Genomic DNA, 244,572 nt, shown 5'->3' with positions numbered 1-244,572 from the left:
CTTGTGGCCCGTTTGACCTGGACTCCCTCTGGTTCTTGACCGATCTCTTCTTTCTGTTCCATCTGTGAGATGTGGTGAGGCTTGCAGGGACTCATGGAAGAGCTGTGCTTGCTCTTAATTAAGAGCAAGTGAACAGTTGTGGAGGGTAGGCTGTAGCAAGAAGGCAAGCTGGGGGCGGGGGGAGGGAGCCCTCAGATTTCTGTGAGGGACATCAGCCACCCAGGGCAGTGCCCCTTGTGCTGGCTGGTGGGTGTGTGTCTGCTGCCCCAGGGGCAGTGAGCTGAGCCCTTTTGTTCCTGGGGACAGCTGTGTGTGGGACAGCTGTGTGGGACCCTGCGCACTGCTCGTCCCCCAGGCTGCACCACCCGTGCACCTGCGCCGCAGGTGGGTTGGAGCGTGTTGCTGGCCGGGCCTGATGGCGGTGGCCTCCCTCGCTGGAGGCGTGTGTGCCGGGCCGCTTCCTCTGCTTCCCTGCTTGTCCCCGTCCGTGAGGACCCGGCTAGTGAGCAGCCTCGAGCTGGCTGTTGGGTTCCCCATCCCCTTATACCCCAGGACAGCCTGGGGCCGGGGTCTGCTCGCCCGCAGCCCTGTGCTGGGTGACCCCAGCGGTGCAAGCTGTCCTCGGGGCCGGGGCTGTAGCTGGGGCAGGAGGGGGGCTGTGCTCCCCCCGCCATCCTGCCTGGGGGTGGGCAGGGAGTGTCCCGGGGTCGGCGGAGCCGCAGCCTGGGGGGAGCTGAGCACTCCCCCTGGGCAGAACAAGCTCCTCTTTCTGGTGTTTGTGGCTGGCAGCCCCCTCCTCTCCTGGCCCTGGGAGGCAGCTGAGCCTGCGCCAAGCGGCATCTTGGATGCTGCCTTCTGTATCGCTGCTGTGCCGGAGGGGGGAGGAGGGCGGCTCTGCAGCGGCCCGAGCGGAGTGGCAGAAGGCGGCATGGTCACGGGTGCTTCTGGACGGGGTGCAGCGGGGTGCTGCTTGCACGGTGGCAATGGCAGGGCTGGGCTACTGCAGCAGGAGAGCACAGAGCCGGGTGCTGACCTCCCGCTTTGTGCCCTTCAGGGCCCCAGGGTTCTGGTGAAAGCACCCCAGAGACCACCCTGCCTCCCTGGCGGAAAGTGGATGACTTGTGCCTCCCTGGGGACAGGTGCCTGCTGCCAGGGGACTCGGGACTCTCTTACGTGGCCCGGCAACAGGGCTGTCCCTGCTCTTTCCTCCCACAAAAGGCTTCCCCCCAGCCATACCAGCTGCTTGGCAGGCCAGGTCCACACGGGATGAGCAGGATGCCAGAGTTCCATTATGGTAACAGACCCAGGCCTGCCAGTGTCCAAGACCCCACAAAACCCTCTGGCTGCCCAAAAGTTTCCAGCGGGTGAGGGGGGACATGGGGACTGGGCCAAGACCTAGTCACAGCTTAGGGCACGTTTGGTGACCTGCGCATTGCCCAGCCGAGCCGCGTGCCTTGCAGCCACTGCTGCTGTGCTACACGTTAGTACTGAGCCGCAGCGGTTTTAAGCGGGTCTGACAGCTTCCAGCCCTTCTGCTCCTTCTCCAAGTCACGGCCAAACACTGCTTGTGACAGAGCCAGAGGCTACCGGGGACATTTTATTACCACTGCCCATTGAGTAACGCAGGTGGCTGCCCCGCTGTGGCCACTGGTCTGGGTTGGGGTGGGTGTGTTTGATGCGGGGCTCTCTGGGCCTGGGGGGCAGCCCCACAGGGCACCTGGACAGGGTCCGCAGGTGGTGCGTGCAGGTGATGCTGCACAGTGTGTGCCCAGCATGCAGGGAGAAGCCCGAGGTTGGGTGAGGCTTGGCACGGTGGGGTGATGGGCCAGCAGGAGCAGGTCATACCCCATACAGCCACCCCACCCAGCAGCCTGGCACAGGTGGTCCCTGCGGACCAGGGCCCCAGCTTGTCAGGCACCATCAGAGCTGGTGGTCTGCGAGAAAATTGGTTGCTGCCCGCTCAAGCAGCCAAAGCTGGGAGTGGAGCAGCTCCATGAGTGTGGTACCCGTGGTGGGGAGTGGTTCAAAGGGCACCGCTGCAGCCATGCACTGTGACCCCCTCCTGGGCTGGTTTTGTGGGGCAATGGGACACAGGGAGCCATGCCTGGGGCGCTGCTAGCTGTGGGACAGCCTGGGACAGGTCCAGGGACCCCTTCAAGATGCTTCTCAAGGCTGATGAACCTTGGTGGGCATGGGGCAGGGTTGTGCATCCATCCCACGTAGCACTGGATCGTGTTGCCTGCTTAAGGGCATACAGGGTGGCAGCGTACAGCTCACCCTGCGTGTAACAGGCCAGCAACAAAATCGGTCAAGCTGCTGACCGGCAGGGAGCAGCCTCCTGGGGAGACAGCGGGACAGGAGGGGCAGGAAAGCTCCGACCTGGGCTGCAGCAGCAACCAGAAGGTGCTGGGGCAGGTGAAACCCAACCTGTGTCACGGTGTGGGCATCTCCCTGTGACTGCAGGTTCACTAGCTCAGTGTACGTGCCGGTGGCATGCGGGAAAGCTGAAATAAACGCCTGCCCTTCACATGCTGCCGCACAAGCACAGGAGGCGGTGGCGGCTCTGTGGAGCCAGGGTAGGGTCTGGGTTGCAGCTCTGGCAGTGGGGGGCAGAGCCCAGCTCCCCTCACCCGGACTGGAAAGCATGGCAGTGTTTGCTGGCAACTGCATGTCTTCCTCTTTGATCAGGCATCGTGGCTGACACTGCCCTGGCTATGACAGAGAGATGCAGAGACCAGACGCATCCAGCAGGACCCAAATCCATGTCCTGTTTCAAATTATTTCTGTAATCCCATCAGGCAGGACTAAAACAGAGAGGTAGCTCTGCCATGGGCAGAGGCAGGCTGGAGGAGAGGCGGCTCCTGCCAGGAGGCTGTGTGTGAGAAGGGAAGATGTCCCCACGCTGCGAAGGGGCATGGCAGGAGGCAAGGGGACCGCTGGCTCTTGCTGCATGGTGCTTCTGGGGCCTATGGGGCTGTAGCTGCTGAGCCCGCAGTCTGGTCTATGGCAGGGGGTGGCTGGGTGGCAGGGCTGAGGCTGGGATGGCGCATCCCACACCAGGACCTGGTCAATCCTCCCTGGACTAGCTGTGCCCTACGGAGCAGTGGTGCAGGCAGGGGATGCTCCTCTGGCCACAGGGAAAAATGCCGGGGATGGAGGGTGTGGGGAGCTCCAGCTGCTAAGGGGTGCTCTAGCTGCTGCGGGGTGCTGCAACTGACATGGGGTGCTCCAGCTGTTGCGGGGTGTGCCGGGGCAGCACAGCCCAGGGCTATGCGGGGTGGTGGAGGGGGGAACTGGGGCAGGACAGGGTGCAGTGGGGCGGGATTCTGGATGCCCAGGGCGGTGCAGACATGCCCGGGGCGGTGCGGGGATGTCCCCGCAGATGGGGTCATTTGCGGGAGCGGCGCGGGGTGCCGCCGGGTGTGCAGGTGTCCCGGTCGGGACGGTGGGGCTTACCCCTCCTACCCAGGGCCGGTAGCTGGGCCGTGCCGGTGCCGTGCCAGGGTTCCGGGGGGGGGGGCGGTACCGGGGGTGCAGTCGCGGTCGGTGCCGGTACCCAGCGGGCGCGGTACCGAAGTGCGCAGCGCCCGGCGGGTGCGGCTCCCTCTCGGTGCAGTACCCGGGGCGGTGCCGATGCCGGGGCGTGCGGTACCGGGCCCGGCCGGCATACCCGCTCAGTGCGGTACCGGTACCGGGCGGCGGCGGCAGCGAAGGGGTGCTGCAGCACGGCCCCTCCCCCGCCCGCCCCCGCCGTGCACGCGCCGCGCGCTCCCGGTGCGGGGTCGGGCCGGACTGAGCGGAGCGCGGGGCGCGGAGCTGCCGCTGCCGCCACCGGCATGGCCCAGCCGCGCCGCCGCCCCCGACGGTGAGTGCGCCCCGCCCCGCCCCGCCCCGCCCGGCCCGCGGCGGCTCTTGCTGGGGAGGGCGGCCGGGCGGGACCGAGCGGCCCCACGGCGCGGGGCCGGGGCCGGCCGCCGCGGCGGTGATGGGGGTCCCGGGGCGGGGGTGGCCGCGGGCCGGTCCCGGTCCCCATCCCCACCCCGATCCCGCGGCAGAGCGGCCGCCGCCAGGCCGGGCATCGGGGCGGGGCGCGGCGGGGGTTAACGGGTGGGGCCGAGCGCGGCGGCGGGTAACGGCGGGGGTTAACGGGGCCGGATGAGCGGCCGCGGCGAGCCGGCGGGTTGCCATGGCGACGCGCTGAAAGGGGGATTGTGCGCCCGCCTCAGCTGCGCAGCCCCCGCCCGCAGCCCCGGCCCCGCAGCCCGGCCCGGGGCCGCCCCGTCGGGCCCAGCGCGGAGCGGGGGCTGCCCCGGCGCGGGCGCTGCCGCCCCAGGGTCTGGGACCCTCCCGGGGCTTGGGGGTGCCGGTGCGGGCGGGGTCGGTTGTTTGGGGGGCAAGGATGCGCCTGGAGCCACCCGGCAGGAGGCCGCTGGCGTGAGCATCCCCGGGTCAAGGGCAGGCAGGAGATCCCCTTGGCTCGGTTTGTTTGGCGTAGCGTGGGGAATGGCATTAGTCACTGGGCTCCCGGAGCTAAAGGGCATCCCCTGTCTCTTGCGTGGGCAGGGGGCCGGGATGGAGGCAGGCTCGGTGGCAGACAGGGGCTTTGTGGTGCTGGCTGTGCCCGTCCCGGAGCGGGGTGGTGGGTCAGGCACATGGTGCAGGGGGCACCCACATGTGCTGTGGCTGAAGTTGGTGCCGTTCGCCTGAGCTTGGCTCTGCCGGGCTCAAAGCCTCAGAGCGGGACAGGCACGGTGGGTGATGGTTCACACCACAGTCCGTCCGCGCCTGGCGCTGTCAGCAGCAAGGGAGAGGAGAAGTGATGCGGGACACGAGGCCGGTCTCCTTCTGGACCACACTCTCCCAAACGGTGACAACTCCCGGCGCCTCCACTGGCAGCCCTTCCCAAGGCCATGGCCCTCCCTTGGGGAGGTAGCTCTGGCGTGAAGTCCCCACAATGCTGGGGTTTTCCTTGTGTCCTTTGAGGATGCCTTGTCTGCTGCTGCTGCTGGCTCAGGCCCCGACAACAGCAGAGGGGCTGGAGGTGCCCCCATGGATGGGCATGTGTGGGTGCAGCGGGAGAGTTGATGGACACAGCTCCCTGCAAGCCCCTGCGCTGGCCATGCTTTGTGTCAGCCCAGCGGGACCTTCTTTCCTCTGGAAACCGGGATGCTCTGTGGAATCGAGGGCATCTGAAGAAGGAGGGGATGTGTCCCTAGAGAGGGAGCTGTGGGTTGCCAAGGCAGGGGTCATCACTTTTAGCTCTGGGAAACGTGTGTGTGCCATCTTTTCTCCCTGCTCTGCACCGGAGCAAACATGCCAGGCCCTGGCGCAAGGGTGGGCACCCCGAGATCCCCCGTTGGAGCAGACCTCCTCCTGCTCTGCATGCTGCAGGTAGCCACCACCAGAGCTGGTGTCTGCAAAATGGTTAAAGGCTGACATTTAGAGGTCACACTTTTAGCATTGTGCATGTGTTTGCTTCATTTGCATTTGCAGTTAGCCCAGCTCGAGGCTTTGCCGCTTGCATGTGCAGTTGCCATGGTTACATGTGCAGTCGGGATGTGGAGTTTCGTTGGACACCTGCAAACATGCAGCCCTCAACCTCCGGAGGACCAGGGCACGAGTGACAGCCCCCAAGATGCAGGGCAGCCCTCAGCCCTGAGCGTGTGGGCCCTGCACAGTGATGTGCTGAGGAAACGGAATTACAGTGCCCATCTTGACAGGGTCTGCATGCTGCTGCCTTGCACAGCCTCCAACTGCCCATGTTCAGCACGCAACGTGTATCTAGGGCAGTGCTGTCAGAGAGGAAGGTTGTGCCCATGCCGAGGGTGTTGCCTTGGACCTTACACCTGGGTCTGTCTCCTTCTCAGACCCTGTGTAGAGGCCCTTCTCCCAAAGGACTGGAGTGAAGGTGCTTGAGGGAGGGTGGTGCAGAGCCTGGGAGTGGCGAGCGGAGCCGTGGCGCAGGCTGGCAGCGCCTGGCCCGCAGGCAGGGGCCTGCCAAGGCTTCAGAAGGCAGCGTGAGAATTGGCAGAGCGCTGTGTTGAGGCTCCAGCTGTGGTGACTGCATCTCTCCTGGCTCTCTGTGGGGTCTGCTCTGGGTGCTCAGGTCCAACACAGACAGGGATCTGGTCCAGGTGCCTTTTGACCAGGTTCACATTCAGTCCATCAGCGAGGGCAAGGAGATAGCAACTGCTAAAATCCTCTGGCAAGTCCACGTTGGTTTTCATGGCAAAGGAGGAGGAGTTTTAGGACAGCAGGTATGGAAGGGCCCTCGAGGTCATTGAGGGTCTAAGCTCCATCTAACCCATTCCTGAGCAGCATCAGCTCAAGCCAGCTCCTAAACCCCCCAGTCACAGCGGTTCTGCTGCCTCCCAGGCTGTTTGCTGCCTTCTTCCCATATCCTTCCTGCTAGGAGCTGCCTCTGTGCAGCAGGTGGGGGAGAAGGGAAGCCCTCTTAGCTGTCTAGGAGCAACTGTGGCCTTGAACAGACCGGTGTGGTGTGTCTGTGCTGCACTGGTGGCAGCTGGAGGAATCTAGTAACAGGAGGGGGGTGGAAGGATGGTGGGAAGTGCTGGGGATGGAGACATGGAGCATGTGTCTGGGCATGAGCTGTGGAGGAGCCATGGAGGAACCTATGAAATCTCACAGCCAAGTATCTGCTGTCCTGGGGCTATGCACAAAGTGCAGAGGGATGGGGCAGGGACAGCTTGGCTCTGTTCTTAGGGCTTTCTGTGCCACTGGGATTCGACAATTATTTGCTCCACATGGGATCCCAGACAGAGGTTCCTCCCCTGATGGTCTGTGGTTATTGACTGCCGCTGACAGAGCACTTTGGAAGATGCTTCTTAATCAGGGTCTGGCATTTGTACCTGCATCCACAACCAGGGGCATGTGTAGGTCCTGAGTCAGCAGCTGGTTGGCAGGGGCACGTCAGCAGAAGGAGACATGTTGGATCCTGGGTGCCTGGGGTGCTCGAGGAGAGCTGGGTTTGAGGGCTGTGACAGAGCTGAGTGTTGCTGCATGGTGAACTAAATGCTCTGGTGGTCCCCTAATGTGATGCTCCCTGGAGCTGGGGGCAGGGAGCAGGCTGTGACCAGCGCTGTGTGCTGGCCTCAGCAGGATTCTGCAACGAGTGTGAGGGGAATGAATAAAAGGTCCTGCAATTGCCAGAGCTGGCAGTTTGAACCCACATCATTCAGGCCCTGGAGCAAGTCTGACTGAAGGGAAACAGGGATGAAGTGGGAGCAGTGGAAAGACACAGGGGCTTCTGCCTGCGGCTGCCGGGTCATGTCTGGTGTGTGCGGCTCCTGGAAGTTTTCTCTGGTTAGGAGGATATGTGCTGTTTGTTTGGAGGCTTGTCTGGGCTCAGTAACGGTGTGGTGTTGGAGTCCATGATGACACCTGTGTTCCTGCTTAGTTTTGCAGTTGTGTGGGGACACTGCCCTTGCAGTATGCTCCTTTTGCCATGTTGTCTGCCTGGCAGTGGGGCAGGCACGTGGCATGGTGAGGGGGGTGTCTGTGAGCAAGACTTTGTGCCAGGGAACACTGTTTGGGCTGAGACTGCCTTGGCAAGGAGCTTAGGGGATTGTTGGTAAAGAAGCCTTGTTCCTGACACTGCAAAATGCAGAACAGTGGAGTAACATCTGTTATTTTCAAACGGCATCTGAGTGTGAGCATATCCTGCGAGGTGCCTGGCAAGCAGAGCCCAAGTTTTGCTGGTGGCCAGATGCTCTGGCCACGCCAGCAGAGCAGGTGGGAAAGTCTGGGAAAGGTTGCAGAGAGAGCATGTTACGGGGCTTGTACTGTGTGCGAGCCTTGTTTGAGTCTGGGCTGCTGGGGCGCTCTGAGGGTGAGGACAGTTGGCAGAGGCCGATCAGGAAGGCTTTTGAGGTGGACTTGGGGAGGGGAATGCTGAGAATGCCCTTTGGTGTGGTGGTCAGGGGCTATAGGGACTTTGCCTTCATCAGGCATTCATTAGCTGCTACTCTAAAGGAATGGGAGAAGAAGGCCAAGTCTGCAGTGTGGCCGACGTGTCTGCATGCCACTCACCATGGAGGTGGCCATGTCCATGTCCTGGTGCCAGCACCCAGTGCTAAAGGAGTTATGGAGGTGAGTCTGTGAGTCCGGCTGCCTTCATGTCTTTCCTCTACTCTTACGTGACTCCAGGCACCGCTGAGCAACTTGAGGACTCATGGGACAGCAGTGGAGGGGAAGGGGGCAGGGGTTGCTCTGTGTCTTTGTCTCTAGAGGTGCCTGGGAGCTCAGGAATGATGCGTGGGCATTGAGATCATTGTAGAGTCAATGCCTGGAAGTTGCAGCAGGAATGGTCAGGGGTCTGACAGGCTCTGTGCAAAAAATGGCTGAATAAGGCAGGGTTCTTCAGTCTGGAAAAGAAACAACAGAAGATGGATAAGATGTCTACAGGAGGCCAGGAGAGAAGGGATAGAGGTTAACTGCTCACTGTTTCTTTCCATGCAAGTACAAGGTCACATCAAACGAAGCTAGCAGGAGGTGCCAAACAGGAGGAGGTGCCTCTTGCAGACTTGCTGTCAAGCTGCAGAAGTCCTCAGAACAAGGTGTTGTGAGCAGTGAAACCTTACATTGGTTCCAGGAGAAATGGGATGAATTCAAAGAGGACAAGAGATTTCTCCAGAACCAATAAATACACCAAGATCCACCTCTGACTTGGGCAACTGCTGAGCTGCAAATTGCTCATGCTTCTGATTACTGGCAAGAAAGTATATAGGGCAAGGTGGGCCCTTGGTCTGAGCTGTTATTTTCATAAAGTTGTGCCTAGCAGAGAGGACGGAGCCAGCAGGAAGCACTGGGCTGTGGTACAGAAGGATGGGTTTATCCCCATCCAGCTCTGTGTTACTTTGCTTGGCACAGGGTGACAGATGCCTGCTCAGTTCTGTTTCCGTGCTCTCGCACGGGATGCTCCCGCCACGTGATGGAGGTGCAGATGGTGGGACCTGTGCTAAGCATCGATCCTCTGCCTCGGCATCACAGGGCCCTTTGCTGGAGACTTCTGACAGAATTTTGTCCACTGAACAAAATTTGGTTGGTTTGAAAACGGATGGCAATATCCCTTCCCTCCTGCGATACCTGGCAGTTCTGCTTCCTCTGGTTCCCTGGGCATGGACACCTGCCTGACAGGCTGGCAGCAGAGCTGGAATCTTGTCCCGATGTTGTCCCAGTTACCTGGTACTCGCTGCACATGGTGGGCACTGCGGGATCACTGGGGATCTGATCTTCATCTCCTCCTCCTCCAGTCCCCTGGCTCTGCCTATTCTCACGCACATCAGGAAACATCAGTCTCAGTTTTATTCCTGGTTTTCTGCCCAGATAAGAGAAGGCGTATGTCCTGCTACTGGTGAGGGTCCAGTTCAGCCTTACCTTGGCGTATGTGAGGTGCCACAAGGCTGCTCCCCAGCTCTTGAGTAGTCCAGAGACATGCAAGGGCAGCAGCGGGACTTAAGGCTCAGCTTGGGAGTTTTGCTTTTTGTGGGAGAAGTAGACTTGGAGAGGAGGATGCAGGGATGAGCTGGGTGTCCACAGTCCCCAGCGGGCTTTGGGTGGGGGGCAGCAGGATAAGGCCAAGAAAAGCTGAAGCTCATGGAGAGAACACTGTTTCCCATCCTCATGACTCCCAGGAGGACCTGGTCCGTGAGGGCTGAGTTGAAGCATCCAGCCAGCCCAGCAGCATCCCTGCAACCACCAAACTGAAATCTGCCCTTGGCTAGCGGCCACAAGGGGACAGATCCTGTGCCTCAAGACAGAAATGATCTCAGTTTCTGCCTTATTGCCATTTGGGTCTCTGTTGCCCCTAGGCGCTCTTGATGAGGATCTGAGGCTGCAGAATTGGGCAGGGAGCTGCTGTACTTGATGCTCACAGCTTTAGGAGGAGCCAAGTGGTTACCTGTTCTTTGTAACAAAAGCCTCCTCCCATGTCTACCAGGAACGATGCTTCAAAGTGGGCATCTATCAAGGCACAGGAGCTGCCTTGGCACTGGGGGTTGCCTTCCCTTGGCATTGCTGGTCCTTGCAGCCTGCCTGTATGTCCTGCTTCATCCTGGTCTGCTCCCTCTGGAGAGACAGGGCATTCCCAGACTGCCTGATTTTCTTCGGTCCAGCTTATTTCTTAACACTAGGCAGCCTTTACAGTAAAACACATTAAAGGATTTTTTGCCAGAGGTTTTAGGCTTTCTGCTTTTTTGTGCTTGGAAGATAGAACATATGGGAGGAGAAAGCTACAAGGGAAAATAGAAAATACATTTTGGATTAAATTTGAACAGGCTTCCTTCCTAGCTGCTGGCTTGCCTGGCCTGCAGTCCTTAGCAAGCCCTGGTTGCATGAGCAGGAGCAGACTGCGGAGCTGCCCTGGCTACAGTCTGACCCTCCAGCCCTGGGGGTTTCCATGCTCTTCTGCTCAGTCACGCCAGCTTTGGTTTTGGATAGGGAATGTGAGTGGCTGACGGCTCTTGCTGAGGGCAGGCTTTCCTGCTTGAGGAAGGTGCTTGTCTTAGTTGAGTACGAGGCTGCTGTGGGCTTCAGCTGGGCCATCTAGCTGCTTGAGGTCCTTGCAAGGTGACTGACACCACATCTGTCCAGGCTGCCAGCTATATGTATGACCTGTGACCGTGGTGATCTCTGGCCATGAATCCTGTATGAACCCTTTAGGTTGGTCACGAGAGCACATAGCAAATCTGTGTGTTTCCAGAGTTCCTGGGAAAGCCTTTAGGGTTTCTGGGGAAACCAGTAGCTCTGGGATGGGCTTTTATCTCATTAAGCTGCAGATGGGTGGTTTTGGACGCTGTGCCATGTCAGCAGCATCTGTGGGTGGCTGTTGTGCCAGGGGCTGTGGGGCTCGCCCTTGCCCTGGTGCTGCCCTGAGCACAGAGGGCTCCGCCGGCAGCGTGGCAGCTCTGCTGTGAGCCAACACGGGCTGTGCACGGCCGGTGGCTTTGCCCAGGAGCTCCTCCATGGCCACCAGCCTTTATCCTTGGTGCTGGTGCTTGGTGGCGGGGTGGGGCGAGGGGGAAGACAGATGTGGAGGGGGAGGGTGGCTTCTCCGGCACCTGTGCCTTATTCTGGAGCATGCAAGTGTGAAATTCAATTTGTAGATAAGCCATAGCTGGTGAGGAACACGGGCCACAACGTCTGCTGGAGCCAGGCAGTGTCTGGGAGCAGCGCGGCCGGCATGCACGGCATGTCCTGCCTGCCAGCTCTTGCAGAGGCTGACGTCACCTTGGAGGAGCAGTGGCTGCTGCAGGACGTGGCTGCTCGACGCTGTGTCATGTTGGCTCCGGGTGTGCAGCCCCGGCCGCTGGCAGGAGCCCTGCCGGGAGGTGCTGCCCCAGGGCTGGGCTCTCCTGCCCTGCGGAGGCAACGGGCATGGCAGAGCTGGAAGTGAGAGGGACCTGGTGCTCTCTGCCACCAGCAGCTTCCGAGCTGGGCAGCAGGGAGGACAGGTGTTGTGGATGGAGGAGACTGTGATGTTTGCAGCCTGCAGCAATGGCATTTTCCCTCCTCCACGTTCGGATCGTCCCTTCCTGGTGTTTCCAGTGAATCCCACTTGCTGGTGGGAGCAGCTGGAATGGGCATTACAGCATTAGCAAATGCAGCTTGCACTGGCCCATGCTCTGTCCCCTGTGTGCGTTACTACCAGCGGTCACAGCTCCCCTTCTCCTGTACCAGTCCAGAGCTTTCTGGGCCCCCCACCTCTGAATGCTTTGCAGGGAGCAGACCTCTGTTGTGGATGAAGAGATCAGTGCTGTGAGGAGGGGAGCATGGTCACCCAGGCCAGCCACAGCAAAGCTGGGACTGAGCAGTGCCCTGGTCCTCCGTGGTGACTGTCACCAAGGCTGACTGTGTCCCCAGGCAAGCCACAGCGTCATGGAGCGATGGGTCACTGCCGATGCCATCAGGCCTGGAAGGGACACCAGCATGGTGATGCCAGGATGATTGGTCTGTCTGGGTGTTCCTTGCTGGGCAGAGAAAGCACTGCTCCCCTGACCTTGGCCTGACTCTTGCAATATGGTCAGAAAATCATGTCTGGTCTTTGGTCAGGGCCGCTGGCATTAACACACAATTCAGCAGCTTGTGTCAGGTGGGATGTGCTGGGGCACTCGCCTCTCCGAGGAGGGTAATGGGCTGGGGTTCAGCCGGGGCGTCTCTCTGGTGCAGGATGGGACCTGTAGCTCTCCTAGCTGTGGGAAGCCAGGGCACATGCGGTGGCACAGCCCTGCAGCCTGGGCTCTGGGCGCGTTGGTCTGCGCACAGCCTGTCTGGTGTTTCACCTGGAAGTAGGTACTATTGTAGCAAAGTGGCAGTGGTGGGGAGGGTGGAGGTGATGCTAGCTCAAATATCTTCTGGGACAGCTTTCCTGAGCATTGCCACCAAGGATGCTGCAGTGAGGAAAGGATTTGGTGCTCGACTGCAGTACTTGGGCTTTCCAGCACCATCAGGCAGCACGCATGGCCCTGCTGCCTGTGTTGTGAACCTGGGGGGGTGGCTCTGTCGGGATGGCCCACACCCCCCTTTTGCACAGGGGTTTGCTGTGTCCACAGAGCCACCCTGCTCCATGGACTTGGTGGCTGGGTTGGTGTCCCATGGTATGAGACAGGGTGGTAACAGCGTAGGAAGGTGGTGCTTGTACACTGCCAGATAACTTGTAACCTTATCTCTGCACAGGAAAACTAATTATGTCGTGTTTCAACTGCTGTGGAAAAGTCAGCTTCTGCTTGTCTCCAACTATTTTCCTCATCTTTGTTCTTTGCCCTGGGTTTCATCACCTTTAGCCCAGATCACCTTCATGACCTGGTTTACAATTCTGCCTCACAAAACCTCGCACAGCTGATGAAGAGCGGTGGGCAGTGATGTCAGGCAGAAATAGGTGGTTGGTATATGTTGGTAAAGGAAACAATCCTTTATCAGTTCTGCTGGTAAACCAGAGGTTCTTACAGCCACAGTCTGGGTTACAACCTGTGATTAAGTGTTTTTTGCTTCCTGCTTTGAGTCAGTAAAAGTGAAACACTTGACAACTAATTTGGGTGTAGCTGTTCCCATTCAAAGTCCTCTTGGATTTTGTTGCCCACCCTCTCCAGTCGCATTTGCAGGAAGTCTTTGTATTTTAAGCTGCAGTCGGTTCCTCTCTGCCCAGCCCACCACCTTACATTTATAGAGCCTCCTCCAGGCCACGCTAGTCCATGGAAAGCATTGGCTGTGCACGCACTCAGCCTGCCTGCAGCCACCGGGGCTTTTTCAGCTTTCCTTGGAGCATGAGTGAGACATTTTGACCCATTCTTAGCACAGATGGTGGCCTGGGTAGGACAGGGCTTTGTGCACATTGCCCATGGCCCAGTTTGTTGGAGGGGGTCCATGCCCTTTGCGTGGCTGGGAGCCTGGAAAGGGGTTTGAGGGACTGGGGTATGAGAGTTTTGGGGAAGGACATTCCATCAGCAGCTGAGTTTCATACTTGCTGCTTAGTTTGGGGCATTTCAGATATGGGGGTGTCATTGCATCGAACCAGCCTCTTTGGGTCACTGAAGTCTCCTTTCTTTGTTAAATTTCAAACCTGCTTTTGCTAACATAAGAAATGTGAACGTGTTTGGATTTAGAGTTTCAGAAGCTTGTTGCTCTGAAAAGAGCCTTGTGCTTTTGTAATTGCTCCCTGGCATGGTTCAGTCATAATGATTCACGTTAACTTAAAAACTGGGCGCCCTGCTAGCCACGGTAGTTTCTGGGGCAATTGTTTGGAGGGGACATAGGAGCCATTGCTCTGGCAGATGTGAGGGGGGTGGTGATGAGCAGCTGGGATCTTGTCAACGCGCGGCTCGCCAAAGCTGGAGAAGGAAGTGAGGGGAATGCTGCTGGTGCAGACAGCTCTCTCTTTGCTGGGTGAGGCTTGCGCTCCAGTTGGTAGCTGTGGAGTGTTGATCTCAGATTTGTGAGTGAGCTTATATTGCCTTAAAGTAGGTGCCTGGTGCTTGTTTGTGATGTGTTGGAGAGCAAGCGAGTTGTCTTGGCATGAACTTTGTGCTGGTGCCAAGGGCTTGCTGAAAGCAGATTGTCTGTCAGTTCACTCCTGAATAGATGTCTGGAAATGCCAGGGTTCTGTGGATGCACTTTTGCATTGTCAGTCACCTGCCCGCACAAAGAGAGCACTGGAGTAATTCTGCCATTTATTTACAAAGCACTGTTTCCTCTAGGACAGAATAGAATAGAATATTTCAGTTGGAAGGGACCTACAAGGATCATCTAGTCCAACCGCCTGCGACCAGTTCAGGGCAGACCAAAAGTTAAAGCAAATTATTAAGGTCGTTGTCCAAATGCCTCAAACACTGACAGGTTTGGGGCATTGACCACTTCTCTAGGAAGCCTGTTCAGGTGTTTGACCACCCTCTTGGTAAAGAAGTGCTTCCTAATGTCCAGTCTAAACCTCCCCTGGTGCAGCTTTCAGCCATCCCCATGCATGCTATCACTGGGTACCAGGGAGATCAGTGCCTCGTGCTCCATGTCCTCGGGAAGCTGTGGAGAGCAATAAGGTCACCCCTCACCTCGCCCAGGTGATGCAGTTTGCTTGGCAGATATCCCTGTGTATCCCGCCTTTCCTCCAGCTGCCAGATGGCTGGCTGGAGCCCGAGAGAGCCCGAGCACTTTTCATGTGGATCTCTCAGAGGATCTGGGCTGCCGGGCTGTGCTGGGGTCTGGGGGGCTGCTGGGCTGTGCTGGGGGGTCTGCAGGGCTGTGCTGGGGGGGCTGCAGGGCTGTGCTGGGTTCTGAGGGGCTGTGCTGGGGTCTGCCAGGCTGCCTGGCCATGCTGGGGGGGGCTGCCTGGCTGCGCTGGGGGGGGCTGCCGGGCCGTGCTGGGGGGGCTGCCTGGCCGCGCTGGGGGGGGGCTGCCGGGCCGCGCTGGGGGGGCTGCCGGGCCGCGCTGGGGGGGGCTGCCGGGCCGCGCTGGGGGGGGGCTGCCGGGCCGCGCTGGGGGGGCTGCCGGGCCGCGCTGGGGGGGGGCTGCCGGGCCGCGCTGGGGGGGCTGCCGGGCCGCGCTGGGGGGGCTGCCGGGCCGTGCTGGGCCCCCCCGGCGGCGGGCGGCGGCGGTGCTGAAGGGACAGCTCCGGGCCGGGGCAGCCGCAGGGAGCGCGGTGCCGGCAGGGCTGGGGGTCGCTGCCAGCCGGCGCCCCCTCCCACGGCCTTCAGGGAGCAGCCCCACGCACCGCCGCGTGTGGTGGGCCCTGCCAGGCCGGGGCAGGCGGGTTCAGGCTGGGACGGAGCGATGGCACATCCAGCTGTGGCAGCGGGTGTGGTGACCCCGTTGCAGGGGATTCTGCAGGCTCCTCTGGGGGTCTTCGATCTTCCAGGATGGGGCAGGCTCTCTTCCTCGGCTGCCAGTTGTTCTGGCGGGGGAGCAAGTGCATGGATATCCGTGCCAGCGCCAGGGCACTGGGTCTGCTGTTTAGCCAGTGGTTCTCATTAACCTCTGCCCCGGCAGGGAAGCATTTGTAAATTAAAACTGTGCAAGCAGCAAGTTGAAGGAGAGAAAAGCTGCCACCGTTTCTTCATGGTGAGGTCAGGGAAGCCATAACGTGAGATAATCCAGATTATTTCTATCCAGAACGTGGCACTAAACGGCCTACCCACAGCAGCTATCCCTGAGCTACACGGGAACCCAGCAGCCCACCAAGGGGCTGCTGCTGCCACCCTCTTCACAGCCAGGTGTGTGCCCCAGCAGAGCCTCTGGCTTACACAGCAGCTGCTGCCTGTGCCACGTGGCCCTGCCTCAGCTTTCCACCTGACTCCTGGGAAGCAGTGAGTGGGAAGGTCACTCAAAATCTAGACCGGCTCAAGGTGAGCATGTAGCCCACTCCGAAAGAGCCCAGGCTTTCAAGCACAATTGTCCTTCAGTCCTCTATAGGGGTCACCCACTGCTTGCATTGGCAGTGTTGGGTGCTGACCACAACACCATCCCTGTTGCGCTTGTCCTTCAGCAGCATTGTCAGTCTCCATGACACTGAGAAACCTCCTGCATTTTTGGAGCTTCTGATGCTAAGCAGGAGTTGGAAATGAGCCAGGTTATCTCACCTGCTGGGTAGCGTGCCTTCTGGAGCTGGGCATCGCACGATGTACCGGCATTCAACACCAGAAATGTATGGAAAGGCTGAAATGTAGACAAGGGAAAGGTCTGCTTTGCCCCTTGTGTCCTTCCCAAGGCAGTCTTGGCTCCTTTATGAAGGACTCGTTAAAGGCCATGGAGAAAATGGGAACAGGCCACATTGCAGCAGGAGGCCATTGGCACCACTGCAGAAGTGGTACTTGAAATTGTCTGTTTCTAGGGATTTTGGGTAACATTCTTCTGTTCTGAATGGGAGCTCTCGAGGATCTTGGCATGTGTCTGGGAGTTGTCAAAGAGCTTCTGTCCCACATATGTTCTTGCAGCATTGAGAAACTTAACTGACACTTCTCACGTGGTGTCTCATCCTTGCCCCAGGGTAAAGGATGTGCAGTGGAGTGTCTTGTAGGCTTCTAACATTCAGCTTGCTTTAAATTTTGGTGGTGGTGTGGGTAGAAGTTAGGAAGGGCAAGTCACTGGGGTGTATCTTGCACTTGAAGCAAACAAGGGTGAGGTTTGTGACTGTTTTTCCTTCTGTCCCATCAGTGTGACTGTGGTGCCTAGATATTGGAGCTGCTGCAAGTGTCCCTCTAGGAGGAGAGTGAGATAGGGGACACAGGACTCTGGGAGAGACCTCTGCAGAGTGGAGAGCATATGTGATGGGCTCCATGGTGCAGAAAAGCCTCCTAAGTGTCCTGCACTCTCAGAGCATCCCAAACGCTGAAGGCTTTGTGGCCAGGGTGGCTTTATTTGCCCAGATGGTGGCAAACTGAGTGAATGAGGGCAGGGACAGAGCTGCCAGCCAGGGTGACAAAGAGTGTAGGAGACTGGGCTGGAGGGGATGCCAAGGTGTCTTTGCCCATCCATCTGCCATGTAGCAGATATGCATGGGGCGCCTTAACTTCCCTGGTGTACACTTGACTCTGCTTTCTTGATATGAAGGTGTCTCCTACCTAGCACAAAGTTCAATGTCAGACTTTCTTGCAGTGGCCTTTACATGTAACAAACCTCTGTCCTCTGACTTGTCTAGGCTAGCCCCACTCTTCCAGGCTTTTGTCCAAGGCTTTTTCGTGGTCTTTGCTGGTCTGCCATGACCTCTCTCAGTTGGTCCAGATCTTTTGGGGAATGAACTGGTTCTCTGGAGGAGAACAGTATAATTACTTGATGTGCCTTTATGAGCTGAAAGGAGAGCACAGTAATTACTTCATGTGTCTTTATAAGCTGGCCTTTCACACATCCTACTGTATTTGCTTTTTTGTGGCAATGACATGCTGGCTCACGTTCAGGTTGTACTCCTCTGTAGCTCTTATGACCCTTCTGGCAGAAACGCTGCTGTCTTTTCTTCCGTGGTCTATTTGTGCAGTTTTTTACCTCCCAATGACTTACAGCCCTGCCCATCATCTCTCAGTCCTTTCCCCAGTCTGTCGGAAAAAGAAAATCATATCAAATTCCTGTCCTGGCCTCCAAGGCTCTGGGTGTCATGTGCAGATTTTAAAACATACTCTGTTCTGTCATTTAGGTCGTTCATGGAAAAGCAGAGCAGTAGCAGCAGCAGGGCAGACCTTTCTGAAACCTTACTTGTCCCCTTTCAGTGTAACTGTGAGCCACTGGTAATCATCTATTACCGTGCACCACCTCTGTGATGGACCTGAAGTCCTGGGAATTGTTCCCACACTGCTGTGGGACTGGGAAACATCTGCCTCTTGCAAGGATGGGTAAGCTGTGGTGGGTCAGAAAGACCCACCGGGCATGATCCATGGCATGTAACCACCAGCTTTGCTCTGTAGTATTATCCTCAAGCATCAATCCAGGCCACAAGCACCAGACCGTGCAAGCCAAGACCTGCTGGCAGAGGGATGCTCTTGAGGAGCCACCAGGACACAGGGACACAAGCATGTCAGTCCAGTTGTGCTGCAGCTTCTGTGCTCCCCAAGGTTTCCTATGGGATTTCTGCAGCATTGCAGGCCTGGTGGGATGAGACCGGGGACTGGTGAGAGCCAGGGTCTCTGCCCAGTGAGGGAGAGCAGCTGGCAGGGTGGGGAGCACATCTGGCAGGTGCTGCTGCCTGGGAGCTGAGCGTCAGCCTGAGGTCCCAGAGCACAGGCTGGTGGAAACGTTTGGAGTTCACTCGCCCTGGGGAGGAGGAGGCAGAGGTTTCTCATGCCGCTTGCCGGCTGCGTGTCTGTGCTGGGGTGAATGGACTGGCCCCCAGTTACCTCTCACCATGGTACAATGGGGTCAGATGGTGAGCAGAGCTGCACGAGGCAGAGTGGCTGGAGGCTGCACTGGGACACCCTGGTGGAGATCATCCATCCGTGCCAGCTGAGCGGTTTGAGGTCCCCGTCTGTCCTGGCTCTGAACCACATGGGACATAGAGGCACAGCACCAGCGCGATGAGCTTGGGGCTGGGGCAGCTGGAGCGCTCAGGGGCAGGAGGCTGGACCCCGGTGGAGGGTCTGACATGAGGGCAGGCTGTCTGCTCGCATCTCCTGGGCTGCCTGCCAAGGACGGTGTGGATCCAGCTCGTCTAGCTGGTGTTGAGATGCCTGACTGTGTATCTGCGAGGGAGGCTTCCAGAGGATCCTGCCCGCCCAGGTTTCCATGGAGAGCGTCTCCTTGCTGAGGAGGGAGCTGTCTGGCAGACAGTACAGCCGTGGAAATACCGATACAGTGTTTGTTTTCCAAAGCAGATGAATAACATCCCTAACAGCTAGCAGCCTCACTTCCTCCGCTCGCCCCACCAGCGGTCTGGCAGAGTGACCTGGGATGCCTGTGGTGGCTTTATCCTCCCGGCTCCTTGCTGCGCGCTTGTCTGAGCATCCCCAGTTTGGCCGTATCTGCCCAGCCCGGCCCGGTTTCCCCTCCAGTTGGCAGGCACAGCTGCTCCTGGCACAGGGCTGCAGGGAGGCAGCAGCCATCTTCGCTGGGGGATGCGTTTGGCTTCGCGACTGGAGGGAAGAACGGGAATGCTGTAGGTGGCAAAACTGGGGAAGTTTTGCTCCCACCTCCTGTGGGATGTGAGGGGAATCGCTTCCCTGAATGAAATGTCCTTTCGCAGATCTCCTGGTTATTTTGCATGCTTTAAAAGACCAAGGGGAGGCTTGAGAGCTGTTGAAGCAGCCAGGCAGTGGTGCAAGGCGCATGCAACAGCCCCCGGAGAAGGGGGCTGAGCTCAGGTTTTCACGGCAGTCTGTCAATATTAAATTAATGCTAAATTCCCATCCTAAATGTTATGTTAACATGAAGTTACAGCAGAAAGTGTAGAGCACAGAACAGCAATATGAGGGTATAAGATGTGTTACGGGGGTATTGTAATCATCCCAAATGAGGCATTTGAAACCCAGGGAATTCCAGATTTAGGGTTTGCATTGGTTTTTGGGTATGTAATTGAAAAACAATCTGAACATAGGAAGGTTTAGGAGCATGTCGCTGAGATTGTTCGAGTGCCTTTATTCTGTGCTGTGAGGACATGGGCAGATGGAGGGAAAAAGTCTTAAAAAAATTATAGAACCAAATGTGGAATTACAAATGTTAAAATACCATGATCTGGATTTGAGTGTTAAGGCATCATGGCTCTCCAGTGTAATGTTAGGGCTGCTGGGTCTTGGCTGTGTTATCCGTATCTGGCCGTACTTGGCTATTGCTAACATAACTCACCTCTGTGCCTGACGCTTCACGAAACTCATAATTGGAGACAGTTGCAAGTCCTGTAGCATCATTTTATTTAAGGATGTATGCTTGGAACTTTAATTCTATCTTAGCTTATGGTTTTTGTCTTCAGATTTCCATGGTTTTTAAAAGCTATTGAAAGAACCGTGGATGAGGATTAAACAAAAACCCAAAGGAGTATCATCATAACATAATTCTGAGGAGCTGTAGCGAGAAGCTGATTTTTGGCTGTGTCTTATAAAAAGAGATTCCTTATTGTGCCAGGACAGGGTGGTTATGCTGGGTGTGCAGCCACTCTAAGGCCACTAAGTGGGTGGTGAATTCAGCCCTGATTTTGCAGCGACTGGTGTGTGCAGCCCATCCGGGCAGCTGTGCAGCGGCGCTGCCTGGTGCTGTGAAATTGCTTGGCTGGAGGAGCTGGTGGATCAGCAATGCCCATGGCAGCATGCAGCCGCAGCCCTGAGGAAGCTCTTGAGTCGGGAAATGGGCTGGTAAACCACTGCTGGCAGGGCTGTGGTGTTCCTGCAGAGGGAAAACGATGACGGGTCGGTTGAAATGGCTCTGCAGGGAGTTGTGGGCACTATCATAAAGACTGGAAGCTGCCTGTAGCTTCCAGTCATACAAATTAGATATGACAGTCATTAATAATTTGGCTTTATCCTAACCTGTGGTACCCGAAGGAACCTGAGCAGAAGATTTATACTGGGCGGTTTGCCTTCCAGCAATGTCAGGCAGAGCGGTGGGGTCTGAGATTCCACTTGGGAACGCAGCTTTGGGGGGTCCTCAGCCATCATTGCGCCCCTGGGATGTCACTGTTAGGCAAAGGTCAGTCCTCTACTGAAGGAGTAGCATTGCTGCAAGGAATACTGGATGAATGATGGTTTTCTTCCAGAGCTGGAGGCAGAGCGGAGCAGCCGAGCTCTGTGCTGCAAAGGCAGCTCCAGTGGTAGGGGTGCAGAGCAGAGCTTGGGGTCTCTGCATGTCTCGGCTGTGTTTCTGTCCCTTGATATACCTTTTGTTTCGTAGGCTTTGGCAGCTGTTTGGAGGATAATGCGGCAGTGTTGTGCTCCCGCCGAGTGTGTTTCTGTCACTGTCTGGTGGGGCAGGAGGAGTTAAAGGTGGATGATGTGCAGTGGTGATGGGGGTCAGGGGTAAAGCAGGATCAGCCCTGGCCATGACAGCTCAGCCCTCAGGTCATCCCCGTGCCACGGATGGGGCAGTAGGTGTGATTGCTTCTCCCCGTCATTTGTACCACCCTCCTTGTCTGGCATATACCTGCAGTCCCTCCGTGGGCTCTGGAAAGGTGCCTGCACGCCCAGCCCTGCAAGGCCTTGCTGCTCGGGTGGGCTGGATGTGGTAACGTGATTTTCTGGGCTGAGTGTTTCTTATTATGCCTGCCATACCCTGATTTCTGAGTCTGCTGTGTTCCCTGGGCATATCAGGAGGGCAGGCACAGCACGGGCCCATTTCCTTAATGACCAGCAGTGAATTGCCTGCACATGTGCAATGCAGATTTGAGACGCCCTCCATGGTTTGTTTGTATTTTTTTTTCCTGCGGATTTTCCTCGTTGGACGAGGTGTTCTCCATTCGTGGAGTCCCTGCCCAGCTGAGCCGTGTCCTCCCATCTGCATACAGCCCTTATTTTGCGCTCCAATAATTCCAAGGCAACTCTGCTCCCCTCTGAGCTTGGGAGAGATTTACCAGGTGGGCATGTAAGGATGCTCCGGGGCAAAATGGAGGTGTCCTGCCACTGCTGCCACCTCTTCCTGGGTAAGGACAAGTGGCTAAGACAGGACGAGCATCTTCTGACCCACCACCAAGCAGTGCCTTTTAGTAGGGACCAGGCTGCAAAGCCGAGGTGCAGAGCAGGCCTCCGGCTGACGCTGCTCTCGCCTGGCTGGGGTGTGGGCGAGCCCTGGGTGAGCACAGCCTTCGCATCTCCCCTTGCCCAGGTCCCCCAGGAGCAGCGGTGCTGGCGGGGGGAGGCAGGGTGGCCACTTACATAAGCACTGAATGCGGCAGGCGTTGCAGGGAGGTGAAGGGCAGAGCACTGAAAATCCACACAGCCTCCAGCAAGGGCTCCCTGGCGCAGGAGCTCTGCTCGCTGACATACATCTGCAGGTCCCCATCTGCAGCCGCTGCCTGCCCTGCCTGCCTGCAGCTCCCTCCCTTCCCCGTGGACCCCGCGGGGGCTGCCACATCTGCTTCCCCCCTGTGCCAGCAGCCTGGCATGGGGATATGAGAGCAGAGCTCTGCCTCCCCAGGGTTTGCTTGGGTGGCCAGGAGGCAGCCAGAGTGGGGAGGGGGTGGCAGGGGGGCTGCGGTGCCGGCACAGGAGGATGCTGCCCAGAAGCATGTTGGCTGTTCCTGCCCTGGGTTGTTCCTGGGGTCTTGCCACTTTGGCCAGCAGCACATGGAAGGAGAAGGCTGGCTGGGGAGTGTGTGGGCGGGCAAGACGGGTGTCTGGGTGGCATGCGTGGCTCTAGTTTGCTGGTGTGTGGGGGTGGGATGGTGGCATCTGGACAGGTGAGTGGTGCTGGGACGGAGCCTAGGCAAGGAGCACAGACTGCAAGGCGTGGGAGCGCTGGTGGCTCCGGCTCAGCCAGGAGGGAAGAGGTGCTGGCAAGCTCTGGTGCAGGGGCCACGCTGGGCAAGGGTAGTGCCTGACAGGTTCCTTGTGGGGAGGGATGGTGCCAGGGAAGTGGCGCTGTGCTGCTTATCTCGGCACCCACAATCTGCTGCTGATAACCTCCTGCAGCGTGGGGCGAGGGCACCGTGCCACCACCCAGGGCGGGCGGCTGCAGCGCTCACCCAGGCAGGGCAGGAGCAGGGCTGGCCCCGAGCGCTGGGGACAAGCTCTGCAGGCATGGCCAGATGCAGTCTGTGCGTCTGCATGTGCTCTGCTTGTGCTGCCCATGCTTGCCTACTCCCAGAGCTGCCTGCCTGGATGGCGGCAGAGCCAGCGAGCACCCATGGTGGGGAGGGTCGGGCCAGGGATCCTGGCTCCTTCTGCGCTGCAGCAATTTGACTCTTCCCAGAGCAAGTCTGCTGTTAATTCCCTCCATCTCTCCGCAGTATCAGCAGTCCCCTCCAGGCCAGGCTGTCGGCAGGCGGGCAGCAGCAGGCAGCTGGGAGGCTGTGAGAAGCGGTAGCACATCTCCCTGCATCCGTGCTCCCGACTCACGCAGCAGAAGGTGTGGCTGGGCTGCGTGCTCTTCTGCTCCATCTCTTCCCGGTGGGCAAATCAGAGGCTTGGCATGATGGGGATGCCCTGAGCCCTCGCCCCAGGAGCTTCAGGCCTGGATGTTGGTGCTGCTCCTCCCGGACAATGTGGCTGATACTCTGGAGAAGCCCTCTCTTGCCCCCTGTTCTCCAAGTGCCTGAGCTGGTGGCCAGCTGGGACCTGCGTCTTGCACTCTGGGTCCTGAGCTTCGCCTCGGCAGTTGTGCGGATGGAGGGCCAGGTCTACTCACCGACTGTCAACACGCACTATGGGAAGTTACGGGGGGTCCGTGTGCCACTGCCCAGCGAGATCCTGGGGCCCGTGGACCAGTACCTGGGGGTGCCTTACGCTGCCCCTCCCGTCGGGGAGAAGAGATTCATGCCTCCCGAGCCACCGCCGTCCTGGTCGGGCATCAGGAACGCTACCCACTTCTCGCCGGTCTGCCCGCAGAACATCCACAATGCCGTTCCTGAGATCATGCTGCCCATCTGGTTTACCTCCAATTTGGATATCGTGGCCACGTACATCCAGGACCCCAACGAGGACTGTCTGTACCTCAACATCTACATCCCCACAGAGGATGGTGAGTCCCCACCGGGGTGCCCGCAGGAGGGCGGGGGGGGGCCGCTCTGCCCCTCCTCAGCAGTGGTTGGTCTCACCTGGGTGTTGTGTTTGAAGCATGTGGTTGTGGACCCTGCAGCATGCTGTCTGTTTGTGGAAAGCTTTCTCTGGCTACGCAGCTCGCCCTCTTGCCCTCAGCTGCCATCTCTGTCTCGCGTGCTCCTGCTCCTCCACACCTCCCGGTCCCCTCCCTCCACCTCCATGGCATCGTCACGGGTTCCTCTCTTGTGTTGCTAAATCTGAATCCGACTCTCTGACAGCAGATCCACAGAGCGACAAGCTGGTTTGTGCTCCCTAGGCGCCGAGTGCCAGGTTCTGTCTTGAGTTGGTTCGGGTTTGTCCTTCCTCCCCGCTTCCCACCCTCCCCAGGTCCATGCGCTAGTTGTGGGCGTGGGCTGCGGCTGCGGCTGGGAGGAACACTCTCTGCCTCTCCCTGAGGAGACGCTCTGGCAAGGAAGGGACTGCGGAGCCCTTTTCCAGGCCCTGGTACGGACGGGAGGTTGGGGGCACTGACAGGCACATCGCTTGGCTGCTCCTCCCTCCTCCAGCAGGACCACAGCAGAGCGATGGGCCTGGGGTGCCGGGGACCCGCGGGGCATGGTCCCATTGGGGTGAGGCTGAGTGGCACTGGGTGCCTCCTTGTCTAACCTTTTCCTTTGTAGGGGATCCCACCTGAACTGTAAGTAGAGGGCAGAGGAGGCAGCGCCTGCCCGCACGCCTGCCCCAGCCTCACCGCAACGGGAGCCCCCGGGGATTTTCAGCGGGCTGGAAGGGACCCGCAGCAGGTCTGCTGTGTGTAGCGGAGCAGCCTGGCAGGCTGGTGGCTTCTCTCAGGCCGGCTGGCTCCGCTCCTCTGTCCCTGCAGCCCTTGGCCATGGGATGCATTGTGCCTTCCTTCCCACCCGGCACGGCTGGCCCAGAGTTTTCCTCCCACGGTGACGCTCCCTCCCCACCTCTTGCGGTCCCAGGGGTGGCGGGAGGACGGCAGCGTGGTTGTGATTGCATGCCCTCTCCTGCCAGTGGAGCCTCCTGTTATTTTGTAGTCTTTTATTCATTTTACAGTAAAACGGATTTCCAAGGAATGCACCCGAAAGCCCAACAAGAAAATATGTAGGAAAGGAGGTATGTAGCAAGCCGACCGGCAGAGAGGCACAGAGAGGAAAGAGAGAGAGAGTGAGAGAGTGAGAGGGTGCCTGGCCGGCCCCCGGCCTGCGGCATGCTCCTCTGGCACCTCTCTGTGCCACCACCCAGACTGTGGGCCCTCCGAGCAGCCCACCCTGCCGCCCCCCGCTTCCTGCTCGGAGGAGCCCCGCAGATGCTCCGGCCACCTCCGCTCCCTGGCCGGGGGAGCCAGGACCAGTGCCGGCTGGCAGCGCAGGTCTGGCGTCAGGTCAGAGGAAGACGCTCATGTTGCTCCAGGCCTTTCAGAACAGCTTCTCCTGGGCTGAGCCCATGCTCCCGCCTTCATCCTGCTGGCACCGGCAGCCTCCCAGCCCTTGGAAATGAGGGAGAGCCTCTGATGGTGGGCAGCACTTAAACGCACCTGTCTCTTTGGGGTGCATCCCCCACTGAGAGTGTACAGACCTGCTCAGGGAAGCACCTGTGTGATGGTGGACTGCAGCCTGTCCTGGGCTGAGCTCTTTCCCTGTTGCATCTCTGGTCATTTTGCATCCAAAGCTCCTTGGTTAAAAGCATAAAACCTCTCCTGGCTGTGTAGATGCTGCCATGTTCTGCCCTAGCCCATGGTCCCACCAGGGCTGCTCCCCCCTGCCTCTGCCAGCTCTGCCAGTGAGGATCTGCTCTCTACCCCCTGGCACAGCATCTTCCCTGAGCCCCATCCACCCCTCGGGTGGCCGAGCAACTCCAGACACATCTCCACTTTGCCTTGCCTCCATCCCCAGGGCCATGCGGGGCTCATCCTGCTGCATTTTGGGGCAAGGGGGGTGGCTCATCCCCCCTTGCCCCAAAGTGATCCTGTGTTTCTGGCTAGCGCTGTGGGCTGGGGAGTGGAGACGTGCAAACGGGAGCTGGCCCGGCCCCTAGTTGGACACGACGCTTTGCCCATCCCACCGCACAGCCCTCTTGCAGGCAGGGAGAGCCCGGGCTGTTCTGTGCATCCCAAAGCTGGATGTGTGGGCGGCTGGGCAGCCAAGCTCTTCTGAAAGGCTCACTGCAGGGAGGGGGTGTCTGGTGGGCAGGGGCTGCCGTCCTGGGCGTCCCGTGGCAGCATGGTCCCTGCATCCTGGCCTCCGCCTCCCTGCGCCCCTGGGGTTGGCGGGGCTGGCGCAGCTGGGCTTGGAGGTTTGGGGAGCGCTTTCCTTCCAGCCATTTCCCCCAGTTCTGTTGTTGGGTTTCTTTGCTTTGCTTTTCCTGTTGCTGTCCTGGCTATTCACACGCCATCTCTCTGAGTGCCAAGGCTGCCCCTGAAAGGGCTGGCGCATTAGGGAGTCTCCGCACGCTGCCTCCGGAGCTGGCTGTGCCAGCGATCGCCAGCCACTTCAAAGCACTTCCTCTCCCGGTCCTCCCACCGGCTGCTGGGGCTGGCGGACCCCTGCCACCCCCAGCCCTATGGCTGGGGCCAGGGAAGCAGAGTCCAGGGTGACGGCTGGAGAAGGGAGACAACATTTAAGGCATGGCAAAACACCTTGGGCATACTTGTATCCTGGTTTTCCCTTCCCCACTGGCTCTGCTCAGGACAAGCGTTTCTTTGCAGCCCATCTGCAGTTGCTTCTGGTCACCTCTCCGAGAGCTGGTGGGGGATGTACCCCCTGTCCCTGCCTGGTTCTGCTGGCTCATGGACCAGCGGATCCCCGGTGCTGGCCACTTGGGCATCCAGGTGTGACGTGCCGGGAATAAAGCACCCAGACACTGGCGCTGTCCTTCAGCCCTGGCCACAGCTCTGGTGGCCATTGGCTCAAATTAATTGAGTCACTTGTGATGTGACAAGGAGGGGGGCTCCCCCGCCCCTTGTCATGTATCCTGGGTTAGTAATGCTTGGGGTGAGAATAACGTACCTGCAGTGCTGATTTCCTCAGGCTGCATGTCGTTTGAACATTGGCTTGTTCTGGAATATTCTTTATTATTTCTAAGGCCACATATGAGCAGTTAATAAGCTCTCCTCTCACAGAGCGGGCAGCTGTGCAGTGTTTTGGTGGTTCAAAACACCTCAGCTCCCACCTTACTGGAGTTTTCATGATTTCTGTCAGCCCTAAGCTCAGTGTATTTCATAGCAGCCAAAGGACTGAGAATTCATCAGAATGTATCCTTGGGACAGAAAAACATCCCTGTTTCCCTGCCCAGTTGCCCATAATAATTTCCTATATGGAAACGTCCTGCATGCCAGTCTCCTCCATACACATTGGCCCCTTCTCTGGGAGCAAGGCAGGGCAGTGGTGCTCTGAGAACGCATAGTGCTGGGGGAGCTGACGGCTCAGGTTTTGCTGTGAAAATAATGCTGCTCACCCGAAGAGCATGTACACACACACGTGGTACAGTACCTGTGCGAAACACAGCTCTGTCCTTTGCTTTGTGCTGCCAACACTTCCAGCCTGTGCTTGGCTGCGGCAGGTGCTGGGATGCTTTCCCCTTCCCTTCACCACCAGCCTGGGCAGGTCTTGCTGCGAGGCATGAGGAGGTGGATGCAATTTTTGGAGGGGAAAAGCGTGGCTGCCCTGTACATAGAAGCCCTCCCCTGTTTATTTTTTTAGCGGCTGCCCTGATCTCTCTGGCTGGGGCTGTGCAGAGTCCGCGCTGCTGCGGTGACAAATGTGCCAGTCCAGCATCATGCTGTGCTGTGTGAGGGTGTCTGACCTCCCAGCAGCTCCCGGGCTTGGGATACACTTCAGCTGCTCTGCGGGAGAAGCACTATGGCTTCTCCGCTGATCTCCAAGAAGCAAATTTGCCTGAGTACTGGCTGAGGCTTCCCTACGGCTGAGACTTTTGCAGTGCTCCCTTTCTGGAAGGCTTCTCAGCAGCCTCCTGCAAAGCCTGCTGCTTTGCAGAGTTGGTTGGGAGCAGACCACTGCCCTGGAGCTCCACTGCTGCTCCGGGGAGCGATTTGCAAAGGTGAGAGTAGGTGTTTGTGCTGGCGGACGCAGCAGATCATGAGAAGATGCAGTGCTTTTATGGAGTCTGCTCAAGGATGGAGGTAACTCCTCTGCATCACCCAGGGACAGGGAGGGGCAGGGCAGCACCAAGGTGCACTGCAGTCCTAGAGCAAGGGCTGGTGGCTGGAGGAGCCACCCAACACAGGTCCCAGGGGAGCTGCCCCTGCCCGTGGGGTTGTGCAGCAGCAGGTTCAACGACTGTCATCAATCCTGGTCCCGTTCTTTGTCGCTCCTGGAGAAACACCTGAGCCAGTGTGGCCATCAGCATGTATGCCTCTGGGTGCATGTGGCTGTCAGACACGGTGGCAGCACTGCTGTGGGCTCCTGCTCTCTGTGGCATTGCAGCTGCTGCATGGGAGTGGGTGTCCCAGGGAGCTTGGACAGAGGAGGGGCTGCTGGGGTTGCCCGGGGCTGCCCTGAGCAGACATTTGGATCTGGAAAGATGTGGGCTCAGGTGCCTGATCTTCTCTTATCTGCACCATGCTGAGTGCAAAGGCTCCAAGGACTGAGGCTCCTTGCCCTCCTTTATCTCTGTTTGCGCTGGTGTCAATGCTGTTGGCATGCTTTACTTAAGATAGTATAAATCCGGCATGGATGCCCCTGTTTCAGGGAAAGTGATTTTATTTTTTACTGAACCTGAGCTTAAATCTTTCTAGAGCCTTCAGATAAGGGCATATGCATCCTTCCTATCATCCTGAACAATGTCACTTCGTAGTCAGCTTAAAGTGAAGCAGCACAACAGGCATTTACAGTGCAAGGGAGTTTTCAATGGGTAAGAGAGTAAGAGCCATGAGTGCTTTTGGTTTTTCCAGCTGTGAATCAACAAGCTTAAATCCATCCCCATGAGAGTAGGTGCTGCGAGCTCCATGTGTTGGCTTTTGCCAGTGCAGAAGAAGATCTCCTGGGATGGGTGTCCTTGAACACGGCAATAACTGGTGGAGCGAAGTGCAAGGGATGGGTGAGGGAGGTGAAGCTGTAATTGCTGTCATGAGCTGTGGGGCACCGGTGGGTTGTTGTGGAGGTGAACAACGTAGTGCAAGGCAAAAAGCCCGCTTGGTTGCAGTAGTCTGTGTTCACTGTAACCCCAGCCACCCTGGCACCTTCCTGCCAATGGGGAAGGCTCATGCTTTGCATCTGCCACACACACATGCCGCTGCTGTTCCCCTTCCCCCTGGCCTGCATTACTGCGCTCCTGCTTTGCTTAGCTTCCCAGCACTGCTTTCTACTGCCCCTTCTGCGGTGTGTGAAGCTCAGGTTGCCTTAGGCTTGTCCCAGCCATCCCTGAGCTCCAGGGCAGTGGTCTCCAGCCAGATCCCTCCCTGCTCAGTCAGGACAGTAGCTCATATCACAGGGATGTTGTCCACTGCCCTCTCTTACAGCCTGACAGCTCCTCATAGCCAGTTCCTCCATCCCTGTCTGCATGGAGACCTTTGTCCCCTGAAGGAGACCAGACTTCAGGGCTACAGCCGACCGGTCCTGGGGCTTTAACAGCACCAGAGCCCTCAGCAGTGGAAAGGGATCTCCAGATGCCTGTGACTGGCTTCCCAGCTCTGAAGCACGGTGTAGATGAAGGCTCGCTGCCTGTGGTCTTCATTAGAGAAAAATCCCTATCCCTTAGCAGTAGCAAGGAGGTTGGCACATAGCACCGGTTAGCAAATATTGCATGAGTACTTCGTCATTTAAGTGCTTTCTGGGCTTGCAGCTCTTCCTAATGAAGATGCAGTAGGTCAAGCTTGCAAAAGGCTGGGCAGCCGCACATGCCTGGCCAAGTGTTCAGCTGGTGGGTGGGGTGGGGGGGAGCATGCAGGAAGGATGCAGCAGAAGTGGGGGCGAGAGGTGGCAGGGGTGGGGATGGCATTGGGTAGAAACAGGAGAATGAAGTGAGGAGCTCAGGGCATGGCTGGATGGTGAAGCAAGAGGTGAGGAGGCAGGGCTGGGACATGGCAAGAGTAGGTCAGGAGGTGAACTTCAAATCAAAGAGAATCAGGAGTGCTCTGGAGACAGCCAATCCATCCCTGCCCTGGGCAGGAACTGGTCTACCTCACCTCTTCCCGGCAGCGTGTCTCGTCTGGTCTTAAGCACTTCCCCAGGCCACCTCTTCCAGTGCTTTCCTGCACCTTGTGCCAGGAAGCTTCTCTTCTTGTCCAGCTTTGACCTGCCTTGTGTAGCTCTGGGGCTGCCTGTGCTCTGACAGTGAGGAGGGAGTTGCTCTTCCACCTCACCACCTCTCAGTGGCCTTTCATGAGTCGGGTTGCTGCTGTAGCTCCCATCACTCATCTGCTCCCAGGATTTGCATGACTCAGCCTCCTGCAAACTTTTCATGCCTGCTGGATTTTTCTAGACTTCTGGTCATTGCTCCTCCAGACTTTCTTCAGCAGGTCATGGCTGCTTAAGGCATTGTGCAAGCCTCTTGCCCAAGTGGAGCTGCCCCACAGCCATTTCAGACCCCCACACAAATTTCTTTTAAATTCAAATCCCGCCCCTTGTCATGCTGCCATCTCTGTTATCCACTACCTGTGTCACCTGCGAGATCCCACTCCCAGAGTGGTAGTGAGGACGACTCCCTGATTTAGTCTTCCTGGCCAGTTTCTCCTTGTCGTAGCTTCATCCAGCTTCAGGGATGCCCTTGCTTGTGGGAGCCTTGCTGGAGGCTATGCAGAACCCTCGCTGTGGTGGTGATGGAGCTGGCTGGTGATAGCAGCAGGGCCTGGCAGGACCTCAGAGCCCTGCATATCTGGGGAAGGTCACTGGGCAGCACAGACACAGCACTGGCAATCCCACCTAGAGGAAACCCTGCTGTCACCCCTGAGGTCACCATTACCTGAGGAACTTTTTTGGTGCAGGCATTAGGGAGCAGAGGACCGCAGGTGCTGGTCTGCAGCTCTAAGGGGATAAGGAGAGCAAAACCTCTTCCTGAAATTTGGGGCTGCAGGGTACAGGGATGGCACAACTCAGCTTCGTGCCCACAAAGGCATGGAGCCCTTTGCAGCAATGGAGCCTCGGTACAGCTCTGCACTGCATCTGCTCCCTACCAGCATGCAGGCTGCCTCTCCTGGCTCATGCCAGGCACATGCAGCTTGGAAAGTGCTGTGCTCAGTGCACACTATCCACAGTAGCATCCCACGGTGCCAGGCTGGGGCTGCTGGCCTGACCCGACCCATGCCCTGGCACCGTAGATTTGCTAAAGGCCATGCAACGGTGAGAAGACATTCAGGCTGTTACAGAAACTGGTATTTTTAGGGTTCTGCCTGGGTCAGGGCAAGCTTGTTGGTGCCTTTTCAATCCTTGGTGAACCATGCAACTGGTCTTTTAAGGAGGGAGTTGACACAGGACAGAGCCAGGCAGTGCAGGGGAGCACCTGTCAGAATGGCTCCCTGCAGCGTGCCATGGTGGTCCGCGCTGTGGCACTGGTGGTTTGTGGCTAGCTGTGCCAGGCACAACAAGGGGCCATGCACTGCGTGGGGGTGATGGGCAGGACCCCGGTTGGTGGTCAGTGGCCACCAAGGGGAACCCTTCTTGTGGGCTCTGCTGGTGGTAGGGGGATGGTTGTCCCTGGTGGCAGCAGAGCTGGCAGTGGGAGAAGGAGCCTTGCCACCGCGCAGGGAGCCGAGGGTGCACGAGCAGGCGGGGGCCAGGCTGGGATGCAGGAGGATCAGTGAGTGCTTTGAGAGGCTGATCTGCCTCCAGCGCTGATGCTGCCACAGGCCTGCTCTCCTCCTCCCCGCCGCCCCGGCACTCCCTGGGGAGGATGTGGGAAGGGGTCCAGGTGAAGCAGCATCCTGGCGCAGCTCCCAGGGCAGTCCTGCCCGCACCCTGCGCCGCCCTGGCTCTGGGAGAGGTGCAGTGTGAGTAGCCAGCAGTGCTGTGGGGCGCAGGCCTGGCCCCACCATCTCTGCTATCATGCTATTTTTGAATTCTCTTTTGTTTTTTGTTTTGTTTTGTTTTGTTTGTTTTGTTTTTGTTTCCTTTTGTTTTCCTTTTTGTTCTGTCTCCTCGTGTTTGGTCCCTAGGAGCCAGCGCTAAGAAACAGGGCGAGGACTTAGCGGATAATGACGGTGATGAAGACGAAGGTATTTCTGTGCTCGAGGCTGCCACTGCATGACACGCAAAGCAAGTCCGTTTGCCCGCCATCTGCTGCCATCCCCAGGGAGCCCTGTGTGTGTCCGTCTGCTGTGCCGGGCAGCTGCGCGGGGCGGGGGGCAGGCTGGCCAGCTGTGCAGGGCACCCAGGTCCTTCCTCTCCTCGGGATGGGGGGGAAGCTCGTGGGGTTTTTTTGCTTTAGGAGAAGTGTGCTCCTGCTCTGCTTGAGCGAGGGCAGGGAGTAAGCATGGCAGCTTGGGAGGAGAGGAGCCCTTGGGCACCTGGGCCCATTTCACCCCAAGCCCGGTCACATCCCACCTCCAGCCTCATCCCTCCGGAGTCGGTGACATGCAGCTGGGAGCCAGCGACCTCCCCCTCCACCCTTGCCTGGCCCTGCTGTGGGCATCACCACAGGCTGGCCGTGCCAACAGCTTAGCACCCTTGGTACCCACAGGGTACCTGGCCATGCCCAGGAGACCCGAGGTCTGCTTGGACATGGTTTCTGGTAACTTCTCTCCTTCTCCACCCAGTGTGAGCAAGGTCTTGCTTGCAACCAGAGTATCAGCACCAGCCCAGGCACAGCAAGTGGGCTTTCGAGCAGATGTGATTCTAGATGTACACCAGGGCTAAGCAAGCTGCAGAATAAGCTAGCTTTAGTAAAACAAGGTTGTTCATCTGCAGGGTATGGAGTCGGTGTGTTTGACTGCATGGATTTGAAGAGGAGGCAGGAGAAAGGGTCAGCCAGGGTGCAGCCCTAACATGCCGAGGACAGTAAAACCTCATGGTGTGCAGGAGTCCCAGGGCAGCTCGAGCACAGCCTGGCAGATGGTGTTTAGGATCTGGGAAACAGATGAAAAGCTTTTTCCTTGGCAGTACCAAAACCCTGTTGTTTTCTCCCACTAACCTGTGCCCCAGGATCTCTTGTACCAGGGCATAAACTGGCATTCAGCCTAAGTGACTTGACTGTGCTAAATGCCCGCACACTAAAATGTTCTGCAGCAATTAGGAGCCATTTATTCCCTGGTACATCTCCACACATCGCTGCCATTCTGCTGTGAGGATGTCCTTTTGTGTGTTGGTGGGAGCATGTGGCAGGGAGGAGAGGACACGGGCGCAGGCACCAACGTTCCTGCCCTTTGCATTTCAAGCAGGTGGCCAGGTGGCCCTGGGAAGAGCTGTCTTGCCATAGTTCTGCTGCATGGGCGATGTCTGTCCCAGAGGAGCCACGAGTACTCTTTGCTCCCCAAGTCTTTGCATTTGCCTGGCTGCATCCTGGTGACAGGAAAAGCCAGCGCAGGTTTTGCCATATCCTCATTCTTCTGGAGGGAAGAGGTTTTCTGTATGGGAAGGAGGCCACCTTTAGCCACATTGCGGGCCACAGGTGCAGGTGGGGATGGACAGAGGTACCCATCAGCCTGCCCTGTAGCCCCCTGCGATGGGCAAGCCGTGGGGAGGCATGGACATGCACAGGGGTTAGGTGGGTGCGAGGGAGCATGTCCACCCTGGCTGGGCATCCCCACTGCGTTGGTGTGGCTGCGCCCCAGGAGTCCCAGCCCTGCAGGGACCACGATGGGGACTGGCTGCTGGGACAATGTGGTGCACCAGTGAGGGAGGAAGGCAGGGAGCAGCGGCTGGCTGGGGCAGCTGAGGCCAAGCAGCCCCAGCAAGCAATGCCAGCCTGCCCAAGCAAGGTGCTGGGTGCGTGTGAGCACAGGGGAGGGCAAAGTCCATCGGTGCTGGCTCACCAGCCCAGGAGAGGGCATGTGGGACCTGGCACTGTCTCCACAATGGGCGCAGCTCCCTCCTCTGTGTCACATGGGCAAGACGTACCAAGAGCCGAGCACGGGCATTCTTTCCTCACACCAGGGCTTGGTTCCATGAGGGACCCAAGGCCAGTGGGGCAGAAGGGGCAGGATGTCCCCCAGGCAGGGCCAGTTGAGAGAGGGAGCATGGCTGCTCCCTGTCCCCTAGGCTCCCACTGTTCTTCCTCCCCGGCCATCGGGGTCTCATTCCTCATCCTCACTCCATGCCTCATGCCCTGTCCTCGTCCGGACACCGTGCTCACCTCCCTGACACGCACACGTGCACACACTGTCTGCATCATCACCATGTCTGTGTCTGGGCACTGGGGTGCCATGGGTTCATATCCAGGCAGCTGGCAGGTTTCTGCCTTCCCAGGGGGATGGGAAGTGGGGGACGGGAGAGTCAGACATTGGAGCACCCACCAGTGCCCCCCCGCCTTCCAGGTCCTGCACACCCCCATCCCTGCCCCCTGCAATGCCAGATTCCAGGACTCCCGGAGCCGAGGGCTTGGGTCCAGACAAAGACAGGACATGAAGCTGCATCCTGGGGCTAGACTTTGCAACTCCCACCTGCAACGGAGGTGCCACTGGTCTGACTCCCACATGCAGCCAGAGCCCGGCTCTGAGGAAGAGCAGCAGGGTCCAGCCAGCATCTCATCTGCATGTGCTGAGACCCCCGAGGACACAGCAGTGTGGGGATGGCACGGTGGCTGCTGCCATCCGGAAGGGGGCTGGTGGGGTTTGTTCAGTGGTGGTCGGCTTTGGAGGGCCACGCTGTGGTCCCCAGGAGAGCTCTCAGTTTGGCTCCTAAGCCCCCTCCCTGGTCCTGGCAGCTGGCATTGCCCTCGTCCTTGGTCTGCCTGTCGGGCAGGGTGCGGCGACCACCGGTGGGATCCTGTGTTTAACTGCCTCTCCTTCCAGACATCCGGGACAGCGGGGCCAAGCCAGTGATGGTGTATATCCACGGTGGTTCATACATGGAGGGCACAGGGAACATGATAGACGGCAGCGTCCTGGCTAGCTACGGGAACGTGATTGTCATCACCCTGAACTACCGCGTTGGAGTGCTCGGTATGGGCTGGCCAGCGTGGGCTGTGCTGCTAGCATGGCCAGGCGGCGGGATGAGTCCCCATGGCCAACCGGGCTGGAAACAGCTGGGAAGGGGGTGGTGGGGGGTGTGGGGCCCAGCAGGATGGGGGCTGCACTGCAGGTGCTGACCCTGCCCTCTGCCCTGGCAGCCAAGCTGGGTGCCACGTGGCATTGCCCCCACTGGGTGGCTGCAGCATGGTCTGGCTCCTGGCACCAGCCACCCCCCCCAGGCTCATTTACACAACCTGGCTCAGCTGAAAGCAAATATTGGTCTGCGGCTAAATAAATAATAAATGTGTTTACCCAGCATCTCCTCCTGAGAGGGCTCTCCCTCCCTGGCCACCGGCTACCTCCAAGCCAGCTGAGCTGCCAGGACCCCCACAGCCACCCACCACGGCCTGGCTGTCTGCAGAGGGGATGGCTGAAGGGTGCCAGGTGCCGTATAGAGGAGGGTGGCAGTCCCATTTTTGTGAACACTGATGACCTGGAGAGGCAAAATGGGGACACGGGGTCAAAAGGCAGTGTGGTCCCCTGCCTGCTGCAGCAGAAACCCCCAGGAGCTGGGACACAGGAGGTTTGTCTAGAGCATCACTGCTGCCTGCCCTTAGCAGCAGGGAGAACAAGGAGTGCAGAAGTTTGGGGAGAGCTCCTTCCCAGCCAGACTGCTGGCAGGGATGGCTCTCTTCCTTGCCATCCAGCCTGGCACAGTGCTCTCCCTGGACAGCTGAGTTCCTGGCCAGTACCTGGGGCACCATATCCCTCCGATGGCCTTCAGACCCCATAGTCTCTTGGGGAAGATGGCAGTTACCTGCTTTGCAGTAAAAACAAGCCTATTCAAGTCCTTTCAATATTAAACATCAGGCCTTTAAGATGGACAGGTGCAAATTTAAAAGACTTGTCACAATATGCAATAAGACTTTAATGGTGCCATTGTCATCTCTGTTGAAGTGGTGCAGCATGCCCAGCAGAGCACCTCCAGTGCTGGAGCAGCACCGGTGCCGCTCCCTGCCTGCCAGGGTTATCCACCTGGATTTTGCTTTGGGACATGATTTTGGCTTCCTGCTTTGAGTCAAAGCAAATGAAACACTGATAACTTATCTTGGGTGTTCCCTTTGTTATTGAAAGCATTTCTCAGCATCATCCTCACTGAGAGACTTTGTATTTTAAGCTGCAGTCGGTTCCTCTCTGCCCAGCCCACCACCTTACATTTATAGAGCCTCCTCCAGGCCACGCTAGTCCATGGAAAGCATTGGCTGTGCACGCACTCAGCCTGCCTGCAGCCACCGGGGCTTTTTCAGCTTTCCTTGGAGCATGAGTGAGACATCTTGACTCGTTATTAGCACAGGTGCTGGTATGTGTAGGACAGGGCTTTGTGCCCATCACCCTGTCACTGCTTGCAGTCGGCTGGAGAGGCTCCCCGGGGCTTGCAACTGCATTCCCAGCCTTTTGCCTCTCTGTGCTGTGCAGAGGGTGGCTGGAGCAGCTTGGTGGTGTCCCTGCTCCAGCTCAGAGCTCACAGGACTCTCTTGGTAGTGGAGTCTCTTGTTGTTGTGGGACAGGGTCCCACAGAAGCTCCCCTAGGCCTGCGGAAGGGGAGTGGGAGGTCAGGACACCCCCTGCTTCCTCATTCCTAACCAGGCTCCCCTTGGCCCACAGGATTCCTGAGCACAGGGGACCAGGCTGCCAAGGGCAATTATGGGCTGCTGGACCAGATACAGGCCCTGCGCTGGGTCAGCGAGAACATCGCCTTCTTTGGGGGAGATCCCTTGCGGATCACCGTCTTCGGCTCTGGCATCGGTGCCTCCTGCGTCAGCCTGCTTACCCTCTCTCACCACTCTGAAGGTAGGTGCCAGCTGTGCCCAAGGATGCTGCAGCTGTGACAAGCACCTTGCTAATACTAACCCAGGGAAGGGAGCCCACCCGGGTACCACTGGCCACCCTAGCAAAGTCAGGGCTGCTTTTTAGTTAGTCACTGGTGAGAGCCTGACCCAGTGCTGGCAAGCAGAACCTTTTCATCATGGGCAGGGAGAGGCCAGCAGCAGAGCACGTGGGAGCCAGGGATGGAGCTGGTGCTCTCAGTGTGTGGGTCTGCAGCCCAGGGCCAGCACCTGGGTGTGGGAAGAGGTGGGGACCCTTGGGCGGCACCCTACCCAGGTGCCCAGGCTCGCCCATTTGCAGGTGTGGAGGGGACATAGGGCATCATGCAAGGCACCAGAAGCATGGATCTCAGTGCTAGGAATAGAGGGGAAGCCAGACCTGAGCCTGGGGAGGGATGGAAGGTCCCATCTTGTGAGACTGGGAGAGCTGAAGTGCTGCGACGAGCAAAACACGGGTGAAAGTGATATGGTTGGTATCTGTTAATATAGCAGAGTATTTACTCTAGATAAAGAAAGGCGTTATTTACACTAAAGCTTGTGTTGGCATAAAAGCAAATGCATGTAAATCACCTGTAAAGACATTTACGTTGAGCACTGGGGGGGGTGGGGAAATAACCACTGGAGTAAAGGTGTTCTCGATAAACTTCCTAAAGGAAATTGCAGGAGCAAAGCCTGAACTGGATGTGGTCTATAGGGGACCAGCCTGCCAAGGAGTTGGTCACAGGGGCTTTATATGAGGGTGCAGCCCTCTTCCAGTGCTGTGTCCCCAAGGATGGTGCAGGGAAGAAGGGAACACAAATGGACAGTGGACACGAGACTGAGACTGGGACACACCCAAAATTGCACTTGAAGCCATTGCAAAGAGCTGCAGCCCTGCTCAACAGCATGGGAACCGCACAGGAATGAAGGAGACCTTCAGAACCTCAGCAGGGCTGATGGCATGGCAGAGGGTGTATGGGAGGAGCTGGTGCTGGCCAGGCTGCCGGCAAAGTCAGGCAGCCTTCCTCCAGCCCTGGGAGCTGTTGACGGACTGATTGCCCCGATATGGAAAGCAAGAGTGATCTCAGCCCTGGCTGCTGCGAAGGTGGCTGCACCAGCTCCAGCATCACAGGCTGCTTGGTAGTATACTGGTAGATGTGGGGGTCTGCAGGTGCTGTGGGCAGCATGAGGCTGGTGTTAGGTGTGGTGAGAGCTGGCAGGACCTGCGCTCATGGTGGAGAGTGAAGGGCAGCACCCTGCTGAGCCTGGACATGAAACAGGGCTCATAGGATGCTGGCAGTTCACCATGGAGTCAAAGGCAAACCCAAACCAGCTCTCTTCTCCCAGATTTCTCCAGCTGCCCTTTTGGTTAAGCTTGCCTGATTCCAGCAAACCGCTTGCCCTGCAATGAGCCCATCCCCATGCAGAGACCCGTCACCGTGCTGGGCTCTGATTCCCACTGATAGCCCTTCCCCAAGGATGAGAGTGGGGCTGACAGGCTGCCACATCTCCATACCATGCCTGCTGCCCATCAGTCACAGCTGGATGCCAGCCTTTCCTCAGATGGACCAGGGAACTGAAGAGGAGAGGCTGAGACATGCTGCTGTGGCCCATGGATCAGAGGATGCAGAGGAGCTCCAGACCCTCCTAGGTGGTGGGATATCTCAAGCGGGCTCTGGAGCCCACCAGTGCTCCACGGTCCCTCTGTGGCAAACTTAGCACCAACCCACCCTGTGCAGGGTGCTCCTGCTCCTGGGGCAGCTGCTCCCACTGCTGGGCTCCCCTTGGTGCCGCAAGGACCAGAGATCTGAGGGATGCTCTGCTCCACAGACCTGACAACAGAGGCATGTCTGGACCTGGTGGGCAACTGCTTCCTTGGGAAGCTTGGGCACTTCCACATTAAGTCCATGGTGGTCCCTGGTCTTCCACAATTGCCCTGCAGCCTGCTGGCTCTGCTGTCACTGTCACCAGTGCCCTGCCATGTTTGAGTAATGCAGGGAGAAACAAAAAGACAGGTGAAACCAAAGTGATACAGCCCTGGCAGCATGTATGGAGCTGCTGTTGACTGCTCAGGACCTGTCTGTTCTGGGTCAGCCCTTTCCCTGCCACCCCAGGGCACTCAGGATGCTTGTGCTCAGTCCATGCTCCTGCATGAGTGACTGGTGCCTGAAGTCAGCGCCACTGTCATTCTGCTCCCCCCTTGCCAGCCCCTGAGCAGGATCCTTCTCAGCCTGTTGCTTCATCCTCTTCAGGTGACTTGAACAAATATTAAAGGGTATTAGACTACAGTAAGCTCAAGAACATAGAAAATACGAGTTATACCTACAGAGCCGCTGCCGATGGTGCAATGCCAGTGGAGGGAAGCACCAGGGCTGCCCTCACTGGCCTTGGGGCTCCTGGGGTAGGATTCCCAACTACCCAGAGCCATGCAGGGCAGGCAGCAGCTCTCTAGCCCACAGGAGGAGATGCTTTTGACAACTGAAGCCAGAGGTTGCTTCACTTGTCTTAGATGGTATATTGAGCAGTATGTAGGAAAGGAGCATGGGTAGGTCTTTGCAGACTTGTTTCTGAGCGGTGGGCAGTGCAAGGGATGTTCTGCAGCTGCAGGGGCCCATCAGGGACCATGCTGTCCCTGTGTGGATACCCAGGGCTCTGCGTGCCCTCCTGCCCTTGCACAGGCACCCTGGGCAGCGTGGGCACAGGGGTGGGGAGTCTTTTATAGAATGAAAGCTCCTGCAGAAAGAAAAAGGATTTTCTCTGCCCATACTGAGTGTGAAAAGCCAGGGAGGGGATGCTGGGTGTAATGCATTCGTGATGCTTCTTAGGGTGCTCTTCTCCATCACAGGAGTGCCTGGGAGGGAGGTGGGGATCACAGGGAGGTGCTCTCTGTGCAGGAGTCTCCTTTCTGGGGCTGGGTGCTTCTGGCAGGACAGCCCCAAGGCTGCAGACTTTTTTTCAGCCAGACGGTGACAGCTCTTTGGAAGCAAGACATGTGCGTGGCTGCCCAGGTGGCCCCAACCTCTTGTACAGGCCCAGAATGGAGGGAGCAGCATGGAGAGAGGCTGAGGTTGGATTGGAGGGGCTGCTCCCTGACTTTCCAGCCATGAAAAAACCTGTCATCCAGTATAGCACTTTTTAGGTGACACTAGGCTTTCTGCCACTAAGCCCTGCACCTGGTGCACGTCCTTTGCCACCCCACCCGGCCCCAATGCCAGTGGTGTGGTCCCTGCTGCATTGCCAGGCACCCTCGCTGCTGTGGCAGGGGAGCTGCTGCTGGCTGTAAATGCCATGAGGTGGAAGGGGAACACTCGGTGCTGCTGACAGTGTTACATCAAAGCAAATGGCCATCAAATGACCTCAAACCCCACCCTGTGCCAGAGCACCTATCTCCCCAGGGACAGGGCAGCCAGCTCCGGAGCACAGCAGGGGAGTTGTGCTAAGATGCAGCCTGCAGACCAGGCGGGTTTGTTTTTATCGCATCAAAATAAAACTCATAGTGATCAAGAGCTATTAATGAAGCTGCTAATTTGTGCCTGCTCTGCCAGGTGCTGTGAGAGGCAGACACTGGAGGCTGGTGCAGCACACACTGTGTCTGGCTGCCAGGGAGACCCGCAGCTCCCCTGCCAGCCTCAGCCCTTGTAGGTGGGTTGATTCCTCACCAAGGACCAAAATGCTGTTTCTTTCCCCGGGCAGCCATGCCGCTGCCAGGCAAACTTCTTGTGCTTCCTTTGCCCTATCTCCTGCTCCATGGGGGCTGCTGCCCTTCACTGCCAGCTCCAAGGATGCTCAGACTTCAGCTGGACAAGGCAGCCAGCACTCTGCTTTGAGCAGGGCTTGGCGCAGACAACCCCAAAGGTGTTTCCAGTCTCAGCTACTGTGCAAAGCAAAGGGGAAATCAGGAGCTGGCAGCAGCCTGCAGCACTGGGAATCCTCCGGCAGAGCCCTGGTCCCACTGCTTGGCTCCATTGTGCTGTGACAGCCAGCTCTGCAGGCTGCATCGGTACCCTCACCTTGAGGGGAACAGGCTGGGAAGGCAGAGCTGCATCTTCCTGCCTGGCCCCAGCAGGCTGGAGGGTTCCAGGCTGAGCTGCAGGGTGGTGATACATCCCTGGGGTGCTTGCTGGGCTTCAGCTGGGTGCTGGCATGGAGGCGGAAGTCTGGGCTCTCACAGACTCGTGGGTCCTCCTGTGTCAGGACATGGCCATGGACGTGGCCGTTGACACAGCGAAGGGGCTCCATCAGGGACATGCCCAGCTGTTGGTGACACCAGCTGCCTGTGCTTCCCCAGGCAGGGGCAGGCAGGAACAGAGTCCAGCCTGGTGGCTCTGTCTGTGAAGTGATGCTGCTGGTGGGGAGCAATAGCTGCTACTGGGACAGCATCTCCTGGGAGCCAGGGAACCCCCATTCTGGCTCTTTGGCATGTGGATGACAGCCCAGAGCAAGCAAGCCCATGGCCAGTCTCCAGCCTGTAGGCTGGGTACAGCTTTCTAGGGCACCAGGAGGTGACAAACAGAGCTTGTGACTTCTCTTTGTCCCAGCACATGGGACTGTACGTCAGGTACTTGGCAGAGCAAGGGCTGTGCATGCAGGCAAGAGTGATGGACATGGTGGCCATGAGCCAGGAGACTTGAAACGCTTCTGCTGAGGGAAGGTGCGCGCTGCCCTGCAGAGCGGCACAGCCTTGGCTGTACAAGGGTCTCACGCAGGTGCTCTGCATTTCAGGGGGGCAGGGGCAGCCCCATAGCCACCAGGCTGCTGCGTCAGCACCATCCAGGGACGCCTGAGACAGTCCCTCATGGTGAGTGAGTGCCAGAGTCGTCCAGCAAGGGTGCAGGCAGCGCTCAGGGTGCAGGAGAGGGCTGGCCGAAAAGCAGGGACCCCAGGGTGCACCCCGAGCCTGGCTGCCTTTCACCACCCCGGAGGCTCCGCTTCCTCACCGCCCTTTGTATTCTGAGCACAAGCTCCATTGACATGGGGCTGGAGCGCAGCCACACATTCCTCCGCCTGGGCCAGGGCCTTTGTGGCCCCGTTTTCCAGGGCGAAAGTCCACTCCCTCTGTGTTCCCGGTGGCAGAAAGGCCCTCTTTGTGCATCTGGCAGTGTGCTCCTGTGGGGCCGGATTGGCACCGAGCAGCCCCAGCTGGGCAGGAAGCAGCAGGGAGGGGGCCGGGGGACCTTGACAAAGCAGTGGGGTGGGATGTGCAGGGTTAAGTGTCCCTGAGCAGGCGTTAACCCTCCTGCTGCTGCCAGCCTTCAGCCTGGCTGCTCAGTGAAGCTGGTGCCACTCTGGGCTGGAGGATGACACCGAGCCGGGGGCAGCGTGTGCCCCTCGGGGGCTCAGGCAACGCGTCCTGGGGCGGCTGGGACTGCACAGGCTGCTCGGCAAAGCCAGGCTGCGGTGTAGCCATGGCACCTCTGCTCCCTGCACCGGGACCCAGGGGTGCCGGACCAGCCCCTGCAATGGGATCCTCAGAGGCTACAGAAGCCCTTGGTTGCTCCCAGGAGCACCTACTACGTGCCCAGCTGTCACCCTGCCACCCTCGTGGTGGCCCTGAGCGGAGCCCCCCCTGTGAGCCAGGCTCAGTGGGCAGCACAGCCTGGGTCAAGGCCAGGCGCGGGCTGGAGCGCTGCGTTCTTGCAGGGGTCCGAGGGCATCGAAGCCTTCTCCACACTACAGCGCTGGGGTGTTGGAATGGTGCTCACTCTGCTGCGAGCTTCCTCCGCTCCTTGCCTGTCTTGCAGGTCTCTTCCAGAGAGCCATCATCCAGAGCGGCTCTGCGCTCTCCAGCTGGGCGGTGAACTACCAGCCTGTGAAGTACACCAGCATGCTGGCCGACAAGGTGGGCTGCAATGTGTTGGACACAGTGGACATGGTGGACTGCCTGCGGCAGAAGAGTGCTAAGGAGCTGGTGGAGCAAGACATCCAGCCGGCTCGTTACCATGTGGCCTTTGGGCCGGTAATTGATGGGGATGTGATCCCGGATGACCCAGAGATCCTGATGGAGCAGGGCGAGTTCCTCAACTACGATATCATGCTGGGGGTCAACCAGGGCGAGGGGCTGAAATTCGTGGAGGGCGTGGTGGACCCTGAGGACGGCGTCTCGGGCAGTGACTTTGACTACTCAGTCTCCAACTTTGTAGATAACCTGTACGGCTACCCCGAGGGCAAGGACACCTTGCGGGAGACCATCAAGTTCATGTACACGGACTGGGCTGACAGGGACAACCCCGAGACACGCCGCAAGACTCTGGTGGCCCTCTTCACTGACCACCAGTGGGTAGAGCCGTCGGTGGTGACGGCTGACCTGCACGCCCGCTATGGCTCTCCCACCTACTTCTACGCCTTCTACCACCACTGCCAGAGCCTGATGAAGCCTGCGTGGTCCGACGCGGCCCACGGGGACGAGGTGCCTTACGTGTTCGGGATCCCGATGATTGGCCCCACAGACCTCTTTCCCTGCAACTTCTCCAAGAATGATGTCATGCTCAGCGCTGTGGTGATGACCTACTGGACCAACTTTGCCAAGACAGGGTGAGTGGGGATGGGTGCTGTGCCTGGGGGGTCTGCACTCACTGCAGCTGCACCCCTTGGGAGCATGCTGTGGTGGGGGGGTGTCATGCCTGGCTTGGGGCACTGAGCCCACCCGTGCCCAGCGGTCTGTGTGCTGTGCCTTCACTGGGGTCAGGGCATCAACACACAGTGAGGGCTGAGAGCGCAGCCAGCCCCCAGGACAGGACCCAGCCACGCACAGGGGTTGGGAGGCTGGTTGGTCGCGGGTATTGTGGGTTAGACTTGATCCATGCAGGACCTTTTGCCAGCCCACCCTGTGCCACCACAGGCAAAGGTCCCACAGTCTCCATCTCTGCGTCTGGCTCTCCCTCCTTGCCTCACCAGCTTTTCCTGGTGGTAGTTCTGTTTTGCCTGTGTTTCACAGGGACCCCAACAAGCCTGTCCCCCAGGACACCAAGTTCATCCACACCAAGGCCAACCGGTTTGAGGAGGTGGCCTGGTCCAAGTACAACCCCCGTGACCAGCTGTACCTGCACATCGGGCTGAAGCCACGGGTACGTGACCACTACCGGGCCACCAAGGTGGCTTTCTGGAAGCACCTGGTCCCTCACCTGTACAACCTGCACGACATGTTCCACTACACCTCCACCACCACCAAAGTGCCGCCGCCTGACACCACGCAGAACTCCCACATTACCCGCCGGCCCAATGGCAAGATCTGGACCACCAAGCGCCCCGCCATCTCACCTGCCTACAACAGTGAGAACGGGAAGGAGAAGTGGAGCCCGGAGCAGGAGGCGGGCACCCTGCTGGAGAGCCCTCGTGATTACTCCACCGAGCTGAGTGTCACCATTGCTGTGGGTGCCTCCCTCCTCTTCCTCAACGTGCTGGCCTTTGCTGCTCTCTACTACCGCAAGGACAAGCGCCGGCAGGACACGCACCAGCAGCCTAGCCCCCAGCGCGGTGCCGCCAACGACGTTGCCCACGCGCCCGACGAGGAGATGCCCTCCTTGCAGGTGAGCCAGGGGCACCACGAGTGTGAGGCTGTGCCGCCCCACGACGCCCTGCGCCTGGCCGCTCTGCCCGACTACACCCTCACCTTGCGCCGCTCTCCAGATGACATCCCGCTCATGACCCCCAACACCATCACCATGATCCCTAACTCGCTGGTGGGGCTGCAGACCCTGCACCCCTACAACACCTTCACCGCTGGCTTCAACAGCACGGGGCTCCCGCACTCACACTCCACCACCAGGGTATAGCTGCCCGCCACCGGCGCACACGCATGCACGCACGCACACGCAAGCAGCAGACACTGGCAGAGGAACCGGCAGGGCCAATGGAGCCCCCGGACAGAGGGGCAGCGCCCACGGACAGTGTGGCACTGAGCCCGGAGTTCTGCGGGGTCCTGGTGTGGCTGGATGCCCCGCTCTCCCCCGGCGCTTTCTTTCGTTCCTATCTAACTTTTGAGAAGTGCTTTGACTTTCCTGGCTCCCAGCCAGAGGGTCCCACGGGTTGCCCCGGGGTGCCGATGGGGTGCAGGGGGGACACAGTGTAGCCCCTGCGCCCACGCACCGGCACGGGCAGGCATGGGGGACCCTGCTGGCAGCGGCCACAGGGCTCCCTGCACCGGGGCTGTGCCTCCCCATGGGGCGATCACATCCCCAGCGCTCCACCTGCTGAGCACCCCGGGACTGATGAGGAGCAGGGCTGGATAATGCCTCTCAGCCGGTGCCCAAGCATCCCCTGGCAGCTTGGCATCCCGAGTGCCCTCGAAAAGGCTCCTTCACCGTGTCCAGAAGCGGCCCCGGGCCATGGTGCTATAGGCAGAAGGAGTGGGCAGGGTCCGGGGATCCGGCCTCGTGCTGGGTGCGGGCGCTGGGGCCAGTGCCGGCCTCAGGGACCCCGGGGACCCTGGGAGTGGGGCCCCGGGCTGGAGACTTGGCACTTCTGCCCCTCTTTGCGCTGCAGAGAATCTCTTTTGTGTCAGTCGTTTCTCTTTGCAGAGACGTTTTTTAAGCAGATCTTTAGTTCTTTACACACTAACGGAGTCGCCGCGTTTTGTCCTTTGTAAAGATTTTAAAACCAAGTGTTCTTGATATAAAATAAAAAGCCAGTTAGAAGCCAGCGTGTGCGCGCGGTGCCAGCCCCCCACGGCCCCCACCTGCCGCGGGCGGGCACCAGGCAGGGCACTGCCTCCTGCGCCGCGGGGCTGCGCTCTTTTGTATTTTTGATATTCTCCCTCCTCTGTCGCCTGTGCCCACGTATCTCAGCCAAATAGCCTACCTGATGGCCCGCCTGTGAGCACCCCCTACCCCAGCCCACCCCGCTGCCCCACCGGCCAGTGCCACCCACTGCCCTGCCTGGGCATCACCCGCTGTGAGCACCATCTGCCCACCCCTATCAACCCAGGGCAATTCCCTCTCCAGCACCGTGTCCCAGTGCTCCCCACACTGCCCTGCTCCCCGGGGAGCATCCCATCCCTTAGTCACTGCCCCAGGGCCACGCTGTGCCCTCCCAGCCTGCGCCACTGCCTGAAAGCAGAGTCAGCGATCTGCAGCCTGTGGCAGGGGTGGGCAGCTGTGGGGCTGGTAGCAGCAGGGTGAGCCAGGCACCGACACTGACTCTGCCTCCCACCTCGCTTCAGCTGGGGCCTTTTGCCCATCACGGGGTGACCAGCTGGGGCTGCAAGCACCTGCCCTGGCGCTGGGGCACTCGCTGGGCTGGTGGTGGCCACCGAACCACACGCAGCTGCAGATAGCATCTCTCAAGGTGAGGGGCTTCAGTGTGGCTGGGTGTGGAGAGGCTGCTGCCTGGCATCCCACAGAGGGCACCCAGTTTCAGTGCCCCCCTCCCCCCCCCCCCCCCCCCCCCCCCCCCATAGTGGGCGCTGGCACCCAGGGCCTGGGGAGGCAGGACGAAAGGATGGATCCTTATGGGGACACCAAATGTCATCCCTGTGCAAGACGGTCCGGCTGGCAGACGCTGCCCGCACTGGCGGCCGTGACGCACCGGTGCCGGCTGGCCCTACTGCCTGGGGCCAGCGCACCCCTGGCCCTGCACCCTGCCCTGGCCCCCAGGCAGGGCTGAGGGTGAGGATGCTCGTTGGAGAATGTATTTATACCCTGTCACCCACGCAGAGTAACAAATTCCAAATAAAACAGAAGTGGTATTTTTAATAGCGGTGTGTCTCGCCTCTTCTTGGAGCGTGCAGGGGCTGGGGGCTCCCCAACCGGGTGGGGTGCCCTGTGCTGGCTCAGAGCCACTCCAGCCATGGCTGTGCCTGCTGGCAGAGGGTCTGGACAGTCCCCGTGTCCTTGGCACCCACCCCACAGGGGCAGCAGGGGGACCCCCGTATCACCCCGCCAGGTTGTGGTGCTGGACCCCCAGCACAGCACAGATGCAAGCCAGCATCATGCGACCCAGGATTGCCAACACCAGCTGCCACAGTGGGGGGGTCCCCACATGCCCCCAGCCCTGCTGGGCACCCTCCCAGCACTGGGACCCCATGTGGCACCTCATCTGCCCCACAGCCCCCTCCCACTGAAGCCCCCCCCCTTTCCCAGCCCAGCTCCCTTCCCCCTGCTTGCCAACCAGAAAAGCTGCTGGTTTCATTTCTTTTTAATGTAATTTCAACTGGAGTTGCCATGGAAACCAGGCATGGGGCCTGAATCGCCTCCAGGCAGCGTGCAGGCAGCCGAGCCAGGGCCGAGGCCCCAAGCCAGGGGGGCCGAGGGAGGAGGGGGGGGGGGCAGGCAGGGGACAGGCAGGGGGCTGCGCAGGGAACTGAACGGGGGGGTGGGGGGGTGGGGGCGTGGGGTCTGCCCTGCTCTGCCAGGGGCCCTTGCAGCTGCAGGGCCACTGGCACATAGCACCATGCTCCAGCCCCTGTGCCAGACCCCCGGTGCTGCCCAATGTGGGGGTCTCACAGCCCCTGGCAGCCAGTGCCCTGTGCACTGGAGCTGCAGCACACGGCAGGCAGTGTGGGCACAGCCTGGGATGGCAGCATGGGGCAAATGGAGAAGGTGGGGAAGATGCCAAAGTCAGGCAATGTGCTGTGCTGTGCCATGCCGTGCTGCCATGGACAGGGATGTTGCAGAATACCTGGGACGGGCAGCAGCAGAGCTGAGCCACAGCAGGGCTCTGATGGGCTGATGGGACTCCTGCCCAGGACACAGGGCTGCCTTCCCCTGGGCTTTTCCATGCCGATGGGCAAAGCGGCTTCTTATGTCCTCAGCATTCCAGGCAAGGGATGGTGGCCCACCCTGCAGCCCTCATCCAGTGCTGCCCCGAATGCTGGCCCATCTGGTCCGACTATGCAGCAGCCCTAGGACCGCAGTCCCGGGGCCCTCCCTTGCAGCCACAGGTGCCCCTGTTTAGTGACTGGCTGCAAAAGGAACCAAGATGAAAAACCCACATCAGGCCATGGGGCCAGGTTACCATGGAAATGCTGGTGCTCTGCAGCACAGCTCCAACAACAGACATCTTACCATGGTGCTAGCAGCAGGGCCAGCCCTGCCTGGTGGCCAGTGGCCCATCCCAATGATGGACCAGCATCACTGCCAACTGGCCACATTGCAGTGACTAGTGCCCTCTTGAAGGGGAGAAGACTTTCTGCCCCAGAATAGGGGCTTACCATGTCCTTCTGTCCCCCCTCATCCTTGCACGGCCCCAGCTGCCTGCTGTCCCCATGTGCCAGCACGGTCACCCCAGCTAGGACCCCAAGGGCAAGCTGGTGACAGACAACACGTTTCTGTTATGCTACTGCCCTTGCAAAACTCCCAAGCCTACCATCTGTCCAGGGTGTCCTTGACCACCAGCAGTGTTTCTTTAGAGACCTGGCAAAGCCCAGGGGACGCTGTCCCAGAGGATACGTGCAGTTCACATCTGTGTGACGAATGTGGGACATCCTCAGCGTCAGGGGACAAGTGTAGGCCTGCTGCCAAAGAAGCATAAGGGAACTGAACTGCAAAGGTGTCCCTGGCATGGGGAGGGGGTGGAGGACCTGTGCCTGGCCCCTGCCTGCTCCAGGAGTCACAGCCAGCAGGAGGGCAGCGATGCTGCTCCATGCAGCAGCAGCACCAGGACAGTGTCTTGGTCCTGGTCCCTGCACCCTGACGCACCCAGGGCATAGGACAGCAGACCCACAGGCAGGCAGGACAAGCTGTTATGCCACGCGCTGCAACCCCCTCTGCCCCATGCTGCAGCAGCACAAAGGATTTCTGTGCTCACCCATTACCAATGACCTTCCTGGCAGGGCTGAGTCAAACCAGAGGGTGTTGTCTCTGCAAGGGCAGCAGCCTAGATACAGGGACGCCTGTGCTGCTGTCAGCCAGAGCCTGGAAGCCTAGCGGCCCCTGCGCTGCAGTTACCATCCAGGCTGGTGGCCAGGCTGAGACACGCATGTGGACACCCCTGCCTGGGGCAGGATGGCGGGGGAAGGGGGGCTCAGAGAGCCTGCTCTGCCAGCACCCTTTTCCTCCTGGCAGCAGAGATGTCTCAGTGGTGGTTGGAGCTTGATTTCCTCCATCACACCAATGCAGACTGCTGGGCTGTGAGGTCCCTGACCCCAGCAAGGTGCCAGCAGCTGCGTCACACACCCCCCCACCCCGTCCCACCATCCGGATGTTGGCTCAGCCCTGCCCTTCTCATCAGCTCGTCTGCGCTCGACGTGCCCACGTCCTCGAGCTCCTCACTGCAGCTCCGGACACCCAACTAACCTCACAATTAACGTCATTAACAAGGAGCCCGTTTCTGGTCCGCGTGGTCATGCACGGGGCAGCTCTCTCACGGCGGGAAGCGGCGGCGGCTGCCCCGCGCCCCCCGCCCCTGGCCTGCGCAGCACTGCCGCCCAGCCCCCGGCCCTCCCACCGCTCCTGCTGGGATAACCGGTCGGGCACCGGGCTGGCCAGCAACGCCCCGCGTTCCTCCTCCCTCCTTCCTGGTTGTTTTATTTATTTAATTACACTTTTAGGTGGGTTCCCACCCGCCGAGCCCCGCCGGGTGCCGCCGAGCCCCGCCGCCCCCGGCCCGGCCCCGCAGCGCCACCTGCCGCCGCGGCCGGGCGCAGCGACCACTCCTGTGCTGCCACCGGCAGCACCCCCTGATCCCCGCCTGGCTCCCAGTGCCCCCCCACAGACTAACCCCTGCAGCCCCCCCAGCGCTTCCCCCACTTAACCTAGCCCGCACGCCACTCTACCCCCGGCCCCGCCCCCCGGGACCCCCCAGCTCCCCCCGCTCAGCTTGATCCCCCTTAATCTGCCCCCCGACACCCTACAGTGCTCCCCGTCTGCCCGCACCCCCCGCACCCCGCTCTGGGCAGGGCCCTCTCGGTCCCGCGTCACGTCGCGGTCCCCGGGTGCGTGGCCGGGGCGGTGCCGGCGGCTGCGGCCGCTCCCGCTCCCCGCCGGGCGCTGCTGACTCAGCGGGCGGCTTATCGCGGGCCGTGATTGCGGCCCCGGGCCGGCCCCACCCGCCCCGCACCCTCGGGCCACCCGCGGCCCCTCGCTGCCCACCGCCCCCACCACGCTGCGGGGGAACCCCCCCGCCGTCCCGCACTGCCACCCTGCCACCGCCATGCAGGGGCAGTGGCACCGCTGCCAGCCCCACGCAGGGGATGATGCGCGGGGTCCTGCAGCACCCCCAACCCACCCGCCCCCGCCCCGGGGCCCCAAGACGCGGGGCAGGGTCGCCATGTCCCGGCGCACCGCGACACCGCACCGGGTACTGGGCGGCGAGACCTTGGAGCGGGCCGTTAGCCGGGTTAATCGTTGACAGGCTGTTTGCCTTCCCCGGCTGCACTTTTACACGTTAAATCTGGGTGTTCGTGGCTCCCCAGGGACCAGCCGGCAGCCTGCAGCAGCGGATCAAGGTGCTTTGGGTGCTAAGGGTGCCCAGAGCTGTCCCCCGGGATGGAGAGCGGGGTCCCACCACAGTGCATGTGCCTGGCTTGCAGGGGTCCTGGCGGGGAGGATGCTCACAGCAGGGGGACGTGGCCAGGGGGACCACAGAGCTCCCATGGGGACCATCCTGGGGGGCTGGCCCTGCCTCAGTGCTGTGGTGGCCCCTGGGCTGTCCCCAAGGGATGCTCAGCTGCGGCAGTGGGTGCTGGTGGGTGCCTCAGCGCTGTAAGTGTGGGCTGGGCATACCTGCAATGTTTACCTGGTAGGGAGCAAGTCCTGGAAGGAGTGAGGCTGTTTGGGAGGGGGCGGGTAACGTGCCGGAGGGCAGTATAAAGTCCAGGGTGCTGTGCTGGAGGCTGAGGCCACTGTGCTGCCCAAGAACTTTGCCTGTCCCGGTGCTGAGGTGAGAGCCTGGTGTGCATGGCACTGCTGTGGGGGTGGTCACCTGTCCCCCGGCTGGGGGGCACTAGGGGGTCCAGAGTGGGGGCTACAAAAGGGCTCAGCCGTGGGCCAGGGAGGGTAGAGTCAGGGCTGCTGGCCCCAAGGGGGGAAAATGGGACAAGGAGCAGAGCGTGGTCTGGGCACCAGCTGCCCTCCCTGTGGCTTCACTGAAGAGCCTTTGCCCAGCACTGTTTGCGCGGCTCCGGGCACTTGCACCCTGGACTAAGGGGTGGAGGTGGCATTCGGGATGGCATTGTGCCCACCACCCTGCGGGCCCCCAGCTGGTAGGTTTTGCTGGGTGTACTGCTCCCCATCTGAGACTGGGGACAAAACCTGAGGGACATGTTACCCAGCCAGCAGGGTTGGGGCACAGCACAACGGTGTGGCTGGGACGCCAGCCCTGTGTGACACGGGCACAGGGGGCCTGCAAGCACAGGGGCTGTTGCCCCCACCAGCGTGTCCCACTGACTGTGCAGCAGTGTCAGTGGCCCTCTGTTCCAGGAGAGGAGCACAGCTCCCGTGGTACGTGGCTCTCAGCACTGAGCACAGCCCCCATTAGCGCACAGTGTCACCCCGGCAGGCTCTTCCGTACGTTCCCAACTGGACAAAGCACGCGCAGGGCAGCTCCAGTGCCTTCGCAGCCATCGCTGCTGGCACCAACCCCCCAGCAGCAGAGACTTGAGGGCATGGCAGGACTCATGGGGGCTAAACCCAGCACACCCAGCCCCACGGGTCCCACGGACTGCTCACTGCCATGCTGGGGAGCAGCAGACCCCAACTCCGGTCACGGCACCCAGTGCCATCCATGCGGGATGGGCACCCAGCTGGGCTCTGCCATGCGTCCTGGGGAAGGGACTCCCAGGCACCCCACATGGCTGTCCAGCCTGGTGATGCCTGCGGCGCAGGTCCCACCAGGCAGAGCGACAAGCACCCGGTGGCTGGCGGTCGGGGGGGGCTGTGGCCACGGTCGGCGCGGGGTGAGGTGGGAGCGGGTGCAGGGCCGAGCAGCGGGAGTGCAGCACACAGGCACTTTGTTTGGCCGGGGTGGGCGGAAGTCAGGGCGTTGGATCTGAATGCTAAAGTGTGTTGTTCAGGGGCCGATAAAGGCCCCATTGTATGCAAATAGTTTATAAAGCAGCATATGACTTCCAGCGCAGGGCAGTGGTGGATAGAGACAAGGGCAGGCAGAGCAGAGCTCTCCTGCGGGAGACATGAGACGTTAGAGGGGCCATTGGGGGCAGCTCACGAGGACCCTTCCTCACCGGCAGGTATGTGCTGCCGGGACCCTCCACACCAGGGGCAGCCGGAGAGCAGGTCCCAGTCCCCCAGCCTCGTGCCTGGGGTGGGAAGCAGCTCCTGGGGCTGCCCGGTGCTGGTGGGTGGCCCCAGTGGGGTGGGGGTCTATGCTGGGTGTGCAGGGACCACCATGCAGGGACAGCTCCAGGAGGGTGGCAATGCATGGCTGCACAGGGGGTCACCCCAGCCTGGGGCTCCCTGGCCCCACTCCTGCGGGGAATGGGGGGGTGAGGGCAGTGAGGTGCTGGTGTAGAGGAGTCCATGGAGCTTCTTGGGTCAACTCCTAGCCAGAGGGCTTAGTGCTGGGTGCTGATCGGGGGGTCCCTGGGGAAGTGTGAGAGCTTCACCCCATTGCCTGTGCAGCTGTGGATCAGGATCCCCGTGGCAGTGTGGGGCAGTAGGGCAGGAGCAGCTGGCACTGCGGGGTCTCCTGTCTGCTCCTGCCAAAACACTGCCCTGAGCCATGTCAGCAGCAGGAGCCACGCTGCCTTCCTGCCATCCATCCATCCTGCTGTCCACCTACCAGGGCTGTGGCGGCCAGTTGCTCCTGGGTCCCTCCTGCTGCTGCCACCAGGGCCAGGATGTGGTGGCTCTCAGCCAGGGGCCCGTCCCGCTCATAACACCATCTCTCGTTGATCGCTCCTGCAGACGTGAGGAACAATGAACTGGGCCGGCCTCTACACGGTGCTGAGTGGGGTGAACCGCCACTCCACCGCCATCGGGCGCATCTGGCTCTCTGTCATCTTCATCTTCAGGATAATGGTGCTGGTGGTGGCAGCTGAGAGCGTCTGGGGGGATGAGAAATCCGCTTTCACCTGCAACACCCAGCAGCCTGGCTGCAACAGTGTCTGCTATGACCACTTCTTCCCCATCTCCCACGTCCGTCTGTGGTCCCTGCAGCTCATCCTCGTCACCACACCAGCCCTCCTCGTGGCCATGCACGTGGCCTACCAGCAGCACCAGGAGAAGAAGCTGCTGGTGCTGACAGGGCACGCAGACCCCAAGCACATGGAAGAGGTGAAGAAGCACAAGATGCGCATATCAGGTTCGTTGTGGTGGACGTATGTCTGCAGCGTGGTCTTCAGGCTACTCTTTGAGGCCGTGTTCATGTACATCTTCTACATGCTCTACCCGGGCTACCAGATGGTGCGGCTTGTCAAGTGTGAGGCTTACCCCTGCCCCAACACTGTCGACTGCTTCATCTCCCGGCCGACCGAGAAGACCGTCTTCACCGTCTTCATGCTGGTCACCTCCGGCATCTGCATCATCCTGAACATGGCGGAGCTGGTCTACCTGGTGGTGCGGGCGTGTGCCCGCCGAGGCCAGCACCACTCCAACCCCTCGTCGGGGAAGAGTTCCTTCTATGGGCACAAGCTCTCCTCTGAGTACAAGCAGAATGAGATCAACCAGCTGCTGACGGAGCAGGACGGCTCCCTCAAGGACATGCTGCGCCGCAACCCCGGGCTGCAGGAGAAGGGCGACCGCTGCTCTGCCTGCTAGGGCTAGAGCCACTGGGGGCTCAGCCCTTGCCCCCGCCCCACAGCCCTGTGCTGTCCCTGCCCTATGGAGAGCATCCCCCAGGCGCCGGTCCAGCCCTACCGGACAGCCAGAAGGGCATCTCGGGCCATTAAATCTCCGTTCTCAGGCGCTGCCTCCCTCCTTTCTGCTCTGGCCAGGACATGCTGGGGGCTGGGGTGTCAGTGTGGGGTGCCTCCCCCTGCACCCTAGTCCAGGTGGGTGCTACCAGGGGCTGTGGGGGCTGCAGTGCCCAGGCTGCGCTGGGGCCATGGCCACTGTGCCCTGGCAGCTGGCATGCAGGAGCGGTGACCCCTGGGTGGCATTGAGCAGAGTCCAAGGGCTTGCGCTCCCCCAGCACCAGCCCCTGCAGCCCCGAATATATTTAGAAAAGTGCCCAGACCAAAAATAGAGGGAAAAGGTTTCCCCAGTGGCTGTTTCATCTGCCAGTCACAATGAAAGCCAATGGGGCACGCAGCCGCCTCATGCCCCAATAACCCTGTGCCCACCATCGGGTGGGCAGACGGACGGAGCCGGGCAGATCCTTTTTCTGCGCCCCACTGAGAAGCTGGGGACAAGCCAGGAAGGGGCCTCGCAGCATCCCACCCCGCCCCGCCAAGGGGACCTGACGGCGCGGGAGCACCGGGCTCTGCCCCACGTGCCCACCAACGGTGAGGGGTCCCCATGCTGGGTCGCCACCGTGGTGTCCCCCACGGTGCTCCCAATGTGGCAAGGCTGCTTTCTGCTGGAGGTCTTTGCTCCCACTTCCCTCCCTGTGGCAGGTTAGGGGGTCCCGTCGGACACTGGGTGGGGACACCCCGGGGACAACCTGCATGCCCGCCCAGCTGGGGGATGGGGTGGCGTTCTGGGGGGTGTGGGGTGGCTGTGTCTGGAGGGCAACTGTCTTGCAGGGCACCACAGCGCGTGCCATGGGGGACTGGAGCCTGCTGGGGCGGCTGCTGGAGAACGCCCAGGAGCACTCCACAGTGGTGGGGAAGGTCTGGCTCACTGTCCTCTTCGTCTTCCGCATCCTGGTGCTGGGGGCGGCCGCTGAGCGGGTCTGGGGTGACGAGCTGTCTGGCTTCTCCTGTGACACACAGCAGCCTGGCTGTCAGAACGCCTGCTATGACAGCACCTTCCCTATCTCCCACCTCCGCTTCTGGGTCCTGCAGATCATCTTCGTCTCTACCCCCAGCCTCGTGTACCTGGGCCACATCCTGCACCTGGTGCATCTGGAGGAGAAGGCACAGCAGCAAGTGGCTGCACGGGCTGGCAGTGGGGCCAGGCGGCAGCGCTCGAGGCAGCCTCGGCTCCCTGTGGGGGACACACGGGGACGGGTCTGCATGCGGGGGGCCATCCTGAGGACGTACATCTGTAATGTCATCTTCAAGGCTCTCTTGGAAGTGGGCTTCATTGTGGGCCAGTATGCCTTGTATGGGTTCCAGCTGAAGCCCCTCTACACCTGCAGCCGCTGGCCCTGCCCCAACACTGTCAACTGCTACATCTCCCGGCCCACCGAGAAGACCATCTTCATCCTCTTCATGCTAGGGGTGGCCTGCATGTCCCTGCTGCTCAACCTGGTGGAGATCTACCACCTGGGTCTCACCAAGTGCCGGCAGGGGCCCAGCCCCAAATCCTGCATCCTGCCCAGTCCCGCTGGCCCTGTGGGGCCCCGTGGCACCCGTGCCACTCTGCCCGGCCATGCCAGCCCCATGGCTGCTGGCAGACACCCCCCCAGCCTGGCACCCCTGAAGAAGGCTGGTGCATGGCTGGGGGTAGCCAGTGGACCCTACAGGAAGGCACGAGCAGCAGACCTGGCAGTGTGAACATGGACTGCTCGGATGCTCAGGGATGGGTGATGCACGACTGGCCACGCAGTTGTGGTTCTATCTCCGGGCTCTGCCAGGCTTGTGCCATGGACCCCACGGCCAGCAGCAGAGATGGGCACAGCCCCAAGGACAAGGCTCAGTCCCTCCCTGTGCTCTTGGCAGCGGCAGGACTGAGAGCAGGGCTGGGCTGGGGCAGGGGCTTGTCAGCCCTGGGGGAGTAAATAAAATACCCGTTGCACCTCACTCGACTCCTGCTCTGCCCGCGGGCTCTGTGGCATCACTCTCCCACCGGTCTGTCTCACGGGCACACTGCATGGCCAGGGCAGGGCCACCGCGGGGTTGGGTTGGGCTGCAGCTCTGTGGGCAAGGGACAGGTAGGGCTCGCCAGGGGGGCACCAGCGGGTGTGGGGTCCCAACACTCCCGAGAGGGCAGCGCACTGGGAGCCAGACAAGGCAGGAAGCCCAGGCAGGGAGGGACAGGAGCGAGTGGGACAGCGGCTGTGCTCTCCTGCAGCATCCCACTGCCCCGGGGCGAAAGCAGGGGCTGCCAAAAGTTTTCTGCATCTTTATTTGAAATGAATGGTTTCCAGAAACACAGGGTTAGTCCTACCGTCCTGGCATCACTACAACAAGACTGGTGAGCGGCTCACTCTCCACATGGACACAGAGAACAGATGGCCCCAGGCCAGGGCCCAGAACAATATATACAGGCTCAACAGGAGACCCATGTACAGCTCGGGAAAACTGACCAGAACACGACGATGGGCAGGAGGCAGCAGGGAGCAGCAGAGCCAGAGCCAGGCTTGCCCCGGGCAGGGTGCTGGCACCCCGCTGCTGCTTGAGGAGGGAGGGGGAGGCCAGGCAGAGCTCCTCGCTGCCTGAGCCCCTGGCCAGAACAGAGGGACCCACTGATGGCACCTTGCACCGGGGAGGGGGGTTACGCCAGGACAGGGGACAGAGGGGAGCGAGCAGTGCTGGCACAGACCCGTCTCCATCAGTTTTCCACCAACTCAAGAAAACACTGACAAAATTGAGGGAGGTGGCCCAGCTGCATGTGAGGCAGGTGTTCCCAGGCAAGGCCAGGTCTCTGCCCCCACATTCCAGTGCTGGCTCCATCCACTCCCCACAGCCAGCCCAAACCTCTCCCACCCCTGGGAACAAGCCCTCCCCCTGCCCCAACAGCTCTTCAGCTGCCAGTGGGGCCACCGGTTTGAAAACACCTTCTTGCCACAGCAGCAGAGCTACCCTTCCTGCTGTACCACCCACACCATTGCAAGGGGATGCTAAAAGAAGGGGGAATTAAAAGCCTGGGGGCTGCTGGTCCCAGATGGCACTGTGCCATATTGTGCGGTTCCTGCCCCAGGACAAGGGGGAGAGGAGGGCAGTGTTAGGGCCAGGGGTACGGGGGACAGGGCTGGGGCAAGGGGAGCTGCCCCAGGAGCTCTGCCACCCCTGTGCTGTGGGGACTAGGCCCAGGGAAGATGGCTCACTCAGCAGCTGGGGCAGGAGGCAGGGCTGAGCGCAGGGGCCACGTACATAGGAGAGGCCTGTAACGAGCAGGATGGGATGTCCAAGTCTGGTAACAATGAAGGGACAGCACTGCCACAGCACCATCCCCTCCCACGCTGCACGGCCCCCACCCTGCAGCGGAGGCTGGGAAATGAGGCATCCAGGGCTGGAGTGCAGCCAGCCCAGCAGCACCTTGCTCTTAGTCCATGTCATCCTCCAGGCCACTGAACCGACTGTGCTCCTCATAGATCTCCCTCACAGCCAGGATGCGGTTCAGCATGCTCTCCAGCATGCTCCGGTCCATGGGGATGACAGAGTACCAGAGCGGGGACTCAGCGATGCACGACCGTTCGGGCTGCAGGTAGAAGACGTCATTGCGGTTCCGCAAACTCTCAGGACTGTAAAGAGAGAGGAAGGTGAGCCCTGGGCTATCAGCTGCAGAGGCTCAGCCTGCCTGGCCTGCTCTCATGGTTATCAAGTGGAGCTCAAGGCTTGTCACAGCCTTCAGCAGGATAAGGACAGAAACTGAGTCTGAAGCTCCTTGCTCAGGACCAAAGCCCCTAACCAGCCAAGTACCAAGACTCATACTGCACACTGCTGTCTTATCTGGAGACAGGCGAGTAGTGGAAGGGGCCAGAGAGAAGCATTCTCTCAACCACAGTCTATGCAAGCAGCACAGACACTGGGCAAGGCTTCACACCCCTGCACAAATGTTTGGAGAGCAGGAGCCACTCCACAGGGTCCCAGCAAAACTGAGAGGTGGCCCCATAATGGCACAAGCTCCTTCTCCAGAGGAAGGCTCACCATTTGGAGAGATAAAACTCATAGAACTTGACTGGGCATCGGAGGGGGTTCATCCTGTTCTCCCGTTGCTCCAGCATTGGTACCTCCTCCTCGCGCTTCCGCTTTCCAGAGCCTCCATCTGCAGAGAGGGAGAGAGCAGGATTACGGCTGGGACCTGATGGGGTGGCAGGGGGAGGGACAAAGAGATGCTCCATCAGACCCTACCTCGGCCTTTCTTCTGCTTGGCAGGAGCGTAGTAGCGGATGCTCACCACCTTTGTCATGCCACGGGCCGTGGTGCACTTGCGGGACTGGCGCACCACATTGGTGAAGGAGAGCTGCATGTGCTCCTCCGCCGTCTGCAGCCCAAAGAACTTGGTGTTGAAGAACATGAGGGTGTTGAGGAGCACAAAGGGTGAGTAAACGCCCAGCTGCTTGCACTCCCAGAGGTGCTCCTCCTCAACACGTGAGAAAACTGTGTCTGCAATGCACAGAGGAAGAACCAGGTCACATCAATGGTGGCCTTGTGGCAATCCCTTTACCCTGTCCAGGCAAACTCCTTGCAAAAGACCAACGCTGTGCAACATCCCCTTTTCCACGAGGTTACTTCTCCAGAGCCATCAGCAGAGCTAGATGCTGGCTCTGCCCAGCCACAAGCTATCCCAGAGCGCAGCCAAACCACGGGCCAGAACCCAAATCAATCCTAAATGCTCATCCCTATAGATGGCCACAAAGTGAACTCCAGGTCAGTGCTCCACCACATTCAGTGAGACAAAGGAAAAGCAGCAGGCAGGACAGACACAGCCAGCTCCTGTGTAGACACACAGGTCTGGAGCCAAATGCCTCTGCCTGGGACAGCCAATATGCAGAGGTGAGGCTGGATCTGTGAACTAACCACTGACAAGACACAGCAGGGAAGGCAGCGCAGATCACAGCATCATGAAAAGCCAAAGCCTCTGCAGAGCTCTAAGTTAGTCTGCTCACAAGGCAGTAGCACAGCAACTCTGTCCAACACTTAACACTGTGCAGGGCTCACCCCTGTGCTGGGAACACAAAGGCATGGGCCAGCATGCCTCCTAGCTTGGTATCGTCTTTGCCAAAGGGTGGAGCCATCACTGTGAAACGTTTTAAAGGTTCCAACTGTCTCAGGACACAAAGCAGTCATGCTCTGTTCCCAGCTGCTCCGACTCTGGGCAACAGAAGCTGCTGAGGCATATGCTGTCGCTATGGGTCAGTATGACCCCCAGACACAGCGGGACTGTGCTGCCTATGCCAAGGAAGAGGGCTGAGGCTAGGGGAGCACAAACAGACCACAGGATCCAAGGCTAGAAGCACAAACTGGGTACATGTGGTGACTGAAGGTACTTTGGAGACACGTACTATTTGGTAAGATTGTGGGTTGCCAGCCACTCAGGGACTTGTTCAGCTCCTGCACGAAGGTCAGGTAGTAAAGGTCTGTAAATATATTCACCATACGATTGTTCTCGAGCAGGTACTAGAAAGGACAGAACACACAGTCAAGAGAGACACAGCGGCACCTGGAATGCAAACCCTCCCCAGAAAGCCCAGGGCACACATGCAGAGCGCCCCTCGTACAACCAGCGCTGCAGGATGGACACCCAAAACCAGCCACTTCTGAGAGCTGTGAGGAAAACGCCAGGACACGACAAGACAGACTCAGTGATGAAGAAGGGACTGAATTTGGGGAGATCTGCCAGCCCTCCTCAAGGATGTGCAAGAAGGGTGCAAGGCTGGAGAACAGCTGCCACCCTACTCACTGGGCTTGGGAACAAAGACCAAACCAGGTGGGTTGCTGTCCTGGGGTGAGGCACTGAAGGAGCGCCCAGCGAGCCTCTCTGGGTACCCAGAAGGCAGAATAAAAGGCGCAAGCTCCCCTCACCAGGTCTGACCCCCAGATCTGGCTATGGAGGACTTGAGGGCAGCAAGCCCTCCCTCACCTGCTGGATGCCAAGGCAGAGGTAATAGATGCTGTCTGGTTCGTAGCGCTCCCCATTGGGCCGTGTTATCTCCTTAACAAACTGGGCCAGGCCATAGTTGAGCTCAGCTGCTGTGCAGGCCAAGATATCTTCTTTGATCCTCATGGGCTTGGCTGCGGAGACAAGTACAGTAGCCTCAGACAACAGCCTGCAAGGCCAGCAGCACCTTAACACCCAGGGACCCAGCTTTTGGGAGGTTTCTGCCACTCCACCCCATCCAGAGCACTTACGGCCAAAGCGTAGCTCCTCTCCCTTGCTGGTCTCTCCCCCTGCATACTTGGCTTGCACCCAGGACTTCCAGGCATTCACACCGTATGAGTAGTTCAGCACTGTGCAGGTGGGCTGGCTGCTCACTGAGTCCCGGGAACAGCTTTCGGAGAGCACCAGACGCTTCTGCCCCTGCAGAGAGGTGCACTGTGAGACTGGGCACCTACCTGGGACAGATGGAAGAGTCCTGGCCAGCCCTCACACCTGCTGTCAGCTCCCTCCCAGCGTACCTGTGCCCATGCCAGCAGGCACACTTCTGCTGGACAGCCAAGCCAACAAGGCTCATTAATCATGAGGACTACAGGCAGAGAAGAGGCCAGCTCACATAACCTGTAGCATTCAAAGCTCCTCTGAAGTGACAGGCAAGTATTTTCACTCAAGGAGTGATCCACAGGCCAGGCATGCCTAGGGAGAGGGCACAACCTCCCCAGCACACGCAAGACTGGCACATTTCACCTCGTATGTCCCATGATGGCAGCTCCCGCTCCCAACCCAAATAGTTTTAAGCAGGCAGTACCCACGGAGAGCTCACCTTTCGGACAGCACGAGGCAGATCTTGCTCTGTGGACACCTCATCTGGTGCCACCAGCCCACAGTCAAAGAGGAAGTCCACACTGGGGTTGATGTCCAGGGGGTCTGAAAGGAATCGCAGGCAGAAGGGCTCAGCTGAGACTTCACATCTTGTCCCCCGTGCTGGCCTGGTTCTTACAGCACAATGAAGGAGGAACACACAGCCCAACTCTTCACACCCTCCACCGTGGCCTTGCATGAAATTTTAGTCACAGCCCAGCAAAGGAAATACAGCTCTGGCAGATGATGCTAAGCCTTCTCAGACTAACCAGAGCCCCACATTCTCCCCTCTGACAGTTGTTTGTTTGATTGTTGGGTTTTTTTTTGTTGTTTTTTTTTTTTTTTTTTTTTTTTACACCCGAGGAACATTCCTCATCCCCTTGTGCCAGGCCAGTACTGGGGACAGCCTGGCACAGGCATGCCAGTTCTCTGTCCTTTGCTGCTAACATGCTGCCTCAGCACTTGCTGTGCTCCTGCAAGTCCCCTGCTTCTTCTTCCACCTCCTGCCTGCTAACGGACACTCAGAAATTCAGCTGTCTCCCAGGATGCCATGCCCTGTCAGGTCTCTCTCTCACCTTGCTGGATCCTATGGAATCATCACCCATAAGCACACCAGTGCCACTGCCCTGCTCTTTGTGCTGTTAAAATCAGCTTCTCACTCCCCCTTCTCTGCAGACCTATGTTCGCAACAGGTCAGTTAGTCTAGACAAACACACACTCCTTCAAAAGTGGTGGTGTCCTCACCCCTGCTGTGAGCAGTCATCTGCAAGACTCAGTTCCTGGCCTCAAGCATGGTCAGTCAGAGGGCATGGGGAGGTAAGTTCACACAGCTCTTAATGCTGCTGGCAACGGTTGGCCGAGGGCAGCAGGAGGACCCTGCTGCAGCATCAGCAGCCCTGCGTGCCTGCTTCACCCTGCTCTTACTCTTAGGGAAGTCAGCCTCCAGGTCCTGGCCCGGCTCATCGAGGACATTTGCCATCTTGACAGCCATAGCCAACACATCGTCCCGTGCCGGTCCAAACAGATCACAGTCCTCCAGGAGACCCTCTGCACTCTGGTTGCTCACCAGGTCTGCAATGCAAAAGCAGATCATAAACCCAACTATCATGAAAGTCTTTTGTCTGTTTTTCCCGGGACAGCTGGAAAATGAAGTCAGGCTCCCTGCAGCATAGTCCTGTGCTCAGAGCAGCCCCACGACATCTGCGCTGCCCAGCTTTCCCTGGACAGCAAGATACTGGATGTTTATCCTCTCCCCAGCCACAGCCCTAGTCAATGGGGCTTGAGGAATGCAGCCTGCAAGCAAAAAGACCTGCGAGATCAGGACCGCTAGCCTTCTGGAGCCTGAAGAGCCACCTGAATAAACTAACAGTGCTGCACGAGCCACAACACTGGCACCTCCAAAAGGGACAGCAGCAGACACTGCTCCCTGCTGCAGCTCTTCCCTCCCGGTACCTTCTCAGCAGAACCTGAGGACTTGCTCTTCCTTGCTCCCTTTTCAAAGGCTTTAGGAGAGCTGCGATCCAGGCAGAAGTTCTACCTCCAAGAGCTGGCAAACCCCATGTGATCCCAGCTGTTGGGCCAGACCAAGCCACGGCAGAACCTACCGCACAGGTCCGAGGAGGCCTTGTCCAGTTCCTCAGCCTCTGCAATCATCTCAGCCATGGCCAGGATGTCAGCCTCCAGGGGATTGGAGGGGATCTTCACCTTCAGCTCCTCAATGGTCTCCACAATCTTATCTGTGCTCTCCAGCGTGGTGGGCAGGAACATTGGCACAGGTACCTGTCAGCAGCAGCACATCAGGCAGAAAACTGACACTCAGCCAACTGACGTACAAGCAGAGGCAGGAGAGGACGAACAAAGAAGCAAGGAGGCTGCAGCAAGGCAGGTTTGAGACAGTAAGAGAACACAAGCGGGTGGAGTGTGTCGCTTACCGGGACAGGCATGGAGAAAGGCACAGGTACTTTCTGGCAGTACATATGCATAGGCACAGGCACGAAGATCGGGACGGGGATTGGCAACACAATCACCTGGGGCTTCCAGTCAGCCTCTGACAAGAGCAAAAGTACATCAGTGAGCTTGCTCCCAGCAGCTCCTCCACCCAGCCCTGCTGCGCACTGCCATGCCCCCAGCCATCCAGCACCATGGCCCTTCCAGCCACCAGCTTCTGTAACTCATGGGCAGAGCTGGAGCAGCAGCAAGCCAAACAGGCCTGCAACAAGAGGCTTGCCTTAGCCAGAGGTGGCCCTGCTGAGAGGTCTAGTGGCCTTGCTGGAGACCACGCACACGTGCCTAACGGGAACCTGCTCAGCAGACAGCCCCTCAGACAAGCTGATAATCTCCAGAGGAACAGGAGTTGTCCCACAAGAGGTGGAATCATGCTGCAGTGCTCTCTGTGTCTCTCCTTTTGCTGGTGACGGAGACGGGCTCCCTACCTCCAGCCCTGCCACGTGTGCCTTGCACTGCCCTGAGACTCCTCAGCACGGTGCCAAACACACAGCCACTCTGTACAGCATTTCAAGCTGGAGTCACATTTAGTCCGGAGCAGGGACGTGCACTTGCCTTTCCAAAAATGCTCCTGTAATCCTGCAGTTAGATCTTGTTTTCCTACCTGTCTGACATCCTTTGGACTTCATTTCTAACTTGCAGGAAACACCCCGGTTCTGCATCAGTGGTTTACACATGGCAGCTTTGTTTTTCCGAGGGGTGGCTGGAACTGGAGGGGGTGGGGGAGGTGGTGCAGCTGGAGACATCTGGGCTGAGGAGGTCTTTGCTGACAGCTGAGGAAATGCAGAAAGCAGGAGGTTGGTGTCCACCTAAGGCAGCAGCACCTCTTCCCCACCATGGGGAAGGTGGAGAGACTCCCAAAGCACCTCTTGGAGCTCGGCAGTCCCCAACACACCCACACACACATGCGACCACTCCCATGGTCAGACCTGGCTGAAGGCTGAAGGACTGCCAAGCTGCTCCTGGCAGGCAGCATCTCTGCAGCAGCCAGCGGGGACTGGCACTGGTCACTCCGGCCCCGTGGGGCAGCGAGGAACACAGTGGGACAGCGACTACACCCAGGCACAGGGAAGCACCGTGCAAAGAGGAGCCAGTGCCACAGTGGCAGGCTGTTCTGGAGCCCATCATCAATTCCTGGGGAATGGTTACTCTTCCCCCTTGAGGAGATATGCTGATGCTGCCCTCCCCAGCAGCTCTTACCAGCTCCCGCTACCCAGACATCTTAAAATGTATTGGTTGTAGAAGAATGAAATCTCCCTGGGTAACGGCAGATCTGTCCTCTCTTTGGGGACAGCCTATTGGTGCTATTTTGCAAACTCCTACCTCCAACGGGCCTTACCATGTTAGTCTCCGCCTTCTGTGAGGAAGGGGCAGGTGGTTTTGGCTCTGACGTCTGACCTGTAAGAGAAAGCAGTGACTCTGAGTTCAAGAGCTTCTGGGCCAACAGGTCCCACTGCTGGGACTGGAGGTGGTAGCAGCCAGAGGGCAGGGACAGGCTCCCCAGAAACTGCTCCCGGCCACTCCAGGAACAGTTAGTGTTTCCACAGTCTCTAGCCCTAGCAGCTCAGAAGACACTACAACTCCAAAATCAAGTTATTCCCATGTCATTTTGTCCTCCCTTGCAGTCCACCCCATCCCCATCACAGCAGGTCAGGAGAAATCCCAGCCCCTTGTAGAGAGAGGAATCCAGGGCTCTATTCCCAGCTCTGCCTATTGGCTTGCTGTACCGAGCCATGGCCCCTCCCTGTGTCTCCATCTCCCTGCTACAAATATCATGGCAAAGTGCTTCGAGATCCCTAGGAAGAAGGTGACAGAGCTAGCAGTAGTGTTACAAGATATCCCAGAAAGCAGAGAGACAGCTTGCCCCAGCCCTAGGAACGAAGTCGATTCCCCTAAGGAAAAAGGCAATCACCTGCAGGTAAGAGGCACATGTGGCAGACACTAGTCTCAGGTGGTGACAGTATCATCCTGGCTTGGATAATTCCAGCTCATTTGCCCTGCAGAGAACTTGCACCCACCTCAAAAGCTGATGAGCTAAAAGAGCACCTTCATCCAAGTCTCCTGTGAGCCCTGGTTACCCATGTGGCTGGGAAAAAGAACTGCCTTCTACAGCACTGACTAACCGTGGGCCATGCATGAAGGAGACACCTGCAAGGAAAGCAGCAGGTCTCAGCACCTGAAGGGAGTGGCGGGTCCATTTGCACCTCCTACATACAAGACAGGCCCTTCAGGAAAGGCCCAGGCTCCCCAAGGTCCAACACACGGGCATTTGCACTGTGCAGATGTCCTCTGCCCCAAGGAAACGCAGGACAGCTCGTGAGCAACTGGAAGCTCAGCAGGGTCTGCTTGCTGACCACCACACGGGGACAGCTAAGTTCCAGTTGGAGGAAGCTCCCTAGTTTGCAGCTGAGCATTCAGCCATAGGATCTGCAATGGTCTCAATAGGTCCAAGAACTCCCCCTGAGCAGCCCAAAACGGATGGGCAGCAGGTCTAGGTGGGAGACGTCAATGGCTTGCATGAGAAAAGACAAGCCATGGAGTATGAATAGTTTCTGCTGCAGCAGAATCAAAAGCAAAGTTGGCTGCTCCGCAGTCCAATGATTTAGGACTAAGGGAAACCAAGATCCTCCTGCCACAAAGCTCCATGCGTTACATGTCCAGGCTTCCAGGAAAGCTGCAGCTTGTTCTTTACTCTCATCCCAACACCAGCAAAGAGCTGTCAAGGTATTGCCTGCTCCAACCATGACTTCTGGCCCTCTATCCTCTCCAGCTGGGCAGCCCCATGCAAAGCCATTTCCCCTTGGAAATCTTTGGGCACAGTTTCATGACAGGAACTCCTCCATCCCTCATTACACAGACTGTTCCCAGCAAAAGAAAGGCCACTTATTGTCAGCAAGCACTCACAGGATCACCAGGTTGGCAGCAGCCACTGGGTCACATGAATGAATGGTTTTAGGCAACCACTGGCTGCAAGAGAAGAAGCAAGTAGTCAGCAGCTCTGTCCAAGATAGGCCTGAAATCCAGGCAGACCCTGAGCTAGCAACACAGCTGCCAGGTCTACAGGAGACCCTGGCTCAGCAGAAGCGGCTCCTCACCACACACTGACAAGCTGCTCCTCCCGAAATTCCCTGCACAGCAGGCTGGGCTGGAAACCTCTCTGTGTCAGCACATGGCAGGCCCTAGCTCCAGCATCCTTCCTTTGCAAGCTGAGCAGCCTGCCACAGTCCTGGGACAAGGATGTCCACAGCCATCCTGCAGCTGGCAGGGGGTGGGTGTGCCAGCACACACAGAGGGCCCGGTGCCACCAGCAGCGTTCACCAAGCACGGCAGCTGCTGGGGCAGCCTGGAGCCTGTGCTCAGCCGAGCACCCACCACTGCTGACCGGCTTTTCCTTGGCTGCCTTCTGCTTCACTGGGTGCACAGAGAGGCAGCCATGGGCACAGTGAACATGCCAAACAGCAAAGTTCTTGGGGTCCTCCAGAGACATGGCAGAGCCGGGGGCTTGGACTCCCGTGGTTGTTGGTGGTTGAGAAGGTACTTCTGTCTTGTAGTCCATGGCTCCAAGGCAGCAATGGCCAAATGGCGTGAGACATGCTTCCCTCTGCAGGCAGAGCTTGCTCACTGTGCTTGTGTCCCAAAAGCAGTTACTGGTCCCTCACAAGCCAGATGTCTTGAAAGCAGAGGACGAATGGAACAGCAGGGCTAGGGCTGTGGAATCACTTCGCAAGCTACAGGAACCAGCCGGTTCAACACCTCTTCCTCCCCTAGGCAGCAGGACAGTCTGCGCCCCATCAAGCAGACTCCCCTGGGCACCCCAGCACCAGCAGAAACCACCAGTTCCTTATCCAGGTCACTCCAGCGTGCCGCTTGAGCCGTTGCCTCAGCCAGCTGCCTACGGAGCGCGGCTCTTTGGACGGCAGATTGGGACTCCCTCGGCTGGGGGAACCTGCTGCTTCTGGCAGAGCAGCTGTGCTTTGCTGTCTAAGCAGCATGGACATCCAGGGCTTCCCCCCATCTTGCAACCAGCCCGCTGCTGTCCAGGAGAGGAACCAAGAAGAGTCTGGAAACAGAGGATGAGGTCTCTCACGGGAAGGTCCTCGTCTTTGTTTCCCCTCCTTGGCGCACCCTAGTCAGGGTTTTACACCTCATGAAATCCCAGGGAGGGCAGCAAAGCCCTGAGCCTGTCATGCAGGTATCTGTCGCAGCTTGATGCACCGAAGCGAGTCCCAGCATAGGCTGCAGGCATTGTAACTAGATCACACAGACTGCCTAGAAGATTGCAGCCTACGAAAGACCAAGCAGAATGAGACTACGTGAGTGTCCCAAGGGCCAAGCGATGTCTTGTCACTGTCACTATGAGCACCTTCCATCCTGAGGGACCCCAAAGCACTTTGCAATCTTCCATAAGCAACTGGCTCAAGTTAATGATAGGAAATGGGGCAACAGGCAGTGAAAATCTCCTCTCCAGGTGGAACTCCACGGATGTAGAATGGGGTTATCCGGGACACGGGGTTGGCAACTCCCCAAAGCTGCAGCGATCTTTGGGTAAGTGGTAGGACTCCAATCTAACATCGCAAGAACAGAGTGCCTCCAGCAGCTCAGCGCTCCCTCAAGATCGTTCTAGGTTCAGCTCTGGCTGAGGAGAGCCCACCTACAGCATCACCAGCACCACTTCCTGCAGCACCCTGTGTTTTCCTTGAATGTTTCCCATCCGAGCACTGACCTGGCCCAATCCTGATTAGCTTATGAGATCTGAGAAGGTCACAGCTCGGAGGTGGTGTGGGGCTGCAGGTGGATTATCATGCCAAACCATGCTGTCCCCTAACCCTGTAAATGGAGCTCTCCGCTGGCAACATGAGGATGTTAAATCCCCGAGTATCCTCACTAAGAGTGTGAGCTACAGGCAGCACGCTGGCACCGGCTCCTCCCGTCTGGGCCCTGTGTGTCATAGAACCATAGACGTTAGAGGTGGAGAAGCCCCATTAGGTCCCACTCCATCCTTTCCCCCCCAAGGGCCAGTGCAGGATTGTTCCCTAGCGTCTCATCCAGTCCCGGGCAGGAAGCTTCCACCCCTCACTGTTCAGTCTTCCCTGTGTCTCTCAGACTGAGCTATGCAGGTCCCCTCCCTCCCTCCTACTCACTGTTCAGCAGGCTCTCGGGCCCCTTCTGCGTGTCCAGGTTGGGCTGGTTCTGTTGATTGTAAAATCGCAGCAGACACTGCTGGTTGCAGAAGTGTTTGATTTGCCCCCGCCAGTGGATGGTTTCCAGCAGCTTCCCCTGACGTTTGCAGGCATGGCACCGAGCTGCCTAAAGCCCGCATCAGCAGGAGAGAAACAACGAGTAACTAACCACACCCCCTCCGAGTGCAACACAACTCTCCACTGAAAGGTGCACATAGCAAGGTGCTGTGAGCTTCCCCACAGCAGTGCCCTGCCAGTGCCAGCCAGGGACTCCAGCGGTGCGAACTTCTCACAGCAGCACTAGCCGCGGATCCAGCACTGTGAGCTTCCTCAGTGCAGTGCTCTGGCAGGATCAGCTGGGGACTCCAGCTACGTGAGCTTCCCCGTAGCAGTGTCCCGTCATTGCCAGGCAGGACTCCAGCAGTGCCAGGTTCTCCGCAGCAGTGCCAGCCAGACTCCAGCAGTGTGAACTTCCTCAGTGCAATGCCCACTTATCTGGGTGCCGTGCCCACCACAGCACTTAGCACAACCTGCCAGTGCCAATACTGACCTTGAAGTACCAGAGCAAGTATTTGCTTTTGCAGTCTTCACTACAGAAGTCCCAGGTGCTGCCCTCCAGCTGCTCGGTGACCGCCCGCTGGCAGGTCTGAGAACAGTAGGTGCAGGTGATGCAGCACAGGCCCAGGTTCTTGGTGAAATCCTGTTTGTAAAGAAGCACACACCCTGCGGAGAAACAATAGGAGTGAAACCTTCCCAGGATGAACTGGGGGCCTCCCTGACCCAAACATGACCAGAATCCAGGTCTGCGGAGACAACAGAGCACACGCAACACACTGTAGGGAACAATCCAGCACTGGCCCCTGGGGCTGGGATAAGATGGGACCTCATGGGGACTTGCCATCTCTCACCTCCATGCTTCTAGGAAGAGTCTGACTCCAACCTCCTGTGTGCAGGAACCCAGCAGGCAGGGCAAGGCCAGGTCAGGCCAGCCCAGACGCAAGAGCGTAGAAGTGCATGATGACAGGAGGAGCGGAGCTGCCACCTGCTGTCTCCCCAGCCCCCAGAGAGAGAAAAGCTGTGAGAAAGCCCTCCCCAAGGACACAATGAACGGTAAAGATCTTGCCCTAGGGCCTGGCTGGACAGCAAGCCATCCCCACAACAGTCCTCCCTTCACTGCATGGCAAGGCTCTCGCCCCAGGGCCTGGCTAAGACAGTCTCCCCTCTGTTCCTCTCCATGCTCTCTTCTCCTCCCCCAGCATGGGCTGGCATGGGGGCTCTGCCTCTCCCGTGCCTTCCCCAAGTACCTTCGCTGCAGAAGTTCTTCTCCACTCCAGAGAAGCGGATCTTCTCGTGCAGCAGCTTCTCCTGCTTGCAGTGCTCACACTGAGACACCACCCCGCGCAGCCGCTTGAAGTCCTCGCAGCAGTCCTTGCAGCAGAACTGATACACCTTGTCCTGCCAAAGAGACCGCCACTGGGTCAGCCAGGCTGGCAGGAGGTCCCCAGTGCTTCTCAGGGAAGCCAGAGCAAGACTACGGGGCGTAGCCAAGTCCCCAGCTCTCCTGGCACGGGGTTTGGCAGAATGGTCTCCTCCTGCCCTTCTGACATGCTGCTGAACGTCAGGAGCGCAGCACTCAGCGTACGGTCCCTACACACATCTCTGCAGCTAAGGCATGCAGAGCACTGGCGCAGAAGGAGCTCTGCTTTGAGCAATGAGAGGAAGGAGCCCTGCAGCCCTCACCCGGGCTCAACATCCCCCTGGGGAAAGTCCTCACCTGCCAGTCTAGGATCTCTGGCTTCCCGCTGAAAAGATTGTGGCAATAATGGCAATTGAGGTGGATCCCACCTTCCGGGCTGGTGCGCTGCAGGAGACAGAGACAGCTCATGCAAGGAGAGGCACACAGAGGGCAGGCAGCACCCGCTTCGCACTGCCACCACCTCCTGCTTCCTCCGCCGTTCACAGCAGTTTGCCTGCCCCTGCTCAGACCTGTGCTTGCTGCCACTGTCAGTGACTCACAGTCAATCCATCAGATCATGTCTCAGGCTCCTGGAGAGTGGATTCCTGAGCAATTTCCCTTTGCTTCCAGTGTACTGGGTCCAGCTCTTCTCAGGAAAGCAAGCTTTCAAGCTGCCACCCCTCTGGATTTGAAAACCTTAAGAGACAGGGGCTCCGCTACCTCTTCTGAGAGCTTCTCCAAAAGATCTTGAAGTACACGTGCCTGGTTTCTATTTTCAAGGTACTGCAACTTGAGAATCCAAGCAACTGTTCTCATCCCACCTTCATCTGCTAGATTAAACAGCCATTTAACACCTTGTGTCTTGTCCACAAGGATATATTTATTAATAAAGTGATTTTCCTGGGTTTTTTTCTGATAACCTCAGGTAAGGTGCTCTGCGAGTGCCTCAGCACACACATTTTTCAAGCCCAAATGTAACTTTTCTTTTTTTTCAACATACTTCCAACTTTTCTTCAACACTGAAAATAAAGCAGACCTCAGGTGAACATCCTTCCTATATGTGCAACAATCTAGGTAGCTCTCCTCCTCCCTGGTCCCCAAACTTCAACTCCCTGTTCCTCTGCTTTTACTTGCAATAACTTAATTACTCCTTCCCTCTGTGGCTGTACAATGAGATACACATACTGAATGGCTTATCTTCTGTAATCCCGGTGCCTTTTCAAAATTCTTACTTTCCCAAGACTTACGTTCCCACACTACTTGAGTAAGGCTGATACAGGATCTTGCACCGAACTGTGTTTAAGTACCCATTAGGAGGAACCAGTCTTGTCAAGCAATCTCATTGCTTTGCTTCCTGTGACTGCTCTGACCTCAGCGTGAGTTAACACTTCACCAGTTTTTGTTTCATCTGCAAAATTTTATCACGCTTACTTTGACTTTATTGCCAGATGACTGATGAAGATGTTGAACTCCTTGGGCTTAACACTGATCCCCAAGAAGCTATCCTGAAACACTCTCTTCAGTGGTTTTTCTTTGACAAGTATGTTCTGGCATCTACCAGCAAGACAGTTCCTAATGCAGCTTATGCAAGTTTACTCATACATTACAACACTGATTTTACAGGACAATAATTCAAATTAGGTGAATTAGGCAAAGTCCCTGGTGAGTGGAAAAAGGGAAACATTGCAACCATTTTTAAAAAGTGTAGAAAGGAGGACCCTGGGAACTACCAACCTGTCAGCATCACCTCTGTGCCTGGGAAGATCATGGAACAGATCCTCCTAGAAGCTGTAATAAGGCATGTGGAGGACTGGGAGGCAATTCAAGGCAGCCAGCATGGCCTCACCAAGGGCACGTCTTGCCTGACCAATCTAGTGGCCTTCTATAATGGAGCAATTACTTCAGTGGACAAGGGAAGAGCTATGGACGTCATCTAGCTAGACTCTCTGTAAAGCCTTTGACATGGTCCCCCACAATATCCTTCCCTCCAAATTGGAGAGTTAGGGATTTGATGGATGGACTGTTTGGTGGATGAGGAATTGGTTGGATGGTCACATCTGGAGGGCAGCGGTCAATGGCTCAATGTCCAGATGGAGACTGGTGACAAGTGGTGTCCCTCAGGTACTGTTTAATATCTTCATCAATGACTTAAGACAGTGGGGATCAAGTGCACCCTCAGCAAGTTTGCAGATGACACCAAGCTGAGTGGTGCTGCTGACATGCCTTGAGGGATAGGATGCCATCCAGAGAGAACTGGACAAGCTTGAGAAATGGGCCCATGTGAACCTCATGAAGTCCAACAAGGTCCTGCATCTGGGTCAGGGTAACCCCCTCTACCAATACAGGCTGGGGGATGAAGCTAGACATGAGCCAGCAACGTGTGCTCACAGCCCAGAGAGCCAACTGTATGCTGGGCTACCCAAAAAGAAGCGTGGCCAGCAGGTCGAGGGAGGTGATTCTGCCCCTCTGCTCTGGTGGGACCCCACCTGCAGTACTGTGTTCAGCTCTGTGGTCCTCAGCACAGGAAAGACATGGACCTGCTGGTGCCGGTCCAGAGGGGGGCCACAAAAGTGATCAGAGGGCTGGAGCGCCTCTCCTGTGAAGACAGGCTGAGAGAGTTGGGGTTGCTCACCCTGGAGAAGAGAGGGCTCCGGGGAGACCTTACTGCGGCCTTTCAGTAATTAAAGGGGGCTTATAAGAAAGACGGGGACAGACTTTCTAGCAGGGTCTGTAGCAATAGGAGAAGGAGTAATGGTTTTAAACTAAAAGATGGCAGATATAGACTAGATACAAGGAAGAGATTTTTTATGAGGGTGGTGAGGCACTGGAACAGGTTGCCCAGAGACGTGGTAGATGCCCCATCCCTGGAAGTGTTCAAGGTCAGGTTGGATGGGGCTCTCAGTGTCCTGATCTAGTTGAAAATGTCCCTGCTTACTGCAGGGGGGTTGGACTAGATAGCCTTTAAAGGTCCCTTCCAACCCAAACTATTCTATGATTCGGGTCTTACGAAGTCTGCAACTGTAAAAACTCTAGTTACCCTACCAACACCATTTGTGATCTCAGTGAAGGATTACATTAAGATTTTTTTTAAAAAAACAACCCACCCAAAAAAAACTCAACACAAAACCACAAGAAAAAAAAAACAATAACCAAACCTAAATGCTGCAACTGGCAGTAACCAACTCTCTACTTCTAGATTCTCTAAGTTTTTTCAGTTGCCCAAGGCATGTCCTGGCCTAAGTTTCACAGGTCTTTCTGGCTGTTGCTATGTTCTTTGATGACTGCACAAACCCAGTATTTTTCCAGTTGCCTTTGAATATCACAAACGTTTCACATGTGCTGAAACTTAACGACAGAAGATTAAAACCCACCAATCAAGTGTTTGAGGATTATTAAACATGATATATCCAGGCCTGCTGGTTGTAAAGTTTTAGACAGCCCATCCTACAAGACTTATGTTCCTTGGTGACACCTGGCTCAGAGGGCAGGTGTCACCCCACTAGCAGAGCAGGTGCTCACTGTGCTTTGTTAGCTTACTTGTACTTTTGCTTGTGCCCTCATAAGGCCACTGCATCCCAAACCACTTGTGCAGCACAGCTCTGCGCTGCACTCCTGCTGGGCATAACCTGATAGACAGGAGTGAATTACAACCACCTTATCCCAGCGAAGGGGGAGATAAGGCCAAAACTGAGCTATTGGCAATTACAGTCACTGCAGCTCTTGTGCTCCAGCAGAGACTTTCTTATGGACCCTCCCTGAGGAGCTTGAGGAAGGTGGAGCCTCTGCTACGTGTGAAAAGAGGCATGAGCTCTACGGCACAGCCCACCATGAAGGATATTTCAGTACCTGGAATTTGGTCCAGCAGCTGGGGCTGCAGAACTGGTAGACAACCCGGTCTGTCTTGTTGTAATAGCAGGGTTCAGACAAACTCTTTCTGCAGAAGCTGCAGGGTCTAGGGGGACCTGATGAAACAGACAGGAATTGGTGAGGGCAGCAGCACAGGACGTGGGTCTGGATTCTGAGGATGGCATGCAAACTACTCCTTCGTCCTCAGTCTGCCAAGCCATTATCAAAAAGCAAGGGACAAGAACACCAGGAAACTAAAAGCATCAGATTCTGCTAGGACAGAAATATTAAACACTGATGGAGAGCAGAATTGTCCAGGGAAGTGACCCCGCCTCTACAGGAATTTGGACAAAACAGGCTGCAATACTTGCACCAGAGACCATACCCGTTCCTAGACACCACTGTACTCCATGTAATGGAAAGGGCAATGCCAGCACTGTACAGCACTACAACTGCTTTCTGAGTTCTCAAGAACAGCACTGTACACTAACCCTCAGTATTAAGATGTCTACATGCTGCAAAGGTTCCTCTCTCCTTCCATTGTCTCACTGGCTCCTCCCCAGGCAAGCAACATGCCTCCTTTCCAGTCTCATCCACAAACAATAAATAGTACGAAGGAAGGAGTTAAGAGTGGAGAGGTGACCGATTCCCTGCACGTAGGCGCTCTTACCAATCAAGCCTGACTGCTTCACTTTGTGGGAGGTAGTGCAGCAAATGGAGCAGAACAGGCCCATCTTGCCACTGCGGTCCACGTTAGGCAGCATGTCGAAGTTCTTACACAGCGTCTTGCACCACATGCAAGGGTAGACCCGAGTGTTCTTCTGCAAACACAAAGAACAGAGTTGCCAGAGAGACCATCACAGCTAGTAAGGTCCAACTCTCTTATCCCACTCCACTACTGTATCCACCACAGGACAGCTCTCCTGCAGGGAACACCTGATACCGGAGCCAGGATTGCAGTCTGGAGGTTCAGGTGGTAGTAGCAAAAAAGGCTGCCTTCAGCACCTCAGCTTCTCATTTCTAGGGTAGCCTGGCAGGAATACAGAGCTTGGCAGTCCCATCAAGACAGTTAAATGAAGCCGGCTCATCACAGAGAACATATCCAGCCAAGCTTTGGGGAGACACCCAGAAGAAGCCAGCCCTTGCTAACTGCATATACCAGTGCTGCTGCACAGTCCAGCTTACCCAGTGCCTGACCTGTGCTTGGGTCCAAGATGGGCCCCATGCAGAATGAATAAATTCTGTTTACCTGCTTTAAAGTTTCTCCACAGGAATCTCTTAAATGTTTTGTCAGCAGTAAAAGGCCAAGGGGATTCAAGTCATCTGCTATTGCATAAAGTGCCCTGTGCCACACCGTGCAAAGAGGCTGTGTGCCCATGGAGATCCCCCACCCTAGGCAGCTGACTCCACACACCTTCTTGTAACTGTTGAGACAGGCAGAGTTGCAGAAGCGTTTTTGCTGGCCTTCGTGGAAGAGGTACTCCAGAGGCAAGCCCTTGTTATAGATGTAAAGTCCACAATTGTCACAGCAATTGGTTTTCAGCCCCTTGGTGGCCCGGAACTTGGTGAAGCAGGCGTCGCTGCAGATGCGGTGAACCACATTCCCATTGCTGACCTCATGCTGGATCTGCAGAGACAACATTGCTGTCACTCCCCCCAAACCACGAGGTGCCTCCTCCCGACGCACGTGCACCACTACTACCACAGTCCTGGGGATAACAGGCTGTGACACTAAAACCCAGGTATGTGCCATATGGGAAGCTGGTGTGGACTCAGGCTGGCCTCCCTCGCCAGAAGACAGCAGAGCAATTGGGAGAGTGGAATGGCAGGAAGCAATGACCTTCAGGGAGGGGAGAAGCAGAAACCTTCCTTCTTTTGCTGGAATAAGGGCTGGCTCACAGTAACAAGGAAGGACCTGGGAGCGAGCCTAAGACGGCTCAGGGGCTGAGGCCTCACACCACAGAAGAACTTGGCAAATGCCTTGCAATGTTCCCAGGCAGGGCCAAGTGCTGCTGGTCACAAGCACCTCACCCAGGACATGGGAAGGACAAGGGATTTGTTTACCTCGCCAGGTTTGTGGCAGACGCTGCAGTGGCTGGTGTCCGAGGCATCTGCGGACTGAGGTGCTGGTCTATGCTGCTGGGCCTCATAGAGGGAGAGGCAGACAGAGGTGCAGAACTCATGGAAAGAGGCACCTGAACCGATCTGGGCAACCACAGAGTCCTTGGTGTTCCAGATCTCCCTGGGGATCAGGATGGGATGTGTTAGTGCAGGGACACACCAGTCCTGGCATGAAGGAATAGGATGGCACACTGCAATGCACAGGACTTTCTGGTGTCCCAAAAGGGTGGCAAGAACTGTCTCACAGCAGCTTCTGTCTTGGCCCAGAGGGGCAGTGCCTGAAGACAGACCATGCACGAGGTTGTTTGGAGAGGAGGTGGGGATATGGGGCATCGAGCCTGGGGACAGGCAGGGAAAGGTAATAATGTGAAGGGGGTGTAGGGAGCATGGGATATGCAGTGTGTGAAGGAAGACATGCAGCAGCAGCTGGCAGTTGGCAGGAATGATGTGGGTGAATCGGATGCATGGGGTCAAAGAGATGGGGACTGGCAGGCAGGGCCGTGGGGCAGGTGAATGGGTTCACAAGCACGGGAGCATTGAGGAAAGGTGAACGAACACACACTTTTTACAGAAGGTGCATATCTTCTTGCCAGGTGGTTTTTTTGAGAAGGTGGTGAGACAGGAGCTGGAACAGAAGAGCTGAGGGAGCCCTTTACGCTGGTAGGCAGTTTGCCCCTTCTGCAGTGGGGTTCGGCAGTTGGCACAAGTCATCTTGGTGACAGTAGAGCGGGCAGCTCGCTGAGCCATCTGAGTGCGTAAAGACATGCGAGTTGAGCGTCTGGTACGAAAAGGAACAAAATCCTCGTCGTTGGGATCATCCACCATTGCATCAGAGTCTTCATCAGAGACTGGAACTGCAAAGCAGCAGAGAAAGATGCACAGAAAACCCTCATGAGGAACTGAGACAGAAACCTCTGCCATGAGACACATGCTGGGGCTTTCTGGGGTCACCTTCCTAGAGTCCCTCTACATGTTCTGTACCTGGGAATAACAGAGGAACCCTTGAAAGATACTCTGTTGGAATTGGAGAAGAGTCGGGAGGTCTTTGAGCAAACTGGGCTTAAGTACAGTTCCTCTCTAGGAAGTCATGATTTGCCAAGGTTGAGCGGAAGCCCAAAGTGTGAACATTTACAGCAGAAAACCCACCAAGAACTGACAGACCTTAAAGAGAACAAGCTGGATCACCAGCCTCCAGCACAGGCAGGTAATGAAGGAGCAACACACAAATACTAGGGAAAGGCAGGGTGACACAACATCTCAAAGAACAGAGACTTCACGTACTTCTGCAGGAAAATCCCCCAAAATGCAACCTTCCTTCAGACAGCCTGCTGCCAAAGAGATAAAGGAAAAAAGTTCCTGGCTGAGGAGATGGAAGACGGATTTCCTGGGAACAGCCCCCGAGATTCATCCTGTTACTTGGTGCTTGCTGTCCATACACCACTGTAAAAACTCTACAACCATTCCTTCAACCTAAGTGCCCTGAGAAAGCAAGACACGTACCCCAGGATGATGACTCATGGGGTGAAGGGACTTGTCCTGTGTAAGAGGAAAGTCTGCCCAGAAGCTCCAGAGCTCCCACCGCACTCACACAACAAACCACCTGCCCACAACAGCCTGGGCCCTGCTCGCTGGCTGGAAACAGGCGCTGCCCAGCCCCAGTTACTCACTGCTCTCAGAGGAGTTCACAGTTTCAGGCCTGGCAGCTTCTGATCTTCTGGCTCGTTCACTTCTTTTCTGCTCCTAGAAGACATTCAGAAAATACTTAGGCTAACCACCTGCTAGGACAACCATGGATAAATATCCCAGGTCATGGTGACGTTCCAGCTTCTGGGATTTGCATTCCCAGTAACTCGGCTGAAAATGGATAAAACTCCATGGATACCTGACCGGAGTTGGCAAGATGGGGGAGAGGGGAAAGCAGGCTTATGAGAATGACATTCCGGCGGGGGGTAACAGGGATGCACTGAAACCACATTACAGTACTGTGGCAGTGCACAGGGATCACTGTCACAGGAGACATGGCAATCTCCTTCCCAGAGGGGTGACAAGACAGCCAGTGTCCCTCACGGAGTCTGACAACAACCAGCCACCCTCCATGCTCCTGCAGCGTATGTACTTGACTGCATTCTCCTCACCTTCTCAGCTGGCAGCTCGCTTCCCTTCCCAGGCAGGCCTTCTCCTGGAACACAAGCACAGAAGAAGCATGCATTTGACATCTTGCTTTTCTCCAACAGAAGAGGACAGGTGTTTTTCAAATGCAGCCACCCTTTGGGTCAGTCTGCACATGAAACCTCAAGACAGTCCTGGCTAACAAGCACAGTTCTGGTGGTGATCAGACACAGGACAGCTCCTAAACCCACCACCTGTAGTTAGAGATCCAAACATGCAGCTTAGGAGGAGTCCTGTCAAGGGAAGACCTCCCTGGATGGGGGAGGCATGCTGGGCAGCTACCTCCAGCTGCTTCTGACTTAAGACTGAGCATCCCTTGAATCGAGAGGGACTCTGCCTATTGGAAACACCTTCTCCTAGTGATCTGCAGTTCCAGCAAAGACTCCAGTGATGAAGAGTGTGAGCTAGGCTGATGCACAGCTGCAGCTTTATCAGGGAAGCTCCTAGCTGACGCAAGCATTGATAATCAAAGTTAAAGCTACAAAAGCCAGAGCAAGAGCTTGCATGCACCAAGGGGCACATTCCAGACAGTTATTCCCTGTAAGCAAGATACCTTCCCCAAATCTAGCCCATCAGTAGTGTTGACAATTTCCATAGCAGGGAATGACAGGAAAAGCTGGAGCACAAAACAGACCCCAGCTTCAGCAACATGCAGCAGGATGACCTCCTCAGCAAAAGGAAGCCAAGTTCTGCAGAGATAACTGTAGAGGAATGAAGCTGGGTTAATTAACATTGATAATATACAGCTGTGGGCTGGCTTCAGGGGCAGTGGGTTGGCCGATGTAGATAAGGTGCAGCTGTGGCTGGTTCTGTTAAGTGGTTGGGCAGCCAAGGAAGAGAGAAGAGGAAGAAGCAGAGAGAAGAGGAAAAGAAAGAGAGCACGCCCTGGGTGAGACTAGGAGAAGGCAGCAGAGGGACTGGCATGAAGAGTATGCTGGTATGAGATGGTAAAAGACCGTGTTGCAGCTTGATAGTTTTGAGAGTGCTGCGACAGATAACAACCTACCTGCTGGTGGTGAGGCTTCCTGTGCTTTCAGTACACTACTTTCTTTAAGCGAGTTTTTCCCACTATCATCCCCTTCCTCTGCCTGGTTTTCCTCTGTGGGCTCAGGGGGCAAAGCTGCAGAATTGTTGTCTGGGCTCAGTTCCACCTCTGCTTCCCCTGCCAGCCCTTCCCTCTGTGTGGGTGAGCTTTTCCTTGGTGCCTTCAACCTAGTCTTCTTTGTCTGTTTAAGAGTGAGTTGAGGGGGGGCCATTGGTGGACTTGAGGATTGTGCTGTGATTTCTTCTGTGGCTGGGGCACTGCTGAGGCTCCCAGAGTCAGGAATGGCCTGGGGGGGTAATTCAGGGGCATTGTCATCAGATAGTGCAGGAATAGCAGCAGCACCATCTTCCTTTAGGTCCCCAGAATCATTTTTTGGTGCATCTTCCCCTTCTTTCCATGTTTCTGGAACAAGGGCTTCTCTAGAGAGGGCTGAGTCCACCGGTCCATCCTCCACATCCTGGGAAGGATGTGCCTTATACAGCCCATCCAGACCCTCTGATTTATCTAGCTCCATCAAGTCAGCAGTTTTATCCAATTCATCTAAGACATCAGGTTTCTCCAGCATATCCAAGACACTAGGTTTATCTAGAACGAGGTCGTTCGATTTGTTTAGTTCAGGCAGGCTGTCTGCTTTCACTAGAAGGTCCAAGTCCGCATCTACAGTCATCTGTTTGGATGGATCCCAGTCAGGGGGCTGAAGAACTGAAACTTCCTGGGTAGAAGCTGTTTGGGAGCCCAGGAGATCTTCACCGAACTCCATGTCAGCAGGGAGATCACCAATAAGCGGTTTGTCAGGCAAGGACAGGGGCTCCAAAGATCCTGAAAATTCACTGGAATCCATTTAGAAGATGGCAACTGGAAATGAGAGAGAGACTTGCAAGTTAATGAAAAGCAGTCTAACACAGTGTGTGAATTGTCCACTCTTCTGAACACTGCTGGAGTAAAGCAAGACCCAGGACCAGTGCTAGGCATAACCGGGCTACCAGCAGGCCAACCACATCTACTCAGGAGGTTACAAAACTCTAAAGCCAAACAGCGGCAGCATGATGTGGTAGCTTGGTACAGCAGAGCTTTGGGAACTCCACAGCCTCCACACACCTCACCCCAGCACCGCAAACAGACTTGCTTATGCTGAATGACACAGTGGGGTATCAGAAACTACTTGAGTACCAGTTCAGGAGGCTTCACATGGCTGTTCTGCGGTACGTAATACCCCATTCCCTGCCTTCCTCTCTGTCTCACCAGACACAAATAATATGGTCTGTCCTTTCTCCTGATCTGTTCTCACGGAGCTAACACATTTCATTTTTGAAATATCTTTTCTCTTAAACAGGGAGGCAGAAAGAACTCCTTTACTCCTCTGTAGCCTGTGCCTTGAACAAGATACAAGATGACAAGATGCGTTAATTTTGGCAGAGGAGAGATACAAACTGTATTACACTGTATAACTACAGCTGCAGCATAGCCCCAAAATTACGTGGGCTAATGTTCTGTGTCTGAATAATTGGAAACGCCCAAGTCAGAACTATGAGGAATTCTGGAGAGTGGCAAAAAGAAAGGTGTAAAGCCCATGATGTTAAAAGTAGTCGTTAGAAGAGGAACAACAAGTAGCATAGTAGACTCAAGCATGCAATGCAGAGTTAGGGGGGAAAAAAACAGCGTGACTTTGTGGGGCACAGTCAGTGCACTTGCACAGGAAGATGTGACGCTGACTGCTAACATCAGAGGGACAAAGTTACAGCCCACCTCCTCATGGTCGACATTACTATAGGACAGAAAGGGCAAGACTCTGAGGTGATGCAACTAAGCATTTGTATGAATATTGGCTGGAAACTAATTATACCCCCACAAAGAGATAGCGGTTGAGAAAGCTGAAGGGGGAAAGGGAGAAGGAGCAGGAGTCTACAAGTGGTGAGGCAGAGTAAGAGCTGAAGTAGCATGACATCCCCAAAAGAGGCTGTAAGTAGACACTACAAGGAAGGCACTAGAATCAAAAGATATAGCACCAACCTATTCCGCCCTATCAGAGTCATTCTAATTCTAGATTTGGCACTGTTTTAAGCCCTGAAGCAGAAGATCCAGTATTCCTTTCTGTTGGGGCTTACTATGGGCATAACTCATCTATATCAGTGAAGGAGGAAGCCTGAAATAATTCCCCTGATGATGGCTGATTAATTCTTTCTTTATATCCTTCCCTCTGAAAGGATAACCCAGTCTCACTCATGAACGGTTTACTCAGAACTTAACAGGATGTATTTAGACAGAGAACTTCTGAAACTCATTTAAGCGGGAGTTTAGGGAATCATACCCTACAGCTGGAGTTCAAAGTCATTGCCTCCTTATTTTATCTAAAAGCACAGCGACATTTTCTGTTTCACAGTGGCAGATAAGCACTGTTCCCACAATCACAAACAGAAACTACAGAAGATGTAATCTTCAGAGACGCTCAGCAAGTTTCACCACTAAAGACTTTGGTGATTCTGTTCACTTTTTTTAGTCACAGAGGAGAGAAAGCTCCTACAATGAGCCAATTCCAGAGCAACAGAGGATCTAATACATGTTTTAGGGTGACTGACAGAAAGAACAAAGTTAAACAGAAATAAAGACATATGAAAGAAAGGTGCTAAGGATTTGAAGCAGGTGAGAACCTGCCCAAGATGATAAACACATTTTTTCTCCTACTAGGAATACAAACAATGCCTCCTTCTCGAGGATGTCCCCCACGCAGCCTTCCAGGCAGACAGCAGACCTTGCAACAACAAGCAGCAGAAAGGTTAAGCCACCCAGATGGATAAGGAAAGTTAATTTATAGGTATACTTAACAGGACTAGCATACTCCTCAAATTCATCTTCAGACACTTTGCACGAGTCTGCAATGAACCACGCAGGTGATACTCCTACAGTATTTACCACTTTCAGGTGGCCTAGTCTCTGCTTGGTAGAAATAGACCATGGGAATAATTCTGGAGCATAAGAAATCCATTTGGGCATTCCCTCCCAGAGGATAAGGCAAGCAACAATTCATCCATGAACTTGCCCGGCTACTCAGGCTTTCCAAATAGACCAAAAGCAACCAGTTTCAATAGCACGCACCTTAACGTTGCTTTCACACTTTGGGCACAACAGCATTATGATGCAAGGCAAGACTCTGACAAACTTAATGATGACAAGATTGACCAACAAAATGGTATTAAAAGAGAACAAGTCTTCTGGAGATTAAGTCAGCTCCAAACTATCAGTATGTGGTTGGGACAGATACACAGATCTTTCTGCAGACCACTCACTTGTACATTCCGGTTGGAAGCATGGCGCTTGCCCTGCGTGTTCATGGTCCTGCCCACTTTAATCAGCTCTCTCTGAATCACCCTGGCAGAACAGCTCACACGTTCTAGCAAATGACCCAAAACTTACAAAGCTAAGGATTGCTGCAGTCAATCGAACAAAAAGACCATATATTCGAACAACCTGTGCCTATTCACACAAAGAATGGATACCTGGGGAGAGAGTGTAAGAAATATAACTAATAGGACGTTCCTCTTCAGCACATCCTCCGACAGAGCGGCAATCAGCTGCTAAAGAACTGCTTGGCTTGAGCTGCACTGAGACCGGCACTGTTAAGACTCAGTAGTGGACAAATCCTCTATGTATCTGCCTAATCCCCCTTTGAACCAATTTGTACTTGGGGCTTCCAGAAATTCCAGGTGGCAATACATTCTGCAGCCTAACATCTAGTTTTTAAAAAGTATTTTCCTGCTGTTTATTTTAAACCTGCTGCAGCAGAGCTCCATGACAAGGCGATACGGAGCAGATGAGTGCTGATTTAAGATGTATTTATAAGAGTCTGGAAAAGCTGATGGAGTTAAGAGTTGAGGCAGGACCCAAGGAGGTGATGCTGACAAGCAGTTTGACTGAGAAAGCAAGAAATGTCCCTGTCCATCGCTGCAATTCTGTTTCCCTGACAATGAGGTCTGCTTTCAACTGCCAGATGATGAGGATGAAGAGAGCAGCCCTGAGAACAGGAGAGAATGATGCTTTCCAGCTCTACGGGTTGCTCTGAAGTCAAACTCTACCTGAGAAAATTAGAGCTGCCCAGCTGCATCAGGGTAAAAAACGCTACTTCTTCTGTTTGCTCCAAGCATTCAGATTCACCTGGGCTTTCTGCTGAGCTTCACAGTCAGTTAAGATGCCAACGGAATCTGCACTTTGCTGCTGCGGTAAAGGCTCTTCTCACTTTCTCCAACAGAAGAAAAATAGCTTATTGTTTCTGGCAGATGCTGAAATGATCCACAACAAGTCATCACCTTTTTTTTTATTCCAGGACCGTCTAATGCACAGCTCTGTCACCAGGCTCTGGTCTGCTTAAAATCATCCTCTTTCCCAGCCACATACCTGGCAGCAAGGAGAGTACACTGGAACAGACTTGGCCAAACAAAGAGGAGGCAGTGTGCTGAAATCCTGCACGTTACAGTAGATACAACTCTTCTATTGGACATTTGGGAATTCCTTAGTTAGGACTTGGCATCACGCTCTCCAGAGTATTCAGTAACAGGTATTCCTGGGAAGATCAAGTTCATGGACCAAAGTGCCCTGCACAAAAGCCTGAAGCAGAGTGCTTCTCAGGTAGCACGCAAGAGTCTCCAAAGAAGTGATGGGGTGGCTGAGGGCCCTCCCCGAGTGCGTAGGACTGACCACAGAATGCAACTTTGACCGCCAAATCCGACATGTGTGACCACCAGAGCTGCCCTGTCCTTTCTGCCAAAGAGAAGGCACATGGGTCTCCTCTCAGACCTGGAAGCTCAGAGTGAGACATCTCTGCCAGGACACTCAGGTACCCCAAGTGACTAGCTGGGACGTTACTTAGCTTATTAAAGACATCAGCGATGCTGTATCTGCACAGAACTTCCACATGTCAGTGTCCTCAGCTAACTACCAGCGGGGGAATACATGGCCTACCTACAAAAATAAGGAGCCACCATCAAATATTTAATTAAAATCAGACAGTAAGAAAAACCACTGTTGTTACTCCCTCATGATGAACTGAATACCTCAGAAGTCTCTATTGCCTATGAAAATGCCACACAGTTACTCCTTTCCTCTAGCAGAGTAACAGCAACTGCTTGGGTACCTGTCCTAGACTTTTATTTGTGGATATGGATTCAGATTTTCCAAGACTTTTGAAGGCTGAAGGGTTTATCGTTTTCACTATTAGAGATAATTTGAAATAGAAAAAACATTCAATAAAAATCTACAAAAATTAAGACACTTAAATCAACATTCCAGCTAACTCCTACCTGTGAGTTCTGTAAGACCTGAGCAAAGCTCTGGAAGAAGTTCCTATTTTTTGTGCCAAATTTTAGAATAAACAGTAACACCCAACCTAGTATTTCTCAACAAAAATAACAGTGTTCAATACACAGTTCTATCAATAAAACATTAAGAAAATAATATCATGTCCTACCAGCATGGTTTCAGTCAACAGATCTTCAGTAACACTATTATACCCCGAGTGACAAATATGGCAAAAACCAACTTCATTGCTGTGACTAATCCCAGTTTATCTGGGCAGCTGATAGCTTTCCAGATTCAAGCACTGCAAATGTTTATTACAGATTGGTTAACTCATTTTAAAGCAAATGAATGTATGAAGATTCACCAGTAAACTAAGCACACTGCTGAGGACCAGGCTTCAGTCCAGTTGAAATTCTCCAGAAAGGAGCAGAAATGATTTCATTATTCACCAGTGTTTTCGGAGGGGCAGTTGCCTGAGTTCCCACCTGGCAGCCCAGGCTCAGTCTTCAAAGAGCACAACGCCCATCGGTGACATTCTGGTCCGTGCTGCTTGCACACTGTACCACGTTAGACCATTACCGTCTCATTCTTGGCTACTGTGTACACTTGATGACAGATACTGGAAGAGCTGAGATGTTTCAAATAAAAAAAAATTAATAAATATTTGACACAGTCATGCAAGAATCCCACTGCATTAAGAATCAAACATGGTTCAGAAAACACCTTTCAGTGACAAACCTATTTTGTTTATTGAAAGGAAATGGGAAGATATGACCCATTTAAAAAAAAAAAAAACAAAAACAAACCACAACGTAAGATCTACAGCAGAGGACTCTTCAGAGACACAGACAAATGAACATGAGGACTCGAAAAGCTGGAAGTCAAAGTTGGATGAACTCAGAAACAGCTATTTCCAGATTAACACTATAGCTGATTACTTAAACAACTGACCCAGGGACGTGTAAACCCTCAGTGACCTGGAGATTTTACAACAGCATTCAGTGACTCCCTCCCAGTCAGCTATAGCTATTGCAGATGTCACCAGTCAAGCTCTTGAGCTTGTGCTCTGCAGGCCAGGTTTAGCGAACAGCTATCTCTTCTCATCTCCAAACATATTACTGGTTCTCTCAATTAGAGGGCAAACAGCAGTAGCTGTCACCATGTCCCCTTCAGACCAGTCTTCACGTGTGACTGGAACTGTCTACACAACGGGAATGGGTAGATGGGGAAAAGAAGGGCCTCCCCAGAGCATCACCAGCAGCCTCAACCCTCAAGCAATGGTTTTCCAGCACTCCCAAAGCCAGGAGGTACCAAGACCACCACTAGATTTTTCTACAGCAGGAGCACCAGCTTAGGGTGTGGTCCTCAAAGTTAGTATACAGAGTCACCCAGAATCCAGAAATCCCGAACCCTCCAACACAGAGCAAAACAGCACCATGAGTTTCCTGTTAATTCCTCCAAGGCAGGAATGACCAAACTAGATTTTGAGTTTGCATTCCAGAAACTTCATCCCAGTTTCAAGAAAGTGCAAGAAAGACAAATTTCAGAAATCTTGCAGAACTGTCTAGAATTACATTTACCTGTAGACTCCCTGCAACACTTCAAAGGTACTCAACATTATTCCTGGATCTCAGTGTTCTTTGCTGCTAAACTAACACCTCTGTACTAGTAGCCAAAAAAGACAAGAGGAGCATGTTCATCCATCTGGAACGCCATCCTGGCAGCAGTCTGAAACCGCTTGGATACTCTTCACATCTTTTTGTAAGACCAAGATCCCCTCCCAAGCACTAAGCATCAAGGCTTTGCAACAGAGAAAGGAGCAGCAAGTCCAGGTACACTAACACAACTTGCTTTGTTTACACATGTTAAGGCAGAGGTCTTAGCGGCAACTCAGCTTCAAGAACCAACTCCACTTACAGATCAAGTCAGAGAGAAAAACTCTCCTGCCACTTGTGTCTATAGCATGAATAAGCAACATTTCTTCCAAGGCTCACTACTTGCCACATGACATCTGCCAAAATCATGTTATACACAGGGGAAAGGGGCAGGTGGGTAAAAAAGCTTTGGGAGTACTATCTGAAGCGCAACAAAAAAACATGGAGGCACACAGCATGCTTGAGCAGCAACTGTTGAAACTGCCCTGATGATATTAAGACACTGATTAAAAGACAGAAATAGACAGCAGACCTGAAAGTGATCATAAAGAGATGGCACCAGGTCCCTACCTGTTGCCCAAATGCTGCAGGAGGGTGTCGGGCCACCTAATGCAAAGTCCTGGACACCTCCCACAAGCAGCCACAGCCAGCTGGAGGAAACCCCTGGCAGAGCAGGTGACTCTCCAAAGGAGAGTGCCAGAGCCTGGGAACAGGCCATGGACTCCTCAGCCCTGGAGGTCCTCAAAACTCAGCGGGACAAAGCCCTGAACAACGTGATCTCAAGTCAGCTCTGCCGTGAGCATCAGATCAGCTGGACTAGAGACCTCACAGAGGTCCTTTCCAACCTAAACCTGTCCGTGGTTCTTTGAATAAACCTTACTACAACGGGAAGAATGAGAAGACAAGAGGGCAGTGTCTCAGGGAGGATGTATCTTTGAGGGCAAAACATCTTAAGTGGCTCTTTAAGTGGCCTTACAGAGCCAAAACACTGGAAGCACAAGGTGAGTTGTCTCCTCAGCATTCGGGACAGTCCCAGATCCCTCTGCAAGGTGCCTGCTGCCAGGCCCACAAAAAGGCATTCCAGCACTGGGATGTAACACCGTGTTGCACAGAGCAAGCTCTCCCCCAGCCTGCTGACCGATTCCCTTCCCTTCACCCTGCCGGGGGCCGAGCTGGCTTACGGGGAGCCCATGGCCAGCAGGACGGGTGAAGATGGTCACAAGCACTGCACATTCCTGACCCATGCTGCCAGCAAAGGAAGAAGTTAACATTTAAAACACTCTACCAAGATTAAAACATAATTCCAGCGAAATCCTGCTAGCATAGCCTTCGCTAAGCTAAGAAATTCATTGTCACAGCTGTGGCCTATTCCATGCTTCCCCTGGATTGCTTTCACCATGATCCTTCTGCACTAGAGGCTTCTGCTAGCACACCTGTGTCCCTCAGGGTCATGCATCCCAGCATCACTGATCATAAAACACCTGTAAAAGAAATAACACAGGGGCTCCGTCCCCGGAGTCAGGCTGTGGGCTCAGCCTCAGCCCCCTGGGCTGGCTGTCGGAGCTGCGGAGGAATCCGGTGTGACTGGCTGGCATCCTCCAAGCAAGGGCACTCACAGGAAGGGGCATTTAAGCAGGTGGAGAGAAACCGGATTGTGCAAATACGCACGCTGGGGCCACGGGCTGCAGGTTGGCCATTCCAGGCAGCAGCTCTGTAGGCTGTGGCTATTCCTTTGGTAAAGCTGGGCTGGCAGCAATGACAGAGCTATGCTCTTACCACCAGGTTTGACTCCAGCATAGGCAGGGTTAGGCAAGAAAAAGCAGATTAAGGGGAACGCAGCAAGCAGCAGCGAGAGGGGAAGAAGTTACAGCCTGGAACAACGGCCAGACCTGAAGCACAACAGAAGGGAAGAACACAAATGAAGCTGCTCTGGTCATCATCAGAAAGAGACTCCAGAACCATTTCCCCAGTGCTCGGCTGAGCATCCTACCCTCAACCACCTGACACACACCGTGTTAGCGCTGCCCTCTGCCCACACCGGCATGTCCGACCGCCAGGGCCCTCTCCCACACTGGGCACACGCCACAGCCAGCTCCCAGCCTCGCGGGTGCTCACCCTGCCACCACCAGCTCCCAGCCTCACCAGTGCTCACCCTGCCGTCTGGGGCCAGTCCTGCCTCTGCAAACCACACGGGAGGCGCCGATGCTGCCCAGCACACCTCGGTGGCCATGGCCATGCTGCTGACACGCGGCCCAGCCCAGCCAGGCTCCCGCACACGGGGGCTTTGCCTCTTCCAGCGGCACAAGGCAGCTCGGTCCCGCGGGGCTGCACCCATCCCTGGCAGGGCCTGGGCCTCGAGAGCAGCACATGGCACCCAGGGCTCCAGCACAGGCGCCAGCCCACAGGGGGACCCCCGGACCGTGCCCCACTCCAGGCTCACCCCACACACGGCGGGGGCAGGTGGACAGAGTGGGCGGCCGGGTCACGGACTGGCAGCTGCGGTGTTCTGCGAGCACCACAGACGCTGCTCCGCGTAGTGACAGCAGCATAAAGGCTGCGTCGCCCAGAGCCGCTGCCCGGCGGGGAGAGGCGAGCCCAGTGGGTGGCGGGGCAGGGCGAGCCCCAGAGTGGCTGGGGGCCACTTGCTGCAGCTCCCCACGGCGGGGACGGGTCCCCTGGGGTGGGCACACCGGGGAGGTCAGTGCACCGCAACCCCCTGGGCAGGCACCGATGTGGCAGAGGGCACAGCCGACCCCCAGCACCAGGGTGGGGGCCGGCCGCCGCCACCCCCCCCGCGTTAACCGGCACCAGGGCAGGGGCTGCGTGGGGGACAGGTGTCAGGCCGGGGGGGCCCCAGGCTCCCGTGGCCTTGCTCGCCCCAGCAGGTGTGAGGGTCGCCACGGGGTCCCACCCCCCACGCCCCGCCCCAGCCGAGGGGCGGGGCCTGCTTCCCACACCCACTCCCCTCCCCAGCGGACACGGGGCCGGTGCCGCATCGGGGTGGGGTCCTCGGGACCCGCCCCACGCCGCAGGGCGCCCCCAAGCGGTCGCCACTGGGGGGGGGAGCGAGCAGCGCCGGCCCCACCCCCTCGCGGAGCGGTAGGCCCCGCCCCCTCCCGCCAGGCGCGCGCCGCGCCCCGCCCCCCACCCTGTGTGTGTGGGGGGGTCCCACCCGCCCCGCCCCCCCGGGACCCGCGCCACACGCGCCTGCCCCACCCCCACCCGTGGGGCCAAGCACCGGCGCCCCACGGGCGGGCGCCCCACGGACGGGCGCCCCGAGGCAGCCCCACGCCGCGCCGCCGCCCCACCTGTGCCTCCCGTGCAGCCGTAGGGAGGCGCCCGCGGCCGGCACCGCTCGTACCTGGCTCCCCGACGCTGCGCCGCCCTCTCTACCCAAAGCCCGGATTCGGGTCGCGGCCCCTTTAAATGGAAGCGCCGCTCGGAGCCCTCAGCGCGCTGCAGCCCGAAGGGGGGCGGGGGCAGCGCTCCATTGGCTGTGCAGAGCGAGGGACGCTTTCCCATTGGCCGCGGCGGGGCCCAGGCTCGCGAGACTCGCTTGCAGGCGGCGGCCTCGGAAACGTGGAACGGATTCCCGAACCCGGGATCGGCGCAGCAGCCCGGACTTCGCCGGGCGGCCGGAAAACCCGGAACGGATCAAAGCAGAGGAGCAGGAGCGCGCGAAGAGACAGCGCGGAGCCGAGCGCGGGCAGCGGCCGCACCCCAGCGGGGCACGGCGCGGTGCCGGGGGTGGTCGGCGGGGGGGGCGCGGGCCGGAACGGGGCAACCCAGTCCTCGCCGATGCCCGCGCGACCACCCGCAAAGTGCGGAGCGGATCGCGCGGAGTGGGCTTGCCACCCCACTGCCCCCCCACCACACACACCTTAACCCTCTCGCTGCCGCCTCCCGCGGCCCGGGCCCTGCTGCCGCCCCGGGGGGCCCAGACCGGCCGCGCCGCCGAAGCCTCTACCTGCGCGCGGGGGGAGCCGCCCGGCCGGGTCCAGGCGCCGCCACCGCCTCCCTGGAGCTGGAGCGTCTCCCCGGGGCGGTGAGTGACAGCGCGGCCGGGCGGGGCTTCCGCGGGGGCCCGGGACACGGCACCGCCCCCAGGAGGAGCTGCCCCGGCCGGCGCCCGCCGCCCGCGCCCCGCCACCCCCCCACCCGAGCTCCCCTCCCCCGGTCAGCCCCCGCCCCACTCCATGCGCCCCCCTCCCCCCCCCCGGCTGCCCTCCCCCACCCGCTGCACCCCACACACACACCCCGGCTCCCCTCCCCCACAACAGCCCCCACCGAGCTCCCCTCCCCCTCCCGCCCACCCACCCACGGGCTCAGCCATGTCCCCCCCGCAGCTCCCCCGGCCAGGTTCGCCCCTCCCCAGGGGCTCCGACCCCCCCCCCCCATCCTCGAAGGACCCCCATTCCCCCTTGGCCGCCCTGTTGCCCTGGGGGGGGGAAGGGCCTCTCCTGCTCCTCCCCAGGGAGCAGCCCCCACCCCCAGAAAAGCGCAGGAGCTGAGCGCGGGCCGGGCCGCGGGGTGACCCCCCCAGTGCCTCCCGGGGCGAGGGGGAAGCAACTGTGGCGCCCGGGCAGCGGGCTGGCCGCGGCCGCGCAGCACCCGTCCCGGTTACGTGCGACGGGACACGGAGGGAAGCGGGAGGTTTTATTGAAAGGTGGCGAGGCCCAGCCCGCAGGAGGCAGCGGCTGGCCGCGCTCCCGTTCCCGGCGCCCCACAGCCGCTCGGGACAGGGCACGGCGGGCCCTTCCCCACGGCCGGCCCGGCTGCCCACAGCGAGGCAGCGCCGCTCCAGCGGAGATGGCCGGCGAAGACGGGGGCTGGTGGGCGAGGTGAGGGGGCGCCCGCGACCGGCCTGGGAAGGGAGCGGGCACGGAGCTGCCGCTGGCCCGCGGCGCTCTGCAGAGGCGCCGCCGGGGCTCCGGTACTTACGGGCGGTGGCGGGACCGGCGGAGCAGAGGCGCAGCGGCCGCCGCTCCCGCCACCGGCCTGGGCACGCGGACGGATGGGGGCGGGGCAGGCGAGCACCACCGCTGTCCCTTTAAAGCGCGCGGCCCCCGCCGCGCCTGCGCGCCCCCTCCGTCCCAGTGCGGCTGCGCGGCGCGCGCCGGCGGCTCGCTGGGCTCCTTTGTCCCTCGTTCGCCGCTCACCCAAGCCTCATGCCCGAGGCGATGATTGGCAGCGCGCGCGGCGTGCAGGCTCCGCCGTGCAGCCAATCGGCTCCGCACGGAGGGCTGTGGGGACGGCTACTCCCGCCCTATGGCGGCCGGGCTCGTGAGTGGCGGCAAGCACGGCCAGTGGCAGTGCGGCGCTGTAGTCTGGGAGGCCAATGGGAGCGCGGGTGGCGGGCGCCTGGTTAGGTTGCGCGAGTTCCGGCCGCGCGCGCGCTCCTCTTCGGGCTGCTGTGGGGCGAGGAGGCCGCGATCCGCCTCGGCGCCGGCGTCCGCCACCAGGTGAGGCCGCGGCGGGGGCAGGAGAGCGGCTCCGCTCCGCTCCGCCGCGGGCCGGGCGCTCCCGGCCGGCCGCCGACGCCGGGGCCCTGCCGGGGCCTGCCGCGGCCTGCGCGGCCCGCCCCGCCCCGCCGCTGCACGCGGCCGCTTTGGCGGGCGGGCGGCCCCCGGTGAGGCGGGGCTGGGGGCGGCGGGAGCCACCTGGGGGTCGCGGGCGGGAGCTGGCGTCGAGCCCCGGCCGACCGGACGTGTCTGTCTCCAGGTGGGGAAGATGCAGGGCAACAAGGGCTTCAACATGGAGAAGCAGAACCACACTCCGCGGAAACAGCACCAGCACCAGCAGCACCCGCCTCCGTCCATCCCCACCAACGGGCAGCAGGCCAACAGCCAGAGTGAGTCCCGGGCCCGCCGCGGGGGGCCGCCCGGCCCCGCTCTGGGTAGGCGCTGAGCGGCCGCGCTCGCTGCGGAGGGGAACTTGGGGTCCCGGTTCGCTGCTGGGTGCCGTGGGTCCGGGCCGAGCGCACAGGACCCGCTCTTTCGGCTTAAACCTATAACGGTTCTGGGCCTTAAGGAAGCCGCGACTTGGGTTCGCTGTTTGCCGGCAGCAGTCGGGCTGCTCCCTTGTTGGGGACGGGGGTTTGAATTGCAGCTGGGCTGGTTCTCGGGGTTTTCTTTTTGCTCGGTCTATGCAAAGATGCGTGTGGCTGCCGTGAGTTTGGCTGGGGTTTGTCTGTAAGTTTCTTCTGCTCCCGAAACTGGGCAGCGATGTGGAGGTTCCTCCTTTGTCTCATTCTCGAGCAAAGCTCGCTTGAAGAGTTTAGAACTAGTCTCTGAGCCTTCAACGGTGTTTCTGTAAACTTCGCAAATACGAGGTGGCTTATTCTGTCGCCTCTTTCCTTCCACCCCCCCCCCAACGATAACAGATGGCTTCTCAACACGGGTTATCTTAAATACTAGCGAAATAAATTTGCTATCTGTAAAGATACAATTGTAGTAAGAATGTTGTTACAGCAATCTGCGGTCACCCGTTAACACTAATTTTTTTTACATGGGAGGGACTAGGAGATACCCAGCTTTACTTAATATTTTAGCGTTCAAGTACCAGTTGGTATTGATGATGGTTGTTACACTAATCTGGTGTGTTTCCGGGTTTGTTCTTCATCAGCATGGACTGTAGCTCTTGTTACTTGGGATGCAGTCGGGGCTTATGAGCTGAGAGAGTATGCATTAATGGCTTCTGAGGCCTTAACTGATCTAACTTGATAGTTTAGAAGTATGGCAGCAGGTCATTGCCGTTAGCGGTTTTGGGTGGGGAAGTACTTTAGTTATATTAGAAATTTATTTTTTCAAATTCGGACACTTTGTTGGTTCAAACAAAAGCATATTGAAGTCACACATGCACTTTGTGTGATTCCTCTGGGTTTTCTGTCAAAGTTGCAGGTTTAACTATATGCACACATGTGCAGGGATAATGAGCTAGTAAAAAAAAAAAACTGTATGTTTTTACTAGGTGGCCTTGTAAAACAGGCTCCTTTTCGGTTCATAGAAGATAATAGACAAAGGTGGCAGACCAGTCCCTTTCCAGTCAGGTTGGAAACAATACAACACAACAAGTGTATTGTGGTATTCTCACAGCGATCAGCTTATAGTGAGTGACTGTATCTCAGGTGCCTTTGAGTAGATCTACCTAAGGCAGAACACTGATCGTGGTATAAGTCCCTCCTAGTGTATTCACAGGCCTTGCAACTGATCCCCAAATACTTCTGACAACGGTGTGAAGAAGTTCACAAGACAAAACAGTTCACTTAAGCACCCTGGCTGTGTGAAGTGGATAACTTACTCTCACTAATCTTCTATAGATACACTGTCAGTCTTATTTGTGTGTGTGTTAGCCATGTGCTTATTCTTAAAGAGTTGTCCTTGCATGTCTTGCATGTTGTCTTCGCCTGAATAGGCTTTCCTGGTTAGTGACAAGCTTTGTAGTCTGAATAAAGCCACTCATGTTTGTAGTTTATTTCATATGCATGGCCATGAGATGTGTCCTCTGCAAAGCAAAGGAATGGCTTACTGTGGCTGGCTGTCCTGTGCGGGGAAGTACCATATACATTTAAGAAAATGGGACACAGGAAGGTAAAGGGACAATAATGCCACGCCTGTGTCTGGTGTATAGTAGAACTTCCAGGATTATGCTGGACTCTTACAGAATTAAAGGTTAAAGATTATATGCATGTGAGAATTTGAAAAACTTCATGCCGTCTCTCTTGTTTATTAGTGATTTATATAACATTACTTACTGGATACAGATTTTTGTGATTAACTTTGTGATTTCTCTGAGGTCTCACCTATATGGCTGGTTTTTGGGGTGGGTTTTTTCCACTGTTTCCACCATTCCAGCCTTCTCTTCAGCTTGGAACCCAAGAGTCTAGAACCCAAGTCTAGAACAGGGTTCCTCAAACTCTTTAAACAGGGGGCCGGCGCGTGGATGAAGTGGCAGGCAGTCATCTGCGGCTGCTTGGTTTCCCCACCCCCCCGCCCCAGCCCCCGGCGGGGGGGTGTGTGGGTGTATCTGTAAATACCAGGGGCCAGATTGAGGACCCTGGGGGCCATATCCGACATGTGGGCCGTAGTTTGAGGACCCCTGTTGTAGGATGTTACCTGTTTGAGGAAAATTTTCTCTTGTTTGCATATTTTTCTAGATATTTGGGATGGCTCAGGTTTTTTAGTAAAAATCTGGTTGCTCGCCAGACTGTGGCTATTCTATATTTACTCAGACTTTCTCAGACAGAGAAAGTGTTATATTAACAAAACCCGGTATCGTGACTACAGTTGACTTTGTTGCAGGTCAGTCATCTTGACCAGATCTCCAAAAGTTGGGTGAAATCTCTCACGCTGTTTCAAGCTGCAGTGTACTTCTAGTCTCTATTTCTAGACTATCTTTCGCTTGCGTTAATGAGCACTGAGGTCAAAGCGTGTGTTTTCATTAAAAAAAACACGGGCCCCGTTCTGAAATAAAATCCCCTTGTTGCTGTAGAAATGGCTGGAGAGGTTTGAGACCAAAGTGAATGGGTGGTGTTACCAATGTTGTCCTATGTCTCTCTGTTCACTGTGATGAAACCTAATAGAATTTATCCCCCCAACTGTAGAGCAGCTGTGTACCTTATTCCCCTCAGATGAAGGCCTGACTATTGACCTGAAGAATTTCCGGAAACCTGGTGAAAAGACCTTCACCCAAAGAAGCCGCCTGTTTGTGGGGAATCTGCCCCCCGATATTACAGAGGAAGAGATGAGAAAGTTATTTGAGAAGTATGGCAAGGCCGGTGAAGTCTTCATACACAAGGACAAAGGCTTTGGCTTTATCAGGCTGGTGAGTGACTTGCTACCTTTGAGGTGTTTTTGTGGCAATGACTCACACTGGAGGAGTATTGCTAATTGACAGTAGTATGTGTTCAGATATCTTGCTAATTAAGCCCGCTGTTGATTTCAGTAACAAGGAATATGGGATCAGCTTCTACAAGTGGTTTGTCTAGAGCTTGTTAATGAGAAGGAATGTGAATTCAGGCAGCCTGTGGCAGGATTTATGAGATATCTGATAAAGTTATTCTGAAGTTAGCTGGTACAAAACAGAAAGAAACCATTAACATGATGCTATTATAGGCAGGGTGGACTTGCATTTTCTGGAAGGGTGTGAACATGGGATTTATATGAACATAGGTTGTCATGCAGTATTACTGGAATGATGACTGCTTTTGAAGTAGGGGATCTCTTTATGATCATGTTGAATGGTGACTGGGAAGGAGTTAGCTACCAACATAGAGTAATGGTTCTCAGACTTTATTGGCTCATATGCTACCTTTCTGAAAGCCCCAAGGTGAGTGACTGGAGCATGAGGTTCCCACGCCAAAGTCTGGGGTGCTTTGCTCTAGTGTAGCTGCTTGGTGGTGACTTTAGTGAGTGGAGAGGTGTGAAACTGGCATAGGATGTCATCTTTCGTGGATTGTCATACAATCAGCATTTTCTTTTACAGTTGTCAGGCTTGGCTAATAGCTAAATCTTGATTATTTTAAAAAATGTATTTATTTAAACAAAAAAAGGCCTACTTTGTAGCCTTAATATTTAATTATGTCTGTAGATAATGGTGATTTAATTGTTTGCTTAGGTTTGTACTGGCTGTTGGATTAATCTCAGTTCTGATGTATTTTGAATTTTTATTACTATTTTTCCCCTCCAATCTCTATACATGCCTCTTCAGCTAGAGTCATAACAGAATAGTTACGGTCTGTTAGGACACTTTTTACCATGCTATGGGAGGATTATTTGTTCCTGTCTCTGAGATACTTGTTCAGGAGAAATAGGCTTGTGACTGTTGTGACTGGCTGTTTGTGTACTGCATTGAGGGTTTTAATGATAACTTTTTTTATCTTCAGGAAACTCGCACTCTGGCAGAGATTGCAAAGGTGGAACTAGACAACATGCCTCTACGTGGGAAGCAGCTAAGAGTGCGTTTTGCATGCCACAGTGCATCGCTGACAGTCAGAAACCTGCCTCAGTTTGTGTCCAATGAGCTCCTGGAGGAAGCCTTCTCAGTGTTTGGCCAGGTGGAAAGGGCTGTGGTTATTGTGGATGACAGAGGACGATCCTCTGGGAAAGGCATTGTGGAGTTCTCAGGGAAGCCTGCTGCTAGGAAAGCCCTGGATAGATGTAGTGATGGGTCTTTCCTGCTAACTACGTAAGTGTGGAGGGTGAGAAGTGCTATACTGGCATGTGTTGCAGGTTGATGGGTGGCATTGGTTTGTGAGCAATGTTTCTTAACATCAGAGCAGGACAGATGGGGTAGGAGGTGGTCGGTGATTTGCCTGGGGAGAACTTTAATTAGCTTTGTTCCAACAAGAGTGAGTCTGTGCTGAAACTCAGGTCTGAAAACTTTCTTCTGGGAAGCTGATAGTGGGGTAAGTGCGTAAAACTTCCCGATAAGCTCTTTCTTGGTAAAGCCTTCTTAGGGCAATTAAAGCAGCCTTTAAGAAGCAGAGCTGTTTCAGAGACCATCCATATAATTTGTTGGAAATGAAGCTAAAGTGTGTTAGTTGTGCACTGTGGATTGCTTCAGAGATGGCTCTTTGGGATGGGACTCCACTCAGCAGCATGCACAGCTGTGGTGGAATGCTGATCCACCACTGTGGGCATGGGATCTGTTGGAGGAGCTGGTCAGATAGATTGGATTGTTTGGAGTTTTCACCATAATGAACTGTTTTCCTTGTGCTTGAATATCATAAGGCAACAAAGCATGCTCTTGCGTAATTATGTGAACTTGCTCAAGTAAATGACTAATTCTAGATGTGTTCCACAGAGCACAGACTGTTGCTCTTAAGTATTAAGATGGAGTAATTTCTGATCTTTTGGAAATAATTTATATTTTATATATATGCACCTACAATCTGGGAATAGAATACTTCCTGAAATTGGGGCTATACTGCTAATTTCTAAAGTAATTTTATAAGCTTTGTGCTTCTTGCTTCTTTCCTTTTTTTTGGTATGGCACAGCCATACACAAGCATGTTGAGTTTCAAAAAGCAGGTGGTTTTGGGTTGTTGGGGTTTTTATACCTGTTTCTCTCCCTGAGACTATATGGGGATAACCAGCATAGCACGTAGCGCTCTGCGGGGGGATTGCTGTTAAGGAGCTTTTGCTGATTCAGAAGTCTCTATCCTGAAGGAACCATGAAAAAAACCCATGCAAACTAAGTCACTACCAGTGTGTAAATGAGAGCACTTGAGGGTAAGGATCAATCTTTTTGTAGCTATCAGTGTATTAGATTCTGATATCTAGGACAGCAGACCAGTATGTTTGCTTATTTCTAGTTATGGCTTGGCCTTGATTAAACTTGTCCTAGTTCATGACAGTAGCAGCTAGATAAACTGATTGGAATTGGTGCACACTGGAAAACATTAATAATGGAGTATGTCACACTGAAGTGAAAAGCTAGATTGTGGATCTTCAGCTGAGGAGAGGGATTTTTAGCCTCTCGTATCCTGCCTTCCTGCTGGAGTTTGGCCACCGCTTGGCATAGCATGATCATTTCTTTTCCGTTTCCCCAGCTCTGGCAAGTGAGGTTGAGGAGCTAACGAGAGGCTGTGGTGCTGCTTTGTGCCAAGGATGAGCAGTGTCAGTGCTGTGAAGGGGAGCTAATTCAGACATTGGGGACACCTTTGTTAAATACTTTCTTCTGCATACAGAAACCAGGAGGACAGAAGCACATGTGTGCAGTGTCTGTGTTGCAGAGTGCACCAGTGGATTTCTTGGGGGGAGGAAGTTCAGACAGGGTCCAGCAGGCACTTAAGAGCACTGCTGCTGAGCAGTAATGGCATGTGGTGGTCTCCCCAGAAGACTATGACTGAATGGTACAGCCAGCAACCTCCAGCGAGGAGCAGTATAGTTACTCTTTGCTTTAGGCAGTTATAAAAAGGGACACAAGGACTTTGCAGCCCATGGTTGGCCATGTAGCAGTGGAGGAAAGGGGGAAAACCAAAACTCCGGGGACTACGAGACTTCATGCCAACTAAATCCTACTGGAGAATGTTAGGTTCTGTTTAAGCTGGTTTTTTTTAACCAATAACTGGAAGTATGGTTCTTCATACAATTTTGGGTTGGTTTCAAAAAGGATTTTGGTTAACAGTTCAGCTTCTGTTCTAGAAAGAAAGAAAAAAAAGGTGTTTAAAGTGATTTCTGGTTTCACTTGGTTGAGATCCCCAAGTGCTTTTATATTTCTTTGAGCAGTGCTAAAAGCAGTATTTTATAACCTCAGACACAGTACACATGCTGTCCTGCACACAAGCTCATTCTTGAATTTTGTTGAAAGCACCTCATCTTTTCTTTACAGATTCCCTCGGCCTGTCACTGTGGAGCCCATGGATCAGTATGATGATGAAGAAGGACTACCAGAGAAACTAGTCATCAAAAACCAGCAATATCACAAGTATGTGAGGAGATGAGACTACCTGTGGACTAGGGCATTAACTGGTGCCTCAGTCTTAGGACAGTGGCTCATCAGTGCTCCTAAAGGGCCTCCTTTTTTTTGTAAACGTGACCTGACTGTGGAAGGAGAATTGCATACACTGTTCCTTGCCATGATTAGTTGAAAGAAAGCAGTAGGTTTGGATCCATACTGCTGGCTAAGACTGGCAGCCTCCACATATTTTTCATAAGTCTGTTTCAGTTGTTGGAATAAAAAGTCATGTCAGTTTGAGATAACATGAGATCCCTTACTCACATGAGAAGCTGAAGCAAAGACTTAAGTTTCTTGTTCTAAGTGTTATGGAAAGTCTGTAGAGGAAAACAGATTTGAACCCACAGTGAATATTTAAATAGTGATCTGAATAGCATTAAAAGATTGTAGAGTTATCCAGGTGTAAGGCCATGGTCTTTGAAGGCTTCCCAGTGTAAGAAAGGTATCATGTGATCCCAGCAGTGGGAATTAGTAAACCATGTGTGCTCGTGAATTTTTCAAGGAAGATGAGAGCTTCAGGAACTGGGAGGCTGCATTAGGAATAGTCATGTGCTCCAGGTGCATGGGCTGCAGAGATCAGTAAAATAAACATGCATGTTTGGGCAGTGTTTGCTTCTGGAGTGGGTCTGTCTATAAGATGTGCAGCAGGAGCAAAGGCTGTTTCTTTTTAAGAGTATTTCTGAATGTGTTTACCCAGAATCTTTTGATGTCTTACGAAAGCAGTGTCATTGTTTGTTGTGGAGGAAGGTGGAACACTGTTTCCATGTATAATTAATCCTGCAGGATGATTCTGCCTAAGTTTCTCCTTTAAATGGTTCCTGAGGAGCAGACAAACTGGTATCCCAAGCATAGCTATTTGTGAGAAAGTAGAAGACAAAGTGATTCTTTATTTCTTGCACTAAATGCATTTCTAACTGTTAAAAGGGTCTACTGGTACATTTAACACACAAACGTGTTTTTCTTGGTTCCTCGTTGCTCTATTGAAGGATTCACTAGTTCTTCCTTGTTTGACAGGGAACGTGAGCAGCCTCCTCGATTTGCACAGCCTGGCAGTTTTGAGTATGAGTATGCCATGCGTTGGAAGGCTCTAATAGAAATGGAGAAACAGCAGCAAGAACAAGTAGACCGCAACATCAAGGAAGCTCGAGAGAAGCTGGAAATGGAAATGGAAGCAGCCCGCCATGAGCACCAAGTTATGCTCATGCGGCAAGGTACCAGTCAAAGATAAATACAGTATCAAAACACGGCCCTGCAGCATCAAGGGATGGGTAGCTCACTAGATGGGCTAGAGCCCACTGAAGGTGAGCCGTGGTGTAGCTGCTTGACTTGTAACCAAGCATGGTAACGCCAAGTGAATGGGGAGATGTTACTGTATTGCTGGAAGCTCTGTTACCTTGTTCTCTTGTGTGTTATGGTTCTAGTTCAGGAATTCAAGAGGGGACATGGGAGATGAGTTTGGGTTTTTTACTGTTGTCTTTTACAGATTTAATGAGACGCCAGGAGGAGCTGAGGAGAATGGAGGAATTGCATAACCAAGAAGTACAAAAACGTAAACAGTTGGAACTCAGGTAAGGGGGCAGGTTATGAAATGCTGTGAATCCATAATATGAAATTAAATGCTGCTTCAGTGCACCTAATTGTTCAGTGTGACATTTAATTACTACCTAAAGTACGGCTGTTATTTCGGGCCTTTTTGTTCATAGGAAGAGTGTACAGTTGGTTTAAAATGGAAGTTAGGAGTTTCTTCCACTGATTAGTGTTTAGTTTCCTGCAGTTCTGTGTCTTAGTTTAGCTCCTTGACTGAGGCAGATAGAAGAATCAGAATCTGTGCAGTAATTCAGTGGTTTCAGTGCTGCAGGTTGAGAAACCCCATTCTAGTATCTATCCTTTCGTTTGAGGGGTAACTTAGTCTCAGAGATTTCTCTGTCCATTCTGGCTTTTCCTTGTTTCAGGGTCATTTTAAGAAGCTCGACCACTAAACCATGTCCCGAAGTGCCACATCTACACTTCTAAATACCTCCAGGGATGCTGATTCGGCCACTTCCCCAGGCAGCCTGTTCCAATCCCTGATAACCCTTTCCTGAAGAAATTTTTCGTGATATACAATCTAAACCTCCCCTGGCACAACTTGAGGCCATTTCCTCTTGTCCTATTACTTGCTACCTGGGAGAAGACTGACACCCACCCTGCTACAACCTCCTTTCAGGTAGTTGTAGAACATGGTAACGTCTCCCCTGAGCCTCCTTTTCAACAGGCTAAACACCCCCAGTTCTTCAACCCACTCCTCATGAGACACTCACATGGTTTTGCTCGTGTTGGGTTTTATAATGAACTGCTTGAAATTGAAAGTGTTGGAAATTACTTTCTGTGCATATGTGTTTCTGTTTTCATCATAAAGTACCTAATATTTTACAGCCTCAGTTCTTAAAATTGTAGATTTCCAAACAAGACCCATTAGGCAGCACTGCAACACTGGGATGCAGATGGTTGGTGTATGTTGTGCTGAGCATTCTTGGACGATTTTTGCAGGCAGGAGGAAGAACGCAGGCGCCGTGAGGAGGAGATGAGAAGGCAGCAAGAAGAGATGATGAGACGCCAGCAGGAAGGCTTTAAAGGGAATTTTGCTGATGCGGTATGAGTGCTTCTATGTTCCCATTACATCTGGACACTGATGTTCGATTTTTGCCCTTCCACAGCATGCGGTTTTCTGTGAATGCTCAACTTGTTGGTTGAGGGACTCTGTATCTTGGATACATTCTGTCCTAAATTACTGACTCCCTCCAATCTTTATACAGTTTAGCCTGGAAAATATACATACCCCAGTAAGCGTCCCACTGGTGTTCATGCAGGACCCTCACTAGCTGCCTTGCTGTTCAGAAGAATATATGCTAACTCATTTTATTCTAACAGTGACAAAGATGGACTGTCTTGAAGTACTGCTTCAGAATCCCATTATGGTCATACACCTAGCTATATCTCTAGCCTGCAGTCTGTCTTAGTCATGCTTAGATGAAATAATCCCAACTTGAGGTGCTGCTGCAGGCATGGTAATTGCTTGTACTTAAAAGTCAGTTGGTCAAGTATTTTCTAGTAATGCAAAATGTGTGGTAACCTGCCTTTTAACAGTAGTACCTCTAGCTCTATAAAGAAGTCTTACAATTAACTTCCAGTCCCAGCAACTTTCTGTTGTGGAGGCAGCTGCCGTGCTATCAAGGTGGTATAATGGCATCAGTACAACTGGGTGGCAGGTGTTTACGTATCCTAGCGAAAAATTGGTCCCTAAGCAAAATGGCTAAATGTGTCAAACCAAAAGGGCAGTGTGACTGACCTAAATGTGCAAATATTACCCAGTGTAGCAGAACTCCTAGTTTCTCTGAACAATAGTGCCTTCAGATCATAAATAGTGCCAATGAGACTACAGGTGAAGTGAAACTGTTATTCGGTTCCCACTGTGGAAAAAGTAGTACGGTCACAGAATTGAGGGGGTGCTCCTGGCTTTGCAGTGCAGGAGATGTGGTGTGTCCCCTGTGCTCAGTTAATAAGAGAGACGCTGATCTCACAAAGTGGTATTATAATGCGAGTGACCCAGCGCTGCCTCTTCCTGTAAGCTTGCATTCCTCTCAACAGGAAAAGCTTCTTAGCTATGCTGAGGAAGTAACAAAACTAATTGTATTTAATGTATTGCTGCCACTCAGGAGATCCTTCCCTCCAGATACCATGTATCTCTTGTATGCTGCTGTTTGGTAAAATCTGCATGTGCAGCTTTGCTGCTGGATGCGTTAACGGTGATTGTGAAAAACAATATTACAGAAGGAAATATTTTATATAAGATCTGTTTGTTCAGCCGTTACTGTGTGAAGGTAGCTCAGATAATCTTTTGAAGTTTACCCTGGGAATGACTTCTCTATACAGTTTTCAGTAGTAAAACCCCAGAACTCACTGAATTTGTATAACTACATTTTTTTAAAAGCCTGAATTTTTATCATTTGAAATGAGTCTCGGGTTTTATTTTTTCTTCCTCTTTTTTATTTTTTCTTTTTTTTTTTTTTTTCCTTCACCAGAGAGAGCCACCAGAGATGCGAATGGGACAGATGGGTATGGGAGGTAAGAGTATTCTGTGGCCATCTTTGTTCCTATGCATGTTCCTTTCCTCCTTTACAAAATCTGTTACATTTTTTGAGTAGTCTTATTTTATTGGTTTCTTACTTAGAAACTCAGTTGTAGTGATCTTCTCCAAGTTCAGTGACAGGAAGTGTTCATCTGACAGGAAACAGCAGAATTTGGGTATGAGGCAGTATTGTACTTCGTGAGACTGCGTTCAGTAAGCAAAAGACTTGGTTGAAGTTTCTATCAGACACATAGTGTGCTTCAGAAGTTTGTACTGATAACGGAGACTGGTGTGAGAGTCAGTGTTAGACCTCTAGCCCAGGAAATTATCTTGATTTCTGTATTTCCCTATCTTGACTACATGATTGAGAGTTTCAGGCCACATGTACAAGAGCAAGTGAAGAGGTGATGGGGGCTTAGTGGTTAAGGAAGGTGGTGAGTGTTAGAGCCTGCTGGAGTTTCAGGTAATACTGGAATGCAAGATCAGTTTATCTTGACCTAATAGTGCAAAGCTAGTTAATAGATTAGGACTCTGTCCCTGAATGGAAAACACTGTGGGGAGCTTACATGGTGTTGGGTGGCTCTGGGGAGATGAGGAGACCCCAGTCACTGTCCCTGCCAGGACTGTTCTTGAATTTTCTTCTCCAGGTACTATTGGCATGAACAATAGAGGAGCTATGGGTGGTACCAATGTCCCAGCTGCTGCACCACCTGCAACTGGTCCTGGAGCTATGATACCTGATGGAGCCATGGGAATGGTAATGTATCTCCTTTTGTTGTGCACACCTTTCAAATGCAGATTTGTTGTTTCCATTGTTAAGCACTATGCTGCTAAAGTTGAAGCTTGATTGTCTACCTAGACCTGTTTCTTAACTCCTGCTGAAATCTTTAGAAGTTAATCTTGCCTTGATACTAGTTAGTAACTTCCAGGAGATTGAGCCAAGTCTAATAACTACTTACTTTCAAGGTAATGAGTGCTAAAATGTTTGTTAGAAATATCTTAGCAATACTATATGGTTAAATTTGGCTAATTTGCTTAGGAGGTGAAAAGCAAAGAATCAGTGGAGGTTATGCTTATTTATTTGCGCTTTTCTTTACAATAGGCCATGGCTTCTGTGGCATCTGTTATTCCTCTGTCACACAGAGAATCGATCTTCTCACAGTGTCAGCACTCCAGTCAGCAGCAGAAACAGCAGCAGTCATAGTCGAATTTGTCCTCAAAGTTCATCTTCCTTTGGCAGTTTATATCAATTGGTCTCATAAGCAATTTTCCTGCAAACCTCCCTACTTAGATTTCTTGATCATAGAAATTTTTTTTGTCATAAAGAACAGTTTTATTTGGCTATAAGCTTTTGTGCCTAAGTGGTAGGGACAGTGGAGTGGTTGAGGTAAGATGAAGATAAGAATGGAAAGGGCAGGTGGGTTCAGATCAACATGATGAAATAATACCATTTAGACCAAAAATCAATAAGCTGTTTCTCTAATGGAGAAAAATACGTATATAGACATTTTGGAAACTTTATTGTGACCATGTGCTTGGTTTTAGTTGTTACTGGGTCCGTGCATTCCAGATTTTTATTCATGTAGGGAGCAGTTTGCATGTCTGCTCCAGCTGCTTGCAGTGATTGCACTGTCCTTCCCTATGATATGTTGTGCTGGAAAATTTCATGATTGCTCAGAATTTTTCATCTGTAGGAAAGGGAGAAAGGTGGAAAGAGTGCTGTTACTGATAGTGCCTGCCCTCCACTGCCAGCAAAGTGAGCGCTGAGAGTCCCTGGGACCTACCAATTGATAATTTTACTGAAGTTAGGGTCTGTGTTCTGTAGAACCAGGCAATACCATGGAGTCATGGTACAGTACTAATACCAATTATGATGTGCATATATGTATCACGTTACATTTTATATGTACCACTGCTGTAAACCTGTGGACAAAGAATAAATGCAACTCAGGAGACTGGTGTAAAGCGGTTCTGCTCTGTGTAGGCGCTTGGCCCCAGTCCAGGGGGGTGGAGGCGGCAGTGGTTGTTGCCTCCAGTACCTTCCCTAAAGCAAGTGCCATGTTCACCATGAGGACATGTAGTGGCGCACATTGTCCAGGGAGGTTGTGCAGTCTTTATCCTTGGACGTTTACAAGACCTGACTGCGTCAAGCTGTGACTAACCTAGTCTGACTTCATAGCCAACTCTGCTTTGAGCAGGAGGTTGGACTAGAGACCTCCTGAGCTACCTTCCAACCCAAATTATCCTTTGATAGTCTTCTCCCTGCTGGAAAGAAGAGACTGTGCAATAGCACTAACCAGCTTGAAGAAGGAGAGCCAAAGAATGGAAATAACAGGATATGATCAGGGCACACAACCAGTATTGTAGGTTTATTTTGGAATTGGAGTATTGTGTACACCTGGATTGTGATAGGGCTGTAGTATCGGTATACTGCTCCTCGTTTGCATTCAGTTTGGGTGAAGGAATATGGTGGAAGTGTGAAGTTCTTTCCCAGACTGCATTTCTCACATGCTCTACAGCAGGGCACTAGTCAGTGAGATGGTGCAAATTGTATTCTAGTGCACTTGACTAAAAGTTACATGGGAAAAGACCTGGTCCTGCAGTGGTCCTGTCAGTCTACTTTTGGGGCTGTGGGGATATTTTTGGTGAGGTGAAAGTTTGTAGCAAGGTCAGATGGAATTGTGGAAACCCAGTAGAATTTGAATCAACTCAAATGGCTTTTAACTGCCCTTCTTTGTTCCTTGTTTTTCTTCCTGCCTCTCCTGCACTTGTCCTCGTTACAAGACTCCGCCGCCGCCTGCAGATCGCTTTGGCCAGGGTGGTGCGATGGAAGGCCTTGGAGCGATGGGAGGGAACCCACCTGCCTTCAACAGAGGAAATCCAGGTGGTGATTTTGGCCCTAATAAGCGTCGCAGATACTAACAGGATTAAGCTACCCCCTGCACACACCCCAAAGAGAAAAGGAATCTTAGCAGGCCATATTTGGGGGGTGGGGGATATATTAAAAATAGTTAATTAGGGCCTGTTTTGGTAAAGCCACTCTTAAGACAAGGGGAGTGCAGTCTGACTGGTAAAGGTTTTAGAAAATTTCATGTGGTGCATTCCTATAATTTCAATGTGAAATGGATTCTGGGAGGCTGCCATGGTGGTTCAGTAATGATAAAATATGGCAAGGACCCTAATGCCTTGACCATTCCAGGTTTCCTGTTTGCAGCTGGAATCCTGAGACTAAACTAGATAAAATTGCGGTATGTCTTGGCATTTTTTAGTGTAGTGTACCTTGCTTAAGAGCACAGGGGAGTCTCTGGAGAACTAGGGCAGCATCTGGGCACTTTGGAGCTCCCACGATTCTGTAAATTTATATAGCTCCAAATGATCCATCATGTAGTGAACTGGGGGAGGTTTTCTGTTTATTTCTTTCTTTTTTTTTTTTTTTTTCCCTCCTAACTTGTAGTTATTCTTTTTATCTGGACCATCTGTTTCTTTAAAGTAGTTGATTGTCATGTGCAGCCTGAACGGCTGGGAAACTCTTGTTTGGATGGATTTTTTGATAATGTGTTGTATCGCTGTTTATTTTTACTGGTAGTAAAGTACAATCTATTGGACAAAAATACTGTATCTCATGCTGAAGATTTAACTGAAAAAAAATGTTTGTATAATCTTAACCTTGCCTGTCTTTTGTGTAGAAGTACTACAAGATTTTTCATTTAGTGTAAACTGTTTGAACACAAGCTGTAATTGTCCCACTAACAAGTTTGTGTTTGTCTGAGGAATGTTACAGGAATGCATTATTAAAGTGGATTTTAAGCCTTTTTTATCTGGTGTGTTGTCTCTTCTGTTTTTTGCATGAAAAAGCGTACATATGGGTTGAAGTAAATCAAGCTTCAGATTATGGTACAAAAATTGTTCTTGTACAGCTCTTCATAGAGAGGGTGCTCAACCCCCGAGAATTTTCTAAGTTACCCTTATCGCAGAACAAGTTTTATTTGTGTGTTGGAATGAGACCTTCCACATCAGCATTTCGGAACACAAGGGAGCTCCTGATGCACCTAGGATTCATCTGTGTTGTGGAAACAAGATGTAAGACTTGTTCACGTGTCACTGGGACCGTGGAGTTCAACTCCGTGTCTCATCTGTGTAGTACAAAGTTGTCTGGTCTGTCGCTGCCCCTGGGTTGCAGTTGCCTCTGGCTGGGGTGCAGGGCTTCCCACAGAGCTCTGAGCTTCTGTGCTGGAGCAGGAAGCAGAGGACTTGGAACTGTCTATGGCAACAGTAACTCTTCATCTTGTGTAATACATGAGGAAATCTGTAGGAAGGGGAGCCTTCTGTGAGTTGTTTTCTCCCACTGAAGCTCTCGAGGCTGGGGAGGGGGGAGCAGGGGGGAAAGCTTAGGAAGAAATCTAGGTGGGAGAGGGAGGGGGAAGGAGTCGCAGCCTAAGAGCACAGGGAGCTGCCTTACAGACTTGAGAAATAATAGGGAAGATGAAAACATTTTCAGATGCCTGTTACCATGGCAATAACCTTAAAAAATGTAGGGTTTGGTCCTGTAGGTACTCTTAAGTAGGGAAAGATGAAATAATGGCTCTGGAGGTTTTATTGGTTTACCCTGTCATTTGATGGCTTATAATTAGGCTGGAATGACATGACTGATGAAAAGCTGCATTGAAGAGAGGCTGCAGCTGATGCTTTTGTTTCTTTTGCTTGTTTTGTTTTCCACATTCAAAAGCATCAGCACTAGTAGATGACTTGCTGAAGTGATAACTAATCACTATTTAATGGTGATTATCGGAGGATTGCAACTTACCTGTAGGCACACTATGAAGAGTTTGCCGATCTTTTTCACCTGACCCATTTCCTAGGATAGATCAATACTGCAAAATCTCAAGTTGGTGGGAATTGCTGATTAGTTTTCCTGTTGCCCTGTGGAGAGGATGCATCTGTTCTTGTGGCTTGTGTCTGGAACGTGGCTGGCAGACATTCACTAATGCCATGGGTGTTTGCTAAGTACATTGTTTAATTCCAGAGTGTGAAATATTGGGAGAAGAAACTGAAGTTGCACCCAGGTGTCTGTATTATCTCATTCTCCTGCCCGTTGCTCAGCTGGCTTGCCTGTTGGTGAGCACTCAAAAGAGAAGTTGTTGCTGTAGGAAAATGGCAGAGCTCAAACCTTCAGCATCGCTCTGCTGCCGCCTCAATGCTGTTCAAGTATGAGGTGAGGATGGGTCTGGTTATTGCCTTTCCCTGGGAGAAAAGAGATATACTAACAGGGTGTTTAAAATTGCGGGGAAGGAGGGATTTAGCGCTGTTCAAAGTCCATCTAACAAGACCGGTACGAGGTGAAAATGGAAGATCAAATGACAGCAAAGGAAGAAAACTAAAACTACGCTCTGCTGTGAATGACAGAGGTAACTATTCTCATTTACTTGAAAGGAGGAGACTGAAAACCTGTGACTGAGGTTCTAGTAAGGAAATCATAAAGCAGACCATTACTAAGGCTTTCAGAGGCGTGCAGCAGGAGGAAATGGCACTGGGGACTGCTTGTAGTGCAGAAGCATCTAAGGCTGGGCACAGGAGCAAGCAAGGCTGCCTACTCCAGAGCACTTCCAGATACTGGAGTCTGCTGGAGCACTGGCGGTTTTGCTGTCAGCCTTGTCTTGCACTGCTTGGATAAGGTAGCGAGCGCAGCTCCAGGGGCTGGACTCTGCACAAGCACTGCTGTGCTGTGCTGAGGTCCAAGCAGTGTGCAGACGGGAACACTTTCCTCTGCATGCTTTTCCAGGTCGCTGGCTGTTACGTCACTGCAGACTGATGAAGTATTTTGACTATCACGAAGAGATACCCTTGCCTTTTGCTGTCTATCTGATCAGCTTGTTTAAAATCCACTTAACACAGTATCAGTTCATATCAGAGCAAGGACTCATGAGCAGTCTGGTTCTTATCACTTCACTCTTAGCTTTAAACCCTCATCATTTGTGGGCTTCAGAAGTTACAGCTTGTGCTTTATGCAGCTTCTCCTTAAACAACAGTGACTGCATTCACAAGAATTGAGGATAAATCTGAAAAATCCAGTGGGTACGTGGATAATTTTGTCACATGAAAGCAATAGACAAACATTTCCTTTTTTTCCTGGCACAATGCATCTCACTAGAAGCTGTCATTTATCATAGAAAGCTACAAATGGTAGAATATGGAGAGGTGCTTCTCTGGTGAGCTACCTTTGAGAGCTGAAAGAAGAAGACGTGATTTCCTGTGGCCTTGCTGAAAAGAGCCATCATTCTCTCTTCTGTCTTGGTCATGGCTCAGGTACCTTCTTGTCTGCCTGGTGAGGCACCTGAGTGCCAGAGAGAGCCAGAAGGAGAGGAAGAAAGCAGGGAGCTCACCCTAGCACAACGCTGCCTTTGGGATGCTTTCCCCTTTTTCCTGGCCACGCTGCTCTGCCTGAGCTCACAGTGACCGTGCTGTAAGGCAACAGGACCCTCCAAAGGAAAACCTGTAAAACCCCATACTCCCCACCAGTTCAGGCTGTTTGGGGCAGCAGGTTTTTATTACGGATGCTAGCTAATGCCAAGAAAACTGCATCTTAGGAGTAGACCAAATTCTATTCTTTTTGGACCGGTTCCTGTTGAGGACCAAAGTGCGCTTTTTGATGAGGACTGTTGCATGCATTTTCAGAGCAAGCACTGGAGTAACTGTCTCCTTCAGCAGTTTGGCTGCAAGGAGACAAAATTATCTGTGGGAGCAAGACACTGCCTGAACTACAGGGAGAAAATTCCCATCACCTGGGAAGCTGATTCCACTTTGAAGATGTAATTGTTCAGTGAGACCGGAGCATTGGGGAAACAGCCCTGTAATAACATGAGCTGCAGAAGGGCAGTGTTCCTGAATGGAGAGATGAATATTGTCCACAACCCCATTTCCGATGGTTTTCTGGTCTTTTTTAAAGCTGTTCTCCGAGGTGTTGAGTACAATCAGTGCAGACGTCTTGGACAACTGTTGGTATGTAACCCTGGAGCAGTGCTTGCCAGAGGAGCATCCAGGCAGAACTTCTGCTGTAGAATTGCTCAGCACATATCCTTATCGGGAAGATTTTATTTCTCAAATAACTAAAACATGAATCCTGCCTACTAGCTTTGTGTAGCATTTGTAGTGGTAATATGTATGTCAGGGATCTTCCTCCTCCTAACCAGCCTTTTGTATGGAGGAGCAACTCCAGGCTTTAGAAACGCTCTCCCTTCCCACTGCCCTGAGCTCCACAGAGCACCCCAAATGACCAAAGGGTGAACTGAGTTTCTCTCCATTCTCTGCCTTTCTCTCATCCTCTTTTTCCTAATCTTCAAAGCACCAGCACTAGCAGGGCCTTGAGTCTGTTGGTGGCTGACCGATTGGTTCCCCTGGAGCTTATCTCTATTTCATGGCAGGTTTCTTGTGTCTGTCTCCCAGGCTGCACGCCCTCACCTTGTCCTCCCTGGGGACCACCCCCTTTGGCCCGGAGCTGTGGACACCCCAATTTACTGTATTTCACTATGCTATGTCCCATCTGTCAAGCCACCTTATTCCCTGCAGACATTTGCAGTGGTGCAGCAGAGGAGCAAGGGCAGAGCAGTGCTGCTGCATGCTCTCCACTGCCTGCCATTGCTCCTTGGGTGCTGAGGGTGCTCTGCTCAGCCACAGCCCCCCCAGCTACCTGCTGGTCCCTCTGCGATGAGCCTTGAGCCTCTGTGCATAGGTCAGCCACAGCATCCCCTTGGCATTTCCTCTGAGGCATGCAACGTAACCTGAGCTCCAGATTCCCACTGGCACAGGGATGGCAACAGCTGCAGCTTTGCTGACAGCTCATAGAAAGGACAAGGAGATCTGAAACCCTATAGCTCTCTGCTCAGCCCCCGGGACCACAAATTCTCCCATCACAGGGCTCTGCCTGGCTTCCTGGGTCCCAAGTGATCCCTCCCACCTGAACAGAGGCTCTGGATGCCAGCAGCATTTTTTTACCCACCCTTGGGTCCCTTAGGTCATATATTGTGTCTTTAGGCACCGCAGTCATTCGAGGGAGGTATCAGCTTGAAGCCATGTGGCTTATGCTGGTGTGGCAGCTCCTCAGTGTCCTCACATTTCCCTCCTACCTTTTGGGTTGGATGTGGGTTTATATACAGGCTACCTTTGCACAAGGAGACCTGATGGTGATGGTGATACACGACCTCCCCTCCAGTGGGACTGTCTCACTTGCTAATGAGATGACAAGGCAACCAAGGCCTTGCTTTGATGGGCAAGCAGCCCAATGTTGCTGCTGGCCGGGGTGTCTCAAGGTGGGGATGGCAGAACTGAGCTGGACATGGAGCAGCAGGGCAGTGTGAAAAGACTCTGGAGTCATCTCCTTGGTGAGCTCTAGAATTTCTGCAAGAGTTCATCCTAACTCTGGACTTTGGAGATCCCCTTGGGGTGGCAGCAGGTCCTGCAGGCTGTTGTAGCGGGATTAACTAGGTTAAACAAACATCATGGGACCAGGATGGTGTTACATCAGCCACAGTGGACCCTGTGGGTTCCCCTCCCAGGCTGTTGCCTGCAGAACCTGCCCTTTGCACTGCCTGATAGTGCCAAGGGCTTATGTTGAACCTGGTTCCTGAGCAGAAACACTCTGCAGGTGCTTTGTGCTCTGACAGGTCAGGGCAGCACCCAGGAAACAGCTGTCTGTGAACAGGAACAACAAAAAGAAAGTAATAGTTGTTTTAGATGTCTGTAGGAACTAAGTAAAACCTTTGATCTCAAGAAGGTTTCCTGTTTGTAGAGAAAAACCCTTGGGTCCCAGAATGGGGGCAGGTTGTCCAAGCAAACCGCTCCTGAGTTTGGGGTTTGGGAGGCCCATATAATGTTTTGCACCCTTTTTCTATGATGGCAATGATCTTCCAGGGGACAAATTTCATCCCTGGGTTGCACAAGACCCTGCATTGGAGGATGTCTTGGCCACATGCACTGCTTTGGTGTGACGGTGTTTCTGTTTAGAATAGGGCCTTCTGGGGCTGGGGGAGATCACCACACGTTTTGCCCTGAGGCTCTGGGAAGTCTCTTCCCTTCTTTTTCAGGAAACTTTCAGCGGCTTCTATATGCCAAAGAAAATGAGAGCAGTTGGTCAAGAAGAGTCGCAGGTTGCCCCAAGCTGAGCGTGAACACCAGGGTGACCCCAATGCCAATGCTTCCATTCCAGATGCCGGCAGGATGGCAGGCACTGGGAGGTCCTCTGCCCACCCCAGGTGTGGAGCCACCCCGCAGCATTCCCTCTTCTGGGCACAGGGGCAGGACAAAAATGCCTCTTGAGATAACATGGGTGCCGGGTCCCGTCAGCTGCTGAGCTGCTGTGTCCATTTTTAGCCTGGTCTCCAGTTACCAGCCACCTCCTCCAGCTGCCTCCAAAGATAGGCAAAGCCACCTCCCTATGCCTGGGCTGGAAACTGCCGGGAAGCAGATGGGAGGTCACAGGCAGGGATGAGACTGGTGGGATATTTGTGGAAGGAGTGAAGGACGCTGTGAGTACACCTCAGCTATGGCGTTGCTGTGCTACAACAAGGGCTGTGGGCAGAGGTTTGATCCTGAGCACAACGCCAAGGGTAAGTGGGCTCATCCACCTTGCACTGGGGTGAGTGGGAATGCATGCCACTTTCCCAGTCTGCAGCCCAAGCTGCCAAGCAGGGCTGAGCTGAGCCCAGTACAGGCAGCCCACATGGCAGGAGCTGGCTTAGGAGCTGCCAGGCATCAGAGGTGCCTTGTGGGCAGGATTGTTCCTCATGAAATGTTCTGCCTGATCGCCCTTTTCAGATTCCTGCCTGTACCACCCGGGTGTCCCCATCTTCCACGATGCCCTGAAGGTGAGTAGGGCAGGAGCCAGGCTGCAGCTGCAGGGGGGGACCTCGTGCCTGGAGGGACTGCCCGCACCTGACCACTTTGTCATCTCCCGGTGCCTAGGGCTGGTCTTGTTGCAAGAAACGCACAACAGACTTCTCCGAGTTCCTCTCCATAAAGGTGAGTGACCTGCCAGCCCAAATGCACCCACTGCTCCTCTGTCCTCTCCTCCTCACCGCTGCCCTGCCCTGGCCTGGCCCAGCCCCATCCCATGCCAAGGCTGCCCCCTTCGCCCTGCTGGGTGGGGATTTCCTATCTGCTGCCCAGGAGCCTGCAAGCAAGGGTGCTGCTCCCAGGGTGTGGGGCAGGCGGTCCCAGAGAAGGGTGTCAGAAAGGGCTGAGATCCCCCACCAGGATCCTGTGGGATGAGGACAAATGCCCCAAGTGCCAGCACAGCTGTGAATGTCTGGGCTGTCCGGGCCAGGGGGAGGGAGGCAGCAGAGGCCCAGGGATGTGAGGGAGACTTGGTGCCCTTCAGCTGCCAGGCTGGGGTGCAGCAAAGCTGAGACCTCTCTGCCGTGGCACCAGTGAGGCTGCCACACCGTCCCTGGGAATCCCTGCAGACATAGCCCCTGCCTTGGTGCGGGGTCAGAGCCCATCCCTGCAGGACACAGAGCCACCAGACCACGGGAACTCACAGGGTTTGGGAGCAGCTGCCAGGTTAGGGAAGGCAAAGCAGGCATCAGGCTTGCCTCTGCTGCTCAGGGATGCACAAAGGGGTTTCACAGCAAGGAGAAGCCCCCTGAGCCTTTCAGCCAAAAGGAGACCTCAGATGAGCTGAAGGCCAAACCAGTGCAGGAGCTCATCATCCAAGGACCAAAATCAGCTGAGAAGATGCAGCGGGAAAGACCAAGGTGAGACAGCCTCAGCTAACAGTGTTGCCCTGCCGTGCTGCTTCTTCTGCATGTGTCTTGACCTGCTGCTTCCTCAAGAGAGGCAACAACACTTAAATTGCAAAAAAAACCCACTTGGCTTTTGCTGCTGCTGTTTCCCAGCTCTGATGAGCCTAGACAACTGCTGCCAATTAAAGTATCCAGGTCTCTGGAGCAGGCACTGGAGAAACTGAACCTGTCCTCCAAGGACGAGTCACCTGAGGGCAGTTGCACAGGTAGCGATGAGCTGATGGGTGGCAGTGGGGTTGCATGTGGCAAGTTCAGCATGGGGTTTTGCACGGCAGGTTCAGCACGGGATGGCAGGTGTGTGCTCAGCCACCTGCAAATCCACAGAGCTGCACCTTGGAGGTACATTGCAATGGGCTGTGCTCAGGGGCTGTCTTGTGCGAAGCTCGGGAGCTGGGAGTGGGGCTGTGGGGAAGGTCTGGGGGCAAGCATGGATGGAGTGTTCCCCAGGGTGAAGCTGTGTTGTTCTCACAGGGGAGGCGGCTGCCCAGGTGAGAGCTGGCAGCACCTGCAAGAATGCAGGCTGCAAGGCGGTAAGTACCGGGCAGGGTCCCATCTTTGCACGGTCTGTGCCACACGGCCAGGAGCATTGCAGATCTGGTGCGGTGGCTTGTGTCCCAGCTACCATCAGGTGTGGGGCAGGGTGCCAGGTGGGTTGGAGGTGGCAGTGCCCATTCGCTCCGTATGCTCCTGCTCATCCCATCCCTGGAGTGGCTGCCTCTGTCACCTCCCAGCCATGTTCCTGCAAGAGGCTTCCAGATTCCTGGACTAGTGGTACATTTGTGTTTCACTGCTGCTAATTGCTTGCAATGAAATATAGCACATGTTCAGGATATGGGCCTATAGGTAAAGTGCACGTAGAATAATTCCCACCTGCATTTAATTAACGCAGCACAGCCCACTTCCTATCTTGCCCCAAGACTGCCTGTCTGCCTCAAGGCACGTGCCGGAGGGACCAAGCTGCAGAAGGGCCAGCATGCTTGGAAAGCAGCAGGGAAGGGAGCAAGCAGGGAGCAAAAGGTGGGAGGTGGATGAGGACATGAGACTGACATGCTCTGGGAAGGAGGGGAAAGGGCAGGATGGATAAACAGCCCCTTGCACCTCAGAATGTGTTTCTGTGGTGTGCAAACTTGCCCGTTGTCCCTGTGCTGCCCAGTGGCTGGGCTGGGACCAGGCTGTGTTTGGGAGAGGGCGTATGGAAGGGCTGCTGCTGTGGTTGGGGGGATGACACTGGGGTCCCGGTGCAGGTGGGGTGGCTGCCTTGCTGGCAGGGAGCAGAGACCAGTGCCAGGCTGCCAGCTAGGCATAGTCCCAGAGGAGGTCCTCACAGATGCTGGACCCAGTGAAAGGGTGATGCTGGGCATCGTGCTGTGCCCTGTGCAGGGATGGGCACCGATGGGTGGATGCCTGGCTGTGCTGTGCTGTGCCAGAGGCACAGCCAAAACTTTCCTCTGCTTCTTGCTCCACAGATCTACCAGGGCCCAGATTGCAACACAGAGGTTTGTGTTTTCCATCCTGGCATTCCTGTCTTCCACGAGGGGTAAGAAACAACCTCTTACCAGGGAGCAAAATGACCCTGCTGAGGGCTGAAATTGCTGCATTGCAAGGCTGGGTGGCCTCAGCCGGTGCAGTTGCGGGTGAAACCCCCCCCCCCAGCAACAGGTGGGCAGGGGGAGATGCTGGTTCCGAGTTCCTCTCCCCCACCACCCTGAAGTCTGCTGTGGTCCCCTCTCCTGCTCCCGTGGGTGCTCCCTGCTCAGGTCACCCTGCTCTCTCCAGGATGAAGTACTGGAGCTGCTGCAAATTCAAAACGACGGACTTCAGCACCTTCCTGGAACAGCCGGGCTGCAGAACTGGGAAGCACTGCTGGACAGGGAAGGGGGTAAGGGGGCTCTTGGCAGCGGTGACTTGTGTGAGCAAAGTGCCATTACTGACACCTGAGGAGTGCTCCTTCCCTGGCTCTGCATTCACATGGGTTTCTGCATTTAATTCTCTTAATTTTCATAATTGCTGACAGATGACTGTGCAGGGTTTGAATGCTTAATCTTCACCCATCTGCTGTTTAAAATGCATCTCCCTCATTCACAAAATGTGTCAGCTCTCAGCCCCAACGGGCAGATGTATAGGAAGCTGAGTGAGGCAGGAGCTGGCCCCAGGCACAGCGTAGCCAGCGCTGCAGGCTGCTGCACAGGGGGAGGCAGCTAAGCATGGGAAAAGCCTTGCAAAACACACCAAAAGTTTTGAAACGTGAATGCAGATGACTGAATTTGGTTTTAACGAAGCTTTCGCTCTGCAACTGCTTCCCAGGAGGGACCTCATCTACAATAGCGACACAGTGGTGTGGCAGGGTAAGGGGGCGAAGACCCCAGTTCCCAATATTTAGTGTGTGCGTATGCATGTGTAAGTTTCTCCAGGGAAGCTCCTGGCTGGAAACAGGCTTGAGCTGGGAAAGTTGCAGCAAAGTGGCCCAGGATAACCCTGAAAGTCTGAGTCAGCACTACTCTGAGCAACACCCTCTGAGCCCAGTCTGTTCTTTATCCTGGAGAAGAAAACTTATAGTGGATGTAAAGGAGGCTGCAGTGAATGTACTGTGATGTTGTGATGCAGATGGTTTGTGCTAATTGTCACCTGAGTTTGGGGCTGGGGTTCCTCCTGTGGTGTTTCTCTGGCTGGTAATGTTGAGGGCTGCAGTGGGTCTGTCTCCTGGTGATGCTCAGAAATGTCTAGTGGAGCCAAAGCTGCCTGTGGCACAGATGAGGTGGGATCCCGTGGGAGAAATGTGAAATGTGCCCCTTTGGGGCTCATCTATGTGCCACATTTAACATGGTGGCATGATTCATGTCCAGCAACAGCTCCTGCGCTGCCCTCCAGACCAAATTTCCTGACTGCATAGTGCCTGTGAGCTTGGGCATAGGAGAGTGACTCTGGAACAAGAAGGGGGATGTCTCTGGTCTTAACACCTCCTTCTGGAGCAACCCCAAGCACAGGACAGATGCCCGATGTTGCATGGGACAGCTTGGCAGGGGCTGCCCACCATTGCATGAATGATGTCCCCTCAAAAACCTGATGAAAGGCAGAGTTTGATCTTGCTTAGTTGATGCTAACCTCAGCCAGTGCTCTGTGAAGATGTGTGAAGAAGCATCCTCCGGCACAGACAGCCCCTCTGTTTTGGGGTGTATTTGGGCTAGATGCCATGCCGTGATAGATTCCTCTCCCCAGCAGGACAAGAAGGCGGTGTCAAGCCGGCAGGACTGGCACCAAACCAATAGCCAGGTGGTGGTGACTGTCTATGCCAAGAACCCCCTGCCTGCCCTCAGCAGCGTGAAAGCCAACCGCACTGTGGTGAGTGGGGTGGGCAGGGCTGTGCTGGGGATGCACACTTCTGTGGCACCTGATTTTGGTGAGCCAACAGCCAGGAGCTGGCCCTCATTGATAGCCTCTTTGGTCTGTTGCTGCACTGCCTACCTGCTGTCCCCAAGCTGACAGCCCAGTGGCATCGCTGCTGCTGCAGCAGCATCTGCCCTACCACTCTGGCTTAGTGGCTTTCAGCCTCAGTGGGTGGCTCTGCTGGCCTCGAATCCCTCGACTGGTGGCAGAGGTGAACCTGGCATGCTCTGAAGGGGGTGAAATGCTCCCAGGTGCTGAGGCCATTGCAGGGCTGTTACACTGGCTCCAGTGTGTGGGATGCATTACGATGCTGGAAGTCAGCTGCATTGCCCCAGGGAAGAGCTCTGGCAAGTGTTGTGCTATCCATTCAGATAATTTTCTGTTGATCTTTCAGCTTGAGGTTCATGTCATCTTTGAAGGGAATAAGATTTTCCAGACAGAACTAGATCTCTGGGGGGTAAGATCCTGTTTACTTTGATTTCTGTGTGCCAATAGTCTCTGTGGGGCTGGGCTGCAATGCTGTGAGGCAGCCTGTGCTTGCTTTTGCTCCTGGGCCAGGTCACCCAGGTACCAGCATTTATAGCCATCTCTGCTAGGAAATGCCTTAGGGCTTGTGAGGAGGGCTGTTTCGGAGGCTGCTGGTGGCTGCACCAATCGATCCTGCACCAAGAACAGAGCTGTACGTTGCTGCTGGGTCTGTAGGTGTGCTGGGTTTGGTCCCAGACTGCCCCAAAGGGTCTTTGGCCCAGCAGGTCCCTCTCCCCTACTGCAGTCCTGCTGTGCCTGCAGGCAGGCGGTGGTGTGAGGGGGAGACACAAGCTCTCTTGATTTCTCAGCTGCTTGCTGGCTGTGGAGCAGTGAGACTCCAGAATTTGCATGTACATTTCTTGGCTTTATTTCTGGGGTGTGCTGCCTGCGCCTGTGGCAGCAGAGCGTGCCGCTGGGTGCGGGTATGGCTGTGTCTCAGCGCAGCTCGCTGCCGTGGGGAGAGGGCTGTACCGCAGCTGTGTGCGTGGCTGTGGCTAGCTGAGCTCTGTGCCAGCACTGTCGTGCTGCTCAAACGGAACACCCTGAAGCTCAGCTGGAGCCCGGGTTTCATCCCGCTCCATCTCTTGGCTCATTTCTTCTCCTCTGGTAGGGCTCTGCCAGTAAGGGAAAGGATGAGCACATGCTCCTTGCCCTCCCGTGCCCAGCTCACTGCAGCTTTTCTTCCCTCTGTCTAGGTCATCGAAGTAGAGAAAAGCTTTGTGACCATGGTCCCTACCAAGGTGGAGATCACGCTTTGCAAAGCCAGCCCTGGCTTGTGGGCCAGGCTGGAGCACCCCCAAAGCAGGTTGCACTCCTGTGACGGGCAGGAGAAGGCAGCTGCCAACGCAGAGGAGCCCGGGGCAGTGCAGGAGGAGGACTCAGATGACAGCTTGAGTTGGTCAGAGGAGGAAGATGAGGAGCTGGAGATGGGAACACCGAGCAACTGACAGTCAAGTGCTTCAGCAGCTGAGCGGTGCTGGCTCCTGAGCTGCTGGGGACCTTGGCACCAGCTCCGGAGTAGCAGATCCAGCCCTAAGCCACATGCACGCTGCAGCGTGCCCTCTCCCCTGTCAGAAGGGGCAAGGAATAAAAATCCAGAGCAAAGGTTATACTTTGAAATTCCTGACAGGCGCTTAAGAAACACCAGTGGGCCGAGCCCATGTGTCTCTCCCTCTGCTGCGCCCGGCCAGGGCAGGACAGCGGGAGGAGCCCCCGTGTCGGCACCTCGGGCACCGGGGAGCCACAGCCCCGTGTTCCGCCCGCCCCTGGCACTCCCGGCGGAGCAGAGATCCGGGGCAGCCGGGTGCGCGGGCTGGACCGCCGCCGCCTCGCTCCCTCCGTGACGGGGCTGCGGCACCGGGCCCGGGGCGCTGGAAGACGGGACGGCGGCTCGAGGGAAACGTCGGTGGCTCCGCAGGGACTCGGCGTCCTCCTCCGCAAAGGCCTTGGCAGGGGAGAGGCCGGTACCGACCAAGCGGCGGGGGACCAGGAGGCCGGGGAAGCGGGGTGTCCCCGGAGGGGGTTCGGTTCTGGCGCCTCCCGGCGCTGGGCCGGGGGGCGGCGGGCGCCACTCACCGCCTGCAGTGCAGCACTCGGGTACCGAACCCCGAGCGCCGGAGCGGGCCGCGCCCGCCCCCCGCCCCTCGCGGCGGCGCCCCCTGGCGGGCCCTCCGGGCACGGCGGTGGGTCACAGGGCGCCTGCGCGGCGGCGTGCGCGGGGCGCGTGCGCGCGGCGGCGGCGGTAGCGGCAGGGGCGGGCGGCGGGGTGCGGCCGGGTCGAGGGTCCGCTGCCGTCACGGGAGCGGTGGCTGCCGGCGGCGTGAGAGGTGAGTGCGGGGCCGGCGGCGCGGAAGGGCGGCCGGGCCGGGGGGCGGCGGCGGCGGCGGCGGCGCGGGGCCGGGGCGCGGTGCCGGGCGGCGCCCCGGGCTCCCCACATGCGGTGGCGGGCCCTGAGGGGCCGTGAGGCGACCGGAGGCGCGCTGGCCGCGGGCCCGGTGGCGGCGCGGCGGCTTCGGCGGGCCCGGGCCTCCCGCCTGGCTGCGCGCGTGTCTCCTCAGCGGGGCGGGCGGGCGGCGGCCGGGCGGGCGGCGCTGGGCAGGAACATCCCCGCGTCCGGCCGCGCCGCCCTCGCTGTCAGGGGGCGGTGGCCCGGGGCCGGCGCCGGCCTCTGCTGGCCGGGAGCTGCGGCGTCGCCTTCCCGGGGGGGCTGCTGGCCCGCTGCCCGCGGCACCTGCCCCGCTGGGGGGCGGCTGGTACCGCGGGGTGGAAGGGCGAGCCGAGGAGCGGCGGAGCGGCCGGCCCCAGCCGCAGGGCGCGTTCGCTCCGCTCGCAGGGGCTGCGGGGGGGGCCTGTCCCGGCTCCTGCGCTCGGCGGTGCTTGTGGAGCTGAACGTGGCCGGGGAGCCCGAGGGTGCTGAAGCCGTGGGGGAGGGGGGATGTTTCGGAACAAGCTTATCTGTGGCACCATCTCTCACCCAGGGACGTGGGGGAAGCCGGCGTGGCCCCGCGGGCGAGTCCTGCGCTCCCCTCTGCTGCGGGGCGAAGGCTGGGCAGGGCTGTTCCCAGCCAGGCCCGTGCTGATCCCTGTTAGGAGCACTGTGACAAATTTAAGGTGACCTCTGCTCCCAGCAGATATAATAAAAGGTTGGCATATGATGATTTAGCCTTTTCTAAAGGTTTCTTGTTTCAGTGCTGAAAGTGAATTTTCCTTTACAGGGGTATATAAGAGTAGTCATACTTGGTTTACTCTCTAAAAGCTGCCAGATTCTGGTCTGGGGAAGAGTAGAGCACGGTGGTGACCTAGAATACTCTTGAGTGCTGAAGGGTTTCAGGAGTTACAGGTATTGTTGTCTCATTTACCAGCCGCTACAGAGCTCTCTTTCATAAGTGTAACGGTTCTTTTCTTGAGTCCTGTGAACTTTCAGTATTTGTAACATCCTGTACTGAGGAATTCCTAGCTTAACCTCAAACCCTGAGAAGCAGTGGTACCTTTTGCTTGGTTTGAACCTCCGTCTTTCTGATTTAATTTGATGTCTCTTTGTTCTTTTGTTAAGACCCAGTGAATTGTTGGTATCTGTTTACTCTTTATAAACACTCGTGATTCCCATCATATTTACTCTGAGTTATAAAAAAAGCTTTAAACGCTTTTGTTCTTTACGTGTATCCTGTGCTTGCAACATGTGTCCTGCGCTAGAGTGCGGTGCTCCTTGTGCCAGCATCACTAGCTGTGCGCTCTTTGTCCCAAACTTATTTTTTGATTTTAAAAAGTTTACATTCTTCCTGTGTCAAACGTAAAATACAGAGCTTAAAGGCTGTTTGGCCAGTTTGCCAGTGTTCAACTGCACACAAGTTTTTCTATAGGGAGCTTATGAGACGTATTTGGCGGTTTAGCTTACAAAAAAAAAAAAAGATGCTTTTAAATGTTCTTTGAAGGAACTTTACTGAGATCTTGGAAAAACAATGAAATACACAGTTTGCAATTAGGAGGAGGAAACTGAATACACAGTTTGATTTGCTTACATGATGAGGCTGTGATTCTTTTGGAGTCTGAAGTGTTTTCACACTGTTTGGTATCACATAAAGATCCATGCCTTTGCAAGGTGTATTTTATTTTTCTTTTTTTTTATTTCCCTATGACTGTATGTGTAAATCTGGCAGACTGCTACGACGCTCTTTGTCGCTGGTAACTTCTGCTCGCTTTTTAGAAATGCAATACTTGATGCAAACGAGACTGGCAAGTATTGCAATATTGTTGTGCACAAATGATGATACAATATACACTAAGTGCACACTTTAACTCATGTTTTAATTGTGTCAAAAATATTTAAAGGTACTTTTGAAAACTGTTGTTGATTGACCAAGTATATTTTTTGTTTGGCTGGGTTTTTGGCTGGGTTTTTTTACTCCCTAGTGAAATCTGTAGGCGGCAGCGTAGAAATCAAAGGGAATGAAAAACGTGTGGGGGCTTTTTTCTCGAGGAAAAAGCTTAGGTTTTCCTGGTATACACGTTGCCCTTCAAATACAGCAGTGGCTTTGTTGTGGCTTTTCTTAAAAATAAAGAACATTTGGAGTGCCAGGTGACAAAAGATGACGGGAAGATAGACTAACAGGGTTTTTTTCCACCTCAAACAGGAATCAAGGGTGCTTTAACTGGATTTATCATTCATCCTGCAATGTGCTTAATGTGCCTCTTCACAGAACCTCATGCCTGAGGTACTGTATTTTTTTCCTTTTAGCCAGCAGTAATGAATAAGGCCTTGACAGAATCTGTAAAAGCTAGGAAGGATATGTGTTGCTCACTTTTTATGAACTGACTGTGATATCCAGGACCTCTGCAAGTTGCTTGTACCACCCAGGAGGTGTGTAGTGGATCTGGGCACAGAACCCTGAAGTCTCACCTCCTAGTCTTAGACCTTTACTGTGTTAACCCTCGAGGTGTGTCAGGGTCACTTGTGTTCAAATAAATGGCAAAGGGTAGCTGTCTTGGTGAATCCATGCTTTTGCATGGGGTTGCAGAAGGAAAATAAAGTTTAATACTCTGCAGCTTTTGATTAAGGCAGGATACATGTTATATTCATATACTGGGGATTCAGGTATCTACTGAAGTCCTAGTTTTTAGTTTCTGTATAGCTGTATGGGTGCACCTCGGTGTAGTGTTATTTCACAGCTGTGCAGCTGTTCAGGTGCTTGTTTCTAATGCCCTTTGGGTATGTATTATCCAATAAACATAATCTTGGATTCATAGAATTTAAGGTCATTGATATTTGGTCACTAATATTGTTGCTTTTATATAAAATTTGGAGTATGAGTGGCCGTAGTAAGAGTGTTGATGCACTGAGGTTGAGGTGCCTGAATACCTCATGTAGACCACTTTGTTTTCACTGTGGTTCCCTAAGAAATACTGCTTACGTGGTAAATCTTATGTGTGTTTCATCCCAGGAAAAAAAACAACCCAATTTTAAATCAATAAACCCAATTTCAGCCTAATTTGACAAGGGTGGAAGTTTCAAAAACATTATATAAAAGGTTTTGGGTGGTTTCTTTTATTTCATTGAAACAGCTTTTTGTGCCAAAAGGGATAAGACCCTCCTAGCATTCACACTGAGGGAACAACCAGCGAGAATTGCACTCTTGTTAAGCATCAGTAATGTGTGCATGGGAGCTGAAACTCTGATCAGAGCTCTGCAGAAAGCGAGGTTCTTCAGTTCTCGTGTTCACATGGACCTCTGGATTGTGGACTGCTATGCTGCTGAAATCTGGCTTGGCTTGGTTTTTTTGGTTTTTGTTTTTTTACAACCCCCCCCCGGGTGCCACTGTGTTTTGCTTCTCTTGCAGGTGTATGGCAGGACAGAAAGTGGTGTGAAAACTTTGAAAGGCACTGAGAAGTCCAAGTAGGTCATTCCATTGCTGAATGGTATTAGGGATGAGGTCTCCTATTTAACTTTTTTTACTCTTTCTTGGCATGCATTCTAAAAGTCTGGCAGTTGTCTATTCATTTGGCGCTTGCCTAAAAACAATGGTGAGTAAGTTGAGCTGTTGTGGAATGGTAACACGGTCTTGATTAAATTGCAGGGAGCCCTTTTACTTGTCAGGTCTGGTGGCTAAGCTGCACACATGAAAAAATTTTTAACTCCTTTGCATGGGTGAGGATGGTAGGATATACTTAGAACTGCCCCACCCACCCAATTCATTATTGAAAGTTTCTGCCTGACTTCACGTATCAGGTGGACAGAGTGAATCATCTCTGATCTAGTTTTTGTGACTGAAAGATGAGCAATTAAGTCATTTAGATATCTTAACTTCTGCTTGCTCCTGATAAAGCAGTATCAAACTTCTGAGCCTGCAAGACATTGATCAAAGGTGGTGGCTGAACAAAACAACACAGCTCAGTACAGATGATTTTGGCTGAACTCCTTGTGTGTTTTCTGCTAGTTTTTGGCCAAAACAGGGCCATATCCAATCTGGAAAGACAGATATGGAAGACCTGACAAACTGTGAAAATGGGGTTATCAAAGAGCAATATCAAAACTAAAATCCACCTAACAAAGGGGCATCTGGTGTTAACGTAGCAAGGGCAGAGACATACCCTGCTATGAAGTAATTCCTCTGCCAAGAATTTTTCGAAGCGCAGGAAGTATTAAAAGCATAAATCTAGAAAGCCCTAGAAGAATTCAGGTTCATGTTTCCTCTCTGTTTTCTGTCACTGTTTTCTCCCTTCTCTCAGTAGACAGGGAACTTTCCTTCAGAAGGGTTAAAGAAAGGATCTAGAAGTTTTTTCTCTCCTACAAAAAAATATTGATGCAACATGAAGTTATGATAGCTTTGTGAGGGGGGGAAGTGGAATCCAAATAGTGAATTTCCCCAGCAGATTTCTGGCTGGGTAACAGGAGAGCGAGCTGTCCATGTTAATAATACCAGAAAATACGTAATTAGGTCAGAACAGGAGCAGCTCTCCTGATGATGTCTCAACATGTCAATTGGAAATCTTGCACATTCCAAAGGAAGTGCCAGGTGTGCAGGCAGTGAATGCAGACTTTGTAGTATCTTTTGAGAAGGAAACTAACTCAAACAGGAATGCCAGTTTCTCGCAGGCAGTGATGGACAAGATAGAAATAACTCTAATTACATATTTTTGCTCAACACTTCTTTATGGGGTGATTGGATTTGTTTTTTGGTTTTTTATTCTTTGAAAATTATTCCCATTCTGCTGTGACTGATAGAACTCTTCATGTTCTGATGATCTTAACTGTAACAGAAGTCCTTTCTCTAAGCAACCCAAATTACCTCTTACTACTGTAGACTTTCCATTCACTCCTTTTTCTCGCTGAGTAACATTTAAACTTGGCTTTGAAGCTTATGCCCAGCTTTCTGTTTCTAAATTCTAAGTCTTGTTTTTAATGTGTTGACATGTTAATTTGTATTTTTCTCTTATTCAGTTCTTGTTGCCTGTTGTACGTCGAGTTTTTCTCTCTAAGGTTTTCCCCAAAAATTGTTTTGAAGTTCAGGAAAAAAACCAAAAAAACCAAACCAAACCCAAACAAAAAAATCCCAGACAAACCCTAAACCAATTTTCCTGCTCTTAATAATGTTTGTTGGTAATTTTGTTTTCAGAGTATGTTTTTTTTTTTCCCCAGCATATATTTATATTCAAATACCATGCATCGCCAAGTTCAAGGGTGCTTGAGAAACAGAAAGATTTTTCCATGCAGATTTCAACCCCAGCTTCTTGCTATCTTATGAGAGTTTTATTGCTAGGCAAATTGTTTACAGGAAAAAATAGAGATTTCATACATTTTGAACAAAGCGGTATGTGGATTTAATAGAAAAGGCCTGATGGCGGTAATATTGTTTGCTTGGTTGTGTCTTACATTAATAAAACCTGTGTCTTCCATAATGTAAATCTTTAACCAAACTACACCTGCTCGCAGTGTACAGGTTTGAGGGGTGTAGGAGCTTCTTTCTACTCTTTTTTTGCTTAATTTGTCTAAATTTTGTTTTTCAGTACTACAGCATGTGTATCCTGGTGTTATTTTTTTCTCTGGCATTGTATGTGCCACACATGATTCCTTTCAGCTAAGACGACCTATTTTAAAGGAGCCCTGCAAAAAAGCATACTTAAAAGACTACAAGCTCTAGTTGTATTTGTGTAGTTCATACTTAGCCTGAGGCCTGGCATGTTTGCATGGAGTTATTTCCTATTGCAAATGTTGCTCTTCTAAAATCCAAGCCTTAGTGAGGTAATTCAAGATACTAATGCTGTGAAAGAGCATGCATGTTCCAGGCTTTTTTGTTACCTTACTACTGTTCTCTTCATCGAAAGCTCTAATAACCTCTTAAAGCCCCAACAACACAACCCTTGGGTAACATGTTTCATTAGAAATCTTAAATCATGTTGACTAAAGCTATTTTAACTGCTGATGGGTATGGGATACATATGGCTTTGTAGTTTACCAATATATGAAACTGCGTGTATTGTCTTGCAATATGGGTGTGATGACCCTCTGGATATCAGTGCCTGGTGTGTGCAGGTAGGGGTGAAATTCTGGGATACCCTGCCTTTCTGTGAAAAGCTCTGGACAGAAATGCATAGAGGTAAAAGCTCTTGGGGGAGCTCGTGGTTTTTGTTTTAAAGAGAGGTCTGTTTCCAAGTCTTTGCCATTTTTATTTATTTTAGGAACTAGGCATATAGAAGGCTTTGTATAACTTGTTCTCCGTGGCATTTTTGTTGCTATAGTTTGAGTTTTTATTGCATGTTATAAACATGCAGAATTTTTTTTTATAAAAAAGCAGAACCAGCTGACTTAGTTCTGCCATCTCTGTGATGCTACTTCTTACTGATCAAAATAGCAGTCTGTTGCATAGGTAGTTAATTTGGAAAATAATTTCTGCCCTGGAATTGTTGGTTACCATGAAGGTTTCTAGCACAGCATCTTCCGATACTTCAGTGGTTTGCAGTAAATGCAGGAATTAAGCTTTAAAATCTCTCTGTGCTGCAGTCCAGTGATGATTTGGCAGCAGTTGCAGTGTGTGGTGTTCCTCCCCCATGATTCATTTCCACCATATGCTACCACTGGCTTGGTTGTACCAACACAGTTGATTGTGGTACTTCTTGGTAAACTGGATGAAACAACTCGTCACCCTTTTTCAGTGTGTGGTCACAGCTTAGGAGGTGGCGTGCTACCTCGGTGGGAAGGGGAAACGTGATTTGGAAACTTCTGAAGGCAGCCTTGCTGCTGGAGAGACTGTGGCAGTGTCTCAAAGCAGGTAGTGATCTGCCCTACACAGACAGCAGCAGTAGGGACTAGGATGGTGAGTTAACAGTTACATCTTAAGGTACAGCAGTGCTATGGTATTAAAATACACCTGCCTTTCTGTCACTGTCTGCTTGTAGCATTAGAGCCTTTGTGTTCTGGAATATTATGTTGTATTGTATGCTGCCAGTAACAGTGGTCAACCTTTATTAATAATACAATGCTAAAAATGTTGAATTTGTGACATTTTACATAGTTTTGTTTTACAAGGGGTTTCAATTTTGGGGTTTGCAAAATGCCTGAAATGTTTCTAAGCCTCTAATTTGATAGAACTTACCTTTTTTAAAAAATTTTTCTTCTTTTTTTTTTTTTTCTCTCCCTAGCCCTGTTAAATGAAAATCTTGGTACAACTGTTCTGGAATAATATATGCAGTCCTGCTGTCAGCTTTTGATGGTCAGTGCTGTTCTTCATTTTACTGATACCTTTACAATATGCAGTTGCATACACATCTCTTTACATTTGACTGGAGCCTTTAAATGGAATGACTGATTTTTTTTGCTGTATGCTGAAACTCACATCTATGCCTTTCTGCCAAAGCTCAAAAGTTTTTGCCAGATTTCATTTCAGGTGATTCATGTTTTAGAAATCTAATTCCTGCCATTTTCGAAAAGGGTAAACTGCTTCTGCATCTTCTTTCAGCTTGTTTTCCTCCAAATTTTTCCCCTCCGATGTCCTGCTGGGTCTTTCTGGACAAGGTTTCTGCACTGCTTCTCACCAGTGATTGGTTTTCAATAGTGTGTGTGTACATACATGGATACTTCCTTAAGAACTGCATGTTGTAGTGACCACAGTCTGTATCACTGGAGTTGCCTGTTAGGGCTTTGTACCAAAACTTAAGGTAGTCTGTTTTCACTTAGTACAGCAGAATCATGTGTGTTCCCAGTGGGAAGACAGCAGGATATGGATATAGATAAAGACTGTCAAAAAGGACAAAGCTAAGACTTAAATAGGAATGAGCTGTTGATTTGTTTGGATGGTCTTGAAGAGAAAGTTGAAGGAAGGGGGTCTCATAAGTTTTAGAAGTGAAATACTTCACTATTTCTCCTTTTTATATGTTCCTTTTGCTATTTTGATGGTTTTGGAGCTGTGATCTTTCTGGAATATGCAGTATAGTTCCTCCCACTGTTTGTTTCTTCTCTTTGAAGCAGCGTATTTGCTGCTGGGTGCAAGTTGAGGATTACTGATCGTACCTCAAAGGCATTTGGGTGAGAAGGCAGATGCAAGTTCCTTCTTGTTCAGGCTGGCAGTGGAAGCTTTAGCATACAACAAATGACTGCTTATATTCCATGCTATTTCCAAAGTTCCTGCTGTTCATATGATGAAAATTTGGAATGAATTGAGTTTTAGGCTATATCCATTTGATTATCAAACCTACTCTTCACTTTACCAGGAAATCTGACATTTAAGTGTCAAATATCTCCTGTAACAATTCCCCAGTTTGCCTAGGAAAGCTGTTTGCTGATCTTTTACAGCATGTATTTTTCAAATACTCGGTATAAGCTTTCTTTAGTTTGGCTGAAGCCTATTAAGTTCTGCTTGTTCTGTCACTGATTAGTGAGAATAATCTGTTCTTGGCTTCTTAGAAAAATTCTTTATGTATTCTAATCTGGGTACTATGGCTAGTTATATTTCAAAGAACAGCTTTTCTGGTATGTGCTACTTTATGGAGCTTTTATCTGGTGTCCTCTAATGCAGTTTCTTGATGTCTGATTAATTCTGAATTGAGTGAATTATTATAGTAAACAGTAGCAGTGCAGCCCAGCACAAGTATTTTGGTTTATTATATAATTTTTTGACCTTTCTTTACGCTAAAACTGTTTAGGCAGGAGACTATGTAGACGAGAAGTGTGAATCTTGGCGTGTGTGTGTACAGGTGTACAGAGGTGTATGTGTGTGAACCTACAAATGACAGAGTATCTTGTTACTAGGTTTGAGGTCATGATCCCTTTCCATTTGCAGGTACCTCTAAGGACTTGTCCCTTTGCCTGTGGGAAACTGACTGGCAGTAAGGCAAGACTGTGGGAATTTGTACTTACATGGTTGGAATGCAGTCACTTGTCACGGAGCTCTCAAGTCATTGCATCTCCATTTCACTATTGTCTTTCTAGCCTGTGAGCTCTTCATAATGGCTTCTGAGACACTGAGTGTGTCTAGCTGTGATAAGAAAGTGTTAGCAACATTAAAAACACTTGCTAAAGCTTATCTTTAAAATGACTATAATTGAGTGTGCTTTTCCTAACATTTTTTTCTTGCTTTGTGCAGGACTTTGTTTCAGGGTAAAGAATGCAGACTATAAAGTGTGTAGTTGTTGGAGATGGTGCTGTGGGAAAAACTTGTCTTCTCATCAGCTATACCACCAATGCCTTCCCAGAAGAGTACATCCCTACTGTGTTCGATAACTACAGTGCCCAAATGACTGTTGATGGCCGGACAGTTAGCCTGAATCTCTGGGACACTGCAGGCCAGGAGGAATATGACCGCCTGCGCACGCTCTCGTATCCTCAAACCAATGTATTTGTCATCTGTTTCTCCATCGGCAGCCCCTCTTCCTATGCAAATGTAAGGCACAAATGGCATCCTGAAGTTTCTCACCACTGTCCAAATGTTCCTGTTCTTTTAGTGGGCACGAAGAGAGACTTGAGAAATGACCTGGAAACAGTTAAAAAGTTGAAAGAGCAAAGCTTGTCTCCCACTACCCCGCAGCAGGGGACTTCGCTGGCTAAACAAATTGGAGCAGTCAAATATTTGGAGTGCTCAGCGCTGAATCAGGAGGGTGTTCGGGAGGTGTTTGCTGAAGCTGTGCGTGCGGTTCTGTATCCTGTGACAAAGAAGAACGCAAGAAAATGTGTCTTATTGTAGTTACCTTGGGTGATGGATGTTCGAAGTTGAATATTGGAGGGTTCTTTAATGAGTTAAATTGAAGATTTGCATCTTGCACTAACAGCTCTAAGCAGAAATGGTTTATGCAACAAATATTCTTGCAGTCTTACTGCTTCAGGGATACTGAAACAGAACAGTTTGGGTTCCCCCCCGCCCCCCCCCCCCAACTGAGAGGTCAAATATCTACTTTATTTCTAAAGTTCTGGTCTTCAGCTTCTCCAGGTATCACTTGGCTTCTGTCTTTATTTAGTGGAGGAAAATAGAAGAAGGGACTGCTTTGAAGCCAGACTTCTTTACTACGTAGCTGTCAGTTACTAGATTTTGCTGAAAATAGCAAATTCTGATAACTTGGCTTTAAGTGTAGCTGCTGCTTTTCCCATCGCTTATTTACTGATTGAATTGGTTTTACAAACAGAAGTCTGGCTGTCCAGTTGTTTCAATTTGTCAGTTTAAAGCTTGAAAACAATTTGTTTACATGCAAAAATACCTGAGATATTACTGAGATTCACCTTATAGTGAACTGTGATCGTTTATACGCAGAGTTAGTATAAGGCATGTTTAATGCAATGAGCAGGACCCAGGGAACACCTGCATTTGTTAATAGAAGCAGGAGCTGATTTCTTCTGATATAAGGAACTTAGAATAATGATGAGTCACTCAAATGAGTGATTTTTTTTCATACTTTTGAATTGGAGAGGTGGAAGAGTAATTTAGATGCAGGTCTTCCATAATCATCTGAACTGAGTTTATTTCACTCTCCAAAGAGGCTTTGCACCCTGAGAATAAAGTTAACAGTCATCTTCTCGGACTGACTGAGGTAGTTGGGATGACACTTATCAAAACGGGATTTTCAGTGTCATCCCTTTGATGAATCCCAGAGACTTGATAGCAGCCCATTTGTTCTTGAGGAATTCATTGCTTAAGTCCCTAATGTTTTTGGGGCCACAACCTGAGATTTTTACAGCAAATTCCTTTATTGGTTTTCTGGGAGAATACTGACAGAAAATTTGGAGTTTCTATTTACAGGAACCAGAAACCCTTATTTTGTCCTGGCAACTCAATGATGGTTTCAGTTTAAGTTTTTAACTGTTAGCCAGGCACTGGATAGGTTTACCTGGACAGTTTTTCTTCCCTACTAGGTGATCAGTTATTATAAACTCTTTTAACTGAAGGTCTGTTTATGTACTTTTAAACTTTCTTTAGCAGCTTTAGTGAGTGGCAGCTGGCTTTTATTTTCAGGATGTGCACTGTTCTTTATGTGTGATTCCGGGACCAGCTGAGGAGTGAGCGCATGAAACCTTCCTTAGACTTACCCTTACAGCTTGGTGGTATGAAAGCAGCATGCTTCAAAGATACTTTGTGTGAAACCAATGGTGCTGGACTGGGCTTTGTTGTCTGAAGTTGACAGTGCTGTCTTTGTCCGGATGCAGCCTCAATTGGTAATTCAGAACTTGCTTTCTTGTGATTCCCACACATGCAAAACTGCACTGGTGTATACCCTGGGCAGAAAAAAAGCCTCATTTTAGCAAGATAACAGAAAATACATCAACAAGGTTATTGGGGATCTTGTGTTAATTTGACCTTGCTTTATCTGATACGGGCAAAAATACCCAGTGGATAGAAACATTTGTATTTGTGCCCTGATTCCCCTCTTTGAAGAGGATGTGCCTTTCTTCAGCTGGTGTAACTGATGCTGACACTTAACTGCAACTTTTGTATATCTGAGGAATGCTCCTACTGAAACTGCAACCCACAGATTTTAAACTGCAGTTAATCCAAATACTAGTATGTGTGGCTAGTGAACCAACACTGACTTCCAAACATTGCCTGATTGCAGGCAACACCAAAACACCTGTTATGCATGATGTTTGCAGAAGCCTAGAGACTCTGCATATTTTTCTTCACCAAGTGCCATTGCCTGGAGTGTCTTTGCATCTTTTGCACTCATAGAAGAAGTGCTGTTCCAGATGTGGCTCCTATTGCAGTGCCCTGCATGCTGTGAGGGCATAGGAGTATTTCAGTGAGGTAACCTCTACTCACCACGTTCTGCCTTTACTTTAGTAGTAGGCCTTTAGTGTGGGCTTGACTCGCAGGCAGCAATTAACTCTGTGCCTTGTAATTCAAGATTATTTTCTATAGGTAAATTTCAGTAACTGAGTACATAGACTTTATCATGTTTAAAATGTATTTATTTAAGCCAGTGCATGTTTTTTTTTAATGCTGGTCAGGCCTAAATCAACTGTCTAGTTACCCTGGTGCAAGCCCATAACCTTTGCTTCATTCACAGATGTACTTTAAAAGATTTGTGATATCTTTGAACTGCTCTTAATAGACTTAATTTCAACAACAGGCACCTCTTTTTTTTTTTCTACATATATTTGCGATTTTGTACCGAAGCTACTACTGTTTTAAAGTTTTTACTTTTTTACATATTCAGATCTTTGTTGTGCATCTTTTGTGGTTATTCCTAACTGGATTACAATAATTTTGTGAAGAAAACCTTTGAGCAAGTATTATTGCACAGCCCTGACCCTGTTTCTGGAGGCTCACAGAGCAGCCATCCTGGTGTTAACTGGAAGAGAGTATGGTCAGATAAAAGTCAACTACTTAATTTGTTTGAATTGATTACATTATTGATTACATCATGGTAGAACACTTTATCCCCATGTAGATTACCTAATAAATGGGTTGCACAATAGTACTGAGGAGAATAACGCAGTAATGATGAAAATGAGCAGAAAGTGAACTTTGAACTGTCAAAAACCTTTTACTGACTTTGGAGTACCTCATCAATAGCCATTTAGATGCCTTATATTTCTGTTGCTTTCTGCCAGGAGCAAAAGTCCTGCTGGCTGACAGCTGGTTTCCTCCAGCCTCTGCTTTTCATGAGAACGAGCTTCAGGAGCGCACAGATTGAATGAGCTTTTCCATTAGGTGGGCATTCTCAGTCTGTGGTTCAACCACCCCCCTCCCCCATTTCTTGGTGCATTTTATTGTAAGTAGTCCAGTGCTTCAGTCTACAATCCATTCTGTTCCTCCTGCTTTTTGCCTGTGGGTAGGTAAATACAGACTTCATCCAGCCCTGCAGCTGGATTTTGTCTGTTTTCAGGAGATCAGAAAAGGGGTTAAGCTGTGCAGGTTTCCCGAACTGTTCAAGATTCCTCGGTTTATTACTGGATAGAAACCCAATGTGTATGTTTTAATTTGCAAAAGAGACTCTATGCAGAGAGCGATTTTAATCTTTCGGTTTGAATTGTTTCTGAAATACTTATGTTTTTAAATATAGCTGAAGCCATCCACAGGGGAGCTGAGCAGTTTAGGAATTCTATGTCCAAAGGATGTTACGAGGCACGCTTAAATGTCTAAGTGCTTTCTCCAGTTTACAGCTGCAATTATTTCTGTGAAATTAAAACTAGAAGAGCCTCACTGTGCTTTGTCCCCCTGTGCTAAACCTGGCTTTGTGGGAACCTTGGTGCTGCTTGGGCTGCCCCCGGGGAGGCGGCCAGGGCTCATGGGGGTCCCAACCCCCTGGGTGGGCTGCGGGGCCCATCAGCAGTGGGAGCCCAAGACTCTGAAGTGTGGTACTGATACATACACTGGCAACTTGATTTTATACTGTAAAAGTATTTGTATTACAGCTAACAGTTTTAAAGGATGATTATTATTTTTTTTTAAATTATGCAGAATTAAGTTGTAATAAACCTTTCCTCATCTCTCTGGCTGTCGTATTAACTCACCCTGCTGTTTGTAACGCACCTGTTCTAAACGTAGTTCTTTCCTGTGGAAAGCCAGACCCCGTTTCTTAAACGCAATAAACGATTTTTCGGTGAAGGCCGGAGCCTCCGCGCTTCCTTGGGGCGGGCCGGGCCGCCGGGGGGCGCTGCGGGCGCGGCAGGCGGGGCGGGGTTTCCCGCGGGGAGCGCCGGGGTCGCGCTTCCGCTTCCGGGTGGCGCTGGCGCGATGTCAGACTCGGAGAGCGAGGAGGAGGCGGATGGCGGCCGCGCCGAGCCCTTCTCGCTGGCCGGGTTCCTCTTCGGCAACATCAATGAGGCGGGGCAGCTGGAGGGGGACAGCGTCCTCGACAAGGTAGGGCTGTGCCACCGCGGGCCGGGGCCGGGCAGGCGGCTGAGGGCTCGGCCCGGCCTCCCGGCGGAGCCTCCCGGCTGGGACGTTGCTATGGTCTCTGCAGGAATCCAAGAAGCATCTGGCCGGGCTGGGTGTGCTGGGACTGGGCAACCTGATCACTGAGATCACAGCCAGCGAGGACGACAGCCCAGAGGCTGATGGAGCCCACTTGGATGAGGAAGGTTTGGCACTGGGGTGCCCGCGGTTACACATAACAGGGGCTGCGGGGTCAGAGCTCTGCTAGGGAGGAAGAAACACACCCGGGTCATCTGGGGCCGCAAGGAATGTTGTGGTGGTGTCTGGTCAGAGGGCCTCTGGCAAATGCCTTGCCTTCTGCTTCTTGCCAGAGTGAATCCCACGTTCTCTCCTGGTGACTTTTGCACTTCTTCTCTTTCTTTTTTTAATATATTTTTATTTAACTTGTTTCTCCTTGGTTACCAGTCTTTAGGGTAAATTCAGAGCTCTTGAAGCTTTTGGGTGGAACAAGGGGAAGAATACTCTGATGGTTATCATCATGTTAATCAGATGGTTTTGTTCCTCTAAGAAAAGGAAGCATAGGAAAAAAATCATATGTACACGGTGAAGTCTGAAGTTAGCAATATATATATTAGGATAAAGTTTTGTGTGACTGGATTTGTTTTCTTCCTAGGCTGGGTTAAGAGCACAGAGGATGCTGTTGATTATTCGGATATTAATGAAGTGGCAGAAGACGAGAGCCGTAGGTATAAGCAGGCAATGGGCAGCCTGCAGCTGGTTCGAAGACCAGGTAAATGGGATTCACGTTTCAGCTCTAGCTGTAGGAGGTATTTTGGGGCAGTGGGCCCTGACAGTGCCTTTACACAGCTAACGTCATGCCTTTTCACTCCTTGCTTCAAGAACACAATGTAAGGTTTTGTGAAACGGTGTTCATGGGATGCAGCCACTGCCTGGTATCTTACTTTTTTAAAGAGTTAGTTCTTCAGTAAACTACGCAGAAGAGAAACCAGGATCCTCCTTTTGCTCTGGGATCCCCTGCAGAGAATATTCAATACCTGCTCATGTTTTTTAAGCTGTTCTTAGGAAGAGGGTTATGCAGGAGGCCAGGTGCTTCTCAGAGATACTCAAAGATAGACATAAGGTCCTGATCCCTTAGAGAGTCATTTCAATCTTAATATCTCTCTTCTGTTTTACCTTTGAAATCTTGTTCTGAAATGACCTGAGAAGGTACTTTGGTTCTTTTGTTGGTCCTAGGGATCTCTGTCTGGCCTAGAACAGATTTTCAAAAACACGTAGCTTTTCCTTTTCAGTGGCTGCTAGTGTAAATGCTAAATCTTTGCGTATTCCTTAAAGCTGGCTTATGCTTAACCTTTCTGTTGATATATTGTGTTTAGTGGGATGTAATGGTAATTTGGTCTTTGTAACCACATTTTCGTTGCTGCTTTAGCAGCTTTATTTGCTCTGCAAAGTGTGAATAAGGGAGGAGGTAGCAGGAAAGAAAAAAAAAGTATATTTTAAGTGCTTCAGTCATCTTTCTGTCAGTTTGCCTTTTTCTTTCCTTCCCACTCTTTCTTAAATTTCAATCTTGCAAATAAGTTTGTGCAGGAAGCCAAATTTGTAAGTTTTGCATCTAGTTACAAAATGAGAATGGTCTTCTCATCAGGTTGGGACAGGTATGAGGCAGTATAAATGGGAAGGGTGCCTGGTTCCCTTTTATTGCCTGCTTAATATGCAGTCTTGTCTCCTGACTGGTTAGATGATGATGAGGATGATTACGATGCTGATTGTGAAGATATTGATTCCAAGCTGATGCCGCCGCCACCACCGCCTCCAGTACCTGGAAAGAAAGAAGATGAAAAGGATGCAGCATCCACTGGTGAGTGAGGACTTTCTTTCTAGCAATATGAATGTCTGAAGGAAGCAAACACTGCTGTTTAGCAGTTTGTTCTGCGGCAAGCACCACACGTCGTCGCAATTCGCTCTGCAGACTGCATCTAAAGGTGGGTCTTTGTTCTGATACACAGTGTTACAGGACTGTCTGAAACACAGGGTGAAATATTTCCAGTGATTGTTAAAATACTGATATTGACAATGAAACTACTTTTTTATCTCATCCTCTCAGTTGTGGCTGGGAAATTCACCTGGAACGCTTAGGATAAAATGAAAGGTTAAACCAGTATGGTACTCGTAACACCTGCAGAGGCTTAGTTTTTGCATAACTTGGTATAAACAGTAGATGTGGCATTATGGGATTGTACTAGGGGACAGGGAGGAAACCTGTTTGTTTATAAGGTGCTTGTTCTATTGTAGTATCTGAAGATGGAGACGGTATCATTTTGCCCTCCATCATTGCTCCTTCCTCTGCTGCCTCCGACAAGGTGGATTTCAGCAGCAGCTCTGATTCTGAGTCAGAGATGGGACCTCAAGAAGCCAGGCAGGCAGAATCCAAGGAAGGCAAACTCACACTTCCTCTTGCAGGAATCATGCAGCGAGATGCTACCAAACAGTTGCCAAGTGTTACAGAGCTCTTCCCGGAGTTTCGACCAGGCAAGGTATTGTAAGAGATACGTGGAAGTGACAGAAACTGTATCATGCAAGCCTCTAAATATGAATGAGATAGTATTAAGGGTATGTAGTAAGTAATTGCATAGATGTTCTTGCTCATCTCAGTATTTTCTTTATTTTCTGTGTGCTGCTAATTCCAGACAGCTGAACATGTAATGCCTTTCCTGCCATTTGCAGGAGCCTCTTAAAAAGTGTCATATAAATCAGGGTGTGAAATAGCATGTTGCTGTTCTGTAAGACCATTGCACAGGCTGTTGCTTTGTGAAAATTGTTTCTTTGAGGTAGTAGAGATTACTTTTGCCAGATGATAAATAACCATAATGCTAATCTGTCTGCTTTCTGGCTTTTCTGACAAAATATTTGCTCCTCCTTTCATGCTGTCCTGAACTTGATGTGCTTTTCCTGAAACAATTTGTGATTTGTATCCTTTAGTTAATCCTTCCTCAAAACTGCTCTGAGTGTGGATCAGAAATTAGCTCAATAACAAACTGGTTGAAAGAATGATTGTTCTTTGCACAAAGCAAATTCATTACAATACTTTCCTAAATGCTCCCAAATAGCAAATGTAGTGGATGTATTTCAGTAATGATTTTGAAAGTTTCAAAGCTGCAAGAGGAGAAGGAGAATAAAGGTGAGCTCACAGTTGCCAAGCAGATGGTTGTGAGCCAGTATAACTTGGTTTTATGTGTGCCTCCATCATAGGCCTTGTGTAAGGAGCTGAGCAGTTTGCATAATTAAATGTCATGTTTTAATGATTTAGCTAACTGCTGTCTATTAGAAATCTAGGTGAGGCTCTAGCACAGAAGTTAGCCTTCTGGATGCTCTCTTGGCTTTTGCAAATTTGATGTTTCCTGTGTTAATGTATTCTCTATCAGTTGACCTGTTCATTTCTTTGGTCCTCAACATATAATGTCGGTGTTGAACACGCCCAGTGGGTGTAGGAATCAGTGCAAGCTGTTAATGCTGAGTACTTCTCGTAATAATTCATGAGCACCAGAGCTGGCAAAGCCTGAAATTCTGTAGATTTGGCTGTGACGATTGATGTCTAAGAATGTGCGTGTTATTGTAGCACTGTTTTTCTGGAGGAAACCACTTAAAATAGCATGTGGAGAAGCGGAGTTTTGTGTTTCATTTAAACTGTTAGCAGCTAAACTATGTCTGAGACCTTTGCCCTTTGTGAAGGGTTATTGAAAATGGCCAAAGGGTTCAGAAGTGATCTAGGGGAGTTTTGGGAAGAAGGATAACGTGGATGTGGGCAGAGATAAGACAGTGGTCACATAAACATCGTTTCCCTTGGGGATCAGTGGAACAGATTAACAGGGAACATTAATAGGATGTCTCTTTACAAATCTTTGATTCTAATTCCTGTTGCCTAAATCTGTCAGTTTGGGAATAATGCTTTCCCTCTTTATAAGAGTGTTCTGAAGAAACCATTGTCAGTGCTTAAAACCCAGCGATCTTAATTGCGGAAGAAACAGAAGAGAAAGTTTGTCATTGTCATTAGTGCAGGTTATGGAGGTATGGAGTTATGGAGTATGCATATAGGAGAACTACGTTATGGTGGAAATAAAAATGCATGTTGCTTAAAAATCTTGCTTTATATAACTTTCTTCTAGCTTTGTCTCTTTTGCTAATAATTTTGTCAGCTCTTCTTCAATCTCCATGTGTCTTTCTGAAGGTTGTGGATTGTTCAAAATGAAAATAATTATTTCCAGGTGGTGTCTTGCCACATGCCCAATATGTAAAGGCAATCTTTCTTCCCTCTGTTGAGTTTTCTTGTGTCTGAAATTAAGAATAAATCCTTTTGAAAAGGAAGGACTTATCAAACAGATGTATCAAAAACATTTTTTTCAAGTATAACCAAGAGATTGTTCATTGCATCAGCGGCTGGGATTGTAGTACAGGCCGAGCTTCTGAATTTCAGGGTGGTCTCTTTTGTTACTGCTTTTCAGGTGAGGGAAAGACAGACAAGCATTCCACAGTGTTTTTTTCTCTGACCCTCTTGTTTTTTTCTGTTCTAGGTGCTGCGTTTCCTGCGTCTCTTTGGCCCTGGAAAGAATGTTCCATCGGTTTGGCGTAGTGCCCGAAGGAAACGCAAGAAGAAACATCGGGAGTTGGCACAGGAAGTGCAGATGCAGGAGGGTGAAGTTGTAGTTGAGAGTGGAATGGAAGGAAAATCTCCTTGGGAATATGAGTTTGCTGCTCCTCCCCCTCCTGAGCAGTGCCTTTCAGATGATGAGGTGGGATATCTGAGACTCGGAGAGGGTCGCCAGCTAGCACTGGGGGTAGTAGTGGATTGGACAGCGACTTTTAGGGTAAAGAGCTTTTCCTCTAAAATAAAACTGGAGGACAGGGTTGGCTTGTATTTCAACTGTGCAGAAGCTCTTCTCCAGATACTAGTCAGTGACTTCAGGTGATTGCTTCTTACTGAGAAGGCTGCATCCATGGTACACGATCAATAGGAGAGCTTATCCTCTTTGTTTCAAGAAGAAATCTCTGTGTTCTTGGAAGTCTAATTGCAGAACATTCTTAAGGCAGCTAGTAAGTATGGAAAAGCACTTCTGAGAAATACTTTTCTCCTCCGAGAATAAGCTGAGAAACTTGGAAGGAAGAAATCTCTTACTGACACTTAGATAGACCATCAGTGTAACCATTTCCTCCTTTGCTGTGCTTCAGATTACCATGATGGCACCTGTGGAATCGAAATTTTCCCAGTCAGCTGGTGATACAGACAAAGTGACAGATACAAAGCCTAAAGTGGCAGAATGGCGCTATGGCCCGGCACAGCTCTGGTACGATATGCTGGGGATCCCTGAAGATGGCAGTGGATTTGATTATGGTTTCAAGCTGAAAGAGAAGAAAGAGCAGGAGGTTAAAGGACACACAGATGACGGGGTAAGAGGGGAACTGTGGGAGAAGGTGTGGAGATGTGTGTGGCTCTGGGGATTGCTGCACAGGGAGAGCTTGGTGATGGGCCGGTGGGTGGTTGTGTACCATACAGAATGAGTTTTAATTTTCCTGCTTTAGTTTGAAGTCATAAAATCAGTGCAGGTCTTTAAGTAACGATTCTTTCCTTCCAGGATGCAGGGTTGATGGATGAGAAGGATGATCTGCTAGCTGATGAGCACTTCCTCATGGTGACACAGCTCCAATGGGAGGATGATGTGATCTGGAATGGAGAAGATGTCAAGCACAAAGGGACTAAGACACAGCGGGCAAGTTTGGCAGGCTGGCTGCCATCCAGCATGACTAGAAATGCCACTGCATATAATGCACAACAAGGTAATCAATGGTCTGTTATGAATTGTACTTGCTGTACCTGAGCTGACTCATTGCATGCTTTCATCTCAAATACAGAACATAATTCTTCCTGTCAGGGAATCTTTTTAGGCAAAATCACAACTCCGCTCAGAATTCTGAAACTTTCTTTCTTTCCAAAAACAGGGTAGGTCCCTTCTGTTAAAGAAAATATCAGCTCTGGCTTTCTTCTCTCCATGTGAAATACCAGATGCTAGATACATCTACATTAGTTTCAAGCAATGCTACGTTTAGGATATTTGCTGTTTATAGGCCAATGGAATTTTCTTTATATGAGGGGTTTTTTTTCAGTTGGAAGAATTGTGTAGAAGTCTTCTGAAGTTTTTCCTGAACTAATAATGGTATTCTGTTTTTTCTAGATAGGAAGTAACAAGTCTTACAAGCCTCAGACTTCTCTTAGACACAGATGCTTTTTAAATTTAAATTGTTAGTGCAGAATGCATGTTTATTGTCTGGTTGTTGTATCTTACCCTGCTTCTACAAGGAAGGACTAATGGGATTGTCAAATCTTTATTGGATACTAGTGTCAAGCCTTTACTGTTCAGCTATGAGTACAAGACACTCTGAGAATTTGGGTAGGTGAATTGGAGATGGCTTTTTATAACAGTTTTCATTTCAGCACAGTTGTGCCTGAGCTAACCAGGCCTGGGCTTGCTGTGTTTCAGTCCCATCAAAAGCTATAGTAACACGTTAAACACGGTTGGTCTGTTCACATGTGTTAGATCTTACACCTTCCAGAAGCATTAACTTAAGTGACACAAGTGACGTGAGCATAGGTGAGTTGGTCTGCCCTGGGAAAAGCTGCCTGCACAGAACAATTCCTTGAGGTCTGCTTGGCCATCCTTTTTTTTTTATGACAGTTTACCATAAGACAGGAAGCTGCTGGAGGCCAGTCCAACTGTTTGTCAGTGGCAACTGTCTGCTCAAGGCCTCTCACTTTTATAGATACCATGTAGAAATGCACCTTACGCACTGCCATGGAGCATGTGCAAAGCAAGCCAAACATAACTTTGTAGAGCCTGCAGACTCCAGCAGTAAGCTGTGAGTGAATGTGTTTTTGTTAAGTCGTACCTGTGCTAATGACAGATGACCCTTGGTGATAGGAGCAGCAGGCCCATGCGGGTTCAGGCTGGGATTCACTGCATGCAGCCCGCAAGTTCTGATTTAAGGCAGTGCAACGCCCCCTAACCTTCCCACTCCAGCTAACCTTCCTTTTGTTTTCCCTTTTTCTAGGTTTGAACCGCAGTGGCTCTTTGCTCAATCCACCAATTCCACTAGCACAGAAACCAAGTGTGGCAGGAGTCCTAGGTATAGCAAAGGGCAAAGAAAAGCAGGCCTCTGAACAGCAAGGTAATGAGGACGTCAATCTTTGGCCTATGAATAGGTGCATGTGAGACGTGTTTCTGTATAGACTTGCATTCTGGGTCCTTTTTTAGCAGCAAGGTGTAGATAAAAGGGATACTTGTTGTCTCTAAGACCTGGTAGAGACCCTGTTTCATTCTTTGGGCTTCTCTGTGTTTCAGAGGAGCAAAATCTATAACCACGGGTAAAACTGAGACTTGGGGCTCAGCTTCCTTTTTGTTTCCAAGGTGAGTTTTCTTTAGGCCCTGAAAGATGGGGGAAGTTGAGGGAATAAGATGTGGGGATAAGCTGTGAAATGGTTTTCTGCCAAGGTAGCGTGTAAAACTCTTAAGGATTCTACCTTACGATTGTTGCAGTTTCCCTGGATGAAGACAAGCCCTGGTACTCTATTTTCCCAATTGATAATGAAGAGCTAGTATACGGCCGTTGGGAAGACAGTATCATCTGGGATGATCAGGCAATGGAAACCTACTTGGATCCCCCTGTCTTAACGCTTGATCCAAATGATGAAAACATTATTCTAGGTATGTTTATGGCATCCAGAAATTGTACTCAAATGGGAAAAGACAAGTGGAAATGGAAGCAAGGATTTATGGTCAGACTGTAATGGAAATAAGTGGACTGGGGCAATACTTCACGGTGTTCCTTTGTTCTAGCTTTGCAAGATAACTTGCAAGTAATCAAAGGTCTAAGCAGAAGATGGCAACACAATAATGGTGTGGTATATACTTTCAGCTCACAAGTTAAAAGCAGTAAGAGGAGAGTAAAAATTAATGCCCTGAAACTTAAATTTAACATAATTAAACTGACTCTTGGTGTGGTTTAGAAGTGATTATATTAATTTTACTTGCATGCATTTTGGTTTGAAGAGGGATGGTAGAGAAGTAAACCACAAACTAGCCCATGCCATTCTCAGCATGGCTTGTATTCAAAGCCTGTGGAAGCAGATTTCGTTAAGCCTCTTTCAGGCTGTGGTACTGGCACATGAGAGCAATGGCTTTGCATAATACCTGTCAGCAGTTATGTTACATCAAGCTACAAAATGGCTCAGTGTTCCTGGAGTTTGATTTAAATGTACTCCCTGCGTATTGCTACAAGCTGGAGAGATTTGGACCACTAAAATCAGCACTTTCTCTTAGATCTGTGGGTTGGTAATCTTCAAGCAGCCTTATGTAGTTTAAGGATAGGCATGTCTTGCTACACTTCCATGTGGTCTGGAGTGCATGTACTTTCCTCAGGGAAGGGGGTCAGTTCTAAGAATTCCTATATCTATTAATTGGTTTGGTTTTGGTATTAGCCAGCAACCTTGAAAATCACTCTTGATTTGAGCTTGGTTAAAGTAAAGAAAGTAGACTTGCAGTATTTTCTTTCCAAGTCTGAAATACACCACAAAATTGCAGGTGTTTGTGTAAATAGTGACAAAGGTGAATCCATTCTTATAGAGTGACATGAGGTCTGTGCATGACGTTGATACAGTTTACCAAGCCCATGTTAGTAGGCCCTGCTTCTCATGTGACAATTTTACTTCACAAATTGCTAAGTTTTAAAATTCATGCTACTTTCCTGGAATTTTTCAGGCATCCATTTTGGGTTCAGGTCTGTATTATCTTTGACTTCAGACTCACATTCATGTTGTATGTATGTGGGGAAGAAAAGGATTATTAATACATGTAGTTGGGAAACAGTACTGGCGCTCCTGTTGCCTTGACTCTCAACTGTTTAGAATAGCTTTGGCAGAACAGATGCTATTTCTTGTACTTTCACTGATTAGATGATTAGTAAATTTTGTGTTGAGTAGTAGTTACCACAAGCAATCCCCACAGTCACCCTCCTCCCACTCAAATTTACTCACTGCTGAAGAAGATAAGTTAGAGATTTAAGCATGGAGATTTTCTGTGTTTGTTGAGCTTGTTTCATATTAATCTGTGTGAAGGAAAATGGGGGAGGAGTGTGGAAGGAGGATAGTCACCCCAGAAACTGAACAAAAAGGCTAAGATGTCTGGAGCAAGCTGCAGCTCAGTAGGAGGTTGTGGTGTTGGAAAGGGAACCCTAGGACAAGTGCTTTAGAGTGTGACTCCTTGTGTTTTTAGAAATTCCTGATGAAAAGGAAGAAATGACTTTGAACTCTCCGTCCAAGGAAAACAAGAAAGAATCTTCTCTAAAGAAGAGTCGAATCCTGTTGGGAAAAACAGGTGTCATCAAGGAAGAACCACAGCAGGTCAGCATAAGCTTTAGCACCTTGTAGGTTGGGAATGATGTGGAAGGAGTGTGGGTTTTTTTGGCTTTTTGGTTTTCTTGACACCTCTCTCTCTGTTTAAAATTGAATTAGAACATGTCTCAGCCAGAGGTGAAGGATCCCTGGAACCTCTCCAATGATGAGTTTTACTACCCCAAACAGCAGGGACTTCGAGGAACCTTTGGAGGCAACATCATTCAGGTAGTCACAGTAGTGTTTGCTATAGAGGGAGAGCTAGAGTGTGTTGGTAGGTGGGTTCTAGTTGAGAGTGTGATTTAGGATCTGTAGAAAACCACTTTAGATTACAGCAGGTCAGTTAAGTGTTCATGAGAGAGTTTTTAAATGTTTAATTAAAATGATTAGAAAAGCATTTGAACTAGCTTTTCTTGATTGCCCCATCAAACTGAGATTTGGGTCTTGCTGTATCAGACTTGCCATCCTTTTGGTTGGTGTCTCTTTCTGTAGTACTTTCTGAAGCAGTAGTGGAAGGGGGGAAAGTGGTGCAGGTAGTCAAGAAGTGAAGCTGTACTTCTGCTATTAGTGTGTTTTAATCTGGATGTTACCAAAATAATGTAGTTAATGATGAATTTGAACTACTGCTCACTAGCCCTAGGTGAAGAGGTGAGGGCTTTTTTTCCTCCTTTGTTGTGATAGTCAGTGACCTCTTCTAAAACCCCATCTGATTCCAGCCGCTTCTGTAATGGGAAAAATATATAATTCCCAATGCACTTGTCTCCCACTGATAGGATAATGGCTTTGCATGCTTCTAGTTAATAAAAACAACCTCTCATTGGGTACCATTTGAAACAGTAAAATTAAAGTTGCCTCTGTACAGAAAGGAAAGATCTATATATGGACCTAAGCACGTTCTGTCAGAAGGCAACGTGTATGATAACAAGTGAATTTCAATGCACTAGTGTTACTGCTAGCAGACCTAAAAATATTACTAGGTTCTGTTATGTAAGGGTTAGCGGGATAGAAGGATGCTCTTGGTTTTGAGGTGATAGGTGTTGTTCTTAATACACGTTTTGTTCCTGTATTAGCACTCTATCCCAGCAGTGGAGCTTCGCCAGCCATTCTTTCCCACCCATATGGGTCCTATGAAGCTCCGACAATTTCATCGGCCTCCCTTGAAGAAATACTCTTTTGGTGCCTTGTCCCAGCCAGGGCCCCACGCTGTGCAACCCCTGCTGAAGCATATAAAAAAGAAAGCCAAGGTACAGTTACTTTTCTCTGTATCTGATGTCTGTTGTGGCTCCATTTGCACAGCAGGTCTGTTTGATGTGCTGTTTTCCTAACTCCGTCTTTTGACTGGCACAGATGAGAGAGCAGGAGCGTCAGGCTTCTGGCGGGGGTGAAATGTTCTTCATGCGCACACCACAGGACCTAACTGGCAAGGATGGGGATCTCATCCTTGCTGAATACAGTGAGGAAAATGCCCCTTTAATGATGCAGGTTGGCATGGCAACAAAGATCAAGAATTATTACAAAAGGGTGAGTACGCAGGTTTTGCTGTTGGACAGTGATTTTCTTCTGCCTTTCACTGAGTGCTAACTGCACGTTTGTTGCACATTGCAGAAACCTGGCAAAGATCCGGGAGCTCCAGATTGTAAATATGGTGAGACTGTTTATTGTCACACTTCTCCGTTCCTGGGTTCTCTGCATCCAGGCCAGTTACTGCAGGTGAGAAAAGCAAGCACAAGAAGATAGCAAAGTTGAATGTGGAGTAATAGGCAAATGTTTCGTGCCCTGTTTATTGAATCACAAATAATGCCTAGCTTCCAAAAAAACAGATTCTGTTTCATTTCCAGTTTAAGTCTCTTTGTTTACTGATAATAATTCACTTCTTGGCTTTTTTTTTATTTAAATAATCTCTGTAGTATGTTTTTTAAAATTGTTGTAGGAATTACAGGAATTGCAGGAAGTGAATATTTGCTGCTTTGCTTTGTAATGGCATTAGCGATACTATTACAGAGGACTCCGTGGAAGGCTAAAGCTGCTTGAATGTTGGTGAGCTCAGTGAATAGGAAACATGGATAGAAAACATGGATTTGTCATGGTCCAGGATGTGTTAGCAAAACCTTATGTGTACTTTCTGAGAAATGCACTGCTAGTTGTCTACTGGATAGTCTACCAGTTACTAGTCAGGTGTGTAGATTCCTGCTTTTTTGAGCCTTTATCTGTTGTTGAAATACATACAGTTGTGATAGTGAGAGGAAATAAGAGTGTTGTAAGGACCACCTGGTTACAAAATCCATTATAAATGTAAAAATAAATTTATTTCAGTTAATGCTAGCTGCTCTTGCTGCAGCAATAATTCTGTCCATGCTGCCCCACAGGAAAAAAGGGGTGAATGCTGATATTAGAGATTCATGACAGAACTGACAATGCTAATTGTTCAAGCCTAAGAAGACTTCATCATGGTTAAAACAGGACTTCTGGAAAGCTTGAAGTGAGGACAGGGCCATCTCAGGGAAAGCTTTGCAATGTGGATGAGGGTAGTGTGGGCGAGTAGCAGTGGGTAAGGCTTGTGGAAGCCCTACAGGTGGAGAAAAAAGCGTTTCTAGAAGATGGTCTTTCCAGTTCCACTCAGTCTAGTGTAGTATTACCTTTAAATGCTGAACTCTGCTGCTCTCTGCTTTTCTGGTTAAGTTCTTACAACCTCCTTTCCTGAGCAAAGTCTTCAGCCCTTGTTTCTGTTGCCTTCTCCCATGCCCAGACTGTGCGAGTGTCCTGGGCTGGTTTATAGTGTTCTTCTGCATATTTGTTCTTCCTGTCCCTTTTTAAAGTACTTCCTTAAAGGTTCAGTCCAAAGAGCCCTTCAAACTCTGCATTTGTTCTAGGTTTTCTTATGCTTTTGGGCTTTATCCGTGGTTATTCTTTGCATAAGCAAGGAATGTTCTGACTGTGCATCTACATTTATTTGTGATATAAATGATGGTGTACCATTTAAATGACTGTTTTTTATAGATGGACTTACAGAAAAATTGATCAAAACCTGACTTTCAAACTGTTGTATTTCTCTTACTAGGCATTTGAAAACAACCTTTTCCGGGCCCCTATCTATTTACATAAGATGCCTGAAACAGATTTCCTGATTATCCGAACACGACAAGGCTATTATGTTCGAGAATTAGTGGATATTTTTGTAGTTGGTCAGGAGTGCCCACTTTATGAAGTACCTGGTCCCAACTCTAAACGAGCTAACACTCATATCAGAGATTTTCTGCAGGTATGTTGTAAGAAACAGTTTGGGGATCTGAGGGGTCTTTGGAGGAAGCACATGGAGTAGGCACAGGCCTCATACAGGCAGCATTGCCCTGCTATGGCTCCCTTTTGTTTGTTTGTTTGTTTGGGTTTTGGGTTTTTTGGTTGTGAGAGTGCTGCAAGAGTTGGATGTTAACCATACAGACCATTTTGATTGTTGTTTAATCAACAATTTATAGCATGCTCCTTCTGTTTATTTGCATCCTACCTCATAAGTATACGATAGAGGCTTTTTATTAGCCAAAATAAAAGGTTATAAAATTATATAAAAGTGTAGGAAACTGAAGAAATTAGAATGAACTTTGAAGTGGGTATGCTGTATAAAATTACAGTTACATGGGTTACTAAGAGGCAGTTAAGGAGCCTTAGCACAGTCCTACTACACAGCATAGAATTAGAGTTGCTTTATACATCTTTGTTCATTTCCTAGATTTTGAGATAATTAAGCTTTGGGACTGTCAGTGACCGTTCAAATAAATATTTCCAAATTTAGATTTTGGGAGAAAATTTCTAGTAATTTACTGACAGTTTAATTCAAAGTTATAATTCAAGAGGTGTTTGCAGAGCAGGAAAATCCCTGCCATTCCCAAAGTTCAAGTTTCTTTACCAAAGCATGAACATTTCTAATATGATAATACACAATTTCAAGGCAAATATTTTTTCCATGTCTCATTCTTGGAAGCAGCTGAACCTGAAGTGGATGTGTAGCTTGGAAAACTTTACTAAGTAAATTTATTTTAAGAACAATGGGTTTTAAGTAGGAATTCTGAAGTAGTCACTAGAAACAGCATTGTCTGTAATGTCTTTGCATGTTTGTTGTATTCTTTCTTTGAACATCACAAATGAGTCTTGTTTTATAGGTGTTTATCTATCGCCTCTTCTGGAAAAGCAGAGACCGTCCTCGGAGAATTCGCATGGAGGATATAAAGAAGGCCTTTCCCTCACACTCGGAGAGTAGCATCCGAAAGCGGCTAAAGCTTTGTGCTGATTTCAAACGTACAGGTATTAAAAGATTTTATGTGGCAGGTAGCCTTTCTTTGCTGCTCTTGGGAGTTCCAGACGCAGCAGGAGGAGGCAACATCTCCTCCTTATAAACCATTATAAACATCTGTGTGAAGAACTGAAATGTAATCTGATGGCAGGTTTGTTCCAGTTTTTATAAACGTGCAATTTCTTCTGGCACAAGTGTGCTTGATGGTGAGAAATGGCTATAGTTTAGACATATATTTTTTTTTTATAACCTTTCGGGCAATGACTTACATTGTTACTTTAAAAGAATGACACTGACACATACACATTCCCTTCCCTCTGTGTATGGCTGTGTTGCGTGATGCCAGCAAAAGCTTGGCCCATCTTCATGAGTGTAATAGTGCAATAATGCTTTGAGAGCCTGAGTTCTGATTTTTGTATACACAGAATAATAAACAGGTGGTAATACAAAGGTTTTTAGGCTAGCCACAGGGAAAAGCAGTTTGAGGTGAGGAACTGAAGGTGGATTAAATGCTTTTGGAATGTACTTTTTACATTGAATGAGCATGGATGCATGAGGGCTTGCTGATGGAACAGGTGCTGGGTTAGGAGGCGTTGATTTAGACAAATGTAGAATTAAAAACCTATCAGTTTTAGTGGTCTGAGTGTCATGGTTTTGTCATACTTGCTCCTTTTGCTAGCATTGCAGCAGGGTACCAAATCTTGAAATAGGATTATGATGGCATCCGATATTTGTGGGAAACTACTCAGTGTTGGATCTGTGCATTTTTCAGGGATGGACTCAAATTGGTGGGTTTTAAAGCCAGATTTCAGATTGCCAACAGAGGAAGAGATCAGAGCAATGGTATCACCAGAACAGTGCTGTGCGTATTACAGCATGATTGCGGCTGAGCAGCGACTGAAGGTAAAAGCTCCTTGTAGGCTATAAGGCAGGTTACTGACAAGTAGTTCTGTGAAGGGTGAGGCTAGGTAACACCTTCTGCCTGAAGCTAATTTTGCTATAAAGTAGGCAAATCAGACTCTTGACTACTGGGTGACTTGCTGTTGCATAAAATGGGAGCTAAGTTCTTAAAGAAAGCTGTTATATTCTTACCACCTATTATTTAGGTTTTGAATTAGCTATGCTCAAAGGTAGCAAAGGGAAGGTACAAGAAAGGCGTACGTTTCTACCTGGAGCTCTACAGCAGAAAGTGACGAGTATGTGGCTGTGAGAGCGGCCGGTTATTTTTTTTGAAGTTGAGTGCACTATTTAGTTACGGAGTTTGACAAAATACCGGGCAGTTTGACATCTGTGATACTGTGGGTAACAGTGAATCTTGCAAACAACTGTCTGTGGAATTATGCTTGTTCAGCATCAGTCTCCACAGGATATTCATGATATGCTTCTAGTTCTCTGTCCGGTAACCTTTTTAAGACTTAGGGTTCTCATTTTTTCCTAATACTTCTCTGCAGGATGCAGGTTATGGGGAGAAATCCTTCTTTGCACCAGAAGAGGAGAATGAAGAGGATTTCCAAATGAAGATTGATGATGAGGTACTGTCAGAGCGATGCATGAGCATGAATGCTAATATATAAATCTGCATGGCAGGAGAGAAACGAGGTCTTTGTATTTAAAGGACGTATTTAAAGTAGGATTCAGTAGATCATATGTTCTTGTGACTTTCCCAGGAACTCTGCTGCCAAGCGTATGCCTGTGTTTGGGGATCCTTCTTGTCAGGTCCTTTCAGGACTAGGCTTTTTGCCTTAAATGCATTTTTATGAGTTACCTAGCACCTTGGTTCTTCATAGAGGTTTTATCAGAGCAGCTCAAGAATCAAGAAGTGGAATTCATCCTCATGTCAATTAAAAAGTTCTCAGTATGATTGGAAGAATCCAAAATAAAAAGCTTGGAATTCTCCTCTGTTGTAGCAGGATTGTGAGGGTGTGTTTCTTTGCTTGCTGGCAGGTGCGTACAGCTCCATGGAACACCACGCGAGCCTTCATTGCTGCTATGAAGGGCAAGTGCCTCCTAGAAGTAACTGGTGTAGCAGATCCTACCGGTTGTGGTGAAGGATTTTCTTATGTGAAGATTCCAAACAAACCAACTCAGCAGAAGGTATAGTTCCCAGGGTTGGGTTGGACAAGGAGCGAGAACTGCGAAGTCATGTGGGAGAAATGGAGTAAATGTGGGGCAGCCAAAACAGAAAATGTCAGAAGATGAGCCTGCGAAAGACTGTTATGTGATGACATTAATAGGCTGCATCTTTCTCTGAACAGGATGATAAAGAACCTCAGCCAGTGAAAAAGACAGTGACTGGGACAGATGCTGATCTGCGCCGACTTTCTCTCAAAAATGCCAAACAGCTTCTGCGTAAATTTGGCGTGCCTGAAGAGGAGGTGAGCATGAATCTGGAGCAGGTTACACAGTTCTCTTCACTAACAGATTCAGTAGCTGATGGTAGAAAGGATGTATATGTTTCTACTCTGATTTGTGTGGAAAGGAGTTGAAGGTCAGCTACCTCAGTTGTATGTCTCTAAAGTAATTTCTAGTCGGTCTTCCTCTTTCCAGATAAAGAAGCTGTCCCGATGGGAAGTGATTGATGTTGTACGTACAATGTCTACAGAGCAGGCTCGTTCAGGTGAAGGTCCTATGAGCAAATTTGCACGTGGGTCTCGGTTTTCTGTAGCAGAGCATCAGGAGAGATACAAAGAAGAGTGTCAGCGCATCTTTGATTTACAGAATAAGTAAGTTCTTATCTGATGTTTACAGACTTGAACCCCACCTTGTCCCAACGTGACAAGTCCAGAGCTGTGTATGCCTGGAACTCACTGATATGTAGTGATACAGGTCTTGATTCACCTGGTTGGGCCAACAAAATAACAGCACTGAGGAAGGAGACTTCAGCTGTTACTAGAAACGTATGGGTTAGTCTTAGTGTCTTCCTGTCATAGACCTTTTGGAAGGGTAGAATGAGTTGCATAGTCTGCCATGTATAATGGCATGAGGTGTTCCACCGTTCCACAGATCAGTAGTTCACCACCCTATTTCCTGTCTGTCTGTCTGTGTGGTTTTTTTTTTTTTTTTTTGTTCGTTTCGTTAACAGCAGTTTGCAATCTCTGTCTTGGGTAGCAGCTACCAATTCTCTGTCACACTCTTTAGACCTGTCATAACTGATGTATTATTCCTTGTTCTGGCCCAAGACCTGAGAGTGGAGAGGGAATATAGTACTGTTGTTGACAAAAAAGTCAACTTGTTGGAGAATATTGGCTTGGAACAATTGATCTTTTGGACATGGGGATTACAGGAGGACTGAGAAGGGCATATATTATGCCTGTTCTTATAGTAGTGATTTGCAACATTAATTTTCAAACCTTTCTGTCATTTTAACCTTTGTATTTCTGGGAAGGTAACAGGCTCATTTTTTTTGTGCGGGGGGGGGACTGACTGACTTTCAAGGTGACTCCTTTCAGGGTTCTGGAATCCACAGAGATCCTGTCAACAGACACAGATAGCAGCTCAGCTGAAGACAGTGACTTTGAAGAGATGGGAAAGAATATTGAGAATATGTTACAGAACAAGAAAACTAGTTCTCAGCTCTCCCGGGAAAGAGAAGAGCAGGAACGAAAGGAATTGCAAAGGATGCTTCTGGGAGAAGACAGTGGCAATGACAAAGAGAGGGGCAAAAAGGACAGGAGAGACAAAAAGGGGCTGTGTAAGTAATTGCAACCATCAGAAGGCATTCAGAACTTTGTGTCAGGCTACAAAGTGTGCTGATCTGGCCTTTTCAGAGGGAAGTGTGGTTTCCTTACAGGGAGAATGTTTAGGCATGCATACTGGGGCTTCTTCCTTTTCCTGAGCAGTTACTGGCTGAAAATGCATTTAAAGTGTTTTCTTTGCTTATTTTGAACTATCAACTTACTCTGGTATTTGTTTAGATATTCACTGCTGCTGGTTGCTTAAGCTGCTTTTCTTTTTTGGGGAGGCTGGGTGTTCTTGAGTAGTTTTCTCAAGATGTGTTCACAAATAGTTCCTGCAACCAGCTTATGGTAATCTAATTGGATCTTGTGTGTGAGCACAGCTGTGTATGTGAAACAGATAGGCACAATATATAGGCTCACAGCAGTGTGTTTGGGAGGTAATTGGGCAGCTGCCAGATTTGAATCTCCTGGAGGCAAGCTTATTTTAAGTGCATTCCGACAGAGAACTTGATGTATCCCTAACTGGCAGGTGGAAGTGTTTGACCTGTGAATGAACTTCTGTCTGTATGACTGTTCTCATGACCGCTGTTACTTGTTGCATGTGTATGAGCAAAGCTGAGCTGTGCTGCACCTGGGTCAATGGTATTGTTGCTGTTGGAAACCCAGACTGGGAATAAATCACTAATTAAATAATTACTGGAGTAATTTAGCAAGGGATACGTGGAAGATTTGCTGATGATTGTTGCCTTATGAAAAGATATCCAGTGTTCTTTTGAACAAAAACTCTCAACCAAAATTATGGATGGCACTAGAAAGATCCTGGTCATGTGAGACAAGGCTAGATCACTGGTCTTAATAGTAGTTGGAGGACTGGATAATTGCTGGCCTGCAGTTTCTGCCAGATCTCCACACCTATGAACAAAACCACTGGAACGACAAGCAGTCTGCAAGGCCATGTTGCAGTTCCCTGGGTGCTTGCACTTAGACACCTGCGGGTCCTTGTTGACTGTAGCTGTTCCTTCTGGTTTTATAATCCATGTGGATAATTCAGTAGTTTACCTTCCTTTCAGGCTGATATAAGTCTTGATGGGAGAACAAGCACGGGAAAAACTTTTATAGCTTAGGTTTTCTTGAATTTGTGTCTTGGAAGTTTTTAAGCCAAAACTATCTGCTGTATTTAAACTGATGTTTCTACAGTATGAAAGAAATTAGAAGTAAATAAAACACTCTCTTGTAGCATCAGCTTCAGGAGCCTCAGCAAACTCTCACAAAGATGATGACACTGCATCTGTTACCAGCCTTAATTCCTCTGCCACTGGCCGCCGCCTCAAAATCTATCGCACATTTAGAGATGAAGATGGGAAGGAATATGTGAGGTGTGAGACAGTTCGGAAGCCAGCTGTTATTGATGCCTACTGCCGAATACGGACCACCAAGGATGAAGAGTTTATGTAAGACTTGTATGATTTATTTTTTTCTTTTTAACTTTGCCTGTAGACTATTTCATTCTGTTGGCAATATGTAGAAATGCAGAATTGAGTGTAGAAGCCCGGCACTGTAATTGTGTAGAGAGAGATTTAATGGCTGTCCATTTAGGGGGGTATTGTGAATTTTGTGCAGTGATTGACTTGGCATAAGAATACCTGGTAAGTCAACAACTCAGATGAAAAACTTGTGTGTTTTTTCTCACCCCCCCCCTTCCCCCCCCCCCCCCCAGACGAAAGTTTGCTCTATTTGACGAACAGCACCGTGAGGAAATGCGGAAGGAGCGGCGCAGGATCCAGGAACAATTACGGCGGTTAAAACGGAACCAAGAAAAAGAGAAACTCAAGGGCCCTCCAGAAAAGAAGCCCAAGAAAATGAAAGAGCGTCCAGACTTGAAAGTAAGCATACCCATATGTAACGCATGCTAACGGGTCTTGGGTATTTGGATAAGTTTTCTGTTCTAGTGATGTACTAAAGGTCTGACTAGGGGATTTAAATGATACTTGGCATCTAAACTAGGAGCCTATGTATGAATTCTGATCTGTCATCTTTCTTATATTTTTGCAGCTAAAATGTGGAGCATGTGGTGCCATTGGCCATATGAGGACTAATAAGTTCTGCCCTCTTTACTACCAAACAAATGCCCCACCTTCTAATCCTGTTGCAATGACAGAGGAGCAGGAAGAAGAGCTGGAAAAAACAGTAATTCACAATGATAATGAAGAACTCATCAAAGTAGAAGGAACAAAAATTGTCCTGGGAAAACAACTGATTGAGAGGTGAGGGAAGAAGCAGAGATACTGATGGGTAGTAAGAAAAACAGTTTAGAGCTTAGTGCAGAATACTCATATGTATATTAATCCCAGGAATAAAGTGACAGGGCTTTACATAGACTATTACTACAGTACTTTGATTGTGTATTTGGTATTACGACAGATGGGACCAGAGCCTATACTGGTCTCAATTCACAAGAGGGCTGGAGAAAGTATTACGCCTCTTTGTTTTTACCTAGTGCGGATGAGGTTCGCAGGAAATCCCTGGTTCTGAAGTTTCCTAAACAGCAACTTCCTCCAAAGAAGAAGCGGCGAGTAGGGACAACCGTTCACTGTGATTATCTGAATGTGAGTGAAGGTGTTACTGAGCTGATTGCAGCATCTCTATTTCTGTTTGTACCAACCGGCCAGTTTCTTTGTTGCTCCTGTGCATCTTCTGCATGCAACGCAGATACCTGCCCAGGAAATTAATAAACTCAATTGCCTAGAATTTCTGTGGGTAAATATCTTGGAACTGCCTTAATTTTTCTATCTCTTCATTTTTTTAGCGTCCTCATAAATCTATCCACCGACGGCGAACAGATCCCATGGTGACGCTGTCATCCATCTTGGAGGGCATCATCAATGACATAAGGGATCTTCCTAATGTAAGCTTGAGCTATGAGACCAAAAACCTGGGTCTTAAGCAATATGGCTGAAGTAGGTTATACGTTGCAGACACCAAAATTAGGCTGGGCTTTTCTGAGATAAGTGGTGTGCCACCCCTTTTCTCCTGCCCTGCACATAGTTTGTATGCATTATTTCATAAACTATCTCAGCTCAGAATCTTTTTGAGATGAAAATGTCCATATCAGAAAATACTGTTGAATAGTTCTGTATGGATACATATTCAAAGCTTGGGATGTGATTTTTTTTTTTTTTCCCCCAACAAAACCAGAAAAAGATGCATAACACTCGATGTGGCAATGTGGCATACTTTTATGTATGTGGCACTGGAGAAAATTGTGTACGTCACTGTTTCTGACCAGATTTTACTAGGAACTTACAAAATCAAAAGATTAAATGCAAGATTTGAGTTGAAATGAGAATTGAAAGTTAGTTTCCTGACTTTTGTGTGGCATAACATCTGAGAATTCTTTGTGAGATTTTTCTTCTTATAATGGTATTAAATAATATTTTGTAGAGGAAAGTGATAGCTACTGTGGGTCTGAGCATATCATATTTCCCTGGTGCAGTTAAGGAACTGATTGTATAAAGGTTTTGTATGTTAGTACCTATTCAATTGTGGAAGTTAAACTAAGATTAGCTTTGCTAGTACTGTGTTAATAAGCATTTTTTTTTTTTTCCTCCTCAGACATACCCCTTTCATACACCTGTAAATCCAAAAGTTGTCAAAGATTATTATAAGATCATTACTCGTCCCATGGATTTACAGACCCTGCGTGAAAATGTTCGGAAGCGGCAGTACCCATCCCGAGAAGAGTTCAGAGAACATCTGGAACTAATTGTTAAGAACAGTGCAACATACAATGGTAGGCCATTAATATCACAAGGGATCTGTGTTTCTGCTAATACATTGTACACGTGTGAGCTGTACATCTTCTAGAAATAATGAAAGCAACTGAAAAGCAGAATAAATTCACTGTCAGCTGGCAGCAATAAATGTATATTTTTCCAGATATACCTGAAAGATTATGTTAATGTTAATGACCTAATTCATAAATAAGAAAGTGGACTCCAGCATTTAACAATAAGTGATGACTGTGATGTTGTAACTGAAGTTCAATTATGCACCTATTGATGATTGAAGACACCGTTGCATGTATTAATTCAAACTGCACCGAAGCAAAGTTCTGCATATCCCCTTCATGTAGCGTGAAGCTAAGCAAAACATTTTCAGTAGATTTAGTAATGAGTGTCCTTCCTTTTTGCTTTCAGACATGGATTGGTGGAGAGATGCTTCTGAACTTAATTTCTTTACATTATGCGTTAGTGGTTCTTTCAGTACAAATAGGAATTGTTCACACCTTCTGAAGCTGTTGCCTTGGAGCATGCAGCTTTGAGTAGAGTTTACTGTAATGACTTTGCATATTTTGGTTCTTAGTCGCAATGTTGTTCCCCATTTGGGAAGGTCAGAAAGCTAGTCTGAAAACCAAAAAAAAAAACCATAGATTCTGCAGCAGAGCGTGCATCTGCTAGGGAAAAGTGCTGATTCATTGAGCAACTATAGGTCAGCTGTATTCTGACTGCTGACAGAAAGGTCTTTGTCCAAAAAGTATTCATTTGACAGATAAAAAAACCCCTCACAGCTGCTTTGAATCTCTGTGGGCTGTGCAGCATTTGGGGTGACACTGACTTCACTGTTTTTGTGCCTTTAGTGCTTCTTTTATTATTTGGACAGCTAAGTCCCTGTTTTATCCCAATAAATGAGATTTTTTTTTTCATAGTTCTTTTGCAAATACTTGTTTCCATGTCTGAGGAATCGTGAAATTATTTAAAGCTGTGGTTTTCTGAATATTCCTTAAATGCCCATCTTGTCTTCCTTAGCAGTTCTGCTTCACTGACTGGATTTAGTGAAGGAATCAGAAATTTCCTGACATATTCTGGAAGTTTGGCAAAGGTGGAGGACTTAGAGGCCAGTCTTCCACAGGCACAGCTGCTTTCCCATAGGGTTTCCAAACCCTAACAGAATGTGTAACAGAAGTATGAATATTTGCTACAATTAACCTTTTCTCATATAAAATCCATACTAAAATATAGTAACTGTGTGTATTGAGAATATACTGAGGATATACTCCCAGCTGCACTAGGAGTATAATCAGTGATGCTTTAGGAGTAAAGGTTAAGTCACACTGTGACATAATTGGCCTTTTTAATCAGGCTGGAGTATCTCACTGTACTTGCTGTGTGTTTGCAGGGCCAAAGCACTCACTGACACAGATATCTCAGTCCATGCTGGACCTGTGTGATGAAAAGCTAAAAGAGGCAAGTCTTGCGAATGAGTTGTGATCAGAGTGGAAGGGGAGGGATGGTCAGGGGTGGTTGAGGAGTTTGAGGATAGAGGACATGAGCATGCAAAATACAGTGGAAGAATAAGGGAACTCATTCCCTGCGCCCCAGGGTGTATTTGATTTTTACAGTTTTAAATGTTGGAGACTTTCTCAAAAAATAGATGCTCATTTGTTACTCTAGTTACTTCATCTTGTATGTAGGCTTATATCTAGGCTATTATCCCCCCTTATTTACAAATGTCTACATTAAAAGGTGAATGGGAGTCTCTTTAGGAGAGAGTATCCTGATATTAACAGTTATTAATCTGGGGTCAGCCACTGATGTTCCTTACTTTTATTGCAGAAGGAAGATAAACTCGCTCGGTTAGAAAAAGCAATTAATCCCCTCCTGGATGATGATGATCAAGTGGCATTTTCCTTCATTTTGGATAACATTGTCACTCAAAAGATGATGGCAGTTCCAGATGTATGTAGCTTGAGTAGAGTGTGTATGATGTGTAAAACGTGGTGATTATGGTCCTGTGACTGTGCATTTACATTGTGGTTGTTAGTGTACTACCAAAAAAAAAAAAAAAAAAAAAAAAAAGTGCTCTGCTAGGGAGCTGGCCTGTCATTTTCTGACTGGCACACTCACCCCCTTCTCACTGGAGCAAAGGTCCAGAAGTGAAGTCTGGGTTCCAGGTTTTTTTCCTGCGCTCTCACTCCTGAATAGTGCCTGTATCAACCTCCCATTAGTATGAAGTCACTGGTTTTCATTAAGCATGGCCATTATAAAACATACTCTTCTCCAGCTGCTTAGAGCATTTGCACTGGTAGAACTGGAAGCACTCTGAAAAGGTGCAGTTCTCGGGTGCAAATGAAACAGCAGCTGATTTCTAATTGATCAGGTTTACCCTCTGTTGTACTAGTTCATTAGTATTAAAAAAACCCAGACTTTTAAGCTTACCAAATAAAACTGCACAGATAAGGACTTCAGTGTCACTCATCTATAAAGTGCATTTTATCTAAATGGAGTAAGCAACAAGAGTCTGTAGTGGTTAGACTGAATGAGAGAGGACTTAATGCCTGTCCTTTTGAAAACTTTCTTGGTTCCATTCTCTGTTGTCACCAAGTTCTCATTTCTATGTTTAGAAACAGATTTTAGAGGGTTTTTTATGTCTGTGCTGTCACACCATGATGAACTGTTAAATTGGTGTATATATGACTTGCTTTATGACAATTGTAGCTGAAACTGTAAAAATTTCTACACAGAAGCTTTCTAAACTTCTCTGTTTTCTTTCCTTCAGTCTTGGCCCTTTCATCATCCAGTTAACAAAAAGTTTGTTCCTGATTATTACAAGGTGATAGCTAATCCAATGGATCTGGAGACTATCCGCAAGGTATGTAGCTTGAACTGAGCAGCTACTTGAGAGATGTTTAGATTTGATTACTTACTGGGTGATGATCTCTTCCAGAATATCTCCAAACACAAATACCAGAACAGAGAGACTTTCCTGGATGATGTTAACCTCATCCTTGCCAACAGCATTAAGTACAATGGTAGGTTGTGAAACTAAGGCTTCAGCTGCCTTCTGTACTTAAATAAATAGATCTAGGCACATGTTCTGTACTGCTGTGAAAGCCTGAAGCTGTGAATCCTGAGCTTGATTGTTTTCCATTCCTGCTGAGAAAAAGAGGTGCTTAAACAGTGATGTTTTCATTGCCATATGGTGCTTTATTTACCATCTTGTGCAGAGTGGGGCAGTTACATTTGGGGAGGATTTTCTACTTGTTCAGTGTGCATTTCTCATTCAGTGACTTGTTTCTGGGAATTTCGTTGAGATTGACAGGGTACAAACTTCCCATCTCCTAAATCGTATTTTTAATGCTGGAACAAACTGGTTACTCTTTGCTAGTTGGGTATGAACCCTGCTTTATCTTTCTCCTTAGATCAGAATGTGTTGGGATTTAGGGATCTGTGTCATGAGAGCTATGTAACTGAAACCTGTCTTTCTGTCTCGGTAGCTGGAACTGAGCAAATGTCAGAATGCATAAAGAGATTTGTTTCTTACCACAGGGCCAGACAGTCAGTACACAAAAACAGCCCAGGAGATTGTAAACATCTGTTATCAGACTTTAGCTGAGGTATGTGGACAACTCTGCTGTCATATTTTTCTGTTTTAATTTTCTGTTCTGCAACCTCAGTAAGCTTCTTTGTTCTTAGTATGATGAGCACCTGACTCAACTTGAGAGAGACATCTCTACTGCTAAGGAAGCAGCGCTAGAGGAGGCAGATCTGGAAAGTCTTGATCCTATGACCCCTGGTCCCTACACTCCACAGGCAAGTGACCAAGCTAAGTTTTCACTTCCATTCTTTTGGTTTCAATCTCCTGTATGGTTGTTCTAGAGGTGCCTGTTTGTTTACTGTTCTCCATCTGTCTGCAGTTTGTCTTTTAGTAGAGTATCTTGTTGGATGGTGTGCTAACAGCTATTTTTTAAGGATAAATATGAGAAGCAGTTATGATGCTTCTGAGAGTGAGCTGCCTAAGACAAAGACAGTAATTTCCCAAGCTACTTGCAAAACTGATCTCAAGATGAGCTTGTAGCGTTCAGTCAGGTACAACTGAATGTTGGTTAGAAATTCAAGGACTGTGCAAGTGTAGCAGTTAGAAACCCTCAGAAAGCAAAGCAGTGAAAAGGTAAGGAAAACATGAGGAAAAACCATCAATACTGTAGTGCTGAGGAGAAGCCAGAGACCTGTTTGGTGGGGGCGTTGTTGAAAAGGCTTATTGCTATGAGCAAAGAAATTGCCTAATATGGTCAGCAAAGTATGACTCCTCTGCATTCTTTGCTGGGATTCTTTACATTTCTTTATTTTGGTTCTAATGGAAATAACATTTTTTACTCTTCGTTACTATTTTATAGCAGACAATTTTGTGTGTCAGTTACTTTGTATGGATTATAGACCAAGTTGAAAGCATAATTCATAGTGGAGATTGTATGACAGACTGCTTTTTTGGTGTTTACAGTTTGACAAAGTTTTATAAGCTATTTAGACCTTTTGTTGCTGTTGATAATGATTCCTCTTGCTTTTGTCTGTGTGGTGGTTTTTAAAAACATCAGTAAAAAAATTTTAATCAGGAATGACAAGTTCATTCCTGAAAAAAAAAATTGCCATTGGAATTTGCCTGATAAATTATGTAATGGTTCAAGGAATGTCATCCTAGTGTCTGAGATCTGCCTTCTGTTTATTTGGAAAAACTGTTGAAGTTCATAAGCCTTAGGAAAGATCTCTCTACCAGTAACTGAATGATTAAAATTCAGTTGTTGTATACCCAGTGTAGAAAGACAGAGCAAAGCTTCCTTTGCAGTTTTTCATCCCAACTGTAGATCAATAATTTTTTTTATTCTGTGCAAGTCTGGTGTGATTACATCTGGAAAGTTGCATTGAATTTTAGTAAAGTCAGAACAGAAAAGAGGGGCTTGAAGTTCAGGATCTATTTTAGAACTTACAAAGATTATTTTTAACAGAAAATTTTGTTTAGGCAATAAGTATACAAAGATTACATGGCTGGAGCCAGGATAGCAGGCTACAAACAATTGTAGGGCAATATTTTAACACCCTCCTTCCATGTCTCCCCACAAAAAAACACCCCAAAATGTAGCATTTTAGGAAGCTAGAAAAAACTTGCTGGGAATGATGATTGAATTCAATGGGGTGGGAATACTGAAGCTCAGTATCATGCAAAAAGACCTTCCAGGCAATGGGAAGTGGCGGGCTGCAAGGGAATCTTTGGAGATCAGTTGTTGAAACTATCTATTGACACATTTCAAGGAATATTAGATGGAGGCAAGGATGATCCCAATACCTCAGAGAACGAGGTACAAAAATGTCATTCTTCTATCTGGCGGTTGCCTTCCCAAGAGTTCTATTACCTGTTCTGATTTTTTGTCGAAGTTGATGATCAGGATAAAGGAAAAGAGGCCTGAGCAGTGAACTGCCTACTAGTTGTCTGCTCCTTCTCTGTGCTTGCTAAAGGAGACAGCATCCTGAGCTTCTCCTCATCTGAAGGCCACGCTTTCTCTCTGCTTCTTGGCTGGAGGTACACTCCTGCTTCCCACACTCCCAAATTTGTCACAGATAGGCAGGTCTGGTGATGGTTGCTTGGCTTTAGTTCCCTTTATTTCAAATGCAGTTGTGATGACTAATATTTATCTCCCTGTATGTGTCTTCAGGAGTTGGACTCCACTCCAGGGTATAAAAACCAAATCCAGCAAGTAGAAGGCTGCCTGTGGTTTACCTGTCTGCTTAAATTCTTAGGCAGCCTGTTTTGACTATTTTAAACAGTATCGCTACTGCTCATAACACTTTCAGGATTGTTATGATACATAAACTGTGTATTGTAAGGGCATCTTATCAAAATCCTAACCTGTAGTTCCTCATTATCTCTTCAGAGGTGAAATGGCATGCAAGCTACAGCTTGGCTTTTAGAACATTTTATCCAAACCTCCCTTTTTTCTTGCTTTTGTCAGCTTTAGGGACTCTTGAGACAGTGATTTACATAGAATTGATTGAAAGTTGAAGCTTTGCTATTTCATATGCGATAGACTTTTCCCAGTTCTGATAGCAGCATTGTGGTTACACCACCATTTCCATTGTAGGAATGGAAAAGGGCCATGCTGAGTCAAACCAAAGGTTAATGTAATCAGGTATTCTGTCTCTGGCAGGGACCAGAAGTAAGTGGATGCAAACGTACAGTGATCCTTCTTACAGTGAAGCCTCTCTGCTTCTGGCAATTGGCTGTTCAGGCACCTTAAACTGGTGTTGCATCTGGACCATTGTATTTATGAGTTGCAGAGAGGCCTGTTCTTTATAAATCTATCTAATCCTTTTGGAGTCCATTTACGATTTTGGCCTCTGTAGGATTGCACTGTATAGAAGTACTGACTTCTACTTTGAAATCTGCTGTTTGGCAAACCAAACATGAGGTTGTGATCCATTGCATTTTACCATGTTTGTTCTTTAAGAATAAATAGCTTATTTTGATTAAACAGGGTTTAAAAATATAAACGCCATGCCCAAAAATGCATTTTGTCCTGAAATCCCAGTCTTGCCTCTCAAGATACTGTTCTAGTCTCAGTCCAGTGTCTGAGAATGTTATGTCTCCTGTTTCTACATATACTTTAGCCACCTGATTTGTATGATACCAGCACTTCCCTCAGTATGTCACATGATGCTTCAGTCTATCAAGATGAGAGCAATTTGTCTGCTATGGACACTCCCATCACTACCCCAGAGAAGCGAGGAACTCAGGTCAGAATCCTCCATTTTTTCATGTGGTTGGAGAGTTGGGTTGTATAAGCAAATTACTGAAAGGAGGCAGTTACTTTGTAGGAAACAGGTGACAAAGATCAGCAGTTTTCCCAAGCAGAGAAGAGAATCCATTTCAAAAGTTACACAATTTCCTTCATTTTGACTGCTTTGAGGGAAAAGGAAAAAATTAAAGAGCACTGGGAATTGAGACACTGCAAAACAAAGAACAGAGAATCAAAAGCTGCAGAAGAATCTGCCTAAGGCCAGATATTTGTTTGCTTCACTACTTCTGGGAGTAGAAAACCTGGTGACTCATGCTACAACGGGCTAATATGCAATCCCTTGTTGATTCTGAATAGGGAAATGGTGAAGTATATTCTACAGATTTGGAAGAAGATAATTAGATTATTATGGTCACATCCAGTGATGATTAGAAGCTCTACAAACACCTAGGGAAGAGATGGTTGCCACTGTAGATACCTTATAGTTGTAAAAGAAAACAAAAAAAAGGCGACAGGTTACAGTAACTTGTTACAGTAACCACAGAGTATTTTTTCTTATTCTTTATTCTGTAAAAATAAATTTAAAAAAAATCTTGGAGGAGAGGGAAAAGCAGAAGGAGATGCAGTAGTATAACCATGAAAATAAATTCCCAGGAGGAGGAAGAAGGTGAGGAGGGCCACAAGACTGAAAGTGGTATCAGAAATACTGGTGAGAGCTGTTCTGAGCAATCCAAACAGAGACTGAATATGAACAGTTCTGTCTATTACTGTGGCTGGCTGTAGCTTTGAGAATGCCTTCTAGATTTGGAAGCCTTCAAGCTTTCTACAGACTTTCAATTTGTAGTGTTTGGGACAGAATCTGCATGTCCTCTCTACCTTGGACTCACAGTGGTTGAGGGAAGGATATGAGAGAGAAGAGCAGGAGAAGATTTAGTGGAAACTGATGTCTGCTTTTAAAATATTTTGTGAAAATAAGCACTTTTTGAGACCTAGTGGTATTTTCCAGAAATGGCTAGGTAAGCAAAGAACTCTTGGTGCTGTAAGGCTGGAGATTCCCTTTTCAAGGATGAACACATCAGGATAAAAGTGTGTGGAGACTGTGTGCTCTCTGATCTTGGAATAAAGAGAGGAAGGATCCTTGCTCTGAGAGTGCTACTTTTCTTTTTGTCTTTCCGCCCCTGTACTCCCACACTCATCATTGTGGTCCAGATGTCAGTCATACCCTTTGATATATGTCCAATGGTGCCTTCCTCAATGGTATTACTCTTTGTGTTCTCCATTCAGACACGCCAGGGGCGAGGTAGGCTGGGCGAGGAAGACTCTGACGTAGATATTGAAGGGTTTGATGAGGATGATGATGGGAAACCTAAGACTCCAGCCCCAGTGAGTATATTTACAGAAATCCCAGCCAACAGTCTACGTGTTGACTTGCATACTTGTGGTAGAAGTCTCCATAGTATAAGGGTTGTCTGCTACGTCTGCCACCCTGAAACACAGCAGTATGTGTAGTGACAGCTAGACTCTTAAATGTAGTTTTAAAATGTTAGCATTATGAAATAAGCGAACGCTTCAGAATGAACAGTGTGATAAATAATAGGCATGTGCTAGAAATGGCAGCAGTAGTTTCTATGTTCTTTGATCTTCACTAGCCCTGTTCTGTGTCACCTAGGAAGTTGAAGATGCAGATGGTGACCTTGCTGATGAAGAAGAAGGATCAGCCCAGCAGCCGCAGGCCAGTGTCCTCTATGAAGATTTGCTCATGTCTGATGGAGAAGATGATGATGATGGGAGTGATGAAGAGGGAGATAATCCTTTCTCATGTAGGTGTCCTTTTTTATAAAAGGTTGAATAGGAACTGGTTGTTCACAAACCCAGCTAATCTTCTCATGCTTCCATCACAAAAACATGCAGTAGAGAGAATAGAACATAATTGGGATATATAGGCCAGGTGGTCTAGTAGTCAAAAAAAGAAGAGACACCAAAGGGCAATATGAGAAAACTGGATAAACATAAATGGAACTGAAACCAAAGTGGAGTAAGAGTGCTGTAAGCATGGACACAAAAGAAAGCTGAGTTAAGACAAGATCTGATCAACTGTATTTCATAAAGTGAAACTGCAAATGGTTCTGAAATGTCGGGGACTATGATTTGGTGTGCAGAGCCAGGAATGAGCTGCTTAGTAAAAGCACAACATTTATTTTGATGTGAAACAGTGGTCGGTGTTATAGAGAACTGTTAAGAGGTGTCTGGAGGTTCTTCACAGTGTTTCCCCATTTTACTAAAAAACTGGCCGTGCAGAAAAGCTTATAGTGGCATTTAGTGATGGCTTCTGAAAGTCATTAGGGGGGAACAAGGAGGAATTATTCAGAGTAGACAAGCAAATAAGGCCTTTTTGAGTAATGGTGGTAATGAGATTGCTTTGGAATAGCATCAGAACTGAGTATTCAGTAAGTGGCATCACATCCCAAATACCCCTTCTGCTACCTTGTGGAGACACTACTTTGTGTACATTCCTTACAGTCAATATTATATATAGCCTTTAAGCAAAGACAACAGGTATGTAACTGACAGAACAAAACTTTCGATTTGTGACCAAATGTTGGCTTATCACACAGCTATCCAACTGAGTGAGAGTGGCAGCGACTCAGATGTGGAGCCCAATGCAGTGAGACCTAAGCAACCTCATGTTCTTCAAGAGAACACACGAATGGGCATGGACAATGAAGAGAGCATGATGTCATATGAAGGAGATGGTGGGGAGACATCTCATGTTATGGAGGACAGTAATATCAGGTAATTACAGCTGAGAATCCTGTTAAAATTATTTTTCAAAACAAAATCCCTTCTCTTAAAGATTTTGAAGTGTTTATCATAGAAGGCTGAAGAATATTTCACATTTTTTCTTTTCTGTTATTTTGTCATTGTTTTTATTGCTGCAACCATTATTACCATAATTGCAATGTACTTCCTATCGACAGAAACTTGTTTTTGCTTTTAGATTTTCACTAATGAAAGTGTTGAAGTAAAAAAGTTCTTTCTTGTAGGTAGACTTCCTGTACATAGTGATTTTGGAAGGCAGGACCAGTAAAGGTTTTTATAGGTTGTTTCAGAAAGTACAAGATGCCTTTGAAGTTGCAAGATGATTTAGCTGATCAACTTCATGGTTTTTGGTTTTTTTCTCTAAGAATAAACATTTCCTTACTTGAAAGGAGACTGCTTAGTTGAAATCCAAAAGGATAGGAATATGCATAGTCTGTATTTTGGAAGGAGTTCCATTATTAGAAAATTACAAGTACAGCAATATCAGCTTTATTTTGCATTTTTAGTTTGCATTCACTTGAGGGAATACTGACCTACTCTTCCTTCTCTGGCCGTTATATAGAGTATTAGCATTAGATTCTCTGTTATTTTTCAACTTGTGTAATTCTGTCCCTTAATGCTATTATTGATGTTTGTTTAATAAATTATTGTACAGATAGCTCTGCTGGGTCAGACAAATGCTTGGTCCAGTCCAGTACCTTGGTGATAGCCAGCAGAAAATGCTAGAGAAGATGATGAGAATGAGCTGTCTGCCTTTCTGTCTGCAGTAAAGGTGACAGATGGAAGGTGCTGGAGCAATCTGTTTCTCCTCACCTGAGTATATCAGAGTGCAATGAGGATGCTAGTAGGCAATTGTTTCATCAGGAGAGCTGGGTGTTTGGGTTTTTTTCTATTTTAAAAAGCTGGCCATTGACAGAATTGAAGTGCACAGTGGCTCCGAGTGTTCCACAAGGACTTCAAGCCAGGGAACTTTTACAGGAGTTAAATACAGAATTGTCGGTATCAGCAGCTGATTCGAATATTTGATAGTATAATTAATAGATAATATATTTCTTCTTTCTTGTAGTTACGGCAGCTATGAAGAGCCAGACCCAAAATCCAACACAAGGGATACTAGTTTCAGCAGTATCGGAGGGTATGAGGTCTCGGAAGAGGAGGAAGAGGAAGAACAGCAGCGCTGTGGGCCAAGCGTATTAAGTCAGGTCCATCTGTCTGAAGATGAGGAAGACAGTGAGGACTTCCATTCCATTGCAGGAGACAGCGACCTGGACTCGGATGAATAACGCCCTTTCCCGAGATGGCGGTGTCCTGGGCCGCTCTGGGCTCCTGCGTTTCCCTTGTCCCGGTTTGGTGTACGGAACAGTGTAGCGTGGACTGTTAACAAGAAGTAGATTGTGTATATACTATTATAATTGGTTTTAAAACATGTTATGTGACTGAGTAAATGGTGAAAAATAAGCTTTAGGCAAGCATGCCCTGCTGAAGCTGCGGGTCGTCATAGCCTGTGCTAGTCCCAGAATCTGGATGATGATTTGTGTGGTGTTCTTTGGTCTTAATAGATGTAAAATAATTTCTCATAAATACAGGCCTGGTGGCATACACGCCTGTCTGTCAGGGGAAAAAAATGCTGCCGTCGATAAACAACTGTGGAACAATTTTCATTTCACGAAGGGCCGGTTTTCGCTGGGAGCAGGGCACTGGAGGCAGCGGCCGAGGCCTCGCCCTGGGGTGCGTTTGGGAATTGCCGACCTGCTGGGAAAGCTTCGGGCACCGGCTGCCCTGCTTTTAGGTTGATTTCCGTTGTAACGTGCAGCCGGACCCCTGCATGAGGAACCCGGTAATCGGAGGCTGCGGGAAGGCTCGTTAGTCACAGGGGAGCCCTCGCGCTGTCACCGGGAAAGCACGCGCAGCCGCGGGGCTTCGCCGGGACCGGGCGGGGGGGGATCGGGGCACCGCGGAGGAAGGGGGGGGGGGGGGGGGGGGGGCGGGGGGCGGTTGCGCCCGCGCAGTGCGGCGGCGTTTGTCGCAACGGCTTTACGCGGAAGGATACCGCGCTGACAAAGCTGAGCCCCGCGACCGCTCGTACGCCGCTGCCGCCGGAGGGGCTCGCTGGGCGGAAGGAGACGGGGAAAGTTCCGGTAGAGGTCCCTCCGCCGCGCGCGGCACAGCGGTTTCGTACGGGCCCGCTGGCTGGCTCCGCCCGGACTACTTGCCAGGGGGAGCTAGTTCCGGCAGCAGCCATTCGGCAGTTTGCTGCCTCCGCCACCGCCATTTCGGGAGCCGCCGCCGCCTCAGCGCGCCGGGACCGCGGGCACCTCGGTCCTGCACCGGCCGCTTCAGCCGAGTGGGCCCCTCCGCACCCGCCGCCCTTCCGCTGCCTCCGCCCGAGCCTCGCCGGCCCCCTCTCGCGATGGCGACCTCCGTGGGGAACGTGGCCGACAGCACAGGTACCGTGGGCTGCCGGGCGCGCCGGGGGCCGGTACCGCCGCAGCCCTGCGGAGCTTGGGCCCTGCCCCCGCCCGGGGCCACGCCGCGGCCTGTGCCCCACGGGGCCGCGCCTGGCCCGCCCCGAGCGCGGCGCTCCCCGCTCGCCGGGCCCGCTCCCGGCGGAACTTTCCAGAAGCGGCGGCGTGGGCGAGGCGGTGGCTTCCGGCGCGGTCCTGCCGCCTTTGTGCTGCTCTCCGCTCGCCCCGGGGCGCCGGCGGGCCCGGGCTCGGGGCTCGGCCCCCGGCGGGTGCTGCCGCTGCGGGCCGCGCTGGGGGGGGCTCCTGCCGCCCTGGTCTCCTGCTGCTAAATTTATCTACAGCAGGTGACTGCGTGTTTGCGGAGGGCGAAGTAGGGTGAAAACTTGACCCAGAGCGCGGCTTAACTGGTCTAGAATCACTAGCTACGCCCAGGGAGCACCGCTGTGCTGGGCAGCGAGATAGCGTGCCCTCGATAAGGAAGGGCCTGCCCTACATCTGGCCTGCACATCTGGAACTTGAGGGACGGGCGACAGAAGAGGAGAAATGTCGCTGTCCCCATAAAGCAGTAAAAAGCAGCATTCTGCTCACTGAAAGGATAAAAGGTCAGCGCGGCTTTATGCCCCAGATTTTTTGAGGTCTTTCTGTAACCAGAGGGAAGGAAGGGTCTGAAAAGCTGAAAAGGTGCCTGGGAAAAGCAGGAAAAAAATAGCATCTATGGAGGAGGATGGGATAGCAGTGCAGAGATAGGGAGGTAAAAAGGAATGGTCGTGGTACAGAAGTGGAAACGGAGAGGCTAAGTGCTGCAATACAGTATTTCATTGCTCCTCAGCTAGATCTGCAGGTCTCGTCAGCGAGGCTGCAGCATCCTTGATCTGTGGAGGTGAAAAGAACCATGTGCATGCTTGGAGAGCATCTTGTGCTCCTTGTCACCGCCGCGTCCCAGATGGTTGTGGCTCCTGTTCGGGCCTAGGTTTTACCCAGATGTAAGGTTGAGCACGAGCATGTAGTGGGTGCTTAGGATGTTAGTTCTGGGGAAAAAAAACGGCCTTGGGTACACTTGTGATAGTTCTGTGCGGGTTTTTATTTTGCTTGCATTCTGTAGAAGTCTCAGGAAGGGTCATTGTCATAGCATGTACTAGGTGTTTCCAAGGTCGTAATCAAAGCACGTAGCACAGGTTAGCCTAGGTACCTAAATTTATGCATGCAAGGCTTGATAAAGAATTTTTCTGTCTGTGACAGTTTGCTGCAGTTATTTTCTTTACCAATGGTTTCAGTAAGCAGACACTGAATTATGCAATCACCGTGTTACGGATTTTATGGGTTGTAGAACTTTTCTTCCAGCCAGCCTTCTATTAAAAGTTTAGCTCATTTTGAACTTTATGACTTAGCTGTCTGGTTCCTATTTTTCAACGAACTTTTCAAGGATCATTGCTAAAATACTTGTTTGGAGGTAGATAACTGCCTGTTTTACACTGAGTGATCAGTCTCCTTCATCTCCTCGGGGGGGGTGGTTTTGTGAAGAGACTTGATAAATGAAAGAAAATGTTAAGTGTTTCACTTATTTTGTTGCTTTTTTTAGCAATTATTATTCTGAGGTATTAAATACAGTATTTCTGCACCACCTTCTTTCTTGCCCTGGGAGTTACAACTTCAGTTTCACTTTTTGCTTAAGTTGGCAAAATGTAACATTTGTGTAATGTTTTTTAGCTTCTTTCCAAGTGGTCGTAAGAATTGTAAGTCTAAACTTTGGGTTCTTTTTTTGGTTTAGCTTTGAAATTTAATAACACTACTGAAATTTTTTTGAAGAAGAAATGGTTCAGTTAGGTCCAGGAGACAGGCTTTTTCTGTCCTGCTTCCCCTTGTATGTGCCATCAGCAGAACTTGAAAATACACCGACTGCTAGAGGGACTAACAACGGCAGAAGGAGGGAGTGAGGAACAGCGTGTTGGTACTCCAGTATCATCATTACTGTCAGCTCCTTGGACTTCCATAAGTGGTGCTGTCGTTCTCACGTTGGGTAACAGTTGTTACCTGCTATTGCTAGCAGGTTTAACTAGGTACTGAAGTCCCACTTTTGCCTTAGCGAGGGTTTGGAAAACTATTGAGCTAGGCTTCTAGGAAGTGGGAATCTAATCTTGATGAAAATACTTGGTTAGTAATTTGTCAAGTATCTGAAAGCAAGTAGCTTTGCTAGTTCCAACTTACTGTGAAACGCTTCAAGTTTTTAGAGCCGACAGAGACAACATACTATCTAGAAAAACAACTTCAGTTAAATTACGTAGTGTTTACAATCTTGTCTTCAACGTAGTGCTCAAAAAGCAATTTTGAAAATAATTATTTTAGATAAATCCCAGTTTCATAAAATAAACACTAGATAGTAACTCTGGACCTAATGTCTTTGTGATTATTTTGCTATCTTTAAAGTTCTCACAAAAGAACTATGAGTCTCAGAGGAGTTTTGCAATACTGAAGTGCAAAGATGTGTGTATTTGGATATTGAAGTGCTTCCTTGTATTAGGAAGGATTTTTCTGTTTTGTTTAAATTCAGAATTGTAAAACTCTGTATGTCCAGTTTAGAAGTGTTTCATAAGTGGAATCAAGTGATGGCAGAGTACTAGAAACGCTGGACTTCAGGAGGAAAAATAAGAGATGCTTGCAGTAATTAAGACTTTTAATAGTAATAATCATTGGTATAAAGGCAGAATTTGAAGGTCAGCACTTCTTTCTAGGATGAACGGTTGTGTTTTTTTTCAAGCTACGCTTCTCTATATTTTAATACAGAACTGTGCTTTGGAAGAAATTTACTTCTCACACTTCAGGTTGTCTAAAACAGGTGGTGTTTTATTTAAGTATTTTGTTCTTCACAGTTGGATCTTAAATACAAAAAACATTGTGTCAATCCCATTGCAGCTAAGTATCCAGAAGCAGTAACTCCTTTCCTGTACCCTGTCTGTTAATGGTTCCTTCTGTAGACCATTTGCATAATCATTGAAGTGTGTGTTTGTCTCTTATCAGATGTTGTTCCTAGGCCATTTTTTTTTTCTGTGAAGGAATCCTCATTACAGAGAATGTAGGAGTGTAGAGGACTCAAGGAATGTTACACAGTTTTTGTGGTGGTTTTTTTTTTTTTTTGTTGGTTGTTTAAGGGACTTTCACTACCGACACAGCAAAACTTTCTTTTGTTCAAGTCCTTTGAGGTCTTTTTCTGCTGTCCTTCATTTCCCTAATAGGTTTTTAGAACTTATTTTTAATACTACAAAACATAAGATTTACAGTTGGGGAGAGTGAGGAGAGTTATTGTTCTGTTGGCAGCACTTCTGCTGTTGTGAGCTGAAGTACAGTATCGTGCCAGGAATCTTTTAAAATATATCTCAGGTTAATGGAAAATGGTTGACTTGCAAATATTCACAGTCATTACCGTCTACATGCTTCCTATTACTAGCTGATGAAGTCATGGACTTGTACAGATGATGTTAGAAATAGTAATAGGTGGGGACACGAAGATCTGAGAGTTCAAACTGCCACGTGCTGTAGTGTTTTATGTAATTTCAAACCTTTTCATCCTTCAGTTGTGTACACTTCTTTTTCATTTTGTTCTGTTTTTTTGTTTTGTTCCCATTATCTAACTTTTTGTTTTCCCCCCTTAAATGTTTTGGTGATTCTCCAGAACCAACGAAACGTATGCTTTCCTTCCAAGGGTTAGCGGAGTTGGCTCATCGTGAGTATCAGGCAGGAGACTTTGAAGCAGCAGAGAGACACTGCATGCAGCTTTGGAGACAAGAGCCTGATAACACTGGTGTGCTTTTATTACTATCGTCCATTCACTTCCAGTGTCGCAGATTGGACAGGTAGGAGACTTGAGGTGTTCTGTCAAGCTTTCTTTATGGTTTGAACTTGTAATAGTACTAAGTATAGCTGACAGAAGTTCTGTTCTAGCATTTTGTTTTTATCACTGAACACAAGCACTGACTGACTTCATGGCAGCAGTAAGGACTGGTCAAAAATAATGTTTTTACTTTTTTAATGTTGTTAGAGTAAGAGAAATACAAATTGGAACCGCTTTACAACAAGCAACAGATCTTGCCATTATTCTCGTATTATTTTCATATTGAACACATTAATATAGGAGTGTCAGCCACACTTCTGTGTACTGGAGGTATTTACATGTGTAAACAAAAGCTTTTGGTTATTTATTCCACCTGCATTGTGGGGGGTTTTGGGTTTATGTTGTTGTTGTTTTTTAAGTTACAAAAATGTCGCAAAATGGCATGATCAGTTAACGATTTTTGTCATCTGAAAGTTGTCTTTATATTTTTTCTGCTTGCCTGTTACTGATCTTGCTTTCTGTGCCTCAAGCATTTTGAAATGCACTTTTTCTAGCTGTAAATATGTGTGTGATGGTGAAGGAAGGAAGAACTTTCGGCTGAGATTTATATGAGCTTCTGAATGAAGTTGTAATAACAGTTCAGATATGGAAAAATAAAATGGGGGAGGATACAACGGAATTCTACATCTACATCTGTCAGCTATTTACTGCTTCTTGAAAAGAGTATTGAGTGGAACATTGCAAAGTATACAAGTGTTGAAGGAGGCTTTGCAGGATTTCTGTAGTGCTTTCTCCAATTGAGATGAGCTCAGGTTTGGTGAGGTGACTTGAATGCTACTGATTGCAAATGAGAGTTTTCAGTGGAATCTAAAATAGGAAAAGTGGAGATGATAGTTTAAGCTACGAGAAGCTAAACAAACAGGACAGCTCTGTAAGTCCAGATTTGTTGGCTGTATGTTTGGCTTGAAATAAGCATGAATGTTCATTAAGTAACTAGGAAAATAGGTAAATGCTGAAAGTCAAAGGTGGGCTTTTTTTTGTTTGTTTGTTTTTGTTTGGTTTGGTTTTTGTTTAGGTTTGGTTTTTTTTTGCTAACTTGTCTGATTTTTTCCAGGTCTGCTCACTTCAGCACTTTAGCTATTAAACAGAATCCTCTGTTGGCCGAAGCCTACTCAAATCTAGGCAATGTGTACAAGGAACGTGGACAGCTACAAGAAGCAATTGAACATTATAGACACGCACTGCGCCTCAAACCAGATTTCATTGATGGATATATTAATTTGGCTGCTGCGCTGGTAGCTGCAGGTGATATGGAAGGAGCAGTACAAGCATATGTGTCTGCCCTTCAGTACAACCCTGTAAGTAACACTTAATTTTCTTTCTGCTTTAGTACTGTCCCAGGACACACAAATAGCAGGTTTCAAAGAATGAACAAGTGATAATCCTTCCCTATAACCTGTACACCATAAACTTAATGGTATACTTAATACTTTCTTAAGGATCATTGGAAGACTTCTGTCACAAAAAGTTCCAAGTTCTGTGTTGCAATACAGTAAGGGCTGCTGGTTGTGTACTTGCCTGTGTTGTTGCGATAACAGAAAAGCAAGGAATTGGGGTTTTATTTTGGTCTTTGAGTGTGTTTTTTTCTCCCCCAAAGTCAGAAGTTTGTGAATAACCTCATGTAGTTTTGTGTGCTTTTTAAGGCACACTTATTACGGTGAGAGAATCTCTGCTCACACTTGAATGTGAGATCTTGAAAAATGATCAGGTATTACTTTATCACAAAGTCAGAAATTTCATGGTGACAAAAGTTACCTGGTTTAATTTCCACTGTTGTCTGGTTTACAGAAATGTCATTTTTATGTTTTATAGGCTGAAACTGAGTATCTGTTTATAAGTGACTCCAATAAAATAGGTCCAGTGTTTGGATTTTTGGTTGTAACTGCTTTGAATTGACATTTTTAGTAAACGATCTACCAGACTGCTGTCTTCTGTTCATTTTGCATTGTACTCAAATAATTTTTATAGTACTAAAAAAGATGGTATCTGCTTGCTGTTTGGTTGTATGTTTTGTCAAAAAGCACTTGAAATGCATCGTCTGTCTAGTGTGCATATATCCTTTCTTGTTTGGAAAAGCAAATGCAAACCCAGTCCAACAAGAGCTCGGAATCTTGTTTTTTCTTAGAGGAGTTGAGTTTTGTTTAGGTTAGAACTCCATTTGCTAGTGTTGACAAAAATGTCCCCGTTTTCTGTGATCTCTACTGTTAGATAATGCAGTTGCAGCCTGTGCCGTGGTTACAAGTGAAAGAATAAGTGGCAGGGCTGTTTAAAACGCATGGATTAGTGGGAAAAACAGGGCGAAAACCTGCTTTGGGGATACAGGAAGCAAAACCGCTATATTTAATCTATTAAAAAATCATAATGGCAGTGGTGTAAGTTAAGAATGCAGGTTTGCAGTCATGCTTTAAAAAAAAAAAAGGGGGGGGATCTTCATGTACATATGGCAAAAGAACTTAAGCTGCTTGGAGGCAGAGGCATTTGGTTTCAGTTTTATATTTCTGTATAAAGAGGGATTGTATGAAATGCTACTTTCTGCTTCTTAGAGTTGTATTTTTACAGTACTAAAACCGGGAAGATTATCTGTTGGCTGTAATGTTAGGTCAAGAATAAGTAATTGATACTTGTGATGTATTTATTAAGAATTAAAAATAAGCTGTAGAGGGCTGGGGTGTTCTTTATAAGTTCTCTGTGAAGACCTTTGGGGTGTCTGAAGTCCTGAAGCTGATAGTATGACTTTGATTTTCCAGGACTTGTACTGTGTTCGTAGTGACCTGGGGAACCTGCTCAAAGCCCTGGGTCGCTTGGAAGAAGCCAAGGTAGGTGTTGGGTAGAATACATGTAAACGTCAGTGTTTTGAAAACTTGAACTTTGCACCAAGTCTTCAAATCTGCGTTGATCTACAGACAGTCTGAGAAACTGCTGAAAACTGAAGGCACTGAAACACCCCAGAGTAGTTGCAGGGCAAGATATGGCATGTCCATGTTTAAAAGTTGGTTTAAGTCAAGAAATGGAACATTACCAAGCCTTTCTGCTGAACTAGACTGTCTGATACCATTCTGAAGTATTGGGCAGGGGCTCCATCATGCTCTTATCTGGAAATAAGTAACAGTCCTTCAAATCTGAGGCTTGCCTGCTGGTGCCAAGCAGAGAGCCTGTGGTTAGCTCGAGATCCCTGTACGATGCAGGTGCTATTGAAAATGCTGCTCTTCTAAAGTCCTTTGTGGCTTGTAAGTGGAGAAGAAACTTATCCAAATGTTACCTTGTAATATTGGCTTTTAAAGATTTTTATTCTTTTAACTTTTCCCTTCCCTTGATAGTGGAAGAAAGGCTAGTAAACGATCAATAGCTGCAGTATGCGAAACCCCCGAATATCTTTTCTCATGTCTTCCCTCTCCCCTACCCCAAAATAAAGAAATCAGAAGGACAAAGCTGGTTTGTTTGGGAAATGAACTGATCGAAAGAAAACTTGCTGTAGTGGAAAGGTGGCTTCTAGCAGTCTTGTGTTTCCTAAACTGAGAATTCGAACACCAAGATGAGTTTAAAATTCTTGGCATGTTAAAACTTGGATTGCACAAAGAAATTGTCTTGTTACAAGCCACCTTACGCGTCCGCGCTGCAGGGGTGAGGAGTGTGGAGAAATCGGAAAACACTCTGGACTCCACGTCTGTCACTCCAAGCCCCACGCGCATGCTAAAAAGTGGAGTGTATGAACAGCGTAGCTGTCTGTTTGGCTGCAGCACCATTTGGGGAGGGTTAATGATCTTTATGGGGTAATTGGAGTGCGGGTTCAAAGTTCATTATCTTTTTGACTTCTCTTAACAACTTGGATGTGCGTACCATCCTAGGGCAGCCTAATTGATTTGGTCGGATCCAGGTTGAAAATATTTTGTAGCAGCATTCACAGTTTGAACAGTCTTTGAGACACTTGGTTCTCAGCCCACCAAGCGGACAGCTAACATGAATTGCACTTCACTGCAGCTTTAGTGTGACTGGTATAGGCCAAGACACTGCGCCTGCCTTAGGTTGCTGACTTCTTTGTTTCAGAGCTCTGGAGACACCTAGTTTGAAAGTGTTATTCCGTTTTGTGAGAACTTAATAAATGAGGAAAAACATCTTGAGTAAATTGCAATGTGTTTCTTTGGTTATCAGTCCATTTGAAAGATCAAGCCAGCAGATTCCTTACAGTTTGAACTAAAATTTAATTTCTTTGTAGATATTTCAGAGCCTTTCTTCCAAAAAAAAAAGTCCCTGCTGTATGCAATTACCCTGATTAACCCTCTCCCTTCTGCATGTCTCCCTTGTTACAGACAGATTGTCCTCATTCCCATGTGTTAAGACATATCCAAAAAAATGCAATTGCTTTGTTGAACTCTTACTAATGATCTTGTTTTATTTTCTCTCTTGTTTTTGGTTTTTCACCACTGATATTGTATTTAGAAGGTTTCAGGTGGGTGAAACCTCCTATTCCATGCGTAAGGTGCCTCGCTGAAGGGAGCTCGAGGCCTGGATCTAGGGCAGACACACACCTCCTCCTCCTCTTCCAGCAAGGAACGCACCGAAAAGTCACATGATGAGAAATATGGTAACGGGTTTGTAACTGCCACAGCAAAACCATTTGCCTCCATGCCTGAATCTTCTGTCTTGTGGCTTCAGAAACAGCTTAAAATATTTAATTACAAGCAAGTAATGTAAGAATATTTTATACTAGTAGCCACAAATTCTTTCAAAGAAATAAAGTAAAAGTAAATTAAAATATTTTTAAAGAAATAATTGGAGATAGTTAATAGTAAAAGCTTCTAACTCTTCTGGTTGTTCATTTTTTTCCTTTTTTCTTCTTTGTTTGGATTGCAGCGTTCTGCTCTTCTGATGATGCGCTGTGATCCTGCAGTAGCGCAAAGGCTGCGCAGCGGTAACGCGCATTGCGTGCGATTAAGCCCTCGTGAACGGTTGACTAGATGATTAATCTCTGATTGGGTGACTGCCCAAGCTCCAGGCTGCAGCCTTTTGGATGAAATTGGGTTGTAACACATTTAAGAGTCCAGATATCAAATTTAATATGAGAGTTTGTTATGGGCCTGTCTGGTAGATTAATGATTCTGGTTGGCCGTTCACTGGATCTAGGGGCAATCAATATAGCAAAGCAGTTCGCAGCGATAGCGTGGCGCCGTGCTGTTTAGGATGCGCAGCGATTTCTTGCGCTTGCATTACAGGGACCTAAACCTTCATGCAATCCTGTCATTTGAGGTTTTGAAGCTGCAGATGATTCGATGTATTTGGGGGTGGGGCGGGGGGGAAGGGAAACAAGATACGGATGGGGTATGTCATCTCACTTGACAAGGACAGCTGAAACCGAAGAATGGCTTCATCTTTTTCATTAGTTTTTCTATTTTTTTAAGTAATTTCTGTCTGTTTTAGAATGCTACACAATTTAACAATTACATTTCACAGCAAAGTTGTATTTACACATTAGGGTTTTTTTGTGTACTTAAGGATGGCAGATATTTCCGCTGAACTACTCAAATTATTTTGAAGATTATTTCTGTGGTGACCTGGTGTCTAAAGGCATGTTAATTTGTTACCAGCATAACTGAAAAATGGTGGGCTTGCACTTGGGTTTTGGTTTGCGCTGGCGCAGGATCAACAACAGTTTGCAGCGCATTAGTTTTGGCGCAAGCTAGCCTATACTGCAGGGTCACTTTTGGCTGGTTAGAGAAGGCATACTAACAATTATTTTTTTCTTATTTTTTTTCTTTTTACAAATATTCCCCTTCCCTTGTATCTCTCTTCTTTAACTGTTCCAAGGCCTGTTACTTAAAAGCAATTGAGACTCAACCAAACTTTGCAGTGGCTTGGAGTAATCTTGGCTGTGTTTTCAATGCCCAAGGAGAAATTTGGCTTGCAATTCATCACTTTGAAAAGGTAACTATCTAAGCCAGTCAGCTTCACTGCTAGATTTTAACGTACGTGCAGTTGTCTGCTTGTAGATTAAATGTTTTGATCAGCAGAGAACAGAGTTCTTTGGATCCTTTTAGTTAACATCCTATGTTAATAGTTGTTCAGGTTTTTTTTTTACTTCCTGATGTTTCGGACTGCCTGTGTGCCACTACAGAGATATGTTTACAGTTGCCCTAAAGACTTCACACACATGTAAAAGAAAATTCATTAAGTGGTTTTACAATCCTTTTCTGGAATAAACTTTTTAAAAATCTAATTTGATGGGAATGATGTTTTGTATGTTTCATGTGTTAGAGGGAGAAACTACTTTGTGCTTAAAATCTTTTTTTCATTGTGATTTTGTTGCAGGTATTACAGTCCTATGGGTAACTGAGGAGAACAATTTTAAGTGACACACTAGTTCCTCTTCTTCAGGATTATTTTTTACCACTATTGTTTCAGAATTCTTAGATTGGTGTCATTAACTAGTTCTCTGATACCTTCCCCCACCCCCCCCCCCACCCCCAAATTAAAGGCATCGTGGCGTGGGTAGGTAGGAGTGTTAAGTATAATCAGCCTAATGTGAAATAAATGTTTTAATGCTTTATTCTGCAGTAGTTGCAACTGACTAGATAAGCAAATGAATACGTTTGAAGGTACTGTATGGTTTTGTTTCTACAGATAAATAACTTGGATGCTCTGTGATTGATTTCTATAGCTTAAGTTTTCTTTTTTACTAGGTTATGGGTAAAGTCTTAGATGCTTACAGATTGGGGTTATCAAATTTAAAAAACCCCAAGCAAACAGAAAACCAGCTAGGTTTCATAGAATGTTCTCCTGTTAATGCTCAAAACTGTTAATATTCAAAAATATTTTCAGGCTGTAACACTTGACCCAAATTTTTTGGATGCTTACATCAATCTGGGAAATGTCCTGAAGGAGGCAAGAATATTTGACAGGTAAGCAGATAAGTACTATTGCTCTGTTAGTGGCCTGTCAGATGTATCAAGATAGAAATTATGTATCCTGATGTAAAGTATCTTTGGACTGTATAGTGAAGATTTGTGCTGTAAGCTAAGCAGGCAGATCGCTTTGAAATGCATACAGAGCGAGTTACTTGAATTCTAAAAAAAATTAAGGTCCTGTGGAATGTATTCCTTTTTGTCACTTTCCTGTACTTAATAAAAATGTTAAAAATGAGTGTTTCTGTATTTATTACGTGTTGGCATCATGTTACTGTTTTGGATTGCAGTACTGTTGCTGTCGTCTTGAACTAACTTGTTTCAAGACCTCTGACCTGGTATATCTTACTTTTGTTTCTGTAAGAAAATCCAGGCTGTGTTATTTGTATGCAGTGTCTATATTGTATCTGTTAATTGGATTATAATTTCTGGTAGCTGTGGTTTGTGGCTCCAAATCTAATAAAAGCTTGCAAGGAACAGGTTAGTTATTGTAACTAGTTGCGTTGCACAGTGTAAATCATTCAGTGATCTCTGTTTTAACCGCAAATTAATGAGCTAAATAGGAGAATGTTTCCTCAACATTTTGGACTTCACATCAACTTTTTGAGATTCTACTTACTGTGTATACTGTTGTGATTTTTCTAGAAATCAGATTAGAGTTCATACGTACAGTATTTATATAGCACTGTAGGAGCATATAATCAAAGATCTCTCTTTTGGAGAAAGTAAAGTCTGAAGTATAAGTAAAGCTTGATACATGTGTTTGGTTAGCAGAGAGGATGAAGACATGTAGCCTTAAGCTACTGTTCCTATTGTAACAGTTGCTGTGCAGTGTCTCTTCACTGTCCTGTCCAGAGGAATAATGAATCCCCTTACACCTGTTTACACAGGATAAGGCACAACCATTCCTTACCAGGGAGCATAGTGACAGGGCAAGAGGTAGTGGTTTTAAACTGCAAGAAGGTGGGATTTAGATTAGATGTTAGGAAGAAACTATTTACTCTGAGGGTGGTGAGACACTGTAACAGGTTGCCCAAGTGAAGTTGTGGATTCATCCTCCCTGTAAGTGTTGAAAGCCTTTGAGCCAACCTGATGTAGTGGAAGGTATCCCTGCCCGTGGCACAGCAAGAGTGGGGCTGGAAATAGATGATCTTTAAGGTCCCTTTCAACCCAAACCATTTATGAAATGAATAATAAACTGGGGTCAGGGGGGTGGGGCTGGGTGGGAATGGAGCCAAAGTCTCATTCTTATTTTAGTAATGAAGAGTGTTTAACAGAAGTAGGCAAAGGCTTTACTTTTTTTCCAGAAGACTTAACTTGTGATTACTGTACAGCATCGGGTGGGAGGAAAACATTCCTATTTGACAACCTAATTGTTCTAGTCTGCTACTCATTACAGCATTCAGCATAGTTTTAAAATAACATGTATAATTAATTCATCCCTTGATTGGGGTTCTAATTCAGGCAATGCTCTTCCGCATTTTCAGTAACGTCTTACAGGACAAATTTGTGTATAATGTATTAATAATACATATCCCTTGAAGTTTGGGGGGTTTTAATATGGGTTATTCTTTTGACCAAGGTAAATATAATTACTGCTCCGTGAATGATTGTTTGCCTTCTTTTTCTTGTTACAGAGCTGTAGCAGCTTACCTACGAGCCTTGAGTTTGAGTCCGAATCATGCAGTTGTACATGGCAACCTTGCCTGTGTGTATTATGAGCAAGGACTAATAGACCTAGCGATAGACACCTACAGGAGGGCTATTGAGCTACAGCCCCACTTCCCTGATGCCTATTGTAACTTGGCCAACGCCCTGAAGGAGAAAGGCAGTGTAAGAAGTGCTACTTTTCCTTTGTAAAATTTTTAGAAGTACTGTGAAAGTGTATTTTAGACGCTAGCTGTTACCAGCTCTATTAAGATGGGATGCTGCCCTCTAGTCATAAGGAAGAATTAATTCAGGAAACCCTGCACCTTGAACCTGTTCAAAGTGATTGCGTAATGACTTCTTATAAACAGTGCTGTTAAAATAAATATTACCATATCAACAATATCCCTTTTTTTGAAGGTGGTAGAAGCAGAAGAATGCTACAATACAGCTCTTCGACTTTGTCCCACTCATGCAGATTCTCTCAACAATCTAGCAAACATCAAACGGGAACAGGGGAATATTGAGGAAGCTGTCCGTCTTTATCGGAAGGCTCTTGAGGTACAGTGGAATTTGATGAGGGACAGGTGGGGATGCAAGTTGGGAGTGTGTAATATAACAGAGGATTTTTCCCTCTTAGGTTGTAAGTGGGGGAGTGTCTGCTCAAAGACACAAGTTGTGTAAAAGAAAGAGTAAGAAATGCACAAGTATTTTTTTAATATGGTCTACTTGGGGCACTTGAGAGATTGATTCTACTTCTTTTTCTTCCAGGTGTTTCCGGAGTTTGCTGCTGCGCATTCAAATTTAGCAAGTGTTCTGCAACAGCAAGGAAAGTTACAGGAAGCTCTGATGCATTACAAAGAGGCTATTAGGTAAATGGATACTATCTGTAATAGTCCCAGCCTTTCATAAAGGACAGTGCCATAGATTGTGACTTACAGAGAGTGACTTACAGTAGCATATTTTCACTGAAATAATTGCTTTGCAAACCATAAGGTCTGGGTACAGGTATGTCTCCTCAATGGAGGAGGAGCTTTAATTGTTGATGACAATATATTATCTTTATTTCTCAGAATCAGCCCCACATTTGCAGATGCTTATTCTAATATGGGAAATACTTTGAAGGAGATGCAGGACGTTCAGGGAGCTCTACAGTGCTACACCCGTGCCATTCAGATAAACCCAGCTTTTGCTGACGCCCACAGCAACCTGGCCTCTATTCACAAGGTAGCACGTGTGAATGATTCACTCTTAGGGTATGGTGGGACACTGTATTTACTTTTAAGTATATTTTTATCTGCTGACTCATTTCTGTGTCTTTATAGGATTCAGGGAATATACCAGAAGCCATTGCCTCTTACCGCACTGCTCTGAAACTGAAGCCTGATTTCCCAGACGCCTACTGCAACTTGGCCCACTGTTTGCAGGTGAGGAAGATGGGGCTTTGATTGTAATTGTTAAGATTTTTTGTGCGGCAAATGCTAAACGCGATCATCTCAACCAGTCACTAATTTAAATGTGAAGGGTAAACTTAAGCCTTAAATCAGAAGATAAGATTATAAGTCATCAACAGTAATAACCAAAGATTCTTGCTTCTATTTTTGGAAGAAGCATGAGCCTCAACTTGTGAAATATGTGATAAAGATCAAAGGGAGCTGTTGTCCTAATGTTCTTTTTATTTTTTCCTTTTTCTAGATTGTCTGTGACTGGACAGACTATGATGAAAGAATGAAGAAGCTTGTTAGCATTGTAGCTGATCAACTGGAGAAAAACAGACTACCTTCTGTCCACCCACATCATAGCATGCTGTATCCCCTTTCTCACAGTTTTAGGAAGGCTATTGCTGAGAGACATGGAAATCTGTGTTTGGACAAGGTAGGAAGTTTAATACAGGCCAGTTATGATTGAAGTACTGAGTGGTTTTGCTTGATCCCACTGAAAATCTAATACTCAGATAGTTATTAGCCTTTGTAAGGTTTCTGAGAGGTAGGATGTAGTGGTACTCGTCTAGTTTTGCAAAGTACATGCAAGGGTTGTTTTGGAAAAGCAGAGTGAGTAAAATAGTCTTTCCTGACCATAAAACAGATCCAGGCTGCTCTGTGTTCATACTTCTGAAAATCTGGTCCTTTCCATCATTCATAGTGCCTGGATCCTGAACTTGCCTTTAGCGAATCCTGGCTGGAACCTGTGAGCTTTGATAGGCTCTGGGATTTTGAAATGTACTCACTTTAGTGGTGATGGCAGCAATGTGCAAGGGTGGTGCATCACAGTAGGAGGTACTTGAGTATTTGCTGTCAATCTGTTTTGGAATACTTTATGTATAGTAGATTTTCCCAAAAATGTAGCTTCTCTTGCTGTTACTATTTAACTGTGTGCCATTTCCACAAGACCGCACATCACCTCAAGCTGTCAAGACTGCAGTTGCAGTCGGTGGCGAGTTCTGTAACTATAAGTTGATGCAACTTCTTCTTCTTTTCAGCCAGAGAGTCACAGCTATTGACGCTTGTGAATGTTGAGATGGACTGCTTGAGCAGTTGTAACTGAAAATACACTGTCAGCCAGTGGAAGGGTCTGGTTAACTAATGTAAAGATCTCAGACTTCAGAAGATAACACTTAGCATACAGATTGGCTTGTCTTAATAGCTTAATAATCCTGTCAGTGATAGTGGCTACAAGCTGATGTCTGGGGAAGATGGTCAGCATAAGAACAGAAAGCATACTGTGGTACTTCACAGGAGTAATCTTCGGGTCACAAGTGGCTTGTAGTTTGAGAACTCCCTAGTCATAGTGGTGTGGTGTCAGTATATTTAATAATTAGGGATGGAACAGTTAAACTGGTAGAGAAGTAGAAATGTCAACTTGCAGTAGTGATGTCTGTCTTTATTTGGCTGCATGTGGGTATGTGACAGTACCCACTTGTAACACAGTTTGTGGGCATTACACTTGGCTCCAGTGGATTACGTATAATGCAGTTTTGAAACAATAGATGCCCACAGACCACTTGAATGTGGCATAAGGCTAATTCTACAACTCATGGGTGGGTTTTTTTCCCCTCTGTTGAGCATTTGGGTTTGGTTCTGGAGTTTATAGACAGTTGTGTATATTTTCTTGACAGATTAATGTTCTTCACAAACCACCATATGAGCATCCCAAGGATTTAAAAGCCAGTGAAGGTCGACTTCGTATTGGCTACGTGAGCTCTGATTTTGGAAACCATCCAACCTCACACCTAATGCAGTCAATCCCAGGCATGCATAACCCAGACAAATTTGAGGTAAAAATACAGATGGAATGCTTAAAGCTTTAAATAACAGCTGTTAAGTGGCAATTTCTTTTTCTTGGTGCAGACAGGTAAACTAGGCAAAGGCAAACTTTAGTTTCCAGGTGTTCAGGGCTTTTTCTTAGCAGGTGTTTTTTAATGAGTTGAAGAGTTCTCCAGCCTGAGTCATCCTTCTTTACCAATATGAAGTGTTATTTAGAAGGTAGGCAGATTAGATACCTGTCCTCAGAACTGCTGTAGGTAGGATTGGTGGCCTATGGAAAACTTTTTTTTAAGCTTCAGCTGCTCTTCTTTGAGTAGTTGTGTTTCAGCATCGAGGTACTACTATCAGGTTACTTGTGATTTACAGTTATGCATCTTATTTTTATTCATGCTCCGCTGCTGGTTTTGTTACATGTATTTTTGTCTGGGATACCTGAATCACAAACATGAACTTCAGGTTGGTCTGACTACATCTTTTTCAAAAGGAAATGATACACTACATTTACTCCAGAAGGAGCATATGGAATTTAACAATGCTAAAGACAGTCACGTCTATATTTGGGTGTCATGATAAGGGACTGAGGCTGTAAACAAAACTAATTCCCACTTAACTTTGTTTGCTCTTTGACTATTTAAATTGCCTTGGTCTTGAGCTCCTGCTTTCCAAGACATGAGAATTTGCTTGTCCTTGTAAAGGATTGTGTTTCCTTTTTGCAAAAGTGTTTTTTATGAATCTTTTTTTTTGTTGTTTTGGGACTTTTTCCTAACTTTCTTGATTTTTCCTGGTCATGAAGTCTTTGTAGTCTGAAGTCCTTGTGGCAGAGTTGCTTGCTTGAATTGTTATCAGAAGCATGACTATGAATCAGATCGTGAAACATTTACATTGGTGGGCTGAATACATGGGGTGTGGGGGAGAATATACCGTTATCCTTGAGTCAGCTTGAGACAAAGGGCAGTCTTTCCTGTTCTGGATTTATAAAGCTCCACAGAACTTAATTTAAATACTAAATAGAAGTTTATTATTGTTTTACTAAAACCATGCTTTCGTCCTGCAAGAATCTCTCTGTGTATTGGTTCTGTATCTGTATGTGCTAGGTTAGCTTAAGATGCCTGTTTACATAACCTGGCAACTTCGAGTTTCTCAGATACATTTGCAGTTTCTTAATTGGAGAAAACTAGTCACTGTTTAATATAATCTGTTAAAAAGCTTCCCCAAAGCTTAGCTTATCTGTTCAACCTGACTCATAATTATGATTCTCACTAATTACAAGTTCAAAGGTGTCTTCTAAAAGGCATTCTTAGAGAAATTAATGCATATGCAAATAAGTTTGTTCAAATTACCTTGCACAGATGAGAACGTTGTGTGTATGTCTGCAAGATGCAGTACCATACCCTAGCGCCAGAACTAGGTAAAACTGGGACCTGGTGCAGATGTGTCAAATGCCCCTTATTTTTTGCACTTCTTTCTCAGCTGGCAAATGCCACACAAATAGAATATAATTTGTATGAAACTAGATGTAATTTTGCTAATGTAATTTAAAATTGTAATACCGTATGTTTTATAGTGAAGTTATTAGTTGGCAAGTTGTTGCAGATACTCAATTTCGGTGCCTCGTATTCTAGGTATTCTGTTACGCCCTGAGTCCTGATGATGGTACAAACTTCCGTGTAAAAGTGATGGCTGAAGCAAATCATTTTGTTGATTTATCTCAGGTGAGCTTCTTTGATGCATTGACCTTTTAGCAGATGTAAGTGAAGGAAGAGACCAGCCTGTAGTTTTGAGATTTTTAGTTGCAAATGTTTCTTGAATGAGGCTGATGTTAGTCTTGAGAATTTTGGAGTTTGTAGATGTATTAGTGTTACCTTACCTGGGATGCAGTGGTTAGTGTGTGACCTCTGTGTGATTATTAGAAAGTAATGTTAGCAATATTGAATAACTGTTCCATTAGGTCTTAAGATAATATACATGATATTTAGATATGACTAAGTCAAGATGCCACAACTCTAAATATATTTAAGCTTGCTTTACTCCAGTGAGGCAAGATAGAGGCTTGATGATTAATGGGGGGATTTTGCCCCATTATCAAAAGGCTGTTTTGGCAACATATACAGGTGAGTTTGATTTGTTAAGTTCTGTGTGAAAACTGATGTTAATTTCAGTGTACGTAGAAGTCAAAGATTTACACTTTCTCAAGATAACCTGCAAAACCCTAAAGCAACACAGGATAATTAGGGTACATTAATAATGGAACTGGATTGGCACCTGGACAGTCCCAGATTAGGTCATAGGTAAAACTTGCATGCAGTTTTTAAACTCGTCATGTTATTCAGGACCTGCTCTCATAAGTAAAAGTGCTAAATTGGTGTCAGCAGAATTGCTCTCTGAGATAAATTTTGCAAAGTTGATCCTTTAAAATGTTCTTTTAGAATAATGAGCTTCAGTTATGCTTGTGGAAAGCCATCTGTTGTCCCCCCCTGCTTTTGCAGCTGTGGACATTGAGAAAGCCTTGGGTCATAGTAAGAGAGGACAGCATTTTCATGTTTGTTGGTGCACTTAGCAGCTATCTAGGAAGAATTCCTTCCTTTGCCCGGAGTGATACACTTGAGTTTTCTTACTTAAAATTATTGAGGCATCAACTTGTATTTTTAGGTTATAGTGCAGCTCTTAAAAGATTTGTACAGAAGGGTTAAACGGGTAGAAATGGTTTGCTGTGATCTATTGCATTAGCAGTGTAACTCACTGAAAGTTAAACTAAGGTGGGAACTCCAGTTGTTGTCTGTTCATTGATACAACTGCCTGTGTGCATCTGTTTGCCTTGCTATGAAGTGTGAAGTAGCTTTCCCTTTTTACAAAAAGGAAGTACTTTTATGGTGCATATTAATTGCAGGGTGAGTCAGCATTAGTGGTAGAGTAGCTAATTGGCTTACTCTTGATCTTCAGCTTGAAGTAATTTCTCTGTATTGCCTTAGTTTGGGAATCTTGCCCTACATAAGGCTAATTAATGATCAGAGCTTACAGAAGTGGTGGTGGGGCTGTGGTGGTTTATATAGCCTCAGTTTCTAGCTTCTGAGTTTTTTTCTACTGCTGAACTAGAGACATCTATCAAGTATTTTCTTTTATCTGCTTGTAGGTGACTATAATTCTTGGAGGAATTTAAAACTGTTGAAAATTATTTACCTTTCAGTATTAGACAGGAAGAAACATGTTGTAATTTCCAAGGCTTTGCTGTTCTTCTTGAAGGTCATTGGTAATACCTTGTGTGAAGTTCTGCTCTTTGTTTTTGATTTAGCCAAGGACTGAAGCAGTTTCAGTATTGCTCAGAGTTCTTTCTGTGGTTCACATATGATATTTTTCTGCATGACTTGCTGAGCTTGGCAATGCTAGGCATCACTCCTGATGTGAATGTGCAGAGGCAATCTTCAAGTACCTGCCACAGTTACAGTTTCTGTCAGCAACTGCTTCAACTGTGTCTAGCAAACTTATGTTTTTCTTGGCTTCAGCAGGGTTTTTTTGACCGAGTTGAGGACTTGCACCTCTATAAAACCAGAAGTAATGGGATTTAAGTCTCACTTAAATTATGCAGTTGACATTTATCTATTGGTACACTGATGACTAACCACATTTATTACTGAAAGACTGAGAAAAAAACCTTTTTTTTATTTAAAGAAAATAAATTTTATATATGTATTTCTTTATTCTTCAGATACCATGTAATGGAAAAGCAGCAGACCGCATCCATCAGGATGGGATACACATTCTCATTAATATGAATGGTTACACCAAAGGAGCCCGCAATGAATTATTTGCCCTGAGACCAGCACCTATTCAGGTAACTAGAGAGCTCTGTACCTCAAAAAAACCACTTGTGAGTAGGAAGTTTCTCTTTTTCTTCTGGCAGAGTGGAAAAAAATTCTGAAGGTTCATGTTGATCAGTAAGTGAGAGAGACTTTATAGGGCTTAGCATATGTGAGGCAAATAGGATCATTCTGTTGAAACTGAGGAGTCTGAGTTGTTTTATATGCTTTATGGTCAGTTGACTGTCCTGAATGAGAACTTAATTCTGTGAGGTTCCTGTACACCACTGGCTTTCTTGCATTAGTGAGGACAAAAAAAAAGGGTATTTGAAGCAGTTGTGGAAGTTAGTTGTGGTGTTTTAATATCAAGTTTTAGTGAAATTCAAGTTACAATAAGTCAGAGTCAATTTTTTGATTAAGGATTTTCTAAAATGCCTGTGGAAAGAGAATGGGAGAAGCCTGAACTGGAGTTACTCTAGGCTACAAAAGTTTGTCTCAAGCTAAGTAAGAGAAGCTGTTATCACTGATGGTTGGTATTCTGGCCGTAGCTGCACATAGCTGGATACTTTGGCCTTTTGCTTGAGGGATCTATTTTAGAACATCCTTGAACTGTTCACTGTCTCGATAGTGAAAAGTTTGGGTTGGTGGTTGCTGTTCAGTTGATAAAGCACAAAGAAGGAACTTGAATCTGTAGGTGAAAAATATAACTTGAAATGTATTGATTTTTATCTTCATTTAGTTTTGCAATGCAGCTGGGACTGGACCCTTGCTTTCTTGTTTTTTAGGCAATGTGGCTAGGGTATCCTGGCACCAGTGGGGCGTTGTTCATGGATTATATCATCACAGATAAAGAAACTTCGCCAGTTGAGGTGGCTGAGCAGTATTCGGAGAAATTAGCTTACATGCCAAACACTTTCTTTATTGGAGACCATGCCAACATGTTCCCTCATCTGAAGGTATGTTGGAAAATAGACCAAGAAAAGCAGGTGTTTTCCATAGCTGTCTTCATAAAATGGTGCTTGGTAAAGAACCTTTACATTTTAAAAAAATTCTTTTTTTTTTTTTAAACAGAAAAAAGCAGTTATTGATTTCAAGTCCAATGGTCATATTTATGATAATAGGATTGTGTTGAATGGCATTGACTTGAAGGCTTTCCTTGACAGCCTCCCCGATGTCAAGATTGTTAAGGTGAGAGCTACTTCTTTGTTTTCAGTTCTAGGGACTGAAGCTGGTACTTTCTCTGATGCTTATGTGATTTATCTTAGATGAAGTGTCCTGACAGTTGTGACAATGCAGACGGCAATGCTGCCCTCAGTATGCCAGTCATTCCTATGAACACAATTGCAGAAGCTGTGATTGAGATGATTAATCGTGGGCAAATTCAGATAACTATTAATGGATTCAACATCAGTAATGGATTAGCAACTACTCAGGTGAGGCACTTCAAGATACTGTTCTCTTGGGTCTTACATTGTATCTGTATGTTTTAACATAACAAGGAAGAAAAACCTCCAAGCAAATGTCTGTCTTCTGTCACGATGGTTTAGTCAGTCTCATACTGAAGTTAACTTGCAAATGTGTTGGAAGCTGCAGATGTACTGGAAGATGATCTTTCCTCCCAAAGATAGACGGGTTATATCACAAGGCTGTCTGAAGTCCGAAGAAATTTAATCTTGTTACATAAAGAAGACACTTGGTTGTTCAGAATTTAAAGGCAAGATTTGTTCATTGCCTGCAGCCTGCAGCATTTGTGAGCTGTTTAGTCAGTTTCAGTTGTGTTATTCCTTTAGAAAAAAATGGCTGGGTAATACAGGCAAAGTTATTCCACTGTATCAGCACGTATTATCTCCTTACACCTTCCTTAATGATGCACTATACTGTCACCTCTCAGTGCTTAACAGTTAATTGGATTTTAGTGATCGTGACAGTTACTGGTTTTGTTTATTACTTCTTCCTTTGCAGAATTGTTCTTTTTAAAAATACTATATTTTGACATTGGCATAACTTTTTTGACTTATGAATTTTACTCAGTTTACAGTCCTTCAGGAGAGTTTTTCATCATTTTCTTAGACCTTTTATTATCACTACTCTATTCATAATCTCATGCCTTGGTTTCTTTTTATGAATTCTTTTGTTCATAACAGAGACTTTCATTTAAGGTAATAGGTCATGTGTTAGTTTGGTCAGTAAGCTTATTAGCATTTTTTTCTGAAGTTATTGTCCCCTGAGAATAATAGAGAATTCTTGTCTTGGCACTCTGCCACCAAGATGTAACAATCCAAGCTCTGTTGGTACACTTCTAAAACAGGATTTCTATCTTTTGATCACACTAATATAATCCTTCTTTGTGCTTGTTTTAATTTGATACCAGCTACTTCTGGGCATAGGTTGATGAGAAATGTGCAGTGTGGGTTTGAGGTCTGCTCAGTGACCTGGATAAGTAGCATTTTACCAACTTCTGTTGAACTAGATTATCTCATACATCTTCTAATGGAGTCAGTGACAGTGAGGTATTGTCATTCATGTCAGGTTTGTCAACGGTATACTTTGGCTGGCCACACTGCCACTGAGCTAAATTTTAAATATGTATGTATGTAAAATACACATATAAAGAAAAAGGCTCTTAAGTTTTGCCCTGTCTGTATTGACGTTTTTATCTGTCTTTGATCCAATGATTGCCTGTTATTATTTAAAAAAAAAAATTAAAAATCATACTTACATTTTACTAATCTTCAAGACTCTTGCATGATATTCTGATTATCCCAACTTTGTCCTCTGCTGTCTTTTATTAGCATGTTCCTATTCTTTGTGAAGGCTGTAAGATCTGTTCATTTTTTAAAGTCTATTAATAACACTTCTAGTTTTAACTTTCAGCGTTTCCCATTATTTCATTGTCAGCTGGTTCCTTTACAGTTTATCAGTTACATGTTAGTCTGTATCTTTAGTCCTGACTATCTGTTCTGTGCCTGTTGTCTTTTATCTTAAAAAAAAAAAAAAAAACACAAAAAAACCAACAGTGAAAAAACAAACATACAAACCAGAAAACAGACCACAAGAAACGGCTTTGCCTTCTAAAGACTTCTGTTATTCTTCTTGAAGTCATAATTTCATTTTTGGGTGCAAGGAAATGCAGTGACTGTAAGGAGGGGAGCAGTCCAAGTGTAATGCTTCTTTATATGATTCATTATTCCAATTATTCCAGTTACTTGGATTTTCAGGGGGATACAGAAAGGGCATGAAAATGCCCAGTGTTCACAAGCATGGATGCATACCAATTAAATTCTTGTTATGAGTTAAGTAAACAATTTTGTTTCGTATAATAAAACCAAGGATGTGCTTACATTAACTTGTGATGCTAACAGATGTTGCAGTGTGTCTCATTACAGTCCCACAGGGTGTAGTCTTGTTTGCTGCAATTTCAGTGTTCCAATAGCTTTTTTTTTTTCTCTTTAGATTAACAACAAAGCAGCAACTGGTGAGGAAGTTCCACGGACTATAATTGTTACTACTCGTTCTCAGTATGGCTTACCAGAGGATGCTGTTGTATACTGTAATTTTAATCAGCTGTATAAGATTGATCCTTCCACTTTACAGATGTGGGCCAATGTGAGTACCTGTATGTAATACAAAATCTAAGGTCAGACTTGTGGAACATACCTATTCTGTTCGAGTTAGTAGAAACTTCGTGCAGGTTAAAATTGTTACTGTTCTATGGAAAACATTGACCCTGAGCTATTTGAATCCTTATGATGCTGTCATGGTTTAACCCCCAGCCAGAAACTAAGTACCATACAGCTGCTCACTCACTCTTCCTGCGCCCCTGAGAGATGGGGAGGAGAATGGGAAAGGAGTGTAAAGCTTGAGGGTTAAGATAAGAACAATTTAATAATTAAAATAAAATAGGAGGGAAACCCCCAAAACAGTAATGGTAATAACAACTATAGTAATGATTATAATGAAAATGAAGGAGAAGGGGAGAGGAATAAAATCCAAAGGGAATGGAGCAAGATACAAGTGATGCACAATACAGTTGCTCACCACCCAGCTGAGCAGCAATCAGCAGGCCCCAGCCAACCTCCCCCAGTGATACACAAGGTCCTTTTGGCTAGTTTTGGGTCAGCTGTCCTGGCTGTGTCCCCTCAACAACTAAAACCATCAGTGTGCTGTCAACATTGTTCTCACACCATGTCCGAAGCACAGCATTGCACCAGCTACTAAGAAGAAAATGCTATCCTAGCTAAAATCAGGACAGATGTTCATGTTGCAGGACTTGGTGTTAATGGAGTATAGAATTTTTTAACTGACTTCAAATCACATCTCTGCTTCTAGCCAGTGAAAAATTGTCTGCCACAGCTTAAGTATGCTGGAACTCCATTGTGAAATAACTTTGGGCTTCCCTAGTCTGCACAATTAAGTTAACTGACCTTGGCTGGTGGTAAATTGATAGATCTGACCACTGAGCGTCTGTATCAAGGTCCAATTTATAGTGTGGTGCAGAGTTACCTCAGGTAATTTTTTTATATTCTATAGTATGGGCCTGTAAATAAATGAGATCATAAATTTTAAGATTTACTCTCTTAAGTAGCGTTCTGTGAACTGTTGCTCAGAGTTGCTGTCTCTTTCAGCAGAATTAGAAATGCAATCTGAATTATTTCACTTGAAATGATTATCTGGTTTTTTTCTTGCTCTGTATCTCAGAAGATTAAAATGAAGTATTGAATGCGCCTTTTGCTACATCTTGGTATATGGTAATTTCTTGTTTGGAAAAGGAGATGTTTCTGACTGAACTTTCTGTATTTGCTTCCTTATTTTCGTTACAGATCCTGAAAAGAGTTCCGAACAGTGTGCTGTGGCTGCTACGTTTCCCAGCTGTAGGAGAGCCCAATATTCAGCAATATGCACAAAACTTGGGTCTTTCCCAAAACCGAATAATCTTCTCTCCTGTTGCCCCCAAAGAAGAGCATGTGAGGAGAGGGCAACTGGCTGATGTTTGTCTAGACACTCCGCTTTGCAATGGGCACACAACTGGGATGGATGTGCTCTGGGCTGGGACTCCTATGGTCACCATGCCAGGTAATGCAGTGGGGAACCTACACAGAACAGATGGATTTGGAGTATTATTAGGTTTTTAATAATGAAGAGCAAACCCAATAAACTTTGTTGCCTCATATAGAGGCAAAAGGAAAGTAACTCATGCTCTGCTGATGTTACTTGATAAGGTTACTCTTGTTATCAAATTTTTATGTTTTTTTTTTTACAGGCGAGACTCTTGCATCACGAGTTGCTGCCTCCCAGCTCACTTGCCTGGGTTGTCTTGAGCTCATTGCAAAAAGTAGACAGGAATACGAAGATATTGCTGTGAAACTGGGAACTGATCTGGAATAGTAAGCAAACTTGTACTGTCTGATGTGGTAACATCAAGAATGTAAAGTGCTTGTAGTTGGGCACAGTGCTGAGATTTATCAGTAGTTTTAATCCTGCAGATTACATATTTAATATTTAAAATAGCTAGGCAATCCTCATCTAGAGGTTTCTTGTCTTGCAGTTAAGCCAGCTTCTGCTTTTACAGTAAATTGCTCATTTAGAACAATTGCAGGCTCTTACCTGGTAAAAAGTGCAATATATTTCACCTTTTTGTTCTTTTTAAATTGAAGATTAAGCCGTTTGTCACTTATTACAAATCAAAAATTGTACTGTAAAAAAAAAAGTTACATTACAAATAATGCAACAAGTTAATGCGTTACTGTGGCAGCTCTCTGAGTTATGTGGTAGTCTGTATCTGAAATTATGAGGGAATGGAACAGCAGTATAAATTTGGTGGAAGTCGGGGAGCAGATATTTTTGAAACCGTTGTACTGGCAGTTCTGGGTTAGCTGAAAATAGTAGATTTCAAAAGCAAGCAGTACTGTGAAGTGTTTGGAATCTCTTGCGACTGCTTTAACTGTTGGGTTTGGTTTTTTTTATAGCCTGAAAAAAATACGTGGCAAAGTCTGGAAGCAGAGAATATCCAGTCCTTTGTTCAACACGAAACAGTATACAATGGACCTGGAGCGGCTTTATCTTCAGATGTGGGATCACTATGCTGCTGGCAACAAACCAGACCACATGATTAAGCCAGTGGAGACCACTGAGTCTGCATGAAGAGAGACTGACTGTGTGCCCACCTAGAACTCTCCAGGATCTGAGCCTCTCAAACACTTCTGCAGATGATGAGCTAAAAACTGTGCATTTCTACTTAATCTGCCTGGTACTCTGTGGCTGAAGTAATACATGATGGTGATTAAAGCACAGCCAGACTTATTTCTTGCATGATAGGGAAAGACTCAGTAGAGCCTGGGATCCTTTTATTCCATGAGGAATTTGAATGGGATTGAGCCGTGTACATGTGAGCCTGTATGAGTGACTTAGTGGTTGCTGGGGGAAGTTTGAACTGCCCAACCAATTATGATTTCATGGATCGATTGAATCTTCCTGTGAATCTCCTTTTACGTGGATTGGGAATTGGAGCATTTTAACATTTGATTTGGGGTACTCCTGTTGGTATATATGTGTGGTTCTCCCATGACAAGATTTCCAGCTAGCGAGTGTTGCTCCCTGCATTAATTTCTAAACTGTGTGGACTGAAAGGGCATATTTGCTGGTGTAGTCTTTTTTTATAGGTTTTATAAACCACTCAAGCCTATATCAGCCTTTTAATGTTTGACCTCTGTTTTGGAGCTCTCTGTAATGTGTTGGTTTAGGTAAGGATTTGGGGGTTTTTTTTTTTGTTTTTAAGCTTCTCCAATAACTCAGCTAATTTGGCTTCACGACGGCAGCTCCTATTCTGTTGGAAAAACCAAATCTTGATCAGAAATTAATCCTCCCTTCCCCACAAGTGTTTTGAAGGTAAACACAAACTGGTGCCAAATAACCGATGATTTCAGGAACGATTGTGAATTATGTATAGAGGCGCAGCAGTCCTAGGTACTGTAGCAAAGACTTGGAAGAAAAAAAAAAAATAAAGCTTTGGTTTGCCAGTTTGATTTGACCGGCGTTTCGTGTTTTCTGCTGGCGGGGAAGTGGTCTGAGTTGCTAGCGACCGGGGGGAGGGCTACGGGCGCGGCTGGCCGCGGCCGCTGTGCGCATGCGCGGGAGACGCGGCGCACCGGAAGTGCGTCACGGGGTGGCACGGTACACCGGAAGTCGGGCGGAGCGCGGGCGGTTTGAGGCGGGATGGAGCGTGTCGCGGTGCGTTAGGCTCCTTCCGTTGTTCCCCGCCCCAGCCCCCGTCCCGGGACCTTCACGGCTCACGGTCTTTTTCATTTGCAGCCGGAGGAGGCACCGGAGGGGACCCCGCCGCTGCAGAGGCGCCCGCTGGCCCACCGGGATGGGAAGGGCCCGGTCGCCGCCACCCCCAGGCCCTCACACTGGGGCGACAGGTGAGGCGGAGTGCGGGGGGCAGCGGCCTGCTCGTACCGATCCTGGGAAACGTAGTTTGGGATCATTCCCTCAGCTGTCGTAAGGTAACTGGGAAGGTAATGGCGCGTTCTAGAATTACAGCCTCTAAGCTTTGAGTAACTTTAAAAGAAGCAGTCTGCATTTCTAAGCAATTGTGCAGCATGTTTTTTCAAGTTAGTGGTTTTTGTCAAAGATGAAATAAATAATCGGTAAGTGTATTACAGTTTGCCACTGTATTTGCATTAGAATTCCAGCCCAAGTGGTCATGCATTCATTCTGTGCCCTACAATAGCTCTGTGGAAGCTACTACAGTTCGCTAAATAATGGCAGCCATATAAGTGCACTCTACACAAAAGCTGCTTGTTGCTCAGCATTGCGTGCTTTGAGATTTCAGACTTCATACAACACAGCGTTCTCTGCCTGATCGTATCCCCTGTGTAAGATGGGAAACAAGGTTTTTGTACCTTCGGACTTCTGACAGCAAATTTGAATTTAAACCAATGCGGTGTCCTAAGCCTGTGTCTTCAAAGGGTTCAGTCATTCAGATTTTAGCAGCTATGGATTACTACTTGACTATTGAACATACGTGGTTGTTAGAACTTGTGTATTAAAATTTATAGTATTTCTATTTTAAAAAATTTAGAACGGTTCAGCCTATTGGAGATGTTCACTGGTTTTCAGTATATATTTGGTTCTCTGTGTTCGTAATTATTTCAGACCAGTGGAGATGCAGATCTACTTGCTGTTGACCTAATGTTCTTGATACTATTCTGCATTTCATTTTTTGCAGACGTGCCCTGTACTTCTCTTCCAGCAGTGATGATGAATTTGAAATGTGTAAGTAATAGCACATGATAATTTGTTTTCTGAAGGAGTTTGAAAGGGACACATTTCTATTTAGTTATAGCAGAGTTGCTTTTATGTGTGACTTTCTTTACTTTGCAACAGGAGCAATGAATTTTCTCATTGCAGTGCGATGTTTGTGGCTGTATGCCACAGTGAGTGTTCTTGAATCTCATGTCTCAGTCTTGGATGCTTTTTGCTTTGCATTATTTTTTTTCTTGTTGCCCCAGTTTTGTCTGTTCCCTGTCACTCATTTGTTACCTTCTTAGTCTGTGAGCATCTTTTGAAGAAACATTTTCTCTAAGCAGTTACAGTTCCAAACACGTCTAAGCTGCTCAGAATTCCGTTATGGGTCATGGCTTCTGCTGCATGAGTCTTAGACAGTTGAAGGGATGTTTTTGGCTTTTCATAGTGGCTCAAGGTCTTGGTAAGATGGAATTTGAATACTAGATTTTATATGGTGGCTTTTGCTGTGCATAACTTCCAATCTTTGTTTAAGCCTGTACATACAAAACCTGAGAGTTGTATTTTTCTTTTTCATGATAGCCATTATGACAGTTGTTTTGCGCGAGGGTAGTTGACTACACAGTTGCAAGAGTTCTATTTAGCTTGTTCCTTAGATGGACTAATTGTGGCTCGGCCACATCTCAAGTGGGTTTCAAACTGGTAAGTAATTTAAAGGTTTGTAAATCTGCCCGTAAGTTCCTCATTATGTATTCAACATTTGAACAGAGATGGTAGAAAGGATAAGGTAAGAAGTCATACCTGTTTATTTTTGCTTTTTGCGTATCACCCTTTTGTTAATCCAGCTGCTTTTAAAGCAGGTTCTCATTACTTCGGAGTTGTCGTTGTGCTCCAGCTCAGTGCCATGTGAATGATCGTAAGCTTTGTCAAGCCTTACTACTTGTATCCGGTTGAATTACAATGTGCTGTGTACAGTTCCTGCACTACCTCTGGGCTTTTAAATATGATAAATATTACAATCCTGTCCATTCATTACATCATTGTTCACTCCCCTGTAATTTTTTAAACTTAAGTATTTGACAGTCAGCTCTCTTTTTCTACTCTTCTTCTTTTTCTAAACTGCCACGCTACCACTATACTGGCAGTTAAGAAAAAGTGAATTGAAAATATGTGTCAAGAAACAAGATAAAGATAATTGATTTATTAAGTAGGAAGCTGTATTTTTCTGTAAGCTTTTGATTTCCTGTGACCAGCTGTCAGCCTGATTAGTTTGCTCCTGCTTCATTGTCTAAGAACCATAATGGTGGTTGTGATCATCTAGGAAAGCTTCTGTCTGCTGGCTGTTTGTGCTTCAGTGAGCCACCTTGATGATGGAAGGCAGCGGATGGTGTGCTTGCTTCTTTTGTAATGAAGTCATGAAGCTGCTGGGTGCTAAAATGGAAAATAACTTATTGCTCCGAGTACTTGTTGAGCTTCAAGGTCTTAGATTCTCCCCCCAACTCCTTGAGCTCCTCTTCAAAGAGGTTAATGCTCAATCCCATCCTATGCTTTTTAACTTAGAATGTGCTTTCAGAGTAGCATTTGGATGTAGCTCAGCTGCTCTTCCTGGTACCAGAATCTACAAATGAGCCATAAAATCTTTATCAAGCAAACCTGTCTTCTGGTTTTGGGCTTACAGCATAGTGCAAATATTTATAATCCAATAGAAGTCATGCATGCAGCTTCAGACTGTGAGAGCAAACACTCCTTAATTGCTTTTTTTTTTTGCCTATTAAGTTTTGAGGAAGGGACAGTGGCTTCCGTTCTCCCCAGCCTGACTTATGTTTTAATGAAGTTTGTTCCCCTTCAACTTTCCTGAATCATGATGTTGAAAGCGTGTGAAATTTTGGTGGTATTTCTGGTAATTCTCAAGAGTCACCACTTCAAGCATGTGCAGTACTGCTGCCTGAACTGGTTTTGCGTTTAGCAGTCACCACAGTATTCCTGGAGGGATTAGAATGCATTTGTTTCTGAGATGTAGTATTGAATTGCTGTTCAGCAGTGGGGGATTATTGTTACCACTTCATTTCAATGTGTTTTTTTGGAGACATTTAGTGGAATGAACATATGGACACCCTTTTGCAGTAGGAAGACTGCTACCTGCAGTCATTGAAGTGCTAGGAGAAAAATATTGATAAACCCATTCAATTCCACCCACAGCGATCCACATATATGAGGAGGATACTGCAGGATACGTAACAGCACTTATCTGCCCTTGTGTTGGGCAAGGATTGAATAATGAAGGAGATGCTAGAAAGCTGCTGTCAGCTTTGAGGAACTGAGAGATGGAATTACATGTAAAGGATTCTTATATTTGGTTTTTTTGGTTTTGGGGTTTTTTTTTTAAGGTTTTAGACTGGATTTTTACTAGTTGCAAACTTTTTTCTTAAAATAAATGTATAACAAAAGAAACAGAACTTTGCGCTTAATTAATCTTTTATTGTTCCAGTTTTAGCTAGAATGAAAACTCCAAAATCTGTTTCTAAAAAGGAGGATGCAAGGTGGGTGCTATACTTAATGAATTTTCAGTTTATAATGTATTAGTTTTCTGTATCACATCTACTATTCAGAATACAGAGAAACAATCAAAAGTTTTTGTGATTTGTAGGCAGATATGTGTATAGGGGTGCAGACAGAAGAACTGTTATGTTCAATCTGTGTTTTCAGGTCGAATGTAAAATGGGATGTTTGGAGGAGTGCGTGCTCTGTTGCCATTCCTGTTGGATGTAGTTGGTAACATTTGCTGTGAGCAATTGATAATGTTATATTGAGTGGTGCTTTTTTTTTCTAAGGCAAATTTATTCTTCTGTTTTCCTGATTATGCTACTTTTTTCCACACTGCTTGCATGTTTTACAGTTTGAAGGACTTTATCGATGACTTGGATGATTTCTGGGACTTTGAAGTGAGAAAAAGAACAACAAAGAATGGCAAGTAGTTGTTCAACAGCAGATATGAAGCAGGTGTTTTAATGCGTGGAAAGATACATTGCTGTGCTCATGAATTTCTGAGAGAACTTGTTAAACATAAGATCAATTTGGTTCTTCCTTGGGGATAGCAGAGGAGAGGCTTTTTTATTTTCTCTGGGGGTAACGGGAAAGCATGGTTATACTGTTCAGACAAGTGTACATTTTGAAGCGTTGCTGTAGGTCTGCAGATACTGTGACTATCTGCTAGTATTTGGGTCTGTGCAGAGTAGCAACTCATGGTCGATTACTCAGCTGCAAATATGGGATGGTCACTGTGGAGAGAGGGCTAAGGATGTGAAAAAGAATGTTCCTATGGCTGTACCAGCTCATTCTGTGGCCAGAAGACACTGAGTAAAGAAAGAAGATAACTTCTTAAGCTAGATACCTTTAATGCGATGCAGATGTTGGCAGTCGGGCCAAGTCTTGCCTATAGGTATTGCAGAGCCACAGATGGGGTCCTTTGGAGCTTCTTTAGCCAAAGTCCTGTGTGTAATCCTGTTAACACTGGCTACAAGATGCTCTGGCAAAGCATGACTTGAAGGCTTTATTTCAGTGCTTGTCTGAGCAGAGGATCCCTGTTTTCCCCCAAGGGGTGGAAAGTGCCTTCGTTTAACTAACATGCAGAGCCTGACTACACCTGTCTGGTGCACTTCTCATTGATACGAGCAAACTGAACTTTCCTAGAAGGAGTGAACAGAGCTCTGGAATTCTTTAGACAGCCACTAGGCCAGTGATCAGATGGTAGAATTTTAGTAGATGAGGGATGATAACAGTGATCTCATGTGAATCTGGAGAAGCTCTGACCCCTGATCAGGAAGGGCAGGATCTCTTGCAGATGACATGAATGTCAACCCTGAAACATGTATGCCAGCTGCAGACTGTATAAAACTAATGGAATGGTTTCTGGAGGGGAAACAGGGGCAGTCAAGTGGACCAGAAGCGTCATTTAAAAAAAAAAAAAGTCACCAATAGATCTGACACGATCCCTTGATCTTGATAGGCTAAATGTGAGATGTCAGAAGCCTTGTTGTTTGGCATGTGAGCACTTTGTGCTGTAGGCTATGGTCTGATGAGCTAAGGCTGAGCATTTTTGAAGTCACCCTTTACTTGGTGGTTTTATAAAACTTTCATATGAAATACTCGGCCTTACTCTTATTTGCATGTAGGTTTTTTTACTGGGAATGAAGATTATGCCAACACTGCCTACCTATTCAGGATTGCTAGGCCTGATAGCTGATAGATATATAGATGAGGGTTTAAGCTACTTGTTTTTTTATACATCTTTCAGTGACTTTCCATGTAGTATGATGGTAAATGAGCAGGATGTAATAAAGAAAATTCAAAGATCTTTCTATTCTTTGTGTTTTCCTATCTTCCAAAGGATTTGTGTGTGTGTGTTAAGACAAAAGCAGATCTCGTAAATGAAATTACCAGAACTTCAAGCTGTTTCTTTTCAATTGCAGCACAGAAGGGTGTTCAGATCCCAAAGAAGTTGACAACTTCTGGAAAGAAAAACACTTGTTGCCAAGAACTTCAGTATTCAGAGGCTTCAAGTGACAGTGAAGATTCTGTCTTTTTAGAAAATTCATGGCATGACTACCAAAAAGGGGGGGTGAAAGACTTGGAAGAGAGTCGAAGGTGCATGAAAGTCCCACCTCCACAGAATCTGCAAGGGTCAATTTCCAGAGGCAGTCTAGACTTGCTTGTTAGAAGGAAAGAAAGAAGCTGTGAAGAGAGCACAGAAAATAGGGTTCCAGCTGCAGCACTACAAAAAAGTAAAGAGGCAGAGTCAGATAGCTCAGATGACGATTTTGAATCAGTAATAGAACGGATAAGGAAACAAAGTGTACCCCGAAAACCAGTCTTAAGCACAAGTAAAACTGTGTACCAGCCAAGCACAATAGGTAAGCAGTTGTTCTTAGCTAACTCCCAAGCCACCTAGTGGCAGCAATGGTGGTGCTAATTACCCAATTCTTTTAATTTGTGTGCATACGCTTTGGAAGCGCAACCCAGCATCTTAGAATTGAATATGATGCAATCGGAAATTATTCCTCTGAGCATTCTGCAAAGTGATTCTAGAGTCATTATTGCTTGTTTCTGTAATTGTAGGTGATTTTGGTTTCTAAAATTGTTCTGAAAACAAATCTAACTGGTGGTTTTGAATGTTAATTACTTTTTTTATGTATGATAGCAGTTAATGTGAAGCTGTCATTTTGGTAAGACTGAAATTTTGAGCCATTTAGGTGCTGTTAATTTAATATTTGGATTTATAATTGACTTTTTAAAATTTTAAATACAGTTTATAACGAGAATTTCCAAAATCAGTAGCTCCTTCTCTCCTTTGACTAACTAAAGTAAGCTTCAACTGAAAGACTGTAAAGGGAGAAAAGGGCTATTACTGAGTAAGAGCAGGTGAAAACAAATCTCTTTCTAAAAAAGTAAGCGCATGGTGCCTTCCTCAGTGACAAGGACTAGTTCAGGGCTAGGAGACCTATAGAAGAGGATGGCTGACAGCATAGAAATATGCCCTGAGAGAGACAATTTTTTTTTTTAATTGGAATATGTCATTGCACCTATAAAACATATTCTGTAAGTGGGCTGGCAGCTGCATTGGCTTCTCTGTATATGGTTAAACGGTGAAAGGAGACCAGTGGCCCAAATGGAACAGTTACAGAAAAGCCAGCAGAGAAAACATCTATTGAAATCATGAACCTTGAAGTGGTCCTTGATTTCTGGTGTGAGGGTCAGTCATTTTAGCAGTCTCTCCAGACGTGGACTGGGGAAATCTGGTCATGACTTGCCCGTGGAACAAACAATAGGACTTAGGACAAAGTTAGAAGGATATTTTTTTCTTTTGTTCAAATGGTGTCTCTGTATTACTGCTCCCAATGTGCTGGTGATGTATTTTGAATCAGTGACGTGTCACAGAAATGTCCGAGTGAGGTCACAAATGCTTTTCCCTTCGCTTCCTCCTAGTTGAATGTTTGAAAGTTTGGAGTCTGCCACTCATTAATTGAATGATAATCTTTCTAGTATATAACAGCAAATTACGTTTTCACATCAGCTGTAAAAACCTTTGCATTCAAGTATGCACAGTGAAAGTGTGTATGCTGAGGTGCAATATTTGACTTTTTTCAGTGTTGTGTTACCTGGTTGCTGATATCTGTGCTCCCGATTCTTTGACACCTTGTAATCCTGTGGCTCTTTCTTGTTGAACTAGAAAACATCAAGCCACCTTGTGAAGATGTCCAGCCCTTGAAAGGGGAGGGAGTCAAGACACCAAGGCCAAGCTCCATTTCACTTCAAGAAACACCTTCCAGGATAACAGCTTCTGCAAGAATTCCTAGGAGTGAATTGGTCAGATGCTCACAATCGGCAAAAACAGAGAAAAGGCAAGTGTTTCTCCATCTTTACTACATTCTAGGCCAAAGAGATGCTAAGTGTTTTGCGTAGGATGACATTCTGATTTTTCTGGTACCTAGAAACTTCTGCTACCAATTTAACAGTTGTTAATGGTTAAGTAGCTGGAAATCAAAGCTTTCAATCTCGGATATAACAGGGAGAATATAAGCTAATCTCCACCTAGAGGAACTGATGACAAATAAATCTGATGTCATATCTTTGTAAACATTAGCTCTCTTGCTATTCCTTGTATTGGCACAGCATACTTCTAATGGGTGCTGGCCCTACAGATTCTATCTGAATGTGCCTACCTCTGAAAAATAATCAAAACTGATTGTATTAGTAATTCATGCCTTTTAACTAGCTTGTCCTGAAATTTTTGACTTGTATCCTGATAACTTGCAGAATTTTTTTCTTTTTCTACACATGGATACAGCTTAAGCTTTTCAGAAGAATGTCTTTCATCTCTTAATAGCTGCCTTAATTCTGCCTTTTAGCCATGTGATGTTTCCTTTGGTCATTTTATAATGGCATATACTGATACAAAACCTTTAAATGATGCCTTCAGAGCTGATGTTTTGTCAGAATGCTGCAGCATTGGAGTTAGTAATCCTAGTGGAATATCTGCTTCCCCCGAATGAATTCTGGAGGATTCTGAGAACATCTCAGTCTGTTTCTGAAAATGTTAGAGCTGTTCATATATGTTGAACAAGGTATAATTGTGGCTTGATGTGTCACAAAGATATAAGCCACCCTCTTTTCCTACTTTAGGAGTCCTTATAATCTAGTTTTGTGAATTAATGAAATAACTGCAGAACTACTGCAAGAGCTCTGCCCCTTCATGCCCTTAAAGGGGGAGGAAGGCAGTATAATTATCTGTGTGCACCCCAATGGCCTCGTGAGGGCAAGCTAGTGAAAAGAGTCAGGAGAGGTTTATGCCAGTGGCAGCATCCCAGAGATCTTTATTGGCTATAAAGTGGCTGTTATTTTTCAGTGTGATATCTCTGTACACCAATGAACTGCTTTATGACTTTTCTTGCAGGCTCAGGGTGTGCTCAGTGCCTGGCTGTTTCTTGCAAGATCTCTCAAATCCAGCTTCCCACTATGTGAAGTATTTCAAGAAAAATAAAGAGGAGCTGACACAGAAGCTCTATTGTCTGTATAATAGTACCATCTTTGAGCAGAAGGTTGGTTCAAAACAAAACCCATAATTCTGAAATGCTGGTTAATATGTTGCTTCTCGCTTTTTTTTATGTGATTGCTTTTTATCTTCTTCAGTTAGTAGAAGTTAAGCTTTATAGCAATGGCTTTTGTTTGAATTACCTCAAGCAATTTCTTTGAAGGGGGTGATGTACACCACTGATGTAGCCATTTTCAGCTTGGCTTGCTTTCCCAGCTGTAATGGTGTACCAGCCTTAAGGGAGCGGTCTGGATGGTGTCCAAGAGTCCTTGGTGAGAGAGACTGCTACATGAGTGGCTCTTGGATCAGTTTCATCTTTGAGGAGGTGACTGATGCTTATCTTCATGTATTTTTTAGTACCTGCGTGGTCATCAGCTCAGCAGCCTGAGCAGTTTCTGTTGCTGCCTCTGGTAGTAGACCCCAGCAAAAGCAGCTGTGGCTTTCTGCTACTGAAAGCAGCTCAAGGTTGCCTACCACTGTTGCTCGTGCTTTTACTGAAGTAACATGTACTAGTGAACTCTGCAGCATTACCACGGCCTAATTGCTAGTTGTAGCACAACTTTCCAGCCTGCAGCTGGCAAAAGGCAAGTGGTAGGAGTATATCTTGGGGAGCAGGGAGCTGATGGATAAAAGCACTTCCCTTTGTTGTTAGGGCCTGTTGCCTCATTCTTGGTCATGCTCCATGCTGTCTTCATTCATTCCTGTTGTGTTTTCATGTCTGCCATCTGGAACAGATTAAAAACCTGCTTCTCCTTTGTGTAACAGTTTTGGATGAACCTAAAGCTGTAAGTTGTGTTTCAAATTGAAGGTTCACTTTCAGACAACTGCTGTTCTTGACCTTTAATTTGCTAGGATACTGGAGACCCTCCTCTGGTGAGAAACATTGTTGAAGGGAAGGTTGCTGCCCTTGGTAATTCCAGTAGAATTTCCTTCAGGAAGAAAAATGTTTCTGTGCAGCTGAGAAAATATTGTTGAGCTGACCAAGGACAGGCTGAGGTCATGGTTTCACAGAAAGCTGAGCTGAACAGGCTCGCTGTTGCTGAAAGCAAAATACCTTGCTCCCCCGTGCTTCAGCCTTGTAAAGCTCATTAACTAATTTAGATGACAGAAAACTGTTAGTAAAAGAACAGAGCTAACCAAGATAGATAGGATGAGGGCTTACAAAATCAGGATCAGCACAGAGCACAAGCAAGGGGTGATTATTCACCCTCTTGCAGTGTGAAAGTACATTAAATTAAAATGGCAAGTTGCAGGTTCAGAACAACCAAAGCAGATGGTACTTGACCTGTAAATTATTAAGCAGTAGGACTTCCGATCATAGGCTTTTGTGGATGCTAACAACACATATATTCTTAAACTCTCCCCAAAACAACAGAGAACAACTTTAAGGGCTATTTAATGCAAAGGAACCACGTGTGGCTCAGTGAGGTGTTGTCTTGCAAATGACTAGCAGTTGGGAAGAGTACTTTTTTTGAATACAAAATTCTCTTTTATGTCTGACCAGACCTTGCATTTCCTCTTAATGCTGGAGGCAGAACAGAGGAACTAAGGGACTTTTTGTCTCTTCCTGCATTGTGAAACTCCCAGTGTTGGTTACAGAAAAACTGATGATGGGAATAAGCAGCCATGGAGTATGGGTTTGCATCTTAAATGACAACAGTGTTAAGGGCACTACTAGACATCGTGTACTGGCTTTGCAGTAAATACAGGGGGAAGCCGGAGGGCCAGAAGAAAAGAGTTAGGAGGGAACAGATTACATATAATGTTTTTCAGTTACCAGAGAAAATGGCAATAAACTGGAATAAGAAAATGAGAAGAACAGCAGGATATTGTGTAACTGGGCAGACAGAAGGTCCTGAAGCAAAGCGTTATGCTCGCATAGAACTTTCTGAGAAAGTCTGTGACTCTGCAGGTAGGTGAAAGACGTGTTGGCTCCTCTTTGAGAAAGTGAATTCTAGAGATAAAAGCATGAATCTGAGGCCTAAGGGATCTGGAACTGGACCTTGCTTTTAAATTTCGTATTACCTTGAATAAATAAATCTGTTAATGGTAGTACTTGTCCTGACAAGCCTAAGAGGCTGGGCAAATTTACAAAATGTGAGAACAGAGATGTACTCATGCTAACTGCAGTATTTTGTTTATATTAATTATTGATGTGAAGACCTTTAGGTTACTCTAATGCTATATGTGCTATAATGCCAATCTAAAATCTGACTTCTTCCATCATAGCTAACTACCTCGTTGGTAGTACTTAAAGCTGGAATAAAGACAGGTCAGTGCCAGATTAAGTTCTATTATGTGGTGGGTGCTGTAACTGTTATTTCTCCCTCATCCTCTCACAATTTGGGGAAATCAATGTTGCAGTTACCATAGGGGAACTGGTTCTGTGATTAATATATATAGATATAGATATATATGTTGAGAGATACAACAGAGTACCCTAGGAACCTGCTTTTGAGGGCTTAGGAGTCTACAAGTGTAGCTGAGTTTTTAAGCAGCAACCTTATAGAAGCACAGAAGCAGGCAATCCCGTTGTCAGAAGCCAAGCAAGTGAGGCAGAAGACTACCTTGGCTGAACAGGGAGCTCCTCATAGACCTCAAGAGGAAAAAGAAATTGTAAGATCTCTGAAAGTGAGGTCAGGCTTCACGGAAAGGTTATGGAGCTGCGATTTGTATGGGCAGGGAGAAGATGTGAAAAGCCAAAGCTCAATTTGAGTTGAAACTGGAAAGGTTATGGAGCTGCGATTTGTATGGGCAGGGAGAAGATGTGAAAAGCCAAAGCTCAATTTGAGTTGAAACTGGAAAGGTTATGGAGCTGCGATTTGTATGGGCAGGGAGAAGATGTGAAAAGCCAAAGCTCAATTTGAGTTGAAACTGGCCAGTGTTGTGTCAGTTGAGGTATGTTAATAGCAGAAAACATTGGACTGATGCTTGTTGGAGATGGACATCTAACTAATAGGGATAAATTAAAAGCAGAAAAGCATTCAATGCTGCTTTTTTTTTTTTTTTTTTCCCTCCATCTTTAACAAAACTGACAGACCTTGGGCTGCCCAGTCCGAGGTCAGAGGATCATGACTGGAAACAGTGCCTTTCTGTTTGTGGACACTGAAATTGTCAGGAACCAGCTGTATCAGCTGAATGTTCACAAATCCATGGGGTCTGATGGGATTCATCCCAGAGCACAGAAGGAGCTAGTGGGTGTTATGGCAGGACCCCTCTCAATCATCTACCAAAGGTCTTGGGAGTCTGGGGAGGTCCCTGCTGACTGGAAGCTAGCCAATGTTATTCCAGTTTACAAGGAGGTGAGGAAAGACCCAAGAAACTGTAGACCTGTTAGTCTAACCTCATTTCCTGGAAAAATTATGGAGATCGTACTGGGTGCTACTGAAAGGCATTTAAAGAATAATGCAATCTCAGGCACAGTCAACATGTGTTCACAAAGGGAAAGTCCTGTTTAACTAATTTGATCCTTCTGAGATAAGGTCACCCACCTAGTTGATGAAGGGGAAGCGGTGGATGCAGTATTTCTGGATTTTAATAAGGCTTTTGATACTGTCCCTCATGGTATCCTTCTGGGCAAGTTGTCCAACTGAGGGATGAGCAGGTTCGTGGTGTGCTGGGTGAAGAACTGGCTGAAGGGCAGAGCTCAAAGTGCTGCAGTGAGTGGGGCTACATCTGGCTGGCAGCCAGTCACCAGCGGTGTTCCTCAGGGGTCAGTTCTAGGGCCACTCCTGTTCGATACATTTATCAGCTGCCTGGATGCAGGAGTAGAATGCACCATTAGCAAATTTGCTGATGATACTAAAGTGGGAGGTGCTGTTGACTCTCTTGAGGGAAAGGAGGCCTTGCAGAAGGATCTAGAGAGATTGGAGCATTGAGCAATGATTAATGGGATGAAATTTAAGAAGACCAAATGCCAGATTCTCCATTTGGGATGAAGTAATGCTGAGCACAGTTATAAATTGGGAGAGGAGTGGCTGGAGAGCAGCCGTGCAGAGAGGAATCTGGGGGTCCTGGTTGGCAGCAGGCTCAGCGTGAGTCAGCAGCGTGCCCTGGCAGCCAAGAGGGCAAACTCTTCTGGGGTGCATCAAACCCAGCATAACCAGCTGGTCAAAAGAGGTGATTATCTCACTGTATGCAGCATTGGTGTCACCTCACCCTGAGTACTGTGTGAAGTTCTGGGCCCCCCAGTTTAAGAAGGATGTGAAGGTACTCAAATGAGTCCAGGGAGGGACAACAAAGCTGGTGAAAGGGCTGGAAGGCATGTCCTGTGAAGAGTGGCTACAGACTTGGGTTTGTCTAGTTTGGAGGAAAGGAGGCTGAGGGGTGACTTCATTGTTCTCTACAGCTTCCTGAGGAGCGGGAGTGGAGAGGGAGGTATTAATCTCTTCTCCCTGGTATCCAGCGATGGGATGTGTGGGAATGGTTCAAAGCTGTGCCAGGGGAGGTTTAGACTGGACATCAGGAAGCATTTCTTTACTGAGAAGGTGGTCAAACACTGGAACAGGCTTCCTAGACAAGTTGTTGATGGCTCGAGCTTGTCAGTGTTTGAGGCATTTAGACAATGCCCTTAATAACATGCTTTAACTTTTGGTCTGGTAGTTGGAATAGATGATCATTGTAGGTCCCTTCCAACTGAAATATTCTGTTCTAATAGTGGAGAAAATTCAGTGCTCTGCTGTAGTTGTTTCTGGATGAAAAATATCAACGTTACAGAAACAATCAATGAATCTTGGTCTAAAAAAAGATGTTTCAGGTCTCAGAAAAACAACCAACCCAACCAACCAATCTACCCACCCCGCAAAAATAACCAAAAAAACCTCACAAAAAACCCCACCCAAGACCCTAACCAACAAGAACAAAAAAAATCCCCAAAACCAAACGGATTAGATGTGCAGGGAAGTAACTAGGATGCAGTTAGGGCTAATCACAAACCTGGAAATTCACCAAGTAAAACCTGGGTTTGGGGCATTTTATTTACCCAAATACCAAGGTAATGCCAAACCCCAAAATAACTCTTGGTATCTTAAATGAAGAATGAGTGTCAAAGGTCTGAAGTAGTGACCCTGGATGAAAGTCTGTGCTTCCCCGTATCTGACTGATCTTCTTGTCTTTTGTATGCCTTACCACAAGATCGTCTTCGAGACACGCTCATTCATGAGGCTTGCCATGCAGCCACCTGGCTGATCAATGGTGTTCGTGATGGACATGGACGATTCTGGAGATTCTATGCCAATAAATCAGCTAAGATTCATCCGGAACTGCCAATAGTAACACGATGCCACAGCTATGAGATTAATTACAAATTCATCTATGAGTGTGTTCTGTGCAAAGCTACGTGAGTAATGTTTTGATCTTGCATGTGGCCATGCAGTAACTTTGTCTCTGACTTGGCAGGCTCCTGTGTCTAGAAATCACGGGTCTCTTAACCTGTGAAGCAACTGGGGTACATGCTGAGCTGTCACTTCACATTTCCTGAGCCAAAAGAACCTCACTATGTGATTACACATATTTGTTTCCAGGTAGTTTCAGGTCCAGTTCAGAGGTCAGGACAGGCAGAAGTGTCTTCTGAGGACAGTTGGTGAGGATGGAAGGTCTTTGGGAAGCAGTAAGAGACCAGAATGTGTGCCTCAGCTTTGAAGGACGTGGCAGGGAAAGGTCACACCCCGTGTGGCTGCTCTCACTTTTCAAACGTTGCTCAAATTATGCGAATTTGGATTCACCTTCTACTGTAGCTAATATTGAGTCAACTTATGAAAGTTTTTGATCAATTATCTCTGATATTGTGATCAGCACAGATCCTATGATGCTTAGAAAGTATGCGTAGAATTATTTTTTTTCAGGACCGTATGTGCGAATTCCACAAGCACTGGAAGGAAACAGTATTTCGGAAGAATGTTCCTGCCATGTTTAATATGACTATGCAATGCACTAGTTGCTTAGATGCAACAGAGCATTGAGAAGAAACTCCAAGAGGTAGTTGATACATGGGTTGGGGAGGAGTTTCAAAATTTTGTAGCACTTCATACTGCTAGGCTGAGAGTAAGAGAGAGGAAGGAACCAAATTGAAGCGGCAGTGGAAAAAGTTCTAGGGTAGAGAAATGTGTAATACAGGTTTCATTGTTCCACTGTGTGAAATAGGTAGTCTGTTTCCTGTTCTAACATGCTAACTTACAAATCTGACCGAAGTAGCCTCGCAGAAGAGAAACGAGCCCTTTCCCACAAGTACTGACTTACCATAAGTGTGAAATCAAAGTACTTGTTTTTCATTTTAGGATTGGACGTCATTCCAAGTCTCTGGACACAGACCGCTTTGTGTGTGCATTCTGTGGGGGGCAGCTGGTCCTGAATCAGCCCACTCGGAAGGATGGCACTCCTGCTAGGACACATCTCACGCCCTTTGCAAAGTATGTCAAAGAAAACTATGGACTTACTAAAAGAGAGCAGTATGGGCTGAGTCATGCAGAAGTCATGCGGAAACTCAGTGCTGATTTTGCTTTAAAAACTAGACTTCAAGATTCCTTGTAATATCTCCATATGCTTCCTTTCTTGATACTGCTTAAACTTTGCATGTAGAAGTAACTAAGTCCAACGTGTCTAAGAATGCATTTCAGAGAATTCCAGATAATTTTAATCCCTTAGCATTAAATACTTTATTAAAGAAGAACTTAAGACATTTTCAAAAACGGACAAGAGTGAGCAACACCAAATCACCTGTTCACTGGCTCATGTGACTTGATCTTTGCTGACCATCACGCTCGCCCCGGTCACTGCCCCAATGACACAGGGACCCTGTGGTCTGACACCAGCTACTGCACTCATGCTCCCGCACATGCGTGTGCGCACAGGATAGAGAAGCCTCACCCAGGACAGAGCCAGGGAGGAATTTAAGGACACAGGGCAGGCTCCTCTGGTCAGTCGCAGGTGAGCGTGCGGGCAAGGTGCTGGCAGCTGGGTGCCACTGCTCTCACTGTCCCGTGAGGCAGCTGCAACGGAAAGCCCTGCACAGCGCCCGATGAACTGTCCTGAGGATGGAGGACCATTACCAGCCAGCTGGTGTGTGTGGGGGAAATTGGCGATGCCTGTGTGGGAATGAGAGCTGTAGGTGAGGGGCTGAGTGGGGATAGGTGCTCTGTGCCGCTTGTACCCAGGACCTCCAGCTGGGGAAGACGCTGCTACCGCTGTGGCTTCATCCTCTGATAAGGGTAAGAGATGCACTCTGTGTGCTGCCACCTCCCTCTCCTGTGGTGTCTCTGTCGGGGACCTCTTCCTTCTCTTCCTCCCAGCCTGTGAGTTCAGCATCAGATGTTGTGTGGCCAGCAGGGACAAGCCCCTGGCCCTCAGCCCCTGCTGCCAAGCACTGGTCGCCCAGGATGCCCTGAGCAGTTCCCACAACACCGGCACTGTCGTCTGCTGCCTGGAGCGCGTCTGCAGGCCAGGGTGGAGCCAACAACTCTACAGCTTCAGCTGCTGATGCGAGGAGAGGCTCCCTGTGCCCTGGGTCCCCAGGACCTCCGACCAGGCAAAAGGCTGCTGGCTCTGTGTCGGGCTCTGCTGATGGAGCAGCCAATGTGCGCTGAGGGCGGTCACCTGCCTCTTCCACAGCGTCTCTGGGTGTGCTGCTGGCTGAGCTTGGTGCCTTCTGAGGGCCTGCACGTGGCTCCTGGCTGAGTCTCTGCAGACTGGGTCGCATCCAGAGGGTAAGGATGGAGGTTTCTTCCTCCAGATGACTCTGCTGGCAGGTCTTTAGCCAGGACAGGTGACCCGAGGTAGCTAAAGAGGTATACCTACCATATGATGTCATACAGAGTATATAAACGGGAGGAAGAAGGAAGGTGGGGACATTTGGCATTATGGCGTTTGTCTTCCCGAGTAACCGTTGGGTGTGATGGAGCCCTGCTCTCCTGGGGATGGCTGAACTCCCGCCTGCCCGTGGGAAGCGGTGAATGGATTCCTTGCTTTGCTTGCGTGTGCGCCTTTTGCTTTACCTATTAAATTGTTGTTATCTCAACGCCCGAGTTTTACATTCCTTTCCGATCCTCCTCCCCATCCCTCTGGGTGGGGGAGTGAGCAAGCGGCTGCGTGGCGCTGGGTTACACCGCAACAGCTGGAAATTTGCACTGAAAGGTGCTTTATTCGTGCTCGCCTCGAGCAGTGCCTCACTTTTACAACGTATGTGGCTCTGGACTCGGGGCCTGAATTGGCTCTGCCAGGCCGTGGCGCCCTCTGGAAGACCAGGACAGCCCTTTCCAAAAAGCCCCGTTTGTACCTCAGCTGTTGCCTTCTGCCACGCAGCTGACAGGGTTGTGGCTGGAAGGGGCAACCCATGGACTAGAGACTGTGCTCTTGTCAAGAACCTGATGAGGCTTTACCAGCATCTTTCCCTTTAAAAGAATGGGTTGCTCCAAGTCTTCCTCATTGCTGTCCTATTGATTGAAATTGATCTGGAATTATTTCAGGAAACTACTTACTGCAGTGTTGCTTTCCTCTTCAAGCCAATTCCAACTGTAAAAACCTTTTGCAGCATCTTGTGTTCAGGTTTTGGTGGTGGGGAAAGGGTTTTTTCGTTTTAAATTCAACCCTTTTCTTCAGGAGTGTAAATTAGGTGTTATTTTTTTATATTAGAGCTTCCAACTAGGCTTTTGTTGGACAACTGCTGTTTGGCCAAGCTCTGGAAGGAGGATTTTATCACTTGCAGGCTCCATCCAAGGGCAAACACAGCTTTGGCTGAAGCTCAGACCACACATGGCAGCGTGGGGATGGGAACCCATCAAGTGCTGTGAGTCCCAAAAGACAAAACCTGTTGCTTGGGGACTGGATCATGGGTGGTTATGCTCAAAACCACACTCATTCCTTTCCACTGTAGACTGTAATCTCAAGTGGGAATGGCCCCTAGCCTCCCTAGGGTGGGGTGGCAATCCAGAGATGCAAGGTGATGTCTTGAGAGAAGCAAAACAAAACAAATAAGAGAATTCTAGGCCTAGACTGCAGGACAGCTTGTTTTGGCTTTATCTGGGATATGCTTAGCAGGATGCCTTGGGAGACTGCACTGGAGGGCCGTGAGGCACACTACCCTCCACCCCAGCAAAGATCAATTAGAGAGCATTTGAACTAGATAACAATAATAAAAGCAACAGAACAAAGCCACTGACCATTCAAAAACTAATCAAAATACTATTCACAGCACTTTCAAGGGCGAAGAAAAAATAGTGAGCGTTTTACTGCACAGTTACACTGTTTGAGGTTTTGCTAATATCAATGCAGAAAGACTGAAAAGTGAAGTCTGACAAAAACAAGCTGGCTTCCAGCTCTGACAGCAATTTACAGTTGCTCATCAATACTGGCTGCTCACTGGAAAGCGAATGCCTCCTTCCCAGCTATGTTACTTTCATTCTCCCAAAGCAAGTCAAGCTAATGAGTTGTCAGGAATGTCACAATCTCCGTTGCAGTAATGCAGGCAGGTCGTTTTCATCTATTTGAGGATGTAAGGACTTGGATTAGAACCAAGGAGCTGAAACAAGTTTTAATTCTGCTGTTGGTTCCTTTGCTCACATGAGACAGACTTCACATAACAATGCAGATGACAATGTACGTGATGGGGAAACTCTGAAATGCAACAGCAAGAACATTTAAAGGATTAGTTCAACAACTGTTATTTTGTTCCATTTTGATCTAATGAAATTCCTGCAATTAAGTTCAGCATGTAAGAATGACAGGTTTGCACATCGATCAGTTCTCAGCGCATTAAGCTTTTTCCTGCTGGGAAGGAGCCACGCTCCTCCCACTGAGCCAGCAGAAACAGTGCATTTTGCAGAGAACCTCAGTGCTGGGCACACAACAGCATTCCATCAAGTAAGAGGATACGGACTGCATCTAAAAAATGAAGGCACCGGCATTTTGTATTCATTTCTACTTCAAACAGCTCTTGGCTTTGGAATCCTTTATTTGGTTTGAAGTATGCTGAACACAGGTCCTTGTCAAAGTTGTTCTAGGTCTCTTCCCAAGTTTCCCTCCCACCTCTTACCCGCCCAGGTGGAGAACCGGTAATCCAGAACATTACTAGATCTAAGATCATGGTCAACTGAAGCTACTAAACGGCGGCAGAAGTTGGCAGCATCAGATATGACTGCAGGGACGCACTCTTCCCTTCTAACCCTCCTGTTCTAGGCCCCTGAAATACACGTAAAGCAGTAAGACTTCTGTGAAAATGTAGGGGAGGGAGAAACAACACGTTCCCTAGGTGTGTGCCCTCCAGAACTGAAGTCTGTTCAGGTGCTGCCCAACCCCACCACTGAGCTGAAACTGCCCTGCACCATGCAGCACCTGGAGGGATACCACTGCTTTCCATCAAGCTGGGGCAGATAAAGCCCTTATCCTGTAGAACTGCTCTTTGCTGCATGGGGTGAGAGAAGAGGCACAGCTAGTATCTTCACTGTAAGGCAATGTAGGGCCACCCTTCAGCCAGGAGTAGGTCTTGCAGAGGTTGGTTTTTTTTCCGTGTCTCTTTTCTGAAGGGTCTGCATTTCCTCCTTCACTCTAAAGCAGCTAGTTCCTCCAGGAGCTGCTCCTTCTCTTGCTGCAGCTCCTGCACCCGCTGTTTGTTCTGCTCTAGTCTGTCCTCTAGCCACTGAAGCAGCGGCCCACTGATGGCAGACATCTGGCTGCAGAGGTTCTTTGTGAACACTGGAAAAAGCAAGAACATATCATGCCAGTGTAAACACATAACAGACTCACTGTGCTACAACCCTAAAGAAGCCAAGAGTGTTAGAGACAGCCAAGGAAACCCACCACCACCCTGGCCAAGGCAACCAGACAGCCCCACAGGAAAGTCAGAATCAGCAGCCTGCTGAACAGGGAAAAACAAGCTAGTTCAATCTGACCTTTAGACACTCAGGGGAGAGATGCCAGAGCTACATCAGAAACCTGCGGGATTAGGATTCACCCTACCTCACTGGCAAAAGCAAAGATGTCATATAACATACAGGAAGTGCCAGGAGATGCAAGCATGTGCGTAGATCAGCCACACACTACTTTAAGACTCACCAAATCTAAAATCCCCTTGCTGTTCTAACAGCAAAAACCAGACAAACAAAACCAAACCCCCTCAAACCAACCAAAAGTCTACTATAATTTCAAACAATTGTACAAAGGTCGAAGAATACAACAGCATTCATAAAGCCAGTATTAGGTTATTTTACAGTCCTTGATGTTTTCCTTTAAAGCGTTTATAGCTAAAATTCTGTTCCTCCGCTAAACTTCATGTAACAACCTGACAGTCTCAGGGAATTCTCTGGGTTACACAGTGATTGGAAATTAACTGTACGGCAAAGAATAAGACAAAAGTTTGTGCTTTTATAGTTATCTACATGTGCCTTTTATGGCAAAGGGAGGACTGTTACACAGCTGTGGTCTACTGTCCCCTGAAGTCAGAGCCAAACCAACCCCTGCTCAAGACTGGATTCTCACATGCTAAAAAGGAATCCTTACCTGAGCCATTATGAATCTTGGTTATAGAGTCTAGATGGGTGAGGCTAAAAGAATGAACAGAAAGCAGGTTAGTGACAAGACAGCAGTGAATTGTGTATTAGGCAAACCCAGGCTATAGAACCAGCTACCTACAAGTCACTGACACTGCAGGTACATCTAAACCTCTTCACTGTTGAAGCCCTGTACGTACATTCACAAGGATAACAAAGAGCTTACAGCACAGAAATATTAGTGTTGAGCACCAGAGGCAGGAAAGGAAAAAAAAAAAAAGCCGGTATTTAATCTGATTTTTCAGACTTCTCGGCGCTCTTACCCTGGTTAACCACTAATTACTGTCACACACAAACATCCCTGAAGTACTACCATTACCTCACACATGGTCTAGCTCTTTTTTCCTGGCAGCAAAGGAGCAGTTACGCTTAGCTCGTGTGCAAGGTTGAGAGAACTTAAACTCCTTCACGTGAAGGTATTCAATCAGTTCTCCTACAAAGGCACATGAGATGCTGATGTTTCTTATTTTCTATACCCTTGCTAAGGTTATGGTACTTTAAGTACAGCAGTGGTAGAACATTTTAGCAGAGTCTTGGATACAGGTGCGCCCCAGTGTTGTTACCTGTGAATTCTCCTGTAGGCATCTTGCTCTTCTTGGCAAAGGATCTTGGGCAACTCTACAGCTGATTCCAGACACACTTTCCCAATGGTCTCATGGGGGACAACATGAATAGGAATTTCAATCCTTTCATATCTAAAAAGATACAATTAACTTCAAAGCAGCAGGAAAAAAAAAAAAAAGTGCTTCTGCAAACCTGCAACAGTCTGTCCAACACATGGCATTGCTGCAGGTTTACTTTTGGGAACACATGTGTGAGTTCATCACCTCGCTGAGGCGATCAGTGCTGGTGCAGGCACGTTCCGCAGCAGAGTGGTGGGGTCGTAGCATGCAGGGGGTTTTCCTGAGCCAGGGAGACCCCATGGGAGCACCGAGGGCAGCTCGCACAAGAGCAGCTGGCAAGGTGTGCACAGGGGCAGGAGTAATGGTGGCCACCCCCCGCGGCCACACAGGGCAGCCCTAGGGAGCACCAGCAACCAGGACCAGCAACCAGGGCCTGGCAGGGCACCTCTTTGAAGGAGGGACATTCCACTGGCCAAGCAGAGAAACCCGTAGCACACATAACCCAGCAACCAGGCTGCTGTCCTGCCCTGCGACCACCTGCACAGCTCAAGGGCACTCATCCTACCTAACCCTCAAGGCAGAATGGTGGGCGCTCGTCTGAGAGCCAAGGCTGCAGCTCCAGCCAGCTGGGGGTTCTGCACCACCTGCCCTGGTGGTGGCCAATGCTTCTACCCAGACGGAGCTGCTGAAGGGAGGGGGTGCAGCGCAGACCTCAGGCTGCAGGAAGCACCTAGACCTTTCTCCTGGGGCAGGGACAGGCAGCAGACCTGCCTGCAAAAGGTATCCTGCCTATATGCAGGACCTCTGCAGCAGGTGGCTGTGCTGTGGAAGGTGGTGAGAAAGCTGCGTAACATCAGGGAGGCTGAGGAGGAGTTAGACAGCTGGTTCCAAGCACGGCCTGCAATGGACCCACAGCCTGCAGCCACCCAACCAAAAACTCCCCCACAATGCACACAGAAGGGAAGGGGGCCAATAATGCAGAAGAATGGAAATCCGTAACAGCAAGGACCTGCAGGAGGAAGAGACTTCCCCCAAAGCCTGAGGTGCCCTTGCAGAACAGCTTTGCTGCTCTGCAGACTGAAGAGGAGAGACCTGCCACTTCAGAAGAGCTGTTGCAGCTGAATACGGCAGCCCCATCTGCCCATCACATAACACCCAGCGCAACTAAGAAAAAGCGATGGGTGATAGTAGTAAGCAACTCTCTTCTGGGAGGTACAGACACCCATCTGCCAAGAGAAGAGGGTGTCACCCTCTGTGTCAGCAACCAGCTGGAGTGCATGGAGCTCTGTCTGGACACGGAGCTCCATCTGGAACATTTAAGGAACCTGAAGGTGCACAAGTCCATGGGACCAGATGAGATGCATTTGTGGGTCTTGAGAGAACTGGTGGATGAAGTGGCTAAGCCACTAAGAACACAATATGTCCATCATATTTGAGAAGCCATGGCAGTCCGCTGCAGGTCCCACGGACTGGAAAAGGGGAAATGTAACCTCTGTTTTTAAAAAGGGAAATAAGGAAGACCTGGGAAACTACAGGCCAATCACCTTGGTACCCAGCAAGATCCTGGAAACTATGCTGAGGCACATGGAAGGTAAGGAGGTCACTGGTGACAGCCAACACGGCTTCACTAAGCGCAGATGGTGCGTGACAAATTTGGTGGCCTTCTATGGTGGGGTTACAATGTTGACCGATCAGGGAAGAGTGACTAACATCATCTACCTGGACTTGTGCAAAGCAATTGATACTGTCCCACATAGCATCCTTGTCTCTAAACCGGAGAGACATAGATTTGACAGATGGACCACTTGGTGGATGAGGAATTGGCTGGATGGTCGCACTCAAAGAGTTGTGGTCAACAGCTCAATGTCCAAGTGGAGACCAGTGACAAGTGGCGTTCCTCAGGGGTCGGTACTGGGACCAGTGCTGCTCAACATCTTTGTTGGTGACACAGACAAGTGGGATCAAGTGCACACTCAGCAGGTTTGCCGATGACACCAAGCTGCGTGGTGCAGTTGACACGCTGGAGGGAAGGGATTCTGTCCAGAGGGACCTTGACAGGCTTGAGAGGTGGGCCTGAGTGAACCTCATGAAGTTCAACAAGGCCAAGGGCAAGGTCCAGCAACTGGGTCGGGGCAACCACCAGTATCAGCAGGGACTCTACACCATGCAAGCTTGAAGCCTCAACCTCTACAGCTGCAAGCAAAAAGGTGAGCCTTCTACACAGTGGATTACAGCATAAATTCACAGCCAGACAACAGTGTCCTACACCAAATTTTAAGCTATTAAATTATCTAGGCTAAATTAATCAGTCCTAATCTTTTAGATTCTCTTCAAGCAGCCTGCATTAGCAGAAGTAAGAAGACCTTGTTCAGGCACCTCTATAAAATATTTGTTCCTCATGATGAGCCTAAAAGCCACTTATTTGAGACAGCCCAGGGAGGAGAGACAAGATGAAATACAACCTGACACTGGACGTAATATTCTTCTGCTGTACTCACTCTGAGCTCTTCTGTGCCTGAATGGACTGGAAACAGGTGTAGAGAATCCTGCCTGTCTAATAGAGACAGCAGAAAGTCAGATTCCAAGAGCAAAGTTTACAAGCAGATATTGACAGACGCATTAACTATGGAAAAAAAATCTTAAACAATAGCTACCTAGAAAACCTAGACAAGACACACCACTGTCAGCTTATCTCACACAGCAGCATCTCCTAAAGAGGCCAGAGATGCAATAAGCTGTATCTGCTGGACCAAAGAGCTGAGGGCACTCACACATTTCAACACACACACATGCTGCAGTCATCTGATGCAGTCCCAGAACCAGTACCAGCCCAGCTGTGCTGGCTGGAGAGCCAGGCTGGGGATCAGCACAGAGTAATTAATAACTTGTTCTTCTGTCATTTTGATTACAATCAAAACATCACCATGCTAGCTGTGTTTTGACTGTGCTCAAAGCAGAGCTCTGCCTTTCTTGCACAATGCATCCAAGGATTTCAGCTTTGTCCTGGAGCTGATGTTTCTCATGAGTGCTTACAGAATTTATTGCCATTTTTAAGTTGCCTACCTTTGTGTTTTTGTCCTCAATGAAGCAGGAAAAGATAAGTCCTACAAAACCTTGGTCCATCATCTGATACATAGCTTGTGTGCGGACATCTGCAGACAAAGAAATAAGAGAATGAGAACTGCACTGGTCACTTGAAGGAGCGGAAAAAGATTTGCCACCTTCTGAAGGGTGACCTGGAATTCAGTAACAAGTGTCACAAGCTTTATTTTAAAGTCATTACTCCAAGTGACTAAGTTAAAAAAAAAATAATCTAGTTTTAAAATGTAATTAAACAGCAAATCTTAAAAATACAAGATGAATTAACAAAACAAGAAACGATCTTAGCATCACCCTGGTGCCACAGATCACTATATAGCCACAACATTCAAGATGTAGAAGATACTCACTCATGCAGTTCTTCCAAAAAAGTTTTCATTTTTGCATTAGCATTCGCAGATGTCAAAAATCATCACAACAACCCTATGATTCCCACAGCTTTTTTTTTTTTTTTTTTTTTTTTTTTTGCTGTTTAGCACATACTAGGATTAGTTTTCCTGTCAGAAAGAACAGCAGTACCAGTAGTAGCTGATCTGTGACTACTGAGTCACATGCAGTTTGAGCACCTGGAGCACACAGACAGGAATGGGGCTATAGTGGCAGAGGTTCCTGAAGACCACCCAGACAAGTCTTACCAGAGGATGTTTGAGAAACCAAACTCTGATGGTTGGGATGTGCAGCTTTGAAAATCCAGGAAGTTGAGTAATAAGATTAGCCAGCTTGAGTTTTCGTATAGAATCTACACCAAGACTGCTCTTACCGACATGCGATGGCCAGACAGTAATATGAGGATGGGAGTGATACCAGCCCACGACTCTCATGGGACGTCCTGTCATTTCAGCCAATCTGTGTGTGAGTCAAGGTGCTTTTGAAATCCATAGAGCAAATGGAAGAAGTTTCTTGTACAAGACAAAACGGCAGAATTTTAAAAACATTTTCTCATCAGTCAACAGATTTCCAGATCCCTTTAGAGGGGTGACAAGACACATGGCAGGAGGCTGCTGGAAGCCTCATCCCCAGCACCAGCAGGATGCCAGGGCTGCAGAAGCAAATTGGATTTTGTTTGCATGTGGCAGGAAGCAACGTGGCAGCAAGCTATCCAAAACAGCATCCTTAAATGTACGTAGGGAAAAGGCTCTCCATTGCACCATGGTTCGAAATGGAGACTTGTCAGCCTCTGATCTTCTACTGTCTCCCTGCTGAATTGCTATCCTCCCCTAAAAACATACTTCAGTTTTACTTGTGACCAAATAAATAGAAACTATAAAAACCAGTTATAACACAATCCCACTGCAGACACTGGAACCATCACAGGCTCCAGAGAACAGTGACTGTGCTGGCGCACAGCCCTGCGAACCGAACGGCTGTAGGAGGGAAGCAGCAGACTGCTTCAAGCCAACTAGGACAAGTCTGAAACACAGCACATAAAAAAAGGTCTGCGGTAAACCACTTTGCTGGCTAGTTTGCTGCTGTCTCTGCTAAAGGATATCTCTGCTTCTGTAGAAGCAGCTGAAAGCTGCTCTGGTGAAATTTCCACGCGGTCTTTTCTCTTATCAGAGCGGCGCAGGATGATCACAGAATGGATATGAACAATTCGGCTGGTGTCAACCTAATGCCACAAAAGGAGAACCCAGTCATTCCTCTGCTGAAGAAATGAACACTCTCAGAGAAAAGGTGGGCCGCCGTGCCTTCAGCAGGGGAAAGGCGAGCACCAGCGCACAGCCCGGCGCGCAGGCGAGCCGCTTTCCTAACGCTGAGCTTTGCCTTCCACAACGGCCGGAACGGGAGTCGGTGCCAGCAGCGGGGCGGGCAGGCCTGAGGCCGGGGCACAGCTCTGCCGGGAAACCGTCCCCACACGGGCCCGCACAACGCCCTCCGCCGTGGCGACGGGCCCCGTGCCCGCAGGCGCCACCCACGGCACGCACCGGCGCAGGCCGCGAGTCCCGCCCGCCTCTGCCCAGGACAGCCCCGCCCGGCCCGGTACCTCGCCGATGCACAGCCCCATGACCTCCTCCTTCTCGGTGCTCAGCGCGTGGTTGAGGCACACCAGGAAGGCGTCAGCCTCCAGATGCACCGCCTGCACCGCCATCTTACCGCCGCCCGCCCGTCTTCCCCCGCCGCTCCCGGAAGGAGGCGGGGACGGGGCCCGCTTCCCCCGCCCCCACTCTGTCGCGGGACCAATCCCAGCGGGGCTCGTCGGCTCTTCAGCCAATCGGCGTGAGCACGGCGCAGCCTGGCTTCCGGCGAAGCGAGCGGTCCCTCGCGGCGGAAGGGCCGTGTCGCCCACGCGAACGGGAATCCCGGGTTCCGCGCTGCGGCCTCTGCCCGCGGCGGGGCGGGCCGGGCCGGGCTGCGGCGGGGCGGGGCGGGCGGCGGAGTGGAGTGGGACGGGACAGGACGGGTCGGGACGGGACGAGACGCGGCGGTGCGGCCCGCTCCGCCCCGGTGGGGGCGGGGCTCCGCTGCGCGTCGGCCATTGGGGCCTGCGAGCAGCCGGGGGAGGCCGCGGGGTCAGAGGGGAGGGTGGGAAGGCTTTGCGCGGTGCACACGGCGCTGGCTGTCACCTGGCGCAGGGCTGCAGGTAGGTCACGGGCGGGCGGTCCGCGGGGCCCGTCCCAGCGCCTCCCGTCCCGCCCGGTGCCGCCTACGCCGAGGGGCGGCCGCCGAGCCCCGCAGGCCCGGCCGGGTGGGAGGCGGTTGCTACGGAGACGCTCTGTGCCCTCTCCCCGCCGCGGCGGCCGGCCCTCCCCGGCCCTCCCCGCCTCCTCCCCGCCGCGGCTGGCCTGCACCTCCCCGGCCCGCCCTCCCGCTCCCCTTCTCCGCACCGCACCCCCGCACCCTCCTCGGCCGGCCCCTTCGCCAGGCGCGGCTCCCGCAACCCGTTCCCTGTCCTCCCCTCCTTCCCCGGAGCTCCCCTCACGCTGTGCATCTGTTTTTGTCTTCCCGTTTCTGTAGATGGTACCCCAGGTAGACCTTCCCTCCCCACGCTGCGGGACAGCCCCGGCTGGTCGGTGAGCATCGTTATCCCTCAGTAGGTCGGGCGGAGCGGAGAGTGGAGTCCCGGAGGTGCTTGCCTGGGGCCAGTGCTCCGAGCAGAGTAGAGTCCAAACCCCCAAGAAGAAGCTTTAGAGTGAGTCAACATGCTCTTACAGCAGCAGACACCTCATCTGATCCCTGGCTTGTTGCAAGATGCAGACTGGGTTTTTCAGGAAAGCTCAGCTCCCTTTTAGCTCCCAGAAGGCTGCGTGCACAGGGGTGTGCGGGCAGCTGCGCGCGCTCACCGCAAGGCCAGACTGGCCAGCCTTGGTCCAGAAGCTGCGTAGCCGTGTTAGCACAACACTGTGCCCGGTTCACTGAGCCTCAGCAGCACTTTTTTTCCCTTGGTGCCTAAATGGCAGCTGAACTCTTCTAACAATCTGACCCAGTCCCCTTTTAAAATAGAAGGTAATGAAGGGTGGAGTTTGTTCAGCATGCTGAGCTCCGGCTCTGGGGATGGTCCAAGCAGCAGCTGGAGCAATTTCTTTCGTTGTTTTTGTAAAATATTTTAATGTACCCAATTTAAAAGCAAATAAATTGTCTTCACCACAAGATGCAGTCCTCCTCCTGGCCATTTTCACATTTATTCTTATACTGTATGGCTCAGAAATCCACCCAGGTCCCAGAACAGCATTAAACTTATAAGGCCCGATGCTGAGATGGACAGAATACCTGCAAACCTTGTTCCTGTCCATGGGGACTGGGCTTTAAATCTCCCCAAATCAATAACTTAAACAGCTCGGACTTCTGCAATTATGTTGATGGGAACATGAAAATCTGCGTCAAAGCATGACGCTACAATCCTGCACATTTGAGCTGATTGTTTTTTTGTTGATGTGGTGGGTTTTTTAATAGATTATGAAGCAAGCGATATAAGAAACAGGTCTTACAACTTGCTTTAAATATAAGTAAGTTTACTTCTCCTTTCACCCATGCCTTTCTCCAGACTTTTTTTATTGTTTTCTGATAAAATCTGCAAAAATAGGAATTGTATATGTTTTTCTCTTTTTAAAGTTTCAAGTGCAAATGTCTAAGCGCATGCTGTTTCAAATCTCCTGTTTCTTTTGTATGTTTTGAGTACTAAAGATCAGACCTGTCTTACTTCAAACCCAACTGATGGTTTTGTCTGACCTCAAGATTTTATTTGTGATGCTAACTGGGCACCTTTGTAACAGTCTTAGAGACTGTTGAAAAGAGCGGGCCTTTGAACTTTGGCAACTGAACTCGGAACTATGGAGTTCAGAGGAAGTTTAAAACAAATTAGCGGGGCAAAGGGTGAAAACACATGTTAACTGCTGCCCATTCTGCACGGTGTTCTCTGCATGAGACCTTGTTCTGTCGGTCCTGTATCTATCATTACTACCATGTCCATACACAATAAACACAAACGTACATGTTGTGCTTTAGTCCTCCTACCTGTAGTTCAGCAAGACTGAACCAGGTTAGTGTTTGGATAGGAGACCTTCCAGGAGAGTTTACCTGCTGTAGGAAGTAGTGTTCACTTACTGAGTGGTATTTTTCCAGTACTGAAGTCAGTCTTGAATTTTCTGGATCTGGGGATGAGCTGTAGAAATTCCAGTTTGAATGGAATAAAAGCAAATTCTTGAGCATTTTTGGTCATGATGGAGCTTTTGGCAGTTTACTGCAGAGTAGGAGAGTATCCTGGCCGAATTCCAACCTTGGTGATTACATTCAGCTGACTGAAAATGAGCAGTGGTGACTGCTGCATTTCACTGTTGGGCAAAGTGATTTCCCCACATGCGCTTAGATTTGTAAAGTGACTCAGGGTAAAGGAGAATGAAAGGGACTTACAGAAATGTCCCTTTAATCCTTATAGCTTGCTCTTGAAGGCCTTGTGAGGCTTGTCTGTTTGCTGACACATTCCTCTAAATGCCAGTGATCCAGCTGCTGGGGCATTGCTTGGAATGGCTGTACCACATCACAGGATGGTCTTCAGAACAGTGGTGCTTTTTATAATGCACATAAACCTTCCCACACATCGAGCAAGGAAACAAATAGAATAAGAGAAAAGGAAATAATACAAGGAAAAAAGTTTTCTTTGTTAGAAATTAAAATACTGTGACAGTGCTGTTCAGACTGATCTGCGGTTGGTGTTCTGTTTTCAAAAAGGTTGACAAACACTGATGTAAAATATAGAAGGAAACATGGAAGTGTATTTCCTGTTATAGATGTACCCCGATGTATAACAATATTTTTTTTCTCCCCAACTTTCCCTGCTTTAGTTTGTATCCAGATTTTCTTGCTCCTGTCTGAAATATGCCTTATAACTTTACAAGTTTTCAGAAGACCACTGTGTTTCACTGGGATAGGGATATTGCATCTGCTTCATAGCAGGAGGGTGTTATATGTATTACAGCTTAATTCTGTTCTACTTTAAACCTAGATAAAGAATGAAGACTGTCTGTACCATTTTGATTACCTCTTCTAGGGTTCAAAGAGAGAATCATTCCCCCTGGCCTTCATTTGCTAATGGCTCAGCTTGATCTAACTGGTATACAGATAAACTTGCTGTTAAACAAAAAGTCCGGTAGGAAGAACCATCTCAATGTCCAAAATTCCTTTGCCCCTGCTGGTATTGGTGGCTCTCTGTAACCATCTAAAAGCTGAACTACGCAAAGTCACGAGAGCTATTCACAAGAAGCTTGTGTGTGAATGGACAATGCTGCCATCTTCTTGAGAGATGAGACGAAGGACCCTTCACAATGACAGCTCCGCAAGTTCCAAATATGAGAGTCGTGCATACGGAGTTTCATGCTTTGTCTCCAGAGTGATCTTCGTTCTTGTTAAGCTAATTTCACCTCTTGTCACAAGTTTTGCTTTTGGGATTTAGACCATCATTAGCCACGGAACTCCTGTGTAAATCACTGTTTTCTTTCTCTTCCCCCCACCCACCCCTGCCCCCCCCGCCCCGATTTTACACAAAGACTGTTAATAGGACTGTTAGTGGAATAAGCAAAGCCAATATTCACAGGGTTTAACTTTGCACCAATAGCACCTTTTGCCCCAGAATGCCTTACAAACGCCATACAGCACGCATGTCCCAGTGCACAACTTGTCATGAGATTTCTGTTCACTTAGGCACCACCTTAGTGTTCCAAGCTGACTTTTAGGGACATTTCAGCACATAGCATCTCATACCGTAAGTCACACGCCACCCAGAGGTGCCTTTGAGGTCTGGGAGCTTTCTACGTGAATGTATTCAGAGCTAAAGAGACCATGCATGCATCCTGCGAGTTGATGCCGTCCACCTAACGGGACCATCCTGAAGTGACTGAGGGAATGGCAGAAGGAGGGCACGCAGGCGCTCCTCCTGTCCGGCTGTGGGTGCGACGCGTAGGTGTTTACTGCGATGAGCACCGCAAAACGTGGCTTGTGGCTGCGGAAGAGGCAAGTGTCCTTTGAGCTTCCCAGTGATTGTAGCTTTGCTGTTGCAGGTGCCTCTACTGAATTGCCAGTAACTGCCTGCTCTTTTTGTTACTTTCCCCCAGGAGGAAGGTATGCTGAGGGCTCGGATCCAAAGAGTTCAGGTTCCCCTGGGTGAGGCGCTGCGACCCAGCCAGCTCCCCCCATCCCGGCTGCCTCATATGTGGCAGCTGTCCCAGGGTGAGCAGTACAGGGATAGTAACTCTCGCGTTTGGGAGATAGAGCACCATCTCATGGTAAGGATGGTGGCAACAATAGACCATAGTCATGCCTGTTTGTGAAGTCATTTGAGATCCTTGAGGGACGGCAAAGGACTGTTATTTTGTTGAAGTCCATTAGCTCAGCCGCAGTAACTGTAGACGTATTGAACTTTTCCTTGTCGCTTACAGCTTGGTGGTGTTGAAGAACTGCTGCTTAAACTCGTGCCTGGTGATTAATCTGGTATGTGTAGACATTACCCCTGCTTTGTACTGTGCTCTGTTTATTCCCAGTCATTCTTTAATATGAATTTTTGTCTTTCAGGAGCAGTGGCTCTAGGAAGATGTCGTTGTATATTTTGTACAATAAATGATTCTCTCTCCACTGAAATGCAGCCACCTCTGAGGTGGAAGCAGTTAAACAACACACAGCAACATCACACAAGAGCTTAGGACAGGCAGTGAAGAGGAGTATTGTGTCCATGTGAAACATCAGGGGGAGTTCTAGGTAGGCAGAATGTAATTGCTCCAAGTGGAGTTTGGCCAGGATGCTGGAAATACTGCCCTAGCGATAGTGAAAAGTGTGGTGGGCTGGTGAATTATCAGAAATATGAAAGGCAGCACCCTCCCTAGCCCTGGGCAGGGGCAGGAGCTGAACTGTGGCTCAGAGGAAGCCAAAGGCCCACCACCGCTTTCTCTAACAGCGGTGCTTTCCTGTAGAGGTCTCCCATCCAACTGCTAGTACTACCAGTTTTTGCTTGTCTTCTGAGCTCATAGAAGATCACAGTTACAGGTCTCACAGCTGCAGAGAGTCAAATTGAGTGTCTAGGGATTTCAACAAGATGGAGCTGTCCTCCAGTCAGTTTTTTGCAGAGTGGGAGGGAGTTTCCAAGAGGCTTTCTCCTAGAACAACAACAACAACAAAAAAAAAAAAAAAAAAAAAAGCGCCTCCTGTTGTCTTTATGGGACATACATAACTAAATTGTTTAGTTGTTTTTTTAAATGCCTCTTCCAGCTGCAGTTATATGACTAACACCAAATCCTTGGTTATGTAGAGCTCACAGAGAGGAGTTTTACACACGTTTTAGTATAAGGTCTAGAAGCACAGAACAGCTAAAATTAGTCATCCATGTTGATTTGATTCTTTGTTGGAATCTTTGTGCATCTGAGTGGAAAGGAAGCATATTGATCAAAGAAAAAGGCCTGCAAGCTTAGAAACATAAAACTTGCTGTATGCATTGTCCATATGAGCATCCTTTAGCCAGACACAGAATTCTTGTGTGTGTTGGCCAGCATCTGCAAGCAGCAATAGATGTTTTCTGAACTGTCTGTGACTGAGAGGGATATTGGGAGCTCTTTAAAGCCTTGGCTTTTATGACAGTGTCTTGCCCCCCACCCCCTGAAAAGCACGTTGTTTCTACAGTAACTTTTTCCTATCATTTTAGTTCTCTGAACATGTCCCAGAAGGATCCCTGCCAGAAACAAGCCTGTGAAATACAGAAATGCTTGCAAGGTACCAAGTGTCATTTTGTCTTTTTGGTGTCTTGATTTTTGGTGGAATTTAATTCTTTTAACTTAACCCTGTTCTTTCACCTTGAGAAGGAAGAAAGCAAGCACATTGGCATCACCTGGTTGAAAAGCAAACTAAATTATAATGTCTGGTTTAAACAGAATTCCGTTGTGCTTGACTGTAAATAACGAGACACCATTAGTACAAAACGGAGTGTTTGTAGCAGTAATGTTGTGCTTATTTTCGTGTTCTCCATGCTGGTAGTGAGATCCCATGTGTAGTCTTGGGACTCCGGTGTAGGCGGGGAGAGCTAGACTTTGTAACAAGCTCTCTTACAGAGTGGGTAGTGTAGTCTTTGGACTCGGCTGTAGGCAGGAAGAGCTAGACATTGTAATGAGCTCTCTTGCAGAGTGGGTAGTGAGGGAAGTGGGTGAATTGTATGAGAAGACTGCAGCGCTTCTAGCCCCAGGAGTATTTTAAGAGCAGGTCAGGCATGCCTGTCAGGAATGGGTTGGGTATATGTGATCTGGCCTCAAGGTATGAAAGGGTCTCCCTCTGGAGACCTTTAACAGCTGGTTTTTTATTCGCCTAGCTAAACATTTATAGGGATGAGGGAGATTCTGTGATAATGCGTTTTGGGAGCCTGAGTTGGGGAGAGCAGGCTTGCTACTGGCAGAGGACTAATACTTTAAAAAAATTCCACTTGGTTCTTGGAAAAGGATTTGCCTTGTGGAATGCATAATGTAAAACACTCCTCTGTGCCAAGGCAGCTCAGCCATATGGAAAGTTCTTCCTAATTCACCTGGAGGAACCCATAGCCAGCATGCTCTGAGCTTCACTTGAGAATAACCCATGGTGTTAGTCCAGGAACAGTGAGGCAGGAGACTAGTGATGCCACAGCTGAAATTAGCCAGGCCAGTTCCACAGCAACTCATTTCTGCATTAATTTATTTGCAGACTACAAGCAGGTTAACTGAAATATATCAGGAAGGGAGGAGGAGGTCCTGCCGGGAAAGGAGAGGGGTGGCTCTGCAAGCTGCAGCAAATGTAGTAATTACAATCTGTGCAGGTAACACAACCTTGATGGCTGGGAAGGAGCATAGGAGGAAAACCATCTGGAAAAAAGTAGGGAAAAGTAGTAGTCAGTTATTGGTAGATGTCTGTCTTTCCCAGGATTGTTTTTTGGAAGCTGTGTTCAGCTCAAAGCAAAGGCTCAAACAACCCTTTCTACATGTCCCCGTTTGCCTAGAAAATACCTTTTACTGTCTCCATGGTTTGGAGCATTCTCCCATGAAGGGCTGCTTTCTCTCCCTGTAGTAACTGCACTTAAAAGCTAACGTTTGACCTTGTTTTGGTCCCATCTGTGAAATGTTCTTTTTATAACATTCATGGAGGTTATTCCAAGTGTTTTACTTGCGTACAGCTTTGATCTGAATGGTTATATGTTAGCAAAGAAGCCCTTTGACTGCTACATGCAAACTCCACTGCCCGCTGCTTCTCTAGCTACCGTTTCGGAGTGCTGCTGTTGGTCATGTGTGATTGTGCTGTGCAGTTGTCCAAGTTGCACAGATGAAGCAGCGGAATTGACAGCGAAGCAATTTTTCCCTGTAAGAATTAGTGCAATAGAGGATGTATACGGAGCCTGACAAATGGGCAGCGTCAGTGCACACAATGCGGAGGACGGAGGGCGGAAGGCAGGACCTTTGGGAGACGCTGCCTTTTAAAAGGCTGGGTTTGGAGTGGGTCATTGTTCCAAAAGATCTTGCCTGCTTCCTCTGTGAGACTGAATGCCCCCTGTAAAGCTCTTTTGTGTTTTGCTATCCATTGCATGACTAACCATTGTGCTTTTCAGGAATGCATCCCCGACAGATAGCCGGGTGTGCCTGTATGTAGCCATAGTTTTAGAAAGCAACCTGCACAGACAGAGGAACAGTTAGGAGAGCCTTGGAGCACCCATCATCTGCAGGTTATGGCACAGAGAGACTAGTTCTCCTCTCCAAGGGCCTGCCATGCCTCCTAGGCTGCCACTTTGCACAAAGCAGTAACATCACCATAACCTTTTTCTCAGGGGTTATCTCTGTGCTTGCGTTACAGGTCACTCACCAATCCAGTCAAGGAATTCATAGCCCAGTGATTAGAGCGGGCTGGCTTACTCTTTAACTGGAGGGCATTCACTGCTGCTTTCCAGCTCTCCAGTGGGTGCTGTTTGGCTCACATTGGGTTGCTGTTGCTTTAGCAGGTGGGGGGGGGTGGGGGTGTGAGTGGAGCTGTGTAGTGGTTGTGTAGCTCATCCAAAGCAGAGCAAGTAGCTCTGCACACCCTGTGCTTCTACGCAGACAGGCAGGTAGTTATTAATTCAAGCCACAGGCTCAGTCTGCTCACAGGGCTTCTCTCTGAGAGCCTGGTGGCCAGCACCTGTAAAGCACAGTGGGCTTTGCCACCTCAGCTGATAGTGGCAGCTAGCAAAGCGCTAGGGCAGAAAGGATGCTGGACAAATCACCAGTGTCCTGCAGCGCCTGAACCTGGTGGTGGAGTGAAATCTCTCCGAGCCTGAAGCAAAGGCAATACGGAGAAAGTACAGAGGTGGATGTAGCTGTCACAAGCTGACAGAAGATGACACAAGTCCAGTCATCCCAGGTTGGACTAGGAGCTTGTTTAGCCCCATGTCCCAGCTCTGGCAGTGTCCAGGAGGAGAAGCCCAGGAAGGAAAGTGAGAGGAGGTCAAATAACAGTTGTGTGGCTAAAGGACCTCCTGCACTAGGGCTGGGGCCTTTGTGTGGAAGGTGGTTACGTCACTGGCTCTGTGCAGTCAGATTCAGGCACTCCTGCTAGCGGGCTGCCTGCTTCAGTCAGGCTGCAAAGGTACAGCTTGCCCACAACAGGCCTCAGGTAGGAGGTGGGCAGTCATGCTCCTCACCCCCTCCGTTTACAAACCACAATGCTGAAGGGTGCACGTGTCCCTGTTTATACCAAGTCCTCTTTGGATGCTCTTCCATTTACACCCAGCTGTAAACCTTACAGTGACACAGCAGATGGGTTGAAGACCATGGATGACAAGATCCAGCTTAAAAACACACAGGCTAAAGAAAGAACTGAAGGGCAGCAACAAGGGAAGCCTCGTTCTTACTGTAGTGAGGTGTGATGGCTACAAAACTGGGCGACTAAAGACGCTCCCGTCCACAAGAGCAAAGCTGCCTTTGCATGGCTTTAGGTAGCTGAAACTAAAGAAAGATTTTTGTAGAGCAGAGAAAGCGATGAAATGCTTGTAAGCAGCTCTTGCTTTTCAGAGATACACGCTGCCCAGCAGCTGAAGGGCTGGGCTGGATGTGTCACCTACGGGGACAAAACCTGTTCCCCTCTGCAGACTTAGTGTCTCCTTTTTGTTTTCCAGTGAACAACTACATGGAGTCTAAGTGTGAAGCCATGCTTCAGGAAATGCGGAAGTGCTGTGCCCGGTACCCCAAGGGCAGATCCATCTGTTGTTCAGGGTTTGAGAAAGAAGAAAGGGAGAGAGAAAAGTTTAAGGCGACTTCAGAAGGAATTCCCCAACCACCTCAGTAACACAATGCAGCTCCAGCAGGTGCCGGAGCACAGACTCACCTGCAGAGCTCGTGTGTGTTTTTTCAAGCCTTTCTTAGACTTTCAGGAAAGCCAGATTGCTCCTAGAACACACCATCCGGCACACCAAAAAGTATAATGCAGTACCAACAGATGGCCTGGTTACAGACTATTTTCAGTACCAAAATATCATGTACTTTGTCTTTGCATTGCAACTGTGTCTGTGAAAAGTCAACTTGATGTTTTTAGAATGCTTACCTTACTCTAATCCATCCTTGCTCTCAAAACGGAGAACTGGAACCAAGTTTTTCTGGCTTCTGGAGCAAGAGGTACAGGAAATGAGCTCAGAAGAGTGAGTGAATTTAAGCGTGACACATGAAACAAGCCCATCTTGACACAGCAAAGGTATTGCTGCCATTGTGCAGTAGTTCCAGACAACATTTGCCTGTCCAGTGGTTCAAGCTCAAGAATGGGAATCAGGTCTGGGGGTTGTTCCTAGGTCTTGTATAGATCATGAGTGACTACAAGTCACTTTGCCTAAGTGCCTCACTTTCCCACTGGACAGTCTTTTGGTTACTTTGTATTTGAATTGCCTACACGCTGCTATTTGCATGACAAAGATGTTACAGGAACATTATTTCAGGGATTACTACAGGAATAGGATGTTTTTTAAAAAAGCAATATTCATTTGAAAGATCTGACTGTTGATACAAAATTTATAAATTTATGTATAATTGAACACCTTTAAGCAATATGTTATGAACCCAGCGTAGTCCATCCTGCTGGTACCCAGAGGCCTGTCACAAAGCCCTGGGCTAGATCCAAGGAACTGATTTAGGTGCTGCTTACTGAACAAGCAGTTGTAGCACTTGCTTTCAACGTGGCATTCCAGATTCACTCACAAGCCGGCTGTGTCTGGACCCCAGGGAGAGATGGCTTTTCAGAAGCTCTCACTCATGCAGCAGAATTTCCTGTGACCTGTAGGAAGAGCTTGGTAGACAGGTTCCTGCATCACCCTTCAGAGCTGCCTAAGTCTCTCTGTCCCCTGTAGCAGGAGTCCAGGCACCCAAGTATCAGACTTCAAACCCACTAGGCTCCTAACTCTGTCATTAGATCTAGCCGTAAAGGACTTTTGTGCTGTGATCAAGTACAACTTATGAAATACAGCTTCTATAAACAGACCACTGTAGTCTAGGCACAATAGTTGAGTGTATTGAAGCCTAGAAGAGCAAACCATCTGTATTCACTGCTCTGAAATACCATGATACAAAATAAATGACTGGAACAAATTGTAGTCTCAGTTTGGTTGTTTATTGAGAATACAACATAGTTGCAAGCTGGGCAGCTTGGCTGCCATTCAGTCCCAAGCTACATGTGATATCACATTTAAAATAGAAGCTGCTTGATTATTTTTGTAACTGGGACTCAAGATCAGAATAATTCAGGGCTAGCCTTCCCCTCCCCCCCCCCAAAATAACCTTAAGACAAAATAGGGGGTTTAATATTTCCGAAGTAAGGGAAAGTGATGACAATGTGAAGCAGCTCAAACACTTGGCAAGGAGCTCATTCTTCCCTTTTGCCCTGTCTGAGCAGAGGCAGCGGAAAGTCACTAACAGATGATAAAAAAGAACTATTTACATTTCTGTTGTGCCTATTAAAAAGAAAAGCCTCGCCTCCATGCCCATTTCTAGTCAGGTGGAGCAAACTTGCTCAGCAGGGAGGCTCTAAAGCCAGCCTGACAACAGAATCGCCCCCTGCCCCAGAACCACCCCACCTATTGGGAACATAGGTGCCAGGATCATCAAGGAGAGGGATTAAGGCAGCCCACGGTTACCTGCAGAGAAAGAAGGCTGGTGGTGGCCTCACGGTGTCATTTAGGTTGGAAAAGACCTTTAAGCTCACCAGGTCCAACCATTAACCCAGCACTGCCAAGTCCATCACCAAACCATGTCCTTAAGCACCACATCTGCATGTCTTTGAAATACCTGCAGGGACAGTGACTCCACCACTTCCCTGGGCAGCCTGTTCCAATGCTTGACCACCCTTTCCGTAAAGAAATTTTTCCTAATACCCAATCTAAACTTCCCCTGGTGCAACTTGAGGCCATTTTTTCTTGTCCTATCGCTTGTTACTTGCGAGAAGAGACCAACACCCGCATCGCTGCAACTTTCTTTCAGGTAGTTGTAGAGAGTAACAAGGTGCCCCCTGAGCCTCCTTTTCTCCGGGCTAAACACCCCCAGATCCCCCAGCTACTCCCCATCAGACTTGTGCTCCAGACCGTTCCCCAGCTCCGTTGCCCGTCTCTGGACACGCTCCAGCACCTCAGTGTCTTTTTTGTAGCGAGGGGCCCAAAATTGAACACAGGATTCCAAGTGCCACCTCACCAGTGCCGAGTACAGGAAGACCATCACTTCCCTTGTCCTGCTGGCCACACTGTTTCTGATCCAAGCCAGGATGCTATGGGTCTTCTTGGCCACCTGGGCACACACCTAGGTTCATGCTACTGGAGTGGCGGTAGCTGCTCCTGTGAGTCAAACGCAACACACAGGGTAAGACATAACCACGCGGGTTCCCAAGAAGTTAATAGACCTCACACAAAAGCTATTTAGAGCAAAACTGTTTAATAAAAATATCACTTCAACAAGCATTTACATACAATATATAAAAACACTTTAAAAGCCTAGTGTGTTTTAAATCTTGTCATACTAGAACAGATGCCAGAAGTTGTTGAAACGAGACCAAAAGGAGCAGGGATGGGGAAGGGGGGGGTAACACCTCATCCCGGTACCTGCAACAATGAAAATGCATACCCACAGAGGTTGATTCAGCATCAAAGCTTCCAGTGTGGGCCCACAGCATCAAAAGTTGCCAGCCACCAGCCCAACAGTGGCACAGCAGAAAGATTTGCCAGATCCTGATGTCCTTGTCCATTTCCTGCCTGCATTCATATCAAACTCAATGTAAATTTGTCACTTACTGCCCCTTCCAGCAGCAACTGAGGCGCTTTAGCTCCCTCTCTGGCCCATTTCTCTCCATAGCAGCAAGTCGGGACCCTGCGGAGCAGAACCCAGGACACCCTTCCCTGGGGCTGGGCAGAAATAGTGACTTATTTGAGCCTGAAAAAAATCCCTAAGGTCTGTTAATGATTTATTTTGAACTTTGTCTTTGGAGAAAGCTTTGTGGAGATTAGTGCATCTCAGAAGAAGTTGTGTTAGGCAACACACCAGGCAGAGAGGCAGCAACGCTGTTTTCCTACAGGAAGAAATATCCTGCAATACAAACGTATCAATTCATGCACTTTCAGTCTTGCAGGGTTACTACCAAAAAAAAAAATATCCCAAAACCACCACCACCACCTGTCACTCCCAAACACCAATTCAGTGAAGACCTATTGCTGGATCACATCACTCCTGCAGTCCTGGATGGCTTTTAGGAAGACCACCATTAAAACTACGTGAGCCCAGCGGCTCCATCGTTCTCCTTGGCCATGGATGGCAGGACAGGCACAAATATAAGTTCTGTTTCCTGGTCACCTGCAGCCTCTTTTCAGATCCCAAAGGTGAGAAAACTTCAGCTACATCAATGTGTGGCTACACTGACGCTTCAATCGACAGAGCTGAAACAAAATAAACAGTGGCAAGTGCTCATCCCAAAACCTCTGGTAGAAAACCCCACCGCTCCAGCTCTTCCAGCAGCCCTCGGGGGAAGATCCCCATTTCTAGCCGTACTGAGAGCAGCAGCAGATGATCAGAAAGGCATTACCCAGCACTGCAGATGGGGTGCAGCCACTGAAGCAGGTGCTGCGTCCCAGTCAGCTGTGCGTGTCGTTGCTCCTGAGCAGTTTCCCACTGAAGGATGGGCTGAGTCCCACATAAAAAAAACATTCTTGGCAAGAACTCCTACATGTACCTGCTGGGGGACATCACTGCATCATCATGCAAGTCCCCACACTCTAGAAAGTGGTAATGCCAGCCCAGCACAGCCAATGCAGAACACCTCTAAGGGACTTTTTGTTTTCTTTTTTGTAATATTCTCTTGTAGGTTAAGAGTTCTGCTCTGCACACAGCTGTACTGGGACAGACTGTTCAAAAGCAGCTGAGCTCTGCATCTGGGCTGCCTCACCACCTGCAGGAAAAGAGCCACGGAATTAAGCAAGCAGCATTTTTTGTGGAAATGGTAAATACAAGGAGGGAACATAACCAAGGCAGAAAGTACGGAAATGAGCCACTCCCACAAGATCACAACCCGGTTTTCCCAACAGTTTTGTCATTTCAGTTGCTTGCAGAGGCCAGGGAGATGGAGTCTGTGCTCTGCAGGGGCAGGTAAAGGACTGCAGTCCAGATCTGACATCCTCCCCTGCCACCATTCCAGCAGAGCTGGCAACAGGGACCCTAGATCAGTACAACGTATCCTAACCAGGGATGCATTTCCTGACTACAATCCCATCCCACACGTTACAGCTCTTAGAGCGTCACCAACACCAAAGTGGCCAGAGAAGGTCATGGTAGACCTAGAAACACCAGTCTGAGGCCCAAGGTGATTTACAGTATGTGGCGCAGCTGAAATGCACACCAGAGCCAGCTAGCCTGACAGACAGGTCACGCACTCTGGAAGCCCGCCCACCACAAGAGAGCATCTCAGCACATTCCAAAGGCTGAGCAGTCGGCTAGCAAGCCAGAGAGGTGCTCTACAGGGCAGGAAGCTTGGTGACTTTCAGAACACATGATGAGGAAAAGGCCTGGAGAGTCACCCACAGTGCTCAGTTTCCATCAGAAATGCCAGTGCCGCAGTTCCAGTAAGGGTTATAAATAACAGCAGACAAGAAGCCAAACAGCCATCTACGTGCAATGCAATTGCAGCGGTAGGGCAGGAAAAACCCCAGCACCGCATAGAGCATGAACTTGCTCCTTATCCACCTGCCCTGGACACAGCCCAGGCTGTCCCCTGACACTTCTGCATCCTCCCCAGAACAGCCAAGCACGTTTTGGATTGACCACACCATCTCTTGCAGAAGGAAGAACAGGCATTCCAGGTACCAGGGCAGAAGAAGTGCAAGCTAAATAGCAGTGAACAGCTGACAGTTGTTGTACACACATACTGGCAGACAAATGTACATGTAAGAGCCCTGAGCACCTGGGAAGAAGCGCATTTAAGAGATTTCTCTGCCACTACATGTTTATAAGGCTACAGTTTATCAGAAAATTTAGGACTGGGCATATCTGGCAGGGAAAGGAATCACAATGATACACCAGGAGTCATAAGCTTTCAGACTGATCCCAGCACCCCAACAGCCCAGCCAGAGGAAAAGGTTGGAAATCAGAAGCAGTGTTGTAAGAAATAAGGGCTGGAACCTGTGAGAAAGGACTGAGCCTATTGGCAACATCCTTTGACTTCGAAGTGAGAGAGAACAGCAGTAGAGGAGGGCAAGGGAGACTGGGCACGAAGGGAGAGTTGAGCGCAGTTTCTAGGACACCATTCCAAGCAGGAATCCTCCAGCAAACCCTCCAGTCAGGATAACATTCTTCTTCAGAAATATGATCACCTAAGGAAGGGAAGAGAAGAGCCAACAGTGTTCAACAACAATAGATCACTCACACACCCTCCCCGTAACAAGACATCCCTCAGACTGTTCTCCAAGGTGGCTGATGCTTGGAGAGAGACCACTGTCCAGGTCTGGGAAAGTATCCTACTCAACGACCTCGCCTCCCTAATTTCCCCACTGTGTGTACAGCTCCTGAACTGGTCCAGTCCCAGTGCAGCTCAGATCCTCAGAGAACTACATGCTCCAGGGCTCTCTCACAATCAGCACAGTCTGACAGAAGGGGCTGCTGACTGTGCATGCCAGACCAGGGTACAGCAGAGTCCAGGGTAACTAGGCCCCCTGCTACCAGATCTGCTTAGCTATCCTTATCAGACTGAAGAGACACTTCTCCCCCCACTGCAGCACATTTTCTTCCCATCCCAAGGAATTTGCAGCAACACACTGTGAGCTGGTGTCATGCCTAGAAGCCGCCTTGGCTGTCTCACATATGCACAGACAGAATCATAGAATCGTTTAGGTTGGAAAAGACCTTTAAGCTCATCAGGTCCAACCATTAACCCAGCACTGCCAAGTCCATCACCAAACCATGTCCTTAAGCACCACATCTGCATGTCTTTGAAATACCTGCAGGGACAGTGACTCCACCACTTCCCTGGGCAGCCTGTTCCAATGCTTGACCACCCTTTCCGTAAAGAAATTTTTCCTAATACCCAATCTAAACTTCCCCTGGTGCAACTTGAGGCCATTTTTTCTTGTCCTATCGCTTGTTACTTGCGAGAAGAGACCAACACCCACATCGCTGCAACTTTCTTTCAGGTAGTTGTAGAGAGTAACAAGGTGCCCCCTGAGCCTCCTTTTCTCCAGGCTCAACACCCCCAGATCCCCCAGCTACTCCCCATCAGACTTGTGCTCCAGACCGTTCCCCAGCCCCGTTGCCCCTCTCTGGACACACTCCAGCACCTCAGTGTCTTTTTTGTAGCGAGGGGCCCAAAATTGAACACAGGATTCCACGTGCCACCTCACCAGTGCCAAGTACAGGAAGACCATCACTTCCCTTGTCCTGCTGGCCACACTGTTTCTGATCCAAGCCGGGATGCTGTTGGCCTCCTGGGCCACCTGGGCACACTGCCAGCTCATATACAGCCAGTTATCGACCAATACGCCCAGGTCCTTTCCCACTGGGCAGCTTTCCAGCTACTCTTCTCCAAGCCTGCAGCGCTGCCTGGGGCTGCTGTGCCCCACGGGCAGGGCCCGGCACGGAGCCGGGTTGAACCTCACACAGCCGGCCTGGGCCCCTCGCCCGGCCTGCCCAGACCCCCGGCAGGGCCTCCTGCCCCCCTGCAGGGCAGCACTGCCCCAGCCTGGTGTCCTCCGCAGACCGGCTGGGGGTGCGCTCAGTGCCCTCATCCAGGTCATTGATAAAGATATCAAACAGGGCCGGCCCCAGTTCTGAGCCCCGGGGAACACCACCTGTGACCGGCTGGATTTAACTCCATTTACTACCACCCTCTGGGCTCAGTCATCCCGCCGTTTTTTTACCAGTGAGGAGTACACCTGTCCAAGCCATGAGTAGCCAGTTTCTCCAAGAGAACACTGTGGGAAATGGTGTCAAAGGCTTTACTAAAGTCTAGGCAGACAACATCCGCAGCCTTTGCCATCTCTCCAGTCTTGCTGTCATGCAAGCATTCCTTCCTTGTATTTGCACAATAGAAGATCCGTAAGAGTCCAGGAGTAAATCCTGTCTCCTGCTGTCCCTCCAGCTAAGCACCTGCACACGCCCTGGGAGAGTTGTCTCACCTCATCCACTCTGCTTTTCACTTCTGGAGACATTTTGTTACCACTGCTGTGAAATTTCAGCTGCTGCTTGGCTTTGTTCACGTCCCGTTCTACTAGCTTCCAGTCCACTTTGATGTATCCCGTGTGGTTTGCAATCTAGAGTTTTGAGGGGTGGAAAGAAAGTTCCTGGAGTAAAGTCCTGCATGACCATGGCTAAATAGACCCCCTTCCCGACCTACCTTCCCTGACCACAGCCACTGGTCCAGTGGGCTGAGAGGATGAGCACACTAGCTTAAAAACTGGACAAAGGACCACCCCTGTAGCTGTATTAACTGTCCTGCAACATCTGTCTCCCACAGTAATCCCCTAACAGCAGGGAACACGTTGGAGCTTAGCCTGTTTCAGCCTCTATTCTCTAATATATTAAAGTTGGCATCACCTCCCACTCACAACTGCCATGTATATTGCTGGGACTCTCTGCAGCATTCCTGCTGCTGTGGGTGGACACAGCTATTAATAGCCTGTTCCTCTCTAAATATTTTATCTGGTCAGGATGATTCAGCTGTGAAACTCTCCCTGCTGAGAGCATGCTTCTGGCTTTCAGCAGAACAAACAGAGACAGAAGAGTGGGGAGAACGAGTTACACACAAGACAACACCTGAAAAGCAAACAAGACTGCTGGGCAAGGCCTGAGAGCTGTTCTGCCTCCTGCAGGATGTACCTGCTAGACGTCTACAACTGAGCAGCTCCCCTCAGTGCCAAGGTTCTTGCAAACCAGGAGAAATGGCTGAGGAGAGAGATCTCGGTTCTTCTTCGCTTTCCCAATGCTCTCCCCTATCCATGCTGACCTGACTCCTCAAGTAGCCAGGTTGACAGAAAGCATATTATAGACACGGACAAATCCCTCTTGACATCCAGGGCTGTTCCTACAGGGACATCATCTCTACAGGCATAGGACTCAGTACCCAGTTCTGACCAGACAGTCCTGCAGTAGCTGAAGGCTGCCTCCTGCTTTACTCTGGTACCCCTGCAATAACAGCCCCCACGTACCTTTGGCCTGGCCTTTGTTAGCAGACCCTAAGCGGAGAGAACCTTTTGGCAATCCTTAAGTTTACACACACTGACCCTATTTTGCTGCTGCATCTATGCACCCTGGGGAACACACACCCTTGACATCCACAGCCACACAAGGCTCCTGGCAGAGCGGGGAACTGGCCCCACACGTCCCAGCAGGTAATGATCACTAGACAGCCCTTCGTCCCCCACAGCACAGTTCTCTGAAAAGCTTGCCCGCTGTTCATACACACCTGAAGTAGGAAAAAGCCACCTCCCACTGCTGTCGCTGCCAGCTTTCCAACTTTCTGGAAGATGAATCCAGTACACCTACAAATCAACAAGGATCCAGTCAGGAGAACGAGATGCCAAACACACACTCCTCAGCATGCTTCCCACAGGCAAGGCTGCCTTTGACAGTAATTACCCAAGACTTGGAGACAGCCTGACGAACAGCAGAAGAAACCCACATGCAACCAGAGAGAAAGAACCTGCACTCAGCCAAAAATGACACTTTATAGCTTTTTACTTCTCACTATCACATTTCAGCCTTTTGCAGTTTTGATTCTTATCTCTTCAATGTCAATCTTCTCCCAAAAGAATAATGGGAAACTCATGATTTCACCAAAAGCAACAAGTGATTTTAGTTTTTTTTAAAAAAAAACCCAACTGATATCATCTCTGAAGGGAAATTAGGCAGCACATCTGCTGCTGCTTCATGATAGCGCACAGGGAGCAGATCACAAGGCAAGCCTCTTGGTTCCCCAAACTTTTCCTTCTTGTTTCTCAGAAGAGAAACACTGAAACAAGCAGACAAGGGTGGTCTAAAGCTACACTGGTCTCCAAATTGGGTTACATGCTCTCAATGTGAAAGACATCATTGCAGCCACCAGAACTCAAGCAAGCGCCAGGCCATTGCTCAGTCATGCAGAAAAGGGCTAGTGTATTGTACCTCCCAAACCAGACTTTACTTTGACCACAGTTTCCTTATCCACATGGCAAAACAACACAGCAACTTGCTTTTACCCATTTCTGAATACATACACATAGTGAAGATACGAGAGAGGTGGACAGCTCGTATTTCTATCAGAAAATGAAGGTCCGTCATACACTTTTAAATGGTCACACCTGTGCCAGATGAAGATGACTGGCACAGCAAGAAGCAAAGCAATGTGATTACACCGAGTTTTCAGCTCAAACAACGCTGCTCTGGGAATGAAGTTGCAAATAAAGCCACAGGCCACCAGCTCCAAGCTGGTGCTTGCTACAAGTGACACAAAACCCCAGGAACCATATCCACAGGTGCAGCAAGCCACCTCCACGGAGGGCTTTTGTGCAGACTTCTAAAGCACATCCATCTCCAGGGAGGAAGGTATCCTTGTTCCAAGAGACTCTATTTGCCTGTCCTATAATCAACACTACCACTTTACACCAGAAGTTAGAAGAGAATTATCTTACCTCAAAAATTAAAGACTGATGCCATTTTTTTTCCCTAGCAGATAGTCTTAGTTCTAACAGTTCCAGTTTAGTGACAGCTTTTAAGACTTCCCACAGTTCAGCAGACCACACCAGGGCACAGTGGGACGAGCAAGCTGGACACCTGCCTCCTCTGAAAGATTGCCAGATGATCACCCTGCACCTGTCAGCATGTTCCCGAAAGCCTGGCTAGTGCCTACAGGCATCCTGCCCGCCACGAGCAACAGCAACCCCAGCACATCTTACCATCCCGTGACCCCTCCGATCACCAGCTGTGTGGCCACATTGTACTTCTCAGCGCTCGACCCCGAGCTGGGGGCGAAGACCTTGCGCCACCAGGGCCGGTTCTTGGTGTACTCCGCCAGGTCCAGCACGTTCAACAAGTCCTCCTTCGCACCTGCGGGCACCCGGAGAGGCTCAGTGCCGGGCCTGCTCGCCCCCCGCCCCCCGACAGCCGCCCCGGGCCTCCCCAGGGACACGGAACCCACCAAGCCACCCAGCCCACGGGGCCTGGCGCCCGCTGCCCCTGCGCCTTTGGGAACCCTCAGGCCCCACGCCCTCCCCCCTCGGGCCTCGGATCCCCCCCGGACCACAGACCCCCTCGGACCCCGTCCCCGGGACGCCCACCCCCCTCGGTGCTCGCGGAAGGGCGCGGGCCGAGCAACCGTGTCCCGGGAGCCGCCCCCAGAGCGCCCTGCGGGCCCTCAGGCGGCGCCGAGCCCCGGTACCGGCCGCCGCGCCCTGTCAATGGAAACGCTCCCTGCCGGGGAGGCCGAGCTGGGGCCGCCAGGGACCCGCCGCCGGGGGCGGGGGGAATGGGAGGACCCCCGCCGCCATGCCCGCCCGGCCCGGCCCGGCCCGGCCCACCTCCGCCCGGCCCCGCCATGGCGCCACAGGGCTCCGCTCGCCGCCGCCGCTACGTGACCGCGCCCCGGCGCGTCACCGAGCTGAGGGACGCGGCCGGCACGCGGCGCCGTGGGGCGGGGCCGCGCAGGCGCGTGGGGCGCAGCGGCCGCGAGCGCGCGGGGCGGGGTCGCCGTGGCACCGGCTGCGCCGCCGGTCGCGTCCGTCCGAGCGCCCCGCGGGGGGGACCGTCGCCTCTGTCACTGCCGCGGCGCGGCCCGCTCGGCCCCCCGCCGCTGTCCCCCAGGGCAGGGTCCCGCGGTGCCCAGGGCGGGGGCAGAGGCCGCTCCCCGGGTGTCTTAGCGCCCGCGGCCGCTCGCTGCCTCCGCCACGGCGGCTCTTGCCCGGCTGCGAGCGGCCGCGGCGGCGCCTCTTGCCGGTCGCTACCGCCCCGGCCGAGCCGGGCCGGGCCGCCGGGGCCTCGCCCGCCGGGGGTCACGCAGGCGAGCGGGGCCGGTGGGGGGCGCGGCCCGGGGCTCGGGTGGGAAGCGGGGCGGAGGGGCTGCGGCCGGCGCCCCCCCGGCTGTGCCCTGCGGCGCCCCCGAGCTGGGCTGGGCAGCGCGGCGGGGACACGGTGTGCTGCCGCCTCCGCCAGCCTCCCGCGTCTGGGCCGGTAGGCGCTTGAGCTGCTGCAGAACAAGAGCCACCTGCTTCCCACCTGGGGACGTGGCTGCTCAGGGAGTGGCAAAGCTGGGAAACCTGAGATACAACAGGTTAAAAAAAATAGAATTAATAATAATAAAAATAAAATTATTTATATAGATATATAGAAGATCCTCCTGGAGAGATTGTAAGCAAAGGAGGAGCAGGCTTGACCCTCCTGTGGGGCTAACTAAACCAGTGCATGAGTGGGAGCAGGTGATGGGTGGTGGAACAGGCAACGTTCTGGGAACCAGGGCAGCACTGCGCGATGGCCAGGACATCCCTCACAAACAGCCCGGTGGCCAGGACATCCCTCACAAACAAACAGCCCGGCAGCTCCTTCCCCCTGGCAGGCAGGCGGGACGTGTCGGCAGCCGCAGCAGCACCGCATGTGTTTCCTGCGCTGCCCTGATTAGGGGGAACTGGCTGGAGTGGTGTGTGCGCAACCTGCCAAAGTGGCGGGACAGCACTTCCCCAGGGACCGAGGCGTGATGTCTTGCACACAGTCACCCCGTGGGGGCTGGGGGCTGCTGCCCACAGCAGGTTTGGGCTTTGGGACTCGGCCTTCTGAGGTGCCGAGGGCCAGGCAAGGCACAGCTGGAGGGACGGGTGCCGTGGGGGTGCAGGGGGAGAGAAGCCGGGTGTCCAGCCCAGCGCCCAGCCTTCAGCCCCAGGGACCCTGTAAACAGGATGCTCCAAAGGGCTTTTGCTTTCATAACCACCCAGAGAAGGAAAGTGCACTCCACAAGGGTTTATTTACCCTCTGGCAACTGGAAAGCTGCATTTGCTTTCCTGGGCAGCTGAAGCCCTGCAACATTGCTCAGGATCAGAGCTCCCTCTGCCCCCGCCATGCTCCTGGAGAGCCTCGGTCCTCCTGTCTCCAGCAGATCAAAGGGCAGCTCCTGCAGGTGCAGCGTGGTCACCCTTTGGTGACCCAGTAATCAGATGTAGCTGTTAGTGAGACTGTCGGACAGATCCTACATCGACTACTGAGCAGCCAAGAGCACCATGTCTCTGCTGGGTCTCCACCTTGGCTCTAGGTAGGACTGGCAGTGAGCAGAGCAGCTTCCCCTGGGAAAAGAAGATGGGGTGGCTGGGGGGGATGCCTGATGGGGAGGAATGGCTGGGGGCAAGTAGGTGCCTGGCAGTAGTGTTTCATCTCGGAAATCCCATCCAAACACTGGGGTCTCCTGCAAGTCCGGTATGCGGTGGGCTCCCATCCCCATGCAGCACATGTCTCTGGTTTTACCTTCCTGCCCTGGGCAAAGGGCTGCCCCTGTAACCCTGGGGCCAGGCACAGTTCCTCTTGTGTCTTCTCCCCAGTGCCAGCTGGGGTATCCCCTGCACATGTGGTCCCAGGGGCACCCCTGGCCTGAGCATCTGCAGCATGGCTCCATCTTTCCCAGCGCACCTGCACCATCACCTGGGGCAGGCACTCGCCTGCCTTCCACAGTGGGGAAGGAACTGGGCTGACAGGGGGGCTGGAGGGGCTGGCAAGCTGGGGGCTCCTGTGCAATGGGGTCAGGCCCAGTTTGGTACAGAGGGTGGCACAGGGGCTGGCAGCGCAGCAGCAGAGCCCAGCACTAGCACTTCAGCCGCTGGGGTTCCCTGCAAGGCACTTGCCTGGCAAGCAGCCCTGTTCAACTCAGAAAACACAGGCACAAAAACCCATTCCCCATCTCAAAGGCTTCCCCTACCCCCAGCACCACCACTGCCTCCCAGCATGTGCCACCCGGGCTAAGCCGCAGCTTGCCAGCCCATGTGGGCTTCCAGCAGCTGTGCACGGCCAGGGCGAGCAGTACCAGGAAATAACAGTCAGCAAAACCGTGTCCCCTTGGCAAGTCCCCATCTGCAGAGCTCCCAGAAATGCTCTGTAAATGGACCCAAAATGCCCCTCCGGGCGCCTCAGCAAGGCACCGTACCTGGCCATCTCCACCAGATGCCAGGGTCCCTCGTCGATATGAAACGTGCCCCCAGTGCGCAGGGACCTGCAGGGCTGCAGTATCCTGGGGCTCCCAAGCTGCTACTCCGGTGGCTCAGCGTGATGTGGCTGCGATGCTGCTGGCCTTGCGGCCCCGGTTCCACAGCACTCTGCCAAGGCCACCACCGTGTTGCTGCCTTTAGTACAGCGAAAGCGACGTCTGAATTCCCCTTCCCCCAGCTGGGACATCCGTGCTGGTGTCATGCAGCTGCGCAGGGACAGCCCCAGCTTGGTGGCTGGTCGGGGACGTGCTGCAGCTTGCAGAAAGGAAATTTGCAGCTCAGCTCTGTCAAAGCAAGAGTGCGGGGATTTTCAGCGGGGTTTCTTTCTGCCACTGTCTCTCACTCTTTTCTCATTTTCTGGAAATGAAACAAACTCAGACTCCAGCCCTTTATGTTACTCAATATCTATAGGTGGGGGCGACCGCCCTTGTTCTCTCCCCACCAGCTGCTATGGGGGACTTTTCAGCGCAGGCTGGCTCTCCCCCATTTTCAAGCCACAAAGGAAAGGCTTGAAGCCAGGGACTGCTCGAGGGGCAGCTGGGATTTCTGCCAGCTGGGTTTAGGGAACAGGAAGGCAGGCTGAGTAGCCTGGCATCAGGCACAGCACTGAGCTGAGAGTGGCAGTGAGCCCCCAGCTGCCCCTCGAGCGGTCCCTGCTGCTGAGAAGCCCTGATTTTGGCAGTGAATGGATGCAACCAGCCTGGAGCACAGCAAATGATACCAAGTGGCTGCTCAGGTGATACAGGCACTCGCTTTCTGACTTGCTACTGCCTTGCAGGTGACCATGGGCAAGTCCTGCTGCTCCTTGCAGCGGTTTCCTGAGCTGTAAAAAGGTAAATAACAATTTCTGGATGCACCATAATCTCTTCATTTGACTTCCCTGTTTTCTGCCCCTTTGGCCAAGATCCTGGCCCATCATCCCTGACAATCCCTCAATCTTGTGAGTCTGCACCCTCTCCTGTTGCTGCCTGGCCAGCAGCCACCCCTGCCAGCCCTGAAGCCTGGGCTGGGCACGTGGGGACAAGCTGAATGCAGTGCAGGGACACCCATGGGTGGTAGCTGCAGCAACTTCCTCAGGCTCAGAGCTCTGCCCCAGTGCCAGGCACAGACCGGGACTGGGGGCCAGCTGGGTGGAGGGCTTCAGGCTGCGGAGGAGCTTGCTACAGCTCCCTGCATCCAGTTCTTCTTGGCAACAATTGAGAGAGAAGTTTTCTGAGACAATGCTATTCCCATGGAGTGCCATTAAATTCTGGTGTTAAATTTATCCCCTTTTCTGGCTTGCCAAGGAGTTCTGATGGTGTGAGGATGCCAGGGTCGAGCAGTACTGACTGTTGTGGGGATGAGTAAGGCAGGGCACTACCATGACCCTTCCCCATGGCCCCAAGCACAGCACCTGTGAAGGAGAGATGCTTCTTGGATGGTGCAGGGGAAGCTTTGCTGAACATGAGCAGCCCTGGGGTCTTGGGTCTTATTCCAGAATTTTTGCAGCAGCCAGAGTGTCTCAGGAGATGAGCTAGGCACAGTGCATGGCAGACAGCAAAAAAAATGAGACACCCCTTGGGAACGTGACCCCATCTCCAGGCTGACCCAGCAGCAGCAACCCTCAAAGCAAGCTAGGGGGAGAGCAATTGCTCTGAGCTTCATTTAATCAGCCAGGGTAATTAGGTGATTTACAAAGAACACGTGTTTCTGGAGGCTGCTCTTGTTTTCTCCAATCTGCTCTGACACTTGAGGAGCAAAGATCTTCTAGCAACAGCTGTGCAAAGCCAGCAGCTGCAGGGAGCATCCTCTAGCCGGTGAGACCCCCAAATTCTTGTCCTCCCCAGCTTCTGCAGGTGCAGACCCCTGGGCGCCCTGTGTCAAGATCACAGCCGTTGTGCTCCTGCTGCCTGAATCATTCAGAGATGCCTCCAACGTGTGGAATGACAGAGAAAGGAGAAATGCTCTGCTGACCCGCTTACTGTGGGGAAAGCCAGGGCAGGAGACCATGCTTATTTTTGGGACCTCCTGCATATCGGCATTTCTGCTCTGGGGCTAGGGAACCTCGGGGCTGGGTTTGCTGGATACTCAGGGCTGTCAGTGCCATCAGTCCCGCTGCTTCCTCAGGGCCATGCTGTCTGCGGCTCAGCTGATCTGTGAGCTGCACGGGGCTGCGCGCCCTCTTTGCTCCATCCTTGCTGGGGTGCAGTGGCTGAGCAAGGTCTGCCAGGCATTTGCCCTCCAGCCCAGAGCTTTGGTTCCAAATGAGGGTGTTTTTGCCCTCAAAGACAGGTGTGGGCTTTGGTCCTGCTGTGAGTTATCTGCACTAATGCCAGTGTTTTTCTCTTCATCGGGGCTGGTTTTGCAGCAGCCTGGATGAAGACAAAAATTCCAGGAGAGATGCCTTTTTTGGCTGATGGGTTGGTGGTTTGTTTTAATATTTTTTTATTTCTGAGTCAGTTCTGAAAAAAGCAGCTCCCCTAAAGCACCTCTGCCCTTGTAGAGCATGATGGCGCTTGTTACATGGGATAAATACATCCCTTGTGACTAAACCCCAGAACTGGCACTGGAGAGGAGGCTGGAAACCTCTGCAGCATCCTTCACTCCAGCTGTGCAGGCAGGCGCTGGAAAGATGACAAGGATTTCCTGCGGCATTTGGTGAAATGAGTCAGCGTGGCACACACCCGGGTGGGCATGGCCGGCGGGCTGGGCAGGAGCCAGCCAGCAGCATGTGCCCGGCGGCATGGGGAGAAAGCATGGCAAGCCCATGTGGCAGGGACTTGCCCAGGGCATGTCTGTGGGGATGCATCCTGCTGACCTTCAGGCTGGAGCACCCATGCACCAAAACCAAGCCCTCCCCAGGGCAGGCAGGGTCCAGGTGGGATGCAGGCAGCAACGGGGGACGCTCCAGCTCAGAAGTGCTGGTACAAGGGGCCATGCCTGGTCCTTTGGCCAAATCACCAGTGCCACATGGCACAGCCAGTGTCTCGGTGCCCTCTGCCCATGTGAGTGCCGGGAAAGGTGAGTGCTACTTCTAAGATACTCTGCATTCCTGAGAAGCTGCCATGAGTCACTCACTCTCACATACACACAAAAAATGTCCCAGGAGAGATTAGACATAGCTCACTTTGTTCTGAGTCATTATCTGCCCCAGCCTCGTATTGAGCCGAGAACTGCACAATTCAGGGAAACAACCAGCACTTTCTGCATGCACGTGGGTCTTTGGCTCTGGCCAAGCAGGTTTCTCTGGGACTCCCAGTGGCAATAGCTTGTCCTGGCTTCCCCGGGAGGACAGTGCCCCGGCACTGTGTCACAGGGAGGTTAGGGTATAGGCAGATGTGCTCATGCTGTGCATCTTTCCAGACAGGACCAGAATGACAATGTGTCTCCGCAGCTCTCAAAGGCGCAGCTGTCTGCCTGGCCCAGCCCAGCCATGCATGGGTAATTCCGATGCTTTGCAGTGGCACCCGCACAGGTTTGCAGAGCCCTTGGAAGTGCCAAGGCTGCTAATGCCACCCCACTTGCTGGGCACATGCATGCTTTTGCTGGGACATGTGGGCTGCACCTTGGCAGGCTGTGCCCGGGCTCCCTGCGGATGCCTGGCTGTCCTCAGTGCACTTCACTCTG

The 244,572-nt window shown here is 49.7% G+C and overlaps 14 protein-coding genes and 1 long non-coding RNA gene across 52 annotated transcripts; 12 read left to right on the top strand and 3 right to left on the bottom strand.

Moving 5' to 3' along the window:
* The first annotated feature begins 3,757 nt into the window (after positions 1–3,757).
* Positions 3,758–46,249, top strand: NLGN3 (neuroligin 3). Of its 5 annotated transcripts, XM_055727516.1 has the most exons (8): positions 3,758–3,865; positions 22,857–23,587; positions 24,688–24,747; positions 31,742–31,801; positions 34,535–34,684; positions 36,359–36,544; positions 42,300–43,089; positions 43,493–46,249. In XM_055727516.1, the coding sequence occupies exons 2-8, from the start codon at positions 23,110–23,112 to the stop codon at positions 44,328–44,330; spliced, it is 2,562 nt and encodes an 853-aa protein (XP_055583491.1). In that variant the 5' UTR covers positions 3,758–3,865; positions 22,857–23,109; the 3' UTR covers positions 44,331–46,249. The 5 variants fall into 5 exon arrangements, with proteins under 5 accessions (XP_055583491.1, XP_055583492.1, XP_005440065.1 ...); XM_005440008.3 differs by lacking the exon at positions 3,758–3,865 and having other exon boundaries at positions 22,306–23,587; XM_055727517.1 differs by lacking the exons at positions 24,688–24,747; positions 31,742–31,801.
* A 3,864-nt stretch (positions 46,250–50,113) lies between these two features.
* Positions 50,114–53,353, top strand: GJB1 (gap junction protein beta 1). 2 transcript variants are annotated; one of them, XM_005440007.3, is made up of 3 exons: positions 50,114–50,373; positions 51,564–51,679; positions 52,356–53,353. In XM_005440007.3, the coding sequence occupies exon 3, from the start codon at positions 52,368–52,370 to the stop codon at positions 53,205–53,207; it is 840 nt and encodes a 279-aa protein (XP_005440064.1). In that variant the 5' UTR covers positions 50,114–50,373; positions 51,564–51,679; positions 52,356–52,367; the 3' UTR covers positions 53,208–53,353. The 2 variants fall into 2 exon arrangements, with proteins under 2 accessions (XP_005440064.1, XP_027662282.1); XM_027806481.1 differs by lacking the exon at positions 51,564–51,679 and having other exon boundaries at positions 50,117–50,373.
* Positions 53,354–53,459: 106 nt separating this feature from the next.
* On the top strand, positions 53,460–55,294 carry LOC102052604 (gap junction alpha-3 protein-like). Its single transcript, XM_005440030.4, has one exon. The coding sequence runs from the start codon at positions 54,056–54,058 to the stop codon at positions 55,046–55,048; it is 993 nt and encodes a 330-aa protein (XP_005440087.3). The 5' UTR covers positions 53,460–54,055; the 3' UTR covers positions 55,049–55,294.
* Positions 55,295–55,601: 307 nt separating this feature from the next.
* ZMYM3 (zinc finger MYM-type containing 3) lies at positions 55,602–89,016 on the bottom strand. 8 transcript variants are annotated; one of them, XM_055727071.1, is made up of 26 exons: positions 88,909–89,016; positions 83,651–83,914; positions 77,959–78,852; positions 76,919–76,962; positions 76,451–76,523; positions 75,346–75,637; positions 74,727–74,904; positions 74,077–74,289; positions 73,333–73,483; positions 72,663–72,778; positions 69,135–69,221; positions 68,665–68,815; positions 67,911–68,083; positions 67,322–67,487; positions 63,520–63,578; positions 62,785–62,953; positions 62,108–62,223; positions 61,781–61,955; positions 61,101–61,247; positions 60,139–60,242; positions 59,570–59,738; positions 59,301–59,452; positions 58,723–58,837; positions 57,569–57,823; positions 57,365–57,482; positions 55,602–56,958 (listed from the first exon to the last, which is right to left on the bottom strand). In XM_055727071.1, the coding sequence occupies exons 3-26, from the start codon at positions 78,836–78,838 to the stop codon at positions 56,760–56,762; spliced, it is 4,302 nt and encodes a 1,433-aa protein (XP_055583046.1). In that variant the 5' UTR covers positions 78,839–78,852; positions 83,651–83,914; positions 88,909–89,016; the 3' UTR covers positions 55,602–56,759. The 8 variants fall into 8 exon arrangements, with proteins under 8 accessions (XP_055583046.1, XP_055583052.1, XP_055583047.1 ...); XM_055727077.1 differs by having other exon boundaries at positions 83,772–83,914; XM_055727072.1 differs by lacking the exon at positions 88,909–89,016 and adding an exon at positions 88,303–88,806.
* Positions 89,017–90,248: 1,232 nt separating this feature from the next.
* Positions 90,249–105,323, top strand: NONO (non-POU domain containing octamer binding). 4 transcript variants are annotated; one of them, XM_055727069.1, is made up of 11 exons: positions 90,249–90,403; positions 90,663–90,792; positions 93,571–93,764; positions 94,825–95,126; positions 97,275–97,370; positions 98,415–98,611; positions 98,884–98,968; positions 99,930–100,032; positions 101,462–101,504; positions 102,156–102,265; positions 104,293–105,323. In XM_055727069.1, the coding sequence occupies exons 2-11, from the start codon at positions 90,672–90,674 to the stop codon at positions 104,428–104,430; spliced, it is 1,389 nt and encodes a 462-aa protein (XP_055583044.1). In that variant the 5' UTR covers positions 90,249–90,403; positions 90,663–90,671; the 3' UTR covers positions 104,431–105,323. The 4 variants fall into 4 exon arrangements, with proteins under 4 accessions (XP_055583044.1, XP_055583043.1, XP_055583042.1 ...); XM_055727068.1 differs by having other exon boundaries at positions 93,544–93,764; XM_055727067.1 differs by having other exon boundaries at positions 90,663–90,837.
* A 5,643-nt stretch (positions 105,324–110,966) lies between these two features.
* LOC129737413 (uncharacterized) lies at positions 110,967–111,568 on the top strand. The gene is made up of 3 exons (XR_008735240.1): positions 110,967–111,107; positions 111,316–111,365; positions 111,463–111,568. It is a non-coding gene; the product is annotated as an uncharacterized LOC129737413 (long non-coding RNA).
* Positions 111,569–112,233: 665 nt separating this feature from the next.
* On the top strand, positions 112,234–116,537 carry ITGB1BP2 (integrin subunit beta 1 binding protein 2). Its single transcript, XM_055727690.1, has 7 exons — positions 112,234–112,253; positions 112,395–112,507; positions 112,773–112,831; positions 113,768–113,838; positions 114,078–114,180; positions 115,521–115,640; positions 116,080–116,537. The coding sequence occupies exons 1-7, from the start codon at positions 112,234–112,236 to the stop codon at positions 116,161–116,163; spliced, it is 570 nt and encodes a 189-aa protein (XP_055583665.1). The 3' UTR covers positions 116,164–116,537.
* Positions 116,538–117,471: 934 nt separating this feature from the next.
* On the top strand, positions 117,472–131,734 carry LOC102048197 (rho-related GTP-binding protein RhoG-like). Of its 5 annotated transcripts, XM_055727450.1 has the most exons (4): positions 117,931–118,039; positions 118,928–119,052; positions 125,346–125,416; positions 127,286–131,734. In XM_055727450.1, exon 4 carries the CDS (start codon positions 127,307–127,309, stop codon positions 127,880–127,882), a length of 576 nt encoding a protein of 191 aa, XP_055583425.1. In that variant the 5' UTR covers positions 117,931–118,039; positions 118,928–119,052; positions 125,346–125,416; positions 127,286–127,306; the 3' UTR covers positions 127,883–131,734. The 5 variants fall into 5 exon arrangements, with proteins under 5 accessions (XP_055583426.1, XP_055583424.1, XP_055583423.1 ...); XM_055727451.1 differs by lacking the exons at positions 117,931–118,039; positions 118,928–119,052 and adding an exon at positions 117,472–117,676; XM_055727448.1 differs by lacking the exon at positions 118,928–119,052 and having other exon boundaries at positions 117,929–118,039.
* Positions 131,735–131,838: 104 nt separating this feature from the next.
* TAF1 (TATA-box binding protein associated factor 1) lies at positions 131,839–164,329 on the top strand. 6 transcript variants are annotated; one of them, XM_055727368.1, is made up of 40 exons: positions 131,839–131,989; positions 132,093–132,210; positions 132,678–132,794; positions 133,761–133,880; positions 134,483–134,556; positions 136,591–136,809; positions 137,246–137,464; positions 137,650–137,851; positions 139,121–139,237; positions 139,606–139,773; positions 141,340–141,467; positions 141,579–141,686; positions 142,529–142,702; positions 142,806–142,979; positions 143,064–143,168; positions 144,517–144,717; positions 145,613–145,754; positions 146,516–146,646; positions 147,195–147,275; positions 147,688–147,837; positions 147,999–148,118; positions 148,291–148,466; positions 149,193–149,434; positions 150,658–150,871; positions 151,138–151,303; positions 151,473–151,684; positions 151,918–152,026; positions 152,227–152,325; positions 153,033–153,210; positions 154,596–154,663; positions 155,033–155,155; positions 155,976–156,068; positions 156,144–156,228; positions 156,746–156,813; positions 156,893–157,009; positions 159,857–159,982; positions 161,269–161,367; positions 161,654–161,804; positions 162,600–162,777; positions 163,871–164,329. In XM_055727368.1, exons 1-40 carry the CDS (start codon positions 131,864–131,866, stop codon positions 164,085–164,087), a joined length of 5,715 nt encoding a protein of 1,904 aa, XP_055583343.1. In that variant the 5' UTR covers positions 131,839–131,863; the 3' UTR covers positions 164,088–164,329. The 6 variants fall into 6 exon arrangements, with proteins under 6 accessions (XP_055583343.1, XP_055583339.1, XP_055583345.1 ...); XM_055727364.1 differs by having other exon boundaries at positions 134,315–134,556; XM_055727370.1 differs by lacking the exon at positions 159,857–159,982.
* A 688-nt stretch (positions 164,330–165,017) lies between these two features.
* On the top strand, positions 165,018–191,782 carry OGT (O-linked N-acetylglucosamine (GlcNAc) transferase). Of its 3 annotated transcripts, none has more exons than XM_055727259.1 (22): positions 165,018–165,251; positions 168,937–169,117; positions 170,210–170,453; positions 171,903–171,971; positions 174,958–175,074; positions 175,969–176,048; positions 177,689–177,884; positions 178,119–178,259; positions 178,470–178,570; positions 178,772–178,925; positions 179,024–179,125; positions 179,394–179,573; positions 180,814–180,972; positions 182,584–182,673; positions 184,665–184,790; positions 185,541–185,711; positions 185,827–185,943; positions 186,021–186,188; positions 188,209–188,361; positions 189,576–189,828; positions 190,016–190,139; positions 190,722–191,782. In XM_055727259.1, exons 1-22 carry the CDS (start codon positions 165,215–165,217, stop codon positions 190,894–190,896), a joined length of 3,138 nt encoding a protein of 1,045 aa, XP_055583234.1. In that variant the 5' UTR covers positions 165,018–165,214; the 3' UTR covers positions 190,897–191,782. The 3 variants fall into 3 exon arrangements, with proteins under 3 accessions (XP_055583234.1, XP_055583235.1, XP_014136053.1); XM_055727260.1 differs by having other exon boundaries at positions 165,019–165,251; positions 168,967–169,117; XM_014280578.3 differs by lacking the exons at positions 165,018–165,251; positions 168,937–169,117; positions 170,210–170,453 and adding an exon at positions 173,593–173,737 and having other exon boundaries at positions 171,897–171,971.
* Positions 191,783–191,930: 148 nt separating this feature from the next.
* On the top strand, positions 191,931–208,598 carry GCNA (germ cell nuclear acidic peptidase). Of its 5 annotated transcripts, XM_055727262.1 has the most exons (11): positions 191,931–191,982; positions 192,064–192,173; positions 192,983–193,029; positions 195,488–195,539; positions 195,896–195,966; positions 197,469–197,909; positions 199,226–199,397; positions 200,450–200,594; positions 202,361–202,499; positions 205,721–205,925; positions 206,863–208,598. In XM_055727262.1, exons 1-11 carry the CDS (start codon positions 191,968–191,970, stop codon positions 207,113–207,115), a joined length of 1,650 nt encoding a protein of 549 aa, XP_055583237.1. In that variant the 5' UTR covers positions 191,931–191,967; the 3' UTR covers positions 207,116–208,598. The 5 variants fall into 5 exon arrangements, with proteins under 5 accessions (XP_055583237.1, XP_055583241.1, XP_055583238.1 ...); XM_055727266.1 differs by lacking the exon at positions 205,721–205,925 and having other exon boundaries at positions 206,863–207,115; XM_055727263.1 differs by lacking the exon at positions 191,931–191,982 and having other exon boundaries at positions 192,007–192,173; positions 192,983–195,335.
* A 1,497-nt stretch (positions 208,599–210,095) lies between these two features.
* On the bottom strand, positions 210,096–217,985 carry BRCC3 (BRCA1/BRCA2-containing complex subunit 3). 2 transcript variants are annotated; one of them, XM_055727268.1, is made up of 8 exons: positions 217,831–217,985; positions 217,336–217,455; positions 216,607–216,694; positions 215,811–215,899; positions 215,246–215,301; positions 212,688–212,819; positions 212,075–212,118; positions 210,096–211,270 (listed from the first exon to the last, which is right to left on the bottom strand). In XM_055727268.1, exons 1-8 carry the CDS (start codon positions 217,933–217,935, stop codon positions 211,119–211,121), a joined length of 786 nt encoding a protein of 261 aa, XP_055583243.1. In that variant the 5' UTR covers positions 217,936–217,985; the 3' UTR covers positions 210,096–211,118. The 2 variants fall into 2 exon arrangements, with proteins under 2 accessions (XP_055583243.1, XP_055583242.1); XM_055727267.1 differs by lacking the exon at positions 212,075–212,118.
* A 319-nt stretch (positions 217,986–218,304) lies between these two features.
* On the top strand, positions 218,305–228,880 carry CMC4 (C-X9-C motif containing 4). 5 transcript variants are annotated; one of them, XR_008735207.1, is made up of 5 exons: positions 218,339–218,427; positions 218,802–218,976; positions 221,332–222,506; positions 222,716–222,767; positions 222,849–222,931. XR_008735207.1 is itself a non-coding variant. In XM_055727272.1 (4 exons), the coding sequence occupies exons 2-4, from the start codon at positions 218,802–218,804 to the stop codon at positions 227,592–227,594; spliced, it is 294 nt and encodes a 97-aa protein (XP_055583247.1). In that variant the 5' UTR covers positions 218,305–218,427; the 3' UTR covers positions 227,595–228,880. The 5 variants fall into 5 exon arrangements, 3 of the variants coding, with proteins under 3 accessions (XP_055583247.1, XP_014136067.1, XP_027662317.1); XM_055727272.1 differs by lacking the exons at positions 221,332–222,506; positions 222,716–222,767; positions 222,849–222,931 and adding exons at positions 223,969–224,036; positions 227,425–228,880 and having other exon boundaries at positions 218,305–218,427; positions 218,802–218,857; XR_008735206.1 differs by lacking the exon at positions 222,849–222,931 and adding an exon at positions 227,425–227,531 and having other exon boundaries at positions 221,332–222,767.
* On the top strand, positions 222,162–227,531 carry MTCP1 (mature T cell proliferation 1). Of its 3 annotated transcripts, XR_008735205.1 has the most exons (5): positions 222,162–222,290; positions 222,392–222,562; positions 222,716–222,767; positions 223,969–224,036; positions 227,425–227,531. XR_008735205.1 is itself a non-coding variant. In XM_027806515.2 (4 exons), the coding sequence occupies exons 1-3, from the start codon at positions 222,183–222,185 to the stop codon at positions 222,761–222,763; spliced, it is 327 nt and encodes a 108-aa protein (XP_027662316.1). In that variant the 5' UTR covers positions 222,162–222,182; the 3' UTR covers positions 222,764–222,767; positions 227,425–227,531. The 3 variants fall into 3 exon arrangements, 2 of the variants coding, with proteins under 2 accessions (XP_027662316.1, XP_055583246.1); XM_027806515.2 differs by lacking the exon at positions 223,969–224,036; XM_055727271.1 differs by lacking the exons at positions 223,969–224,036; positions 227,425–227,531 and adding an exon at positions 222,849–222,987.
* Positions 228,881–230,195: 1,315 nt separating the features above from the next.
* On the bottom strand, positions 230,196–238,449 carry FUNDC2 (FUN14 domain containing 2). The gene is made up of 5 exons (XM_055727269.1): positions 238,306–238,449; positions 237,685–237,835; positions 236,217–236,292; positions 234,931–235,065; positions 230,196–233,133 (listed from the first exon to the last, which is right to left on the bottom strand). Exons 1-5 carry the CDS (start codon positions 238,322–238,324, stop codon positions 233,056–233,058), a joined length of 459 nt encoding a protein of 152 aa, XP_055583244.1. The 5' UTR covers positions 238,325–238,449; the 3' UTR covers positions 230,196–233,055.
* Between the last annotated feature and the right edge of the window lie 6,123 nt (positions 238,450–244,572).

The sequence above is a fragment of the Falco cherrug genome, chromosome 15 (genome assembly GCF_023634085.1).
Source record: "Falco cherrug isolate bFalChe1 chromosome 15, bFalChe1.pri, whole genome shotgun sequence".
NCBI lineage: Eukaryota > Metazoa > Chordata > Aves > Falconiformes > Falconidae > Falco > Falco cherrug.
This window is presented reverse-complemented; position numbering and strand designations above follow the sequence as displayed.

Excerpts from the sequence above, each read along its gene's own strand:
- GJB1 (XM_005440007.3), top strand. The coding sequence starts at position 52,368 with ATGAACTGGGCCGGCCTCTACACGGTGCTGAGTGGGGTGAACCGCCAC.
- NONO (XM_055727066.1), top strand. The coding sequence starts at position 90,672 with ATGCAGGGCAACAAGGGCTTCAACATGGAGAAGCAGAACCACACTCCG. Across the intron at positions 93,765-94,824 it reads GCTTTGGCTTTATCAGGCTG|GAAACTCGCACTCTGGCAGA; the intron begins GTGAGTGACTTG and ends TTTTATCTTCAG. Across the intron at positions 100,033-101,461 it reads AAGGGAATTTTGCTGATGCG|AGAGAGCCACCAGAGATGCG; the intron begins GTATGAGTGCTT and ends TTCCTTCACCAG.
- GCNA (XM_055727262.1), top strand. Across the intron at positions 195,540-195,895 it reads TCTAAAAAGGAGGATGCAAG|TTTGAAGGACTTTATCGATG; the intron begins GTGGGTGCTATA and ends CATGTTTTACAG. Across the intron at positions 202,500-205,720 it reads GAAAGTCTGTGACTCTGCAG|ATCGTCTTCGAGACACGCTC; the intron begins GTAGGTGAAAGA and ends CCTTACCACAAG.
- MTCP1 (XM_027806515.2), top strand. The coding sequence starts at position 222,183 with ATGGCAGAAGGAGGGCACGCAGGCGCTCCTCCTGTCCGGCTGTGGGTG. Across the intron at positions 222,291-222,391 it reads GGCTTGTGGCTGCGGAAGAG|GAGGAAGGTATGCTGAGGGC; the intron begins GCAAGTGTCCTT and ends ACTTTCCCCCAG. Across the intron at positions 222,563-222,715 it reads AGATAGAGCACCATCTCATG|CTTGGTGGTGTTGAAGAACT; the intron begins GTAAGGATGGTG and ends TGTCGCTTACAG.
- FUNDC2 (XM_055727269.1), bottom strand. Across the intron at positions 235,066-236,216 it reads GTGGCTTTTTCCTACTTCAG|ATTGCAAACCACACGGGATA; the intron begins GTGTGTATGAAC and ends TCAAAACTCTAG. Across the intron at positions 233,134-234,930 it reads TGAAAAGCAGAGTGGATGAG|GTGATCATATTTCTGAAGAA; the intron begins GTGAGACAACTC and ends TCCCTTCCTTAG.
- TAF1 (XM_055727364.1), top strand. The coding sequence starts at position 131,864 with ATGTCAGACTCGGAGAGCGAGGAGGAGGCGGATGGCGGCCGCGCCGAG. Across the intron at positions 132,795-133,760 it reads GCAGCTGGTTCGAAGACCAG|ATGATGATGAGGATGATTAC; the intron begins GTAAATGGGATT and ends CTGACTGGTTAG. Across the intron at positions 156,814-156,892 it reads GTTATCAGACTTTAGCTGAG|TATGATGAGCACCTGACTCA; the intron begins GTATGTGGACAA and ends CTTTGTTCTTAG.
- NLGN3 (XM_055727516.1), top strand. The coding sequence starts at position 23,110 with ATGTGGCTGATACTCTGGAGAAGCCCTCTCTTGCCCCCTGTTCTCCAA. Across the intron at positions 23,588-24,687 it reads CTACATCCCCACAGAGGATG|TAAAACGGATTTCCAAGGAA; the intron begins GTGAGTCCCCAC and ends TTCATTTTACAG. Across the intron at positions 34,685-36,358 it reads CTACCGCGTTGGAGTGCTCG|GATTCCTGAGCACAGGGGAC; the intron begins GTATGGGCTGGC and ends CTTGGCCCACAG.
- ZMYM3 (XM_055727071.1), bottom strand. The coding sequence starts at position 78,838 with ATGGATTCCAGTGAATTTTCAGGATCTTTGGAGCCCCTGTCCTTGCCT. Across the intron at positions 69,222-72,662 it reads GCTGCTGGACCAAATTCCAG|CGCACCAGCCCGGAAGGTGG; the intron begins GTACTGAAATAT and ends TGTCTCCTGCAG. Across the intron at positions 60,243-61,100 it reads GGAGGCTGACTTCCCTAAGA|ACCCCCTGGACATCAACCCC; the intron begins GTAAGAGCAGGG and ends GATTCCTTTCAG.
- OGT (XM_055727259.1), top strand. The coding sequence starts at position 165,215 with ATGGCGACCTCCGTGGGGAACGTGGCCGACAGCACAG. Across the intron at positions 178,926-179,023 it reads ACCTGGCCTCTATTCACAAG|GATTCAGGGAATATACCAGA; the intron begins GTAGCACGTGTG and ends GTGTCTTTATAG. Across the intron at positions 180,973-182,583 it reads ATAACCCAGACAAATTTGAG|GTATTCTGTTACGCCCTGAG; the intron begins GTAAAAATACAG and ends CTCGTATTCTAG.
- CMC4 (XM_055727272.1), top strand. The coding sequence starts at position 218,802 with ATGGTACCCCAGGTAGACCTTCCCTCCCCACGCTGCGGGACAGCCCCG. Across the intron at positions 218,858-223,968 it reads GGGACAGCCCCGGCTGGTCG|TTCTCTGAACATGTCCCAGA; the intron begins GTGAGCATCGTT and ends CTATCATTTTAG. Across the intron at positions 224,037-227,424 it reads AATACAGAAATGCTTGCAAG|TGAACAACTACATGGAGTCT; the intron begins GTACCAAGTGTC and ends TTTGTTTTCCAG.
- ITGB1BP2 (XM_055727690.1), top strand. The coding sequence starts at position 112,234 with ATGCAGCGGGAAAGACCAAG. Across the intron at positions 112,508-112,772 it reads ACCTGAGGGCAGTTGCACAG|GGGAGGCGGCTGCCCAGGTG; the intron begins GTAGCGATGAGC and ends TTGTTCTCACAG. Across the intron at positions 113,839-114,077 it reads ATTCCTGTCTTCCACGAGGG|GATGAAGTACTGGAGCTGCT; the intron begins GTAAGAAACAAC and ends TGCTCTCTCCAG.
- BRCC3 (XM_055727267.1), bottom strand. The coding sequence starts at position 217,935 with ATGGCGGTGCAGGCGGTGCATCTGGAGGCTGACGCCTTCCTGGTGTGC. Across the intron at positions 217,456-217,830 it reads TGGGGCTGTGCATCGGCGAG|GTTGACACCAGCCGAATTGT; the intron begins GTACCGGGCCGG and ends TTGTGGCATTAG. Across the intron at positions 216,695-217,335 it reads CTGCTTCTACAGAAGCAGAG|AGATTGGCTGAAATGACAGG; the intron begins ATATCCTTTAGC and ends TGACTCACACAC.
- LOC102048197 (XM_055727451.1), top strand. The coding sequence starts at position 127,307 with ATGCAGACTATAAAGTGTGTAGTTGTTGGAGATGGTGCTGTGGGAAAA.
- LOC102052604 (XM_005440030.4), top strand. The coding sequence starts at position 54,056 with ATGCCCGCCCAGCTGGGGGATGGGGTGGCGTTCTGGGGGGTGTGGGGT.